Raw genomic sequence first — 288,358 nt, forward strand, 5'->3', positions numbered from 1 at the left:
CCTTCAATGATTTGTGTGCATGTACCTCCATATCTCTGTCCTGTATCCCTTTTAGAGTTGTGCCCTCTAGATTATATTTCTTCTCCTTGTTCTTCCTACCGAAATGTATCACTTCGCATTTTTCTGCGTTAAATTTCATCTGCCACATGTCCGTCCATGCCACCAGTGTCCGCTCATTCCACCAGCCTGTCTATGTCCTCTTGAATTCTATCACTATCCTCCTCACTGTTTACTACCCTTCCAAGTTTTGTGTCATCTGCAAATTTTGAAATTGTGCCCTGTACACCCAAGTCCAAGTTATTAATATATATCAAGAAAAACAATGGTCCCAGCACTGAAAAGTACTGAGTTTCTGTTAGAAAAACATTAAATGCTGGACAGTGACTGAATAAATGCAGTAACTTAAACTAAACTTCTAATACATTTAAAACCCTTAATCTACATTTAAAAGTTCCTTATTATAAAAGATATTCCCTTACAAGATATAGCTAGATTCTGATTTTAGCTTAAGTCAACTTTCAAACCAGAGGGTTGTACAGTGCGTGGTAGAAAGATGAGATATTGTTCCATAAGCTTACATTGTGCTTCATTGGAAAATTGTATGAGGCCAGTGGCAGGAGAGATCACAATGTGAATGGGAGGGAGTTGAAGTGCTGAGCCACAGGAAGCTCGGGTTTGCACTTGGCTGAGGGACTATGTTCCTATGATCCTATGTTCTCCTGCGTTTGCACAGGAAAGTACAAGGGGAATGTCAACAGGAAGAGTAAACAAAATTGTCATGAATGAAATGGTCCCTCTGAAAAACGAGGGGAAGAGCAGGGAAATGGGTTTGCTCGTGGGATCATGTTGTAGATGACGGAAATGGTGGATGATAATCTGGCAAATACTGAGGCTGATGGAGTGGAAATTGAGGACCCTGTCACTCAGCACTAATTGGCTACAGGATAGCTGATGTGGGAAATGGAAAAATTGTCCTACTGGTGTAAGTAGGGGGTGCTTTTCTGAGCTTACGGTTGGGCAAGAATAGAGAGAACTTTGTTCTGCATCTGGCTGTACAATATCTGCCCTGAAATGATAAGAGTTCCATTTCCCATTTTAAGTATCAGCCTTAGCTCAATGGTAGCATTCTTATCACTAAGTCAGAAGGTCAGGGGTTCAAACCCCACTCCAGAGACTTACACTTCAGTCCAGTACTGAGGCAGTACTCTTGAAGATGCTGTTTTTCAAATGAGATGTTAAATTGAGGCCCACTTCTTTCCTCTGAGGTGGATGTCAACTATCACTATTCGAAGAACAGGCAAGTTCTCCTTTTTTAAAAAATAAATGATCTGGTCATTTATCTCATTCCTGTTTGTGGGATCTTGCTGTGAACAAGTTGGCTGCCACGTTTCCCTACTTTACAACAGTGACGACATCTCAAAAGTACTTAATTGGATTTGATGTGCTTTATGACATACTTAGTACATGAAAGGCATATAAATGCAAGCTCTTTTTTTCTTCTTAACACTAATATTCCTCACCTCAATGAGCATTAAAACTGAAGAGAAATCATTGCTTTCACAAGACGACTATCTGTCTTTATTTCTCTCAGCAACATGTATTCTCATTTGCTGACCATTTATATCTGAGCTGGGATCGTACCCAATGAATAACAGGGTTAGATTCATGACTGGCTCCCTCCTCTGGATACATGTGTAGTTACATAATGCTCTTGGATGACCCGTTGTGGAGTCAAACGAGATGTTGTTTTATAATCACAGGAGTATTATACATACAACACACAATGTATTATAATAGAACATTGTTGATCTGCAATGGCACTTGTTACAGATAAAATTGACAAGTTTATAAGAGACAAAGTGCTATATATTTATAAAATCAGACAAAAATGTCATAATAAACTTGTGAGAAACTAATTAATTTATAAATGGTATTCCATACATGAATGTTAGGGGATACAATGCTGTAGTGGTTATGTTACTGAACGAGTAATCCAGAGACCTGGACACAAAAAATTCAGAGAATGTGAGTTCAAATCACACCGTGGCAGTTTGAGAATTTGAATTCAGTGTAAAAGTTCTGGAAAATAAAAACCAGCCATTCTTAACCAGTGTGGCCTTTGTGTGACCCCAGTCTCAATCTAATGGGCTGACTCTTAACTGCCCTCTGAAGTGGCCCAGCAGGCCACTCAGTTGTATCAAACAGAAGGCAGCCCACCACCACCTTCTGTTTAGGAATGGGCAATAAAATGCCGGCCTTACCAGTGATGCCCACATCCCAAAAATGCATGAAAACATTTTGAACGAAGTCAGTAATTAAATAATGAAGTATTCAATGCAGCCAGAAACATAAATAATTTTTAAATATAGCAAGTAAGTGAATTAATTCTAAAATTTAAGCAGCTAAGGTTAATTATAAAAATTCAGGAAGCTAACTCATGAATTTTAGGGTGTAATGCAATTGTGAAGAAAATAGAATTTTTATTCTGTTTAGTGTGCATATCTTGTATGTATGTAAAATAGAGTGCAAGCACTTTGCTAGAAACTGACACGGTTGTTTAGAAACAACGGTCCCAAAAATCCACGCCTGTTTTGGCAAACTCAGACAATGCTCATTGGTAGCCTCATTGGTAGCATTCTTGCTTCTGAGTCAGACAATTGTGGGTTTAAGCCCTATTGCAGAGACTTGAGGACATAATTTAGGCTGACTCTTCAGTGCGGTACTGAGGGAGTGTTCCACTGTTGGAGGTGTCATCTTTCGGATGAGATGTTAAACTGAGGCCCTATCTTCCCTCTCAGATGGAGATAAAAGATCCCATGACACTATTCGAAGAAGAGCAGGTGTTCTCTCCCAGTGTCCTGGCTAATATTTATTCCTCAATCAGTATAACTAAAAACAGATTCTCTGGTCATTTATCTCATTGCTGTTTGTAGTTCCTTGTGGTATAAACATTGGCTGCCACATTTCCTTTCGTTACAACAGTGACTTCACATCAAAGGTACTTCATTGGCTGTGAAGCACTTTGGGACATCATGATGTCATATACAGATCACTGTAAGACAGAACCCTGCAACCATAAAGGAATGTGCTTGTAAGGAAAGGATTAATCAGACTGTCCTGCAGTCTGCTAATGTTATACTGCAATTAATTTCTCGTCATATTGTAGTAATAGTAACCTTTAGCCTTTGCCTGTTAAGCAGGGAAGTTTAAGTCAATTTAAAGTCCCACTGGGTTATTGACCCAGGGCTGATCTTCAATCAATGGTCAGTTTAGTCACTTCAGTAAAGCTAATAAAAAGACATGCCAGTGCATACCGATTCATATATTTCAGAGAACATCAATCAGTTGATAACAAGTGCAGGAAAGACAGTTAGTTCTGCAAACAAAACATCTGAGTATATGTCATCCTTTTTAATTGAGATTTATGTAGAAGCAGAAGGTTGACTGGTACAAAATGGTACTGAATCAAAGACAGATTTATAATAAAAGTTTCATGGTGGAATAGCAATTAAGTGCAACAAGAGTGAAACTGTTGATAAGGTAACAAAGTAGGGGAATTGTACCGGTCTAAGTAAGGAAAACTAAAGGTATTGATAAAAAATGTCAATTAAATTCTTCTTTCTGGAGTTGTATTTTAACTTCTATGTAATTATGTGATGCAGAATTGTGTGGATTGTCAAATGGAAGGAGTAAGAGAAATGTATGAAAATTGGCTGTTTGTAATGAGTATTTGGATTCATTAAGATACTGAGTTTAGAACTGTAACATGTTTGAATCCCCAACCAACCATCATTAGGTCTGGTTGTAAGTATTACCTTTTAAGTGTATGTTTAAATACTATATACTTAATAAATCTGTCATACCTGATATTCAATTGTAGAAGAACCTTATTGATTTGAGGAGTAAATTATAAGTGAGAACCCCTCCTCTGACATGTTTACATAAAATTTAATCAAAAGACTTTTGTTAGTTTGGTCTCAGAAAACAGTTTTAAAGTTCTGGTGAGAATTAAGAGCTGCATTGATTTATCTGCTGACTTAACTTGCTTCTATGTATATTGCTTGCTCATAATAAACACAAATTAAGTTTATTAGCCTGGGCTATACAATCTGTCATTATATCAAAAGCAAAATACTGCAGATGCTGGAAATCTGAAATAAAAACAGAAAATGCTAGAAATACTCGGCAAGTCAGGCAGCATCGGTGGAGAAAGCAAGAGTTAACACTTTAGGTCGAAGACCCTTCAACAGAACTGGAAGAAATTTGTTTAATCTTCAACTTCTTCCAGTTCTGATGAAGGGTCATTGATCTGAAATGTTAACTCTGTTTCTTTCTCCACAGATGCTGCCTGACTTGCTGAGTATTTCCAGCATTTCCTGCTTTTACTTCAGTCTGTCATTATGGTGTTTTTCCATCTTACAGAGAGATCAGTGGGGCATTATGGACATACCATTAAAGTATAAAGGTTCATTGTTCACCATGTGGCTTACTTTTCCATGCATTTCATGCATAAAGTCAAGTTTGGTTCATAGGAAATGTGGGTTTGCCTATTTGTATTCAGTATCACAAAGCAGCTTTGGGAAATAACCCAAATCATAATGAGTTGTGGAAGGCACAAAAAAATTCAAAGCGAAAAGGACTAGCGGCAAAAGAAAACTCATGGAATGGGGAAAGTCTGAGAGTGGCTAGAGGAAAAGCTTCTTCATAGGATTTCCAGCAGGACGTGCCAATCTTAGGAATAAGTTTAAATAATTTTTGTGAATTATTAAAGATTCTATGTATTTATGTTATAAATGTTATATTTTAGGTCTATACAATTGACTGACTGAGAAAGCCACATGGTGAGGAAAAAAATTGGTCCAGCGATTTGATCGGTTAGTTTGTAAAAATAAAAGATAAAACTTACCTTCATATCTTGCGCCTGCCCTGGGACCCCCATCTGCTGGAATTAAATCCTTTATCCTTTTTAACAAGAGATTCGTCAAGCTAGAGACAGCAATATGTCTGACAATGAACTACATTTATTATTGTTTCAAAACATTCATCTTAAGACTACATACAGAGCAGTATACACAGTCCTGTGTCTAGAAACTGTAAAGAACTGCCCATAAATAGTGAGTGATGCCTATCCTGGCCTGTTCACGGTACCTCGCCTTGAACATAGCCAAAGTCTTTAGTGAGTGATGGTTTGTATCCCTCTTTATACCATGTTAAAAACAATCAATCAATCATTCATTATCTAATTGTTACTGAGGTTAACTTTGTTAACGTTGTTTATTACCCTTAGGTTATTGAACAGATTGATGAACAGACAATGATTGGGGACTCATATCCCACGGGCTTCATGTCCTCCTAATATCCTGTTACATTTCATCCTTCAGCAACCTTTGTTTCCTATCCTTGCTCTTTCTAAACCATGGGTTTTGTCCAGAAGTCACTGTGATCAAAAGATAAGATCTGTTAGTATACAGTTTAAACCAATTCTGACTTACTCATGTGGTTTAATCATAATTAGCGGTTCTGTCTTAATTCTAAAAATCTAAAAACATATCTATATTCTTACATCATCCCTCGTCACACTACTGACCCTCCAGTGTTTGGCGGCAGGCCATAGCACCAGTTTTCATTTGGCACACCTGAATTGAGGCACCTAGCATAGTCCCAAAAAAGGGTGGGAGGCCAGGGACGCCCTCTCCTGCCTCATTATACTACCTATGCCGGGCCTACACCAACCACAGGCACAGAACCAATTGCATCCCATGGGGCAGCTCCAGGAAAACCTGGCGGGAAGCAATGGGATGGAGAACTGACATAATGGGACTCTGACAGTTTTTCATATGCCCTGAGCCTGGTGAATGCCAATTCCCTTGGTGCAGGGCAGAACAAAATGTATCCTTGAATCCCTCCTTTCCTTCAAAAGTTAAATATTCAATGAAATTTAAACTTAACTGCCAAACATGTGGGTTTGTCTAGTGCTTAGTAAATGGCAAATAATTTTGTGTCAGTCTTCACTGTGGAGGATACAAATAACATGCCAGAAATGATTGTGAATCAAGAGGTGAAAGGGAGGGAGGAACTTAAAACATTTACAATCTCCAGGGAAAGGGCTTTGAAAAAAATTATTAGAACTGAAAGCTGACAAGTCCGCAGGTCCTGACAGACTTCATCCTAGGGTCTTAAAAGAAGTGGCTGCAGAGATAGTAGATGCATTGGTATTAATTTTCCAAATTTCCTAGATTCTGGAAGGGTCCCATCAGATCGGAAAATAGCGAATGTAACTCCTCTATTCCAGAAAGCAGGAAACTACAGGCCAGTTAGCTTAACATCTATCATAGGGAAAATGCTAGAATCTATTATTAAGGAGGTTATAGCAGGGCACTTAGAAAATATCACTGCAATCAGGCAGAGTCAACACGGCTTTGTAAAAGGGAAATCGTGTTTGACTAATTTATTAGAGTTCTTTGAGGAAGTAACAAGCAACGTGGATAAAGGGGATCCTGTGGATTTGTGTACTTGGATTTCCAGAAGGCTTTTGACAAGGTGCAACATCAAAGGCTACTACACAAAATAAGAGCTCATGGTGTAGGGGGTAACATATTAGCATGGATAAAGGACTGGTTAGCTAACAGGAAACAGAGAGTAGGCATAAATGGGTCATTTTCAGGTTGGCAAGATGTAACGAGTGGAGTGCCACAGGGATCAGTGCTTGGGCCTCAACTATTTACAATCTGTATCAATGACTTGGATGAAGGGACCGAATATATGGTTGCTAAATTTGCTGATGACACAAAGGTAGGTAGGAAAGTAAGTTGTGAAAGAGGACAGAAGGAGTCTGCAAAGAGATATAGATAGGTTAAGTGACTGGGCAAAAATTTGGCAGATGGAGTCTAATGTGAGAAAATGTGAACTTGTCCACTTTGGCAGGAGGAATAGAAAAGCAGTATATTATTTAAATGGAGAGAGATTGCAGAACTCTGAGGTACAGAGGGATCTGGGTGTCCCAGAACATGAATCACAAAAAGTTAGTATGCAGGTACAGCAAGTGATTAGGAAGGCAAATGGAATGTTGTCATTTATTGCAAGGGGAATGGAATATAAAAGTAGAGATGTTTTGCTACAGTTGCACAGGGCATTGGTGAGACCACATCTAGAATACTGTGTGCAGTTTTGGTCTCCTTATTTAAGAAAGGACATAATTGCTTTGGAGGCGGTTCAGAAAAGGTTAACTCGACTGATTCCTGGGATGAGGGGGTTATCTTATGAGGAAAAGTTGGACAAGTTGGGCCTGTATACACTGGAGTTTAGGAGAATGAGAGGTGATCTTATTGAAACATTATAAGATCCTGAGGGGACTTGAAGAGGTAGATGCTGAGAGGATGTTTCCTCTTGTGGGAGAGACCAGAACTAGGGGATACAGTTTAAAAATAAGGGGTCTCCCATTTAAGACAGAGATGAGAAGAATTTTTTTCTCTCAGAGGGTTGTGAGTCTGTGGAACTCCCTTCCCCAGAGAGCAGTGGAGGCAGGGTCATTGAATATTTTTAAGGCTGAGTTCGATAGATTCCTGATTAACAAGGGAGTCAAAGGTTATGGTAGGTAGACAGGAAAGTAGGATTGAGGTCACAATCAGATCAGCCATGATCTTATCAAATGGCAGAGCAGGCTCAAGGGGCCGAATGGCCGACTCCTGCTCATAATTCGTATGTTCATAAGGCATAAGTAAATGGATAGCAAGTTTGCATATATGCTTTTCAACATTAAACTTCTGGAATAAACTACAACCACAATCAATAATACTAAAATTAAAATCAAAACAGGAAATACTGAAAACAGCAGGTCTATCAGTATTGTGAAAAAGAGAGAACATTTTGGTTAGAGGCACTTTGTTAGAACTTGAAAGAGGGAAGGTATGCAATCCTCATTATTGGGCTGACCACAACAAATAGGGAACAATAACAAGCAAAGGGTGTGGGTCAAATGTGCTAATTAAGAGTGCAACAAAACAGCAGCTAATTGGTTCAATAATCGGTGTACATTCCAAGCGGAATGTTGTCCAAGTACACCTCCTGCTTCCCTAAATTATCGGCGTACCTGTACACTACAGGACATGATAGAAATGCATCCTCTCACAGCAAAGGGTCAGTGCTTTCAAGACGAATGGGGAGGAAAATGTTACAAAAAAAAATAAAGACTTGCATTTATGTAGCATCCTTTCACCACCTCAGGATTTCCTAAAGCACTTGTCTTTGTTGTAATATATACGCAAGGAGACTTAAGACAAGCAGAAAACTATAATTAATGAAATTTTACTTTTTTTGCCCCTGGTTTGTGCAGCTGATGACATCTAATGGGCTGAAATTCTGAGGTGGGAGAGTGCATAATTTAGACAAAATGGCCCGTGGGGTGGCAGGAGTATGGAGTGGAACCAGGCCTGGATGGCTTTCCACCCCAGTAATGCTGCATCTGAAATTCCAATCTGGGGGTCGTGAGTCTTCCGCCCACTCCCTTGTCCACAGCCACCTTTGGCGGCATTTCAATGGCATTCCGAGGGAACTCTATCCAACAAATGCACGTCCGGCCCAGCAGAAACCACGTCCACTCAGCATCGAATATGGAACTGATTGCACTCTTGTGGACAGAAAGTATTTTTTAATGGTAGGGGTTCTGCGAGGGTACCGGTCACTAACGGGAGTCCCACAGTGCCATTGCGCTTCACAATCTTCATCAACAATTTGGATGAAGGGATCGTAAGAGCTATCTACAAACTTGTGGATCACACATGTGGGAGTAAGGACCCGAGATTAATTAAAAAAAATTTCAGGTGGACCTAAATGTGATTGGCAAATGGGTCTGGATCTGGCATTTGTCTTTTACCATAATTAAGTATAGTGTGATGCACATGGGTGAGGGAAACTCAAAGCATATGTGCACCATCACCACAGTCTCCTTGAGCTTGCTTGATCACCTTTGGGCATTGGAGAGGTATGTGTCAGAGTTTTCTCTCAAACTAGCCCAAGATATTTTCTGTTTTTTTTTGCTTGGAAGGTGGGAGGGGGGTGGAGGAAGAGAGATGGAGTAAAGGTGTGCAGAAATTACACCATGCCACGATGGGATAGGCTTGATGGATCAGCTGGTCTTTACCTGTCCTCTTCTGCAAATTTGTATCTTCCTCTCAGGAGCTTCAAAAACCTCATCTGTAAACTTGATTTTCCTCTGCAATGAAGGCTGCATTGCTGATCAAAAATGCTGCAGTAACAGCTGGTATGGTTCTTCTGTGTTATTTCAGGATTTTAAGACTCTCATTACACATAACAAGCACGATTATCCACTAATTGATATGGCTCAACATTAGATGGCGTGCTGTGCAGGCACTAAAGTGCACATTTTGGCACACCTACTGAAATCATTAAAATGAGGTGTTAAGGAGCTTTCTTCAATCCCTCAAGAACCTCAAGTAACACACAGGTAATCCTCGATTATCACAACCATAGCAATTTCCAAGGCTGAAGAGTTTTCTTTGATGGTGAAAAAATTCTTTCTTGTTCTCTGTTTTAAATTTCAGTGGGATGAGAACAGATCTGGCCTGGGTAAATTGGAATCAAAGATTGGCAGGCAAAACTGTAATTGAACAGTCAGCAGCCTTTAAGGAGGGGATGGTTTGGGTACAGTCTCGGTACATTCCCATGAGGGAGAAAAGTAGGGCAACTAAAGCCAAAGCTCCCTGGATGACAAGAGATAGTGAGTAAGATGAAGAGGGAAAAAAGGGGCATAAGACAGATGTCAGGTTGATAACACAAGTGAGAACCAGGCAGAATATAGAAAGTTCAGAGGGGAAGTGAAAAAAGAAGTAAGAGGGGCAAAGAGAGAGTATGAGAATAGACTGGCAGCCAACATAAAAGGGAATCCAAAAGTCTTCTCCAGGCATGTAAACAGTAAACGGGTAGTAAGAGGAGGGGTGGGGCCAATTAGGGACCATAAAGGAGATCTACGCATGGAGGCAGAGGGCATGGCCGAGGTACTAAATAAGTACTTTGCATCTGTCTTTACCATGGAAAAAGATGATTCCAGAGTCTCAGTAAAGGAAGATGTAGTTGAGATACTGGATGGGCTAAAAATTTATGAAAAGTGGTACTAGAAAGGCTAGCTGTACTCAAAGTAGATAAGTCACCTGGTCTGGATGGGATGCATCCTCGGTTGCTGATGGAAGTAAGGGTGGAAATTGCGGAGTTACTGGCCATAATCTTCCAAACGTCCTCAGATACAGGGGGGTGGTGCCAGAAGACTGGAGAATTGCAAATGTTACACCCTTGTTCAAATAAGGGTGTAAGGATAAACCCAGCAACTATAGGCCAGTCAGTTTAACCTTGGTGGCGGGGAAACTTTTAGAAATGATAATCCGGGACAGAATTAACAGCCACTTAGATGAGTGTGGATTGATTAGGGAAAGCCAGCACAGATTTGTTAAAGGCAAATTGTGTTTAACTAACCTGATGGAGTTTTTTGATGAGGTAACAGAGAGGGTAGATGAGGGCAATGCAGTTGATGTGGTGTGCATGGACTTTCAAAAGGCGTTTGATAAAGTGCCGCATAATAGGCTTATCATCAAGATTGTGGCCCATGGAATAAAGGGGGCAGTAGCAACATGGATACAGATTTGGCTATTTGGCAGGAAACAGGGAGTAGTGGTGAACGGTTGTTTTTCGGACTGGAGGGAGGTGTACAGTGGTGTTGCCCAGGGGTCAGTGCTGGGACCATTGCTTTTCTTGATATATATTAGTGACTTGGACTTGGGTGTACAGGGCACAATTTCAAAATTTGCAGATGACACAAAACTTGAAAGGGTAGTAAACAGTGAGGAGCATAGTGATAGACTTCAAGAGGATATAGACAGGCTGGTGGCATGGGCATACATGTGGCAGATGAAATGTAACGCAGAAAAATGTGAGGTGATACATTTCAGTAGGAAGAACAAGGAGAGCCAATATAAACTAGAGGACACAACTCTAAAATGGGTACAAGAACAGAGAGATCTGGGGGTATATGTGCACAAGTTGTTGAAGGTGGCAAGGCAGGTTGACAAAACGGTTAAAAAAACTTATGGGTTCCTGGGCGTTATAAATAGAGGCATAGAGTGCAAAAGTATGGAAGTCATGATGAACCTTTATAAAACACTGGTTCGGCCACAACTGGCGTGTTGTATCCAGTTCTGGGCACCACACTTTAGGAAAGATGTGAAGGCCTTAGAGAGAGTGCAGAAGAGATTTACGAGAATGATTCCAGGGATGAGGGCCTTTAGTTACGTAGATACACTGGAGGAGCTGGGGTTGTTCTCCTTAAAACAGAGAGGTTGAGAGGAGATTTGATAGAGGTATTCAAAATCACGAAGGGTCCAGACAGAGTAGATTGAGAGAAACTGTCCCCATTGGTGGAAGGGTCAAGAACCAGAGGACAAAGATTTAAGGTGATTGGCAAAAGAACCAAAGGTGAAATGAGGAAAATTTTTTTTACACAGCGAGTGGTTAGGATCTGGAATGCACTGCCCGAGGAGGTAGTGGAGGCCTTCAAAAGGGAACTGGATAAGCACTTGAAAGGAAAAAATTTGCAGGGCTACGGGGATAGGGTGGGGGAGTGGGACTAGCTGGATTGCTCTTGCATGGAGCCGGCGTGGACTTGATGGGCCGAATGGCCTCCTTCCGTGCTGTAACCTTTTTATGATTCTATGACTTCAATGTCAATACGAAGGGGTTCCACTCTATAAATATGCAGGTCATTGCAGAACACAGACGTAGTTCTGTACATTAATATTCGCCATCCAGGGATCTGTAATAATGCTCTCATTCTGCAGCAATCCACGTGCCAACATTATGTGATGGGCCTGAGGGAATGAACAGGTAGCTCTTAGGGGGCCAGGGTTTCTCTTTGCAGCCATTGTTCATGACCCTAATTGGACTCCTCACACAGTAAAACAGCATAGATATGATGTGGCCCATGCTAGCACCCAGCTTTCCGGTGGAACATACTACTGGGTTACTTAAGCAATGGTTTTGTTGGTTGGACCACTCAGGTGGGGTGCTGCTCTGCAGTCTAACCGAAGTATGCAAGATCATCACCATTTGTAGCGTGCTGCACAAAGAGGACTGAGTATTCGGCGGGCTACGATGGTGGCCGAGGGGATTTCAGGCCAACAGCAAGTGGAAGAGGAGGAGGGGGTCAAATGTGTAAGCAAGGACATTGGACTGGAACTTTGTTGGAGACAACTACTTCCAGTAATAGACACCTCTAGCTATTAATCTATGAAGTCCCACACATTGGTGCCCCAAGGATGACATATATCCTCTACTCATGCTGAACTGCAGCCTTTCTGCCCCCTCCCAGCACTTGTAACATTTCCACAGCAAACCCAATTAATACTGGAGAAATGAAAAGATTAATATTTATTGTAAGATACTTACAATTCTGATGTGCTCTAAATTCATATGATGGCCTTGAATTTCCAGGGGGAAGTGCAGTGGATATGCTGTCATGGACTTCAGGAAAGCCTCTGACAAGGTACCACACAGGAGATTACTAGAGAAAATAAAGGGGTATGGAATTAGGAGGAGGATAGCAAACTCGATTAACAATTTGTTAGAAGGGAAAAAAAGAGCATAGAAGTTAAGAGCAGCTTTTCTAAAGTGGTTGGAAGTGGGTAGTGGTATCCCACAGAGTACAGTTCTGGGGCCACTTCTGTTCACTGTGTATATCTGTGATTTGGAAAGAGAACCAGAGGGGGTGATGTCAAAATTTGCAGATGATACCAAAATAGGAGGTATAATTAACTCCTGAGAAGACCAAAGGATGTTGCAAAGGTGTTATTGCAAAGATGAAGTTGGGCTAAAAAATGGCAGATGGAATTTAATGTCAGTAAGTGTGAGGTGATGCATTTTGGTTTTAAAAAAAACATAAGTATTTATACTCTGAATGAAAGTAGGCTCAGTGCTGTGAAAGAGCAGGAAGATTTGAGGGTAAACGCTCAAAGGCCATTAAAGGCACCACCTCAGGTTGATAAGTCTGTTAAAAAACAACTAATGGAATTCCAGGTTTTATCACAAGAAGTATAGAATTTTAAAGGTAAAAGACGTAATGCTAAGTCTGTATAAAACCTTGATAAGACCTCAGTTGGAGTATTGAGTACAGTATTGGGCTCCACAATATAGGAAGAATATTGAGGCTTTAGCGAAGGTATAATGCAGATTCACGAGGATGCTGCCTGATATCACCAGCCGGGCCTTGACCCTCTGTCCTTGCAAACTTCTGCCCCATCTCCAAAGTCCTCGAACGTGTTGTCGCCTCCCAAATCCATGCCCATCTTTCCCGCAACTCCATGTTTGAACTCCTCCAGTCAGATTTCCGCCCCGCACTTTAACAGCCCTTATCAAAGTCACAAATTACATCCTATGTGACTGTGACTATTGTGCACTATCCCTCCTTGAACTGTCTGCAGTGTTTGACATGGTTGACCACACCATCCTTCTTCAACGCCTCTCCTCCGGTGTCCAGCTGAGTGTGACTGCCCGCGCCTGGTTCCATTCTTATCTATCCAATCGTAGCCAGAGAATCTCCTGGAATGGCTTCTCTTCCTGCTCACGCGTCGTTATCTCTGGAGTCCCCCAAGGATCTATCCTTGACCCGCTCCTATTTCTCATCTACATGCTGCCCCTCGGCGACATCATCCAAAAACACGTCAGATTCTACATGTATACTAACGGCACCCAGCTCTACCTCACCACCAACTCTCAACTCTTCCACTATCTCTGATTTGTCACACTGGTTGTCTGACATCCAGTAATGGAAGAGCAAAAATTTCCTCCAACTAAATATTGGGAAGACCGAAGCCACTGTCTTCAGTCCCCACCACAAACACCGTTCCCTAGCCACCGGTCCAATCTCGCTCCCTGGCCACTCTCAGGCTGAACCAGGCTGTTTGCAACCTCAGCATCCTATTTGACCCTAAGCTGAATTTCTGACCGCATAATCTTCTCCATCACCAAGACCACTTACTTCAGCCTCTGTCATATCAGCATCTCTGCCACTGCCTTAGCCCATGTGTTGCTGAAACCCTCATCCATGCTTTTGTTACCTCCAGACACGATTATTCCAATGCTCTCCTGGCTGGCCTCCCATCTTCCACCCTCCATAAACTGCAGCTTATCCAAAACTCTGCTGCCCGTATCCACCGCACCAAGTACGATTCAACCATCACCCGTTCTCGCTGACCTACATTGTTCTCAGTCCAGCAACGCCTCGAATTTAAAATTCTCAGCCTGATGTTCAAATCCCTCCATGACCTTGCCCCATCCTATCTCTGTAACCTCCTTCAGTCACACAAGCCTTTGAGATCTCTCCATTCCCCCAACTCTGGCCTCTTGTGCATCTCCGATTTCCTTTGCCCCACCACTGGCAACCATGCCTTCAGCTGTCTAGCCCTAAGCTCCAGAATTCCCTCCCTAAACCTCTCCGCCTGTCTACCTCTCTCTCCTCCTGTAAGACACTCCTTAAAACCGACCTCTTTGACCAAGCTTTTGGTCTCCTGTCCTAATATGCCCTTATGGTATGGTACAGCACAGCACAGGGGGCCATTCAGCTCATCGTGCCTGTGCCAGCTCTTTGAGAGAGCATTCCAATTAGTTCCACCCCCCTGCTCTTTCCCCATAGCCCTGTAATTTTTTCCCCTTCAAGTATTTATCCAATTCCCTTTTGAAAGTTACTATTGAATCTGTCTCCACCACCCTTTCAGGCAGTGCATTCCAGATCACAACAACTTACTGAGTGATAAAATGTTACCTTGTGTTGCATGTGGTTCTTTTATCAAACACCTTAAATCTGTGTCCTCTGGTTACAGACCCTTCTGCCATTGGAAACAGTTTTTCTTTATTCACTCTATCAAAACTGTTCATGATTTTGAACACATCTATCAAAACTTCTCTTAACCATCTCTGCTCTAAGGAGAACAAGCCCAGCTTCTCCACATAACGTAAGTCTCTCATTTCCATTACTTCATCGAAGAACTCAATCAAATTGGTCAAACACGATTTTTCTTTAAAAAATCTGTGCTAACTTTCATTTATTAGCCCATACTTTTGCAAGTGCCAATTAATTATTGTCTCTAAAAGTTTCCCACCACCGACATTAGGCTATCTGGCCTGTAATTGCTGGGTTTATCCCTCTCCCCTTTTTTAAACAGGTGCGTAACATTTGCAATCTTCCAGTCCTCTGACACCACTCCCATATGTAAGGAGGATACGAAGATTGTGGCCAGAACCTCCACAATTTCCACCCTTATTTCCCTCAGTAACCTGGGATGCATCCCATCTGGTGACTTTTCTACTTTGAGTACTGCGAACCTAGAATCATAGAAAGGTTACAGCATGGAAAGAGGCCATTCGGCCCATCGAGTCCGTGCTGGCTCTATGCAAGAGCAAGCCAGCTAAGTCGCACTTCCCTGCCCTATCCCTGTAGCCCTGCAAATTTTTTCCAGTTCCCTTTTGAAGGCCACGATTGAATCTGCCCCGACCACCCGCTTTGGCAGTGCATTCCAGATCCTAACCACTCACCGTGTAAAAATGTTTTTCCTCATGTCACCTTTGATTCTTTAGCCAATCACCTTAAATCTATGTCCTCTGGTTCTTGACACTTCCGCCAATGGGAACAGTTTCTCTATATCTACTTTGTCAAGACCCTCCATGCTTTTGAATACCCCTATCAAATCTCCTTTCAACCTTCTCTGTTCCAAGGAGAACAACCCCAGCTTCTCCAGTCTATCCACATAACTAAAGTCCCTCATCCCTGGAATCATTCCAGTAAATCTCTTCTGCACATCTAAGGTCTTCACATCTTTCCTAAAGTGCGGTGACCAGAACTGGACACAATACTCCAGCTGTGGCCGAACCAGTGTTTTATAAAGGTTCATCATGACTTCCTTGCTTTTGTATTCGATGCCTCTATTTATAAAACCCAGGATCCCGTATGCTTTTTTAACCGTTTTCTCAACCTGCCCTACCACCTTCAACGATTTGTGTACATATACTCCCAGATCTCTCTGTTCCTGTACTCCTTTTAGAATTGAGCACTTCAGTTTATATTGCCTATCCTCATTCTTCCAACCGAAATGGATCACCTCGCATTTTTCTGCGTTAAATTTCATCTGCCACGTGTCCGCCCAGGCCACCAGCCTGTCTATGTCCTCTTGAAGTCTACCGCTATCCTCCTCACTGTTCACTACACTTCCAAGTTTTGTGTCATCTGCAAATTTTGAAATTGTGCCCCATACACCCAAGTCCAAGTCATTGATATATATCAAGAAAAGCAGTGGTCCTAGTATCGACCTCTGGGGAACACCACTGTATACTTCCCTCCATTCCGCAAAACAACTGTTCACCACTACTCTCTGTTTCCTGTCACTTAGCCAATTCTGTATACATGTTGCTACTGCCCTCTTTATTCCATGGGCTTCAATCTTGATGACAAGCCTATTATGCAGCACTTTATCAAATGCATTGCCCTTATCTACCCTCTCTGTTACCTCATCAAAAAACTCAATCAAGTTAGTTAAACACGATTTGCCTTTAGCAAATCCATTCTGGCTTTCCCTAATCAATCCACACTCGTCCAAGTGACTGTTAATTCTGTCCCGGACTATTGTTTCTAAACGTTTCCCCACCACCGAGGTTAAACTGACTGGCCTGTAGTTGCTGGGTTTATCCTTACACCCTTTTTTGAACAAGGGTGTAACATTTGCAATTCTCCAGTCCTCTGGCACCACCCCCATATCTAAGGATGTTTGGAAGATTATGGCCAGTACCTCCGCAGTTTCCACCCTTACTTCCCTCAGCAACCGAGGATGCATCCCATCCGGACCGGGTAACTTAACTACTTTAATTGCAGCTAGCCTCTCTAGTATCTCTTCTTTATCAATTTTTAGCCCATCCAGTGTCTCAACTCCATCTTCCTTTACTGAGACTCTGGCAGCACCTTCTTCCTTGGTAAAGACAGATGCAAAGTACTCATTTAATACCTTAGCCATGCCCTCTGCCTCCACAAGAAAATCTTTTTTGTCCCTATTAGACCCCACCCTTCCTTTGACTACCCTTTTATTATTTATATGTTTATAAATTACTTTTGGGTTACCTTTTTTGTTAGCTGCTAATCTATTCACATACTCTCACTTTGTCCCTCTAATTTCCTTTTTTAAATTTCCTCTGTACTTTCTGAATTCAGCTTGGTTCTCTACTAGATTATGAATCTTAAAGAAAAAGGAGGCTTATGATAAATGTTTCAATTTAATCTCTAAGTCTTTAGTCATCCAGGGAGCTTGAGCTTTGGATGCCCTTCCTTTCTCCCTCGTGGGAATGTGTCTACTCTTCACCCAAATCATCTCCTTCTTGAAGGCCTCCTATGGTTCAATTACTGTTTTGCCTAACAATTTCTGATTCCAATCCACCTGGGCAAGATACCTTTTTAACTCGCTCAGATTAGCCTTTCTCCAGTTAAGTATTTTTATGCTTGATTGTTCCATAACTATTCTAAACCTGATGATATTATGATCATTGCTCCCCAAATGCTCCACTTCATTCCCCAGAACTAGATCCAGCACCGCTTCCTTCCTTGAAAGGCTGAAAACACACCGATCAAGGAAGTTCTCCTGTACACAATACAGGATTTGGGAGGTGCTGTCGAAGAGCCTTGGCGAGTTGCTGCAGTGCATCCTGTGGATGGTACACACTGCAGCCACGGTGCGTCGGTGGTGTGAGAGTGAATGTTTAGGGTGGTGGATGGGGTCCCAATCAAGCGGGCTGCTTTGTCCTAGATGGTGTTAATATTCTTGAGTGTTGTTGAAGCTGCACTCATCCAGGCAAGTGGAGAGTATTCCATCACACTCCTGACTTGTGCCTTGTAGATGGTGGAAAGGCTTTGAGGAGTCAGGAGGTGAGTCATTCGCTGCAGAATACCCAGCCTCTGACCTGCTCTTGTAGCCACAGTATTTATATGGCTGGTCCAGTTAAGTTTCTGGTCAATGGTGACCCCCAGCATATTGATGGTGGGGGATTCGGCGATGGTAATGCCGTTGAATGTCAAGGGGAGGTGGTTAGACTCTCTCTTGTTGGAGACGGTCATTGCCTGGCACGAATGTTACTTGCCATTTATCAGACCAAGCCTGGATGTTGTCCAGGTCTTGCTGCATGCGGGCACGGACTGCTTCATTATCTGAGGGGTTGCGAATGGAACTGAACACTGTGCAATCGTCAGCGAACATCCCCATTTCTGACCTTATGATGGAGGGAAGGTCATTGATGAAGCAGCTGAAGATGGTTGGGCCGAGGACACTGCCCTGAGGAACTCCTGCAGCAATGTCCTGGGGCTGAGATGATTGGCCTCCAACAACCACTTCTTAACTATTCTTCACTCTCATGCTATTTGTCTCTCCTCATCCTCTGTGCAACTTGTTTCTCCTCTCTAATGTTTCACCCTGGTGCCCATACCCCAGCCAAATTAGTTTTAACCCTCCCCCACAGCACTAGTTAACCTTCCCGCGAGGACATTGGTCCCAGCTCTGTTGAGGTGCAACCTGTCCATCTTGACCAGATCCCTCCTGCCCCAGGAATCTGAAGCCCTCTCTCCTGCACTATTTCTCCAGCCATGCATTTGATCCTACTATTTCTCTACTTACTAGCGTGTGGCACTGGGACTAATCCTGAGATTACTACCTTTGAGGTCCTGCTTATTAAATTCCTCCCCAGCTGCTGAAATTCTCACTGTAGGACCTCAACCCTTTTTCTTCCTATGTCATTGGTTCCCACATGGACCATTACTTCTCGCTGTTCCCCTTCCCCCCTCAAAATGTTCTGCCCCCTCTCAGTGATGTCCTTTACCCTGGCAACAGGGAGGCAACACCATGTGGGATTCACGTTGGCGGTTGCAGAACACCTGTCTGTCCCCCTGACTGTTGAATCCCCTACAACCACTGCATTCCTACACTTCTTTCTGCCCCACTGTGCAGTCCTTTGCCCACGGTGCACTCCTTTGAGGTGTCGTCTCCCTCACTGGCATTCAATATTGAAAACCAGTTCGTGAGTGACAAACTCCCTGAGGATTCCTGCACTGCCTGCCTCTCCCTACCCTGTCAGATGGCCACCCACTCACTGACCTGAGCTCTTTGTGGCTGTGGGGTGACCACTTCCTGGAACGTACGATCCAGGAAATTCTCAGTCTCCCATGTGCCCTGCGGTGAGTCCAGTCACACCAGAAGTGTCCTGGAGTTCCCACATGGCGCAGGAATTGCAAGCAATGTGTTTCAGCTGATCGAAAAAGGGTCACAAAACCGATAGTAAGAGCTACAAAAAGAGAGTATGAAAAGAAACTTGCAAGGGATATCAAAACCAATACAAAGAACTTTTATAGTTACATTAGGAAAAAGAGGGTGGTCAGGAACAGTGTTGGCCCCTTAAAAACTGAAAGTGGGGATATTGTCATTGACAATGGGGAAATGGCGGACATGTTGAACAATTACTTTGCATCAATATTTACAGTAGAAAAAGAGGATAGCATGCCAGAAATCCCAAGAAAACTAATATTGAATCGGGGACAGGGACTTGATAAAATTAACATAAGTAAAGCAACAGTAATGAAGAAAATAATAGCACTAAAGAGGGACAAATCCCCAGGACCAGATGGTTTCCATCCCAGGGTTTTAAAGGAAGTAGGTGAGCACATTGCAGATGCCCTAACTATAATCTTTCAAAGTTCTCTAGATTCAGGAACTGTCCCTCTAGATTAGAAAATTGCACATGTCACTCCGCTTTTTAAGAAAGGAGAGAGAGGGAAACCAGGGAATTATAGACCAGTTAGCCTAACATCTGTTGTGGGGAAAATGCTGGAGTCTATAATTAACGAAAGGGTGACTGAACACCTCGAGAATTTTCAGTTAATCAGAGAGAGCCAGCATGGATTTGTGAAAGGTAGGTCGTGCCTGACAAACCTGATTGAATTTTTTGAAGAGGTGACTAAAGTAGTGGACAGGGGAATGTCAATGGATGTTATTTATATGGACTTCCAGATAAAATCCAGAAGGGATTTGATAAGGAGCTGCATAAGAGACTGTTAGCTAAGATAGAAGCCCATGGAATTGAGGGAAAAGTACGGACTTGGTTAGGAAGTTGGCTGAGCGAAAGGCGACAGAGAGAGCGCTGAGAACAGCTGAGAGGAGCCGAGCCGAGCAGAGGGAGCGTCCGATAAAAGGCGGGATTTCAGAGCGCTGAGAACAGCTGAGAGGAGCCGAGCGGAGGGAGCGTCCGATAAAAGGCGGGATTTCAGAGCGCTGAGAACAGCTGAGAGGAGCCGAGCCGAGCGGAGGGAGCGTCCGATAAAAGGCGGGATTTCAGAGCGCTGAGAACAGCTGAGAGGAGCCGAGCCGAGCGGAGGGAGCGTCCGATAAAAGGCGGGATTTCAGAGCGCTGAGAACAGCTGAGAGGAGCCGAGCCGAGCGGAGGGAGCGTCCGATAAAAGGCGGGATTTCAGAGCGCTGAGAGGAGCCGAGCGGAGCGGAGGGAGCGTCCGATAAAAGGCGGGATTTCAGAGCGCTGAGAACAGCTGAGAGGAGCCGAGCCGAGCGGAGGGAGCGTCCGATAAAAGGCGGGATTTCAGAGCGCTGAGAGGAGCCGAGCCGAGCGGAGGGAGCGTCCGATAAAAGGCGGGATTTCAGAGCGCTGAGAGGAGCCGAGCGGAGCTGCGACCGAGTTCGAAGTGACGTCAGGAATCAGATCGGGACGCGACACAGGGGAGGCACCTGATTGGTGAGTAGGTTCAGGTGAGTATTTCTCCTTATCGACAGGAACTGAAGTAAAAGGAAAGGGAAGGTCTGCAGGTCTTATAGGAAGTAGCGTTTATTTTTTAGTGAATCAAGGTCCCTAGTGTAGTTAACATTCTCTAAATTGAGAACAATTTAAAGGAGTAAACTCCTTAAAGGGAGTGGTAAGTAGTTTTTCTTTCCTTTTTTTTTCTCTTGACATTGTAGTTGTTCTTAAGCTAATTTAAGGGTTAAGTCATGGCAGGGGATCCCAGCGCCGTGTCATGTTCCTCTTGTGGGATGTGGGAATTCAGGGCTCCTTCCTGTATCCCTGATTCCTTCACCTGCGGGAAGTGTGTCCAGCTGCAGCTATTGTTTGACCGCTTGACGGCTCTGGAGCTGCGGATGGACTCACTTTGGAGCATCCGCGATGCTGAGAAAGTCGTGGATAGCACGTTCAGTGAGTTGGTCACACCGCAGATAAAAATTACTGAGGGAGATAGTGAATGGGTGACCAACAGACAGAGGAAGAGTAGGAAGGCAGTGCAGGGGTCCCCTGCGGTCATCTCCCTCCAAAACAGGTATACCGTTTTGGATACTGTTGGGGGAGATGGCTCACCAGGGGAAGGTGGCAGTGGCCAGGTTCATGGCACCGTGGCTGGCTCTGCTGCACAGGAGGGCAGGAAAAAGAGTGGCAGAGCTATAGTGATAGGGGACTCGATTGTAAGGGGAATGGACAGGCGTTTCTGCGGACGCAACCGAGACTCCAGGATGGTATGTTGCCTCCCTGGTGCAAGGGTCAAGGATGTCTCGGAGCGGCTGCAGGACATTCTGGAGGGGGAGGGTGAACAGCCAGTTGTCGTGGTGCATATAGGCACCAACGATATAGGTAAAAAACAGGATGAGGTCCTACAAGCTGAATTTAGGGAGTTAGGAGTTAAACTAAAGAGTAGGACCTCAAAGGTAGTAATCTCAGGATTGCTACCAGTGCCACGGGTTAGTCAGAGTAGGAATGACAGGATAGCTAAGATGAATACGTGGCTTGAGAGATGGTGCAAGAGGGAGGGATTCAAATTCCTGGGCCATTGGAACCGGTTCTGGGGGAGGTGGGACCAGTACAAATTGGACGGTCTGCATCTGGGCAGGACTGGAACCAATGTCCTAGGGGGAGTGTTTGCTAGTGCTGTTGGGGAGGGTTTAAACTAATGTGGCAGGGGGATGGGAACCGATGCAGGAAGTCAGTGGGAAATAAAGTGGTGACAGAAACAAAAGGCAGTAAGGGAGAGTGTACAGAACATGACCGGACAGGTGGTCTGAGAAAGCAGGGCAAAGACCAAGGGAAGACTAGATTAAACTGCATTTATTTCAATGCAAGAAGTCTGATGGGCAAGGCAGATGAACTCAGGGCATGGATGGGTACATGGGACTGGGATGTTATAGCTATTACTGAAACATGGCTAAGGGAGGGGCAGGACTGGCAGCTCAATGTTCCAGGGTACAGATGCTATAGGAAAGATAGAGCAGGAGGTAAGAGAGGAGGGGGAGTTGCGTTCTTGATTAGGGAGAACATCACGGCAGTAGTGAGAGGGGATATATCCGAGGGTTCGCCCACTGAGTCCATATGGGTAGAACTGAAAAATAAGAAGGGAGAGATCACTTTGATAGGATTGTACTACAGACCCCCAAATAGTCAACGGGAAATTGAGGAGCAAATATGTAAGGAGATTACAGACAGCTGCAAGAAAAATAGGGTGGTAATAGTAGGGGACTTTAACTTTCCCAACATTGACTGGGACAGCCATAGCATTAGGGGCTTGGATGGAGAGAAATTTGTTGAGTGTATTCAGGAGGAATTTCTCATTCAGTATGTGGATGGCCCGACTAGAGAGGGGGCAAAACTTGACCTCCTCTTGGGAAATAAGGAAGGGCAGGTGACAGAAGTGTTAGTGAGGGATCACTTTGGGACCAGTGATCATAATTCCATTAGTTTTAAGATAGCTATGGAGAAGGATAGGTCTGGCCCAAAAGTTAAAATTCTAAATTGGGGAAAGGCCAATTTTCATGGTATTAGACAGGAACTTTCAGAAGTTGATTGGGAGAGTCTGTTGGCAGGCAAAGGGACGTCTGGTAAGTGGGAGGCTTTCAAAAGTGTGTTAACCAGGGTTCAGTGTAAGCACATTCCTTATAAAGTGAAGGGCAAGGCTGGTAGAAGTAGGGAACCTTGGATGACTCGGGAGATTGAGGCACTAGTCAAAAATAAGAAGGAGGCATATGACATGCATAGGCAGCTGGGATCAAGTGGATCCCTTGAAGAGTATAGAGATTGCCGGAGTAGAGTTAAGAGAGAAATCAGGAGGGCAAAAAGGGGATATGAGATTGCTTTGGCAGATCAGGCAAAGGTGAATCCAAAGAGCTTCTACAAATACATAAAGGGCAAAAGGGTAACAAGGGAGAGAGTAGGGCCTCTTAAGGATCAACAAGGTCATCTATGTGCGGAACCACAAGAGATGGGTGAGATCCTGAATGAATATTTCACATCGGTATTTACGGTTGAGAAAGGCATGGATGTTAGGGAACTTGGGGAAATAAATAGTGATGTCTTGAGGAGTGTACATATTACAGAGAGGGAGGTGCTGGAAGTCTTAACGCGCATCAAGGTAGATAAATCTCCGGGACCTGATGAAATGTATCCCAGGACGTTATGGGAGGTTAGGGAGGAAATTGCGGGTCCCCTAGCAGAGATATTTGAATCATCCACCGCTACAGGTGAGGTGCCTGAAGATTGGAGGGTAGCAAATGTTGTGCCTTTGTTTAAGAAGGGCGGCAGGGAAAAGCCTGGGAACTACAGACCAGTGAGCCTGACATCTGTAGTGGGTAAGTTGTTAGAGGGTATTCTGAGGGACAGGATCTACAGGCATTTGGAGAGGCAGGGACTAATTAGGAACAGTCAGCATGGTTTTGTGAGAGGAAAATCATGTCTCACGAATTTGATTGAGTTTTTTGAAGGGGTAACCAAGAAGATAGATGAGGGCTGTGCAGTAGACGTGGTCTACATGGACTTCAGCAAAGCATTTGACAAGGTACCGCATGGTAGGTTGTTACATAAGGTTAAATCTCATGGGATCCAAGGTGAGGTAGCCAATTGGATACAAAATTGGCTTGACGACAGAAGACAGAGGGTGGTTGTCGAGGGTTGTTTTTCAAACTGGATGCCTGTGTCCAGCGGTGTGCCTCAGGGATCGGTGCTGGGTCCGCTGTTATTTGTTATTTATATTAATGATTTGGATGAGAATTTAGGAGGCATGGTTAGTAAGTTTGCAGATGACACCAAGATTGGTGGCATTGTGGACAGTGAAGAAGGTTATCTAGGATTGCAACGGGATCTTGATAAATTGGGCCAGTGGGCCGATGAATGGCAGATGGAGTTTAATTTAGATAAATGTGAGGTGATGCATTTTGGTAGATCGAATCGGGCCAGGACCTACTCCGTTAATGGTAGGGCGTTGGGGAGAGTTATAGAACAAAGAGATCTGGGAGTACAGATTCATAGCTCCTTGAAAGTGGAGTCACAGGTGGATAGGGTGGTGAAGAAGGCATTCAGCATGCTTGGTTTCATTGGTCAGAACATTGAATGCAGGAGTTGGGATGTCTTGTTGAAGTTGTACAGGGCATTGGTGAGGCCACACTTGGAGTACTGTGTACAGTTCTGGTCACCCTATTATAGAAAGGATATTATTAAACTAGAAAGAGTGCAGAAAAGATTTACTAGGATGCTACCGGGACTTGATGGTTTGACTTACAGGGAGAGGTTAGACAGACTGGGACTTTATTCCCTGGAGAGTAGGAGGTTAAGGGGTGATCTTATAGAAGTCTATAAAATAATGAGGGGCATAGATAAGGTCGATAGTCAAAATCTTTTCCCAAAGGTAGGGGAGTCTATAACGAGGGGGCACAGATTTAAGGTGAGAGGGGAGAGATACAAAAGGGTCCAGAGGGGCAATTTTTTCACTCAAAGGGTGGTGAGTGTCTGGAACGAGCTGCCAGAGGCAGGAGTAGAGGCGGGTACAATTTTGTCTTTTAAAAAGCATTTGGACAGTTACATGGGGAAGATGGGTATCGAGGGATATGGGCCAAGTGCAGGCAATTGGGACTAGCTTAGTGGTATAAACTGGGCGACATGGACATGTTGGGCCGAAGGGCCTGTTTCCATGTTGTAACTTCTATGATTCTATGATTCTATGATAATGGGGAGGTACTCACATTGGCAGGATGTGACTAGTGGAGTGCCGCAGGGATCTGTCTTGGGGCCTCAATTATTCACAATATTTATTAACGACTTAGATGAAGGCATAGAAAGTCTCATATCTAAGTTTGCTGATGACACAAAGATCGGTGACATTGTCAGCAGTGTAGATGAAAACATAAAATTACAAAGGAATGTTGATAGATTAGGTGAATGGGCAAAACTGTGGCAAATGGAATTCAATGTAGACAAATGTGAGGTCATCCACTTTGGATCAAAAAAGGATAGAACAGGGTACTTTCTAAATGGCAAAAAGTTAAAAACAGTGGATGTCCAAAGCGACTTAGGAGTACAGGTACATAGATCATTGAAGTGTCATGAACAGGTGCAGAAAATAATCAATAAGGCTAATGTTATGTTGGCCTTTATATCTAGGGGACTAGAGTACAAGGGGGCAGAAGTTATGCTACAGCCATACAAAACCCTGGTTAGACCGCACCTGGAGTACTGTGAGCAGTTCTGGGCACCGCACCTTCGGAAGGACATATTGGCCTTGGAGGGAGTGCAGCGTAGGTTTACTAGAATGATACCCGGACTTCCAAAGGTGCGGTGCCCAGAACTACTCACAGTACTCCAGGTGTGGTCTAACCAGGGTTTTGTATTGCTGCAGCATAACTTCTGCCCCCTTGTACTCTCGTCCTCTAGATATAATGGCCAGCATTTTATTAGCCTTATTGATTATTTTCTGCGCCTGTTCATGACTTCAAGGGTTAAGCTACGAGGAGAGATTACACAATTTGGGGTTGTATTCTCTAGAGTTTCGAAGGTTAAGGGGTGATCTGATCGAAGTTTATAAGATATTCAGGGGAACAGATAGGGTGGATAAAGAGAAACTATTTCCGCTGGTTGGGGATTCTTGGAGTGGGGGCACAGTCTAAAAATTAGAGCCAGTCCTTTCAGGAGTGAGATTAGAAAACATTTCTACACACAAAGGGTGGTAGAAGTTTGGAACCCTCTTCCGCAAACGGCAATTGATACTAGCTCAATTGCGAAATTTAAATCTGAGATAGATAGCTTTTTGGCAACCAAAGGTATTGAGGGATATGGGCCAAAGGCAGGTATACGGAGTTTGATCAGAGATCAGCCATGATCTTATCAAATGGCGGAGCAGGAATGAGGGACTGAATGGCCTGCTCCTGTTCCTAGCTGTCCCTCCATTTTATTTCGAGTCTCCATAGATATACACACGTTATTTATATGTTTCATCTTAGTACCCCTTTAAGTCCTATTTATTTCATATTTACCCATATTTCACAATTTGTTGTTGTTGTTATGTGGAAATACAAATACAAAGAGTGAAAATTGGGACCTTTTCCATTCGAATAGTACAAATTATGGGTCGATATGAGTGAAGTTTTTAAAATCAAGGAAGATTGGAACAAGGTAAATAGAAGCAGGGGGTGGGTGGGGGATTTAACGTCCTGTGGGTTTCAGTTAGTTTCATGCCTGCCACAGCAGAATCAGGCCATGTCGATTTTAACCACTGGGCCCCATTAACATTGGTGAGAAGTGGCTGCCGGCCTCAGGAAAATCGCGTGAACCTTGGCTGCTTGCAGGTGAGTGTGGAAATGTGAGTTCCGGGGGTGGTCCTGCGGTAGGGAAAGGGGAGGAGTCTGAAGCAGGGGAGACCTAAATTATCCTTGTGGGGAGTGTCCTAAGACTCTTAGGTCTCTTTCAGCTTTATCCTTAGCTATTTCAATACCATTCAAGGAGCACACCGGTCACATATCTTTCCGTTCTCTGCGCTGCACTTTACACTTGTCTGCATTAAATTCCATCTGTCTTTGTTCAGTCCACTTCAGTATTTAGTGCACCTCATTCTGTAATTTCTAAGCTGCCTCTTATGATTCCACTGTCCTTCCTAGTTTGGTGTTATCTGTAAGTTTGACCACTTGACATTGAGTTTCTGAATGCGGTCTCAACATCGAGCCCTGAGACACCGCACTCAGCCCTTCCCACCACTCTGATAGAGCGAATGATTACCTGTTGCTTCCTACCATTCAGCCATTCCCAGGGTTTACCCGGAGTCCCCACAGCTTTGAGTTTCATGAATAACCTTTCATGTGGAAGTTTTTGGAAGTTAAACTACACCATGTCATTGAGCTTTCAGCAGTCTACTTGGGTTGTCACTTCTTCAAAGAAGTCGAGGAGTTTGGTTCAGCAAGATCTTCCCTTTCTACATCCATGTAAATGAGGAGAAACTGTTTCCAGTGGCAGAAGGGCCGGTAACCAGAGGACATAGATTTAAGGTGATCGGCAAAAGGGCCAGATGTGACACGAGGAAACATTTTTTTACACAGCGAGTTCTAACAATCTGGAATGCACTGCCTGAAAGGGTGGTGGAAGCAGATTCAATCGTAACTTTCAAAAGGGAATTGGATAAAGACTTGAAGGGAAAAAATTTACAGGGCTATGGGGAAAGAGTATGCGACTAATTGGATAGCTCTTTCAAAGAGCTAGCACAGGCACGATGAGCCGAATGGCCTCCTCCTGTGTTGTACCTCTGATAGTATGTTACTGGGTGTAAAACACTAATGTGTACAGTAAATTATTACAGAAATCTGTGGAAGGAACATACAAGTCAGACACATGCTGTTGATTTTGCAGCAAAGGCAAAAGAATAATCAAAGATCTCGGTGAGCAGATAACCACGAGAATGTAGTTTTCTGCAGATGTTTTTCAGGAGAGAAGGAACTTAGAGATATGGTGAGAAGGTGTGATAGGAGCTATTACAATTGACAGTCTATTTGGGTTTAATCATTGACTTTACAGCACAAAATAGGCCATTTGGCCCATCAGGTCTGTGCTCGCTCTCAAAGAGTTATCAACTTCGTTCCATTTCCTTGCGCTTTCCTCATATCCTTTTAAATTCTGCTTTTTCAAATGTTTATCCGCTTCCCTTTTAGAAGATGTTCGGGCTGATTTTATGGTTCGTCACTTCCAATGTGGAATGGTGTTTGCAGGAGGTGTTGACTTGGAAATTGTAGGCCCTCAGTGCTTGATGTTTAGTCCATTTCAATTAGTGGATGAAAAATCAGGAATTGCAAGTTGTGCAATTCCCAGCCAGTGCTCCCTGTGAGTGTTATTATACCCTGGGAGCAGCTAACCATGGAATCAGCCCTCTCAAGGACTCTTCAACCGCTGTTTCTAGCAGGGCTAATATTTACCTGAAAGTCAATACAAGTATCATTACCATGTTCAAAAATTCATCATGGATTAGCGTTCTTGGCATGCATTAGAACCAAGTGTAGATGTTATCCTAGTAATAGGATGTGGATGTGTAAAAAAAAATTCTAACTTCTGCCTTTGTTCTTTTGGTGATAATCTTAAATTCATGCCCACCAGGCATCGATTCACTGACCAATGGAAACAGTTCTTCTCCATTTATCTTATCAGAACCCCTCATAATTCGGAATATCTCACTCAGGTCTCTTAATTTCTCAGTTCTTGCGAAAAGCACCCTAATTTCTCTAATGTCGCCCATAACTGAAGTCTTTCATCCTTGATATCATCCCAGTAAATCTTTCTGAGCCCTCTCCATGGCCTTGACATCCTTGTTGAAGTAGGATGCTCAGGAAAGGACACTATTACAACTGTGGCTTAACCAATAACATGTATAGGTTTAACATTACCTCCTAGCTCTGTACTCCACGACCCTAATTATAAAGTCTAACATTCATTTTTATCGCCTTGGCAACTTGTCCTCCCACTTTTAAAGACTTCTGCACCTCTATTCCTTTTTAAATTTTACCATTTCTCTCTTTATTCTACTTTCCAAAATGTGTCAACACATTTCTCTGCATTAAATTTCATCTGACATCTATCTGCCCAATCGACTCACCTGTCTATGTTCTCCTGAAATCACTTACTGTCCTCTCAACGGAAAATGGCTTTTTCCTGTTGCTAAAAATCTTTAATAAATGGATGTTATCTCAAGATGCAGCTCAGATAATAGTTCACGAAATTCAGAATGTTTGAAGTGACAATTACAGCAAAATCAATCACACCAATAATGGATGACTGAGTCCCTTTTTAGGCATTAGATTTCAACACTGTCTCACACGGAGGCAGAAATATGTGACCTATTAAAATCTTCCCAAAATACCAGAATTACATTCTCAATGCAAAAATAGGTTCTCGGTTGAAACCCAGGTATTTCTACTTGTTATGATTCGGGCTTTTTCTCAAAATTCTCAACCTACGTAACAACAAATTGGCAGTCTCCACAGTCTGAAACTTGCAACCTTCTGCAGGGTTTGAATGAGACTATTCATTAGCTTTTTACCTTGGTATTTTGCACCGGATACTACATGGTCTGCCCATCATATTCTTCTGTCTATTTCAAAAGGTGGCAAATACCACAGTGCCAGATGATTACATTCAGAATAATAATAATACTGAATTTACTTACAAACAGGTTAATTACACAGCATAAACACACAGCAAAAAAAATCAGTATAATACTTGGCTTACCACATAAACTGTTTCAAAACAATGAAAAATTATGAATTTTTATAAGCCCATTCCAACAACTAAATTGAGTCTCCGATGAAACATTATACAGACAATTGACTTAAGAAGCCATTCTTGCTGCCTTAATTGAATTGAGTTATCTGTGGCTGAGACATGGGGTAAGTTTCAACTTTGCTGCCAGTGTAATTGGTGGAGTGGATTGCCCGTCTGTTGTAGAACCCACCGAATTTCATCCCATTGATTTAATTGGTTCGACAACAGGGATGCAATCTGGTTGTCTGTTGTAATTTACTCTGGACACCTCGCTGCAGCACTAACACCAAAATAATTGTGGTCTGCCTCCCAAAAAAACTAATATCTATCCAAAGGCAGCTTTCAATGTTGGTTTTCTCCTCCAACACTGAGACAGAAGAACTCCATGGGGGGCAATATTCAACTTCACACATGGATGGTAACCTGGCAAAGCAGAACGCACTCTGAGCCAAGCTGCAAAATCCACAAGAGGGATTACATAGAAATTACCACACTGAACAAGCGATTCAGTCTGTTTTGGTGTTAATCATCCACATGAGCAGTAGTCCCCATCCCATATGGCCACTCTGTTCCAATATCTTTAGCCCCCTTTCCTTCAACCAGGTATCTATCCTATTCTTCGAGGATTGGTACTAGTTGATTGTTAAATAACTGACAAATAAAGTTTTAGCCTTCCCTAGGTGAACAGGAGGTACCATGAACTCCTCATAAGCAGCATGATAAATACACAACGCCCCAAAAAACATCAATGCACTGCCACTATCCTCCTGATCAAAGGATTGACACACACTATAGGCACTGAAACGTAAATATATGAGCACATGTTCTCATACTTGACCTTTCAGGTGCTGTCAGTCCAATCTCAGAGTTTCATCATCACCTGTATGATTTGCCTACAGTATGATGGAAGGACTTATGCAGGACACCTTGTGATATGCCAGCCATTTTCATGTTCTGGAAGTCCAAATTTACAAGTCACAAACTGTTTAATCCAGGATCTCTTCTGAGGGTTTCTGGTAAAGAGTTGTGCCCAAAGTGAGGCTGAATGTCCCTCGATAGTACTTGGCGATAGGTCAGTGTAGATTGGAACTCTCCCTCGTGCAACCATTTCTTGACAGCAGACCTTCTCTCAAAGTACTGAAGGGTGCTGCACTATTAGAGGTGCCATCTTTCATATGATATGTTCAATAAACACTCCGCCTGCCGACTCAGGTGGATGTAAACAATCCTGTGGCACTATTGGAAGAAGAGATGGAGAACTTCTGACCTTATGATGGAGGGAAGGTCATTGATGAAGCAGCTGAAGATATTTGGGCCTGGGACGTTGCCCTATGGAACTCCTGCAGCGATGTCCTGGAGCTGAGATAATTGGCCCCCAATGACCACAACCTTCTTCCTTTGTGCCAGGTATCACTCCAGCAGCTGTAGAGTTTTCCTCGTGATCCCCATTGAAATCAGTTTTACGAAGTCTCCTTGGTGCCACACTCGGTCAAATGCTGTCTTGAAGTCAAGGGCAGTCACTCTCACCTTGCCTCTCGAATTCAGTTTGTGTCCATGTTTGACCACCGCAGTAATGAGGTCTGGAATTGAGTGGTTCTGGCAGAATCCAAACTGGGCATTGGTCAGTAGGTTATTGGTAAGTGTCGCTTGATAGCACTGTTGATGACTCCTTCCATCACTTGGTTGCAACATTGTACTCTACAAATCTCAGTTTCCTTTCATTCACGTGTCAGCCTTGGCTCAGTGGTGGTACTGTCGTCTCTTGAATCAGAAGGTCGTGGGTTCAAGCACCACTCTAGTGACTTGAGCACGCAATCCAGGATGATACTTCAGTGCAGTACTTAAGGAATGTTGGAGATGCTATCTTTTGGATGAGACAGTAAACTGAGGCCTGCTCAAAACTGTGCGCAAATCGGTTACCGCATGTCCTCACATTACAACAGTGACTAGACTTGAAAAATATTTCACTGTCTGTGCCAAGGGTGTGAAAGGTGTTTTTTTGAATGCAAGTTCTTTCATTAACCACAACAAAGCAAAAGTTAAGGTGTGAAATGGAAATACATACATTCAAATGCTGTTATTGAAGGCTGGCCTCATAAGGGTGTAGGGGTTGCCTGAGGAAACCAGTGGCTTGTTTTCAGTGGGACTTCCTCCATTTTAGTATTGTACAGTATCCAAAAAGGCATGAGGCTTGAGGGATTTAAGAGACTTAAAATATTTTTCTTGAGAAATATGCTCAAGGATTTCCTTTTCCACCATGATGCAACCAGTTAGCTGCAATACTGGCTGTGTGCCATCAACTTCAAGGATACCTATTCCCATATTACCATCAAGAAAAGACACTCAAGATTTCTCAACTGTCATACAGTGGGCATTTAATTTTTTTTAAGAGGCTAATTTTGTGCTCTTGAAGTTGAGGGATGCTGTTACTGGATAATTGACACTTTGGCAATTCAGGCACCCAGAGTTTGCATCAAGCATTCCAAGGTCAAGTACTTTTGAATGAATAGTGAACATCCATCTGCTCCACACCAACAATATGCCTCTGCTCTAATCGCAATAGAGCATTCCATACTTTTTAGTTTGGCTCAGTTGGTAGCATTCTTCTCCAAGTAAGAATGTTGGAGATTCAAGCCCCACTCTCGGACCGGAGTGCCTAATCTAAGCTGAAACTTCACTGAGACTTGAGGGAGTGCAGCGTTGTTTGAAATGTTCTTCTTCAAAACTGAGACCCTGTCTGCCTATTCCAGACAGTTAAGGTGAATGGTAAATATCTCATAGGACTTTTCAAAGAAAGACTGACTTGCATTTATATAGCGCCTTTCATGACCTCAGGACGTCCCAAAGCACTTTGCAGCGAATGAAGTCCTTTTGAAGTGTCGTCACTGTTGTAACGTAGGAAGAGCAGAAGCTTCGGCTGGTGTCCTGGCTGACATTTTTCTCTCATCCATCAACAGGATTAGCCGACGATTAATTTCATGGTTGTTTATGGAATATTGTTGTGTACGAAATGGCACGTATTTGCCTACATAACAACACTGACTGCACTTCTAAGTAATTTATTGCATACGAAGCATTCTGGGACATTGGAGAGACATGGTACAGTGATATATAATTGTGAATTTCTTTTGCGCTAATGGAGCAATTTTCAGATCCCTCATCCTAGTCTGAATGAGATTGGCATTTAGTTCCAAATTATGACCAATTTTGTGCCGTGGGTCCATCTCCACTGGACCGAACAATCCAAAATCACTTAACATAGCACCCGTGCAGCCAACATACAGCCCCAACAGTCTGCACTGGATGGTGATTGATTTCTTTGGTATGATTATTTGTCCACCTAGAGTTGCTGCACCTCACTGCAGAAATTTTGGCACCCTGGAAGAGACATGCTTACGTTTGCAGACAACAGGAAAGCTACACTTTCTATTCAAGGGAAAGACAGTAAGCTGTGGCCAAGTAGCTTTGGCATCTCATCAGAGGAGGAGTCTCCCTTTTCTCTCTGAAAAGTTGTTAAAAACAGGAGACAGTTGTTATGACCAATTGATTTCGAAACCTGCTATTTTTCCTGGAAAAATAACAATTTGCCCTCCACTGATTCAGTCCCAGATGTATTAGAAGTCTGGCACCTAGTTCCAACCATTTTGCAAACAACAACCTGAAGGAAAGAGGTACTCTGGTCACGATGTGCACCAAAATCATCATGTCCTTTTTAAATTCATTTACAATATCACTATACATCAATGTGATTCTTACATCCTAGCTATTGATTGGGAGAGGGTTGCTAGATGTTCTTTAGTCTATTATGGAACTTTGCAAATCTACCCCCAGGGATTATCCAACAAAGGACAGAGATAAACCTGCACACTCTGGTGTTAAGAAAGTAATATCTGCTGTAACAACTGCCATATTTTGGTCCTCTGATCCCTCCATCTTTCTTTCCATTACTTTTTTTTGTGCTCAGTCAAGTGAGGGATATCAGTGCTGTGAAATGCAACACTTTCCATTTCAGTATAAGCACACACTCTCAGCCAGGTTTAATATAGCTAAATGCAGAATAAAGATCAGAATGCTCTGCCCCGATAATGTGCTTTCGTCCCAACCTCAAAAGTACCTGTCTGCATCCCTCATGCGCTAGTGTAGCATTTTTTTTCCATTTCTATCTGCCTGACTAACATTTCCAAATTGCATCAGATTACAGTCAGTTTTGTTCTATCGGTCTATCCCCACTGAAACGGAATTGAGATTGCGCAAACTTTCAACCTACAGAGGAGACTTCCATCTTATTTGGGGTTGAATCCAGGTCCCAGTTTCCAACCTTGCGCTACTTAGTCTCCTGAGTACCTCTATAATTTGCTGGACAATGGAATGAAATGTCGGACTGGCTATGCTCCTTTGGTTTAGTGCTCATGATTGGCAACCTGGTAGTGCAGCTCCAAGGATACCCCTCCTCCCTTGAAAGTTTCTCTTTCAACTTGCGAAGGAGGCACACCAACTTGAATCGAAGAAAAATCTGGGAAATAGGAATGTAGGCACAGGAATAAGCCATTCAGCCACTCGAGCCTGTTCCTCAATTCAATTTGATCACGGCTGATCTGTACATCAACTCCATTTATCCGCCTTAGTTCCATATCCCTTGATATCCTTACCTAATAAAAATCCATCGATCTCAATTGACCCGGCATCCACAGCCTTTTGAGGGAGTGTTCCAGATTTCCACACCCTTTGTGTGAAAAAATCCTTCCTGATTTCACTCCTGAAAGGCTTAGCTCTAATTTTTAGAATTATGCCCTTTGTTCTGGGTTCTCCCATCAGAGGAAACAGTTTCTCCGTATCTGCCCTATCGAATCCCTTTATCATTATTTCAAATACCTTGATTAGATCACCGCTCAACCTTCTTAACTCAAGGGAATACAAACCCAGTTGATACAACCTGTCCTTATAATTTAACCCTTTAATCCTGGTGAATCTGCGCTGTACTCCATCCAAGGAGAATACATCTTTCCTGATGTTCAGTGCCCAAACTGAAGACAGGACTCCAGATAGGTTCTGACCAAGGCTCTGTACAACTGAAGCATAGCTACCCGCTATCCCCTTTTGAATTCCAACCCCTTTGAGATAAAGGCCAACATTCCATCAGCCTTTTTGATTACTTTTTGTACCTGTGCACTAGCGATCCGTGATGTGCATATAGACACCTAATTCCACAGTTTGCTCTTCCACAGTTCCTAGGCTTTCACCAATAAGAAAATGTTCCCATTTGTCTTTCTTGAATCCAAAGTGGTTGAACTCTCACTTTTCCACATTGAACACAATCTTCCTTAGTTTTGCCCACACACTTAGTCTATGTCCCTTTGTAACTTCCTGCTCCCACCTACACAATTTACCATGCATCCTAACTTCGTGCCATGTACAAACTTCGATATACAATTCTCCATTCAAGCCACTAATATATATGATGAAAAGCTGAGTCCCCAGTACAGATGCCTGGGAAACACCACTTGTCACATCCACCAGAGAACATTCCCTTTACCCCTACTCTTTGTCTCCTACCTACCAACCAATTCTCAACCCATGTCAGAAGGTTACCTCTAATTTTGTGTGCTTTCATTTTCACTAATAATCTTGTGTGGATCTTTACCAAATGCCTTCTGTAAGTCCATATAGACAACATCCATAGTCACTCTCCTATCCACCATGCGAGTGACCTCCTCAAAAAATTAAACTAGATTAGTCAGACATGACCTATCCTTCACAAATCCATGCTGACTCTCTGATCAGCTCATACTTGTCCAAGTGCTCAGTCACTCTGGTCCCTGAGGACAGATTCCAGTAACTTCCCCACATCTGATGTTAGACTGTTTGGTCTTCAGCATTAAAGCCAGGATGTTGTCGGGGCCCATAGCCTTTGCTGTGTCATTGTTTTATTTCTTATGCTACGTGCATTCGTGTACAGAACTGTTATTTGGATAACTGTCCCCACCTTGCCCATGTGTCCTGATCAATTTCTCACACGTTTTGACTTACTGTGTGGATTTTTCCCTCCCACCCCCTAGTTTAAATCTTTCTCCAATGCCTTACCTTCCCACAAAAATATGGGTGTCTCTACCGTTTAGGCGAATGCTCGCCCCTCTGTTCAGCCTTCCCTGGCCCCAAAATTGATTCCAGTGTCCCAGGAATCAGAAACCCTCCCTTCTACACTATCCTTCCAGCCACGAGTTGACAAGATTAATAATTCTCTGGTCCAGCATGAGGCACTGGGACTTATCCAGTGATCACTACTCTGGAGGTACTGTTCCTTAACCTAGACTATAACATCGAACCTACTCCTATCTATGTTTCTATGTCATTGGTTCTTACATGAACCACAACATCTGTCTGCTCGCCTTCCCATTCCAGAACCTTATGTATTCACTCTGTGATGTCCTGAACCCTTGCACCTGGGAAACAACATACCATTAAGAACTCTGGATCATGCCCACAAAAGAAACTATCCAGCCCCATGATCTCAGAATCCCCCATAAGCATCACTTGTCTATTCTTACTACCTGTATTGTCTCCCTCATAGAAAACCACACGCTGCTCAGTGCCTCGTTAACTCAATATGATATTCTTATGTAAGGCTGGAAGAACTCTCAACCCCATCCCCCCCAAGACAGTAATGACCTTAAGATAGCTGATAGCTTTTTTTTTTATTCATTCACGGGATGTGGGTGTCGCTGGTGAGGCCAGCATTTATTGCCCATCCCTAATTGCCCTTGAGAAGGTGGTGGTGAGCCGCAAATGTTACTTGCCATTTATCAACCCAAGCCTGGATGTTGTCCAGGTCTTGCTGCATGCGGGCACGGACTGCTTCATTATCTGAGGGGTTGCGAATGGAACTGAACACTGCAATCGTCAGCGAACATCCCCATTTCTGACCTTATGATGGAGGGAAGGTCATTGATGAAGCAACTGAAGATGGTTGGGCTTAGGACACTGCCCTGAGGAACTCCTGCAGCAATGTCCTGGGGCTGAGATGATTGGCCTCCAACAACCACTACCATCTTCCTTTGTGCTAGGTATGACTTCAGCCACTGGAGAGTTTTCCCCCTGATTCCCATTGACTTCAATTTTACTCGGGCTCGTTGGTGCCACACTTGGTCAAATGCTGCCTTGATGTCAAGGGCAGTCACTCTCACCTCACCTCTGGAATTCAGCTCTTTTGCCCATGTTTGGACCAAGGCTGTAATGAAGTCTGGAGCCAAGTGGTGCTGGCGGAACCCAAACTGAGCATCGGTGAACAGGTTATTGGTGAGTAAGTGCCGCTTGATAGTATTGTCGACGACACCTTCCATCACTTTGCTGATGATTGAGAGTAGACTGATGGGGCGGTAATTGGCCGGATTGGATTTGTCCTGCTTTTTGTTGTCAGGACATACCTGGGCAATTTTCCACATTGTCGGGTAGATGCCAGAGTTGTAGCTGTCCTCGAACAGATTGGCTAGAGGCGCGGCTAGTTCTGGAGCACAAGTCTTCAGCACTACAGCCGGGATGTTGTCAGGGCACGTAGCCTTTGCTGTATCCAGTGCACTCAGCCGTTTCTTGATAGAGAGCGGAAGGAGAGTCCGAGAGCGGGAGGAGATTCCGAGAGCGGGAGGAGATTCCGAGAGCGGGAGGAGATTCCGAGAGGTGAACGCAGTGTAAATCTAAGGCAAGTCATGGCAGCAGAGCTCGCACCCGTGACATGCTCCTCCTGCACTATATGGGAAGTCATGGACACTACAGGTGTCCCTGGCGACCATGTGTGCAGGAAGTGTGTCCAGCTGCAGCTACTGGCTAACCGCATTTCGGAGCTGGAGCTGCGGGTTGGATTCACTGTGGAGCATCCGCGATGCTGAGATTATTGTGGATAGCACGTTCAGTGAGGTGGTCACACCGCACGTAATGATTACGCAGGCAGAAAGGAAATGGGTGACCGCCAGGCAGAGTAAAAGGACTAGGCAGGTAGAGCAGGAGTCCCCTGGGGCCATCTCCATCTCAAACAGATATACCGCTTTGGATACTGTTGGGGGAGATGGCTTATCAGGGGAAAGCAGCAAGAGCCAAGTTCTTGGCACCACGGGTGGCTCTGCCGCACAGGAGGGGAGGATTAACAGTGGCAGGGCTATATTGATAGCGGATTCAATTGTAAGGGTAACTTATAGGCGTTTCTGCGGCCGTAAACGTGACTCCAGGATGGTATGTTGCCTCCCTGGTGCTCGGGTCAAGGATGTCACGGAGCGGCTGCAGGGCATTCTGGAGGGGGAGGGTGAACAGCCAGTAGACGTGGTCCATATCGGTACCAACGACATAGGTTAAAAAAATGGATGAGGTCCTGCAAGGTGAATTTAAGGAGTTAGGAGATAAATTAAAAAGTAGGACCTCAAAAGGTAGTGATCTCAGGATTACGACCAGTGCCATGTGCCAGTGAGTATAGGAACAGGAGACTAGACCAGATGAATGCGTGGCTGCAGTGATGGTGTAGGAGGGAGGGATTTAGATTCCTGGGACATTGGTACCGGTTCTGGGGAAGGTGGGACCTGTACAAGTGGGACGGGTTACACCCGAGCAGGACCAGGACTGATGTCCTCGCGGGGGTGTTTGCTAGTGCTGTTGGGGAAGGTTTAAACTAGAATGGCAGGGGAACGGGAACCTGAGCAGGGAGACAGAGGAGGGGGAAACAAGGATAGAAACAAAAGACAGAAAGGGAAGAAGCAATAGTGGAAGGCAGAGAAAACAAGGGCGAAAAACAAATTGGGCCATAGTGCAAAATAAAACTAAGATGACTAGCAATCTTAAAAAGACAAGTCTAAAGGCATTGTGTTTTAATGCGTGGGGTATTCGCAATAAGCTAGATGAATTAACAGCGCAGATAGATATTAACAATTATGCTATAGTTGCGATTATGGAGACATGGCTGCAGGGTGACCAAGGATGGGAACTGAACATCCAGGGGTATTCAATATTTCGGAAGGACAGGCAAAAAGGGAAAGGAGGTGGGGAGCGTTGTTAATAAAGGAGGAAATCAATGCAATAGTGAGGAAGGATATTGGCTCGGAAAATCACCATGTGAAATCTGTATGGGTGGAGCTAAGAAACACCAAGGGGCAGAAAACGTTGGTGGGGGTTGTCTATAGGCCCCCAAACGGTAGTGGAGATGTAGGGGAGGGCATTAAGCAGGAAATTAGAGATGCATGCAAGAAGGGTACAACTATAATCATGGGTGACTTTAATCTAAATATAGATTGGTCAAACCAAATTAGCAATAAATAATACTGTAGGGGAGGAATTCCTGGAGTGTGTACGTGATGGTTTTCTAGACCAATACGTTGAGGAACCAACTGGAGAACAGGCGATCCTAGACTAGGTATTGTGCAATGAGAAAGGATTAATTAACAATCTTGTTGTGCGGGGTCCCTTAGGGAAGAGCGACTATAACATGATAGAATTCCTCATTAAGATGAACAGTGAAGTAGTTGAATCTGAAACTAGGGTCCTGAATCTAAATAAAGGAAATTACGAAAGTATGAGGTGCGAGTGGGCTATGATAGATTGGGGGACTTTACTAAAAGGGATGACAGTGGATAGGCAATGACTAATATTTAAAGAACGTGTGCAGGATTTACAACAATTATTCATTCCTGTCTGGTGCAAAAGTAAAACAGGAAAGGTGGCTCAACCGTGGCTTACAAAAGAAATTCGGGATGTAATGGATCTAAAGAGGAGACAGAGAAAATTTCCAGAAAAAGCGGCAAGCCTGAGGATTGGGAGCAGTTTAGAATTCAGCAAAGGAGGACAAAGAGATTGATTAAGAGGGGAAAAATAGAGTGTGAGAGTAAACTAGCAGGGAACATAAAAACTGACTGTAAAAGCTTCTATAAATATGTCAAGAGAAAAAGATTAGTGAAGACAAATGTAGGTCCCTTACAGTCAGAATTGGGGGAAATTATAATGGGGAACAAAGAAATGGCAGAACAATTAAACACATACTTTGGTTCTGTCTTCACAAAGGAGGACACAAATAACCTCCCAGAAATGTTCGGGAACCAAGGGTCTAGTGAGAGGGAGGAACTGAAGGAAACCAGTATTAGTAAAAAAAAAATAGTGCTAGGGAAATTAATGGGGCTGAAGGCTGACAAATCCCAAGGGCCTGATAATCTGCATCCCAGAGTACTAAAGGAAGTGGCCCTGGAAATAGTGGATGCATTGGTGATCATCTTCCAAAATTCTATAGACTCCGGAACAGTTCCTGCAGATTGGAGGGTGGCAAATGTAACCCCACTATTCAAAAAAGGAGGGAGAAAAAACAGGAAATTACAGACCAGTTAGCCTAACATCAGTAGTGGGGAAAATGCTAGAGTCTATTATAAAAGATGTGATAACAGAACATTTGGAAGGCATTAATGGGATTGGACAGTCAGCATGGGTTTATGAAAGGGAAATCATGCTTAACAAATCTACTGGAGTTTTTTTTAGGAGGTAACTAGTAGAATAGATAGGGGAGAACCAGTGGATATAGTGTACTTGGATTTTCAGAAGGCTTTTGATAAGGTCCCACACAAGAGGTTAGTGTGCAAAATTAAAGCACATGGGATTGGGGGGAATATACTGGCATGGTTTGAGAATTGGTTGACAGACAAGAAACAGAGAGTAGGAATAAATGGGTCTTTTTCCAGGTGGCAGGCAGTGACTAGTGGGGTACCACAGGGATCAGTGCATGGGCCCCAGCTATTTACAATATTTATCAATGATTTGGATGAGGGAACTAAATGTATCATTTCCAAGTTTGCAGACGACACAAAGCTGGGGTGGAATGTGAGCTGTGAGGAGGATGCAAAGAGGCTCCAATGTGATTCAGACAAGTTGGGTGAGTGGGCAAGAACATGGCCAATGCAGTATAACGTGGATAAATGTGAGGTTATCCACTTTCGTTGTAAAAACAGAAAGGCAGATTATTATCTGAGTGGTGACAGATTGGGAAAAGGGGAGGTACAACGAGACCTGGGTGTCCTTGTACACCAGTCGCTGAAAGCGAGCATTCAGGTGCAACATGCAGTTAGGAAGGTGAATGGTATGTTGGCCTTCATTGCAAGAAGATTTGAGTACAGGAACAGGGATGTCTTACTGCACTTTTACAGGGCCTTGGTGAGACCACATCTGGAGTATTGTGTGCAGTTTTGGTCTCCTTATTTGAGGAAGGATGTCCTTGCCATGGAGGGAGTGCAACAGAGGTTTACCACACTGATTCCTGGGACGGCAGGACTGACGTCTGAGGAGAGATTGGGTCGACTCGGCCTATATTCACGAGAATTTAGAAGAATGAGAGGTGATCTCATCGAAACATATAAAATTCTAACAGGACTAGATGCAGGGAGGATGTTCCCGATGGCTGGAGAGTCCTGAACCAGGTGTCACAGTCTCAGGATACGGGGTATGCCATTTAGAACCGAAATGAGGAGAAATGTCTTCACTCAGCGGGTGGTGAAGCTGTGGAATTCTCTACCACAGAAGGCAGTGGAGCCCAAGTCATTGGATGTATTCAAGGAGATAGATATATTTCTTAATGCTAAAGGGATCAAGGGATATGGGGAAAAAGCAGGAACAGGGTACTGAGTTAGACGATAAGCCATGATAATTTTGCATGGCAGAGCAGGCCTGAAGGGCCGAATGGCCGACTCTTGCTCCTATTTTCTATGTCTATATTACGTAGAGTGAATCGAAATGGCTGAAGACTGGCTTCTATGATGGTGGGGATATCGGGAGGAGTCCGAGATGGGTCATCCACTCGGCACTTCTGGCTGAAGATAGTTGCAAACAATTCAGCGTTGTCTTTTGCACTCACGTGCTGGACTCCGCCATCATTGAGGATGGGGATGTTTACAGAGCCTCCTCCTCCCGTTAGTTGTTTAATTGTCCACCACCATTCACGACTGGATGTGGCAGGACTGCAGAGTTTTGATCTGATCCGTTGGTTGTGGAATCGCTTAGCTCTGTCTATAGCATGTTGTTTCCGCTGTTTAGCATGCATTTAGTCCTGAGTTGTAGCTTCACCAGGTTGGTACCTCATTTTTAGGTATGCCTGGTGCTGTTCCTGGCTTATTGTTGGGAAGACAATGGGTGTGAAACGGGGAAGTTAGATGCTGGGATAGTGCGGTGTTTTTGCAAAAGTCTCTGTATAGTGTAGCGACTGCAGAACGTGGGAGCCCCTGGACGCCAGCATGATCCAGGGCAAACGCGTCTGCAGTAAGTGTCTGCGGCTTGAGGAGCTTCGGCTCAGAGACATTGAACTTGAGGTCGAGCTGCAGACACAGCAGGGAGGGGGGAAAAATATGTGGACATTAGGTTCCAGGAGACGGTCACACCCCTTAGGATAAGGTCATCAAAGTTGGTCAGTAGTCAGTGATAGGAGGGTTTGGCTGCGAGCGAGGCAGGTCAGGGGATCGAGAAGGTAGAAGTGGAGGAGCCTCAGCCTTTGCAATTGTCCAACAGGTTTGAGGTGCTTGCAGCCTGTATGGATGAACATGATGTGGAGATGCTGGTGATGGACTGGGGTTAGCAATTGTAAACTATAATCGTTGGACTATAACTTGGTGTTGTAAAATTGTTTACAATTGTATGGATGAAAGCAGGGACTGCAGAGTGGATGAGCAAACTGACCGTGGCACCATGGTACAGGAAGCCATTCAAGTCGGGGAAGTTAGTAGGAATGTAGTGATAGTAGGGGACTATGTAGTCGGGGGATAGTCACAGTTCTGTGCAGCTGCAAACGAGAGACCAGAAGGCTGTGTTGCCTGCCTGGTGCCAGGGTTCGGGACATCTGCTCTGGGCTGGAGACGAACTTGCAATGGAAGGGGGAGGATCCAGTTGTCGTGGTCCACGTAGGTACCAATGACATAAGTCGGACGAGGGAAGAGTTTCTGCTTCAGGAGTATGAGCAGCTAGGGGCTAAATTAAAAAGCAGCACCTCAAAGGTAAAAATCTCTGGATTATTACCTGAGCCATGAGCAAATTGGCATAGGGTAAATAAGATTAGAGAGTTGAATTTGTGGCTCAAAGATTGGTGTGGGAGAAATGGGTTTCAACTCATGGGGCACTGGCGCCAGCACTGGGGAAAGTGGGAGCTGTACCGTTGGGACGGCCTTCATCTGAACCGTGCTGGGGCCAGTGATCTGGTGAATCGTATGACTAGGGCAGTAGAGAGGGCTTTAAACTAAATAGTGCAGGCGAGGGAACAAGTAAGGGAAGATGTAATAAATTAAAGAAAGAAGACAAGGTAAGAGAGCAAGGTAGCAATAAGGGAAATGATAATCAGAGAGTGGCAGGAAGGGACAGAGCGTGCAAACTTAAAGAGTGCACCAGCAGATAAGGCTGGAGGCTGCAAAAATAGTATAAAGACAGCACTAAAGGCTTTGTATTTGAATGCGCGTAGCATTCGTAACAAAATGGATGATTTGACAGCTCAAATAGAAATGAATATGTACGATCTGATAGCCATTACAGAGACATGGCTGCAAAATGAGAAAGGCTGGAACCTGAATATTCAAGGGTACTTGACATTTTGGAAGGACAGGAAGCTAGGAAAAGGTGGAGGGGTAGCTCTGTTAATTGAGGATGACATGAGTATAATAAAGAGAAATGGCCTTAGTTCTAAAGACCAAGGTGTGGAATCAGTTTGGGTTGAAATAAGAAATAGTAAAGGCAAGAAGTCACTTGTGGGAGTAGTTTATAGGCCCCCTAACAGTAACCACACTGTAGGACAGGGTATACAGGAAGAAATAATGGGTGCTTATGAGAAAGGAATAGCAATAATCATGGGTGATTTTAATCTGCATACGGATTGGAAGAATCTGATTGGCAAAGGTAGCCTGGAAGATGAGTTCATGGAGTGCTTCCAGGACAGTTTCTTGGAGCAGTACGTTCTGGAGCCAGAGAGCAGGCTATTCTCGATCTAGTAATGTGTAATGAGACAGGATTAATTAACTACCTCATTGTAAAGGAGCCTCAGTAGCAGTGATCACAATATGAATGAATTTCACATTCAGTTTGAAGGAAAGAAGAGTAAGTCTAAGACTAGTGTCTTAAACCTAAATTAGGGCAATTATTAGGGCATGAAGACTGGGCTGGCTTAAGGGAACTGGGAAATTAGGTTAAGGGATCGGTCAGTGGAGATGCAGTGGCAGATATTGAATGAGATATTTCATAACACTCAGCAAAGATACATTCCAGTGAGAAAGAATACTGTGTGCAGTTTTGGTCTCCTTTTTTAAGAAAGGACATAATTGCTTTGGAGGCGGTTCAGAGAAGGTTCACGCGACTGATTCCTGAGATGAGGGGGTTATCTGATGAGGAAAGGTTGGACAAGTTGGGCCTGTATACATTGGAGTTTAGAAGAATGAGAGGTGATCTTATTGAAACATATAAGGTCCTGAGGGGACCAGAAGGGGTAGATGCTGAGATGATGTTTCTCCTTGTGGGAGAGACTAGAACTAGGGGCCACAGTTTAAAAATAAGGGGTCTCCCATTAAGACGGAGATGAGGAGAATTTTTTTTCTCAGAGGGTCGTGAGTCTGTGGAACTCCCTTCCCCAGAGGCAGGGTCATTGAATATTTTTAAGGCTGAGTTAGATAGATTCCTGATTAACAAGGGAGTCAAAGGTTACAGTCGGTCGACTGGAAAGTAGGGTTGAGGTCACAATCAGATCAGCCATGATCTTATCAAATAGCAGAGCAGGCTCGAGGGGTCGAATGGCCTGGTCCTGCTCTTAATTCGTATGTTCATACGTATTTGCTCAAGAGGGCACGTTGCATGTGCTGATTTTCATTCTGCCTTTCCGTATTTTCTTCCCTCTTCTCCTGAAGATGCCAATGGTTGCTGACTTATGCTTCCAACAGTGTCGTGCTCGTTGGTGAAATGGCCTTATTTGATGTGTAAGCATATTGACTGCCGCTCAAGACCTGAACTTTCCTATCTTCTGTTGACCATTTCTCACTGAACTTTCACTTATGATCCTTATGCTCTCCTGTCTTCCCCTCTTGGGCCATTACTCCACGACTGCCCTGCCAACCTCCTATCGTACCATGATCCCATGCTTGAAGCTCTCTTGGAAAGAATTGTAAACAATTTTACAACACCAAGTTATAGTCCAACGATTTTATTTTTAATCCCACAAGCTTTCGGGGGCTTTCCCCTTCCTCAGGTGGTGTGGAAGGCAAGGAGAGCAAGGACTTTCCAAACTCCTCTTCTCCATCACAAACTGTCTTCTCCAACCTCGTTCCTCTGCTCCCTCCATCTTTGCTAACATCAAATGTGAGGGGCTCATGAATTTCTTCATCCAAAAAAAACTCAGTTAATTCTACCTCCTCTTACCCAGCTACCCCTTCACTCCATATTACCTGACAGAATGCTTCCTTTACTCTCCTGACACACTCCCTCAGGACCTTATATGTTTCAATAAGATCACCTCTCATTCTTCTAAACTCCAATGTACACCGCCTGAGGAAGGGGAAAGCCCCCGAAAGCTTGTGGGATTAAAAATAAAATTGTTGGACTATAACTTGGTGTTGTAAAATTGTTTACAATTGTTAACCCCAGTCCATCACCGGCATCTCCACCTCTTGGAAAGATTCATGGGTTCCCGTTGCTCCATCCTTTGCCATGCCCAATGCTGCACTTGCTGCTGGCTTTTCCAGAGTAGACACGCAAACTGCCCCATGTCCTCTCGACACTCATCCTGTCCACCATGCCCCTGGATAAAACTGTCACACCTACTCCACATCTCCCTCTCCTTGTCCAATATTACAACCTTGGCAGCACCCTGCCTGAGGACTGTCCTGGAGAGCAAGGACTTTCCAAATTCCTCTTCTCCATCACAAACTGTCTTCTCCAACCTCGTTCCTCTGCTCCCTCCATCTTTGCTAACATCAAATGTGAGGGGCTCATGAATTTCTTCATCCAAAAAAAACTCAGTTAATTCTACCTCCTCTTGCCCAGCTACCCCTTCACTCCATATTACCTGACAGAATGCTTCCTTTACTCTCCTGACACACTCCCTTCTTCTGAGCATCTCATCACTCATACCCTTTCTGACTCTCCACCATTTCTACATGTTCAATGTCCACTGCCCTCCCAAATCATCTGGCAGCTTTCTTCCCAAAACTTCATGGCCATTACCCTAATTTAGCCTTTGTACTTAGCAACTGCGAGGCAATTTTAACCAGTATCTAAATTCCTCCGTCACCTCTCTTCCTACTTTTCCAAACTCCTGTCCTCATCCAACCTCACCCCAGACATAAAACTCTCCAATCTACACATAAATCCACCCTTGATCTTGCAATCAAAATGCAACTTGACAGCTGCAAGGTTTCAATAAATGATAAGGCCATTTCTGACCAATTGCTCAACTTTCTTCCGATCTCCTTCCAAGCCCAAACGGCTCCACCATTTCTCTCTGCTGAGAAGAAACCAACTTCACAGCTCCCTCACAAACACGTTCTTGATCACCCCCAACGGCCCCTCCTTTTGTCCAACACGTGCCACGACACAATTGCCTCAGCTGTGCATTTGATGCAAATCTTACTACTTCAAGATCATCCTGGAGTGCAAGGACAACTCCGTTTCACAAACCACCTTCACCAATTTCTCTCCATTCTCACTTATAACAGAAAACGTGAGGAACTCAAAAGATTTGTCGACAAAATTGAGGTTATCCACTCAGCTACCTCTAACTCCTCCTGCCCCTCAAACTCTCAGCTCCACTCACACCAACTCCAACTTCACTCTGCAGTTTTTCTCCCAGCCCTCATCTGATTCATGTCCTCCTGATAAAGCCCTTAATCACTCAGCTACTGCTTCTCAGTTCACTGTTTGCCAATACAATCATTCTGCCTCTCCTCTGGCATTGTTCCCCTTCAAAATTTTTGTCATTACTCTCCACTTCAAATAACCCATGCTCAATTTTCTATTCTCTCGAACTAATGGCCCATCTCTAATCTTCCCTTGCTCTCAAGGTTCTTAATGACATTGCCAAACAACTTTTTGCAGCTGTCTCTCACCATTTCCTGTTCTAATTCCTTTAGACTGGGCTCTGACTGGCTAAAATTGGTTCAAAATTCCCAGCAACATCTTGTGTGATTGTGACTATGTTGTAAATCATAGAATCATAGAAAATTTACAGCACAGAAGGAGGACATTCGGCCCATCATGTCTGCGCCGGCTGAGCAACGAGCCACCCAGCCGAATCCCACTTTCCTGCATTTGGTCTGTAGCCCTGCAAGTCACGGCTCTTCAGGTGCACAACCAGGTATTTTTTTAAATGAGTTGAGGGTTTCTGCCTCTTCCACCTTCTCAGGCAGTGAGTTCCAGACCCCCACCACCCTCTGGGTGAAAAATATTTTTCCTCATTTCCGCTCTAATCCTTCTATCAATCACTTTAAATCTATGCCCCCTGGCTATTGACCCCTCCGCTAAGGGAAATAGGTCCTTCCTATCCACTCCATCTCGGCCCCTCATAATTTTGTACACCTCAATCAAATCACCCCTCAGTGTCCTCTGTTCCAAGGAAAACAACCCCAGCCTATCCAATCTGTCATCATAGCTAAAATTCTCCAGTCCTGGCAACATCCTCGTAAATCTCTTCAGTACCCTCTCTGGTGCAATTACATCCTTCTTGTAATGTGTTGATCAGAATTGTGTGCAGTACTCAAGCTGTGGCCTAACTTGTGTTTTATCCAATTCCAGCATAACATCCCTGCTTTTATATTCTATGCCTCGGCTAATAAAAGAAAGCATTCCATATGCCTTCTTAACCACCTTATCTACCTGTCCTGCTACCTTCAGGGATCTGTGGACATGCACTCCAAGGTCCCTCACTTCCTCTACATCTGTCCTCCTATTTATTGTGTATTCCCTTGCCTTTTTATGCCTTCCCTTGCTCTCCCCAAATGCATTACCTCACACTTCTCCGGATTGAACTCCAGTTGCCACTTTTCTGCCCATCTGACCAGTCCATTGATATCTTCCTGCAGTCTACAGCTTTCCTCCTCACTATCAACCACACAGCCTATCTTTGTGTCATCTGCAAATTTCTTAATCATGCCCCCTACGTTTAAGTCCAAATCGTTAATGTATACCGCAAAAAGCAAAGGACCTAGTACCGAGCCCTGCGGCACCCCACTGGAAACAGCCTTCCAGTCGCAAAAACACCCGTTGACCATTACCCTTTGCTTCCTGCCACTGAGCCAATTTTGGATCCAATTTGCCACATTCCCTTGGATCCCATGGGCCTTTACTTTTTTGACAATCTGCCACATGGGACCTTGTCAAAAGCCTCGCTAAAATCCATGTATACTATATCAAATGTGCTACCCTCATCGATCCTCCTTGTCACCTCCTCAAAAAATTCAATCAAGTTAGTCAGACACTACCTCCCCTTAACAAATCCGTGCTGACTGTCCTTGATTAATCCGTGCCTTTCTAAGTGACAGTTTATCCTGTCCCTCAGAATTGATTCCAATAATTTGCCCACCACCGAGGTTAGGCAGACTGGCCTGTAATTACTCGGTCTATCCTTCGCTCCCTTTTTAAATAACGGTACAACGTTAGCAGTCTCCAATCCTCCAGCACTACGCCTGTATCCAGTGAAGTTAGGAAAATGATTGTTAAAGCCTCCGCTATTTCCTCCCTGGCTTCTTTTAACAGCCTGGGATACATTTCATCTGGCCCTGGTGATTTATCCACTTTCAAAGATGCTAATCCCCTTAATGCTTCCTCTCTCACTATGTTTATCCCATCCAATATTTCACACTCCTCCTCCTTAACTTCAATCCCTGTATCATCCCTCTCCTTTGTGAAGACAGATGCAAAGTATTCATTAAGAACCATACCCACACCTTCTGCCTCCACACATAGTTTACCTTTTTAGTCTCCAATATGCCCTACTTTTTCCTTCGTTATCCTCTCGCTCTTTATGTATTTTCAAACATTTTTGGGTTTTCTTTGATTTTACCTGATAATATTTTTTCATGCCCTCTCTTTGCTTTCCTAATTTCCTTTTTAACTTCAACCCTGCACTTTGTATACTCCTCTAAGCTTTCCATAGTATTGAGTTCCCGGTGTCTATCATAGGCTTTCTTTTTCTGCCTTATCTTACCCTGAATGCTTTTTGACATCCAGGGGGCTTTAGATTTGACAGCCCCTCCCTTTTTCTTTGTGGGAACATGTTTACCCTGAACCCCTTGAATCACCCCTTTGAATGTCTCCCACTGCTCTGACACCTTCAAGTAGCTGTTTCCAGTTTACTTCTGCTCAATTACTTCCCAGTTCAGTAAAATTGGCTTTTCCCCAATTGAAAACTTTAACTCCTGCTCTGTCTTTGTCCTTTTTAGCATCGTTATGGAAACTAACTGTATTATGATCACTACCACCAAAATGCTCTTCCACTGCTACTTCTTCCACCTGCCCCTTTTCATTTCCTGGAACTAAATCAAGAACTGCGCCCCCCCCACCCCCCTCTTGTTGGGCTTGCTACATATTGGCCAAAAAAAATTCTCCTGTATGCAATTTAAGGATTCTGCACCGTCTATACCATTCACACTGTTTGTATCCCAGTACTATCCCTTCTCATTCTTCCTGCAGCTTTCAATGTACTTGAATACTCCACCCTCCTCTATAATCCACAACCGTGGCGCCGCCTTATCCTGGTTCTATTCCGACCTGTACCAAAGTACCCAGTACATCTCATCCAATGACATCATCTCCTGCTCCTGTGCATCCACCTGTGGTGTGCCTCAAGATTCCACCCTCAACCCCTTCCTTTTCATCATCTATGTGCTTCCCCTGAGCAGTATCACGTGGTCACTTCCATATGTAGGCCGACGACTTTACCAATGCACAACAAAGTTTGATTTTATGACTGCCTCCATGCTGCCCGACAGCCTATAGACATGAAGTCCTGGATAAGCTCGAACTGTCTCAAGCTCAATATTAACAAGAAGGAAACCTCTCCTGTTTTGGGCACTGATTAAAACTTGCTTCCCTAATGCCCACTCAGACTGAACCAGATGGCATGTAACCTTGCTGTCCTAATGGACCCTAAGCTGCTGACTTATCTTTTGTGCAGTGACCAAAACTAGTTAGTTCCATCTGCACAGCATCACTTTCCTGTGTTTCTACTTCACCTCCAATGTCACTGAAACATTCATTCATTTCTTCGTCACTTCATGGCTTGATTTCGCCTATGCTCTCATTGCTGGCCTCTTAAGTTGCATCTTCCATAAACTCATTTAGAATGCTGCTATATGTATCCTATCTCGTAAGTTTCCCACTTCAATCACCCATCTTTGCCAACCTTCATTCGTTCCCTGTTCCTGGTGGACTAACTTGAAAATCCTCACTACTATTTTTAAATCCCTCCACAGCCGTGATCTAACTTACTTTTGCAATCTTCTCTAATCCTACACTCCAGCATGCAGCCTCCACTCCTCTGACTCTGGATTTCTGAAAATCCCTCCTAGTTTGCTCCACCACCATTGACAGAACTCTCCTCAACTTCTCCATTTTGCTTCCTTGCAAACTCTGCATTGTCACCTTCAAAAGCCTCCTCAAAAATTAACTCTTCAAGTATAATGGTTATGTTACTGGATGAGTAATCCAGAGAATACGAGTTCAAATCCCACCATAGCAGTTTCAGAATTTGAATTTAGTTCAAATAAAAAAATCTAGAAATAAAACACTATCAGTAAAAGTGACCATGAAGCTGTCGGATTGTCGTAAAAACCCAACTGGCCATATGTAACTCTGGTCCCACCCCAACTCTTAACTGCCCTCTGATGTGGCATAGCAAGCCACTCAGTTGTATCAAACCGCTACACAGGGCAAGTAGGCGATGGGCACTAAATGTCAGCCTTGCTCGCGACACCCACAATCAGACAAATTTTAAAACACCTGCCTTCAGTCAGCTCCCTTAACTTCTCTCCCATTTCCTGCTTGTGCCCTCTGATTGCCTGTAAAATGCCCTGGGGCTTTTGTTGCATGAAAGATATAAATGTAAATTACTCTGTTCTTGGAGAAGCCATCTGCCAGTAGGAACAGACAGATCCAATGCATTTTGGGAGGAAAAACAAGACAATTAGTGTAAAAACACAGAAGGGTGCGGATGAAGAGACCTCGGGGTTTAGATATCTAATCCCCTGAAAATGCGAGAGCAGGTAAGTCGAGCCAGAAAAAAAGGCTTGTGCACCCTTCTGCAGCAAAACTGCTTCGGTGGATTGATTGGACTATAAAGGTTTACAGCACAAAAGGACGCAATTGTGTCTGCTGCCTCTTTGCTCGACTATCCAACTTGGATTTTATAAATAGGAATATAAGAATACCAAAGTAAAATAACAATGATAAATTTGTACAAAACATTGGTTCGGCCACAGCACAGATTCACCCAGATGAAGCTAGGGATGGGAAAGTTTAGTTATGAGGAGAGATTTGAAATACTGACACTATTTCCATTGCAGCACAGAATGCTTTGATTAGATTTAATAGTTTTAAATAAATTATTAAGTGTTTTGGTAGAGCGAATAAGGGAAGACTATTTCCACTGACTGGGGAAGTCAGTGACCAGAGGTCATCAATTTAAAAATGATTACCAAGACCATGAGCAGAGTGAGGAAAAATTTCTTCACACAGAAGGTTGTTGCATCATGGAATACTTTGCCACTAGGAGTGGTTGAAGCAGGACCATCATGTCTTTTAAGAGGAAATTGGATAAATATTGAAAGCAGAGGAAGGGTACAGGGGTTATGGGTGGACAGCGCGGCAGTTGGATCATCCAGCAAAGAGGCAGCACACACAATTGCATCCTTTTGTGATGTCATCCTTTATGGTCCAATCAATCCACTGAAGGAGTTTTGCTGCAGAAGGGTACACAAGACTTCAAGATTAATTTACACTGCAGAATGCCAAGCTTTTTTCCAAACTTTTCTTTAGGTTACCCCAAGGATAGAGCTGAACTAGGTTTACTCAAGACATTTCACTCATCTCCCATAATCCAATATACCACACATCTAAACAAAGTCATTTACTGATTACTTGGAACAAAACATCCTTTTCAAAATACTCTCCTCACTTATAAATCACAATGAATTTATGGGATTTGTTATTGCAAATTGATATCTACTGAAACTTCATGCAGTAATTTTGAAGACAAAGCATTGTTTAGTCTCTACCAATATTAACTACAGTAGAAATGTCTTTTTAAAGTTACATATACAAGTATAACATTTCTCTGGCTTTCTGTTTCTTATTGGTTTTCATTTCTAATTGCAGTTTAAAGTAACTAAACTTGTTTAGACAATAGGCAGATGACAAAAAAGTTTTGGCTTCTAATACTTCTGACTTGTTTTTCAGTGAGTCTTTTATTTCTCTGGGCACTTAATCATAGAATGATACAGCACAGAAGGATGCCATTCGGCCCAGCGTGCCTGTGCCGGCTCTTGGAAAGAGCTATCCAATTAGTTCCACTCTCCTGCTCTTTCCTCATAGCCATGCAAATTTTTCCCCTTCAAGTATTTATCTGATTCCCTTTTAAAAGTCATTTTTAGGCAGTACCTTCCAGATCATAACAATGGGCTGCATAATTTTTTTCCCCTCATGTCACCTCAGGTTCTTTTGCTAGTCACCTTAAATCTGCATCCTCTAGTTACTGACCTTTCTGCCACTGGAAAGTTTCTCATGATTTTGAAAACCTCTATTAAATCTCCCCTTAACCTTCTCTACTCTCAGGGGAACAACTCCAGATTCTCTAGTCTCTCCACGTAACTTAAGTCTTTCATCCCTGGTATCGTTCTAGTATATCTCTGCACCCTCTCGAAGGCCTTGACATCCTTCCTGAAGTGTGGTGCCCAGAATTGGACACAATAATCCAGCTGGAGCACTGATTGTAGCAAAAATACCAATGAGCAGCATGGTTTCTTAACATTTCTATTAATTTACTTCAGAGGCAAAACTAAGTGTACCAACAAAGTAGTGAAGAAAAACTTTGAAGGTAAAACAATGTTTAGCATAATGCATCAAATATTAATTTTCCACTATTTCTAAAAAAAATACCCATTTTTGGAACATTAGATATCGATTTTGCATGATTTCTCTCTTCCAAAACCGGTTACTGAATATTATTAGCAAATTGCTTAAGGTGAGTTGACTTAATAGCTTTTCTTCTATGCAACATTGTGAAGCAACGCGGTCTTTACATTTTTTTTAATAGTTCAGTCACTCCTTGTATGAAAAATTAAACTACCAGAGACATGCAGGTATGTGTATTTTTACCACAGTGCGAGAGCTAACGAGAAAATTGGGTAAAACAGACTAGAAACCCGCATCCACATGTGAAACGCCTGTTTATTTTCAAAGAGTAACACACGTTTACTGTACATGGAAATCAAGTCAGACTCTGCAGGCCTGAGCGGCCATTATTTTCCCTGGCGCACCTTGTGCGATAGTACATCTATCAAACACATTATTTCAGTGTCGCACTCCCACTAAGTCTCTGTATTTACCCTTCATTTGTTTTTTTCTTTGTTTCGAACCATTAATTTGGTAACTGTTTAGAAAGCCGCAGCCTCTTCTCCACCGATCAGATTTTTCTTTAAAGACAGACGTCATTCGCAACCCGATCACGTGACCAGCCTCCCACTATGCAATTTAAAGAATCTATAAACCTTCAGTAAATTAGGAGCGGAAGTTATAACATGAATTAAATGTTGTTATTTATCTTTTCTCTCGTTGTCACCGACTATTCACTTTCCCCTTTTTGTTGGTGACCGAGCGCATGTTGACCGGAAAGTGCCGAAAGGTTTCCGGAAAGGCCCGATCGTCGGCGGGAGGGTCGGCTGTTACCGATTGCTGACGCGTTACCCGTATGTAGTATGGGCCTCGTCCTCTTCAGTGCTGGGCTGTGTGTGTGAGATGGATCCCGAGAGTTGGTAGTATCTTTACTGGTTAAAAAAAGGGTCGGTTTTTGTGTATTATTTTGCCCCCTTCACAAAAATCTAATTTACGTTTTGATCCACTCCACATACAACAGCATTGATGGTAATGTATGCAAGGAAACAACCGAGACTCAATGATGGGTAAAATATTCAGGTTTTTTCTTGTTATTCTTTAAATCTCCTTTCCCCCTCTTTCGAATTTCCCTTCTCTTTTGACAATCCGCCATTTTTGTTGTAAACCAAAATAAGTAGAAACTTGAGGAAACGAATTTCCCTCTCCTTCTGGTGACCATTTTACTCTGAAAGATTTTTAAAAAAAATACATTTCTTGACGAGTTTTTGTTTCAAAGTTTAAAAAAAAAATTTTGTACCACTGCTGATATGTTTATTTTCTGATTTTTTTTTTGCAGGTGTCACGACAGGAGGGAATCCCAGCCCTATCAGGTATATTACTCATAGAGTGAAACGAATGCCATTTACTTTAACGAAGGCTTGTGCGTCTGAAGCAGGCCTCAGTACTCTACAATCAGGATCCGAAGGAGAGGGGGAAATAAAACCAAACTTCGTTTTAAAACCTTTTCCGAAAATAGTATTTAATGACGTTTGGACACATTTGAATTGCTCTATTTTAGATTCAATTGGCTTTCGTAGCTTCCGTTTAGTTTTGAGTATATGGTGCATACATATGCATGTAAATAAATTCTGAACTATCCGTAGGCCCATTCCGTAGGTTTCTGTGTGCAAATCATTTTTTGCCTGTACATTTCTAAAGACAATCGAGTAATTACCTCCCACAAAAAAGACAATGAAGCATTTGCCTCTTTTTAGACCCAAATGTAATGTTTTTGCAATGAATTTAGTAAAATTAGTGGAATTGGACAGCGAGTCCCGTTTGTATCTTATACATTGTTTTTAAATCTAGTTTTAAAGTTATTGTAATTCTGAAGGCCAATATCACTTTTTTAAAAAAGGAAAACACTAGGAAACTTGAATTACAAGGTTACTGCAATAATAAACTGACAGCCCAATGGAAAGTAATACTTTTGTATAGAAATCTAGTCTAATTGATCACAAGACTGAGTTGTATTTACTTTGATTTTTTTAATATATATTTGAAGAATAATCAAACTAGAAAGGCCATGGAATCTGTATGCAAGATGCAGGCAATTTGCTTATAGTTCAGATTTGTTCTAATTAACTTTATTTCATATTTCTATTTCAGACTCTTAAATACCCATCAAAGAGTCACACCAGCAGCAGTGATCATCGCCATGACAAAACTAGAGAATCAGGAGATCCATCACCACCCTGCAAAATGCTGCGACGCTCTAACAGCCCTGAAAATAAACATAGTGATAGTACAGGACATAAAAGTAAAACTGTGCATTCACATCGAGCCAGAGAGCGAGATGGAGGTATGTTATTGTGTAGTCAGCATGCAGAAAGTCTAGTAGTTTTTATAATCCATCACATTTTGCTGGCAATGTTGTGGGAAACATGGCCGTGTAATGTTTGTGAAGCTTTGCAAGGTAGAAGTATTTGTGTATTGCTTTCTGAAACAATAACCAAATATCTCAACAACAATTACAAGCAATGTTTTTGGATCAGCTGCTAAACTTGCCATCATGAGGATTTAACTAGAGTTGGGAAACCCTCAAATTATTAGCCGCTGTAGGTTTATATATAGTTACAGTGCCTAGTTTTATGTTTTGAATGCAGCAAGTATTTGAAAAATATGAGGCAAAATGCAATTGAAGATTCATACTGTAACAAAAATTTCACCTACAGAGCAGGATAGGAACTTTAAGAACCGAAGTACAGCTGTACCAAAGGTGAACCTTGCATCATGCAGTCTTGGAACTGCAGCAGTGTTTAAGCTTAGTTAACACAGCAAGAGTTTCAACAAGCCTAGATGCAAAGTTTTGCATGAGCATTTTAAAAATCATTCAGCAGAATGTTTTATTTGGAAACCTTTTAATGGTACTCTCCAACTTTCATGCCCATTTTCTTAACTCTAAAAGAATGAGTGGGTTATATTGGTTTAGCTTTTGATGTTTGACTGCAGTTACTATTTATTGTGTATTTGATTGATGGTTCATATTTCCAAGCATTCAGTGTTTTTGTGTGTGCAAAATTGAATATTAACAGCATTTTATAGTGAATTCAATTAGCCATTATTCCAGTGTTGCTTTCGTATTTACAGCCTGGATTTTCCTTCAGAGAACTGGAAGGCATAGTGGGAGATGTTGGGACGTGGTCCTCCACTGTTCCAGTCATGTAGCCACTCATGCTGATCGCATGTGGAAAAAGCAGAAATTTTGGTGCACGGATGGGAGCAAGTGGTCACTCACGAAGCTTTTTTTTTTAGCAGAAATGCTGTCCACCTGATTGAAGTTACTACAATAGTTTTAAGGGTCACTTTTGCGTTATATTGAAATTAATAGTATTTTTGCGTAGACAAAATAAGGGATTAATTGGACCAAAAAGTGACAAATGCCGCTGGTCGGCAGCAAAAACCCATTTGACTCACATCAGGAGCAAAGTCTTAATTTACCATGTCTTTAATGACTGATCTTGGCAGTTAACACTGAACATTTCATAAACATGGTATAACCTTTTTAATTCTTCTAGGTGTGTTACCACACTCGGCAGATTATTAATATTTGGATTAAATAGTGTCTTATGTTGACTTGTCTTAATAATTCATAATGAATAACATTTTGAAGTGCAGTGATTGTCATGTAGACCAACATGACAGCCATTCTGAATAGCCTACATTCTACAAATGTGCAACAAACCGAATTAGCAGTTAAATTTTTTTTTGGTGCTAATAGTTGAGGGCAGATTTTTGTCCAGGACAGTGGATGAGCACCCTGCTCTTCGTGAGACTTTTTAATGTGCATTAGAACCCAAGAAATAAGCAGATGGGTATGAGTCTGAAGTCTCATCTGAAGGACTCCCTCTGTGCTGCACTGGAGTGTCAGCCCACATTGAGTTCAAACCAACAGATTTGTGCTCCAGATTGAAGGTTGACAATTGAGCAAAACTTGTGCATTGTGGTCTATCTAGTCACCTTTGTTCAGAGCTTTGTTCTGCACCTTAGTTGTATATTTTGTTGAAAATCGATATACTGAACATTTCGACTATTACTTTTCTCATGATTATTCCAAGATTGAAGAAAAGCCCAAAAACTGCTCATCAATTCTCTTCTTCATGGTCCCTCACATTTCCCATGCCTCAAACGCTGCCTTTCACTTCAGATATTTATCTGAAAATAAAACTGGTATGCTACTGGTACTTATTTGATTTGCTGGAACTCAGAATTTTAGTTATTAGAGCAGTCTTTCTGTGCGCTGCATGTCTGTTGGAGAATTGTCAATCAGACCAGCATTAATTTTGTGCTCTGCAAATGTTCATACTGTTCATTCCAAATTCTCTGAAGATTTTTTTTGTCATTGTCTGTATTCTATCCCACAACTTTCTAGTTCATTTAAGTTATTCCTTTTCAAGTTAATCTAAGTTTCAGTGGCTTATTTGGAGGTTCTCAACAAAAGGAGGAGATTTGGCTGTGCCGATGGCTCAGTGCAAACACTAAGTGGCTGAGCCATACAGTCAAGGAACATCTTAGGTTTGATTCCTAGTCTGAAATAAGTTAGTTGATCTGAACTTATGGGCAGGGAACGTAGTAGGGACACTCAAATTGGCCACAAAGCTGTTGGTTTAGGGAGGGGAAGATCAGGCAAGGTTCCTGCTCCTGATCGCTGTCAGTAAACCCGGCTGGAAATATGTTTGTGTGGATATCAGCTTGAGCAGCCTGCCAATACTTGGTTCTCAAATGGATAATAGCCACTTGGGCGAGGTACTGGAGGGTGCTTATCGTCCTTGTAACTATACTCTAGCAAGGAATCAATACTTTTTTGGATGGGGTGGGGGAGGTTGGGAGGGAAAGAGAGAAAATTGTTGAAAGAAAAATTAAGTTTTGCTGAATCAGAACTTTTGTGTAGACTGGTAACCTTTTGTAAAATACTTTGCTCAGGTTAACCTACTATGTTTGTGTATATATGTAATAAATGTACTGTATTTGTTTCAGGGACCAGCTATTCTCCACAGGAGAATTCACATAATAACAGTACCCACCATAGCTCAAATTCACATTCTTCTAATCCTAGTAACAATCCAAGTAAAACTTCAGATGCAGTAAGTATTTCTTTTGCAATTCCTTACTAAAGTGTCAGATATTTCATTAAGATATTAAGAGTTTTACATTTCGGTCTTATAAAACTCTTACTCAAAGAGCCTGACAACTGGAACACGTCTCCTTAACAATCAGAAATTTGCCTCTTTCATTTTATACCCTTGCAGAGTGATCTAGCTTAAGTCTTGAACAATTAACTTTGATTGTGATAAGTTGCAACTGGAATTTACAGAGGATTCCCACTACATTTTTAGTTTGCCTGATGGCAAAAAAACAGATTTATACAAGCGAAAACTGGACTTTTGCAGGCTAAAATTACTAGAATCTTAGAAAGGTTACAGCATGGAAGGAGGCCGTTCGGTCCATTGAGTCTGTGCCGGCTCCATGCAAGAGCAATCGAGCTCGTTCCACTCGCCCGCCCTATCCCCATAGCCCTGCAAGTTTTTTCCTTTCAAGTACTTATCCAGTTCCCTTTTGAAAGCCATGATTGAACCTGCCTCCACCCCACCCCCCCTACCTTGCAGTGCATTCCAGATCCAAACCACTCACTGTGTTTAAAAAAAAACAAGTTTTTCCTCGTGTTACCTTTGATTCTTTTGCCAATCACCTTTAAATCTATGTCCTCTGGTTCTTGACCCTTCCGCCAATGGGAACAGTTTCTCGCTATCTATTCTGTCTAGACCCTTCATGATTTTAAATACCTCGATCAAATCTCCTTTCAACCTTCTCTGTTCCAAGAACAACCCCAGCTTCTCCAGTCTATCCACGTAACTGAAGTCCCTCATCACTGGAATCATTCTCGTAAATCTTTTCTGCATCCTCTCGAAGGCCTTCACATCTTTCCTAAAGTGTGGTGCCCAGAACTGGCTCAACAGAACTAATCAATACTTGAATATAGAGAAGTAAATGTATTAAACACATTATGCTACAAAATACAAGGCACCTTTATTTTAAAAGAAACATAAACACTGTGTAGCACCTTATCAGATCTCCGCCAACATTTAGAACCATCTCTTGAAACTAAACAGTCTCTTGGTATAAAACGATATCTTGCCTCAGGTGGACACTTGGACTTAAAATTTGTGAGTTGGATACTTGTGGAGCCCTGAGTCTGAGAAATCCAGTCGGAATGAAGGAACCACAAAAAGATCCTGACTTGTATTGACCTTAATTTCTAAAGAAAGAAAGCAATTTCATTAATTGTAGATAATAATTGTAGAATTCTGGGTTTCTATCAGTTGGGGTTATTTCTTTGTGGAATGAAAATGCATCAGGCATGACCATTTTAGTACATGATGGCAATTGGAAATCACCTTACAGTCTGACCTGCATCGACAACAAACTAATAAGTTCCAAGGCAAATATGGTTGGTGACTTAATGTCCCAAGAAGTGTAAATACATGCTGCTGCTGGACAGATAATTTAAATGGAGTGCTCTGTAAATGAACACTTTAATTTACAAATTATCTATCTGATCTAATTTCACAGGAGAAATAAAGCAAACTAACCCTCTTTGGGGTAAGGGAAGGACAATTATCTTAAAATATTTAAAATTTGTTGTTTTTTGAATGTGCATTATTTTAAAATCAAACCACAAATTTCATAATGTGACCAGAAGCGTGGGAGTTTGAATGTAGCCTAAAACAGATGTCTTAGTTTTCATGCATTATACCATAATGTTAACAAGTTTTGTATTTTCGTTACGAGCTCACAATCAATACATAATTTTGTGTAATATGTCCTAGTGTATGCAGAGCACATGTCAGATGAAGTATGGAATTCACAATTAGATTGATGGAAATTAGTGTTATATATTGAACATTTCTTGTCTTATGCAGTAAATTGCAGCAAGTTAAATCTTTTTAATGTAGACCATTCATGTATGATGAACTGCAACTTATAAAAATTATTACAGGTAGCATTCTGAAGTCATTTTCATTGTAGAAACGCATGAATGATGGAGTGGAGGGATGCAATAGAATCAGACTAAAGCTCATATGACTTCCGTGCATTTTAACGCACAACAGCGATTGGGACTCACTTTCCTGTCCGTCATAAATCATAACAAAATTGATACTAGCATGCAGGGTCACAAAATGGAAAAAAGTAGTTTTGTGTTCTGAACACACACAGTTCCTGATTTTGAATTATCAAAGATGCTGTGTGTGAAGTTAGGCCGATACACATAGTTTACTGGATGAATCCAGGCCCACAGTTGAGTATCATGTTACAAAATAGTATTTCTGGAGTAGGTTGGTTTGCCTGCACTTCAATTCAGGCTGTTGTACGGTGGGACCTTTTTAAAGAGGTGAAAAATTTACATATTTAAAAACTTCTAACTATTGTTTCTAAAAAAAAAACAAGTAGTAGAACTTTCTTTGCAGTTCTCGGGTAATGTCGTTTGGTTCCTATCTCCATGGAACAATCTCAAACTTTTTTATTCAAACCTTGAGGACAAATGTACTTTGATTTTTAAGACTGGCTGTCAATATGTATTTTTATTTTAATATATTGATGCTCTTCAAGTATAATTCAAGTTATTTGCCCTACCTCCCCCTCCCCCTTTTTTTTGCTAGTTTCAAGCAGTTTCACATTACATGTCATTCTGTGCCATATCGGTGTAGGCAAGGCTGCTGAAAATCTAAATGAATTTAAGCCACTAAAATGTTAACAATCCTAACATTGTATAAATGGAATCTGCACTATATTCATGGACAATAAATTGTGATGTGAAAGTAGTACCTTCTTGCGTCTCAAAAATTGCTCAAAGTGCTATGATTTATTAGAGACATGCAGCAGTCATATTGCGCACAAGAAGATCCCTTGAACAGTAATGAGTGGAATTATTAGTTAATCTGTTTTTGGGAAATGAGTGTTGGCCAGGATACTGAGGGAACTTCCTGCAGTTCTTTGGATAGTGCCATGGGATCTTTAACAGGCACACAGATTAACATTTTATGTGAAGGCACCTTCAACATGCTGCATTCTCTCAATATTGCTCCAAAGTGTCAACCTGGATTATGTGCTCAAGTCCTGAGCTCTCAAACTCTGACTGAGTTGAGTGCTACCAACTGAGTCAAGCTGGCATAACTGCTGTCTGTGGCACTTACTTTATAGTTGGTGCTACTCTGTTTGTTTTCTGCATAGCAGTGCTAGGTATTATCAGAAGCTTTTCCATAAAACATGTTTTGGCTATGGAAAAGGCAGTCTGTATAATTAGTGATTAGGTATATGGACAAATGTGTAGTGGTAAATTATGGATATAGTTTTTTCTTCCATCATTGTATAATGTATTATACAAATTACAGTTGCGACTGAATCGGGTTGTGCAATGAGAAACCAAATTACCCATAGTTTTAGCTGCTTTGGAAGTATATAATTACTTGAATTCGAGGTAGAAAATACTCCCTGTATAAAGTAGACACAATAATTGCTTCCAAGTATTGAGTTGCTGCGCAGTGAATCCAGTCTGAATCTCATATCAATTATCTACTTTTTTGTGTTTTGTCTTTTGATTTAACTCTTTTTGTCTTAATATAGCCTTATGAACCAGCCGATGACTGGTCAGAGCACATCAGCTCTTCAGGCAAAAAATACTACTACAACTGCAGGACAGAAGTTTCTCAGTGGGAGAAACCCAAAGAGTGGATTGAAAGGTGCAAGTTTAGTTTTTCAAATATATAGACTATGCAAGTATCCTAAATAGGTCACAACATCAACGGTTCTTTTGTTTGTACAGAGAACAGAGGCAAAAAGAAGCAAGTAAAGTTGGGGTTGTTAACAGCTTCCCAAGAGATCGAGATTACAGAAGGGAAACCTTGCAAGCAACTGCTGGCAGTGGGTTCACAAGTGGAAGTAAGTAACAGGACATTTAATGAGATATGAACAACTTTTGTTGCCAAATTCCTTTCACAGGACTCATAATATCCAGGCTTTGCTCAAGTCTATAGAATCTGAATGCATTTTATTATAATCGAATAGGTGAATAATGCGTAACAAGATGTTTCATTTGTAGTAGAATATGAATAAACTGACATAGTGATGTTGGGTTTTTAATTTTGGTGCACAAATTCTGACATAGTCTTATAAGGTTTCTAAATGGGTTGGAATTTTATAGATGTTGAAAGGTTATGTTCCTCATGCTTGTTTCAGAAATGTAACATGTAAACGTAACTTAGTGAACTGTTGAAAGAAAAATAGGGATCAACATGAGATTTTTTTTCCCTTCTGGCTACTGATTTCATTTTAAATACCATTTCCCTGTACCAAGTCATTTGTTGTCTGGGGGTGAAAGTGACCTGCAAGAGTTGCCAACTTGCCGCAGAGCAGCTCCTCGGGAACTGATGACCCTGAATCTTCACCTAATGCATGTTTAAAAGGAATCTGCATTTTTGCATTGCCTACACTAATAATTTGGGATTTAAATAAATGTTCAGGAACAGACTGATGTGATTTCCTGGTGCCCAGTTCATTATGGGAGATTGAGTTCTGTTCAGAATTGGTTTCTCTCTCGTTGACACATACACCTGTCCAACTCAGGACGTACGTTGAACACTTTTAAGGTTTATATTCCAATGCATGCACGAGCCAGTGCTAATGCATTGGAAAAGTGCTGAGATTCATAATTGCTGTTTCTGTCATCCTGATTTAAATAATAATGTTTTAGAGCACATAAGTGGAACTAAATCGATGATGTCACAACTGTGACACCACAAGATACAAGGTCTAATGTATCCTGAGTAGGTGTTTTGATTCTAACAACTCTTGCATTTTGAAACATTAATTATGAACAATTAAGGGGACTATGTTAATAAATTAGCCAATAGTGCTCTAATGATCATTCTAATTTCAACATTTCCCCCTTTATTTTTTTTGCCACATTTCCTTTGTGAATCATGAAAAGTGGAAGACAAGCATTCCAGCGGTGCCGGTAGTATGCTCTCCCAGAATATTTTGTCCCAGACAAACAGACACAATGACAGAGACTACAGACTGCCCAGAACAGAGACTCCTGGTGGAGCTGCCCCAGTGCAGCACCCCGTCAAACCAGTGGTTCTCCCAACTACAAACCCAAGCACTGTTCCTTCTAGTCCTTTTAGTCTACAGCCTGAGCATCAGCCAAAGAAATCCTTTGATGCTAATGGAGCAGCTACTGTACCGAAACTGCCTACACCCACACCTTCCATCCCCATTCAGAAGACAGAGAAGAAAGGTACGTATGATGGGGTATATTTGACTTGTATGAATTCATGCACGTTTTTATTTCACTAGTGACGCTAAAGCTCATTATTAAACTGCGCTGAGGTACCAGAATTGAAAAAGCTGAACTGAAATAGTACTAAAAATAATCACACTTCTAATGAAATATATCTCCGTGTTGAACTTCGATTATTTGTAAATTTCTAAAATACTAACTGTTTCTGTTCATCTGGTTGCAAGATTGTGCTAAGTTACCAACAATGCAAAGCTTTTAGGGTAGGTGACAGTGCATTGAAGGCTTTTTTCCTAATATTGCATGATGTTGAAATAAGTGATTGAGGGTGATATATATTGTTCTCAAGTTGCTCAGTTTTCAGTATTACAACTGAAAACCAGGTTTGAATTATGGGGTTGTTCCTTTCAATCCACCTAAGAATTTCTTTATGAACTTGCCTGCTACAGCTTTATTTGAAGAGAATCACTAATATTTTGTAGAACAAGCTAAGTAAAAGTTGAAAACTTGTGGAAATTGATGTGCACTTTTGTACCAGTGGATTTTGATATTTGGGACAGTCTGAGTTGTGTCCTACATTTCTGAGTTCTGTCCCTTGTTCATCTTGATTTATTGAAAAGATGTAGGGAGAAATTTTGTAACAGCAGCTCCTGTTGTTAAGTTTATAGATAAATTTGTATTCTAAGTAAGATTGTTGTGCAGATATGTGAAGAGGTTGGAAAATGAGTTAACTATGAGTTCTCCTGAAATTGAGCACATCATGCTACAACTTTTGGCCGCACACCAATATCGGAGACTTTCGTATACGTTTAAGAGGATGTGCCTTCCTACCTCTGATGTTATAATGCGCCTTTCTACTTCTGAAGGCTGGGGCTCGGGGACAGCCTACATGTGCTGCTTTTTCTGTTATTCATTCAGCTTCATCCAAAAAGATGATTAACTTTACAGCGGCTCTCACCTCTCCCCCTTTTCTATGTTGCTCAGTGCGTGGTTCCTGTGTTGTCGTGCAACAGGAAAATTCAAGTTTCAGTCTGCCTCTCCAAAACTGTGTGCCGGGGATGCATTATATTAAAGTAAAAGTCACCATTGAAGTATAGGCACTTTCTGACTGTGGTATAGACAGACTTTAAAAGAGATTTGTGCTTTTCTGTGCTTGACAATATAGAAAGCTCAGCCCTCGTAACAAACTAAAGAGATCTGGAGTGGGGGGAGCATAGGATTTGCAACACCGTTTTGGCTGAAAGTGAGTAAATGATGAGTGAGGAAGAGCAGCCCCACTGGTCTGTTGTCCTCTCATCTGTTTATAAGTTGCCATGTGCTCTGCAGGCAGAAAACACACTTACCAATGAAACTGGCATATGTTTTACTATGAGGTATGTGTATTTTATGTTTCAAGAAAAACAATTCATTTGTAAGGGCACACCAGCCAGTTTGATACTTAAAAATTTCATATAATTAGAAAAAATATAGCGCAAATGTCTTTAATAGCAAGTCCTGACAAGGGAATGTTGTAGTTTAATCATAAAATCTATTTCGGAGTATTATCTGCTGGATGTTTTTCCTTGCAGAGCAAGTTAACAAGCTAAACATTTTAAATCTTCTATCAAACATTTGCTAAAATCTTACAAATATTCCATAGACATTGGAAAAAGTATCCGTGATTAGTCACCAGTAACTTTACAAACTTTTGACCCCGAGGCCACAGTGCAGCTAATATGTTTCCGTTATCCAATAGCTGTTGGGCAGGAAAAAAATTATGTGCTGGTTCACTTAACTATGTAGTTGATGTACATTTATTCCTAGTAAGCAGGGTTATACTGTTAATCGTGCCCTAATCCTGAGTGGCCGTAGCATGCACTTGGAAGAGCCTGAGAAGTAAGGATGTTAAAGGGGAAGTGAATTCTGTTGAATTCACGTAATCCTGAACATAAAGGGAGATATGTTTCTGTCACGTGTTGAAAATTTATGGCTCTGTTAGAGTTGACGTTTGGGAACAAACATAATGGCCCAGTATCACACGGCATGCCCCGTTTAGATTTTTTTTTCTCATGTTCAGCTCGAAAAAAAAATTGCACTGCAATGCACTTCCAGCAGTTTGCGGCGCAAAATTTTGGTGACAAAAAGCTTAGTTGAAAAGTTGGGTTTTGAGAATGTTTTTAAGGTGGAGAGGCTGTGAAGTTTAAGGGGAGTGTTAAGGCCAAGGCGCTGAAGGCTCTGCCACCAATGATGGGGTGAAGGAAAGAGGGATGCACCGGACTTTGGAGTCAGAGCAAAGTAATGTTCAGGAGGGAATATAGAGCTGAGGAAATGGGAAAGATAGGTTGGGTGAGGACACGGAAAGATTTATTCATGAAGACAAGGATTTTTATTTGAATGCATTGGGGACCACTGTTGGTCAGTAAAAACTCATCTCTGGGTGAGCAAGGTATAGTGCAGGACAAGATGAGTTCGATAGAGTTTTGTGCAAGTTGAAGTTGAAATAGGACTAACTGCTGAGTTTCAGGTTTGCTTCCAAGCTGCCTCCAGCTAGCAGTTATAAGACATACATCATGGTAAGAAGGGATGGCTGAGCCAAATTTCTGGGTATTTGGGTTTCTCTCTTTTAAACCTTTGAGGGTTATGTGACAAATTGGTAGAATACACTTTCCTGTAACCTGTGTCTAACGGGTTTACAGTGCATGAAAATGCATCACTTCACTTTAGCTGTTTTGTTCTGTTTTATAAGCATACTTTTGGAAAATATTTTCAGGTCTGTTAGTTCAAATCTTAATCTTCCACCAAAGCTTTCGAACAACGGTTGGGATGGGTTGCCTCACTCTTATGGGTTGTCTCACTCTTGTTACCTGATCTTCCATAATAGTAAGTTGTTAATTCAGTAATTTCAAAATTGTTTAATCAAGTATTGAGTATTTATAAATATCCTCAGTATCTATTGAGTTCCTTTCCTTTGTAATGAGTGCCACTTCTAACTTAACATGAAACGGTTTAACCAAACTTGTAAGTGTCTTTCAGGATGTTGTAAATGATTATGATGCTGACAGAGCAGAAATTGTTTCTTAGTGTATGATTTGTCTGTTTTTAATGCCAACATCATCGTAATTAATAATTGAGTATATAGGTGTGTCAAATTATCAGAATGAAGGTGGGACTTCAATTTTTAGGAATTTACCTATAGACCACTTTCAAAAGGGAAAGCTGAAGGCCTATCATTTAAATTTGGTGCAGGGATTTTCAGTTCATACTCCATTTAACATTTAAAGTAGAAACTAGGGAAAAATTATTTTTGCTGTCCAATCTTTTGAACCATGCCTTTGTCTACACTGGGTGACATTCTGGAGATAATTGGTTGTGGCATTGGTTCAGTTAACGGTCTTAGAGCAAAACCATTTGTATCTTCTTAAAAAGAGAAATGATTCTGAATTGCTGTTAGATTACAGGAATGCAAATCAATCTCTCTCTCTCTCTCTCTCTCTCTCTCTCTCTCTCTCTCTCTCTCTCTCTCTTTCTTTCTCGCTCTCCCCCCACCCCCCCTAACTTCAAATCACTTACAACATTTTGGTTGGCCACATGTGATTTCTTCGACACTGAGTTGGAAATGGGCACAATACATCAAGATCCCTTTGCTGTTGCAGGAATTTGCCTTGCCTCACCAATGTGTGAAATTGATGACTTGTAGGGTTCTGTAGCAGAGGTTTGTGAATGTAGTTATTTAAATCACAAATGTTACTTTTAAATGAAGTGTACCCAGGATACATTTCAGTGCTAACTACTTTGATTATGATCGTGCTTTGTAGGAGTAAAGCAAACTTGAGAGTCTTCAGTTGAGATATGTAAAAATTGTGCTTCCACTGAGGAAAAAAGGGTGTAAAAGAAATGACAGCCATCCGTGGCTAAGTAAAGAAATTAAAGATAGTATCCGACTAAAAACAAGGCAATATTAGGGAGCCAAACTGAGTGGGAGGATAGAAGATTGGGAAGTCTTCAAAAGACAGCAAAAAGTAACTAAAGGATTGATTAAGAAAGGGAAGATAGATTTTGAAAATAAATTAGCAAAAAATATAAAAACAGATAGCAAGAGTTTCTACAGTTATATAAAAAGAAAAATGGTGGCTAAGGCAAACATAGGTCCCTTAGAGGATGAGACTGGGAAATTAATGGTGGGAAACATGGAGATGGCAAAAATGCTGAACAAATATTTTGTTTCAGTCTTTATGGGAGAGGCCACTAAGAACATCCCAACACTGGACAAACGGGACTCGAGGGGGGGAGGAGCTAAATACGATTAAAATCACTAAGGAATTGGTACTCAGTAAAGTAATGGGACTCAAGGCGGATAAATCCCCTGGACCTGATGGCTTACATCCCAGGGTCTTGAGGGAAGTGGCAGTAGGGATTGTGGATGCTTTGGTAATAATTTTCCAAAATTCTCTGGACTCGGCAAAGGTCCTGGCAGATTGGAAAACTGCTAATGTAACACCCTTATTTAAAAAGGGTAGTAGGCAGAAGGCTGGAAATTATAGACCAGTTAGCCTAACATCTGTGGTGGGTAAAATTTTGGAGTCTATTATTAAGGAGACAGTAGCGGAACATTTGATAAACATAATTTAATAGGACAAAGTCAGCATGGCTTTACGAAGGGGAAGTCATATCTGACAAATTTGCTCGAGTTCTTTGAGGACATAACGTACAGGGTGGATAAAGGGGTACCAGTGGACGTAGTGTATTTAGACTTCCAGAAGGCATTCGACAAGGTGCCACATAAAAGATTATTGCTCAAGATAAAGAATCACTGGATTGGGGGTAATATTCTGGCATGGGTGGAGGATTGGTTATCTAACAGGAAGCAGAGAGTTGGGATAAATGGTTCATTCTCGGACTGGCAACCAGGGCTGGGTGCTGGGTCCCCAACTCTTTACAATCTATATTAACGATTTGGAGGAGGGGACCGAGTGTAACATATCAAAGTTTGCAGATGATACAAAGATGAGAGGGAAAGTAGAGAGTGAGGAGGACATAAAAAATCTACAAGGGGATTATAGACAGGCTGGGTGAGTGGGCGGAGATTTGGCAGATGCAATACAATATTGGAAAATGTGAGGTTATGCACTTTGGCAGGAAAAATCAGAGAGCAAGTTATTATCTTAATGGCGAGAAACTGGAAAGTACTGCAGTACAAAGGGATCTGGGGGTCCTAGTGCAAGAAAATCAAAAAGTTAGTATGCAGGTGCAGCAGGTGACCAAGAAAACCAACGGAAAGTTGGCTTTTATTGCTAGGGGGATAGAATATAAAAACAGGGAGGTATTGCTGCAGTTATATAAGGTATTGGTGAGACCGCACCTGGAATACTGCATACAGTTTTGGTCTCCATACTTAAGAAAAGACATACTTGCTCTCGAGGCAGTACAAAGAAGGTTCACTAGGTTAATCCTGGGGATGAGGGGGCGGACGTATGAGGAGAGGTTGAGTAGATTGGGACTCTACTCATTGGAGTTCAGAAGAATGAGAGGCGATCTTATTGAAACATATAAGATTGTGAAGGGGCTTGATCGGGTGGATGCGGTAAGGATGTTCCCAAGGATGGGTGAAACTAGAACGAGGGGGCATAATCTTAGAATAAGGGGCTGCTCTTTCAAAACTGAGATGAGGAGAAACTTCTTCACTCAGAGGGTAGCAGGTCTGTGGAATTTGCTGCCCCAGGAAGCTGTGGAAGCTACATCATTAAATAAATTTAAAACAGAAATCGACAGTTTCCTAGAAGTAAAGGGAATTAGGGGTTACGGGGAGCGGGCAGGAAATTGGACATGAATTTAGATTTGAGGTTAGGATCAGATCAGCCATGATCTTATTGAATGGCGGAGCAGGCTCGAGGGGCCGATTGGCCTACTCCTGCTCTTATTTCTTATGTTCTTATGAGTGTTTGGCCCTAAGGTTTTCCAGCTTGAGCTGGTAGGGGTGTTGGTTCCAGTTCCTGTCTGAAGCTGTGGTCAACCAAGTGATTCTTTGAATCTGAAGCAAATGCAAGTTGCTGAGGCCTGAATGTATCTCGCCTCAATTTGAAGCAGAAAGCAACACATAATTTTAAGCATCAAGATACTTTATTTATTTTCAAGAAAACTATTTTTGTGAAGATGAAGCATTACATTGACACACACAAATGCAGGAGAAATTAGTATTATATATCTATGTATAACATGTGACTGTATATCACAGATCTGCAAATTGCCCTGATCCATTGTGTTGCATGGCATACACCCCTATTATTATATAACAGCCTATCTTCCAACTCACTGCACTGCAGTGGAAGATCCATTTTTAATATTACAAACAGTACTATTATGCCATAGCTCTCTTGTTATAGATTTAAAACAATCGAGAGAAAATAGCCATTTATTTAATGCAATATGCTTCTCACTTGTATCTGAAACTGACTATCAGTTCACATACACAGTCCCCTGAAGAAATAACTATTAAGCTTTTCAGTGCCCTGAGCTTGTGTGTACTTAACAACTAGACTTTGTTTTATAAGGATACAGCTTCAACTCGGCAGAACAATATATTGTCCTTTAAAGCAGTCTGACTTACTTGGAGACTGCTGCAAGAAATGTATTAGCATATATTTTAAAAGTAGTCTGACTGCGTACATTTCCTATCCTTCTGGTGCCATACTCCGGCGTAATGTGTTTGGAATTTGAAAAGTGAATTTGTTGGGAAGAATAAACTCATTTCAAGATTTTCCTCCTTGTATTCCAGTGCCCCATATATGCAGTTATTCTTGTATTTGTTAGGAAATCTAATGTTATTAAAAGTACAAGCAAGAAAATAAAAGCCAGTAATGTGCTGTTACTTAGAGAAATTTGGATGGGGTGCGACTTGGGGTGAGTGTGAAATGTATATTTCCCCAGCTTCCTCCTTTCTTGAAGCCAGTGACTTATGCTGGGGTACAATTTCATGTTCTTTGGCTGACCTTGCTTTCCCTGCTCAAGTGGCCATTCTTTAAGCCCAGACAGTGAGTATTGGAAGGCTGCTCAACTTTGGAGGAGTGGTGGAAGAGCAGTGCTGGTGTAACAGTCAAACTTTACCCTGTCCATGTATAAACGTCATTAGATAGTGAGCTGAACCACAACAGTGTGTTCATTATTCCCCAACTTCAATCTTCGCAATCCTGCACATATTTAGCAAGAAGGAACACTTTCTGTGAAGAAACAGGATGAATAAATTCAACTAATACTCCAGCAGAAATAGCCTGGTATTCACTTCAGTGTCTTCAGATGTCTTTTGTGTGAAATACCATAAATAGTTCATGGATTCAGACGGGTTGCGATTTCTCTCCCCTCCAGCACTCTTCCTCCCCACCTCCAACTATGCTATTACAAAGCGTGTGTAACCATGCACTTTTTAAAAAGCTATTTTTACTTTATGGGCCTGTTGTGAAAGAAAGACTTGCATTTATATAGCGCCTTTCACAAACTTAGGACATCCCAAAGAGCTATACAGCCAGTGAAGTATTTTTTTTTGAAGTGTAATCACTGTTGTAATATAGGAAAAACGGCAGCCAATTTGCACACAGCAAGGTCTGTCAAACGGCCATGTGACAATGACCAGATAACCTTTTTGTGATTTAGTGAAACTGACGCTTCATAATTTTGTACACCAGTCTCAAACATGTGCAACAGTCTTTTCTTCCCTCCGGCAAAGTGCAATAATTGATTCGTTTCCATGCCCTTTCTCTACATTTCATGACTAAAAAGTTCAGGGAAATGGAGGGAATACAGCAGATGGTGGGGTAATAGAAGAGGCTAGGTACACAATAACGGTCTGAGCTAGCACCACAACATTTCAATGCTGCTTTGTCCATGAGAGCGAACTACAGTTCTTCACCTAATTTCTGTCATAAAATGTTTCTTGGTTGCATTGTTAAAATAAGGAGTTTCCATTTTATAATTTTTCATGTTTCTATACCTGGAGACACTACAGTGTGAAAAAGTGCTTCCTGATTTCAATCCTAAATGGCATAGCTTAAATTGTAAAATTTAGTTGAACGTCTCTTCCGAAAGAGTGCAGTGCGGCACTCCGTTTGCCTAGATTATGTGCTCGAGTCTCTGAAGTGGGACTTGAACCCACGACCTTCTGACTCGAGAGGTGAGAGTGCTACCACTGAGCCAAGGCTGACACCGTTCTCTGTTTTACATTTTACTATATCTTAGAATTGTAAAATTGTTTGACGTGTGGGTTATGGCTTTTGTTCACCTTATTTTTCAGTTTTTAAATTACACTTGATTTTTGAAGAAGGAAAATTTTATTTCAAGAATAAAATTAAACTTAACGATTGAGTCAGTAGAGAAGGCAAGGCATTGTTTTGTAGCTCAGCAGAGCTGTAAAGTAACTCCCCCAGGTCAGTGAGGGTTCTTCAGGCCTGTTGCAGCTGCACATTTTCCGTTTTTTCCCCACACCACCTGCACGTTCCCCTCCAAGTCACACACCATCCCGACTTGGAAATATATCGCCTTTCCTTCATCGTCGCTGGGTCAAAATCCTGGAACTCCCTTCCTAACAGCACTGTGGGAGAACCTTCACCACACGGACTGCAGCGGTTCAAGAAGGCGGCTCACCACCACCTTCTCGAGGGCAATTGGGGATGGGCAATAAATGCCGGCCTCGCCAGCGACGCCCACATCCCATGAATGAATAATAAAAAAAATTTTTGGCTTAAGATGCTGTGGATACTTGTGAAATATCAAATAAATTGCTATGTTCTGTTTTTCTTGATGGCTGTCTAACTTGGCATGCTAATTTGGTATTGTCCATCTTCCTGTTTTCAACAGTGCTGTTATCCTTAGTAACATGTTTGCATGGATTTTTTGCTGGCCTCGCAATATTGCAAATGGCCCGTGCATATGTGCTTTGTTTCCTCGATACAGCAGTCTCTGCCTGAGGGTGGGAAAGTGGCACATTTCTGAGTTGACCAGGCTCCTCTTGGACTGATTGTTTAAGTGCAGGAGATAACTGAAATAGACTTCCCTGGTCCATATGTTGTCCTAATTTGATTCAAATTTAAAAACTTCGACGGGCTCAGTGATAGATATAAAAATACATCTGTGCCTTTCTTGTCCTACATTGTTTACTACCATTCCCATAGCTTCAGCTATGTATTTTATGCTTGGCTATTTCATGAATTGCTATACTCATGGTTTCATAAGTTGAACTGTGATGATAACACCAAGTGGGCTTGTCTGATAAAAGTTTCTACCAGAAAAACTAGTTGAAATTATTGTAGCACCGTTGATTTCTCTTATAGACCAGTTTCAGTGAACCCAGTATTTGAGGTACAGATGTTGATTTTGCAGAGTTTCTGATGTACTGAATTGAGTGTATAGCAATGGGTATTAATTGATTGGCAAAAATCTTCTCCAGTATTGCTCAAGAGTTTGAGCAACTGTTCAGTCTTTTGCTGTCTCTAGGGCTTATCTGCATCTCGGGCTTATTTGCTGCTGAGTGTTGTATCTCTGCCACTGGTTGTTTCCTATTTGCTGTGTCTATACCAATCTTTGAAAATGAGTTATTTCATTGAATTATGCTGCCAATACATTTTACATAGGCTAGGTGGTGAACAGATGTGCATTCTGAGATGGGCAAATATGAATTTGCAGCAGTCTGGTTGCTGTTCCGGGTTCCACTTGAAACTAATATCTTTCTTAATAAACCAGAAGAACCTGTATTTTGTTTTCTCTTTGTGACGAGGTTTTTGCACTGTAGTAGGCATATTTATAACTGCCAGTATTTGTATAGAGTAACAAAAAAAATGAAGCATGGAAGGCCTGTCTGTCCATTGTCCCCATGTCTGTACTTGCTCCATATTGAAGCTATTTACAGTAATCCCATTCCCCTGTTCTCTTCCCATATCCTTTTTCAGTGTTTTCCCCTAAAGTGTTTAATTCCCTCTTAGATGCTCTGATCGATCTTGCTTCAATTGCCAGTTATGGTAATGCATTTCATAATCTAATAACTCTTCACATGAAAGGGTTTCCTCTCGCATCCATATTTTATGCTTCTAGTACTAATCCTAAATTTATGTCCCCTTGTTGGCCAGTTCACTGACCAGTTGGAATAGTAATTCACTACTTTGCTCTCTGAACCCTTTTCAAAACTCAGACTTGTATCGAATCCCCCTTAATCTTAGCTCCAATGAATACAGTCTTAGTTTTTCCAAGTTCCTCCATCATAACCATATCCTCTCATCCCCTCACCACACTAGTAAATCTGCTTCGCAACTTTTTTTTGCACTGTTGTGAATTAAACTTCAGCTCAAAGGAAAGTGGTAAAGCTAAACCTATACAAGTCATTGGTTGTAATGATTTATAGTTAAAATTACAGTTGCAATATTATGTACAGTTTTGGGCACCCTACTTTAGGAAGGATGTATGTCAAGACCATAGAGAGGGTACAGAGAAATTCACAATTATGATGAAGACTGAGAGGCTTGAAATAAGATAGACAAGAGAAACCGGGGCTGTTTTGAATAAAACAGAAAGTTAAGAGGAGATCTGACGGAGGTGTTCAAAATTGAGAGGTCTTGATCAAGTAAATTGGGGAAAAACTATTTTGAGTGGTCAGTGAGTTGGTAACTCGATGGCATAAATTCAAGTACCCTCACCGCACAGACTGCAGTGGTTCAAGAAGGCGGCCCACCACCACCACACCGAGGGCACCTTCGGATGGGTAAAAAATGCTGCTGTTTCCAGCAATGCCCATATCCCTAGAATTAATTTTTTAAAAAGATCATCGCCAAAAGAATGAAGAGATGTTGGGACAAATTTCTTTCATATAAGAGGGCAGTTCGACAGTGATGGAAGCAGAATTCATAATAGCTTTTTAAAAGGAAAGTTGAGAAATAGTTGAAAAAATTAAAAAGATGTGGGGGAGAAAGGGCAGGGGGCCAACTCCTCGAGAGCAGGTGCCAACTTGATGGGCCAAATGGCTTCCTTTTGTATGTAAAATTCAGTGATTCTGTAATTCTCTAGATTATTCCAGTAATATTTTGGAACTGAAACAAAAATCCATGAAGTGCAAAGGAAAAGGAGGAACATCAGAACAACTGCTCATGTAAGGTGCCAACTCCTTTTTTCCCGATTTGCAGAACTGTACTTGTACTAATTAAAGTTGGTACCTTTGGTTGCAAATTAATATCTGGTCATATCTCCAAAGGGCAATATACCTATTGGGAAGGATGTGAAGATAAAAACAAATGCGATTGGTAGACTCGTCCTCTTTATCTGTACCGTTAAAAGTTGTAATCTTAAATTAAGTAATGAATATCTAGAACTGAGGTTTTTGAGAAATTTGATGGGCTGCTTTTTTTAAAACCTGAATCTGCAGGAGAACTTAAGAGAACCATTTTGAATTAATTTGGGAAAGGGTTGATACGGTACCTCATACTTGGGATTGTTGGTGTTAATTGGATTGGGTGCTATTTTGTTCCTTAAACTGGTCGACTGTTTGGATTATTTGCAAAGTGAACCAGGCAGAATTTCATTTGGACGGTGTGGAAAGGTATAATCATAAAGCTAATGCATCTTGTTTGGATGGTGATTTTGTGGAAGAAGAAAATGGAGGATAATGGGGCGATGCGAGGAGGGAAACTTGCCACCGTAGGCCACTACAGAGATTGATATTTATGAGAATTGTGATTTTACACATTTCACAGGTTGTGTTGCACTGAGCAAGATTATCAAGTCAATAACAATAATACGAATGGGTTTATTCAAATTAACATTATTATGGTGTTCACTATTTTCACCAAGGGCTGTGTCAGAACAAGTGTTAATTTAATCTTTCTGGGTCAATTTGTATCCCAGCTATTTCTAGCCCATAAGGTTTCCTCTACATTTATTATTTATTGTTTGCCTTGCAGTTATAGGATTTTATTCAGCTTTTTATAGAAGTTGGATAACTGAATTTAGTTTGCGGGATCCAGTTGGACACCAGATGAAACTGCTGTTTTTGATGTTCGGATGTTGTTTATTAAAGTAATTTCTTAAGTTCTAGACAGTATAATCCTATTGAAGAACAAAAAGTACAGACTTTTGGATAAGCCTAAATTTCTCTCGACTGCCAAACATTTTACAACTTGGCAGCCTCAGAAGGGGTTGATATGGGTACAGTTGGTGTTTTTTTTAAAAACAAGACAATTCCCCATGCTTCCCTGATAGCTAGGTTGGTAAGTGTACTGTGCGGTGCTGTACTTGCCCATAAATACTAAGAAACTCCCAAATTTGATTGCTGATCTGTGCTGAGTTAGCTGATCTTAGTTGGGCCGAGATTTGAGGGCTCAACAGGGTTCGGTGCAGAGGACAATTCAGCCAGCTTGCTGTCTGTTGGAGGTGTGTGGGTGGACCATGGGTGCAGGATGTGGCTCAGTTTGCCCCTTCTCATGCCTCCCTGTTCAAATGAGCTGCTTATACCCCACTGTTCTTAGTTGACTTTGCCCTGCTTAACATACGGTAAATATCACCAAAGATATCCTGTGTGGGTGCGACTTTGTGTCTCCTCGTTCTGCGACTGTCGATATAGATGGTGACACGGTCATTCATTGTTTTTCTGTGGTCCACTTCATGGCACAGCGCTTTCATTGTTTTATTCCTACCTGGCCCTAGGATTTCATCCTGTGGTCCCCTCCTTGGTGACATCTGTAAGCAAGGGGTCAGCTTCCATATGTGGACACCACCCACTTTTACCTCACTTTCACTGAGTGCAACTCCTTTACACTAGCTGTGTTGTCTGACTGTCCAGTATCAAGTTTTGGAAAAGCTAAAATTTTATCCGAATAAAATTGTCAAGACTAAAGTCATCTTGTTCAACATTAGCCTGAAATGCTGTGTGCCAGCCCTTGATCCCATCCCCTTACCCAGCAATTTGCTCAGGCTAAACCTGCACATGCATATGTTCTTGTTCTATTCACTCTTGAGTTGAACTTCAAACCCCATGTGCAGTGTATCGCCATAACTGACCATTTCCACTTCAGTATTGCTTGCTTCCATTGCTACTTCATTCATGATGTGGAGATGCCAGTGATGGACTGGGGTGGACAAATGTAAGGAGTCGCACACCACCAGGTTATAGTCCAACAGCTTTATTTGAAATCACAAGCTTTTGGAGCTTTGCTCCTTCGTCAGGTGCAGTGAGGAGTTGCATAAAGGCACAGCATATATTGTCAGAGAACAATGCGTGGTGATTGCAGATAATCTTTCTAACTGCCCTTTATCACACCTGCCGTGTTGGACTATAACCTGGTGTTGTGCGACTCCTTACATTTGACTGCTTCATTCAGTCAGACACCCTCATCACCTTGAGATTTGGTTTCTTCAGTGCTCTCCTTGCAGGTCTCCTGAGCACAAACTCTAACTCATGGAAAATTCAACACCCGCATCCTGTCTAGCAGCAAGTCACTTTCACCCCTGTTGTTCCTGATGTCCCCTAATTTCCCATCCTGCAATGCATTGATTTTGATATCTTCATCCACAAAACTTCGATGGCCTCACTTTGAGCATCCCTACGTGGTCAGTTTTTGGTAAAATATTAAGATGCCGACGTGGCAAAGAAGCAGAATGCAAAATGGTTAGAAAGGGTTAATTAGTTAGTAACTGAGATTGATACAGGTGGCCTGGCCCTCCTGCTGGGCCATATGTTTGCTTAGTCAGCAGGCCTGCATTGTCTTATCAATGATAGGTCTTTGATGTGATTCAAGGACTGGTCTGAATGTCTCCATGTTTATGGCAGATCAATATAGGTAACGAGCTTAGCCAAAGTTGAAAGACATTCCAAGTTGGGAGATAAGGAACAGAAGGAACAGGGAAGAACATTCCAAGTTGGAAGGTGAGGAAGTATCCCCTTTGATGTCTAACAGCAACATGGTCAGCACATGGACGATCTATGATTGGCTGGAAATAATGTAACCTCGCATGGCAACCTGTGCCCGGCTTATGATTGGTGTTGACTCTTGTGTTAATGATGTTCCAACCCCTATCGATCTGTATAAAGGTATGAGTTTTTGTCTTTGTCTTTGTCTCCTTATTCTGTTAGAATCGTTCGGATTCTCTCAGGAATCTGAATAGAAGCTACAGACTAAGACCTGCTATTAAAGTTGTGATGAACTTTAAAATGTATTCGACGTCAGTTTTTACTGAACCAGACTGAGGGGAAAGAATCCGGATCGTCAACTTCACCATACTTCTGCAACCTCCTTCAGCTCTACGTTGCATATAAAGAAGTGCCATCACATTATGTTCCATTGGTGGCAGAGTGTAAAGCTATTGTGGCCTGTACACTCTCTTTTTCCCATAAACCCCTCTGCCATGCTTCATCTCCACTGCTTCTAAAAGCTTTCTGAAAATCTACGTTTTCGACCTTGCTTTCACTCACTTCCCCTAACTCTTAGAATTCCTGCTCTCGTAAGATTTTCCGTCTCACCTTGTGATGTTTCGCTTTGTTAAAGGTGATGTGTAAGTTGCAACACAGCATAAGCCCCTGCAATTGGAAAGAATTTGAAGTGGAATACCTCTTTCAGACTATATGTTTGTAGGTTTTTAATTGCTCCATTTTAATAATACTGACCTATTTGTTGTAACAGTGATGGTCTGCATTGATATTTTTTCACAGGAATTGAGTTTGTGATGTGGCACAGTTCTAAACTGCAAGAATTAACTGCTTTTGCAGTAATTGGAGTCTCCTTTGGTGGTTTTATTTCATGTTTGAGTGTCCTGCTCAATTTATTCAGTTTATTGCTTTTGTGAGACTATTTGGCCTTCATTGCAAGAGGATTTGAGTATAGGAGCAAGGATGTCTTGCTGCAGTTATACAGGGCCTTGGTGAGACCACACCTGTAGTTTTGGTCTCCTTACCTAAGAAAGGATACACTTGCCATGGAGGGAGTGCAGCGAAGGTTCACCAGACTTATTCCTGGGATGGCAGGACTGTCGTATGAGGAGAGATTGGGTCGACTCGGCCTCTGTTCACTCGAGTTTAGAAGAATGAGAGGGGATCACATTGAAACATACAAAATTCTGACACTGCTGGACAGACTGGATGCAGGGAGGATGTTTCCCCTGGCAGGGGGGTCCAGAATGAAGGGTCACAGTCTCAGGATACGGGGTAGGATATTTAGGACCGAGATGAGGAGAAATTTCTTCACTCAGGGTGGTGAACCTGTGGAATTCTCTACTACAGAAGGCTGTGGAGGCCAAGTCACTGAATATATTTAAGAAGGAGCTAGATAGATTTCTTGACACAAAAGGCACCAAGGGGTATGGGGAGAGAGCGGGAATATGGCATTGAGATAGAAGATCAGCCATGATCATTTTGAATGGCAGAGCAGGCTCGAAGGGCCAAATGGCCTACTCCTGCTCCTATTTTCTATGTTTCTTACTCATGTTTCCATTATTTAATTTGACCCTAGCATCTTTGATTTCATTGAGAAAAGTGTATCCCAGAGGCCACACAGCTAAATGTCAGGAGATGTGAAATTTTCTCTACATACATCACAAAATATTTCACAAGGTTGTACTGTATTGGGCTCCTGTAAAAAGCATATTTGTATTTGAAAATACAACTTTACTGAAGCCAAGAAGGCCCAGTGTTTCATATTCAGTAAATAATCTGAGGACTGATTTAAAATCATGTGAATTGATATACAGTTCTTTTTGTACCGTGTGAGATTTGAACATTAAACATCGAAGCATTTTAAGAATCTGATCTTTGCTTTCATCCTGCAACTTGTGTTCATCTCCACCAAATGTATCAACCTTCTCTTATCCATAAATTTGTGGGGTTTTTTGTATGCTAAACAGTGGTAGTACAGGTAATTAATTGCACTCAACTATTTTATGAAATCATGGAGGCAGTTCCATTTCCTGAACATGTATTTGTAACTGAATATCATGTTTCAAAGTCAGTGGCATCACATATGCTAGCAGCACGATGTCTTGAAAAGGTAATTTTCTTCAAAAGATATCAAGTGACCTTGTTGCAATATTTATTGCAGAACAGCTATAAGAATGACATGAGGTTTGACTTTGTAAATATTGGCAATGTGATAATGTAACTCAGTTGGAAAAATTACTGTGTGAAACCTGCATACCAACAGATGTATTTCTATTTTCATTTTTGCCATTCTTCGCTGTCAAATCAATTTGAGCATTAGTCTTAACATTCACTCTCGATCTCTTTGGAGTGCCCAACTGTTTGAAGTTGGGGGCTGAATCCGCGTGTTGCAGCTCGTGAAAGGGCCATGGATGTTGCTGATTTATTCCATGCTTTAAAAAAAAGCATTGCTGTCTGGGCTTGAAATTGATTTCATTTTTAAAAAGCATTTATTTCCATCAGTCATTACTAACAGAATAGCAAGTCTGAAAAGTTCCATGTGTTTTCAGAACTAATGAAAGTATATTTTTAGGTTGCAGTATGTAGTTTCCCAAATCAGCAGTTATTACCAAAACATTGTTTATGAATCTTGAATATTAGTAGTATTATTTAAAACAAAAATCAGGGAGACCATTGAAGGTTGGCAGTCCTGTGTGTATGGTCAACGCTTAAAAGAAAATGGATTACAACATTATTCTGGCTCATGACACTGAAAATGTAATCATAGTCAGTCTTCCCCAAGTAATGCAGTTGTGAACTGCCACAATGTGATTCTTTCGTTCCTGCAATTCCTTCATGTCTTCATGAATACACACAGCAACTTTAAACTGTTGCTTCACCAGTATTCACCAAATTTGCTCTGCCTATGCCATTATTGGCGAACTCACTGAGCTCGCCAATAATGGTATGGGCAGAGCAAATTTAACAAGCAGTCACTGGGCTGAAAACTGAAAATTACAAGCTACCTATTGGATACTGTGAATCTTTTTTTTTGGCATTTTTTTTCCTTCAGAGGCTAGTGCTGAAGATTCAAGAAAGCAGTTATTGCTGCATTGTAGCTCCTTTTTGAAAATAATTGGATAAATATCTGGTTAGGAATGGGATTGCAGATTATAAGGTTAGATGGAGGAGATATGCTGTTGGGGAGGTCATGATCCTTAGCTGGTGGGACCATGCAACGTAGTTACAGGACCGGAAATTTGCAGTCCATCTGGCCAGTCGTAATGTCCAACAATATCTCTCATACCCCTCTATCAGATTTTTCTCTAGGTACGCATTCAACTACCCTGACAGTCCATTCCACGCATTCACCACTCTATGCAGAAGGTAATTGAATGTAAATGATTTTTTCACATTCCCTCTTTTTGAGGCTCTGGAAAGCAGCTTATGTGGGAAAAAAAATACAGGTTCATTGGGTACTTAGGTATTTCTGAAATTGCCGCTAGGTGGTAGGAGAAACTGCAGAACTTTCCCAAGCAGATAAAATGAGAGTCGGAGTTACTGCAGATTATGTTTTACAAATCCCGCGTAACAATTTGGCCTGGTGGGCTGAATGCACATTTTTCTTGTCATTCTTTCTTGAATTGCATTAATAATATGGAAGTTGGGTAGATGTAACTTTTACACTGTTATGTTCTGTTTTTGTAGGTTAAAACCCCTGTGTAGCCACACTTAGATGAGTAAATGTCTTGAAACTTTAATCCCAGTGTTGATTGCCCTGTTGTGACATCCATAAATTTGTATTTGTATGAGTAGTTTTTTGGTTATGTTTTTGAAATCTTCGTAGCTGTTTTGCAACATTTCTCCTGACTTTTTACTTGTAGATATAATGTTTGCTTCCAATACCAGAATTTGGGACTATCACTTTTGGTTCTGATACTGCTAAAAACAAATTTAATTCAGGCTAGTTAGGCTCCTCAAAATTTGAAATTTGCTATGTACTTTAATATATCCCCACAGTACATCCTTCAGTTATCCCAGATATGTACTTTTAGGATATATTCTGGGAACTATCTGTAGCAGAAAGCTCAGCAAACTGTACCAAAAACAAAACTGCTGTCCTTTGGCTTTGCTAAATTGGTTACAAAATCTTGGTTGTATTCAGAGATTAAGATTTCACAGCCATTCCAGTTCCAAGAGCAAAATAACCGGGGTATTTTTTCCACTTGATTTTATTTTCTCTTTAGTTTTCAATTACAGGCATTTAAAGGCACCATTATATCACTATCACTGTTTACATGTAGTCATTTTTTAAGTCTTGCTGAACTGTAGTAAATGCAGGCAGCTGGAAAAGCAGCAGCCAGGTGCAGATAGTATTTGGCAAAGTAACCAACAAATAAGTTACTGAAGCTGAAGGCTATGAGGGAAAGGAAAAAAGCACCAGTGAAGAATCTATGGCTTTGTTGTGAATTGGTGAGGGAGTATGTATATTGTTGTGTTTTAACTTGATTGCTTTTTAATGAAGTCTCCCTGGACAGATTTTAAGTGACTTGTATATACATGAATGGTACAGACTTCAGAACTTTTCTCTTCTTCCCTCAATGTTCTCACTTTTTCTGCAAAAGATAGTGATTCATGCTGTGATAAAACTACAGGCACCAGAAGTCCTCTAGTACCTCAAAAAGTGGCCTTTCTTGTATGCCAGCTGTTCAGTCAGACCATCACAGCCATGCCCAATCCTATCCACATGCAGTTTTCAGTCAGCATCACTGGATAATGCACAGCGGAGGGAATTCTGCCTGATTATTTTCCCTCCCTTGCCTTGTCCATTGGGATTAAGATTTATGGATTGTGATCCATTATTTCTTACTGCATCTGTAAAGCATCCAGAACAGATTTAAGAATGACTTTAGTGCTAATCTCATAATTCACAGCCATTCGGCTGTCCTCCAAAGATATAAACTTACATTTTCAGCCCATTTTGAAAATAGTGGACCAAATTCAGCTTAATTGTGACAAACTATGGAAGAGATAACTGAAGAGGATAGGTAACACAAAAGATCGTAATCTTTATTTTAAAATAGGTGGAATCATTGATGAGAAATAGTTCACCATAAAATGAACCATCCAGTGATGGACTGCATTTGTTTGAAGAATAGCTGGGTTTTGTAGTTTAAATATTTAGAGTTGGTGCTGCCCTGATGGCTCACTGGTATTATCCATTGAGTAGGTCTCAGTGATACAGACCAGGAAGGTCCTAGGTTCAATCCCAATCTGTTGTTAGATTATTTCTGGGGTAGAGTTAGTGGTGCTAAAGTTGGCCTCCGCGTTCTTGAGTTAAAGGCTGTCGGAACCCAAGCCCAAGCTTGTCCTTACCAGACATTCACACTTCCGACAGGGATTAATGAAGAGCGCAGGAGTGGGAACCATAGAATCGCGCAGAACTTTACAGTACTGGCAGAGGCAAATATGCCCTTGGGTAGAGAAAACCTCCAGTGCATTTGATCTCTGTACTGGTGACAGCTGCAAATGTAAACAGCTGTGTGACAACTGCACTTTTATATCTCATTGAAGGCAGGCTGACTGAGTCCAAAGCACTTTCAACATTGCTGGCCTGTTTTTTAAAAAATAATAATTTCTGCCATCATTAGGCAAGGGTTCGTGGAGGAGATGCATCTTTGTTGTTTTTGACAATTTGAAGAGAGTGGTGTAAATTTAGAATTATTGTAAATATATACACATTGTCGTGTGTATTCTGTTTTACACTCACTATTTAAAAAAAATACTTGGATCCATCCTTTTTTGGTCCAGAATGGATTACCTTACATTTAGCTGCGTTGAAATTCATCTGCCACAGTTTTGCCCACTGACTTAATCTATCAATGTCTCTCTGTAATTTTATGTTCCCATCTACCCTATTTACAATGCCACCAATCATGTGTCATCAGCAAACTTGGATATATGGAGCTCTATTGTGTTGTTTAAGTCATTAATAAATATAGTGAATAGTTGAGGCCCCAGCACAGATCCTTATGGGACACCACAAGTCACTTCCTTCCAGTTCGAATATATACCAATTGTCCCTACTCTGCCTAATCAATCTCCTAACCAGGCCAACAATTTGCCTTCAATTCCATGAGCTTTAATTTTAGTTGACAGTCCCTTATGTGGAACTTTATCAAATGCCTTTTGGAAATCCCTGTAATCTACATCCATTGACATTCCCCTGTCTACCACTTAAGTTACTTCCTCAAAAATTTTGGTTAGGTTCGTTGGACATGATTTACCCTTTACAAATTCACGTTGGCTCTCTCTAATCTGCTCAAATTTCTCTCAGTGCTCAGTCACTCTGTCCTTAATTACAGATTCCAATACCTTCCCCAAAACAGATGTTAGCCGAACAGGTCTACAATTTACCCGACAATGTGGAAAATTGCCCAGGTATGTCCTGTCCACAAAAAGCAGGACAAATCCAATCCGACCAATTACCGCTCCATCAGTCTAGTCTCAATCAGCAGCAAAGTGATGGAAGGTGTCGTCGACAGTGCTATCAAGCGGCACTTACTCACAATAACCTGCTCACCGATGTTCAGTTTGGGTTCCGCCAGTACTACTCTGCTCCAAACCTCATTATAGCCTTGGTCCAAACATGGACAAAAGAGCTGAATTCCAGAGGTGAGGTGAGAGCGACTGCCCTTGACATCAAGGCAGGATTTGACCGAGTGTGGCACCAAGAAGCCCTAGTAAAATTGAAGTCAATGGGAATCGGGGAAAACTCCCCAGTAGCTGGAGTCATACCTAGCACAAAGGAAGATGGTAGTGGTTGTTGGAGGCCAATCATCTCAGCCCCAGGACATTGCTGCAGGAGTTCCTCAGGGCAGTGTCCTCGGCCCAACCATCTTCAGCTGCTTTATCAATGACCTTCCCTCCATCATAAGGTCAGAAATGGGGATGTTCGCTGATGATTGCACAGTGTTCAGTTCCATTCACAACCCCTCAGATAATGAAGTAATCCCTGCCCGCATGCAGCAAAACCTGGACAACATCCAGGCTTGGGCTGATAAATGGCAAGTAACATTCGTGTCAGACAATGACCATCTCCAACAAGAGAGAGTCCAACCACCTCCCCTTGACATTCAATGGCATTACCATCGCCGAATCCTCCACCATCAACATGCTGGGGGTCACCATTGACCAGAAACTTAACTGGACCAGCCATATAAATACTGTGGCTGGGTATTCTGCAGCGAGTGACTCACCTCCTGACTCCCCAAAGCCTTTCCACCATCAACAAGGCACAAGTCAGGAGTGTGATGGAATACTCTCCACTTGCCTGGATGAGCGCAGTTCCAACAACACTCAAGAAGCTCGCCACCATCCAGGACAAAGCAGCCCGCTTGATTGGCACCCCATTCACCACCCTAAACATTCACTCCCTTCACCACCGGCGCACAGTGGCTGCAGTGTGTACCATCCAGAGGATGCCCTGCAGCAACTCGCCAAGACTTCTTCGACAGCACCTTCCAAACCCGCGACCTCTACCACCTAGAAGGACAAGGGCAGCGGGCACATGGGAACAACGTCACCTGCACGTTCCCCTCCAAGTCACACACCATCCTGATTTGAAAATATGTCACCGTTCCTTCATCGTCGCTGGGTCAAAATCCTGGAACTCCCTTCCTAATAGCACTGTGGGAGAACCTTCATCACATGGACTGCAGCGGTTCAAGAAGGCGGCTCACCCCCACCTTCTCAAGGGCAGTTAGGGATGGGCAATAAATGCTGGCCCACAAATTTAAAGCACGTATACACAAAAGTAATCTGTTTAAAATGTGCTTCTTTCGGACAGTCTTTAATTCTCCCTTTCCTCTCCATATACTGTGTCACTAACTGTTAGTTGAAGCGAACAATGATGGGACTTCGAAGATTAAAAAATAGGTGGGAAATTGTTCATTAACTAGTCGATCTCCTGTGGTGTTGCTTACGATAAGACCTCTGCTGACCTGATATTTGTGTCTTAATTGAGTTGCTGTAAGCTCTGTGTCTCTTTTTTTTGAAAATGTGTTTTTCCTCATTTGTTTTTATGATGTCTGAATTTCCCTGCTCTTTGCCTTTCTCTTTATCACTGTCTGATTTGATCCTTGGCTCAATGTCCAGATTTCTGACCTTGTGGCCTGATTTTTTTTTTTCTCTCTCTTCTCCTCCTTCTCTTTCTCCTCCTCCTCCTCCCCCTCCTTCCCCCCCTCCCCTGATGTGTGTCCATGTCTTACTGATTACCCAATTACTCGATCTCTATCATTGCGACCCACTCATTTTTAATATATAATAGATTATTCATAAATGGGGCATATAGTAAGACAATCAAATTTTGTTAAAATGCCACAGGCTTTGATAACTAAAGGGATCTCTTCTGCATCCTGACAGGTTGATGTCAGGAGTACATTTGTACGCTGAGCTCATCTTCCCTCATTCAAGGGGGATAACTTAATGATTGCTTTTTTTGGAGGTAGGGAGAGAGGAACATGGATGTGGGAGAAATGATCACATAGGTGGGTAAAATAGGCCATTTGGTCCACCTTGGCTCATCTGTGGAGGAAAAAGCTGCAGTCTCCCCATCACGGCATGACTCCATGATATTTTGGCTCTGCTGACTTGAGTCCATTCTGAGTGTTCACTCCGCATGAAAAACTTCTTTCTAACATTAGTCTTAAGTTTTATCTTTCAATTTGAAGCTATGCTAACTTGTCCTGCTGTCGAGCTTTACCTTCAAGTGGTGCTAGAAGTGAATTGCCAGCAAATGATTTACGATGTCTGTATAGCATTTAATATTTTGTGTACCTTTATTATATTACTTCTTAATGGCCTCCTTCAAGGCAGCGGAACCCTTTTCTCATAATTCAGGCCTCTGACACTGGGTTCAGCTTTGTGACTTTTTTTCTCTCAAGTCTCCAAGGGTCGGAAAGTTTCGCTTGTATCTTGGTGACCAAAACTGTTAAAGTACACATGGTGCTTTTGCAGGATGTTGCGCTGAAGAGCAGTGTGAAATCCTCTGGCGTTTTCCTATCGATGTGGCAGTATTGCTCATCATTCCATTTGCTTTATTTGCTCTTCCACAATGACTGGGTATGTAAAGTTCTAAGTCTACTAAGATTCTCAAGATCTTGCTCAACTTCACCCTAAGATAGTTTGATATCATTCAGTGTTTATATCTCATCCACTTTTTTGTACCAATAATACCTTACACTAACCCATATTGAATTTCATAATTCACTGTTGCTGTCCCCCATGCCCCCAGCTCACAGATTCTACTTAGCTTATCACACTGGCCTGAGGTTAGTATCATTTACAAATTTGACCAACCAGCATCGTGTTTATCTGAATCCAAACTGTTGATGTAAATCTCAAATATTTCGGCCTCCTGCATTTCTATTAAGTTGTCTCCATTTTTGGTAAACCTGCAGGATTGTATTCACCTGCTACCAAGGCTGAACGCCCCCCCCACCCCACCCTTGAGTAACTTGAAAAAACAACCATGAAGCCATAGATTACCTGCAAACCAGTGGAATTGTCCAACCTTTGGAGTTTTATCTCTACATTATTGCTGTTCAGTTTTCCCACAATGAGAAACATATTCATTAAAAAAAGCTGAAGAAACCTAATGACAAACTTAATGGGATAAACAATGAAATAATTTATCCGTTGTTACAATTTTGCACCAAGATACGAAAATGTGAGCTCACTTCTGAGCTTATGTTGCCTGCAAATGAAGTGTTGCCCTTCCATTTCTTCTTCCTTCGTGTTTCCCCAAAATGTCCACTGTTTAGGTTTACATAAGAACGTAAGAAATAGGAGCAAGAATAGACCATGCGGCCCCTTGAGCCTGCTCCGCCACTCAGTAAGATCGTGGCTGATCTTCGGCCTCCACTTCACTTTCCTGCCCAATCCCCATATTCCTTGATTTCCTTAGTGTCCAGATATCCACTGTTTAAAACCATTATAGTTTGGAAGATGGCTAGAATTATCTAGGTTATGGATTTCTTGACGTTCACAGCCAGTGTTGCTCCATTTTATCTAACATATGTACTTTTGTAGGCATTGTCTGGAGAGATATTTGCCCCCTTCTCCACCACCACCCCGAATCTCTTCCCCCTGGTTCTAATGAGAACTTGGAAAACACCAAATGAAGACTATTTCAGGTGGAGATTTGACTTAATAACCTTGTAGGGTGCAAATACAAAGCTACTTCGCTTGACCTTGCATTAATCTTTAATGTACTAATCTTAATTTTTTTAATATAGAAATGTGACATTTTTGATACTAGTTTATCTGTTCATGTGCATTGTGTACTATAATATGCTCCAGCTCTTTTTTTAAACTTGTAGTTTTATCCTACCTCTCCCAAAGACTCACTCCATCTTGCAGTGTGTTCAACCTCCAGCATCTCAACCATCAAAATGGATCTTAAATGATTCCAGGGATTTTTCCACCAGTACTTTATCTGGGAGTCAATTCCATGTATTCATCACTTTGTGTGAACAAGAACTTCCTGCTATCAGCCCTAAATGTGCCTTTTACTAGTTTGTACCTGTGGCCTCTTGCAATTTAATTTAAAGTAATATTCTGGAACTACCTCTTCTATACTATTTACGAACATATCAACTGAGATCACCTCTCCGATGCCATCTTTCAAGGCAGGTAGGTCCAGTTTCTGCAATCTTGCCTCATGACCTAGACCGTTGACATTTGAGATCAGCCCTGTGACCCTTTGCACTACCTCTAATACTTGAATGCCTCCTTTGTATCTCAGTGACCAGAACTGGGTTCAATACTCAAGGCTGACGAGAGCGCTATATAGTTTGATTATGACTCGCTCTAACTTGTATTCTGCCGTTGGTTTTGATGATTGCTGCTCTATGTTGGTTGAACAGATAGAATAGAGTCTACTGAGGGTCCTAGGTTGTCTGCAGCTTTATTCTTAGCTATTTCAGCACTATTTGTGGATGAAGTGTGTCATCCTTGAAGTTTTCATTCCGACATGTAACATTTTACGTTTGTCTGTATTAAATTTCACTTGCCAATGTTCTGCCCATTTACTTATTTTGTCCACCTTTGCTACAATTCTGTTATTGTTGAAAGTGTGTTCCCCATAGAGATTATCATTTAAGGTGGTTAAAAATGATCTGCTCCAAAACTATTATAAGTTATACACAATATACTGTAAGGAATCTTACAACACCAGGTTATAGTCCAACAGTTTTATTTGAAAATCACAAGCTTTCGGAGGCTTTCTCCTTCGTCAGGTGAGTGTGGGATTCCTTGAAGGTTACCGCATATATAGTCAGAGAACAATGCCTGGTCATTACAGATAATCTTTCCAACTGCCCGTTGTCAAGGCAATCAGACAGAGAGACAGTACATACAGGACTACTGAATATACAAACGGTCCGAACCCAAAGACAGAGAGAGAGAGAGAGAGAGAGAGAAACATCCGAAAGGAAGAGAAAGAGAGAGAATGACCAGTTGTCTTAAAAACAGATAACACTTTTTTCGCTGGTGGGGTTACGTGTAGCGTGACATGAACCCAAGATCCCGGTTGAGGCCGTCCTCATGGGTGCGGAACTTGGCTATCAATTTCTGCTCGACGATTTTGCGTTGTCGTGTGTCTGGAAGGCCGCCTTGGAGAACGCTTACCCGAAGATCGGTGACTGAATGTCCTTGACTGCTGAAGTGTTCCCCGACTGGGAGGGAACCCTCCTGTCTGGTGATTGTTGCGTGGTGTCCGTTCATCCGTTGTCGCAGTGTCTGCATGGTCTCGCCAATGTACCATGCTCCGGGGCATCCTTTCCTGCAACGTATGAGGTGGACAACGTTGGCCGAGTCACAGGAGTATGAACCATGTACCTGGTGGGTGGTGTCCTCTCGTGTGATGGTGGTGTCTGTGTCGATGATCTGGCATGTCTTGCAGAGGTTGCCGTGGCAGGGTTGCGTGGTGTTGTGGACGCTGTTCTCCTGAAAGCGGTGTAATTTGCTGCGAACGATGGTCTGTTTGAGGTTAGGTGGCTGTTTGAAGGCGAGTAGTGGAGGCGTGGGGATGGCCTTAGCGAGGTGTTCGTCGTCATCGATGACATGTTGAAGGCTGCGGAGAACATGGCATAGTTTCTCCGCTCCGGGGAAGTACTGGACGACGAAGGGTACTCTGTTGGTTGCGTCCTGTGTTTGTCTTCTGAGGAGGTCTGTGATTTTTCGCTGTGGCCCGTCGGAATTGTCGATCGACGAGTCGAGCGTCATATCCCGTTATTACGAGGGCGTCTTTCAGCGTCTGTCGGTGTCCATCGCGTTCCTCCTCGTCTGAGCAGATCCTGTGTATTCGCAGGGCCTGTCCATAGGGGATGGCCTCTTTGACGTGGTTAGGGTGGAAGCTGGAAAAGTGGAGCATCGTAAGGTTGTCCGTGGGCTTGCGGTAGAGTGAGGTGCTGAGGTGCCCGTCTTTGATGGAGATCAGTGTGTCCAAGAAAGAAACCGATTCTAAGGAGTAATCCATGGTGAGTTTGATGGTGGGATAGAACTTGTTGATGTTATCGTGTAGTCTCTTCAGTGATTCTTCACCGTGGGTCCAAAGGAAGAAAATGTCGTCGATGTATCTGGTGTATAGCGTTGGTTGGAGGTCCTGTGCAGTGAAGAAGTCGTGCTCGAACTTGTGCATGAAAATGTTGGCGTATTGGGGTGCGAATTTGGTCCCCATGGCTGTTCCGTGTGTTTGGGTAAAGAACTGGTTATCGAAGGTGAAGACATTGTGATCCAGGATGAAGCGGATGAGTTGTAGGATGGCGTCTGGAGATTGGCTGTTGTTGGTGTTGAGTACTGAGGCTGTCGCAGCGATGCCGTCATCGTGGGGGATACTGGTGTAGAGTGCCGAGACGTCCATCGTGGTGAGAAGTGATCCTGGTTCAACTGGTCTGTGGGTGCTGAGTTTTTGTAGGAAGTCTGTAGTGTCGCGACAGAAGCTGGGGGTTCCCTGTACGATGGGTTTTAGGATGCCTGATACGAGAGGATGTCCAGGTGTGTCGGCTTTGTGTATCTTTGGGAGGCAGTAGAAGTCTCCCACGCGGGGAGTACGTGTGATGAGAGCGCGTAGGATGCTTTGAAGGTCTGGATCGAAGGTCTTGATCAGTTTGTTGAGCTGGTGGGTGTGTTCTTTGGTCGGATCTGCGGGTAACCGTCTGTAGTGTTCCTGGTTGTCCAGTTGTCGGTATGCTTCTTTGCAATAGTCCGTTCTGTTCTGGATGACGATGGCTCCTCCTTTGTCCGCTGGTTTGATGACGATGTTGCGGTTGGTCTTGAGAGCGTCGATGGCGTTGCGTTGTGCTCAGGTGACATTCTGGACTGTCTTGTGAGTGCGGCTGATGAATCTGGTGTTGACGCATCTCCTCACAGCTTGAGCATACATGATATACTGTAGTTTGATGTATTGCAACAAATCGTGCAGGAAAACCTGCATGTTGTAATCCTGGATAATATTCACAAAGCAATAAAAATTGAATGTAATCTTCATTGTTATCGAAGTCGAACCATGTCGTACATCATTTAGTTCAGATCAGTTTGTGCCCTTTTATTTGACTAGAGATTATTGAGATCAAACTGATCTCCAGGAGTTTAGAACCGCAGAGCCTATGAATGTTTTTGGTCTTTTTTGCCCTCCGCATCCACTACATGCAAGACCTTGCTTTGAGAACCCCACAGTTCTTTTGTTGGCAGCAATTTTGAAGTTCATTATGTTGCTGGCATTCAAGATAAAATTTATGCTTCAACGTTTTAAATTGGTATTAACACATTATTTTGCTAAATCTTGTTGGACTTCTCTGTTGCCACGGACACCGTAGAGTTTTGGAATGTATATTTTCCCCCACTCTGTCGTGTTGATCAAGCCCTACATTTCCTGGGCCCTGTGTTGCATCAGTGAAATATCCAATTGTGGTGTTGGCGTCTGCTGATCTCTGCCTGGATAAAAATTTGTACAATTTTATAATGGGTCTTTCCTGATGACTGATGCCTCCAAGGGGTGTTTGCAGTGTCCCGTGAAGTTGCTCAGTTTCTATGCTTGTATCGTCTGCTCCTGTGGGACTTGCAGAGATTATTATAAACCTTTAAAATATTAGAATACAATTGTGTAGGAAAGGAAAGTGCCATTAGTTTATGTATTTAGAGTGGAAACTCCAGATCAGTGAATTGAATTATTGGAACTTTTCTGAGGAAATAATCATTTCAATGTCTTATTCCAATTGCATAGCATGTTATCAAAACTCTGAAACAAGTAAAAGTAGTTTACATGCAATAAATCACTTTGAAGTTCAGCAGAACACATCACAGTAAGATTGTGCAACCAACAATGAAACAAGATTATGTGCTCAAGTCTGTAGTGGGGTTTGAACCCATATGAGTCAGAGGTATCAGTTTAAAGTCTCATCAGAAGGATGTTCAGCAATGCACAACTCCCTGTGTAAATTCACTGGTCTGTCTGCTTAGATAATGTGCTGAAGTCTCGGCAAGGGCTTTGAACCCATAATCTTATAATGATGCTACTAACTGAGCCAAGCTTGTGCACAGTATGATCTTAGAAGGGTGAAGAGATATATTAAGTGTTAACCTACTTTCAGTTCTTGCCAAGTTCTGAAGCTGATTCGAATTTGTCTGAAACTGGAATTCAGTTGTTAGGATGGAAGCGACCAAGGTCAAAAGTTTGTTAGCCTACTGTTGAACAGGCATTAGCCAAACACCTGAGAGAGCACTTTGACTCCTGCTGGCTGGCTATGACAAATTAGAGTCCCTATGGTCATGGAGCAAACCACCTTCCATAAAGCAGCATCAACCAAAAGACTGATCTAATTTCATAGAGCTCTTTTACCTTGTTTGCTGCTCCTGCAGGTTCCCAAGTAAGAATGCTCCTCTTAAAAAGTTACTTAAAATGTAATTTCTATCCAGGCAGGTCCCTCTGTCTCAATTGCTACATGGGAACCCAATATACTTATGTTTCACAGCTTAGCTGTTGAGAAGCAGAGATTTTAGACCAAGTACTCCTTCATTTGACGTTCAGAAAACCCCATTTCCTATGTGAACGTAATCTTGAGTTAACGTTTATTTCTCCCCTCTGCCATGCTGGAAAACAATTGTGAAATGATTGTCAATTCTCACTTGCCTGAGGGGGAGAAATTTTGTGCATGTTGGCCTTTCCTCTATTTACGTTACAATAAACACTTTTTAAAATTAGGATGCCGATTGAAATAGTTATTGCTGTACTTTCAAAGTATTCAATCTTTTAAAAAAAATTGTTCTCTGGTGTGGGTAATGCTGGCAAGACTGCATTTATTGGTCATCACTAGTTGGCTTGACTGAAATTTTTACCATTCTTAGTATGTGATATAACCTTTGACTCCTTTCAGGGATTTATATATAGATGGTGAAATTACATGTACAGTCTTCAGTTCTAATACACAAATGTTTTATTGATTTTTGTATAAGTTACTCATTCTTCTGCCACTTCATCCTGCGTGGTTGTCGCTTCCAGATTGTCTTTTTGGAATGAGATCTTTGCAATTCAGAAAGTAAGCAATAACTTGATTTTATATAGGACCGTTCACATCTTTTGGACATCCCAAAGCGCATTGCAAACAACGAAAGGAGGACTGTTGACCCAGGAGATTTGGGAGCACTCCTTGCTATTCTTCGAATAATGCTACATTAACAGGCAAATGGGGCCTTGGTTTAAATTTTCAACAAAATAGTTTTCAGTGAATGTGCAACAAGGAAATAATTTTGTCACTTGGCATCCCAATCCATAACCTCTATTAAAAGAAATATCCAAGGGAATCCCCTGGGAGCCCTCGAATTATGATTATTTTGGAACCCAGAAAAACGCTAGTAGAAAACTTAGGTAAGCCCGCACACATTTTCGTGCAAGGGTCTCTGTCCATAAGAGTTGCTGTATTTTGACTTTTTTTTCCCTTCTTTACCAGAAACTGCTTCAGTGGACAAGTCAGCATCTCACTCTTGTGCTACCCCTTCGTCATCGTCCTCAGGAATGACTCCTGCTGCTTCTCAGACCCCGTCAGCCACCACATCTACAGTCCCAGTTTCACCTGTTCCTCAGTCACCTATTCCTCCTTTACTACAGGATCCAAATCTTTTGAGGCAATTACTTCCTGCTTTACAAGCCACCTTACAGCTTAACAATGCTAATGTGGATATGTCAAAGATAAATGAAGGTAAGTGACTGCTTTTTCTGTTTTTGAATGCATAAAATAGATCAGAAGAGGATTTGTTACTTTTTAAAAGATGAGTATGGTATAGATACTTTAAAGTTGCTGATGTGTATAATGTGACATTTTAAGCAACAAACCTTTTTCAGTCATAATTTACTGGTCAACTCAATGACAATGTGATGTGGATTGATTTCCCCTCTTCCCCTCTTTCTTTCCCCCCCCCCCTCCTCCTCCTCCTCCTCCTCTCTCCCCCCCCCCCCCCCCGGGTCATTGACAGGCTTGACACCCTTACCATTCTTGTCCATTTGCCTCATGTATCATGCTTTTAGCTAGAAGGGTAATCAAATGACATTCTTATTCGTCTGCTGTTGTGTGATGGGGTAGCATGTAAAGTGAGATGTGTGGTGTCTGTGCTTTTCCTTGGCTGAACTTAGTTAATGTAAACTTAAAATTATTGTACTGCTCAGATTCCTCAATAGAAGCAATAACTTGCAATTTGAGCCAATATGCAAGTTCAGAACTTTGAGTGGAGGTGGAGAATGGGGTCAACTTTTAGTAGATATACAGAAAAGGAATTGACGTGTGGCATAACTCAAGTTTCCTGTAACCGCGGTGTCCATATTGAAATTAAATTGCTGTTGCCTGAATTCAGTGAGGCACTGATGAACTTAGATGTAAATTTGACCTACCAATAATAGAAAATATTCTTCGAATTTGTGAAACAAAATAACATTTTCTTCTCCAAGTGCGTCTGCGAGCTTCTGGTCGCTTGCTACTTATTTTCATTCTGGTTTTGAAGAAGGGTCATACGACCTGAAATGTTAACCCTACCTTCCTTTCTCCTGATCTCCTGAGTATTTCCATCATTTTCTGTGTTTCTAACATATTTTCTGCACTTTCCCTAGCACTTAAAATATCTGCATTTTGTTACTCATTATGCAGTTGCTGCATCGACCTTGTAAATATGATCATGAAAACAGTTCACTATTTCTCACTTTTATATAAGTGGTGGTACTTCAAAATTTTAAAAATATGCCTTTTGCTGTTGTGGGAAAGGAATTGCACCACCTGAATTTTGGAGTGGTGTTTGAGAACGCACTGTTTTAATAAGAGTTGCTCAGTTTAGTTTATTGGCTCCTAGGTCATTCAAAGCAATTAGTGTTTGAGACTTGCTGTTAGTGTATCCCAAACTGTCGTAGGAGGGCAACATCTTTTTGGGAATGTCCAGCTGTAGTTGCCTGCATTGTCAGGGTCCCTCAGTAAAAGAGGAATGACTACTTTCTCATGGGAGAAAGAAAGATTTAATTTTTTTTAAACTGGATGTTGGCTTTTGGTTAGTCTGTTTATCTAAAAAAAAACACTTGTCTTTACGAAGCCTCAACCCCATCCTCACGATCAAATTTTGTTGCTGCGAGAGACCTTTTTGTTCTTGTATGCTCCAGAATTTTCTACATTTTCCCTCTAATGTCTTGTCTAAGAGCACCATTTCTTAATGAATGGTTTGGTTATGGCAGTTATGTTTACTCATATTTGTTTTTCCCATGCGACCGATGGGTATAAGGACTGCCTGATAAGCCGCTTTTTCCTATCCCTCCTACCCCCATCACCTTTCTGAGTTAGGCAAGTACACCTAGTAGCCAACACTGATCTTTTCTATCTTGCTTCCACCTCTATTGAATGCATGAAGGAAAAAGCATGAATTGACTTTTTGCTGAAAGGCCTCTGTACTACTCCAATTCCAAGGAGTACAGTGTAAAGCATTAAATGTTAGAGGGGAGGCAATCGTATCCCAGTTGGGTCTCCAACAGGGCGAACCAATTCTCGGTCACTTCTCAATACAGTTAATATTATCAGTCTTTTATATATTGAGAGAGATACAGAAATTCCCATAGAAGAATTACCTTTATGCACGATGAATAAAGAGGTGTGAAGGACAGTCACAGTAGCTCCAGCGATAGTTGATCACTGATGATGATGTCCACCATATCGTCATCCTTCATTCCTTGGTAGTCCTACCCGTTTCCATTTTAAAAACTTTGTATATGCTTATAAAAGTTATTAGTATTTTGTTTTATATTTGCTAGCCTTTTTTCGTATTCCTTTTGATCCGCCTTTTCATTTCCCTACCACGGTTGATATTCCTCATATTTTCTTTATTATTATTAGCCCGAACTTCTTCATATGCCACTCTTTTAATTTTCAGTTTAGTTTAAATCTATTTATCCACAGATTTCTATATTTGACACCCCGTTTGCCTTGTGTATTTATTTTGTCCTCTTCGCATTTCATTTTTGACTATTTTCCGCTGCTGATCCATTGACTTGTTAACTGACTTCCAATTTAATTTGGGCTAGACCCCTTGTAGCTTGCTCGACTTTTTCCAGTCCAGAACCCCCATCTTTAACTCTTGATTATCCTTTTCTGTTCTGAAATTGAACCCAACTATACTGTTGTCACTGTTTTCCAGTGCTTCTGCTCATCAGTTTTTTGCCCCACTTCACTTCCTCGAACTAAAGCAAGAATTATTTCTTTCTATGCTGGAGTTGAAACATACTGATCACATGCAGAATCTGTTCTGGCATGCTGTAATCTCTCGTTTTTCTCGGCTTGTGATCATTGCTTGTTCTCGTACACCATTTCTAAATCTCGTTGCACAACTTTTTTTGCCATTCACATATTACTGAATAATGTTCCTCAAAACATAGAACAAGCAGGATTTCGACCTCTGAGAAATTGAAGTAACAAATCTGCTTGCAATTGCTGGTTCATTTGTCCTTTGTACTGTTAATCTTGGGATAGAGAGCAACATAATCCTCTTCCACTTGTTACACTCGGGTCACCTTTCTTAGGAACTTAACAATGCCATTAGTTCTAAAGTAAAAACAGAAAATGCTGGATATACTCAGCAAGTCAGGCAGCATCTGTGGAAAAAGAAACAGGGTTAATGCTTCAGGTTGTTGACCTTTCATGAGAAAGGTCTTCGACCTGAAACATTATCTCTGTTTCTTTCTCCACAGATGCTGCCTGACTTGCTGAGTGTTTCCAGCATTTTCTGTTTTTATTTCAGATTTCCAGCATCCGCAGTATTTTGCTTTTGTTTGAATGTCATTAGTTCACTTTGCAGATGCGATTTCTTCTCGCTATTCCTTGTTGCAAATTTTGTTGACTGCATCCATTACCATGTCATAGTTTGTATTCAGCTTCTTAACACAATAGAATCTGTTGTCTTGTTCTTGAGTTGCCTACCTATTCTGTTTCATCTCTGGACACTGGAATCTAGGGTAGCCTTCTAGCTGTTCTCCATGGAACACTTTTGAGAATTATTATTGCCATTGCTTCATATTACCCTTCTCTAGTGTCAGCATTGTTCTTCACTCACTTGTCTGTGAAAGTGATGTGATGTTTGCTGTGTGTTGCCTTCAGTGGCTTGCTTTCTTTGGTGAGCTGCCTGGTTCTGTCCCAATATCCTTGTTTTCATTCTCTCTGCCTGTAGCCCAGAAGTGTTTCCTGCATGTGTACAGTTCAGCATCCTATTGGCATATCTGAACACTTTGTTCAGATGGACATCCATCTGTGCAACCTATTGAAGCCTCAAAGCAAAGCACATATTGTCAGTTGCTGAGATATTCAAACTGTTGAATTCAAACTTGATTCCCACTGTTGAGAGCCTACCTTCAGTTTGAGCTTTACTCTGGCTGTGACAGTATGGTGGCCATTTTTTTGCATTTGTTCCAATGTAGACCCTTTAAATCTAATTGTTGATTGGAGGATGTGATCATTCTGGTTCCAGATGATGATGATGATGCAGTTACTGTTATTGGAGGTGGTGCACTATGCCAAAATGACCAATTTCATAGAATTTTTCCTTAAAGGTGAGGCCAATGTGCTTGTGCCTATGGTGGTTCCCCCACTGAAGTTGTCCACTCTAATCCCACTTTCTTGATCTTTCCTTGTACTATTTTCATAGAATAGCATCGCAGAATTTTACAGCACAGAAGAAGGGCATTCGGCCCTTCATGCCTGTGTCAGCTCTTTGAAAGAGCTATGCAATTAGTTCCACTTCCCAGTTCTTTCCCCTTAGTCCTGTAAATTTTCTGTTTCAAGTATATATCCAATCCCCTTTTGAAAGTTACTGTTGAAATTCCTTCCATCTCCCTTTCAAGCAGTACATTCCAAATCATTAACTCGTTACGTAAAAAAGGGTCACCTTGCCTCCCCTCTGGTTCTTCTGCCAATTATCTTAAATCTGTGTCCTCTAGTTATCAATTCACCCGTTAGTGGAAAAAGTTTCTCCTTATTTACTCGATCAAAACGCCTCATAATTTTGAACACCTCTATTAAATCTCCTCGTAACCTACTCTGCTCTAAGAACAACAACCCCAGCTTCTCTAGTATCTCTACATAACCGAAGTCCCGCATCCCTGGTACCATACCAGTGAATGTCCTCTGCCCTCCCGAAGGCCTTGACATCCTTCCAAAAGTGTTGTGCCCAGAATTGGACACAATACTCCAGCTGGGGCCCAACTAGTGATTTATAAAGATTTAGCACAAGTTCCTTGCTTTTGTACTCTATGCCTCTGTTTATAAAACGACAGATACCGTATGCTTTTTTAACAGCCTTCTCAACTTGTCCTGCCACCTTCAAAGACGAACGTACACCCCCCCAGATCTCTCTGTTCTAGCACCCACTTTAAAATTGTACCATTTAGTTTATTTTGCCTCTCTTCATTCTTCCTTCCAAAGTGCACCACTGCACACTTCTCTACATTGCATCGACTTAGTTCACCAGTCTGTCTGTGTCCTCCTGAAGTCTGCTACTATCCTCCTCATGTTTATTACATTACAAGTTTTGCTTTATCTGCAAACTTTGAAATTGTGCCCTTTATATCCACGTCCAGGATAACATATATCAGAAAGAGCAGTGGTCCTAATTCTGATTCCTGGGGAACACCACTATAATTCCCTCCATTTTCTTTTCATTGGGAATACTTCTTCTGATCACTAAGTTTTCAGTCTTCAACAGTTCACTAATTGTGCTTTAATATTCAGAAGCCATGTTTTACCATTATATCTGTTCTGATTCTATTGTCATATATTTATTAAATTGTCTTCTGCCTGTTGGTGGCGGGGGGGGGGGGGGGGAAGTGGGTGGGAGAGTATTAAAATCAAGGCAGATGTGCCTACTCTTTGGGTGCTGTGCATTGGTTTCAATTGTAAAAATTGTTCATATTTTTGACCCATATATTTATTCTGTGTAATTTTTGTTCATTTGTTTTAACTCTTTTCAAGTCAATGAATTGGAGCTTTGTAGCAGGATCTTGGAAATTCATCAAGGCCCCTGTGTGTCCCAGCACTGGCTGTCAGTTCCAAAATCTTTCGAAGCCGCAATGAAATTAACATTCAAGAGGGAAGGATCCATGTTATCAATAGTTTTGTTCAGTAAGGATAGATTATGAAATGTTGGATCTGGGTACTATACAGTCATATGGTCTGAACATTGATTTAAGTAACTTCAGATCTCGAGGGTTCAAAGACAGAATCTATTTGGTTAGAATTAAGGAACATTAGAGGAGCTGTTATGCCGCTGGGTGTAAAGCATAGGCCACCCAATAGTGGGAAGGAGATAGAGGAGCGATGGACAGGCAAATTGCAGAAAGACGCAAGAACTATAGAGTAGTGATAATGGGGGACTTCAATGATCCTAATATAGACTGGGGAAAAAAAAGTGAAAAGGGCAAAGATCGGGAGGAATTCCTGAAATGTGTACAAGAGAACTTTCGTGATCCGCATGTTTCCAGCCCAATGAGGAAGGAAGCAATGCTGGATCTAGTTCTGGGGCATGAAGTGGGGTAAATGGAGCATATTTTAGCGGGAGAGTATTTGGGAAACATGGGATCATAGGAACAGGAGTAGGCCATTCAGCCCCTTGTGCCTACTCCGCCATTTGATAAGATCGTGGCTGATCTGTGATCTAGCTCCATTTTCCTGCCTTTGGCCCATATCCCTTAATACCTTTGGTTGCCAAAAAGCTATCTATCTCACATTTAAATTTAGCAATTGAGCTAGTATCAATTGCTGTTTGCGGAAGAGAGTTCCAAACTTCTACCACCCTTTGTGTGCAGAAATGTTTTCTAATCTCGCTCCTGAAAGGTCTGGCTCTAATTTTGAGACTCTGCCCCCGACTCCTAAAATCCCCAACCAGCGGAAATAGCTTCTCTCCATCCACCCTATCCGTTCCCCTTAATATCTTATAAACTTCGATCAGATCACCCCTTAACCTTCTCAACTCTAGAGAGAACAACCCCAATTTGTGTAATCTCTCCTCATAACTTAACCCTTGAAGTCTGGGTATCATTCGAGTAAACCTACGCTGTACTCCCTCCAAGGCCAATATGTCCTTCTGAAGGTGTGGTGCTCAGAACTGCTCAGTACTCCAGGTGCGGTTTAACCAGGGTTTTGTATAGCTGCAGCATAGCTTCTGCCCCCTTGTACCCTGTTCATTATTTTTTGATCCAAAGTGGATGACCTCACATTTGTCGACATTGAATTCCATTTGCCACAGTTTTGCCCATTCACCTAATCTATCAATATTGCTTTGTAATTTTATGTTTTCATCTACACTGCTTACAATGCCACCAATCTTTGTGTCATCAGCAAACTTAGATATGAGACTTTCTATGCCTTCATCTAAGTCGTTAATAAATATTGTGAATAATTGAGGCCCCAAGACAGATCCCTGCGGGACTCCACTGGTCACATCCTGCCAATGTGAGAACCTACCCATTATCCCTACTCTCTGTCGCCTTTCGCTCAGCCAACTTCCTAACCAAGTCTGTACTTTTCCCTCGATTCCATGGGCTTCTATCTTAGCTAACAGTCTCTTATGTGGGACCTTATCAAATGCCTTTTGGAAGTCCATATAAATAACATGCATTGACATTCCCCTGTCCACTACTTTAGTCACCTCTTCAAAAAAATTCAATCAGGTTTGTCGGGCACGACCCACCTTTCACAAATCCATGCTGGCTCACTCTGATTAACTGAAAATTCTCAGTGTTCAGTCACCCTATCCTTAATTATAGACTCCAGCAACTTCCCCACAACAGATGTTAGGCTAACTGGTCTTTAATTCCCTGGTTTCCCCCTCTCTCCTTTCTTAAAAAGCGGAGTGACGTGCAATTTTCCAATCTAGAGGGACAGTTCCTGAATCTAGAGAACGTTGAAAGATTATAGTTAGGACATCTGCAATGTGCTCACCTACTTCTTTTAAAACCCTGGGATGGAAACCATCTGGTCCTGGGGATTTGACACTTTTTCGTGCTATTATTTTCTTCATGACTGTTGCTTTACTTATGTTAATTTTATTGAGTCCCTGTCCCCGATTCAATATTAGTTTTCTTGGGATTTCCGGCATGCTATCCTCTTTTCTACTGTAAATACTGACGCAAAGAATTGTTCAACATGTCCGCCATTTCCCCATTGTCAATGACAATATCCCCACTTTCAGTTTTTAAGGGGCCAACACTGCTCCTGACCACCCTCTTTTTCCTAATATAACGATAAAAGTTCTTCGTATTGGTTTTGATATCCCTTGCAAGTTTCTTTTCATACTCTCTTTATGTAGCTCTTACTGTCTGTTTTGTGACCCTTTGTTGATCTTCGTATCTTTCCCATTCACCAGGATCTGTGCCATTTTTTGCCTTTTTGTATGCCCTTTCCTTATGTCTTATGCTGTCCCTTCCCTCTTTAGTTGTCCATGGCTGTTTTTTTTGGCAAGTCAAGTTCTTGCCCCTCGAGTATAAACCGGTTCTGTATCTCGTTAAATGTTTCTTTAAACATTTCCCACTGATCATCAGTCGTTTTACCCATTAACAGATTTGCCCAGTTTACTGTGGACAGTCTCTGTCTCATCCCATTGAAGTCGGCCTTGCCTAAGTCTAGAATCTTAGCAGCTGATTCACTTTTTTCCCTTTCAAACACTACATTGAACTCGATCATGTTATGATCGCTATTGGATAGATGTTCACGTACAGTTAAGCCGTTAACTAAATCTGGTTCATTACTCATTACTAAATCTAGTATGGCTTGCCCCCTTGTTGCCTCCAGGACATACTGCTGTCGAAAACTATCCCGGACACACTCAAGAAATTCACTACCTTTCTGATAGTTGCTAGTCTGCTTTTCCCAATCTATGTGAAGGTTAAAGTCCCCCATTAAGACCACTATGCCTTTGTTACACGCTTGTCTAATCTCTGCATTTATACAATCGAGCACTTCAGAGCTGCTGCCAGGGCTCCTATCTACAACTCCCACTATAGTCTTAGATCCTTTCCTATTTCTCAATTCAACCCATAAGGTCTCTGTTGGCTGCTTACCTGTCGTTATATCCTCCTTTATCATTGAATTGATTTCATCTCTAATCACTAAGGCTACTCCTCCCCCTCTTCCATTTTTCCGATCTCTCCTGCAGACCTTATAACCTGGTATATTTAATTCCCAATCGTGACCATCCTTCAGCCATGTCTCAGTAATTGCTATCATGTCATACTCTCCAATTTGAATTTGAACCTGTAGTTCATTTAATTTATTCCTTATACTCCGTGCATTTGTATATCGAACTCTTAGTTGGGCCACACACCCCAGCCTGACCTTCAGCTTTGATGCTGGGTTAATTGCCTTTCGCCTTCTAGTTTTCACTATATCCGTATTGCCTAAAGTACACTTTCTTTCTGCTGCTCTACGCTTTTCCCTTTTACTTGTTCTTGAACAACTGTTGGTACTATTTGTATTGTAAATTTCCCTTGGGTCTTCCCCTCTCATGCTGCTCTCAACTTTATTCCCTTCTGACTCCCCGCTCAGGTTCCCATCCCCCTTCCACTCGAGTTTAAACCTTCCCCCAACAGCACTAGCAAACACCCCCGCGAGGACATTGGCCCCGGTCCTGCTCGGGTGTAACCCATCTCGCTTGTACGGGTCCCACCTTCCCCAGAACCAGTCCCAATGTCCCAGGAATCTAAATCCCTCCCTCCTACGCCATCCCTGCAGCCACGCATTCATCCTGTCCATTCTCCTGTTCCTATACTCACTAGCACGTGGCACTGGTCGTAATCCTGAGATCACTACCTTTTGAAGTCCTGCTTTTTAATTTATCTCCTAACTCCTTAAATTCACCTTGCAGGACCTCATCCCTTTTTTTCCCTATGTCGTTGGTAACGATATGGAGCACGACTGCTGGCTGTTCACCCTCCCCCTCCAGAATGCCCTGCAGCCGCTCCATGACATCCTTGACCCTCGCACCAGGGAGGCAACATACCATTCTGGAGTCACGTTTACAGCCGCAGAAACGCCTATCTGTTCCCCTTACAATTGAATCCCCTATCAATATAGCCCTACCACTCTTCTTCCTCCCCTCATGTGCAGCAGAGCCACCCATGGTGCCATGAACTTGGCTCTTGCTGCTTTCCCCTGATAAGCCATCTCCCCCAACAGTATCCAAAGCAGTGATCACAATATCATTAGGTTTAGAATAGTTCTGGAAAAAGACAAAGAAAATTCAAATGTGAAAATACTCAACTGGAGGAGGGCTAATTTCAGTGAGTTGAAAAGGGATCTGGCTCAGGTGGATTTGAATCAAAGATTGACAGGTAAAACATTAAATGAATGATGGGAGGCCTTCAAAGAGGAGATCGTTCGGGTGCAGACTAGACACATTCCCACGAGGGGGAAAGGAAGGGCATCCAAAGCTAGAACTCCTTGGATGACTAAAGATATAGAGATTGAAATGAAACTGAAAAAGGAAGCTTATAATAAATGTTGGATTCATAAATCAGTAGAAAGCAAAGCTGAATGCTTGACCAACCTTAGAAAATTCTTTGAAGAAGTAACAGAAAGGGTAGACAAGGGTAATGCAGCAGATGTAATTATATTTGGATTTTCAAAAGGCCCTCGATAAGATACCGCATAGTAGACTCGTGACTAAGGTGGAGTCAGGGCACAAGTAGGAAAATGGATAGCAAGCTGGCTACAAAACAGAAAACGGAGAGTAGGGGATAAATTTAGTTATTCAGACTGGCAGAAGGTAGGAAATGGTGTTCCACCTGGACCACTGTTGTTCACTATTTACATAAATGATTTGGACTTGGGAATCAAAAGAACAATTTCAAAATTTGCAGAAGACACCAACTTAGGAGGTATAGTTAATACCGAGGAGGACTGCGACAAAATACAGGAAGACATTAATAAAACTTGCAAAATGGGTGTGTAATTGGCAAACGAATTTCAATATAGCTAAGTGTGAGGTATTACATTTTGGTAGGAACAATAAGGGGGCCAATATTGCTTGGATAATAGTCTAAATGGGGTAGAGAAGCAGAGGGATCTCGGGGTACAGATACACAAATCACTAAGAGTAGCAGTGCAGGTTAATAAGGCCATTTTTAAAAAAAGCAAACCAAGCACTGGGGTTCATTTCTCGAGGGATTGAATAAAAAAGCAGAGAAGTTATGTTAATCAGAGAATCATAGAAAATAGGAGCAAGAGTAGGCATTCGGCCCTTCAGGCATGCTCTGCAATTCAAAATGATCATGGCTGATCGTCTAACTCAGTACCCTGTTTCTGCTTTTTCCCCATATCCCTTGATCCCTTTAGCATTAAGAAATATATCTATCTCCTTCTTGAATACATCTAATGACTTGGCCTCCACTGCCTTCTGTGGTCGAGAATTCCACAGGTTCACCACACTCGGTGAAGACATTTCTCCTCATCTCTGTTCTGAATGGCATACCCCGTATCCTGAGGCTGTGACCCCTGGTTCTGGACTCCCCAGCCATCGGGAACATCCTCCCTGCATCTAGTCTGTCTGGTCCTGTTAGAATTTTATATGTTCCAATGAGATCACCTCTCATTCTTCTAAACTCGAGTGAATACAGGCCGAGTCGACCCAATCTCTCCTCATCCGTCAGTCCTGCCATCCCAGGAATCAGTCTGGTATACCTTTGTTGCACTCCCTCCATGGCAAGGACATTCTTTCTCAGATAAGGAGACCAAAACTGCACACAATACTCCAGACGTGGTCTCACCAAGGCCCTGTATAACTGCAGTAAGACATCCCTGTTCCTGTACTCAAATCTTCTTGCAATGAAGGCCAACATACCATTTGCCTTCCTAACTGCTTGCTGCACCTGAATGCTTGGTTTCAGCGACTGGTATACAAGGACATCCAGGTCTCGTTGCACCTCCCCTTTTCCCAATCTGTCACCATTCAGATAATCTGTCTTTGTTTTTACAACGAAAGTGAATAACCTCACATTTATCCACGTTATACTGCATCTGTCATGTTCCTGTCTCAATCACATTGGAGCCTCTTTGCATCCTCCTCAGCTCACATTCCACCACAGCTTTGAGTCGTCTGCAAATTTGGAAATGTTACGTTCAGTTCCCTCATCCAAATCATTGATAAATATTGTAAATAGCTGGGGCTCAAGCACTGATCCCTGCGGTACCCCACTAGTCACTGCCTGCCACCCGGAAAAAGACCCGTTTATTCCTGCTCTGTTTCCTGTCTGTCAACCAATTCTCAATCCATGCCAGTATATTCCCCCCAATCCCCATGTGCTTTAATTTTGCACACTCACCTCTCGTGTGGGACCTTATCAAAAGCTTTCTGAAAATCCAAGTACACTGCATCCACTGGTTCTCCCCTATCTATTCTACTCATTACATCCTCAAAAAACTCCAGTAGATTTGATAAGCATGATTTCCCTTTCATAAACCCATTCTGACTTTGTCCAATCCCATTAATGCCTTCCAAGTGTTCCGTTATCACATCTTTTATAATAGACTCTAGCATTTTCCCCACTACGGATGTTAGACTAACTGGTCTGTAATTCCTTGTTTTTTTCTCTCCCTCCTTTTTGAATAGTGGGATTACATTTGCCACCCCCCAATCTGTAGGAACTGTTCCGGAGTCCATAGAATTTTGGAAGATGATCACCAATGCATCCACTATTTCCAGGACCACTTCCTTTAGTACTCTGGGATGTAGGTTATCAGGCCCTGGGGTTTTGTCAGCCTTCAGCCCCATTAATTTCCCAAGCACTATTTTTTTCACTAATACTGGTTTCCTTCAGTTCCTCCCTCTCACTGGATCCTTGGTTCCCTAACATTTCTGGGAGGTTATTTGTGTCCTCCTTTGTGAAGGCAGAACCAAAGTATGTGTTTAATTGTTCTGCCATTTCTTTGTTCCCCATTATAATTTCCCCCATATCTGACTGTAAGGGACCTACATTTGTCTTCACTAATCTTTTTCTCTTGACATATTTATAGAAGCTTTTACAGTCAGTTTTTATGTTCCCTGCTAGTTTACTCTCATACTCTATTTTTCCCCTCTTAATCAATCTCTTTGTCCTCCTTTGCTGAATTCTAAACTGCTCCCAATCCTCAGGCTTCCTGCTTTTTCTGGCAATTTTATCTGTCTTCTCTTTGGATCTAATACTATCCCTAATTTAAGCCACGGTTGAGCCACCTTTCCTGTTTTATTTTTGCGCCAGACAGGAATGAATAATTGTTGTAATTCCTGCACATGTTCTTTAACCGTCATCCCTTTCCACCTGCACGTTCCCTTCCAAGTCATCCCTTTTAGCAAAGTTCCCCAATCTATCATAGCCAACTCGCACCTCATACTTTCATAATTTCCTTTATTTAGATTCAGGACCCTCGTTTCGATTCGACTACTTCACTCTCCATCTTAATGAGGAATTCTGTCATGTTAATCTGTTATAGAACCTTAGTTCGACCACATTTGGAGGACTGAACAGTTCTGGTCTCCATATTATAAAAGGGATATCGAGGCACTAGAGAAGGTGCAAAAATGATTTACTGGGATGATATCAGAACAGAGAGGTTATACCCGTCAGGCAACCCAGAAAAAAGACTGAGGGATGACCTGATCGAGGCCTTTAAGAATGTGGAAGGGTTTGATACGGTTGATGTGGAGAAAATGTTTCCACTTGCAGGGGACTCCAGAACTAGCGGCCATAAATCAAAGAATCATAGGAAGTTACGGCACAGGAGGCGGCCATTCGGTCCATCGTGTCTGTGCCAGCTGAAAGAGCTATCCAACTAGGTTCCTTAATCCCACTTTGCCGCACTTGGTCCATAGCCCTGTAGGCTACATCCAAGTAACTTTTAAATGAGTTGAGAGCTTCTGCCTCTATCACCTTTTCAGGCAATGGGTTCCAGACCCCCACCACCCTCTGAGTGAAAAAAATTCTCCTTGGCTCCCGTCTAATCCTTCTATCAATTACTTCAAATCTATTCCCCCTGTCGCTGACTGCTCTGCTCAGGGAAATAGGTCCTCCCTATCTACTGTCTCGTCCCGTCATAATTTTATATACCTCAATTAAATCTATTCTCAGCCTCCTTTGTTTCAAACGAAAGCAACCCCAACCTATCCAATCTTATCTCGTAGCTAAAATTCTCCAGCCCTGGCAACATCCTTGTAAATCTCCTCTGTACCCGCTTTAGTGCAATCACATCTTTCCTGTAATGTGGTGACCAGAACTGTACGTAGTACTCAAGCTGTGGCCTAACCAATGTTTTATAGCTTAACCTTTTTTATTCGTTCATGGAATGTGGGCATCACTGGCAAGGCCAGCATTTATTGCCCATCCCGAATTGCCCTTGAGAAATTGGTGGTGAGCCGTCTTCTTGAACCGCTGCAGTCCGTGTGGTGAAGGTTCTCCCACAATGCTGTTACGGAGGGAGTTCCAGGACTTTGACCCAGCGACGATGCAGGAACGGCGATATATTTTTAAGTCGGGGTGGTGTGTGACTTGGAGGGGAACGTGCAGGTGATGTTGTTCCCATGTGCCTGCTGCCCTTGTCCTTCAAGGTGGTAGAGGTTGTGGGTTTGGGAGGTGCTGTCGAAGAAGCCTTGGCGAGTTGTTGCAGTGCATCCTGTGGATGGTACACACTGCAGCCACTGTGCGCTGGTGGTGGAGGGAGTGAATGTTTAGGGTGGTGGATAGGGTGCCAGTTCAAGCGGGCTGCTTTGTCTTGGATGGTGTCGAGCTTCTTGAGTGTTGTTGGAGCTGCACTCATCCAGGCAAGTGGAGAGTATTCCATCATACTTCTGACTTGTGCTTTGTTGATGGTGGAAAGGTTTTGGGGAGTCAGGAGGTGAGTCACTCGCCGCAGAATACCCAGCCTCTGACCTGCTCTTGTTGCCACAGTATTTATATGGCTGGTCCAGTTAAGTTTCTGGTCATTGGTGACCTCCAGGATGTTGTTGGGGGATTCGGTGATGGTAATGCCATTGAATGTCAAGGGGAGGTGGTTAGATTCTCTCTTGTTGGAGATGGTCATTGCCTGGCACTTGTCTGGCGCGAATGTTATTTGCCACTTATCAGCCCAAGCCTGGATGTTGTCCAGGTCATGGTGCATGCAGGCACGGACTGCATCGTTGTCTGAGGGGTTGCGAATGGAACTGAACACTGTGCAATCATCAGCCAACATCCCCATTTCTGCCCTTATGATGGAGGGAAGGTCATTGATAAAGCAGCTGAAGATGGTTGGGCCTAGGACACTGCCCTGAGGAACTCCTGCAGCAATGTCCTGGGGCTGAGATGATTGGCCTCCAACAACCATTACCATCTTCCTTTGTGCTCGGTATGACTCCAGCCACTGGAGAGTTTTCCCCCTGATTCCCATTGACTTCAATTTTACTGGGGCTCCTTGGTGCCACACTTGGTCAAATGCTGCCTTGATGTCAAGGGCAGTCACTCTCACCTCAGCTCTGGAATACAGCTCTTTTATCCATGTTTGGACCAAGGCTGTAATGAGGTCTGGCGCCGAGTGGTCCCGGCGGAACCCAAACTGAGCATTGGTGAGTGAGTGCCGCTTGATAGCACTGTCGACGACACCTTCCATCACTTTGCTGATGATTGAGAGTGGACTGATGGGACGGTAATTGGCTGGATTGGATTTGTCCTGCTTTTTGTGGACAGGACATACCTGGGCAATTTTCCACATTGTCCAGTAGATGCCAGAGTTGTAGCTGTACTGGAACAGTTTGGCTAGAGGCGCGTCTAGTTCTGGAGCACAAGTCTTCAGCACTACAGCCGGGATGTTGTCTCCCTATTCTCATATTCTCGGCTAATAAAGGAAAGTATCCCGTATGCCTTTTTAACCACCTTATCTACCTGTCCTGCTACCTTCAGGGATCTGTGGACGTGCACTCGAAGGTCCCTTTGTTCCTCTACACCTCTCAATATCCTCCTATTTATTGTGTACTCCCTCGCCTTGTTAGCCCTCCCCAAATGCATTACCTCACACTTCTCTGGATTGAATTCCATTTGCCACTTTTCTGCCCACCTGACCAGTCCATTGATATCTTCCTGTAGCCTGCAGCTTCCCTCCTCACTGTCAACCACACAGCCAATTTTTGTATCATCTGCAAACTTCTTGTTCAAGCCCCCCACATTCAAGTCCAAATCATTAATATATAAAAGCAAGGGACCTTGTACTGAGCCTTGAGGGAACCCACTGGAAACAGCCGTCCAGTCACAAAAGCACCCGTCAACCATTACCCGTTGCTTCCTGCCACTGAGCCAATTTTGGATCCAACTAGCCACTTTCCCTTGGATCCCAAGGGTTTTTACTTTTTTGACCAGCCTGCCATGTGGGACTTTGTCAAAAGCCTTGCTAAAATCAATGTAGACTACATCAAATGCACTACCCTCATCAACCCTCCTTGTTACCTCCTCAAAAAATTCAATCAAGTTTGTCAGATACGACCTTCCCTTAACAAATCCACGCTGACTGTCCTTGATTAACCTGTGCCTTTCTAAATGACAATTTATGCTGTCTCATAATTGATTCCAATAATTTGCCCACCACCGAGGTTAGACTGACTGGCCTACAATTACTTGGTCTATTTCTTTCTCCCTTTTTAAACAACGGTACAATGTTGGCAGTCCTCCAATCCTCCAGCAGCACGCCTGTAGCCAGGGTGGATTGGAAAATGATGGTCAGAGCCTCCGCTATTTCCTCCCTTGCTTCTCTTAGCAGCCTGGTATACAGTTCATCCGGGCCTGGCAATTTATTTACTTTCAAAGACGCTGAACCCCTTAATACTTCCCCTCTCGCTATGTTTATCCCATCCAATATTTCACACACCTCCTCCTTAACTACAATCTCTGCATTGTCCCCCTCTTTTGTGAAGACAAACGTTAGGTATTCATTTCAAATATAAGGCAGTCACCGATAAATCCAATACGGAATTCAGGAGAAACTTCTTTACCCAGAGAGTGGTTAGAATGTGGAACTTGCGACCATAAGGAATAGTTAAAGGCAACTAACATAGATGCATTTAAGGTGAAGCTAGATCAACATATGACTGAGAAAAGAATAAAAGGATATGCTGATAGGGTTAGATGAATTCGGGAGGGAGGAGGCTCGTGTGGAGCATAAACACTGGGATGGGCCTGTTTCTGTGCTGTACATTCTCTGTAATAAAAAAAAAGTACATTGGAGAACTGAAAAAGCAAATATGAAGGGCAAAGAGAATGTATGAGAATAGATGAGCAGGTAATATAAAAGGGAACCCAAAAGTCTTTTATAAACATATAAATAGCGAAAGCAAGGGTGGGGCCTTTTAGGGACCAAACAAGAGATGATCATTTGGAGGCAGAGGGCATGGCTGAGGTACTAAATGAGTACTTTGCATCTGTCTTTAGTGAAGAAGAGGATGCTGCCAATGTCATAGTAAAGAAAGAGGTCATCGAGAAATTGAATTGGATAAAAATAGATAATGGGGAGGTATTAAAACAGTTGGCAGTGTTCAAAGTGGAAAAGTTACCCTGTCCGGATGGGATGCATTCTAGTTTGCTGAGGGAAGTGAGGGTGGAGATTGCGGAGGCTCCAGTTAAAATCTTCCAATCCTCCTTAGGTATGGGAGTGGTGCGAGAGGACTGGAGGATTGCAAATGTTAGACCACTGTTCAAAAAAGGGGAGAGGGTTCTCCCAACTGCAGGCCAGTCAGCCTTACTTCGATGGTGGGGAAACTTTGAGACAATAATCTGGGACAAAATAAATTGGCGCTTCGTAAAATGTGGATTAATAAATGAAAGTCAATATGGATTTGTTAAAAGAATATCGTGTTTGACTAACTTGATTGAGTTCTTTGATGAAGTAACAAAGAGGGTTGATGAGGGTCGTGCGGTTGATTTGTATGTGGACTTTCGAAAGGTATTTGAAGTACCACAAAATAGACTCGTTGGCAAAATTTAAGCACATGGGATTGAAGGGGCAGTCGCTGCGTGGATACGAAATTGGCTGGGGGACAGAAAGCAGAGAAAGGTTGTTATTTGGACTGGAGGGAGATGTGCAGTGGTGTCCCCCAGGGGTCGGTTTTGGGACCACTGCTCTTTTTGACATACATTACCCTGGACTTGGGTATCGGGGGCACAATTTCCAAGTTTGCAGATGACGTGAAACTCGGAAATGTAGTAAATGGTGAGGAGGATGGTAAGGACATAGACAGATTGGTGAAATGGGCAGACATGTGGCAGATGAAATTTTACACAGAGAAGTGTGAAGTGATTAATTTTGTTAAGATTAGTGAGGAGAGGCAATATGAACTAAATGGTACAGTTTTAAATGGGGTTCAGGAACACAGACCTGGGGGGGTCTATGTACACAAATCTTTGAAGGTGGCAAGACAAGTTGAGAAGTCTGTTAAAAAGGCATATAGGATCCTTGGCTTTATAAACACAGGCATAGAGTACAAAAGCAAGGAAGTTATGCTAAACATCATAAAACACTGATTAGGCCCCAGCTGGAGTATTGTGGCCAATTCTGGGCACTACACTTTAGGAAGAATGTCAAGGCCTTCGAGAGGTTGCAGCGGAGATTTACTAGAATGGTCCCAGGGATGTGGGACATCTGTTATGTGGAGAGACTAGAGCTGCTGGGGTTGTTCCCTTTAAAGCAGAGACGGTTAAGGGGAGATTTGATTGAGGTATTCAAAATCATGAAGCGTTTTGATAGAATAAATAAGGAGAAACTGTTTCCAGTGGCAGAAGGGTCAGTAACCAGAGGACACAGATTTAAGGTAATTGGCAAAAGAACCAGAGGTGACATCAGGAAAGAAAAATTTATGCAGCAAGTTGTTGTGACCTGGAATTCACTGCCTGAAAGGGTGGCGGAAACAGATTCAGTAATAACTTTCAAAGGGGAATTGGATAAATGCTTGAAGTGGAAAGATTTCCAAAGCTATGGGGAAAGTGCAAGGGAGTGGGCCTAATTAGGTAGCTCTTTCAAAGAGTGGGGATGGAGGGCTGAATGACCTCCTGTACTGTATCATTCTATGATCTCGGCTGGATTTTCTTTCACCCCAACCCCCCCTTTCTTAACAGGCAGTGCTGATGATGTGGAGCAAGTCTGTCAGTGTCCTCGGAGAGGGGGATGTTATCTCTGTCAGAATACAGTCCTGGGGTCTGTTTCCTCTCTCCTAGGGACCTATTGTGTGCTTTTAGCATTTTCTGTTTGCATTTCTGAGCTTTTGCACTGCAGATTTTTGCCCCCCTCCATTATCCTTATTTTGTTGTCTTTTTGCTTGTGTGCCTTTTGACAGTCATTGATGCATGCACCTGCTTTCCACGCCTTTCAGTTTCCTCTGAGATCTTTATACGATCCCATCAATAAGTTGGCAGGTCATCCAATTCATTGACAATCTAATCCTGTTAATTGGAAGTCATTCTTTTGCTTGAATTTTTTTTTGAAATGATAAGTAATTTGAATTAAGCAACTTTGAATTAAGAGGGGTTGACGACTTCCTGTGATTGGAGTAGCTTGTTTTGCCCTCCGCCCCCTTTCTCTTTTTTTCCCCCATACACTGCTTAAGTGACTTGCTTATCATTCAGTTTAGATGGAAGGTTACACCCAGAACATTAAACATTATTTTCTATTCTCAGATATTGCCTGACCTGCTGCATAGTTCTAGCATTTTCCGTTTTTTCCGCAGAGCTTGAGTAGATTTTTAATGCTTGAGAGTGAAGAATTAATAGGAATATGAACAAAAGGACAGAAACATAAGTTAACTGGTTCTAGGAATTTTAACCTCACAGGAATGGTCCCAACACTATAGAAAGCTCACAAGTAGAAGCCCTGGAGAAAAAAAAGACAACTTCAAGACCCAAAATTGGCAGTGTGTCTATTCAAGGAAGAGGTGGAGGTCCTGGTTGTGGAAACCATAGAATTTTACAGCACAAGAGGAGGCTATTCAGGCCATTGTATCTCTGTTCACTTTTTGCTGTAGCAATCCAAAACTAATCTCACTGTCCTGCTGTCTCCCCATAGCCCTGCACCTTCGTCTGCTTCCAACATTTATCCATTTTTCCTTTAACAGAAGCAATGTTCCTTGCCTCAACTGCTTCATGTACCAAAGCATTACATGTTCCAACAAATGTCTGCTAAATAAAATTCTTATAACCCCTCTCCTAACTCTTATGTGAGACTGTTAAATTGGTGAGCCCTCATCACTGATTCTCCATTCGGAAGTGGCCTTTCTCTATTCGTTGCATCAGACCCATTTTAAATTCTCCCCTTTCTCTGGTCCAGTGGAATTAGTGTCTCAAATGTTTTTTCATTACTGTGTTCTCCCATCCCTGACATCATCATGGTGAATGTGCACTACACGCACACAATGGCTTTAATGTCTTTTCTGTAATCGATCAATTAAAACTGCACATGGTATTATTGGCTAACCAAATTTATTTGACTTCTTTACTCTTGTACTCTATGCCCCTATTTATAAAGCCCAATGTTTTTTCAGGGACCTAGCGATCTCTGTTCATCCACAGCCTTCAGTATCTTTCCATGAAGTGTATGCTTTCAGTGCCTCTGTTTCCTCCCAAATATATTGCCTCATTCTTCTCATGAAATTACATTGTCTGCTTCTCTGCCCATTCCACTAACCTGTCTGTTTTCTTTTACAGTTTTCACTGTTTGCCAAACCCTTTACTTTTGTGTAGTTAGCAAATTTCAAAACTGCCCAAGTCTAAATAATCTATATATTATAAGAGCAGAAGTGAACACAGTACTAATCCCAACATCAAATTTTGTTCCATTGACTTGGACTGCAGAACGATTGTATTTAGGAACCTCATGCCAACAAACAGCATACTTATTAGTGAGTTTGTAAACTTCATCTTGTTCAAAGGCTCATTGGCATCTTCATACAGGAGTCTTTCTCTACTCCAATTTTTTTTTAATGTGGACAATCTAATTTGTAAGTTCCTGGCTGAACATGACACTTGTGGTAAAGTTAAGGAGTGCATTGAAGGCAACGTTGTATTGAGCAGTTTGAATTTTAGTGTACTTGGGATTGTTCTCTTCCTTCTTTGATGTGGTGTGGACACCAGCTCTAATTTGTGCATACGCCACATTTTTGTTATCTGTCAGCAGTGTGTCAGTGAACAGTTGTTTTAATGATGGGGTACAATGTGGTCTGTTGTTGGAACAGGTGAGCTCAGATTGCTTCTCATACATGACAAAATGTGCACAAGAAATAAAAATTGATGTCAGGTCAGAGTTGCATTCCTTGCCAACAATCCATTTGATTGTAATTGTAGCAATGTTCACTTAAGGACTGAAAGATGTAAATATCTTTTCTGATTGAGTTTTGGGCAGTAATTAGGGATGCTGGTCTTCTTTCATGACGGTGAGCCAAACACCTTGAATGCATAGTGCCTCTGACTGTTCCACGTTGCTGGCTGAGGCTTTACACTGCCTTGGTGAATGTTGCCAAAGCAGGGGAATGTGCTTATATGCCTTCTGGTTTATCCAATCCATAGAATTGAAAGCAACTGGCTGGAATGAAGAAAGGCAGATGCTTAAAATATGGAATTGTTGCCCATGAACAATATGACTTCTAATACTGAAGTGTTCTGCCTCGTGACACTACAGGGCAGAAAATGGGGATTATTTAATAAAAAGCACTTTGGTATTTTGCCTGCAGGCAGTTGCTGTATTTGGCAATTTCTTGTTTTTATAACTTTGTGGCTTGCTGTGCCATTTCAGAGGGCATTTAGGGAAGCACACAGTGTGAAGTTGGAGTCAAGTTGTCTTCCCTGAAGGAGATGAGTGAACAGGTTGGGTTTTTACAATGGTTTTTTTTAAGCAGTTTTCATGGTTATTTTTCTAGTCCTTCCGTTCCGAATTAAGTTTCACAACTTGCTATGGTGGGATTTCTATTTGTTCTGTGGCATGCTAGTCCAGTACTATAACCACTATGCTACCACACTATGCCTTTTTGGAACTACTAAAGAGGAAGCTTAATACTGTGGTATAAGAATTCCCTGTATTTCATGCCAATCCTGGATGTTACCATTTTCTCATTGGATTTCTGGTTGTTGCGACACGCTTGGCTTAGTATGTAGCATTCTTGTCTTGAGTCAGAAGGATGATGGGTTCAAGCCCCACTCCAGTTCTTGAGCACAACATCTAGGCTTACACTTAACTGCAATACTGTGAGCCTGCTGGTTGATGGAGAAGCTGGTACACCGAGGCCTCGAGTTAAAGATCGCATGGCATTATTTGAAGAGACTGAGTCCTTCCAGTGACATAGCCAACATTCTTTTGCCAATTGAGACCATCAAAAAGGTTGATCAGTCGTGCGTTTCATTACTTTTTGTGGGATCCTGCTGTGCATTAAATTGCTACCATGTTTGCCTAGTTAAGTATGTTGAGTAGAATTTTTTCCCTCTGACTTTTAGTGAACTGTTTATTTTTGTAAGACATTTTAATCAATTTTGAGAATTCAAATAATTTTAGAAAAATCCCTGGGAAATGTTTTCAGAAATAAAACTTGGAAGTGTGGCGCTCTCTCTTTATGAAACGCAAGCATAGCCAAAATAATGGTCTCCTCGCTGACTATTTCGGGGTGACTAGCCTTATAAGGTAGAGTAATATTAGTGCTAGGAATCAGTCCCTTCACCTGATTTCAAACAGGCTACTACTAAAACATAAGCTGATTTATAGTTTTTATGCACACTACTTGGATTTCAGGAGTGTGGAGGGATGCTTTGTGAAAGGAGTGAAAGAAAGGAGTGCACTGGAAAAAGAAATCTGACAATCAGATGGAATAATTCGAAGGCCAAGGAATATGTTGGGGAAAATTAGAGAAATTGAAAAAGCTTCCTCAATTTCTAAGTGGATATTAGAATAAGCAACTTTATGAAGGATGTGTGGAAGTGTTCGTTATTGAAACAAAAAATTTACAAGTCCTGAACTGTACTGGTTAATACACCTCTTTATTGAGGAAAATATTGTTGCAATCCCTTCTAGTGTTTGTCTGTGAGTTATGTCTGCTGTCCTTGCAAGGCATTGTCGCCACTGTTCATTTTTTTTATATAGGCACCTACTTTAAATGACCTTGTCGGGTGATATTAGGCACTTTGAATAGGTGCACAGTGAAACAATCCGTCGTACAGATGTATTACATGGTGGATACCACCGAAAATTCTGAAATCAACATAAATTCCATTCAATGCAAATTTGAACATTAATTTGCACATTTTAAAAAAATACGTAATTGCCTATGATGTTGCCTTTCCCTGCCACATTGAAGGGCTTGCTACTCTGCAACTGGTTGATTGGAAATGCACGTAGCTCGGTAGGATATTTATTCCTCTTCAATCCAGTCTGTACTTACAAATATAAATCACCATTTTTCCATGGGAGCAAATTAATTTGCAGCACTTTCAGTGGGTGGTAAGATGGTCCCCATTCTTCTGTGTTTGAAGTCTTGTTCTGGAATGCATGGTTAGCTCTTTTCTACCATTGTCATGAACAGATCTTTGATGCCTCGTACCAGAAAATGCAGAATTTGTATCACCTGTGGACCTATGTTGCATGTTGCAAATCAGTTTTTTTTCCCCTTCATATCAAGTCTGGCAACTTCTCTTGCCATTTCTGGCAGTAAATTTTTGATCTATGGGCTACCTCATTTTAACCTGGTTTGAGTTGTACTTTGACCACTGGACAGTTGGTGATGGGGGATGGGGGCGGCGGAGGGCGGCAGAGGAGGGGAGAATAGATATAGTGACTCCCATTGCACTGCCTTCCATCATGAGGCGATCAACTTCTTAATGGAAGATGATCCCAGTGATCAAAATAGTAAAACTCCATCCTTAATGCATCGAGGCTTAGCATAACAGCGCTTCTCCATTTGAGGTTAGCAAATCAATTGTGTGCGAGTTGGAAATGTTTGCAAGACTAGTCTCTTAATGAGACATTGGTCATAGGAACAGGACGAGGCCATTTAGCCCCTGTTCTGCCATTCATTGAGATCATGGCTGATCTGTGACTTAACTCCATATACCTGCCGTAGTCCCATATCCCTTAATACTTTTTGGTTAACAAAAATCTCTCGATCTCAGATTTAAAATTAACAGTTGAGTTAGCACCAACTGCCATTTGCGGAAGAGAGTTCCAAACTGCTACTGCCCTTTGTGTCTGGTAGTGTTTCCTGACTTCACTCCTGGAATTCCTGGCTCTAATTTTTAGGCTGTGTCCCCTAGTCCTTGACTCCCCAATCAGCGGAAATAGATTCTCTCTATCTACCCTATCAGTTCCCCTTAATATCTTGAAAACTTCGATCAATTCACCCCGTAATCTTCTAAATTCCAGGGAATACAACCCAAGTTTGTGTAATCTCTCCTTGTAATTTAACCCTTGGAGTCCAGGTATCATTCTAGTAAACCTACGCTGCACTCCCTCCAAGACCAATATATCCTTCCTAAGGTGCGGTGCCCAGAACTGAACACTAACTCCGGGTGTGGTCTAACCAGGGCTTTGTATAGCTGTAGCATAACCTTGACCCCCTTGTATTCTAGTCCTCTAGATATAAAGGCCAGCATTTCATTTAATTTTTTTTGATTATTTTCTGTACCTGTGCGTGACATTTTAATGATTTATGTACATGGACCCTTAAGTCTCTTTGGACCTCCACTGTTTTGAGCTTTTTATCATTTAGAAAGTACTCTGATCTATCCTTTTTCGGCCCAAAGTGGATGACCTCACACTTGCCACAGTTTTGCCCATTCACTTAATCTATTAATATATCTCTCTAATTTTATGCTTCCATCTACACTGCTTACAATACTGCCTTTCTTTGTGTCAATGGCAAACTTGGATATGTGGCTCTCTATCCCATCATCTAAGTCATTAATAAATACAATGAATGGTTGAGGCCCCAACATCGATCCCCGTGGGACACCACTGGTACTATCCTGCCAATTTGAGTACCTGCCTATTATCTCCACTCTGTCCCCTGCTGCTCAGCCATTTTCCTAACCAGATCAATAATTTGCCCTCAATTCCATGAGCTTCAACTTTCGCTAACAGTCTCTTATGAGGGACTTTATCGAATGCCTTCTGGAAGTCCATATAAACAATACTCATAGACATTCCTCTGTCCACTACTTCAGTCACCTCTTCAAAAAATTCAATCGGGTTCATCAGGCATGATCTACCCTTTACAAATCCATGCTGGCTCTCTGATCAGCTAAAAATGTTCAAGGTGTTCAGTAACTCTAATTTTAATTATAGACTTTAGTAATTTCCCGACAACAGATGTTAGGCTAACTGGTCTATAATTCCCTTGTTTCCCTCTCTCATCTTTCTTAAACAGTAGAGTGACATGTGCAATTTTCCAATCTATCGGAACGATTCCTGAATCGAGAGAACTTTGGAAGATTATAGTTAGGGTTTGTGCAATGTTCTCGCCTATTGCCTTTAAAACCCTGGGATGCAAACCATCTGGTCCTGGAATTTGTCACTGTTCAGTGCCGTTATTTTCTTCATTACTGTTAATTTGCTTATACTAATTATGGTGATTCAAAATTAGTTTCCTTGGGGTGCACGGCGTGCTATCCTCTTCTACTGTAAATACTGACGCAAAGTAATTATTTAACATGTCCGGCCTTTCCTTATTTTTATTTACAATATCACCATTATCAGTTTTTAAGGAGCCCACATTGCTCTTGACCACCCTCTTTTTCCTAATATAATTGTAAAATTTGTTTGTGTCGGTTTTGATATCCCTTGCCAGTTTCTTTTCATGCTCCCTTTTTGTAGCTCTTACTATCTGTTTTGTCACCCTTTGCTGTTCTTTGTATCTCTCCCAGTCATCAGGATCTGTGCTATTTTTTTTACATTTTTGTATGCTTTTTCTTTTAGTTTTATGTTTCCCCTAACCTCTTTTGTTGTCCAAGGCTGTTTTTTTTTGGCAAGTAGAGCTCTTGCCCTTTAGAGGTATAAACTGGATGTGTATCGCATTAAATTCTTTTTTGAACACCTCCCACTGATCTTCTGTCATTGTACCCATTAACAGATTTGCCCAGTTTACTGTAGACAGCCTCTGACTCATCCCATTGAAGTCGGCCTCACCTAAATTTAGAATCTTAGCCGATATGGGATTCTCCCTTTCGCTGAGTGATATTTCTAAGTTGGTTCAAGTGGTTTACGAGTAGATATGTGGTGGCCCCTGTGATGCTGATCCCCAGAAAACTTGTGACTGCGGATATGGTAGAACCCCATTGACACCCAAGTACAAGGTATTGATTGGGTGCCATCCTTTCTGAAGCAGCTTCTCCACGACTTGTTGACTAAAATGTCTGTCCCAACTTGCTGTCTTTCTCATGGTTTGGCTCCTAGACCTGTACCTCCACAAGCATTGAGAAATGGCATTGGTGCAATGAATTCAGTGTATATGTTGGGTGAGTAAATTCTGCAACCTCAGCAACAGGTCAAATTTCCTCATAGGGGTCAGGTTCCAGCTGAATAAATAGACCTTCTGCTAGAGACTTTGTTTTCCCTAAGACAAATGAGGTTGACCAGAGATATAGGTACATGTGAAATTTAACTCTAAGTCTTTCTCTCATTTGATACCGTTTTCTCACTATATCCTTTCTCCAGAAATCCATCTAATTATTTTTTTGAACCCATTTATGTAATTTTATTGTACAAGATAGATCTCCTGAGTACGTACCAGTGCAAGAAAGTGAAGAAGACCTGCTTCTTTGATCATCTGTCCTCAAACCTCAGCAGTCCAATCAGGATCTGATGCAGGCAGGACCGAAGGAACTCAAACAGCCAGATCCGGAACAGCGGCCTCCGAGAACTTCAAATTCATAACTCTTGAAAAGGCAAACTTAGAGGAGCTCAGATTCCAGCAGACAGTTGTGACTGTACTGCCAGCTTCCAAGAAAGCCTCAGCCTTCAAATGGAAAGGCTTTGCCACCAATGCGATAAATGCCATTTTAAATCATTTGAGTGGAATATGTAAACCATACTCTTGTCTTCAAGTGCTGTCAGATCAAAGCTAAGTGAGGAAAATTGGGCCAAACATTTCAACAAGAAAATTGGTACGAAATGCGAGTAGGGAGAACAAGACAAGCTGAAGGATTGGGGGCGGTGGGGGGGGAAGCAGAGGAACTGATAAAGGGGAGGAGTTAGGAGCTTGTTGACACAATGTTGGAAGAGTGGGGGCCTGGTGTGGCAACTGATAACATGCATACTAGTGGACACAGTTGTAATATGAATAACAGTTATCGTAGAAAACAAGGAGCAAAAAACTGGATGATGGAAATCCGAAACAAAAGCAGCAAATGCTGTGCATCCTCAGGTCAGTTGGTATCTGGCAAGTTCTTACGATGGGTTGACACCTGAAACATTAACTTATTTGTTCTCTCCACAGATGCTGACTGATTTTCTGTGTGTTTCCAGCATTTGTCTTTGTTAACATCGGTAGTAGCAGTAGTGATTGATTTAATTTATGAGAGACTGCCTTGGCAAGCTCCAGAAGCAGTAACTGTTGCAGATGCAGGAATGCAGCAGTTGTCACTTTTCAGTGAAGGTGCATTTAGTACTTTTTTATAGTGGCTTTTTAGAAGTTTGGATTGAAGACTTAAATTTGCTTGTAATGCTTCTGAACGATTAAGATGTTGGGTGCATAGACAGAATTTGATTATTAGAAATAGCAGAACAACAGGATTGATTCAATGAAGATTCAGTACTCGTTCTGATTTGAAGAGAATAAGGTGTGATACTTACATTCCATTTAGTTTTCTTTGTGCTAGTGAAGCTTCAAAAAAGTGCGTGTGACTCTTGGAGCAGTAGAAAGCAGCAAAGAATTCTTGAAGTCCATTTTGATTGATTTGATTTGCATTGCAAAACAGGAGGATATTAGTTTACAGGGTGTGATTTTCAGGGTATTATTTCATATTGTACCTTTCCTTGATCTCTTCAGAGAAAATAAGTTGAGTTGCTGGAGCCTTTCTCCCCAACTTAATTGCCCAAAGCCTCAATTTGTTTCAGTTACTTTTTTCTGAACATTTTCAATGCATCTTTATTCTTCTTGAGGTCAGGCGAACAAAACAATATGCCATGCTCTGGAATTAGACTTGCCATATAGCTTGTGCTAACTTGTTCCATGCCCTCCAGGTGACCCAAGTACTTAATTTGCTTCTTTAATTAAAGTCTGATAGGGACCATATGTTTTCAGAGTTTGATCAGTGGCACTCCAAAATCTTTTTCCTTTTTCACCTCTGCCATTGGAGCAAAAATGTTTTGTAACTTGAAACCCGAATGGTGTTGCCCATTTAAAAGGAGGAACATCCAGTTGAGATTGAGCCAATCTCACTGGCTCAGATTAAGGTGGTATCTTTTCATGTCACCACTTGTTGATTCCTGATTGGAGTTGCACTTTGCCTAATCTCACTGGCATGGTTTAAAATAGGACCCTTTCATGCTCTACACGTATGCTGTTGCCTGTTCTTGTATGTATTGCTGTTTTCTTGCTAACAAAATCAATCTACCTTGTCTTAATATATTTACATAACTAGTATGAGTCACTGAGGATCTTTCTATTTGTAACCTAATCACAGAGCTTTGTTTTGTCAACAAATTGATTAATACTACTGATATTTCATATCATTCACAAAGTTTGCAATTTAGCAGAAGTTCCAGAGCAGGTCCCTGTATGCTCCACTGGATATCTCTTCCCTGGCAAAACATTTTCCTTTTATCACTGGCTTCTGATGCCAAGCCAGTTCTCATTCCATCTAGATAATTAATGTCAGCTATTCTATGAGCCTTACACTTTCTTCTTGGTCTCGCATGAGGAACTTTGGTAAATCTAAATAAATTGTACCTACTGCATTACAGTCATCCACTAGCTTATTAGTCCCTCAAAGAATTCTTGTAGGTTTCTGAGGTATAACCTGCTATTTCTAAAGTTATAATGACTGCTCTATAATATGTGTTCTTTAAATGTTCATTTATAGCATGCTGTAGATTGCCCTCAAGCATTGTTCTCACTGGATTTTAGATTTGCTGCCCTGAATCTTATTTGAATATTGGAAGTGCATTTGCCAAGATGAAAAGATAATTTTATAACTTGGATACAGCACAGTATCCTTTCATTTTGTAGCATGATGCATTTTTTCCCACCAACTTATGGCTCAGCCAAAAATCAAAACAGACCTTTAGTGCAGAAATTGAATTTCAGACCCTCTGAATTGGGACAGAATTGATCGCCTGCTGGAATTACTGGGTTGCAGTCAGATAAATCATCATTTCATAAAATCATATAATGGTTACAACACAGAAGGAGGCCATTTGGCCCATCAAGCACGTGCCAACTATTTGTAAGAGTAATCCAATTAACCCCATTTTCCCATAGCCCTGCAATTTTTTTCCCTTCAAGTATTTATCCAATTCCTTTTTGAAAGCCATGATTAAATCTGCTTCCATCACCCGTTCAGGCAGCACATTCCAGATCATAACTGCTCGCTGCGTAAAGAAGTTTTTCCTCGTGTTGCCTTTTGTTTCTTTTGCCAATCACCTTAAATCAGTGTCCTCTGGTTCTCAACCCTTCTGCCAATGGGAACAGTTTCTCTTTATTTACTTTATCTAAACCCATCATGATTTTGAACACTTCTATAAATTCTCCTCTCAACCTTCTCTGTTCTAAGGAGAACAACCCCAGTTTCTCCAGTCTATCCATGTAACTGAAGTCCCTCATCCCTGGAACCATTCTAGTAAATCTCTCCTGCAGCCTCTCTAAGGCCTTCACATCTTTCCTAAAGTGCGGTGCCCAAAATTGGACACAGTGCTCCAGTTGAGGCCGAATAAGTGTTTTACAGAGGTTCAATGTAACTTCCTTGCTTTTGTACTCTATTCCTCCATTTATAAAGCCCAGGATCCTCCACGCTTTTTTAACCGCTTTCTCAACCTGTCCTGTTGTGCACATTTACCCCCAGATCTCTCTGTTCCTGCACCTCCTTTAGAATTGTACCATTTATTTTATATTCCTGCCAAAGTGAATCACTTCATTGATACATTCGTCATTTAATTGAAGAAATCTTCGAATTTCACTTGAGCTATTGTAAACAGTTTAAATATGTTTCCATTGAGCAGCAGAAATTTAAGGAAGCACTTTTTTTTGTCTTTCAGTCCTTACAGCTGCTGTCACGCAAGCTTCCTTACAGTCTATGCTTCATAAGCTCCTCACGGCTGGACCATCAGCTTTAAGCATCACTACTCTCCTTTCCCAAGCTGCACAGTTGTCTTCTCAGGGTAAGATTAAAAATATATATATTCTATTGCTGCTCTGTTCGTACTTCTAAAAAAAAAATTGCACTGCCCCACTTAGGTTCAGGTTGGTATTGTGTATTTTGGAAAGCAATGTTTTGCACATTTTCATTTATGTGCCCATCAAGTTGAGGGATGTCAGTGTTGGGGAGGGATTATTTTCCTTCTTTGTAGCACCTTATGTCAGTATTGGGCATTCTCAAATCAGATATGTAACAACTAAATGAGAAAGATTTGCACTTCACCAGCTTCTGACCTGCAATTTTTTTTTTGCTCCTCAAATCTCACGCTCAAAATTTTGCCGTACCCCCCAGGTAATAGAGTTCTGCAGTTCAGTACCACCGTAAAAAATTAATTCATAGTTCAGATTTTTAAAAAACTTGTACTGAAATTCTACCGTGAGTGGATGTCAGAGTGATTCCTTTGCAGATGACATTACCTTTTGCAGTCATTCACTTTCCCCATCTGAAAGGCAAGCAGCAGCTGAACAAGTAGGGGCAGATTGAAACTGGTAGCTCACAAATAGTATTACAGAAGACCAAACTGAATCTGAAAGCTTGAAATTGATTTTGCACATTGATAACAACTCACTCCAGTAACATTCCATTCTTTAGCTTGGTAGTCCTGTACTGGGGACAAGTGACAGTTGGCTGGAAAAGCTACTAGAGTGGGAATCTTAAAGGAAGCTTAGTCTTGTCACAGTTGGCAATTGATTGCAGATAATGCCTCTTTTTCCTCATCTTATAGTTCACCATTAATATTGATGACGTTTAAAACTGAAGTGATTCCATTCCAAAATCCATCCTCCGTGTTGCCCTCTTCCATTGTGATAAGAGCTGCACAACAAATTTCATCATTTTAAAGGCAGAGATTCATGTTTATACCAGTAACAAATAGCTCTAGAGTAAAGAAGAGTTCAGAAATGGTAGGGATCAGACCGGGGGCAAATGCGAGGCAGACTAAGATGAGTTTAGAGTGCATGTGCATAAATGCACGTCACATGGTAAATAAGGTTGGTGAGCTGCAGGCTCAAGTCGCCATATGTGATATCATGGCAATAACAGAGACCTGGCTCAAAGAAGGGGAGGATTGGGTACTTAATATTCCTGGCTACAAGGTATTCAGGAAAGATAGGGAAGGAAAGAAGGGAGTGGGGGTGGCAGTATAGATCAAAGAAACACGGGAAAGGGATGATGTAGTTGAGGGGTCAAAGACAGAATCAAGTTAGAACAATAGAGGAGCTATTACACTACTGGATGTATACTATAGGCCACCAAATAGTGGGAAGGAGATCGAGGAGCAAATTTGCAGGCAAATTACAGAAAGATGCAAGAACTATAGAGTAGTGATATTGGGGGACTTCAATTATCCCAATATAGACTGAGATAGGAACAGTGTAAAGAGCAAAGAGGGGGAGGAATTCTTGAAATGTGTACGAGAGAACTTTCTGGAACAGTGTGTTTCCAGCCCAACGAGGAGGGAAACTGTGCTGGATCTAATTCTGGGGAATGAAGTGGGGTAGGTGGAGCATGTTTCAGTGTCGGAGCCTTTGGGGAACAGTGATCATTATATCATTAGGTTTAGAATAATTATGGAAAAGGACAAGGAACAATCAAATGTGAAAATACTTAACTGGAAGAGGGCTAATTTGATTGAGTTAAAAAGGGATCTTGCCCAGGTGGATTTGTATCAAAAATTGGAGGCCTTCAAGGAAGAATTGGTTCGGGTACAGAGTAGACACATTCCCACGAGGGGGAAAGGAAGGACAACCAAAGCTACAGCTCCCTGGATGACTCGAGATGTAGAGATTAAAATAACAGAATTAGGGGGCTTATGACAAATATAAGGTTCATAATACAGTAGAGATCCAGGCTGAATATAGAAGGTGCAGAGGGGATCGATAAAAGGGTGTAAGAGGGGCAAGGAGAGAGTATGAGAATAGATTAGCAGTTAACATAAAAGGGAACCCGAAAGTCTTTTATGAACATATAAATAGTAAAAGGGTAGTCTTTGGAAGGATGGGACCGATTGGGGACAAAAAAGGGGATCCTGTGGAGGTCGAGAGCATGGCTGAGGCACCAAATGAATACTTTGCATTCATCTTCACTCGAGAAAAGGATGCTGCCATTGCAGCAGTAAAGGAGGAGGTCGTAGCAATTGACCGAGTGTGGCACCAAGGAGCCCTAGTAAAATTGAAGTCAGTGGGAATCAGGGGGCAAACTCTCCAGTGGCTGGAGTCATACCTAGCACAAAGGAAGATGGTAATGGTTGTTGGAGGCCAATCATCTCAGCCCCAGGACATTGCTGCAGGAGTTCCTCAGGGCAGTGTCCTAGGCCCAACCATCTTCAGCTGCTTCATCATTGACCTTCCCTCCATCATAAGGTCAGAAATGGGGATGTTCACTGATGATTATTCTGTGTTCAGTTCCATTTGCAACCCCTCAGATAATGAAGCACTCTGTACCCACATGCAGCAAGACCTGGACAACATGGCAAGTAACATTTCGCGTCAGACAAGTGCCAGTCAATGACCATCTCCAACAAGAGAGAGTCTAACCACGCCTCCCCTTGACATTCAATGGCATCACCATCGCCGAATCCCCCACCATCAACATCCTGGGGGTCACCATCGACCAGAAACTTAACTGGACCAGCCACATAAATACTGTGGCTACAAGAGCAGGTCAGAGGCTGGGTATTCTGCGTCGAGGGACTCACTTCCTGACTCCCCAAAACCTTTCCACCATCTACAAGGCACAAGTCAGGAGTGTGATGGAATACTCTCCACTTGCCTGGATGAGTGCAGCTCCAACAACACTCAAGAAGCTTGATACCATCCAGGACAAAGCAGCCCGCTTGATTGGCACACCATCCACCTAAACATTCACTCCTTTCACCGGCGCATTGTGGCTGCAGTGTGTACCATCCACAGGATGCACTGCAGCAACTCGCCAAGGCTCTTCGACAGCACCTCCCAAACCCGTGACCTCTACCACCTAGAAGGACAAGGGCAGCAGGCACATGGGAACAACACCCACCTGCATGTTCCCCTCCAAGTCACACACCATCCCGACTTGGAAATATATCGCCGTTCCTTCATCGTCGCTGGGTCAAAATCCTGGAACTCCCTACGGAACAGCACTGTGGGAGAACCTTTACCACACGGACTGCAGCGGTTCAAGAAGACGACTCACCAACACCTTCTCAAGGGCAGTTGGGGATAGGCAATAAATGCTGGCCTTGCCAGCGACACCCACATTTCATGAACTAATTTTTAAAAAAGTAGTGATATTGGATCGGATAAAAATATAGAGGAGGTACTTAAAAGATTGGCTGTAATCAAAGTTGAAATGTCACCCGTTCCAGATGGGATGCATCCTAGGTTATCGAGGGAAGTAAGGATAGAGGCTCTGGCCACAATCTTCCAATCCTCCTCAGATGTGGGGATGATGCCGGATGACTCGAGTATTGCAAATGTCATACTCCTGTTCAAAAAAGGGGAGGGGGAAAAACCCGGTAACTACAGGCCAGTCAGCCTGATATCGGTGATAGGAAAACTTTGAGACAATAATCTGGGACAAAATTAATTGGCACTTGGAAAAGTATGGGCTATTACATGAAAGTCAGCATGGATTTGTTAAAGGAAATTTGTGTTTGAATAACTTGATTGACTTCTTTGATGAAGTAGTGGAGAGAGTTGATGAGGGTAGTGTGGTTGATGTGTATATAGACTTTCAAAAGACATTTCATAATGTACCACATAATCGACTTGTTAGCAAAATTAAAACCCATGGCAGTGTGGATACAAAATTGGCTTAGGGATAGAAAGCAGAAAGTAGTGGTGACCGGTTGTTTTTCCGACTGAAGGGTATTATACAGTGGTGCTCCGCAGACGTCAGTATTGGGACCACTGCTCTTCTTGATATGTATTAATGACTTGGACAGGTTTGCAGATGACACGAAACTGGGAAATATGGTAAACCATTGTGGAGGATAGCAGCAGACTTGAGGAGGACAAAGACAGACTGGTGAAATGGGCAGACACGTGGCAGATGCAATTTAACGCAGAGAAGTGTGAAGTGATACATTTTGGTGGGAAGAATGAGGAGAAACAATGTAAACTAAATGGTACAATTTTAAAGGGGGTGCAGAAACAGAGACCCGAGGGTGCACATGCACAAATCTTTGAAGGTGTCAGGACAAGTTGAGAAGGCTGTTAAAAAAGCGTATGGGATCCTGGGCTTTCTTAATAGAGGCATAGAGTACAAAAACAAGGAAGCTTTGCTAAATCTTTATTAAACATTGGCTAGGCCAGAGGAAGCATTTTTTAATGCAGCGTGTTGTAATGATCTGGAATGCACTGCCTGAAAGGGTGGTAGAAGCAGATTCAGTAGTAACTTTCAAAAGGGAATTGGATAAATAATTGAAGGGGAAAAGAATTACAGGGCAATGGGGAAAGAGCAGGGGGAATGGGACTAATTGGATGGTTCTATCAAAGAGCCGGCACAGGCACGATGGACCGAATGGCCGTCTCCTGTGGTGTACCTACTATGATAACACAGGGGCGACTGTGTTCAAGGCTCACTCTATATCAAAACAAAACATTCTCACAGAATATTAATGATAATGCTGGACATGTTGCCTCTCCTGTCCTGACACATTCCCTTTGTTCAATTGCTGAGTTAGCCAGTTGCTGAACTGATGAGCGTGCATTCAGTTGTGGGGTAGTCTGAACTTCAACTTGAACCCGTTTATAAATTCTTTACATCATTTTGTGCAACCATTAGGATGAATCATTTGTAATCCTGTTCTCCTCGTTTATGGAACAGTTATACATAAAGTTAAATTGCCATATTTGTCCAGATTTCTGGGAATAGGTAGAATGGTTTATGAGTTAATCACTGGTGAGCTCAATGGAGTTAAGCAGAACACAGCTTTCATGGATGGAGTTATGTTTTAACGATTTGAAAACGTATATTTGACCTTTTTCTGTGAGTTGGAAGTTCTCATTGAAACAAATGTATAATTGGTTAACAGGACAATTACACTTGTCTAATTTTTAAAACTTATTAGCACACCTGCGCAAAACTTATTATCTTCTGACTTCTTTGCCATTAAGTGAGGTGATCATAGATGTATATTCCTGAGTTAACCGTTCTGTGCTCTTTGTTCACTCTTAATTCCACCTTGCATATCATAGATTGCACATAGGCTTGATGGGCTGATTGGTGTTTTTGTTTGTTCTGTCATTGTATGTTCCTGTTGTATTCTGCCCTTCTCCCTCAAACACTGTCCTTAGCACCGCATGACATCTCAAGTCCTGAGTTATGTTGCTTGCATTTACCAATTTGTCAGGTTGCACTGGACCATGTAGGACAGCATCAAAGACCAGTACTTGACTCTGCACTTGGAATTTCTCCTTACCTACAAGTGCCCATTTTCCATGTATGAGCATCAACAGTCAGTGTTGGCAGGCTGTATTGAGAGGGCCGGGCCCAATCCTGTCCTTGCCTGACGGGCACTGCTTTACTTACCAGCAGGGCTTCTTTGGTGGTGATTATCATCTGAATAGAGATTCTGAGGCCAGTCGCAAATACCTGTTGCTCTCCAGATTAACTTGGTACAGACTGAGGACTGAACCCAAGACTTTCCTGATCTGTGTAGCAGTCAGTACCATACTTTGTGGTGCATTTATCCACTAAGCTATTGGTAGAGTTGATAAGAGAACAAATGTTTTGGAGAATCTGTAAATAAAAACTGTCCAGTCAAAATTGTGTACAAATGATGGTCATTGCTGCAATTTTTAAAAAAGGCTCTTGACACTGTGAAGAGCGCTCTTCATTTGGTGTTTCTACCCATCAGAGGGTGTTGTGCTGTGAACGTCAGAGGCTTCTGAGGTCTGACAAGATTCTTCATTTGTCATAAAAAATCTTGCTGCTAAAACCTTATCCACTGTGTTGTGATTCTACTGAATGAAAGGTATAATTCTTTGCACACCAAGCCATTGCATTTTAACTGGAAAGGATGAGGGATTGTTTAATCCCGCTTGAAGAATGTATAGCATTCTGCAAAGTTGGTTTGAATCCAGGTGAATACCAGGTCATAATAAGAGAAAGAAGCTTTTTCTGCTTGATTCTTCAACCACCATGTTTGATGGGGTGGAGGAAGAGGTAGCCTCAACCATGGGTCTTTCTGAAGAATGTCTTCAGAGTTTTTTCTTTTGAGCCCATACATGGATGGCTTTTTTTTAAAAAGAAGACTCGTACGTTGGTCCATCTGGCACTGAGGGTAATCTCCAGAAGTCAAATTTGTACACTAACTATCCATACAATTTTTTTTTAAAAAAGAATGCAGGCTAATGTTGGTAACATTGACAGGCAGCCAGGTTGCTTTCTTGACGATAAGGGGCCAGCAATATTCTGTGGTTGGCTCGTGGCGTTATCGTGCTGCTAGTTGAGGATGTTGGGTTTTCATCCTGACCCCTAAGAAGGCTGTTGGGGAAACCTTTTCTAAGGAAAAATCTGTTCGGCAAGTAGATGGATGCCATGCTAAGCAACTTTAAAACGCACCAGAAAAGCTCAGGGACCATCTGGGAATAATGTACAAAATCTTAACAAATGTTCAGATATGATGTAGACTTGGTGAAAGGCAGACTTCCTTTTGGGTGTGAGAGATTTCAGTCTGGACCACATGTTCTGGGCAGGATGGACAGCAAGGGGTCTTATTGGGGGGGGGGGGGAAGGGGCACATTTTGCTTTAACCGCCACCTTGACTACCCATTGCCAAGCTGCATTGTTGGTAAACACTCCAGTGAGAAGAATGGCCTGAATGAAACCTTTAAGGCTTGATTATTTTAAAAGTTTACTGTTGAAGATCCTTAAATAAGTATCATCCACTGAAGTGATACAGACAGGGTCACTAAAATTCTGTGCCTGTTCCAACCAAATTCTAGGGCTGGTCTATCCAGAGTTCGTAGACACCTTAATATAATATGTTTTTAACATGTTATACAATCAGTGTTCATCCAGTGCCTTTTGTTTAGAAAAAATGTTTAAAAGCACTTACTGTGCTTGGCCTCTTGACTTCCTGTGTTTTTTTTATGGCTGTTTACAATAATTACTCCTTAACACATGATTGTTTCAGCTGACATTTTATCTAGGCAGGCGAGACAACTAGGTGTGAAGTGGCTGTTAAGTTTCTCCTAACCAATACCCGGTGTTCTGAAACAAAATCAGAAACTGCTGCAGGTCCACCAGCATCTTTTGGAGAGAACAGACAAATTAACGTTTCAGGTGTAAACCTTCAGAACTGGAAAAAGTTACAGGTGAACAGTGTTTAAAAAGAAACAGAACAAAGAGAATAGGAAGGAATAAAACACACTGGTGGTCTGAATTTGAAATTGTCAGTTGACATCGGTCTCCTCACCTTAAATAATTTTCAATTTAATTTCACATTTGTGCATTGACCTCCTGAACTGAGCGCTTCTGCAAAACCCATTTGATTTAAGGATTGTGATCAATGTAGTTACATAATTACATGCATTTCACACCTTGCACACTTCAATACAGGGCAAGTCTGCAAGGTGTGAAACATATTGGGATTAAGGGACTGCATATTATTTGGGATCAGAAGATCATCTTGATACTGCATTGATTCCAATACAGAGAGATTGGAAAAAGCTGGTGGCTCTTAGATATTTGATTGTCAGTTTTATGGCATGCTATGTCACATGGCTGCTGGTTTTAATAAGGATTGTAGTTCATAATTCTGCAGGTAGCATCTTGAAACCACATGTTGCTTAAATTTCCACTTTGGTCACAAACTTAAACTCCTCTGCAACTGTTTTCAACTTGAACTTCATCAAACCATGCGGTGCAACACATTTGTACTCTTGGGCTAAGTACCGGAGTACAAATGTGTTGCACCGCATGGTTTTGATGAAGGAAATTGTTTGGTCTTCAATTTGAATGAATTTTACTTTGAACTCTTTACCTGTATTTCTGCTACAGATTGCCATTTAACTTATGGTTGCACTGTTGGCAGCTTGTCCTTTCCTAATAAACCAAGAATGTGTAGCTGAAGTAGAGATTGTAATTAGGTACTTGTGCTGTAGTTATGCTTTGAACAGTTTTAACAGATCATTTAAGAAGCTAAAACAGTTTTTGAAAGCTACCCTATTTAAGCAGGTTAATTTTCACAGTAAGTCACTGAGTTTTTATTTTGGTTCTTCTGGTTTGTACACAAGGTGAGGGATGTCAGGAACACCGTTTCCTTTTGTGGTACCCAGTGCCCAAATTGATTACTCCCAGTGCAATTATAATGAAGTAAGAGTTCCCTTTGGTGCACAACACTTTGAGTTCTCTTCCCAAGTCCTCAGATTCTTGTAGCAGCCATTCTTATGGCTTCTCTGATAATGCCAAATTGTTAATAGCTTTTTTTTGCAATGGGAATGTAGCTGCCACAAACTTAAGTTGAGATTTCCTAAAAAGAATTAACTGAGACCCCCCCAATAGAGTATTCACCCCTTTAGTCTGCGTTAAATTAAACAGTTTTCTGGAAGGCAGAAGTTCTATGCTTGCATTGAAGACGAGCTGCAGCTGTGACTTCACAAAGTGTCATGCAACAAAACTATGGACACCATTAACCACCGGTTGACTGTTTACATTCCAGTGAATGTTGAGACTTTTACTGCATCTTTGCATTATAAACTGTCACTATGGATACTCTGTAGAATTTGACCGTATGCAGTGTGTTAAAGTATGTCACTTTAGTTTTATTGCCTTTTGTTCTACTGGTCTCATGCCTGCAACCAAGAGAACCACACTGCTTGCTCCCAGGCTGCTATCAGGAGATGCCGGGTTCTAAACAAATGGAACTTTCCTCTCTGCCTTTTTTTCTTTCCCCTTCTTGGAGACACCTGTGCTCTTCGTCAAAGCATCTCGGATTGAGAAAATGACTACAATTTTTACTTCTCTTTGAAGATGCAGCTAGCATCACATTTATTATAATCACTGGTACTGAAGATACCAGGCAGCAACATTACGTATAGGATGAATTGGCACGGAACTCCTTTTCCACTTGTTTTTCTGTAATCCTGTTTAAGGCATGTTTGAATGGGCAGATACCCTGCAACTGATTCTCAAACTGCTGTCCTTCAATATAATTGAATAAAATCGTCCCCTAAAATTTGTCATATCTGCTTTTCTTCCATATGTATATATTTTTTTAAAATGCAAGAGCAAACAGTCAAAATCTAAATTACAATTTGTGTTCAGTTTCATCTGGTTATAAACTTGTTTTTAATCATATTAGAGGTTGAAGTATTAGGGGCAGAAAAAAATGTTGGTCTAAAATTTTCGACATTCTTATTAATTTCAAAGGAGGTCTATTGTAACAGAATGAGGGTGTAATTTGCTATCAGGGTAATATATTTAAATTATGCTAATTGCATTACATTTGTGTGCTAAGTTTTATAAATAGCTTCTATTACATTTTATGTATGTTCTATATGCCAGTGGAATATATTGAGAACTTTGTTATTAAAAAACAAGTTTGGTTGGGCTGGTACATTTCATGGGATGCTCTCTTTGAGGAGGAAATATTCTCACAGAAACTTGGTACCTTTTGACCTGCTTTGGAGAAAACCCAGCCCATCATGCCATTTGTTATTACAGGAGGTCGGGAAGTAGAGAGTAAGAATTAATACTTCTGGTTGGCATCACCCAGGGATGGCTTTGCTTGAATGTATTTTAACAATGTTTAGTTTCCAACAAAAAAAAGATTCTCTCAGTATAGTCCTTTGGTGAAAAGCAACTTTTAGGCAGATGGATCAGATTATTTCAAACTGATGTATTTGTTTTAAATACAGCCCAGCAGTCTAATCAGTCTCCAATGTCATTGGCATCAGATGCATCATCCCCAAGGTCGTATGTGTCTCCTAGGATAAGTACGCCGCAGACTAACACAGTTCCTCTTAAACCACTGATGAGTACACCTCCAGTGTCGTCTCAGCCAAAGGTACAACCAAAACCAGTTAATGTCTGATTTAATTGTTGAATATTTGTTTTTAAAAAAAATGCAGTTTTAAAAGGAGGGATGGTAGCACACAAACGTTGAATGTATACTTTTATGTTTTCATTTTGGTCGTTTCATGGTTGTATCATCTTTATTTGCATTGTGGTTAACTTGAGTTACAATTTAAGTATCATCAAAATAATTTGACTCTGAAAATGCCCATATTCTGAACAACACCATTCACTTCATTTTTGAGAAGTTAGAAGATGCTGTGTATTCTAATTCAGTGGGTTGTGGTTTGGGAATTAATTGATTTGAAGTATTATTTTCCTATTCCAAAAATATGGTTGGGCTTTATGGGTGCAAGTTGTGAAGGTTAACTTTATAGATCAATTTAAATGTTAACTTTTGCTGCTCAATGTAAGTTTATGAGCGAGTTTGGAAAAACATGAAAATCCATTGCTATTAAAGGATATATGATTCTTGTATGCTCAACCTATATGTACAAATATTGTCGTCGTCTAACGGGGGAAGGTGGGTGGGGGGAAACACCTGGATAAACTTGTTCATTTAAGAAATTTGTGCTCTGGGTGGCCAGATGAGCCTTTCTTTCGGTCTGCCATGTATAAGGGTGCTGGCTTCTGATGGCCAGCAGATCTATGGTAGTTTTCTGTTTGCTGCAGTTTAGGTCTTCTCTTATAGATTAGTAACTTCAAGGAAGTATACTTCAAATTTTCTTTTCTCCAATAACATTCTCAGTAGTGGCCAATCTTGATTGGCAAATTTAGGTGATGGATCGTGTTACTCCTCGGTTTTAAAATTTACATGTTGATCTCCTGTGGCATTGCAAATGGTAAGCCAGAGAATATGGTCACTCTCTTAACTTCCTCGGATGTCATTGCTGTTTTTTCTGTTTTCTGCTTCTGTTTATCTTTCGTCTCTGCTCCTTTTTTGCTTGTGCGTCTGTCCTCTTCTGCTTCTGTCTTTTTCATTTCTACATTCCTTTTGGATGGAAGGTGCTGCAGCTAGGAAAGGAGACACCAATGGCTGAAGGCTAAATATTTGGGGGTTTGCTTGTGGGCAAAATGCCTCAGTAGCTCTCCTCTCCCAATCATTTGTGCTTCTCCTTCACTCCCAGAGTGTCTTGTACTGAGTCTCCTTGCCATTACCTATTCCTATCACTAACTCATATCACTCCCACTTCCCCTTTGAACCGCCCATTCAACCCCTGTAACTTATTCCTCCTTGCTTCGATGTTACTCAACTCACACTTAACCCTCAATTTACTCACTACCCCCAAGGGTAGAGGTCTAATGGCTGCCTCACCCTCAACTGTTTTTCCTCCCTCTTAGTCTTTGTTTGCTTTCAAAATTAAAAAATTGTCTCTTCTCTTTCTCATATAGATATTAGAAATTAGAGTCTCTGTCTCACAAATGTAAGCCATTAGCATTGATCTTCTAACCGCCAAATAGAGATAATCAGTTTGCTTCAAAGTTCGATTATTTTTTGTCATTTGAGGGAATGCTAATTGAATAAAGCAAGCACTCTGACTTCTCCCTGCTTTTTGTCTTTCTTTTGTTTTCTTTTGCTCTTTCTGTCTCTGTTTGAATGTGTCCCTTCCCATTTCCTTCAGCTTAACACATTCTGTGACTTTAGAACACAAAACAAGCTATATGACAGGTGTGCAATCAGTCGTCATTTTTCCTCTCCACCCCAGCCTGTTGTTTAAAAAAAAATCCACTCAATAGTTTACATTAGATCAGCCATTATCTTATTGAATGGCGGAGCAGGCTCGAGGGGCCGATTGTCCGACTCCTGCTCCTATTTCTTATGAACAGGAGTAGGCCATTCAGCCCCTCGTGCCTGCTCCGCCATTTGATGAGATAATTTCTGATCTGTGATCTAACTCCATATACCTGCCTTTGGCCCATATCCCTTAATACCTTTGGTTGCCAAAAAGCTATCTATCTCAGATTTAAATTTAGCAATTGAGCTAGTATCAATTGCCGTTTGCAGAAGCGTGATCCAAACTTCTACCACCCTTTGTGTGTAGAAATGTTTTCTAATCTCACTCCTGAAAGGTCTGGCTCTAAAGATTTTGAAACAAAAGGGAAGAATGTGCTGGGAGATGAAGAAAAAGATCATGTCCTTGTAACTGTGTTGTATTAATGCTCCCTGGGAAATTTTGTGTGCTATATATGCTCGGACTGCATAATCGAAATTCACCTCAGTCACAACTCTGTAAAACTGTAGACCAAGCTTTTGGGTGAGGCTGAGGTCTTTAAGTAAAAGTTTTAATGAAAGCATTACAGGAGATAAAGAAATAAATGTAATCATGTTATTGTGAATTATATTTTTTTTCAAAAAAATGATAATCTTTATTTTGGACATTATTGAGGAAAAACAAGGTGGTGGGGTGGGATTGGGAACCCCGTGACCAAATTACCTGATTTCCAGATAATGTACTGTAACTATAAAATTGCAGATGTGCAGTGTGACACCTGATACCAAGTTAAATATATAATGGCTGTGTGTGTAACATTCAGGATCTTTAATTTTGTAGGATATTAATGCGATCATCCTGACATAGGCTGTTTTACGAGAATATCATTAGCTGGGATTAGAGCTATGTTTATTTAAGAGGCTAAGGGATTTGTAGATCAAGAGCTCCTCTAACCCCCTCCACCAACCAAAGCAAGATAAGGGATCTGAGAGTTGTGCTCGCCAAATTAGCTGTTCTGTGGAAGTGAAACAATTCTGGAAGGTTATGGAGATGTTTTACCTAAAGCAATACTAAACACTGTCAACATTTTAATGCACTTTGAATGTTGTGGGAGGTGGTGGAGGGGGAGCTAGGGCTTTGAAAGAGCAAAGTTATATTGTCGGAGCACCTGCTGCCATTGCAAAAATTGTGTACCATGCACATGCTTTTACAATATGTTACAACTTCCAAAACATGGGTTATGCATTTTGATTTGATTTAAATGTTTGTTCAAGTACCATGTTGTGTAGAGTGTGTGCATTTATTGGGGAATGTAAAAAGCATTGCGAAGCAATTTAAAATGGCTAAGTAAAAGTGATGTATTTAAGTCAGAGGTGAAGATTTGTATATGCCTTTTCTCTCTTTAGTCTAGTACTTCAATTGTGAAACAAGGACCAGCACAGCAGCAAGTATCTCAGCAACCAGCAGCCGCTGACAAGCATGGACATGAGCCAGGGTCCCCTCGTAATGTTCAACGTTCAAGGTAAGGATATCTAATCTGTGGGTGAAGTTTGTAATATGAATTGGGTTTTGATTTTTGATGTTTTGTGACCAGGCACACCTGAGTAAAGTTAATTTTTCTTCTTCATTTGGGGTGACAGTGCCCAAAATGGCGCAGAGAAAAATTATACACTAAATAAATATAGATACATTTACCAAGAGCAAGTAAGTGAATCTGTCTAATTTCCAGGAGGTGGGATGATGGTAGAATGTCTAAAATTCTTTTTTGGAGAGGGATGGGTAATTGGCTACTGATTGTGTGGTGTATGGAATTGGATTGGTTCCAGTTGTGTTTATTCTAAAGTAATATTTGCTGGACGAGTTCACTTGATGTTGGGAGGGTTTTTTCAATGAACTTTTTTTTTTCTGTAGTGAAGGATTTTATACATATACAGTTGCTTAGAGAATATTGACTCTGGTTCTATTGGATTCCTAAGACTTGTTTCTTTGTGGTCAGGCAAATATTGTAATTCAGGAGAGGACCACTGAAATCTCAAAACAGAATATGTGGAAAAGGAAAGGTTGAAATGTGTACAGATTATAGGGCAAAGCAGGACCAGGACACTCTGTTAAAATAGTCTTGCAACACTGAGTCCTTAATGTGATCGCAATAAGCCACCCATGAAGGAGAAACTTGGAGTTGAATATATCCAAACAATCTAGACCGTATGGTGCACACTGCAATCTAAGAAGAAAGTCTAAATTTAGGTTATTATTTCGAATGTAAATACTTTATAATTGAAGAATAGACAATGCTATCCCAATATTTGAAAAAGGAGTAGGGCAATAACTGCTGAATTGCAAACAAAATTATCCTAGTATCAGTGGCAGGGACTGTGCTTCAGAGCAGTTTATGGGATGCTTTAGATACTCCTCCAGAAGAGAACTGAAGCAGTATCATGTATTTAGAAGCATTAGGCCATGTCTTTCAAATCTACTGCACGGTTGTCACAAGGCTTACTTAACATTGTCACCAATATGCTGTGGGGAAAATAACTATTATTTAAAGAAAAGAAAGACAGATAGAATTTGCATTTACATAGTGCCTTCCATGACCTCTGGTTGTTCCAAAGCACTTTACTGCCAATGGAGTACTTTTTAAGTGTGGCAGCCAGTTTCCAAATAGCCATTTCCACTGAGCCAAGGCTGACAGCTTATACGTTCACAATGTACAATTTGCCAAGATGCAAGTCAAAAGCCCCCCTAGGAATGTTGACCAGCTGCTTACTGTCTAGTGTTAGGCACTGCTGCACAAGGCAAACAGGATGCTGGGTCGTATTGCATTCAAATCCCTGAAATCATTCTGATGCTGGACAGCCATACTTTCAGTACTTGGTGTAGTTCTGGTCACCACCATCCAGCCTTAGAGCTGGTGCAGAGCAGAGTGACGAGACTAATTCCTTAGAGTTGTAGAATGGTTAGATAAGTTAGAGCTTGTTGAAGTTGAAGAGACATCTCCGAGCACATCTTGAGATATACAAGATGAAGAAAATAAGCCGAGAAAAAGTATTTTTAAATATACGTCAAAGCAGGACACGATGGCAAAGGATAGCTTCTGTATAGTGCTACAAGGTGTAGGACAACTAGGTGTGTAGACTGAACAGCTACTTCTTTTCATAACGGCTAAGAAATATTTTGTTATGCATAGAGCTAACAACAACTTGAATGGGTTACCAGGAAGATTGGTCGATGCCGAGAAACTCTTATCATTGAAGAAATAGGCTTGGTATTCTGGAAGCTTGATATTAAATTGGCATTAGAGCCCATGTCATGATGAGGATAGGAGAACAATTAGGAAATAAAGATCACGTAGTACGGTTCAATGTAAAAATAGAAAAGGATAATTTCGATTCGAAGATGAGGGTCCTGGACCAAAAAAAAGCTAAGTTCTGAGAGATGAGAAGATACCTGATCGAGTTAACTGGGCAGAAAGTTAACCAACAGGATGTAGATTAGCAGGAGGCAATCTACAGAAATGAGACGTATAGAGTACAAAGATAAATTTCTAGAAGGTGAAAAGGGGATGCATCAAACGGTAGTGTTGTAGATAAAAACTACACAAAACTTAAAAGGGAGGCATATGTTGCAACTCGGGCTAATTATACTAAAAATAAACATGAGTCAAATGGACTGAACCGAATTGGCTGGACACTGATATCTGATGGCGGAGACAGAGTAGAATCACCTACTTGCCACTTTTGGCTGAAGATGCTTGCAAACTCTTCAATATTGTCTTTTGCATTCTCTGCTGGCTAGAGCAATCCAAAACTAATCCCATTGCCCTGCTCTCCTCCTACAGCCCTATATCTTAACTCTCTTTTTCAAATATTTATCCAATTTCCCGTAAAAGATGTAATGGTCTCTGCATCAACCACTCCCTGTGAAAAATATTCTATATTCCAACACCCTTCTGTGTAAAGAACTTGTAATCTCTGACCTCACTCTCTCGATGGCGATTTTAAATTGATTCCTGTCATCACTGACTTCCCCAACCAAAGGTAATTGTCTATTCAGTCTATTACAACTCTTCGTCATTGTAAAAACCTCTGACATAATCCCCTTAGCCTTTTTTCCAGCAGAAATGGACTTGGCATCTTGTGTCTCTCCTTAAATGCATTGTTCCCCATCCCTGGCATCATCCTGGTGAATCTATAGCATATGATAGAATCATAGAAGTTTACAACATGGAAACAGGCCCTTCGGCCCAACATGTCCATGTCGCCCAGTTTATACCACTAAGCTAGTCCCAATTGCCTGCACTTGGCCCATATCCCTCTAAACCCATCATACCCATGTAACTGTCCAAATGCTTTTTAAAAGACAAAATTGTACCCGCCTCTACTACTGCCTCTGGCAGCTCGTTCCAGACACTCACCACCCTTTGAGTGAAAAAATTGCCCCTCTGGACCCTTTTGTATCTCTCCCCTCTCACCTTAAATCTATGCCCCCTCGTTATAGACTCCCCTACCTTTGGGAAAAGATTTTGACTATCTACCTTATCTATGCCCCTCATTATTTTATAGACTTCTATAAGATCACCCCTTAACCTCCTACTCTCCAGGGAAAAAAGTCTCAGTCTATCCAACCTCTCCCTATAAGTCAAACCATCAAGTCCCGGTAGCATCCTAGTAAATCTTTTCTGCACTCTTTCTAGTTTAATAATATCCTTTCTATAATAGGGTGACCAGAACTGTACACAGTATTCCAAGTGTGGCCGTACTAATGTCTTGTACAACTTCAACAAGACATCCCAACTCCTGTATTCAATGTTCTGACCAATGAAACCAAGCATGCTGAATGCCTTCTTCACCACCCTATCCACCTGTGACTCCACTTTCAAGGAGCTATGAACCTGTACTCCTAGATCTCTTTGTTCTATAACTCTCCCCAACGCCCTACCATTAACGGAGTAGGTCCTGGCCCGATTCGATCTACCAAAATGCATCACCTCACATTTATCTAAATTAAACTCCATCTGCCATTCATCGGCCCACTGGCCCAATTTATCAAGATCCCGTTGCAATCCTAGATAACCTTCTTCACTGTCCACAATGCCACCAATCTTGGTGTCATCTGCAAACTTACTAACCATGCCTCCTAAATTCTCATCCAAATCATTAATATAAATAACAAATAACAGCGGACCCAGCACCGATCCCTGAGGCACACCGCTGGTCACAGGCCTCCAGTTTGAAAAACAACCCTCTACAACCACCCTCTGTCTTCTGTCGTCAATCCAATTTTGTATCCAATTGGCTACCTCACCTTGGATCCCGTGAGATTTAACCTTATGTAACAACCTACCATGATATTTATGATTTTCATGTCCTTTCTGTAGTGGGGTTCTCAAACTGCCCACTGTATTCTAACTATGTTTCGACCAATGTTTTGTGCAAAGTTACCCCTATTATGAAACCTAAAATGCTGTAGGCCCTTTTCTGGCTTTATCTACCAGCACTTGTGCTTTCAGGGCATTACATATTTGAACCCCTGTTATACTCTTCAGCGCCTTTCTATTGAGTTGACGTTGCTGTTCCTGGTTTTGCTTCTCAAAATGCAATATCTCGCAATTATCCACATTTAAATTGGACCTTCCACCTGTCTGTCCATTCTGCTAACCTGCCTTTTTTTTACAGTCCTCCTCACCATCTGCCAAACCAACTGCTTTTGTGTCATCAGCAAATTTCAAGATCGTGGCCCCTATATCCAAATCATATATAAAATATTTATTCCAAGAACAAAATTGGACCTGACACTGATCCTTGGGCTACACCACTTCCAAAGCTCCAATCCAAATAATACACATTTACCCCAACTCTGTTTTCTGTTTGTCAATCAACTTTTTATCTATGCGATTCCGTTTCCTCTTGTATGATATGCCTGAATTTTACTGAAAGGCCTCTTGTGAGACACCTTACTGAGCGCTTTCTGAAAATCAAAATAAACTGCATCCCTTATATTCAAATAGTCACTTGTTAAAAAACTGATTAGCCCTGTATTTCTCAATGCTCACTAATTTTGTATTGGATTATGGATTCTAAATTCTAAGAGTATGCCCACAAATGGCATCAGGCTAACTGATCTATAGTTACCCAGCTTATCCATTTCTACCTTGAACTTGACTATTCTCCAGTCCAGCAGCACAATTTGCATATTTAAGGAGGATTGAAAAATTGTGGCAAGAACCTCTGCTGTTTTCTTTCACTTCCTTTAACAGCCTTGGGTGCATGCTGTCAAGCCCTGATGACTGACTTATTTTATGTTCTGCTAATTTTTCTAGAACCAATTCTTTTTCTACAGTTATATCTAAGACTTATCCCATATCCTCCTGTAGTACGACTACATTCTCACTTCTACCATCACACAAAAACCATTGCAAAATATTTATAAGTCACTAGGATACTATATCAGATAGCGAATATTTAGAAAGACATCGACTAATTCAGTCTGTAAAGGGCAGGTTGTGCTTGACTAAATTTTTTGAGGAAATCAGTGTATGCATAAAATGAATGTGCTTTACTTCAATCTAAGCATTTACAGAAGGCTTTTGGTAAGGTACCATGTAAAAGGGTTGTTGCAAAAATTAAGGTACATATTAAAGGGAATGTGGCTGCATGGATAGAAAGATGGCTGAGGGATACAAAGTGTGGAGTTGGGCAAATGGATGTTTTTCGGATTGGCAGAATATGGATAGTGGTGTGCCTCACGGATCGGTGCTGAGGCCTCTTCTCTTTTCTGTTCATACATATGATTTTGACCTAAAAACGAGGAATATACTTATGTTTGCTGGTACCAAATTAGCTGGCAAAACAAACTGAGGTAGTTAATGCAAAAGATTATCGGAGGACTTGGGTTACCAGACTGTGCAGGTAGATGGCAGATACTGTTCAATGCAAAAAAATCATGAGTACATTTAGGGAAAAACAATGAAAGTAAGTATACCCTAAATGTTACGATTCTTAAGAGTAGAAAAATCGAGAGATCTAAGGATGCACGAATCTTCAAAGTGCAGTTAGAAATGGTCATTAAAAAGACTAATGGAATTCAGTTTCGTATGGAGGAGAAGGGAATAAAAAAGCAAGGAAGTAATGTTGAATTTATGCAAGAAATTTGCAAGATCTCAGTTTAGGTATTTCATGCAGTTCCAGGCATCCCATTAAGGGAGGAGATTAGGTGTGTGGCAACGGTGCAGTAAAGATTTCCTGGAATGAGCGGTTATAGTTTAAATCTTAAAATTAGAGCTAGGCCATTTAGGAGTGAAATCAGGAAGCACTTTTTCACACAAAGGGTAGTGGTGATGTGGAATTCTCACCTCCAAAAAGTTGCTGATACTGGGTCAATTGAAAATTTCAAGACTGAGATCGACAAATTTTTATTAGGTAAGGGTGTAAAGGGATATGGAGCAACGGCAGGTAAATGGAGATGAGTCTCGATCAGCTGTGATCGAAATGAATGATGGACAGGCTCGGGGGCTGAATAGCCTACTTCTGTTCCTATAATGAAGAAAAGCTTGAAAAATTGGGGCTTTTTCACTGAAACTGAGAAGATCATGGGAGGAATTTAGTCGAGGTTTTCAAAATCATGAAAGGCTATGAGAGTGTAGATAGATTGTTTCCACTAGTTGGCAAAATGGTAACAAGGCATAGATTCAAGACTAACACTAGGACAACAAAAGAGGAAATTTAAAAAAAATTCACACTGGGTTATTAGAATCTAGAATTATTAGAACAGTTAGCTATTGAGGCAGAGACTGCAATATCACTTAAGAGAATTGAATAAGTGTTTGAAAATGAACAATATATAAGGATGTAGGGAAATAGGATTGGATGTAGGGAAATAGGATTGGAGTAGGTAACAATAGTCATGGAGCTTGTGTTAGTAAAGATTTTTAGCAGCCAAATGGTGACCCTCGTGCTGTAAATTTCTGTGATTTTATAAATATTAACGTGTTGAGAAGCAGATGTGGTAGGAATTTGACACAGAAAGGAAGAACTTGGATTTATATAACGCCTTTCACGGCCAATGAAGTACTTTCGAAGTGTAGTCACCGTTGTAATGTAGGAATTGCGGCAGCCAATTTACACACAGCAAGGTTCCACAAATAGCCTCCTCCCGATATCCCGACCATCACAGAAGCCAGTCTTCAGCCAATTCGATTCATTCCACGTGATATCAAGAAACGGCTGAGTGCACTGGATATGGCAAAGGCTATGGGCCCCGACAACATCCCGGCTGTAGGGCTGAAGACTTGTGCTCCAGAACTAGACGCGCCTCTAGCCAAGCTGTTCCAGTACAGCTACAACACTGGCATCTACCTGACAATGTGGAAAATTGCCCAGGTATGTCCTGTCCACAAAAAGCAGGATAAATCCAATCCTGCCAATTACCACCCCATCAGTCTACTCTCAATCATCAGCAAAGTGATGGAAGGTGTCGTCGACAGTACTATCAAGCGGCACTTACTCACCAATAACCTGCTCACCGATGATCAGTTTTGGTTTCGCCAGTAGCAGTCGGCTCCATACCTCATTACAGCCTTGGTCCAAACATTGACAAAAGAGCTGAATTCCAGAGGTGAGGTGAGAGTGACTGCCCTTGACATCAAGGCAGCATTTGACCGAGTGTGGCACCAAGGAGCCCTCGTAAAATTGAAGTCAATGGGAATCCGGGGGAAAACTCTCCAGTGGCTGGAGTCATACCTAGCACAAAGGAAGATGGTAGTGGTTGTTGAAGGTCAATCATCTCAGCCCCAGAGCATTGCTGCAGGAGTTCCTGAGGGCAGTGTCCTGGACCCAACCATCTTCAGCTGTTTCATCAATGACCTTTCCTCCATCATAAGGTCAGAAATGGGGATGTTCACTGATGATTGCAGAGTGTTCAGTTCCATTCGCAACCCCTCAAATAACGAAGCAGTCCGAGCCCGCATGCAGCAAGACCTGGACAAGATCCAGGCTTGGGCTGATAAGTGGCAAGTAACATTCGCGCCAGACAATTGCCAGGCAATGACCATCTCCAACAATGTGGAGATGCCGGTGATGGACTGGGGTTGACAAATGTAAGGAATCTTACAACACCAGGTTATAGTTCAATTGTTTTATTTGAAAATCACAAGCTTTCGGAGGCTTTCTCCTTCGTCAGGTGAGCGAGTGTGGGATTCCATGGAGGGTTACCGCATTTATAGTCTGAGAACAATACCTGGTGATTACAGATAATCTTTCCAACTGCCCGTTGTCAAGGCAATCAAAGTGTTCAGACAGAGTGATGTTACCTCCAGGACCACCGAATACACAAACGGCCAGAACAGAAGACAGTCAGAGAGAGAGAGAGAGAAACATCCGAAAGGAAGAGAAAGACAGAGAATGACCCGTTGTGTTAAAAACAGATAACTTTTTTTCGCTGGTGGGGTTACGTGTAGCGTGACATGAACCCAAGATCCCGGCTGAGGCCGTCCTCATGGGCGCGGAACCCAGCCATCAATTTTCGTTCGACGATCCTGCGCCGCCGCGCGCCCCGAAGGCCGCCCCGGGGAACACTCACCTGAAGACCGGCGGCCGAATGTCCCCAACTGCTGAAGTGTTCCCCGACTGGGAGGGAACCCTCCTGTCTGGCGACTGCTGCGCGGTGTCCGTTCATCCGTTGTCGCAGTGTCTGCATGTTCCCGCCAATGCACCATGCACCGGGGCATCCTTTCCTGCAACGTATGAGGTAGACAACGCCGGCCGAGTCACAGGAGTATGAACCATGCACCTGGTGGGTGGTGTCCTCCCGTGTGATGGTGGCGTCTGTGTCGACGATCTGACATGTCTTGCAGAGGTTGCTGCGGCAGGGTTGCGCGGCGCCGCGAACGCTGCCCTCCTGAAAGCCGGGCAATCCGCTGCGAACGATGGCCTGCCCGCGGCTGTTTGAAGGTGAGTAGTGGAGGTGTGGGGATGGCCCCAGCGAGGCGCTCACCGCCATCGACGCCACCCACCAGATGCATGGTTCATACTCCTGTGACTCGGCCGGCATTGTCTACCTCATATGTTGCAGGAAAGGATACCCCGGAGCATGGTGCATTGGCGGGACCATGCAGACGCTGCGACAACGGATGAACGGACACCGCGCAGCAGTCGCCAGACAGGAGGGTTCCCTCCCAGTTGGGGAACACTTCAGCAGTCGGGGACGTTCGGCCGCCGGTCTTCGGGTGGGCGTTCTCTGGGGCGGCCTTCGGGGCGCGCGGCGGCGCAGGATCGTCGAACGGAAATTGATGGCCGGGTTCCGCGCCCATGAGGACGGCCTCAGCCGGGATCTTGGGTTCATGTCACCCTACACGTAACCCCACCAGCGGAAAAAAGTTATCTGTTTTTAACACAACGGGTCATTCTCTGTCTTTCTCTTCCTTTTCGGATGTCTCTCTCTCTCTCTCTCTCTCTCTCTCTCTGTCTTCTGTTCTGGCCGTTTGTGTATTCGGTGGTCCTGGAGGTAACATCACTCTGTCTGAACACTTTGATTGCCTTGACAACGGGCAGTTGGAAAGATTATCTGTAATCACCAGGTATTGTTCTCTGACTATAAATGCGGTAACCTTCAAGGAATCCCACACTCACCTGACGAAGGAGAAAGCCTCCGAAAGCTTGTGATTTTCAAATAAAACAGTTGGACTATAACCTGGTGTTGTAAGATTCCTTACATTTGTCATCTCCAACAAGAGAGAGTCTAACCACCTCCCCTTGACATTCAATGGCATTACCATCGCCGAATCCCCCACCATCAACATCCTGGGGGTCGCCATTGACCAGAAACTTAACTGGACCAGCCATATAAATACTGTGGCTACAAGAGCAGGTCAGAGGCTGCGTATTCTGCGGCGCGTGACTCCCCAAAGCCTTTCCACCATCTGCAAGGCACAAGTCAGGAGTGTGATGGAATACTCTCCACTTGCCTGGATGAGTGCAGCTCCAACAACACCCAAGAAGCTCGACACCGTCCAGGACAAAGCAGCCCGCTTGATTGGCACCCCATCCACCACCCTAAACATTCACTCCTTTCACCACCGGTGCACTGTGGCTGCAGTGTGTACAATGCACAGGATGCACTGCAGCAACTCGCCAAGACTTCGACAGCACCTCCCAAATCTGCGACCTCTACCACCTAGAAGGACAAGAGCAGCAGTTACGTGGGAACAACACCACCTGCACGTTCCCCTCCAAGTCACACACCAATCCGAATTGGAAATATATCGCCGTTCCTTCATCATCGCTGGGTCAAAATCCTGGAACTCCCTACGTAACAGCACTTTGGGAGAACCTTCACCACACGGACTGCAGCGGTTCAAGAAGGCGGCTCACCACCACCTTCTCGAGGGCAATTAGGGATGGGCAATAAATGCCGGCCTCGCCAGCGACGCCCACATCCCATGAACGAATTTTAAAAAACAGCAATGAGATAAATGACCAGACAATCTGTTTTAGTGGTGTTGGTTGTAGGATAAATATTGGCCAGGACACCAGGAGAACTCCCCTGCTCTTCTTTGAATAGTGTCGTGGGTTCTTTTACATCCGCCTGAGAGGGCAGACGGGTCCTCGTTTTAGCGTCTTATCCGAAAGACAGCTCCTCCGACAGTGCAGCACTCCCTCAATACTGCACTGGAGTGTAAACCTAGATTATGTGCTCAAGTCTCTGGAGTGGGACTTGAACTCATGACCTTCTGACTCAGAGGTGAGCGTGCTTACCCGCTGAGCCACAGCTAACACCTTTTGTTGTAAAACTATTAAGTATTAAAATTAAAATGTTGACTTTGATTTTGTTCCATAAATGAATGGAAACCCTTGCTGTTCACTGAAGTTTGAACCAGGAATCATTGCTACAATATTGAAATTGGAAATTAAAAGGCTAAAATTGCAATAGAACTGCATCCTATTGTCCTGGAACTCCAGCTTCAATAGTACAAAAAGCAACAGTTATATACCTAGGAACTTGCTATTTTGCTTCTGTGCATTTTGATGTACAATGGCTTTCCTTTTGGTACGGTAGTGTGGTGGTTGTATTACTGGACTAGATTAATAATTCAAAAAATGTGAGTTTAAAATCCCACCATGGCAGTTTGAAAATTTGAATTCTGCTTGAAAATCTGGAAGTAAAAAGCTGATATGAGTAAGAGTGACCATGAAGCTGTCTGTGTCATGAAAACCTAACTGGTTCACTAATGCTCCGTAGGGAAGGAAACCTGCCGTCCTTACTTGATCTGGCCTATATGTGACTCCAGTTGCACACCAATGTATTTGACTCTTCACTGCTCTCTGAAGTGGGTAGCAAGTTGTATCAAACTGCTACAAAGAATGCACTGCAGCGGTTCATGAAAAGGCCCAACACCACACTCTCAAGGCAACTAGGAATGTGCAATAAATGCTGCCCTTGCCAGCGATGCCCACATACCGAGAATGATTAATTTTTTAAATAGTACAAAACACATCTTTAAATGCACTTTATTGTGCACCTGATGAGTTATGTAAACTTTTTATACAGCTCAAATAGGAGCACTCTGGGACCTGAGGGCATTCATTGTGTTTAAAGTAGCGTACTTCGGAGACTTTGTGACGATTAAATGGTTAAACAAGGGATTTTATTTTTAATGTGGAAAATACACGTTTGAAGACCCACGTAACAGGGTGTTAAACTTTCATTCAAAACTTCAAACAGCGCTGTTTATAGAGGACAGAGTGGATTTAATAGCCAGCAACAATAATACAAGTCAGCAACAATGCCGGTTACTGCACATACCACATTACAGTAAATGGAATAACATCTGCCTAAACGACTCAGTTTAGGATAGGATGGCTTGATTCTTTTAACTGAGTGCTTTCCTTAAGCCAGAACTATAGAATTGCATATAGACTTAATGTTGTACTTGCAGGCAGTAGTGGTATTGCTTATGTAAGGATTATTATGCAGTTTGCTGCCATCTGCTGGTAAATCTAAGGGTGTGAATTTGACAGGAGCAGTTTGTGCTACAAATTGTAAGTGGAAGTTCCATTTAGGAAAAATGATGCAAGAAGCTTACTAATCTCTTTCATTGACTTGCACTCACCCTTTGATGGATTACCTCATGAGTGGAAGCTGTTTTTCCTTGACTGTGTTCTTGTGCAAAACTCTACATAGTGAAAAATATCCTTTAATATCTGTAACTGTTTGACTTAGTCCTGGGCCCACATCTGCACTGTAACCCCAGTGTAGGAAATTTCAGTGTCAGCATGAAATAAATTAGGCCTAACAGCTCTCATGATTTTCTTTCTCTCATTGTGCAGACAGTAGCTGGAATCAGTTTCCTTTTCACAAACCTGCTTTGTTTTCTTGATTTCAAAAACACTTTTATGTCACTATTTATAATTTAAAAAAACTCATAGTAACTTGTCAACATTTCACTGTTGTAGTTTATTGGTGAACCATTCGAATCACACAAAACACTTTGTTTTTGTAACTGAATTTGTAATGTCCAGAATACAAAAAAATCAAAATACATATTTCACATAAATCATTAAATTGCACTCTTGTGTTTTTTAACACCTTCACACTTTTTTACTTCCAACACCTCAGCCTGACTCAAAAGCCTGGGCTTTGAAAGGATATTTTTCCTCAACAGTTCTCCTGGATCCCCATCCCACACAAGGATCTGAAACCTGACTCCTCCTTCCCTTACCCATATGGACAGATCCGAGGAACCCTCAATACTGAACTAATGATTCAGTATTCCTGCATCTTGTACACTTCTTGGAGGAAGTACTGTAGGAATCAAGGCCACAGAATGTACTTTGGGTTGGGAATTTCAATGTCTTCCACCAAGAAAGGCTTGATAGTACCACCGCTGACCGAATCCAAAAGGGTGAAGCTGTCAGACTGGGCCTGCATCGGGTGTTGCGGGAACCAACACGAGGGAGTAAACTACTTGACCTCAGCAACTTACCTGTCAAATACTGGTGAGTGGCTCACCACCTGATCCCTAAAAGCTTCTCCACTATCTAAAGGATCAAGCCAGGAGTGTGATTGAATACTTGCCGCTCACTTGAATGAGTGCTGCTGCAATAACATTGAAGAAGCTTCATTCCATTTGGGGGCAATATTACAACAGTGATTACACTTATATAAAAAAAAATTCTTCATTGACAATGAAACGTTTTGGGACATTGAGGTCATGAAAGGTTCTATAGAAATTTAAGTTTGTTTGTTCTTCAGCACAGAGCAGTCCACTTGTCTGGTGCCCCTGCCAGTGGAGCTGCTCCATCACTGATTCACTGTGGCTGCAGTATCTACAGAATGCACTGCAGCAACTCACCAAGCTCACTTCGATAGCACCTTTCAGCCTGCAACCTGCACCACCAGGAAGAACAAGGAAAACAGTCATGGGAATGCCATTGATTACAAGTTCCCCCCAAGTTGCCTACGATCCTGACTTGGAAATTAGTTGCTGTTCTTTCATAGTTGCTGGGTCGAAATCTTAGAATTCTCCACCTAATGCCATCATGGGAGCACTATTGTCCCAAGGATTGCAGTAGTTCAAAGACAGGACCTATCACATTATTGGGGCACCGATGGAAGGGGCGATAAATGTAGCTTTGCCAGCGTCGCCCAGAACCTGAGATTAAGTTTTTAAAAAAAACCTTGTTCTATTAAAACTTTCCACACTCATGAGCAAACAAACAATGGAAAGAGTAGAATATGGAAATTTATGGCACAGAAGGAGGCCATTCCATCGTGTCTGTCCGGGTGGAAAAAGAGCTATCCAGCCTAATCCTACTTTCCAGCTCTTGGTTTTTTTTTATTCGTTCACGGGATGTGGGCGTCGCTGGCGAGGCCAGCATTTATTGCCCATCCCTAATTGCCCTCGAGAAGGTGGTGGTGAGCCGCCTTCTTGAACCGCTGCAGTCCGTGTGGTGACGGTTCTCCCACAGTGCTGTTCGGAAGGGAGTTCCAGGACTTTGACCCAGCGACAACGAAGGAACGGCGATATATTTCCAAGTCGGGATGGTGTGTGACTTGGAGGGGAACGTGCAGGTGGTGTTGTTCCCATGTACCTGCTACTCTTGTCCTTCTAGGTGGTAGAGGTCGCGGGTTTGGGAGGTGCTGTCGAAGAAGCCTTGGCGAGTTGCTGCAGTGCATCCTGTGGATGGTACACACTGCAGCCACAGTGCGCCGGTGGTGAAGGGAGTGAATGTTTAGGGTGGTGGATGGGGTGCCAATCAAGCGGGTTGCTTTATCTTGGATGGTGTCGAGCTTCTTGAGTGTTGTTGGTCCATTGCCTTGTAGGTTACGGCACTTCAAGTGCATTTCCAAGTAATTTTTAAATGCGATGAGGGTTTCTGCCTCTTCCCCCTTTCAGGCTGTGCGTTCTAGACACCCACCACTCTCTGGGTAAAAACATTTCTCCTCAACTCCCCTCTAATCCTTCTACCAATTACTTTAAATCTATGCCCCCTGGTTATTGACCCCTCTGTAAAGGGAAATAGGCCCTTCCTATCTGCTCTGTCTAGGCCTTTCATAATTTTATACACCTTAATTAAATTTCCCCTCATCCTCCTCTGTTCCAAAGAAAACAACCCTAGCCTATCCACCGTTTCCTCATAGCTAAAATTCTCCAGTCCTGGCAACATCCCCAAATGCCTAACCTTACACTTCTCTGGTTTGAATTCCATTTGCCACTTTTCTGCCCACCTGACCAGTCCATTGATATCTTCCTGCTGACTACAGCTTTCCTCTTCACTATCAACCACATGGCCAATTTTTATATCATCTGCAAACTTCTTAATCATGCACCCTACATTTAAGTCCAAATCATTAATAAATACCACAAAAAGCAAAGGATCTAGTACTGAGCCCTGCGAAACCCCACTGGAAACAGCCGTCCAGTCACAAAAACACCAGTCGACCATTCCCCTTTGCTTTCTGCCACTGAGCCAATTTTGGATCCAACTCGCCACTCTCCCTTGGGCTTTTACTTTTCTAACCAGCCTGCCATGTGGGACCTTGTCAAAAGTCTTGCTAAAATCCACGTAGATAACATCAAACGCGCTACCCTCATCCTTGTTACCTCTTCAAAAAATTCAATCAAGTTAGTCAGACACAACCTTCCCTTAACAAATCCATGCTGACTGACCTTGATTAATCCGTGCCATTCTAAATGACGATTAATACTGTCCCTCAGAATTGTTTCCAATAATTTGCCCACCACCGAGGTTAGGCTGACTGGCCTGTAATTACTCGGTCTATCCCTTTCTCCCTTTTTAAACAACGGTACAACGTTAGCAGTCCTCCAGTCCTCTGTCACCATGCCTGTAGCCAGAGAGGATTGGAAGATGATGGTCAGAGCCTCCGTTATTTCCTCTCTTGCTTCTCTTAACAGCCTGGGATACATTTCATCCGGGCCAGGCGATTCATCTACTTTCAAAGATGCTAAACCCCTTAATATTTCCTCTCTCACTATGTTTATCCCATCCAATATTTCGCACTCCTCCTCCTTAACTACAATGTCTGCATCGTCCCCCTCTTTTGTGAAGACAGACGCAAAGTATTCATTAAGAACCATACACACATCTTCCGCCTCCACTCCTTTTTGGTCTCTAATAGGCCTTACTCTTTCCTTAGTTATCCTCTTGCACTTTATGTATTTATAAAACATCTTTGTGTTACCATGATTGTGTTACCATGATTTGCATCACAAAGGCTCAATGTGGTTTTATAATTACGTGCTTATCAGTTTTGCAAAGTGATTGCTGAGTACGAAACTATGCTCCAAACTATTACTACTTTAATTTTTATCTGTGAGGAACTCTATACAAAGTAAGCAGATGCCTGACACGAGAAAGTAAATGTGTGCAATGTTGGAATCTGAAGGACATGATGTATTTTGATGATTTCTGAGTGCTGCACTATAAATGATTTGGCTTGACTGAGCATGTCTTGAGGTCTGCTTCCTTGTCGCCAAATTTCTTTCTTTCTAAAGCAGCATCAAGTTCATCACCACCTTCTCCAGGGCAATTAGAGTTCGGCAATAAATGCTGGCCTTGCCAGCCTGCCCACATCCCATGAATGAATTTTTAAAAAAAAATCCCACACCTGCCAGAATTGACTTGAGACATGAATTTATGTGCTGCATCACTGCAAGTCTGATGCCCCCACTCTGCCCTGTTGGGAGTTAGCAAACTTGTCCTGTTGGTTGCCATCGGTATTTTTAAAAGAAAAGTTCTAGCTATACCCAGTTCCTGAGCAGTGACTGTTGTTTCACATCTTCAGCAAAGAAGCTGGAAGTATATGTGTGTTGAGTGGAAAGAGAATTCTGTCAAATGTTTGTTTCAAAGAAACTGTCGGCAAGGGCTACATTTTAGTGTAGATGAGGGGCTGTGTGCTGCCTGTAGCATTTTAAATGTGAACCTTTACAGATTAGGCTTTCGCTTGATTTTTTTTTTTGGGAGCTCGTGTCTAGTGTCCCTATTGATGGTCAAAATTAGTGCACTGACCTGAGCAATGAGTGCGATTCCTGCAGGGTAGCAAAGCAGATTGTACTTGTGCAGTCTAGTCAGAAATATTTGGTGTATGTGCATGCGATTCATAGTTGACCATATGTCATTTCCTAGTGGAAGTCTGAATTAATGTATCATCAGTTTTTCTTTTTAATATTGATATTTATTAAGTTCTTACTTGGACTGATCATATTTTATTTATGCAAGGATAGTGGCATTGAATATCAGTCCGGAAAGTTTGTTAAGACAATTGTTTTTTTGTTTCAATTGCAATTTTCGTATGTCTTCAGTGGATTGGTCAAAATATTCGGTCCCTTAATGACAACTACTTGAATGGTAACAGAACATGCTAGCAAACTATGGTCAGTTTTTCAAGAAGGCAACATATTGACTAAATATACTGCCTGGTGTGGTACTGAGCCAGAAATCCCCATTTTGATTGCTCGTCTGTGCTCAGTTAACTAATCTCAGCCAGGATGGCATTTATAGCACTACAATTGTCCAGTGCCTCAGGGAACTATTAACCAGTTTTAAGAATTTTGATCTGCTTATTCACATTATTTTACTGCAAAATAAACAGTGACTTCAAACTAGATGATCTAGAATGTGTTTGCTTTGCATTAAATGCTGCTTACTAATTCTTATTTTTATGCCAGTATTTAGGATTATTTTTTTCTAAATGTGAAATGGATTTTTTTATGCTTGTGAAGTGTAGTAGATGCAGATGAAGGAGGGATTAATACAGGTTTGTAGAAGTACAGTGCTATACCCAAAGTTGTATTGCAGGATCAGTTGAGAGGATACTTTATCGGACTTTTCCCCTAGAGGATGGCAGTCATGGTCAGGGGTTTGTCAGGGCAAGCATGATCAGAAACTTGAGACTTAATTTAAAAAGATTTAAAATGAATAATACAGAAGTGGGTGGGGTGGGGGGCAAATGGAAACACTGAGGAAATGAAACTCTGGCTGCTTGAAAATTCATTTTAGCAGGTTGTTAGTAGCTGTCCTGAAGACATAGTCCATAACATAGCACAGTCCCTGAAGGTGGCAGTACAGGTAGATAAGGTTGTGAAGAAGGCATACGGAATGCTGTCCATTATTAGCCGAGGTATGGAATACAAAAGCAGGGATGTAATGATGGAACTGCATAAAATGCTGGTAAGGCCACAGCTGGAGTATTGTGTGCAGTTCTGGTCACCACATTACAGGAAGGACGAATTGCTCTGGAGAGAGTGCAGAGAAGATTTACAAGAATGTTGCCAGGGCTTGAAAATTGCAGCTACAAGGAGAGATTGGATAGGCTGGGATTGTTTTCCTTGAAGCAGAGGAGGCTGAAGGGAGACTTGATTCAGGTGTACAAAATTATGAGGGGCTTAGATAGAGTAGACAGGAAGTACCCGTTTCCCCTCGCAGAGAGTTCAAGAACTAGAGGACATAGATTTAAGCTGATTGGCGGAAGGATTACAGGGGACATGAGGAAAAACTTTTTTACCCAGAGGATGGTGGGTGTATAGAATTCGCTGCCCGAATTGGTGGTAGAGGCAGGGACCCTCAACTCTTTAAAAGGTACCTGGACCTGCACGTAAAGTGCTGTAAGCTGCAGGGCTACGGACCAGGTGCTGAAAGGTGAGATTAGAATGGGCAGCTGGTTGTTCTTTGAGCCGGCGTGGACACGATGGGCCAAATGGCCCCCTTCTGTGCTGTATCTTTTCTGTGGTTCTGTATCAACCAAACTTTCACCTTGTATTATAGCTAATTAAGTACTTTTTTTGACGTATAGTCCATGTTTTAATGAAGGAAGAGCAAAAGCCAATTTGGGCATAGCAAGGTCCGACAAAACAGCAATGCGATAATGACCAGTTAATCTGTTTTAGTTATGTTGGTTGAGGGATAAAGATCGGCCAGTACACCAGGGAGAACTCCCTTGCTCTTCTTCGAAAGAGTGCCATGGGATCTTTTACGTCCACCTGAGAGCGCAGACGGGGCCTCGGTTTAACGTCTCATCTGAAAGAGGGCTCTTCTGACAGTGAAGCGTGCTCAAAGTACTGTACTGAAGTGTCAGCCTGGATTATGTGCTCAAGTCCCTGAAGTGGGGCTTGAATTCACGACCTTCTGACTCAGGCAAGATGCTACAGCTGACACCTAATTATTCAACTTGTTTTGCTGCAACTTTCAAAATGTGAAATATTTACTATCGTAAACAAAATCTGTTCACTTCTATTGTTATAAAGTAACTTTTTGAAGAAAATATTGAAAAGTTGAGTATGACTAAGTTTAGCAGCTGCAAATTGAGGTCATTGGCTCCAAGGAAAATGTTTTCTTATAATTCTAATACTATCAAATGCATTTTTGAAAGGTCTATTAAAATTTGTGAGGTGATTTTGGTAACATAACTATTTAAATTTTTACAGCAACCAGAGAAGTCCATCGCCAAGTCCAAATCACATCGCAAGTAGCAGTGCATCTTCAGTACCGTCAACCACGCCCGCACGCTCCGCGTGTTCATTGACGCCGACATTAGCAGCGCACTTCAATGAAAATCTTATAAAACATGTTCAAGGTTGGCCTGCCGATCATGCGGAAAAGCAAGTAAGTTTTGAAATAGTTGATTCAAACCTGATTAGGAGCTACTTTAAACAAGTTGATATTTTGGTGTTTTGGAATATGTTTGGTTTGTCTTTGCTTCGTTTGTCTTTGCTGTGTGTTCTGTTGCTTCATGAGTTTTGCCCCACTGATTTAAATTCTACTAAGTTAAGAAAATACTGTTAGTCTGTAACTTTTGATTGCATAACTGAAGCTATCAAAGTACATTGCTGTATCAAATTGGTTTCTGAGTTGGCCTCGCAATCTTGGCTGGCAGCGATAATTGATTTATGATGTCTCAACCCAAAATATGACTGGACTCACCTTGGTGCCGTGACATAATTTTTAAATATTTAAATAGACTTAGAAAGTTTGTAATTGGTGCACTAATTGTGATATTTATGCAAAATTAAACTTTTTTTCTGTCTAGTGGTTGCTGAATTGGAACAGGTAGTATTAATATTCTTCTTTAAGCAAAATATTCTTAATAGCTATGTGACTCAGTCAAGTCGTTTGAATTCAAACGGCATCAGTTAACTTAAGACAAGTGAGAAACAACTCATGTAATTCAGTTGTTAATGTGTCCTCTGAACTTGGAATAATAAAACCCTTTAAAATCCTCTATAATTGAACAGATTATACACCTGACATTTCCATTAGATAAAAACAGGCCTAATTGCAAAGATACTTCTAAAAAAAAATAGTCAGACAGTTTGCAATTTATTCATCAGTGATTTGTATTTAGAATCATAGAATCTTACAGCACAGACGGAGGCTATTGAACCCATCATGCCTGTGCCAGCTTTTTGATAGAGCTATCCAATTAGTCCCATAGCCCTGCAAATGTTTCCTTTTCAAGTATATATCCAATTCCCTTTTGAAAGTCACTATTGAATCTGCTTCCACCACCGTTTCAGGCAGTGCATTCCAGATCATATTGATAGCCCAGCATGTGGTATAAAGTAGACACAGGAGGACGATCTGGGGAGTAAATTTTATACCCCACTTGTGCTGACAATAATTGACAAGCAACCTGGTTCAAGTTATCTGGTCTGCTCGCTTGTACAGTATAAGTTGTTCAAAACAGTTTTTGGGTCCAATTTTTACACTTTGAGGAGTCAGTTAGTTTCTCTGATATTTCCTTATCGTTCAGCCCCTTTTCACTTGGGATATTTCCTTTTGTTCTTCTACGTAACCTTTCTGATGCATGTATGTCCGTTTTGACTATGGCAATTAGAATTCCAGTGTGGTCTGTCAAGTGCATCATGAAATCTTAGCATAACCTCTGAAGACTTTTAACTCAACTGTTCTGGCTTGTATCTTAACATTATATGTTTTAAATTGTCTCTATGCATTGTTTCAACAAAATGATGGGTCAAGTATTGTTGCCAGGTCCTTTTCAAAGTCTTCCTGTGCTAATTCTGCTCCGTTCATTCTACATCTATGTTGCTCAGTTTATTTTCCATTTATGCAGTGCTTTCGCTTTTTTGTATTAGATATAGTTTGCAATTTGTATGCCCAATTGCATAACTAGGTGTGCCATTTACGTAGATAACAAACAAGTTTTCAAGCACTCACCCTTGCGGTGCTTCACTCAGCACCTACATACCATCTGACATTTCATCTCATGAGCAACCTTTTTGTATTTTTATCAAATTTCTTATCTAGTCCTATTTTGTACCCTGATTCTGAAAATTCAGATTCAATACAAAAACTTAATGGAGAAATGTGGTATGTTTTATAATAATAGACATTATAACACTTTGAACTTAAATATGACACTGAGCTTAAATAGCTAAAAGCATCTCCAGTGTTGAGTAGGCTGTGGGTTACTTGACCTTGTACTTAACAGAATTGGGCATTTAACCAGAATGCTTCAGTAGAAAATTTATTTTCTTGGGAAATGGCTCTTCTCGGATACACAATTCAGTAGATCACAAATCAAGAACCTTTGTTGTCTTAGCTTGACTTGGTTGGTGGAACTTCACCTGAGCCAGAAAGTTGTGGATTCCAGTCATACCACATGTGACACTTGGGTGCAATACCGAAGGAGTGCATTGTTGTTGGTGCAGTCCTTAAGATTGCAAATTCCTGTTCCTAACTTTACATATGTCTGATGAGATACTTTAAAATTGATTACAGTAATTTATAACACATTTTTGGTGATTCAGGTGGATGTTGAATATCCTGTGAAACTATTTGAAGACAACCAATAAGTTCTCCTGGTGTCATCCTCCAACTAACTTCATCAAAATCAGATTAACTTTAGTCAGTCGCCCATTTTGTGGGATCTTGCTGCGCACAAAATAACTGAACTGTTCGCTTTTGCACTCCAAATGTTAATTTATTGTATTAATGTGTTTCTGGGAAATACAGTAAGGTGCTATATAAATGTAAGCCTTCCTTTTTCACTACAGGAAACTTTGCAAAGTTTTTTGAATTAGTGCTTAGGTTTTGAATCTTGTATGAATTGCACAATTTTAGTGCTCCTTTATATGTGTAATTTTTTTTTAAGGAGCACATAATGGATGGCCTTCAATCCACTGGGATAGTGTTTTTAATTTTAAAATGTTTTTTTTCTTTGTTTTGGTGAACATTGAACTTTTGTGGATTAGTCTATTCTGATGTGCATATAATAAAACTGGTATACATTACATGATGAGTGTCATGAAAAACCATTGTTTCGAATGTGGTGTTTGTCTTTATAAGAATTTGATTTCTCTTATTACAGACAGGGGATATAAATGGTGCCTTCTCAATATGTGCAGTTTCCTGTAAAGTAATTGAATATAATTACTGCACTCGGAGAATAATAAGAAAAATGTTGTGAGGTGATATAAACTCAGGTGAACTTTGTAAGTGCCTGAAACTTGCCCAGGCGCTATTGACAAGGTGATGGGCATATGGAATGTTGGTCCACCAGATCTGTAGATATACCCTGATTAGAGTAGGAAAAGAGAAATAATGACTTGAGTGTCTGTGGAACTCATTATGTATATAAAAAATGTCTTGTAGCATTTTACAGGGCAGTGGATTGTGAATGGAACAAGGATGAAACTGAAAATTTGCAAACTGCTGTCTCTCTTTTCAGATACTGAGGGGCCTGCTGTATATTGCCAGCATTTTCTGTTGAGTGCAAATCATTGTCAGAAGCTTTAGAAGTCAGGTGGTATAGAACAAAAGGGGTAAATATTAAGATTTCTAAAGGGAGTTTAAAATTACTGCAAATTTGTTTAAAAATGTTGACTTCAAGAATCTGATAGAAATAATGTAGCATTTAGTAGCAGAAATGGCCCTGGGAAATGATCTTCACCTTATGTTCTGTTTGGGAAAAATGGGAGCCTGTGGCACCTAAAGTGGCAGGCTGTCATGAAGCAGAAGAGGGAAACTGCTGCCAGCAAAGAACTGGGGCAGTTGTTTATTTATATCTGAGGAAGATTCCATAAATGTAGCAGTTAAAGGCCTGCATAGTTTTTGTGTCCTTGGAACATGCAATACCAATGAAGGCAGTGTTGCCACACTCTTGTTGATTTATGATGATTCTAGAACAGTTTGTGCATCTGGTAGGATCAGATTCCAAGGATTAAATGCATGGAGAATACAATAGAAAACAAATCTCTGTTCACCCCAACGGAGCTACAAAACGTTTTGTCCAAGAGTCAACCATTTATAATAGTGAATTATTTTTATTCTCTGGCAAGGTCTCATTTATTGCCCGAAGAAGGTGGTAGGCTTTCTTCCTTGTTAGAGCACAATGACTACAATGGTGTTAGGTAGAGAAATCCAGGATATTGACCCAGGGTCAACGAAGGAAAGCTGATTATATATAAAACTTCGGAATTGTAGTGAACGGTGAGGAGGATAGTAATAGACTTCAAAGGGAAATGGAAAGGCTGGTGGAATGGGTGGACATGTGGCAGATGAAATTTGATGCAGAGAAGTGCGAAGTGATACATTTTGGCAGAAAGAACGAGGAGAGGCAATATAAAATAAATGGTACAATTCTAAAGGGGATGCGGTAACAGGAAGACGTGGAGGTATATATGCACAAATCTTTGAAGGTGGCAGGACAGGTTGAGTAAGCAGTTTGAAAAAGCATACGGGATCCTGGGCTTTATTAATAGAGGCAAAAAGTACAAAAGCAAGGAAGTTATGTTGAACCTTTATAAAACACTGGTTCGGCCACAACTGGAGTATTGTGTCCGATTCTGGGCACTGCACTTTAGGAAGGATATGAAGGTCTTAGAGAGGGTACAGAAAAGATTTACTAGAACGGTTCCACGGATGAGGGACTTCAGTTACATGGATAGACTGGAGAAGCTGGGGTCCTCCTGAAAGCAGAGAAGGTTGAGAGGAGATTTGAAATAAGTATTCAAAATCATGACTGATTTAGATAAAGTAAATGGAGAGAAACTGTTCCCATTGGCGGAACAGTCGACCACCAGAGGACACAGATTTAAGGTGATTGGCAAAAGAACCAAAGGCGACATGAGGAAAAGCATTTTTACGCAGCGAGTAGTTATGATCTGGAATGCACTGCCTGAAAGGGTGGTGAATGCAGATTCAATCGTGGCTTTCAAAAGAGAATTGGATAAATATTTGAAGGGAAAAATATTGCAGGGGTAAGAGCGGGGGAATGGGACTAACTGGAATGCTCTGAGAGCCAGCACGGGCTCAGTGGGCCAAATGGCCTCCTTCTGTGCTGTAATGATTCTATGTGTCCAAGTCAGGATGGTGTGTGCCTTGGAAGGAAACTTGGAGCTGATAGTGTTCCCACTAATTTGCTGCTCTTTTCCTTCTTGATGGTAGAGGTTGCAGGAGAGGAAGGTGCTTTTGAAGTAACCTTGGGGAGTTGCTGCGATACATTCTTTAGATTATAAATACTGCAGCCACAGTGTGCTAGAGGTGGATATTGAGTCCAGTGGCAGTGGCATCATTTAACTCAACAGCTCTGTTCCAGATGGTGTTAAACTTCGAGTGTTGTGGGTGCACCCATCTAGGTAAGTGGTGAGTATTCTATCTCATGCCTGACAACCTTTGTGGTTAGTGGAGAGGCTTTGAGGGTATGAGGAGGTGAGCCACTCATCGCAGAGTACTCAGCATCTGCCCAGTTCTTGAAACCATATGTTGATGTGGCTGGTCCAGTTAAGCTTGTGGTTGCCGGTGAACCCCCAGGATGATGATGGTGCTGTTGAATGCCAGGAGAAGGTAGCTGGGCTTTCCATTATTCTAGATGTTTTTACTTGGCACTTATTGGATATTGTCCTGGTCCTGCTGTAGGCTGGCATGGGCTGTTTCATTATCTGAGAAATTGAGAGTGGAGCTGAACATTGGAATTGTCAGCAAACAGCTCCATAACTCACCTTATGATTGAGGGAAGATCATCGATAAAGCAACTAGTGATGTCTGGGCCAAGAATGTTTCCCTGTAAAACCCTGCAGTTATATCCTGGGTCCATGATGACTTGCCTATGGCAACCGCTATTATTTGCGTCAGGGAGGACTCCAGCCTCTGGAAGGTTTTTCCTTGACCGCCATTGATTTCAGTTTTGCTCGGGCTCCTAGACAGTCATAGTATCATAGTGGGTATAGCACAGGAAGAGGCCATTCGGTTCATCGTACATGTGGCTGCTCTTTGAAAGAGCTATCCAAATAGTCCCATTCCTCTGCACTTTCCCTGTAGTCCTGTAAATTTTTTTTCTTCAAGTATTTATCCAATTCCCTCTTGAAAGTTACTATTGAAGCTGCTTCCACCACTCTTTCAGGCAGTGCAATCCAGATCATTGTATAGCTACAGCTGTACAAAGTCCTGGTTAGACCACACCTGGCGTGCGTAGTTCAGTCCTGGGCATCTCAGGAAGGATATATCGGCCTTGGAGGGAGCGCAGTGTAGATTTACTAGAATGATACCTGGATTCCAAGGGTTAAATAACAAGGAGAGATTACACAAACTAGGATTGTATTCCCTGGAATTTAAAAGATTAAGGGGTGATTTGATTGACGTTTTCAAGATATTAAAAGGAACTGATAGGGTAGATAGAGAGAAACTAGGGGAGCCTAAGATCAGGGGACACAGCCGAAAAATTAGAGCCAGGACTTCAGGAGTGAAGCTAGGAAACACCTATGTTCCTATCATTACAACTCGTTGCATAAAAAAATGTTTCTCATATTGCCTCTGGCTTTTTTGCCAATTATCTTAAATCTGTGTCCTCTGGTTACTGACCCTTCTACCACTGGAAACAGTTTCTCCATATTTACTCTATCAAAACCATTGATGATTTTGAACACCTCTATCAAATCTCCTCTTAACCTTCTCTGCTCTAAGGAGAACAACCCCAGCATCTCCAGTCTCTCCACATAACTGAAGTCCCTCATCCCTGGGACCATTCTAGTAAATCTCTTCTGCACCCCTTCTAAGGCCTTGACATCTTTCCTAAAATGTGGTGCCCAGAATTGAACACAATACTCTAGCAGAGGCCTAACCAGTGTTTTATTAAGGTTTAACATAACTTCCTTGCTTTTGTACTCTATATGCCTCTATTAATAACGCCCAGGATCTCATGCTTTTTTAACAGCCTTCCCAACTTGTCCTGCCACCTTCAAAGATTTGTATACATACACCCCCGGGTCTCTCTGTTCCTGCACTCCCTTCAAAATTGTACCATTAGTTTATATTGCCTTTCCTCATTCTTCCTACCAAAAATATCACTTCACACCTCTCTGCGTTAAATTTCATCTGACACTTGTCTGCCCATTTCACCAGTCTGTCTTTGTCTCCTGAAGTCTGTTATAATCCTCCACATTGTTTATCACATTTACAAGTTTCGTGTCATCTGCAAACTTTGAAATTATATTCTCTATACCCAAGTCCAGGTCATTAATATATATCAAAAAGAGCAGTGGTCCCCATACTGATCTCTGGAACACCACTGTGTACTTCCCTCCGGTCTGAAAAACAACTGTTCACCACTACTCTCTGCTTTCTGTCCCCTCGCCAATTTTGTATCCATGCAGCCACTGTCCCTTTAATCCCATGGACTTCAATTTTGGTAACAAGTCTATTATGTAGTACTTTATCAAATGCCTTTTGAAAGTCCATATACGCATCAACCCCCTCCGTTACTTCATCAAAGAACTCAGTCAAGTCAGCCAAATGTTATTTTCCTTTAACAAATCCGTGCTGACAGTCAAATGCTGCCTTCCTGTCGAGGGCAGCTAATCTCTAACCTCCTCTGGCATTCAGCTCATGCATCTAAGTCTGGATCAAGGCTGTGACGAGGTCTGGAGCAGAGTGATTCTGGCAGAACCTGAACTGAGTGTCAGTGAGCACGTTATTGGTGAATAGGTGTGGCTTGATGCCACTGTTGGTGACTCCTTCGATCACTTTGCTCCATGATTGGGAAGAGGCTGATGGAGTGGTAATTGGCTGGGTTTAATTTGTCATGTTTTTTTGTGTGGATCGGACATACGTGGGCAATGTTCCACATTGTTGGATAGATGTTAGTGTCGTATCTGTACTGGAACGTGGAGTGAATAAAATTGGCTTTAAACACTGGCATCTATGATGGTGGAGACCTCAGAAGGAGATCCGAGTGGATCATGCACTCGACACTTTTGGCTAAAGACACTTGGAAGCACTAAAATCTTGTACTCACCTAGTGGGCTCCATCACAGGGATGGAGATCTTCATGTATCCTCCTATTAATTGCCTGATTGTGTGCCATCATTCTCGATTGGATGTAGTGTGGCTGGTTTTGCTTTGATCATTTGATTGTGGGACTGCTTAGTGCTGTCAATAACCTGTTGCCTTTGGTGTCTGGCATACAGATAGCCCTGTGTAGTAACTTCACCAGCTTCATACCTTTTTTCTATGGTATGCCTGGTGCTGCTCTTGGCATATCCTCAATACTCTGCATTGAACCAGGATTGATTTCTTGGCTTGATGGTGATCAAGAAATAAAAGATGTGCTGGGCAAATGAGGTTACAGATTCTAGTGGTATACAATTTTGCTCCTGGCCCCCACAGCATCAGTTTTAGTAATGGAATAATGCTTGAGCTGTTACCAGGAAAAAAATCATAGAATCATAGAATGGTTAGAGCACAGAAGGAGGTCATTCAGCCCCTTGAGCCCGTGCCGGTTCTCTGCAAGAGCGATCCAGCTAGGCCCACTCCCCCGCCCTTTCCCCGTAGCCCTGCAAATTTATAGACGCAAAGAATAAATATGTACTAGATGTAGTGAACCGACCTTGTGGGGAAGGGGGATTTTTTGGGGGGTGGGGGGTAGTTTCATACAGGTATATAGAAATATAGGGGGAAAAATTGAATTTTGTGGTTGAGAATAGCTGGATCCTGTTGTTGGTTATCATGTTGAAATTTTCTCTTTTGGTAATTGGCATTACCTGTAAGTTATGTCATGCTTTCATGAATGTCTTGGCTTACTGAAGGAGCTGACATTTGATGGACGGACATATTTTCTTGGATAAGTGAGTTAAAATTTTATGGATCTATGCTGAAAAAACCTTGAGTTGAAGGAGGATGGAAGGAAGAAGTTAGGGAAGAATTACTGGAGAAGGACTTGGCACGGATGTAACTTCATTCATGGAGGTGAAATTCTTGTGTAAGATGTGCTTGAACCTGCTGCACTGGGCGGAAATGGTGACAGAAGCACAATAATGACGTGATGGAGGTGAAGCCAACCATTCATGTATATTTTTGGGTTGTACAGTGCTGAGAGATTTCTGAAGGAAGATAAATTGAGGAAATTGAAGTTGCTGCCATAATTGAAAAAAAGCCTGATGGGATTAGTGTAAAATTCATTGGCATATATGCCGGATCTCTGCGGATGTACATGATGTTTATGTAGGTAAATCTGCTACGGAAGGAAAAATCATTTAAAGTATTTATTAGAGGGAAGAGGGATCGAATGGACAACTTGAAGTGCAAAAAATAAGTTAAGTTAAAAGTAGTATTTACAGCTAAATCAGAATCCAGTTGTATTATTTCAGTCACATCTCAGAACTTCCAACTGCTTAGAAGCTAATTTTACATTAGCTATGAAGTATTTTGCGGTGTTTACTTTTCTTTTTTTAAATTCGTTCATGAGATGTGGGCGTCGCTGGCAAAGCCAGCATTTATTGCCCATTCTAGCATTTGCAGTCTATGAAATCATTTTAACATCCCTTAACTCTTGGAATAATAATAATATGGGCCTTCGCTGTTGGCTCAGTGAGTTTATTTAGTGAATAGCTGAGCCAGGCATTTTAATGTAATAAAATGTCCCATAGCACTTCATAGAAATGAAAATAACTGGACACTGAGCAGTGTGGGATAAGGGTTAGGTTGGTTACTGAAGGCAGGGTCAAAGCAGTACATTTTGAGGGGCTTTTGAAGGAAAAGTATAAGAGCAGCGGAGGAATTTAGGAAGAATGTTGAAGCGTGAGGCAGAGACAGCTGAAGGCTCTGTGGCCCAAGCAGAGGAGGGAGGTGGGGGTGCAAAGGAAGCAAAGTCAAAAGAGCTTTGAATAAGTTGCAGTTGTGAAAGATGTAACTTGGGGGGCTGGACGGGGAACGTTGTCGTAATTGAGTCTGGAGGTGACATGCATGTACGCATTTCATCAGCAGATGGGCAGTGAGGTTCAGGTAGAGGCAGGCGATGATGCAGCGGTCAGAATGGGTGCTTTTGGCAGCTAGAATGTGGGGTTTGAAGCTAAGCTGAGGGTGATGTAGGACCTCAAGGCTGCACACCTTTCATGATGCAAATCAAGAAGGACTCATATTTAATCTGTGGTCTGTGCTGGTTTTAATATGTCTTGGCTGAGTTAATGGTAGTATGGAGGGGATCAAGCAGATCCTTGATGAAATGAAAATTGTTTTTTAATATCCATGTTTGTAACTGGCAGAGCTGCTGTAGAGAGTAATTTGTTGCTATATGCGAGTGGCACTTAATTCAATTAATTACTGGAGGACTACAGTTTCTGTACTTCAATTGTAATCACGCAGCCAAGACTGTTCCTAACTGCTGTGATTGCATCTTAGATGTTTTTATTGCTGAACTTTAACCCTGCATGAAATTAACTGTAGATACTCACATTCCAGGTTAACACTCTTATCTGGTTTCTTTGTGACAACATGTGTGAAATGCAGCTGTCATCTCTTTTGAAATTGTGAAAATGATATAGAATCTACAGCACAGAAACAGGCCATTCAGCCCAGCTGGTCTAAGTCAGTGTTTATACTCCACATGAGCCTCCTTCCACTCCAATTATCCCTTCCCTTCTCCCTCATGTGTGCATCAAGCCTGCCCTAAAATGTGTCAGTGATATCTGCTTCAACCATTCCACATGGTGGCAACTCCACATTCTCACCACTCACCCAAAAACTGTGGAAACAGTGTCTCCCATTTACCCTATTGAACCCCTTTAGAATTTTAAAGATCTCTATCAGGTCTCCCCTTGGTTTCTTTTCCAGAGAAAGGGCCCCAGCTTGCTTAATCTTTCCTGATTGTTGCATCCTCTCAATTCTGGTACTGTATCAAAACCAATACGAAGAACTTTTACAGTTATATTAGGAAAAAGATGGTGGTCAGGAGCAGTGTTGGCCCCTTAAAAACTGAAAGTGGGGATTTTGTCATTGACAATGGGGAAATGGCGGACATGTTGAACAATTACTTTGCGTCAGTATTTACAGTCGAAAAAGAGGATAGCATGCCGGAAATCCCAAGAAAACTAATATTGAATCGGGGACAGGGACTCGATAAAATTAACATAAGTAAAGCAACAGTAATGAAGAAAATAATAGCACTAAAGAGTGACAAATCCTCAGGACCAGATGGTTTCCATCCCAGGGTTTTAAAGGAAGTAGGTGAGCACATTGCGGATGCCCTAACTATAATCTTTCAAAGTTCTCTAGATTCAGGAACTGTCCCTCTAGATTGGAAAATTGCACATGTCACTCCGCTTTTAAGAAAGGAGAGAGAGGGAAACCGGGGAATTATAGACCAGTTAGCCTAACATCTGTTGTGGGGAAAATGCTGGAGTCTATAATTAAGGATAGGGTGACTGAACACCTCGAGAATTTTCAGTTAATCAGAGAGAGCCAGCATGGATTTGTGAAAGGTAGGTCGTGCCTGACAAACCTGATTGAATTTTTTGAAGAGGTGACTAAAGTAGTGGACAGGGGAATGTCAATGGATGTTATTTATATGGACTTCCAGAAGGCATTTGATAAGGTCCCACATAAGAGACTGTTAGCTGAGATAAAAGCCCATGGAATCGAGGGAAAAGTACGGACTTGGTTAGGAAGTTGGCTGAGCGAAAGGAGACGTAGAGTAGGGATAATGGGAAGGTACTCACATTGGCAGGATGTGACTAGTGGAGTCCCGCAGGGATCTGTCTTGGGGCCTCAATTATTCACAACATTTATTAACGACTTAGATGAAGGCATAGAAAGTCTCATATCTAAGTTTGCCGATGACACAAAGATTGGTGGCATTGTAAGCAGTGTAGATGAAAACATAAAATTACAAAGCGATATTGATAGATTAGGTGAATGGGCAAAACTGTGGCAAATGGAATTCAATGTAGACAAATGTGAGGCCATCCACTTTGGACCAAAAAAGGATAGAACAGGGTACTTTCTAAATGGTAAAAAGTTTAAAAACAGTGGATGTCCAAAGGGACTTAGGGGTTCAGGTACAAAGATCATTGAAGTGTCATGAACAGGTGCAGAAAATAATCAAGAAGGCAAATGGAATGTTGGCCTTTATATCTAGAGGACTAAAGTACAAGGGGGCAGAAGTTATGCTGCAGCTATACAAAACCCTGGTTAGACCGCACCTGGAATACTGTGAGCAGTTCTGGGCACCACACCTTCAGAAGGACATATTGGCCTTGGAGGGAGTGCAGCGTAGGTTTACTGGAATGATACCCGGACTTCAAGGGTTAAGTTACGAGGAGAGATTACACAAATTGGGGTTGTATTCGCTGGAGTTGAGAAGGTTAAGGGGTGATCTGATCGAAGTTTATAAGATATTAAGGGGAACAGATAGGTGGATAGAGAGAAACTATTTCCGCTGGTTGGAGATTCTAGGAGTAGGGGGCACAGTCTAAAAATTAGAGCCAGACCTTTCAGGAGCGAGATTAGAAAACATTTCTACACACAAAGGGTTGTAGAAGTTTGGAACTCTCTTCTGCAAACGGCTATCGATACTAGCTCGATTGCTAAATTTAAATGTGAGATAGATAGCTTTTTGGCAACCAAAAGTATTAAGGAATATGGGCCAAAGGCAGGTATGTGGAGTTAGATCACAGATCAGCCATGATCTTATCAAATGGCGGAGCAGGCACGAGGGGCTGAATGGCCTACTCATGTTCCTATGTAACATTATGTAAATCTTTTCTGCACTTACTCCAGTGCTTCAATATCCCATTTGTCGTGTGGAGACCAGAACTGCACACAGTACTCCCAAGTGTGGTCTCACCAAGGTTTTAAATAAATTTAACATTACCTGCTTTTGCATTCTATTCCTCTAGAAATTAATTCCAGTACTTTGCACTTTTTATGGCCGTATCAAATTTTGTTGCTACTTTTAGTGATTTGTGCATCTGTATTCCCAGAACTTTCTGCTTCTCTACACCATTTAGTTTTTTTTACCTTCCTTATTCACCTACCAGAATGATCCACCTTTCACTTCACTATATTGAATTTCATTTGCCATTTATCTGCCCATTCTGCAAGCCAGTTTGTCTTCCGGTATTTAGTGTAGCCTTCCACATTATTAGCTATTACAAAGGTTAGGTGCTGTCATGTTGTAGTCAATTCAGATTGATTTAAAACAAATACGTAGATGTTCTCTTCCCAAATATACATCAGTTCAGGTACTGATAAGAATGCAACTCACCCAGCAACTGAGAGAAAAGGAAAAAGACTTTTTCAACAGGTCTGATCAACAGGCTATCTCAGAGACTTGCTTGTGTGCGTTGGACAAGCATGGAGTGTATATGTTGTGATACACGAGGTATCACAATTGTGTGGGATAGGCTGGATGGACCAAAGGCTCTTTTCTTGTCCATCATTGTTCGTATGTTTTGTATGTATCTCTGCCCTGGTTCTTTTGCGAATTATCTTAAATCTTTGTCCTCTCTTTATTGACCCTCTGGCCAGTAGAAACGGTTTCTCCCTATCTACTCTATCAAAACACCCTCATAATTTGAACACCTCTATTAAATCTCTCTTAACCTACTCTGCTCTAAGGAGAACAATCCCAGCTTCTCTGATCTCTCCGCATAACTGAAGTCCCTTACCCTGGTATCATTCTATTTAATCTCCTCTGCACCCTCTCCACGGCCTTGACATATGTATGTGTGTAGAAATTTCCATGGGGTATTTACTACTTCATGCACGAATGATCAGTATTGTGAAATATTTGGATGATAGGCTAATTCAGCACAACCAAAATCTTAAGTCTGTTCGAGTGGTAAAGCTTTAGAAACTTGATGTGTAAATATTTCTCCTTTTTCTATGACTGCAGATCTTTGATACTACTTTGTTTTTTAATTTAATGCTTAGGCATCACGACTGAGAGAAGAAGCGCACAACATGGGAAGCATTCACATATCTGAAATTTGTACTGAGCTTAAAAATTTACGGTCTTTGGTTCGAGTATGTGAAATCCAAGCAACTTTGCGTGAGCAAAGGTAAGGAACTTTTTTGTGTGCAATTAGTCTGGTGAGCCTCATTACGCTACAGATTTAAACCCCTGTTTGGCATCTTCAGCTGCACATGAATGTTGCTAGCTTTTGTGTAGCTGTCAACAATTTTGGTTCTGTCCCATTTGCACTTTTGGTCAATTTAATAGTAACAAAATGGGGTGACAAGTCATCGGTTAAAGTAATTATTCTCAAAGCTGCAATTTGAACGCAGATCTAAGTATTATAAGACACTGACTTCCATTGGTGAAATCTAACCTGTTCATATTGCAGATCGGCTTCACCAATGGGAGAGGGGAAAGCATGGTCCTACCTGTCCACTGCACAATCTAGCCTTTTTCACTGGGCTTGCCTTCCATCAGGCTCCTCTTCTCAACATAGCAATACAGAACTGAGAAAGGAGATTTTTTTTGACATTATTTATGCAGCACGGATTCTGCATGCACGTTTTAGACGTCAATTTTGGAAGAAAAACTTAACCGTCCCTTTTATTGTTAGGAACATAGGAACGGGAGTAGGCCATTCAATGAGATCATGGCTGATCTGTATCCTAACTCCATCCACCCACCTTGGCTCCATATCCCTTAATAGAGCGGGGGAATGGGACTAACTAGATTGTTCTTACAAGGAGCCGGCACGGGCTCGATGGGCCGAATGGCCTCTTTCTGTGATTCTGTTCTATAATACCCTTGGCTAGCAAAAGTCTTATCGATCTCAGATTTAAAATTATTAATTGAGCTAGCATCTAATGCTTTTTGTGGGCGAGAGTTCCACACTTCTACCACCCCTTGCATGAAGAAATGTTTCCTAACTTCTCTCCTTAATGGCCTGGCTTTGATTTTAAGGTTATGTCCCCTTGTTCTGGACTTCTCCCACCAGCGGAAAAAGTTTCTCTCTATCTGTCCTACCAATTCCTTTCAAAATCCTAAAAAACCTCAATCAAAACGCCCCTTAACCTTCTATATTCCAGGGAATAAAAGCTTATTTATGTAATCTCTCATAATCTAACCCTTGAAGCTTTAGTAACATTCTGGTGAATCTGCACTGCACTCCTTCCAAGGCCAATATATTCCTTCTAAGGTGCTGTTCAAGAATACAAGCTCAATTGAAGGCAAATCCTATTTTAAACTCAGTAAAGAATGGGCTGTGGTGAATTGGTAGTGAGTGTTCGCTGCTGCAAATTTGATTTCACATTGTATGTAGTGGTGAGAAGTGTGCATTTATAAAACTCAGCATGAATAATTAAGTAATTTGTTCCAAATACTCTAGATTCATTAATTTCATGCATTCAAATGAGACCTGAATGTGAATCATCTTTTGTTTGTGAGAGCAAACAAGATACATAACAATATTCAGAAACCTCTTGTATCTTTCAACTTGGTCTTATTTTTTAAAGCTTATTCAGTGTAATCGACATGTCAATGTGGTAACTCAGTTTTCCCCCCCCTCCCACTTTTGCAGGATACTGTTTTTGAGACAACAAATTAAAGAACTTGAAAAACTGAAGAATCAATATTCCTTTATGGTGTGAGGACTTGTGAAGAAATTGCACATGGTTTAAAGCCAGGAACTGTAAACGTTTGCCCAGTCTTAAACTAAAATTTGAGCTGCGTTTGAGAAGGCTTTGGACCGTGGGGCTGGGCAAAGGGGTGGAATGGGAGGGGGAGAAGGAGGGTTCTGATTCAGGGGAGATAAGTGGTTGATTTGTAAACCCTTGAAATGTAGATTTCTTGTAGATGTATCCTTCACGTTGTAAATATGTTTTGTAGAGTGAAGCCATGGGAAGCCATGTGTATCAGAGCTTTGACATCTGAACTAATCAATGCTGAGGTGGCTAAATACCTAGCCTTTTACATGTTAACTTGTCTGCAAACTAGCTTTGGTAACTTTCATCATTCAGTGATACGCATTTCCTAGAATGCTGGCACCAGCCAGTGTGCATCACGGGCTGCAACAACTGGAACAGTTTGGTCAGTGTACAAATTAGCATGGAGCACCTTCAGATTCCACAGACCCAGTCAGGAGCAGCTCTGCAGACAGCTTTCTTCATTGCAAGGCAATTACAATTTTTTTCTTAAGGCATTGTGGCCAAGGCACTTGGGTTCACCAACTTTTCATTCCTCTGTACAGCAGTTCATAGGTGATGTGCTGTTGTACGAAAAAAAAAATACAGATTGTTGCAGTAGGTACAGTACAAATTGATTTCTTGTATGCATACCTAATTGCTGTGTATTTGCATTTGTGCCCTGTTTTAAAACAAAAAAAAATGGGAGCAGAGAAAGATATATACAGGGCATGTGTGTATTTATTAATCGGCTGAAGCCACTCGAAGAATAGTGACAGAAGCCCAATGTTATTTGCTAACATTGTTGACGATGGAAGAAAGCTGGTCAGTCATGAAAAGATGTATGTAAATATAATAAACTTTTGTTGTTTGAAGCACTGGGTACCCTTCTTTTTATTCAGCTGCTGCATATAGGAAGCTGAACTGCTCTGGCAAAGCCTGATTGGGAGTAATCCTTGTTGGATGCTTGTTTTTCTTTGTATAGAACGCTTGCTTTCAAGAAGAGACCATTTTGTGCAAATATGAATGACAGAAGAACTTTTTTTTCTTTTTGTAAGTGATTCAGTAAATAAAACAAGAATTTCAACAAGGATTTTGGATTCCTTGCCTGTAATTGGCCTGTGTAAAGTCTTGGTTTACCTGTATTGCTATAATGACACATTTAATTTGAAGGATGTTTGTGTTGTAGCTAACTGTGCAAGTAAGGTGCTGACTGCTGTTCTTTTGCCATCACAATACGCTAGATCTGTGTAATTTGAGCACTCAACCATCATTGGAAAATGATGGTAGAGCTCAGCTTTGTATATTGTTTCCTAAAGTATATAAAAAAAATAAAACTATGCTACCACTGGAAACGCTCACTTTTCTTTTATGTGTAGGTTTACATGGGGTTTGCCACACTTTATTTACTGAAATTTTTGTTCAATTAATAAAAATAACCATGCTTACAGAATGTACAAAAATGTTTTTAATCAGTAGGGCCTTTTTTAAAAAAAAGAAATTTATTTAATTTCCAGCATTTCTTTATTTTTGTTTTGGACAAGAATTTTGATAGGTGGTATATTAAAAGAAAGTGAAGACCTGAAAACATTTTTATGAAGGATGGATTATTGGTTTGTAGTTTTCTCACAAAGTATAACTTGCTCTAAATCTTGGCTTTGTTGTGCGTCGTCTGAACTCCATAGTGTTAGCGCTCTGCGTTCTCTGAAGTCGGTAGTGTTAGCACTACGCTGCATTGAAGCTCTATATATTGTTGACTCCGAAGCCTGCCTGTCCAGGACAGGATCAAATTACACATTGAGTTTAACCAGGTAGAGTCTCCAGTTTGACTGGATCAAATTACACATCCCAGGCAAAGTATTAGGTGAATATTATCCTCCCACTTCTTGGCAGTGAGAATGCACTTCCACTTTAATTGCACTGGGTTGTGTCAGCAAACGCAGCTAATTACATTCATGCTACCTTAACTGATCATCTACCGTTACTCAGTTGATCTTAATTTAGTAAATTGCTTCTTCTCAGTAGGTACCCAGTTCTTTTTCAAAATTCTTTTTGCCTGGAGCAGTCGTTGTGTCCATTTGTCTTTTTTAAAGCCCTGCTGAGAGCTGTTATTTTGTGTTTGTAAACCTGTCCTAAGTTGGTCCTTTTAAAGTTTTTTTTTTAGGGTTTTAACTTTTATCCAGTTATTATTCCACTTCAATCAAACTAGAAAGATCTTATTCTAGTAACTGATGCACCTCGGGAACAGAAAGACAGGGAAAAACTAAGAAGCCATAGAGATTGGACATAAATGTGTTTTCCACGCTAAGCCTTTCCTTTCTCCTTTTAATGCTGTTAAGGCATTCACAAAATGAGACAAATTAAGATACTGCAAAAATGATTTCCACATTCTGGAAAGAAAATGCAGGAACAAATTCCAACTGCTTTGATCCTCACAAGATTAAAGAAAAGAGGGCAACGTCTTCCAGAGATTTCAGATTTGGGTTCAAAGGCGGTCTGATTAGACCTCATCAGTGACCTCAGTCGTCAATCAGTGGATGAACCTTATTTTGTCAAATAAGAAAACAAGTGAGACTAGGAAAATAGGGGACATCTCCTTGTGAACATTTGCTGTGCAGTGACAGAATGAAAAATTAGTAGATGTAAATATCCAATTCATACCACACTGGAGAAAATCTTTCTTTGATGGTTTTAAGCCTAAGCAGTTCCTATCTTAAAGCTGAGGAAGGGTGGTTCTACAATTGCACTATAGGTAAGTGAGTCTTTACTTTTTTGGCCTAAAGAAATTGGCTCATGAAGTGGTTCCAGAGAGCCACTTAGCTATTGAATTTTCCCAGCACAAGTCACTTTCAAGCGGAAAGGTGAAAAAATTGGATGAGGAAAAAGAAAGACAGATGTGCAGCTTGATGCAATTACACAAGGGTTGGAGGTAGGGAAGTTTTCTGTTTTACTTCAGTGAACACTTGATATGAATTGTAATATGATCAAGTAATTGTTTATCTGCAGTGGCAGTATTTCGTTGCAAAAAATTCTGCGCAAAAGATTCTGCGCAATTCTTCAACGTCTCCTCCTAAACCCATGACCTCTACCACCTGGAAGGACGAGGGCAGCAGGCACATGGAAACAGCATCACCTCCACGTTACCTTCATTGTTGCTGGATTAAAATCCTGGAACTCCCTATCTGACAGCACTTGGGAGTACCTTCAGTACAAGGACTGCAGCTCACCACCTTCTGAAGAGCAACTTGGGGCTGGCAATCAATGCTGGCCTTTCTATTGATGCCCATATCCCAAGAGTGAATTTTTAAAAATAATTCTGGATTCTGATATGTACACATGGAAACTAAACATTTACATTTTTTTTTAAATAAAATATTTTTTGTGCCTACCAAGGATGCCACACTGAGGCTTTCATAAAACATCAATTTTCTGTGACACTGTTCTCCAATAACAATTGCTGACCAGTCACTGGTCTGGTTATGGTGACACTGTTTTAGCCACATACACTAAAACATCTTATACACTTGAAGTACATTTATCATGTATATTTACTTAACAAACATCTACCATTCAATACAAAATCTTGTAGTCTTTCTCTTTCACCAAAGTTCGGAATTCTGGTATGAATTTATCAGACAACACATCTGAGTCGATTTTAGTTTCTCATTTAGCAATTGCGAGTGGTACTTTGACTTCAGCAGAGTGATTGTGCAAATCAATGAGCACGCCAGATCACCTACCCTGTCCACCATCCGGAACGCAGTCGGATGCTGCTTGCTCCTACGTAACATGCCCTGTTGGAGCTGCTTGTTACTGGTTGGGCTTGATTTCTTCTGGCTTGGAGCAGTTATTCCACTTGTCGAGCTGATAGCTCGTCTCGCCACACGAGGTTGCTGGTGTTTCTATGGTACTGAAGTCTGGCGTTTTCACCCATGTTGCACCAATTTACTAGATAACCAAGGAAATAAGGCACCTACAAAAACACTTGCATACTCTGCTTTCACCATACCATTTCATCAACAAACACCTATTAAAAAGTACGTAAGCATATGCTGTACAAATAGGAGTATTACGATCACGTGTCCAATGACTGTATCTATTACTTTTTTATTTACTAATCAGAAATGTAATTAGTCACCTGGATTCCCAATTAGCCACATGTGGCTAGTGGCTAACGTATTGATAACGCTGTTCTGTGGCAAATGCATTACATTCTGCTGTCCTCTATCCAATAGAAATTGCTTGCTCAACATCAAATGCTACTGTTTGACGGGAAGCCAAATCCTTGGTGCAATTTGTATATTTTGTAGATGACATTTTCAGAGTGGCTACCTTGTCATACCATCGCCATGGCATGCTGAGAGGGGAGTGTTCGATTTCTAATTGCCCTCTTGATTTCTATGTATTAATTTTCAACTCTGATCATCAGGTCCTTCTGCAACGGCTTCTCTTCTCTTCCCTTCCCCGCAGTGATATCTCGAGTTTCCCAAGGATCTATCCTTACACCCCTCCATTCTCATCTACATGCTGCCCCTCGGCGACATCATCCGAAAACACGCCAGGTTCCACATGTATGCTGATGGCACCCAGATCTACATCACCTCTACCCCTCTAATGCCTCTGTGTTGTCGGACTGCTTGTCCCACTTACAATCCTGGATGAACCGTAATTTCCTCTAATTAAACATTGTGAAGCCTGAAGCCAATATCTTCGGCCGCCACCACAAACTCCGTTCCCTAGCTACTGATTCCATCCCCCACCCTGGCCATTCACTCAGACAGTTTACAACCTCGGCGTCCTACTTGACTCCAAGCGGAGGATCCAACCCCAAATCTTCTCCATCACGTAGACTACATACTTCCACTTCAGTAATATTACCTGTCTCTGCTCCTCCCTCTGCACTTCTGCTGAAACCCTTATCCATGCTTTTGTTACCTCCAGACTCAACTATTCCAATGCTCTCCTGGCCAGATTCTTATCTTCCCCCCCCCCCCCCCTAAACTCTGCTGCCCGTACTCTAACTTGCACCAAGTGCCATTCATCCAGCGGTTGTGCCTTCAGCTGTCTAGGCCGTAAGCTCTGGAATTCCCTCCCTAAAGCTCTCTGACTCTCCGCATCTCTCTCCTCCTTTAAGAAGCTCCTTAAAACCTATCTCTTTTACCAATCTTTTGGTCACCTGTCCTAATGTCTCCTTTGGCTAGGTGTCAGTTTTTGTCTGAGAAGCCCCTTGGAGCATTTTGCTATGTTAAAGGCACTATATAAATGCAAGTTGTTCTAATATAAGCATTTATCTATTATTTTAAGTGGGACGCCACAAGTTCATCACCATTGAAGACCTGATCTGAAAGAGAAAGGAGTAATTGTATTTAAACTAGATATACAAGCTTTCAGACTCAGTCTCATGTATTGAAATAAACAATTTTAATTCACAGATTTCAAAATATAATTAGAAAGCCAGTAAGTACAGAGCTGAGTCAAAAAAAATCAGTATTGCAATTTCAAATCCTATTCTGTTGATTCACTTACCTGTCTGGTGTGGTTGAGTGATGCTGTCTCTGAGCCAGTATGTTTAAGTGGAGACCTTCCCAGAAAGGATAAAACTTGCAGCACAGCCCTACAAAAGCTGCCTGGTGGCAAACTATGCAAATGTTGACAATTATCACAGAGAAGTCTACAATCTAGACCTTGTCCCCTTCCTGAGAAACAAAACAGCAGTAAATATAAAGAGTGAAAATAAGGTGAACTAAACAGTATATACTTGCATAGGTTGTGTTCTTACTTCCCTATGATGTCTGTTGTTTACTGTTTGAACAATAGTTGATGTTCAAACACACAGACATGAAATTCTTGCATGATGTATAGATGTTCCACGAGTATACTTGGCTTTGTCTGAATGCACTTTTTCTGAAAAGCATGGAAAATGGAATTATACTTGATCAGTAGGCTGTCAAGTATTCTCCTTTATTTTAGTTGCTCCACTGTGCTTAGCTGTAAGCCAATTTGTAGGATTCAGATATCTGTAAGGAATTTCAATTACTACACAATGCTACAGAATTGTAAGTTGGTGTTTGGAATTCAAAATATGTTCCTAAATTATTTCAGTTCTTCAAGACTTTGCAGTACTCTATGAAGCCCATTGGTGGTAGTGTTGTTTTATATATGTACCAATGGCTTTTTGTACTTAATGGCACAGAATGTACATTTTAAATGAACAAAGGAAAACTTCAAAAAAAATTAAATCCAATAATTGCTACATTTTTATTGTAAAAATTATATATTGAAAGTCTTGCATCTACAAGCATTTCCTGTTATGTAAAGTTGTCCAACAACTTTTTTCTGTTGTGTCATGCTTTCTGTCACACTACTATAGTCACCACCACTTTTAAGCGTCCACATTTAAAACAGGCAGTCGTTTATATCGGCCAAAAAGCAACAACCGTTAGCCATTTGCAGTAACATCAATTTCAAAGTTGCCAGTTATACCGTCTTAAGTGCTCCATTTATTTGGGCAGAAGCAGCTGTGCTTACTCACTTTTTCATGTTAAATTTAAAAGGAAGGGATCAATTTCTGCTTCCTAACAGGCTCTATTTATTGGTTTGTGGCAATATTTTCATGTGTCGGGCTGCTCTTTTGAGAAGATTATTTACTAACTGAGCTTCACTGTGTAATACAGAGACCTGGTTGCAGACATGCCAAACTTGCTCCCTGCTTATTATTTCTCCACCATATTCTCACTGGCTTACCTGCAGAAATTTGGAGCCTGGTGCTACCCGCTATCCCCATCTGCTTCCCCTTTTCTTTTACTGCAACCCGATGCTGATTTCAGGCCAGAGCCTATCCCGTCCCCCACAGTTTCCTATCTCCCCGCCCTCCCACTGCCACCCCACCATGTCGAACTATATAAAGTTGGTATATCTGCACTTATTTCCTGTCTGTCACACTTAAAAGATTGTGCTGTGGTGTCACACTTTGTTGATTTGATCAAAATAAAACAGTGACAAATCAGAACTGAGTAGGCACATACAATCAAAATCAAATCAAAAGCAAAGAAAGTGGCTAGAAAAGTGCCAATGCAAATCTACTAAGGACTTATGAAGTCAGCCAAGACTGAACAATCAGTCAGAAGAACTTGCATATACAAAAAGGTGAACCAATTTTATTGCCCAAATAATTTTTTCATTTTTTTTCCCCCCATCTTTGAAATGATTTACTGATCAATTTTTCATTCACTTCCTATGAAGAAATTCTTAGTAGATCACATTTAGTATTTTCTTTGTCGACACAGCTGGGGTTAGGAACTTGATATGGAAAGTGGTTGAATGAATATCCAACCACTCAATGATATACTGTAAGTGTCAGCTTGGCTCAGTGCTAGCACCCTCACCTCTGAGGCAGAAGATTGAGCGTTCAAGCCCCACTCTAGGCCTTGAGCATGTAATTTAGGTTAACACTTCAGTGCAGTACCTGTGGGACTATGCTTTGCACAAATTGGCTGTTATTTTGCCTACAAAACAACATTGCCTACAATTGATTGTGAAGCACTTTGAGGTGTACTAAGGACATAAAACACGCTATATAAATGCAAGTTGTTTTTGTGTTCCTGCACTAAGCTGGATTATTTTCTGTTTCACCGTTACAGTGTTGATTTGCATTTGTTTTAATGGTGAGCGCTGTGTGGGATTTGGTTGTGTGTGACCTCTATTGATATACTTAGTTATGTAGTCCTAGATTTCAATGCATGGAGTGTTTGGTTAATTTAAGTCAGCTTTTCATTGTTAGCTGTATGATTCAAGGGGAAATTTTTTGTGCAGTGTGCAATTTTCAGTTGCATGTGGTTGAAGGGAAAAACAGCTGTTAATAGTTTAAGGAGTGAGCATGATCTGTGATACCCATATATGGAGCAAAAATAATTCTGCAGGAATAATTTCTTATGGCCTATGCAATTGAGCCTCGAGTAATATAAAGTTAATTATACTTCACAGAGCAAAGTTAGTTGGAGCCAAGCCAGTGTTTGTCATTTAAAGAGGGAATAGAAACCAGTAATAAAAAAGAAAATTGGACAGTGTACCATTGAATTATGTTCAAAAATGTATTGATATATGTTAACTGAAGTCAGATTGTATCAACAACAACAACAATAACTTGCATATATATAGTGCCTTTAATGTAGTAAAACATCCCAAGGCGCTTCACAGGAGTGTTATCAAACGACATTTGACACCAAGCCACATAAAGAGATATTAGGACAGGTGATCAAAAGCTTGGTCAAAGTGGTAGGTTTTGAGGAGCGTCTTACAGGAGGAGAGGGAGGTAGAGAGGCAGAGCAGTTTAGGGAGGAAATTCCACAGTTTAGGGCCTAGGCTACTGAAGGCATAGTCGCCAATGGTGGAGTGATTAAAATCAGGGATACGCTAAAGGCAAGAATTGTAGGAGCGCAGAGATCTCTGAGGGTTGTAGGGCTGGAGGAAGTTACAGAGATAGGGAAGGACAAGACCATGGAGGGATTTGAAAACAAGGATGAGAATTTTAAAATCGAGGCGTTCCCGGACCAGGAGCCAATGTAGGTCAGTGGGCACAGGGGTGATGGATGAATGGGACTTAGTGCGAGTTAGGATACAGGCAGCAGAATTTTGGATGAGATCAAGTTTATGGAGGGCAGAAGATGGGAGACTGGCCAGGAGAACATTGGAATAGTCAAGTCTAGAAGTAGTAAAGGCATGGATGAGGGTTTCAGCACCAGATGAGCTGAGGCAGGGGCGGAGACGGGCGATGTTACGGAGGTGGAAGTGGGCAGTCTTGGTGATGGAATGGATATGGGGTCAGAAGCTCATCTTAGGGTCAATTAGGACACCAAGGTTGCAAACGGTCTGGTTCAGCCTCAAAGAGTGGCCAGGGAGAGGGATGGAATTGATGGCTAGGGAACGGTGTTTGAGGCCGGGACCAAAAACAATGGCTTTGGTCTTCATAATATTTAGTTGGAGGAAACCTTTGCTCATCCAGTACCGGATATCAGACAAGCAGTGTGACAAAGCAGGGGCAGTGGAGGGGTTGCGAGAGTTGGTGGTGAGGTAGAGCTGGGTATCATCAGCATACATGTGGAACCTGACATTGTGTTTTCAAATGGTGTTGCTGAGGAGCAGCATGTAAATGAGAAACAGGAGGGGGCCAAAGATAGATCCTTAGGGGACTCCAGAGGTAATGATGCGGGAGCGGGAATAGCAGGCATTCTTTGGCTACGACTGGATAGATAAGAATGGAACTAGGCGAGGGCAGTCCCACCCAGCTGGATGAAGGAGGAGAGGCATTGGAGGAGGATGGTATGGTTAACCGTGTCAAAGGCTGCAGACAGGTTGAGAAGGGTGAGGAGAGATAGTTTACTGTGGTCACAGTCACATAGGATGTCATTTGTGACTTTGATAAGGGCCGTTTCAGTACTGTGGTAGGGGCGGAAACCTGATTGGAGGGACTCAAACATGGAGTTGCAGGAAAGACGGACACGGATTTGGGGGCCGACAATACGTTTAAGGATTTTGGAGAGTAAATGGAGGTTGGAGATGAGGTGATAGTTTGCACAGACAGAGGGGTCAAGGGTTGGTTTTTTGAAGAGGGGGTGAAGACAGCAGATTTGAAGGGGAGGGGGACAGAACTTGAGGAGAGGGAACTGTTAACAATATCAGCTAAACATGGGGCTAGGAAGGTGGTCAGCAGTTTGGTGGGAATAGGGTCGATGGAGCAGGAGGTGGTCTCATGGTCAAGATGAGCTTGGAGAGGGCACGAGGGGAGATCGGAGAGAAACTAGAGAAAGTTGCGAGTTCAGGGCTAGGGCAGTGGAAAACCGTAGGGGAAGACCTGGTCGAAGATATGTGTGAAAGACTTCTTGTTTCACGCTAAAGTGAAAGACTTCTGAGAAGGAGAATTATTAACAGAGCTTTAATATTCTTTACTGCAATGACTATATTAAATTAGATGGAGAAAGCAAGCATTAGATACTCATCATCATTCTAACACCTATTGCACCCACCAACATGATACCTCATTTTAGAGGTGCTTAGCTGCCTATGCTAGTAATAAATTATCTGGTCAAAGCTCCAACCAATTTAGAGTCCTCAATGTCAGCCCAGTTTTAAGGCAGAGTATTATTTAAATGGTGATAGATTGGGAAATGTTGATGTACAAAGGGACTTGAGTGTCCTTGTACACCATTCGCTGAAAGCAAACATGCAGGTGCAGCAAGCAATTAGGTAGGCAAATAGTATGTTGGGCTTCATTGCAAGTGGATTTGAGTACAGGAGCAAGGATGTCTTATTGCAGTTATACAGGACCTAGGTGAGACCACACTTGGAGTATTGTGTGCAGTTTTGGTCTCCTTACCTAAGAAAGGATACACTTGCCATAGAAGGAGTGCATGAAAACGTTCACCAGACTAATTCCTGGGATAGCAGGACTGCCGTATGAAGAGAGATTGGGTCGACTCGGCCTGTATTCACTCGAGTTCAGAAGAATGAGAGGGGTTCTCATTGAAACATATAAAATTCTGACAGGGCTAGACAGACTGGATGCAGGGAGGATGTTTCCCCTGGCTGGGGGGTCCAGAACGAGGGGTGACAGTCTCAGAATATGGGGTAGGACATTTAAGACTGAGATGAGGAGAAATTTCTTCACTCGGAGGGTGGTGAACCTGTGGAATTCTCTACCACAGAAGGCTGTGGAGGCCAAGTCACTGAATATATTTAAGAAGAAGCTAGATAGATTTCTAGACACAAAAGGCATCAAGGGGCATGGGGAGAGAACGGGAATATGGTATTGAGATAGAGGATCAGCCATGATCATATTGAATGGCGGAGCAGGCTCGAAGGGCCGAATGGCCTACTCTGCTCCTATTTTCTATGTTTCTATGTCTATGTTTCTATGTAATAGTTTGATTTGGTCACTCCAACGATGGAGAAATTTGGGGAAGAAAGTGAAAGTTGGTCGTTGGTAGCAGATATAATGGAATAAGGGATTTACCAAAGGTTCTCTCATTAATTTATAGTCATATTACTCAGGCCCACAAATACACAAGTAAAGGAAAGGGCATATGATGTGGTCCATCTCATTGGCCGCCATCATGAAAACCACTATCGATGGAATTAAAATAATTTTTTTCAGATTGAGTTTAAAATCAAATGCAGCATTGGGCCACAGAGGTGGAAGATTTTTATACAAAGGACAAAAGATGCAAAACAGTAAATTTGGGATGTGGCTTGAAATTAAATTACAATTATATCTTCTGTCCTGAGCAGCAGCTGCATACAAATTTTAAAGACTGCTTTACATGTTCTCTCCATAGAGTCAAGATAAGACATGGGTTTAAAATCTCTCTCTCTGCTACAATGTGTCCTGTTTTATTTTTGTTGAGGTGGCCCCAAGGATTTAATTGTTCATTTCCACTAAGTAAATTTTCAAGCTAACGGCTACTTCTGGACACATGTAAGAATTAGCTGAAATGACTTTCTGAAAAGCATTAAAGTGCTAGTCATAATCCTTATTGTAGGCAGATAAAAACTAAATTGTCATATTAAAAAAATCTTAATTCATTATGCTCTAGATACAACTGAGAAATCAGAGGAATGACCCATCTCTCTAACAGCCCTTTTGCCATAATGCACCTGATCATGATCACCTCTTGCTGTATACTGACTAGCCCCCCATACCTCAGATACCATCTGCAAATCCTACCCTCTTTAGTTGCAATTATGTGCTGTTTCAATATCGGAAAGTAGATGCAAGCTTATATGTTTGACATTTGATACAAGGGTAGTCCGTCTCCTTAAAACTGGCAATCAAGATTCCTCTGAAGACCAGGGACATGCAATAAATTAAGATGCTTATTGCTGGAAGACAGTAATTTACTTGATTCTTGTGGACAAATGGGAAATTCTCAATATAGGGAAAGCCAGCAAGTAGCCCAAAACGTTTAATAAGCAGGCTATGATGACTGCTAGACTGGATGAACTATGATGGGACGTGAGGAACCTATTCCATCAATCATTTATCAATCTTCCCTCAGATTCATGCCAGATACAAACAAAATTGGCAAATCTCCATAGCTTCACAAACATGCTTCTTGAGAGTTGAGTACGTCAGTAATACATACAGAACTATTTAGAGATAAAGTGAAGTAGCTGTTAAGTTCCTCAAGGATTAATAAATTATGAAAGCAATCACTGGTCTGAACTGAAAGATTATTCTTAAGTATAAAGGAAAGCAATAATTTGTTTGTGGCATTAGGGCATCGTTTGGAACAGAGTTCAGGCGACTACCTTCAGCAGAATTTAAATGAATAGGACAGGTACCTTGCATGAGGGCAGGACCATTACTTAATTAACTAGTTGATAGTGAATTGTCCTCATGTCCGATATGTTTGAGACAAAAAAATCAGATCTTTCCCTGCCCAATTTTCTTGTGTACAGCACCTAGGTGATCCAATATGACCAGGTGCAAGAACAGGGTTACCTGCTACAGTATTTTTTATTTTTGCCATTGCAAATCTTCCCTCATGGCCCCTCATCTTGTCCATGAGACCCACGTCCTGGTCCTTTGACCCCATTCTCATTAAACCTCTGACCACCCAACTTCCCTTCTCGGCCCCCACGCTAGCTGACGTTGTAAATTATTTACTCTGCTCAGGTACTGTCCCTCTCACTTTTAAATGTCTGAGATGCAAGCACACCTGCCTTTCTTCATTCTGCCTGAACTCTTCTTCCTTCTCCAAATCTATGATAGCCTTTGACAGGCCCAATGGAGTGTCCATGCTCTGTGGTTAGAGCTGAAGTTGGCAGCTGCTAGCAGCAACAATGATGGTTGGAGGTCTTTGCAAAAGGAATCCTGTACTGCAAAAGTTCAGCAGGAAAAGCAGAAAAAAGTAATGCAAAAGCCAGAGTGCAGAAACAGCTGTGTTGTAAGACAAACAAAGCAGCAAAATAACAGTCTGTCCAAGCTTTAAGAATGGAAGTTTGGTAGCAAGCAACAAGGAAGCCGATAAGCACCCACTTTATATGGGCGAGCAGCGCACAAAGACAAAGAGCCAAGAAAAGACAGGGGATTCATAGTGGGATTGATCGAAGTCTATTTGCATGAAATTCAGAAGTATAATAAGACTTGTGCATGTTTTCACTAAAACACATTAAAATTTAACAATCAAGAGAGTGGCATTGTCTGCTTCTGCGATGTACATGCACTGAATGACTAGGTCCACCGAATGCATGGCCACACTTACTCAATGCACTATCAGGGAATAGGTCGTATGTTCGTACGATATCACTAATATTTTTAGACTATATTGTCCAACAATTATTTATTCATATCCATTAACCGTTGATGCTCCTGATAATAGTTTTTAATCAGCACTTTTCTTACCTTACTAATTCAATTTTCTGTTTTTGTGTTTCTGATTGCTTCAGTTCTCTGATTCCTACTCATTCCACTTCCCCCTCTTTGTGAGTTCTTTCTGACTGATTAATTTGGATTTCACTTCTTGTTATTTATTGCACACTTTCCTGTCACTCAGTCTCTCCTTTTCTGTTATTCTCTCATCCCTCTTGTTTGTTAATTTAAGTATTTATTCTTTCCTCTGATTTCCAATTCTGGCCTAATCTCTAGAACTGCTCCATATTCTTTCTCTCCTAAGAGGCAGACCAGGAAGCACGTGGGCAGGCGGGTGAGCAGATAGGCTGGGAAGCATTCAGGCTGGGTAGACCGACAGACGAGGAAGTATTTCAGGTGCACAGGCAGACGAGCAGGTGGGCTAGGAAAGACTAGGGCCAGGCAGTCAAGATTCTTAACGGTTATGACCCTGTGTAATCAGAAGCTGCGGTTACTAATTGCCGTGCTTTATCATCACTCCACTCAAATTGCAGAAAATTTCTTTTGAGTCTAGCATACCGGTTGTGAGGTGGCAGGTGATTCATTAAAAATGGTGACAGCCACATTATGTGCTGGATGCATGACCTGAATAACTGGACCACATGCTCTGAGACCATCATTTTGCTGCCAGGATCATTCTTTAAAAAAAATCGTAGCCCACTGAAAAGAAGTGCTGTTTGTGTATCTGCCTATCTTTTTGTCTTATGTATGTTTTTGCGTGTGCTTCTTTCTATCTCTGTGAGTCGCTCCCTTTCTCTGTTTTTTCTTGTTTCTCTCTCTAACAATAGCCTCTTGAAAATAGTTTTCTCGCCAAAACGTGTTTCAAAAAGATTTCAAAATCATGCTTTACCTTGTATTAAAGTATTTAGGAAAACAAACTTAAGATTACTTTAAAGGCCTATCTTTCTTCAGGTTTCAAGTTGTTCGTAGGTTGCATGCAGCAAATCATTTTTTTAAAATTACACATTTCACAATACAATTAAATTTACCTATTAAACTGACTTTTATATCTTTCCAGAACTAAACTAATGTTTTTATTTAGTGCCCGTGGCCTTTCTCTAGAACAGTTAGGATTTTTCTTTGGTGTTTTGAATTTTGCATTGAGAAAGATAAATAAACCTCATAAATATTGTTTTAGCCTAAGGAAAGATGTATTTCCACTTGCACTGAGAGAATCATACTGATACATGCTGGAGATTGCAAGCACGGGTGTAGTTGGTAACACCTTTCAGCTGACAAAATACTAGCTAGGGGGAGAATATCAACTCCAAGCTAAAGTTCTAGAGAAAGGCCACGGGCACTAAATAGAAACATTAGTTTAGTTCTGGAAAGATATAAAAGTCAGTTTAATAGGTAAATTTAATTGTATTGTGAAATGTGTAATTTTAAAAAAATGTTGGCAGGCTGAGGGCAAAAATGGCAGCTAAGTTTGAATATGAGCCAATTATCTGCAAGGGTTACACAGAAATTTGGCTAATGTGGACATGATAAGTGCCAGGCAATGACCATCTCCAACAAGAGAGTGCCTAACCACCGCCCCTTGACGTTCAATGGTAACACCGTCGCCGAGTTCCCCATTGACCAGAAACTCAACTGGAGCAGCCAAATAAATAAAGACTTGCATTTATATAGCACCTTTCACAATCTCAGGATGTCCCAAAGTGCTTTACAGCCAATGAAGTACTTTTGAAGTGTAGTCACCATTGTAATGTAGGAAACACAGCAGCCAATTTGCACGCAGCAAGATTCCACAATGTGATAATGACCAGATAATCTGTTTTTAGTGATGTTGGTTGAGGGATGAATACTGGCCAGGACACCAGGGAAAACTCCCCAGCTCTTCTTCAAAATAGAGCCACAGGATCTTTAACATCCACTAGAGGGCAGATAGAGCCTTAGTTTAACATCTCATCTGAAAGATAGCACCTTCAGCTGTGCAGCACTCCCTCTGTACGAGACTGAGAGTGTCCGCCTAGATTTTTTCCAGAGTAAGACTTGAACCCACAACCTTCTGATAAAGAGGTAAGAGTGCTACCCACTGAGCCACAGCTACAAGGGCTGAAGCTGCGTATTCTGCGGCAAGTGTCTCACCTTCTGACTCCCTCAATCCTGCCCACCACCTTCAAGCCACAATTCAGAAGCGTGACAGAATACTCTCCACTTGCCTGGATTGGTGCAGCCGCAACAACACTCAAGAAACTCTACACCATCCAGGACAAAGCAGTCCACTTGGTCAGCACTTCATCTACTAGCCTAAACATCCACTCATTTCATCACTGGCGTACTGTAGCTGTAGTGTGTACTATCTACAGAATGAATCGCAGCAAGATTTCTTTAGCAGCACCTCCCAAACCCACAACCTCCATCACCTACAAGGACAAGGACAGCAAATGCATGGGAACACCGTCATCTCCAGGTTCCCCTCCAAGTCAAACTCCATCCTGACTAAATACACGAGCTTAAAAATAGGATTTGGGTGTGATCTACGTGTCCACCACCCCCCTACAGAGGCCGGCAGCAGAACGATGGCAAATTGGTCCAGTGGTCTCATTAGTATGGTACCGGCGACCTGCAGCCATCAGTCATAGCCCCAGAGAAAGCTCACCAGTTACAGGTGGTTAGCAAGATGCTAAGAACATAAGGACATAAGAAATAGCAGCAGGAGTAGGCCATACGGCCCCTTGAACCTGCTTCACCATTCAATAAGATCAAGGCTGATCTTCGACCTCAACTCCACTTTCCCACCCGATCCCCATATCCCTTGATTCCCTTAGAGTCCAAAAATCTATCGATCTCAGTCTTGAATATACTCAACGACTGAACATCCACAACCCTCTGGGGTAGAGAATTCCAAAGATTCACAACCCTCTGAGTGAAGAAATCTTTCCTCATCTCAGACCGAAATGGCCGACCCCTTATCCTGAGACTCTGACCCCTAGTTCTAGACTCTCTAGCCAGGGGAAATAGCCTCTCAGAATCTACCCTATCAAGCCCTCTAAGAATTTTATACGTTTCAGATGAGATCACCTCTCATTCTTCTAAACTCCAGAGAATATAGGCCCACTTTACTCAATCTTTCCTCATAGGATAACCCTCTTATCCCAGGAATCAATCTAGTGAACCTTCGTTGCACCCCCTCTAAGGCAAATATATCCTTCTTAGGTAAGAAGACCAAAACTGTACACAGTACTCCAGGTGTGGTCTCATCAGAGCCCTATATAATTGCAGCAAGACTTCCTTACTCTTATACTCCAACTCCCTTGCAATAAAGGCTGACATACCATTTGCCTTCCTAATTGCTTTCTGTACCTGCATGTTAACTTTCTCTGTTTCGTGTACAAGGGCACTGAAAACCCTCTGACTACCAACATTTCTTAGTCTCTCACCTTTTAAAAAATATTCTGTTTTTCTATTCTTCCCATCAAAGTGAATAATTTCACATTTCCCCACATTATACTCCATCTGCCACCTTCTTGTCCACTCACTTAACCTGTCTATATCCCTTTGCAGCCTCTTTGCGTCCTCCTCATAGCTTACTTTCCCACCTAGCTTTGTATAGTCAGCAAACCTGGATACATTACACTCGGTTCCCTGTCATTGGTATATATTGTAAATTGCTGAGACCCAAGCATTGATCCTTGTGGCACCCCACTAGTTACAACCTGCCAATCTGAAAATGACCTGTTTATTCCTACTCTCTATTTTCTGTCCGTTAACCAATCCTCTGTCCATGCTAATATATTACCCCCAATCCCATGAGCTCTTATCTTGTATAACAACCTCTTATGTGGCACCTTATCGAATGTCTTTTGAAAATCCAAATATACTACATCCACTGGTTTCCCTTTATCTACTCTGCTAGTTACACCCTCAAAAAACTCTAACAGATTTGTCAAACATGATTTCCTTTCCATAAAACCATGTTGACTCTGCTTAATCATATTATGATTTTCTAAGTTCCCTGTTACCATGTCCCTAATAATAGATCAGCCAGCTGGACACAGGCTGAGGGCCTAAACTGAGTCTGGCCGGGGGGAAGGCAATCGGGGGAGGGCGAATGGTGGCCTGCAGTGGCCTGCAGTTTTAATGTGGAGCCAGGAGCAGCCCTTCTGCTTTTATTGGCTTCGTATTAAGATAAGTATTTTTTTTTTTAAACGTTCCTTTTGGTGGTGGCCTCCCTTTTTGGTTAGGCCACATGTAGACTAAGTAATCCTGAATGCAACAGGCCCAACTCCTGCTGCGATCGGGGTAAATCAATTTCTAGTTTGGGTCGTAAGACATGCATTCGTCCCCTTATTTGCATATTCAAGAGGCCTAATACTTGTTTTAGGTAGCTGCCAGAGAAGCCTCTGAGCGCCCAAACCAATATGATGCCGGACGTGCTTCCGATGTTATTTGTTTGGGAAGTTGACTCCCTGAATTGGAGTATTTTGTACCCATTTTCCACCCAGGAAACAGATGCAACAAGGTCCAATTTCACTGTTTTTAAAATAGAAACAGATTTCCATCGTGTAATCTGCAGTATTTTGCTTTTTTGCCAGTAAAATTGAATTGGGCTTCAGGGAATCTAATTTGTTACAGCCCAACCTTAATGAACGGGACAAAGCAACTTAAAAACAGTGCCAAATGTTCACTCTGAAAAATGAAATTTTACTATTTAAATATGGCCTTCCCCACACCTCCACTACTCGCCTTTAAACAGCCACCCAACCTCAAACAGACCATCGTTCGCAGCAAATTACCCAGCTTTCAGGAGAACAGCGTCCACGACACCACACAACCCTGCCACGGTAACCGCTGCAAGACATGCCAGATCATCGACACAGATACCACCATCACACGAGAGGACACCACCCACCAGGTGCATGGTTCATACTCCTGTGACTCGGCCAACGTTGTCTACCTCATACGTTGCAGGAAAGGATGCCCCGGAGCATGGTACATTGGCGAGACCATGCAGACACTGCGACAACGGATGAACGGACACCGCGCAACAATCGCCAGACAGGAGGGTTCCCTCCCAGTCGGGGAACACTTCAGCAGTCAGGGACATTCAGCCACCGATCTTCGGGTAAGCGTTCTCCAAGGCGGCCTTCGAGACACACGACAATACAAAATCGTCGAGCAGAAATTGATAGCCAAGTTCCGCACCCATGAGGACGGCCTCAACCGGGATCTTGGGTTCATGTCACGCTACACGTTACCCCACCAGCGAACGAAAGCTATCTGTTTTTAATATAATGGGTCATTTGCTGGCTTTCTCTGCCTTTCGGATGTTTCTGCCTCTCTCTGTTTTTTTTCCTGTTTGTTTTTTTGTTGAATGTGTATTCGGGGGTTCTGTAGGTGACACCTCTCTGTCTGAACACGGTGATTGCCTTGGCAACGGGCAGTTGCAGGGGCAGTCTGTAAACACCATGTATTGTTCTATATATATAAATGCGTAGGCTTCAAGGAGCTCCTGAACATTTACCTGAGGAAGGAGGAAGCCTCCGAAAGCTTGTAGATTTCAAATAAAAATTGTTGGACTATAACTTGGTGTTGTAAAATTGTTTACAATATTTAAATATAAGCATGGCTGCAGTAAGTCAAAAAAAACAATGAGTTTCTCAGCTCCAACCCTAACACAGTGATCAGATCTTATCCATTGGGTGGCACTGCAGGACAGCTTGACCCAAGCCTGTGCTTCTGTGAAACCTGTGATACTGTGATACATCCCAGTCTCAATCCCTGAGATACCAGAAAAAGTTTATTACTTTCCTTAATAGGGCAGGTGCTGCAAATTGTAACAAAATATATATTTTTTTAAATGTCATTCTTATGAGTAAAAATGTGTTTATTTTTGAGGCTGTTTCATAGTCAGAGCATGTGGAATCAGGGGACAAGTAGCATAATTGATAGCAAGCTGGCTACAGAACAGAAAACAGAGAGTAAGGGTAGTTACTCAGACTGGCAAAAGTACGGGTAAGTTACTCCGACTGGCAAAAGGTGGGAAGTGATGTTCCATAAGGATCGGTGCTGGGACCACTGTTGTTCACCATTTATATAAATGATTGGACTCGGGAATCGGAAGTACAATTTCAAAACTTGTGGACGACACCAAATTGGGAGGAATAGTTAATACTGAGGAAGACTGTGACAAAATACAAGAAGACATTAATAAACTTGCAGAATGGGCATGTAATTGGCAAATGAATTTCAGTATAGGTAAGTGTGAGGTGTTACATTTTGGTACGAAGAATAAGGAGGCCCCATACTGCTTGGATAATCAGAGTCTAAATGGGGTAGAGAAGCAAGGGGATCTAGGGGTACAGATACACAAATCACTAAAAGCACCCACACGGGTTAATAAGGTTATAAAAAAACAAAGCACTGGGGTTCATTTCTAGAGGGATAGAATTGAGAAGCAGAGACGTTATATTAAACTTGTATCGAACCTTGGGTAGACCACACTTGGAGTACTGTGAACAGTTCTGGTCTCCATATTACACAAAAGGATATAGAGGCTCTGGAGAAAGTGCAAAAGAGATTTACTAGGATGATACTAGAACTGAGAGGTTATACCTATCAGGAAAGATTGAGCAGGCTTGGGGGTCTTTTCTCTTTAAAAGAGAATGCTGAGGGGTGACCTCATAGAGGTCTTTAAAATTAAGAAGGGGTTTGATAAGGTAGGCTTGGAGAAAATGTTTCCACTTGTGGCGACCAGAACTAGGGCCATTATTATAAGATAGTCACTAATAAATCCAATAAGGAATTCAGGAGGAACTACTTTCCTCAAGAGTGGTGAGAATGTGGAACTCGCTACCAAATGGAGTTGTTGAGGTGGTTAGTATAGATGCATTTAAGGGGAAGCTAGATAAGCACATGAGGGAGAAAGGAATAGAAGGATATGCTGATAGGATTAGATGAAGTAGGGTGGGAGGAGGCACTTGTGGAGCATGAACGCCGGCATAGACCATTTGGGCCGAGTGGCCTGTTTCTGTGCTGTAAATTCTACATAATACATATTTGTTGCAGTATTTTCACAGCAAGATTTAACATAGTTAATGGGTTTTTAATTCTTTTAATTTAGTGGTTTTCAAAACTTCACAGAGTCTGGCATGCGTTCAGCATGATTTCTTCCCCAATGGAACATTTTCCACATATTTTACTGATAATAAATGCTATTTTTTGCAAATTTAATTTATCACAAAAATAGACAGTGTTGAAGCAAAACTTCTTAAGTATCAACCTCAATCTTTGCAGCCAACAACTGGCCTGAGAATTTGATTCTGATTTAAAGCTTGGCAAGTGTTACAATCAAATCCCGAGTTCACAGCACAAGCTGACAGTTCAGTAATTTCTCCTGTTTCTCTCTCCAGCTACTGTTATACACAATTTTTTTTTATTCGTTCATGGGATGTGGGCGTCGCTGGCAAGGCCAGCATTTATTGCCCATCCCTAATTGCCCTTGAGAAGGTGGTGGTGAGCCGCCTTCTTGAACCGCTGCAGTCAGTGTGGTGAAGGTTCTCCCACAGTGCTGTTAGGAAGGGAGTTCCAGGATTTTGGTCCAAGTCCTGTCTGCACCTGTCAATAGTCCACTGCACCTCATCTTAGCCAACCAGGTTATACAGCCTCTGCACAGTGGGTGCTTTGGCTTCCTCAGAAACTCAAGAGTACTGTCATGTGCATGCAAATGCGCGCACTGTGTACATGACTTCCCATATAGAGCAAAGAAAGAAAGAACTTGCATTTATCATGTCCTCAGCATGTTCGAAGCAGATGACGGCACCTCAGACAATGCAGCACACTCTCTGTACTGCACTAAAGTATTATTACGTGCTTACTTCTATAGTTGGGCCTGAACTCACAATCTTCTGACTCAATCTTTATATCAAGAGGGCTGGAATACAAAGAGTTGGAAGTTATGTTACAGCTGCACAGAGCTCTGGTTAGACCCCATCTGGAGTACTGCATTCAGTCCTGGGCACTGCAACTCAAGAAGGATATATTGGCCTTGGAGGGGGTGTAGCGCAGATTTACCAGAATGATACTGAGGCTAAAAGGGTTAAACTATGAGGACAGGTTGCATAGACTAGGCTTGTATTCCCTCGAGTGTAGAAGATTAATGGCTGATCTAATTGAGGAGTTTAAGATGATTAAAGTTAGAGAGAAACTATTTCCTCTGGTGGGAGAGTCCAGAAAAAGGGGCATTACCTTAAAATTAGAGTTAGGCCATTCAGTGGTGATGTCAGAAAGCACTTCTTCACACAAAGAATAGTGGAAATCTGGAACTCCCTCCCCCAAAAAGCTGTTGAGGCTAGGTCAATTGAAAATTTCAAAACTGAGATTGATAGATATTTGTTAGGCAAGGGTATTAAGGGTTACGGAACCAAGGCAGTAAATGGAGTTAAGATACAGATCAGCCATGATCTCATTGGATGGCGGAATGGCCTACTCCTGTTCCTATGTTCCTAGAGGCGAGTGTGCTACAAACTAAGCCAAATAGTGAAGAAAATCAATGTACTTGTGGAGTGCAGTTGGTGTATCCTGACCTTCATACATTACAATTAAGTGTTGGTGCACTGTCCGTGATCTTGGACTTGTGCCAAAATTTACATATAAATGACACAGGATGACACACAATGGATTCTGAGGCATTGTCAGCTCTTTGAATTGTACTGCAGCCAAGACAATACTGCCTCACCACCTTGGGTAGGTCTCAGTGGAAGCAACTAGAAGAACTAGTATCTAATGCTTATATCTACCCTGGGGTTTTTGTGTTGTGTTTATGATCAGAGCAGTATGAATGTGATGAGAAAATCCTAGTGTAATTTGGTATTACTGTTTGCTGATAAGATGACAACAACAACTTGCACTTAAATTACACCCTTAGCACTGTAATACTTTCAAAGTTCCTTCACAGTTGTTGGGAGTTGGTTGGACACCAAACTGGAATTGAGGGGAAGAGTTAGGGTAAGGTGATTGAAGGTATGATCAAAGAGGTAGTTTCTTGAAGAGAGTATTGAATGTGAAGAGAGATGTAGCAAGGAAGATGGGTTTGGGAAGTGAATTCCAAAATGCTGGGGTGTGATGGCTGAAGGCTTTCTCACTGATGGTGAAACAGAGGGAAAGAGAACACACAGTAGACTAGAATCAAAAGAATAGATGTTGCAGGCTTGAATATAGGGCTGGAGGAGGCTGTAAAGTAAAGGTGGCACAAGGCCATGGAGGTATTCAAACATGTGGACAAGGATTTTGAAATGCGCTGGGTGATGGGGAAGCCAGTGGAATTCAGCAAGAACAGGGATGATAGCTGAGCAGGGATTCGTGTGGAATAAAATACAAGTGCTGGAGTTCTGGATTAGTTGAAAGTTTTGGAGGCTAGTGAGGAAATTGTTGAAGAAGTTAAGCCTGGAAGCTCCAAATACAAGGTGGAAGGTGAGGTAGAATGTAGGTGGGTGATATTATAAAGGTGGAAGTTGACAGTCTTGCTGTTGCATTGGATGTGGAATTTGAAGCTCAGCTCAGGGTTGAACAGCACAGCGAGGTTACGCATAGTTGGGTTCAACCTAAGCAAGCAGATAAAAGAGGCCAAGGAGGATAAAAAGGGTTAACAGACTGCGGTGACTTTGACAAAAGTTGCCTCGATGCTGTGGCAGGACGGATCCTAGACTACAGGGATTTTAACAGAGTGATAGCAGAGGTAGGCTTAGAGTTAAGTGGTGATGGCACATTCAAGGGATTTGGAGAGGGGGGAGAGATTAGAGATGGAAGAGTAGTTGGAGAGAACAGAACGGCTGAGAGTGGACTTTTTAAGGTGGGGAGAAATTACAGCAGTTTTGAAGGGTGAAATGATGCCTAAGGAAAGGGACGAGAAGTCATTGTATCAAATTTCCTTCATATAGAAAGAATCTAAAATCTTAGCGTCGATGATCAGAGTGATTAGAAGAATGAGAGGTGATCTCATTGAAACATACAAGAACAGTAATCCACTTAGAATCACTTTTGATTTTGAGAACTGTAGACAGTATATTAATGAAACAATATTCCTTTTCAACTTATTGCTATCTCCTAACAAAGCTTCCTCCATGTTATGGAAAGATGGCGTTCTCACTTAAATCATTAAATTACATTACCTACTAAATAATAGGAGAATAGGTGCCACAGCTGGTTATAGCACACTGTCCTTCTGCTTCTTCGGACCCAGGGTTGAGTTCAATGCAGGGTGATGGGATGGAAGTCTGCTGTTTGCTATAAGGATCCTAAGTGAAATCAGTTTGGTCTGCCTGGACCCAGTTCCCAGTGGGTATAAGTCCACAGCATGAAACCACCCACAAATTCAGCACAAATTGGCACTAATTCTGAACTCATAGTTGAAGCTGCTGTGAAGACAGCTGCAGTGAGAAATGAGAATGTCACTTTCATCTTAATTCATTCAACTGTAACATACAAATAGGATTTGACCATCTTTAATGTAGCCAGGGAGGGGGAAAGGAATCGCACCATAAACTTCCCCTTTTAGATGTTTGTACTCTTTTGCAGTCATTTTGGTCTTCCCTCACTCCATTGCAAATAAGAACTATTTACAGCACCACTTTTGATTGTTGTCCAAGGGTACATATCAGTAGGATATCACAGAGGTAGTATCCCATCAAAAGTACTGCTCATATGTAGATACTGCAAAGTAAATAATGTCATCAGTGGTAGTGTAATTTCCATCTCTTATTGCAAGCTACACTTGCCAGTATTTAAAGTGCAGCACACAAGGAAGTGAGAGGACATACAGATACTTTAGCACATAACTTAGGCTGACACTTCAGTACATAACTGAAGCAGTGCAGCACTGTCGGAGGTACCGTCTTTTGCATGAGACATTAAACCAAGGTACCGCCTTCTCTCTCAGGTGGATGTAAAAGATCACATGGCACTATTCAAAGAAGAGCAGGGTAGCGCTCCGTGGTGTCCTGGCCAATATTTATCCCTCAACATCACTAAAAAACAGGTTATCTGGTCATTATCACATTGCTGTTTGTGGGACCTTGCTATGTGCAATTTGGCTGCCATGTTTCCTACATTACAACGGTCACTACACTTCAACAGTACTTCACTGGTTGTCATGTGCTTTGGGATGTCCTGAGGTTGTGAGAAGCACTATATAAATGCAAGTTCTTTCTTTTCTTTTACTGGATTCACTGGTGGATCTGTCTATTTCGGACTCAAATTACCAAGCCAAACGTTCCAGTATTTTGAGTTCTGGTCTCTCATTTCTGGCCTCCTGCCAGACACTTCAGGTGATGTCAAATGTTAACCCTGTTTGGATCCAACCAGGTTTATGAATTGGGAAGGAGGGTGCGCATTTACATCAAATATTGCTGCCCTTCTGCCAGTACCATTTCCAAAATGATTAACCCTCCAGTGTTGGTGAATTAGCCTTTTCTGGATGGTTTCTGAGATGTGGCTTCAAAATTTGCTATCAGTGCATCTAGATTGGTAACTAGCTTATTTATTACATGGGTCAAACTTCACCAATCGCAGGTATCACAGGGCTGCTCGGGGAAGCTGCAGCATTCCCACCCGTTCATCTCGTATGAACATTTCTTCCTTTGAAAGCCCTAATAGCCAACACTTTTAATTGATCCCATTGATTCACCCTGCATAGAATTGCTTGATGCTGATACTGGCATACCAATTGCAGTTGCAAAACATTGTCATATCTTAACAAAAATCACCATGGAAAAACAAACTGCCAGTTACTAAATAAGTTTGAGCCTGTTGGTTGAGTTGCAGTGATGATTGTTGCACTTCAGCTAATTGAGAGATATGTTTTGCACTGTACCGTGATATTTAGTCTACCCTCATAGTCAGCCATGGCGCTCCTTTAATAGGATAGAAGGAATGCATCTTTATTTTTTTCAGGTGGTTAACAGATAAGAGATCCAAACCTACACATTGAATTGCGATTACATGTTCTTTCTAAGCATTCTTCATAAGGACGGCTGTATCAGCAGGATTTCTGGATTCCTCGGTGTTCATGTCTCGGAGAAGCTAATATTTTAATATTGTGGCAGGGATTCTGCAGTGACCTTTACTTGTGGAGGCCAGTAAGTTACCAGCAGTTCATTAAAAAAAATGAACTCAGTGGGAGCTGAGGGGAGATTAGAAATTTAAAAAAAACTCAGGTGCCTATATTCTGGTAACATTTACAAGGCTGAGTTTAGAGAAAGTCTAACCAAATTTCACATCTACTCTGCTTTATAACAATGTCAAGTGAACACGGAAATATGTTTTTAGGAGCAATTCATACCTGTTACAATCCTGGGTATTTTATAGAACCATTTCTCTATCAACAATTTCACAGTAGTTTCCATAAACTGCATCTTTTCAGTAGCTGAACCCTCGCAGAGTTGTTCCTTAGAAGTAATCATTATTTGCAATAATCTGCAGAATGGATTAAATGTATTTTGCACAACATCAATGACTTGCACTTGTATAGTACCTTTTAATGTGAAGAAATTTCCCAAGGAGCTTTACAAATAGGCGTAAGGAAGTGGATGCCGAGCAAGGAAATGAGAGATTAGGAGAGGTTACAAAAACCAAGGTCGAAGAGATGGGTTTTGAGGTAATTTTTAAAGGTGAAGACAGAGATGAAGAAATGAGGTGGAGAGATTTAGGGAAAGAGTTCTGAACAGTAGGGCGGAGGCAGTTGAAGGCTCTGCCACCAATGATGGGGCAAAGAGAGGAGGGGATGTACAGATGTCTGGAGTCAAAACAATGAAGTATTTGGAGGGTACAATGGCTGGGATGAGATTGCAAATATAGAGTGGGGTGGATGAATTTATAGACCAGGACGAGAATGTTAAATTGAGGGCTAAAGAGCCATGGAGAATGGGGATGGTGGGTGACTGAGACTTAGGGCCCGATATTACCATGACGGCGGGTTTGCGGCAGCGGAGGCAATTGGGCGGGTGGGTAACGTGCCCGGTGAAATCAGTCTGCCCCGCGGGCAATCGCAGCCTGATTGGATCCACTTACCTCTTGTTCCGGGTTCCCCGCTGCTGAGCTGCGCGGCGGGCGGACTGCGCATGCGCAGTAAGGTCTGTCAGCTGGAGGAGCTCTATTTAAAGGGGCAGTCCTCCACTGACTGATGCTGCAGGAAATAGGAAAAATTACAGCATGGAGCAGCCCAGGGGGAAGGCTGCTCCCAGGTTTAATGATGCCTCACACCAGGTATCATTGGAGGGGGTGAGGAGGAGGGGGAGGACAGAGATCTTCCCCCCGGCGGGCGGGAGGAAGCGGCCTGCCTCTGCCACCAGGAAGGCCTAGCTCGAGGTGGCAGAGGAGGTCACCTGCACCACCAACATATCGCCCACCTGCATACAGTGCAGGAGGCGCTGCAATGACCTAAGTAGGTCAGCCAAAGTGAGTACACTTACTCATTCCTCTACACTCTGTCTGCCACATCACCGCCCCCACCCCACATTTCCTTCTGCACTGCCAACACTACTCTGTCACATCACCCCTCACACCCACTCAAACCTCATCCTCATCTTACCTGCACTTACTCACCTCACCAGTACTCATCCCGCCACTACCACTCAACCCAATCCTCATACAATCTCAAGGCTCTATCTCATACTCACCCTCTCATGCATCTCTTTCACAGTCAGCCTCACTCAACCTGCCATTACCTGTGCTGCAGCCACAGGGCATGCATCACATATGTGCAGTAGGCAGCGTAAGGCAAATGTGTCGTGAGCATGAAGGGGATGCACAAGGGTGTTTGAGGGTTTGTCATGGTTTTTACTTATATTTAATTTCTGACCAACTCACATTACATATTATATTGGCACCACGACTGTCACGTCTTTGCGAATCTTGTCTGGTTTGTGCAATAATGCCCTTTCCTGAGGATCACAATGAAGACCCACACCTGATGCCACCCATTGTGTCACTGCAGAGTGGGTGTAGGTGTATTTGCAGGGCTCTTTTGTGCAGACGACTGAGAGACGTCAGCGATGTCCCCGGTGGCACCCTGGAAGGATGCGGAGGAGAAGTTGTTGAGGGCAGTGGTGACTTTGACAGCGACAGGTAAGTAGATGGTGCTCAGGCCAGCCAGGAGCAGCTCGGCATGAAAGAGGCTGCAGATGTCCACGACTACATGTCGAGTGACTCTGAGCCTCCGTGTGCACTGCTGCTCAGAGAGGTCCAGGAAGCTGAGCCTCGGTCTGTGGACCCTGTGGCAAGGGTAGTGCCCTCTGCGACGCATCTCTCTCTGCAGTTGCCCTCCCTCCTGCTGTGCAGGTGGATGTGTCACAGCACTGTGTTGTGGAGCTCCACGTGTCAGAGGTAGACGGCGTGGCCGGCGAGGCTGGTGATGCTGTTCGCCCTCCAAGGAGGTCATGACTGCAGCTACGGCGGCCCCCATCCAGAAGATGTACATCTGAGGGGGCCTGCAAGGTAGGTACATGTGTCTGGACACCGGGGTAAGTGTGCAAGTTGGTGAATTTTGTTGTTAGGAGGAGGGTGGTGGAGGCCAAACTTTGTCCAAAGTGACAGAGTGGCCTCCTGCAATGAGTGAGGGTCTCCCCCCCACCTGTCAAATGGACCTTTGCAGCTGCCAAAGGCTGATGACTGCAACACGTCCATTTGAACTGGGAGTGTTTCCCCCAGTACGGGAAACAGTCCCAATTGTTTGTAAAATCCCAACCCTCCTAAAATATCACGTTAATCAGGTCTGTAAACGACCTGAAATACCAAATTAAATACCTTAAGTGGCACCCCACCGGCTTTAATTGCCGGCAGGAGTCCCACATGCGGGGGCTGCGCGCGCATGTCAGCGCGTCAGTGGGGAACCCTGAAATGGGGCGGGTTGGAGCTGGGCTCCCGACCCGCCCCGGGAATCCCCGATTTTCGTAGCCCCCTCCCCACCAGGAACTCCCCTGATCGCGGGTGCTAAAATAGAGCCCCTAGTGTGGGGTAGGATATACGCGATAGAGTTTTGGACAGGTTGCAGTTAATGGAGGGTGAAGGGCGGCAGGTCGGCAAGGAGAGCGAGTATGGAGGTGACAAAGACTTGTATAAGGGTTTCAGTGAAGAGCTGAAGTAGGGGCAGAGGCAGGCAATTTTGCAGAGGTGGAAGTAAGCAGTCTTGGTGATGTACTGTACTACTATCTTGAATTATGTGAAATATTAAACTCAGTCCAGACCTTGTACAGCTAAAGTAACTAATGTGTATTGATTTTGAATTACATGGAAATGTGTGGCACGAAATAATTTAGCAAGTAAAACCAAGAGCAATATTAAGCAAAATACACAATGAGCAAAGTCTGTAATGGGCTAATTACCCTTTTTTGGGAAATGTCTGTGGAAATTAACACATTCTTTGGATTGACAAATTCATCCACAGAAAACCTACTAAAACCTCATGGAGATCGGAGAAAAAAAGACTTGTGCCAGAATTTTGACTTACTTCCAGCATTTTGTGAACTGTGGTCTTTGAGTTACAAGGTTCTGCCTTGTAGATATGTAGCTCGATCTATCCCTGTGGTCTGACATTGACAGTTACACTGGCTTTGTTAAATACCTTCCAGTGTATTTAGATTGGAGTGTAAGCTCCGTCAAGGGTTTTCATTAATAAATCTCACAGTTAATGATACACAGGAGTTGACAGGTAATGCTCCATCCTGGCACAGACTCCTCTTACACACCACCTATATAATTCCAACAATTAAAAACTGAAAATGGGGATAATGCACGCCGTCAACATTTTAGGTAGAGAACCTGCTATATCATTAAAGCTTTTTCTCTTTTTATTTCAGATTTCCAGCAATTGCATTGTTTTTCATGCATGGTTCTAACTTGCTGCCTCATGGTGTGTTAATGCATTTCATCAGGAACTATTGCTGCAGCCTATAGACCAGCAGCTGCCAGGGAAAAAACATATTTCCTATTGTGGTGCATCTGTGAACCTTTGGTTTTGCTTAAGCACAACAAGGAGGGGGGTTGTATTCACACACAAGACCAGACATGCTGCCAGTTCAAACCACAGTCAACAAAATTATTGGTATGTAAAAGAGTGTTTGTGCATTAAGTAAATGACACATCCACATGAAACTATATGTAGGTTGTGTAAGCATTTCTGTTTAGCCTGAATTAAGTTAGTTCATTCATATCTTTTTTCATCTTAGTGGATGTATTTATAGTATGTTTTTTCCACCACTAAATAAACTCCTGTAGGCTTTTAAAATCAACCCTTTCATCCAGCAGGGTTTAAGCTTTGTTAATGTAACCTCCTGAATGAGGTTTTAGCCATTGGATATTTTCACGTTAAAGATATAGTTCAGACTGTTGCTCTTTGGGGTCATGATCTACACAGGCTTCCTGTTATATTACCACAGGATAATGAAACCTCTGTAGTTAGTTTGTTTAATTTAGTCCGGTGACACTTCAGCAAAGCCAACGGGAAAGAAAACTTTAACTGTAAAAAAGAACCACCACTGCTTCAGGCAGCAGGAAGGAACTTCATATTTCAAACCTTTACTTTTTGGTTTCACTTCAAAGAATTTGAAAACTTAATGTGGAATTGGTATTGATGAGCTGATTGTAAGTGAACTCTGAATGTAAAATGGTTACAATTGACCAAATGTTCATGGAGTTTGTAAAGTATGAAATAATCAACACCATGTTTTAAAAGAAAAGTTAGGCAAAGGGCTAGGGCTAAGGGATGAAACGAATAAGAAAGACGATGAGATGACTGAAGATACTAGGGGGAGGGGTGTGTGCATGCTAAGGTTGCATCTTAACAGCCTGAATATTGCAGAATGAAAGGGAGACTGAAGGAGGTGAGGAGTTCCATAGTTTTGAGGTCCTGAGAAAGAAAGGATTTGGGGAAGACCTGAAAGTCCTGGGCCAACATAAAGTGGCAGAGACCCAACATAATGGTCTCCACCCCTTTTCTTCCCTGGGCTGCCTGGGATCTAGTGTCACAGAGGAATATGGGGGTTGTGATCTTTCCACAAGAAAGGATAAAAGTCCACAAGATGGCTCAGTTGCTTAATCACTGCCTCAATGGAGAGTGGAACCATTCATACCCCTTCCAGGCTTGTCCTCTAGCATGTACTGAGTTAGATGATGTCAGCCAAGGCTTTAGGGAGGAACATTACAATTACAATTACAATTGGCCAAAGTGACTCTGGACTATAGAGGTGGAAAATGGTCTCCAGTTCCAGTTCCTGATCTCTATCCCCTGATCCCTGCTGGAAAATGCATGCACATGGACATTGGGCAAAGATGGAATCGGACTTAACTATGATGCTCCCCTTGGTTGAACAGCCAACTAATTCTTATTGTCTGGGCATATATGTCAATACCAGAGGGTGCCCAACATTCAGGGTGCCATTCTGCAGCCAGGATTTGGGCCCTCAGGACAGGAGATTAGAAAATCTGAGGGAGAAAAAAATAAAATTATAAGAAAAAGAGAGGTTCAACGTCCAACTTTGCATGGCGTGCTATTAATTCAGGTAGACTTGAAGATCCCAGTTTAATCATTGGCCTCAGATCCCCTGGTTTAGGGAGTGGAAAAATCATCCAAGGTTTCTGCTCCTGATTGCCATCTTTACTCCTGTTGAAACGTTCATGTAAATGAATGTTGAATAGGACATCATCAGGTTCTGTTTTGATGTGCTCCATCGTCGAACAGGTCGCTGTCATTGTGTAGAATCACACGTGGAGAATAGCTCCTCAATATAGGTAGCGGAGGGCTGCCAGCACACACAGAACTGTACCTCAGCAAAAGTCAGTACCTACAGGAGATTAAAGAAGAATAAGGAACGAAACAGGAACAAAAAACAAGACCGACTTAAATAAGAAACATTGCTATCTGTTTTACCTTTCTGGGTCATTAAATGATTGAAAAATCTAGTGCTTTATTTACAGCAGAACATTGCTTACTCACGTTTTGCTCCCTATCTTCCACAGTATGTCTCGTGTTATATACTAATTGATCTTCTATGTTGATGGATCAAAATAAAATAACATTTTTGTCTCTCTCTTCCTCTAATTGTTACCCTGCCTGCCGCCACTTTATTTTTTTCTATGGTTGTCCTTCTCTTCGTCTTCCACCCTCTATTTTTCTTTTGTTGTCTCTGTATCTGAATTTTTTCTCTTTCTTTCTTTCTCCTTTCTGTAAGAAAAATAGATAGACATTCTCTTTTAATTAAATATAAGGCTGTTACAAATTTCAGGTCTGCACTAGATATTCTCCAGGGCGTAGCGTCACTGATCTCTCCCGACCTTGCTTCCACCATGATCTGGAGAGTACTTTTATTGCCCAATATCTAGTTAAACGTTAGTATGACTCAGGGATCATAACAATAAGGTCTGTCAAAGTCTGTACTCAATACTGTAATCTCACACCTGCTGCCACTTGTGTTATCTTATGTTTTTGGAGGCAGACCGAAAAGCACTTTATTGAGATGAGACTGATCATAAACCCCCAAAAAATGATATTTACATAAAAATATGCATGAACAGAATGCAGTCTTTGAATGAATTACATCTATTTCCTAACACTCCTCACAACATTTGAATAATAAAATATATGACCCTGCCACTAACATACATATTCATATCTCAACCTCAACCTTCCCCTGGCTGATTAGAAAGCAAGACCTCACTGTCTCTCTCTGCTCCAGACTCTGACTTCTCTAGAGAGATATAGACAAAGACTGACCTCTGATCCAGCTCTTAGTTGTCTGTGTCAAGGTTGGCTTGCTGAGCTGCCAATCAAAGTTACTATTTCAAATGAAAAATCTCTTCCCTTGATGTGGGAGCATTGTCTGTTTAGCTAAGCTAAGATGGACTGTTTGAACCATTATCAACTTCCCCACCACCCCAACCCCCATGTCACCTGTTAGGGATACTACCTGTTCTTTAGAGGTTAAGGGGGGTAATTTTAACCTAACCCGCCCCAGAAGGAAACTGACGTGATCGGACCGGCCGCCCATTTTACAGCCCACCTGATTTTACTTTCCATTGACTTCAGAGGAAAGTCAAATTGGGCGGATTGTAAAACAGGCGGCTGATCCGATCCTGTCAGTTTCCCGCTAGGCAAGTTAGGTTAAAATTACCCTGAACTGTCCTTTGTACTTTTCATTGGCATTTAATATCAAAATATTTATTCAAATGACCACATCACTCATTGTAACTTTATTCTTCCTTTCATCAAACTCACCCTCAATTGTTGCTGTATTCGGACTACCATACATCTGATGTGATATGCTGCTGTAATATCATAATGAAAGAGGAACTTTAAATAATGAGAGATAATTCCTTTTTTTAATATTCGTTCTAGGGATTTGGGCGACAATGGCAAGGCCATTTTTACTGCCCATCTGTAGTTGCTCTGAGAAGGTGATAGTGGGCGTTCTCCTTCAATTGCTGTAGCCCTCGTGTCCTACAGTGATGATAATGTTAGCTGTGGCTCAGTTGATAGCACTCTTGCTTCTGAGTCTAGAAGGTTGTGGGTTCTCGTCCCACTCCAGAGACTTGAGCACAAAAAGCTAGGCTGACACTTCAGTGTAGTACTGAGGAAGTGTTGCACTGTTGAGAGGTGCTTTCATTTGGATGAGATGTTAAATTGAGGCCCTATCTTCCCCCTCAGGTGGATGTAAAAGATCCCATGGCACTACTTTGAAGAAGAGCAGGGGAGTTCTCCCTGTGTCCTGGCCAATATTTATCCCACAACCAACATCACTAAAAACAGATTATCTGGTCGTTATCAGATTGCTGTTTGTGGCACCTTGCTGTGCGCAAATTGGCTTTTGCATTTCCTACATTACAACAGCGACTACACCTCAAAAGTACATTATTGGCTGTAAAGCATTTTGGGATGTCCTGAGGTCAGGAAAGGTGATATATAAATGCAAGTCTTTCTTTTTTTTAGATAAGGAATGCCAAGATTTTGGCCAAGCAATAATGAAGGAATGGTGTATGACTTGGAGGGGAACTTGGAGAAGAAGGGATTCTCATGATCTTGCTGCTCTTGTCCTTTTTAAAACAAAAAGAAAGACTTGCATTTATATAGCACCTTTAATGACTTCAGGACATCCCAAAGCGCTTTACAGCCAATGAAGTACTTTTCTGAAGTATAGTCACTGTTGTAATGTAGGAAATGCAGCAGCAAATTTGCACACAGCAAGGTCCCACAAACAGCAATGAGATAATGACCTGATAATCTGTTTTTTTAAGTGTTGTTGGTTGAGGGATAAATATTGGCCAGGACACTCTGGTGGTAGAGGTTGCAGGGCTGGGGTTGCTGCAGTGCATCCCGCAACCACAGTGTGCTGGTGGTGGAAAGGATGGATATTGAGTCCAGTGATAGGGGTGGCAATCAAATGAACTGCTATGAACTGCATAGTATCGAACTGCTTGAGTGTTGTTGCAGCAGCACCCATTCAGGCAAGTGTGAGTATTCCATCACATACTTCACTTGAGCCTTGTAGATGGTGAAGAGGTTTTGAAGGGTCAGGAGGTGAACTACTTATCGTAGAGTACCCAGCCTCTGCCCTGCACTTGTAACCATGTTGTTGATATGGCTGGTCCAGTTTAGTTTCTGGTCAATGGTGACCCCCAACATGTTGGCAATGGGGGACTCAGTCATTGAAGGTCAGGGGGAGATGGCTGGGCCTTTTCTTGTTGGAACTGGTAATTGCCTTTCACTTATGTAGCATGAGCATTACATGCCATTTGTCAGCTCAAGCCTGGATGTTGACCAGGTCTTGCATGGCTGGCATGGGCTGCTTCATTACCAGAGGAGTTGTAGTTGTGGATGGAGCTGAACAGTGTAGAATTGTCAGCAAACGGCCCCAGTCCTCAAGGTCATTGATGAAGCATCTGAAGAAGATTAAGCTGAGGATGCAGCTCTGAGGGACCCCTGCAGTGATATCTTGGGCTATGATGACTGGCCTCCAGCGACGGTCTGCTTTGTGTGAGGTATGATTCTAGCCACTGGAGCATTTTCACCTTTACCTCCACTGACCTCAGTTTTGCTGGGACTCCTTGGTGCTGCCTTGCTGTCAAGGGCAGTTACTCTAACTTCTCATCTGGCATTTAGCTTTTGTGTCAATGTCTGGCAAACTATGTTCAATAATACAGCTTTAAGAAATGGGGATATTGCTAGTCTAAGAAAATAAGATAAATGTTATAATATTCTGGTGGTTTAATTAGTTTTACACATACCTTTGTTGAGTAACATCTCGCTGAAGATCCCGCTCAGGAAAATAAGTGAAATTAGACCTGACTTGTGACTTGATACAATCCCCATCACTTATACCGTCCACACTAATCACGGACAGCCGCCTATATAGGGTAAATAGTGCTAACCATTTGCCTGTACCATAGGAGTCAATTATTAAGCGCACTGGCTATTTCGGACAGTTTAATAAATTCTTCACACCTCGTTGATCCCCTGTATGTACCGATTTACACACCGTTGTTTTGAAATCTTGGAGGCAGGACGTCAGCTGGGGGAAAGGGTGTGTTTGTGAAATCGACCCTTTGAATGGTAATTGGATTCCAGCTTATTAGGCCCTAATGCCACTATTGTCACTGACTGTCACGTAGCAGCTGCAACTCAGCGACTTACAAATGCTTAATGTTGGTATCTAAATGCCTTGTAAATGCACTACTCAAAATGGCGCACAGATCCTCATGACCTAAATGCCTGCAGGTGAGTGCCCCTTTAAACACAGCTTCCAGTCATGTCAGTCAGTCTGTGAAGTCAATGCCGCTACGTTTTATTCAGGGGGTTTGCCACAGGATGGGACTTCTGACCTGCCCAGTTAAAATCATGTCGGGGTCCAAATGACATCATCAGACCCCTATTTGAATTTATTCATGAGGCACCTGCCTCCTTTCAGCTGGTGCATTTTCCACCGGAGTCAGCAGCAAAGTTAACATGGCAGCCAGCGAGCTTATGGCGGGAACGGAGCGGTAAGTAGATTGTCATGATTGTAGCCGCTCACCTTTTCCCGCCCGGTGAGTTAGGTTAAAATCAGGGCCATAATCTCTCGGGAGCTTCACATGTTTTCCTACCTTTCTTATTTTATTTTTAACAACAGTAATCCATCCAGTATGCATTGCCTTGGTATTCCTATCATGACAACTCTGTTCCAGCTGCAATCTCTGAAGGTTTGTTCTTGAGGCCTAATGCTAGCTGGGCTTATCATTGTCCTGAGGTGACCCCCTTACTGAATCTAATACTAATCACCTCAGTGATCCCCCCACCTCAGTCTTCCCTTGTAGGTTCCTGTACCTTTCCCTCTAAGGCCATAACTCTTTCTTTAATCTTACTTATTTGTTTTAATTAAGTAAAATATTAAATTCAGCATGCATTCCTTGGAAGAAAAACAACAAAGCCTATAAAGAGACCTGAGCTTTTGTTGTACATTTAAATGTCAAAAAAAAGTTTCTAAAACTTTGAGAAGTACGAAGAATACATCATTGATTTAAAACTTGTGGTTTTAAAATATGCAGAATAGTCCACAATAAAAGATAACAACAATGGTCAGTTGCCCCCACCCCCTAAAAAAATACAAGTTGGGAAAGTTGATTGGTGGAGTGTTTAATGTTTTGGTGAGGGAGATTTCTGATTGTGGAAATAAGTGTATATTGTATATAATATTTACAAAATTACTCCTAAATAAGAAATAATATAGCAATATTCATGAGGCCATATATTATAGGCTGATAATTGTAGGTCGAGTCTTGTAAATCCTCATATTTAATTGTGTGACCATAATAATTTGCTCCACTGCACTTGTAAATAAACTGTTTATTGTAAAAATCTGTTGTTTATGGAAACTCCAATGTCAATTGATGAAAATATTCTTTCATGTCTCCACAAATGATTTTTCCACATCCAACTCTTTGGAATCACTCCAAAATCCCAACAGCACAGTCCCAAAGGGCAAGTGATCTGGGTCCAAATCTTATGTTGTTCTGCCAAGCCATGGGAAAACTTCACAGCTATGGCAGGCTCCACCACAGGGCCACCTCTAGATTGTGCCTGACAAGCTGCAGCATTTACTGGAAAAGACAAAGTCATATGTTAGCATCAGTAGACAGATGCAGGCCCTTCATTATTTAACCACACATGCACAGATTGCAGGAGGGAGGTCTTTTTCCAAGCTGTTCAAAGTGTCAGTAACACTTGTGTTGTATCATCCAGATGCATAGTGATATTGCAATATTATGTAATGTTATTATACAGTTTGGCCGGATATGGTTGGTGGAGCAAGTTGGATCTTTAGTTTATCTGCTCAGTACAGTGGTCAGAAACCAACAACCATCCACAGCTCTGGGTTGTTACCATTCAGAGATCCCTGCAGGCGATTTGGACAGTTGTAGACTAAGATCTATTCCACAGGTTGTGGAAGCCGCATCTAGGATGTAATTTTTCAGTGATGGGTCCTCCCAAAGGTTGACAGCCAGTTTGTTATAAACTCTACAAATAAAAATATGTATTCAAAAAAAGTTAAAATTGATTTCATTCTTCAAAGACTGTTGCTTTCACAGCTTCCAGTGCACATAACTGCTTAACTCCACAAGCAATACATTATATCCTTTTTTTATACTTGCTCTATCCTACAAAGCAATATGGTGAACCTTGGGGGTCATTCTGAAAGTCTGTGATGCCAGTGGGGGGCTGTGCCCATTGGCGGAGCAAATCGAAAGTTTGAACATGCACTGCCCACAGTTTTATGGCCACGGAAATAAATGGTTATAAAATTGCCGGCAGTGTGTGCCTGCATTTCCGATTTGAGCTGCTGGCAGCTGAGATCCCAACTGAAAACAAGACAGATCTTAGTTTGCCACTTGATATATTTGCTTGATGATGCAATTATATCTTTGTTCACTGCCTTTTTTGTCTTCTTCATGCTATTTATCCATTTCCTACACAGATTTATAGCCCACAGTATTATGCCTGTTAACTCTCCTATGCTCAGTTCATACAGATCTTGACATTTTCTGTTATGTTTGTTGCTTTTTTATTATCTAGATCCTGGCTTTCATTAATATATTGTGGATGGTGGCTTGGTTTTTGTCATTTAAAGCCTGTAAGATATTTTTTCCACAAATACGTTGTAATTATAACCTTTCCTAAGTGTTTATTTAGGAACATAGGAGCAGGGGCAGGCCATTCAACCCCTCGAGCCTGTTCCACCATCCAATTAGATCACAGTTGATCTGTATCTCAACTTCATTTACCTGCCATTGCTCCATATCCCTCGATACCCTTAGCGAAAAAAATCTTTTGATCTCAGTCTTAAAAATTTCAATTGACCCAGCATCCACCACTTTTGGGGGAGCGAGTTCCAGATTTCCACTACCATTTGTGTGAAAAAGTGCTTCCTGTTTTTGCTCCTAAATGGCCTAGCTCTAATATTAACATTATGCCCTCTTTGTTCTGGATTCCCCCACCAGAGGAAATAGTTTCTCTGTATCTACCCTATCAAATCCCTTTATCATTATAAACACCTCAATTAGATCACCCCTCAACCTTCTAAACTCAAGGGAATACAAAGCAAGTTTTGCTGAGGCGGTAAGGATGGAAAATAAGATATATGACATTTCACTGTCGCTACTGACTCATTTCAAAGCGCCTGCTGTATTATCTACTTCTTTAGTGGTGACAGCTTTTCTATTTATGTCTCTGTGAAGCACCTTTGGATGTTTTTCTATGATAAAAGTGTTGTATAAATACTTCTTGTTGTTGGTGCTGCAGCTTCAGCAGCACTTCTGGCATCTGACAGAAGCAATGCTGGAAAATATGTTTGAAGGATCAGGGGGAGGTCCCTTCATTTACCTGGCATTATCGGATACCCAGGCCTTTCGGGATGTATCTAGGGCACAAGCCATTGGATTAATATCAGAAAGTCCAGTGGTCAGTCCCTGGGCCGAGGGTGGGGAAATAAGCACTTTAAAAAGAAGTTTAAAAAATGTATTGCCCAATCTTTAGGGGTCCCCACAACATCCAGTGTGTTGTCAGGTCTGCCTGTTCTGACCTGGTGTAGCTGTGCCAACCATATGCCTAGTCCCAGTGAAGGCCCAGATCAAGGGAACTCTGACGTTTGGATTCTCCAGGCTGCACCCTCGTCTTATGATGATGGCCTTGTAAGAGGTGGACGAAGGGCCTTTCTTGCAAGGCCATCCTGGAAACTTGAGCACAAGACTGGGACCTGGTGTATCTGGGTCCTGGTCTACTTTCCGGCCGTTTTGATGGATCTCCACCAACATTACGGCAGGAATCCGCTGGAACGGCCATGGATTTTTGGGAGCATGGTGTTTATGCTTGGCTCCTCACCTTTTAGACATGCCGATGTGCTGCATGAATTTTCCTGTTTACAGTAAAGAACCTCTCATCTTCATCCTTTCCTGTGTTTTCAAGTTCATGCTTCAGAAGAACTTGGAACTTGGAAGAACACGCTTGACTGTGGAAGCAACACCTTGATTTATAGAATTTTATTTTTGTTCAGCATTCCATCTGTCGCTTGTATTCATGTTTGTAACGCTGTGAGATACCAATACCTCCCAGCAACTGGCACAAGTACTGAGGAGCACAACTTTGAATACGCCCTTTTTTTATCTTTTTAATCACTTTTGTTCCATGTAAACTTTGTTCCATGTAAATGTTGTAGTGATTCTTATCTCTCCTTGTATCTGTGGTCTAATCTCTTATCTGCTCAGTGGGCCATTTTGATCATCGAGCTCCTTGCACCTGATGCTGTTCTCATGCAATCCCTTCAGGCTTCTTGTGGTTCAGCTAAGGACGCCCCTTATAATTATCGGATGATCCTAAATCACGCACGGTAATAAAAAGAGGCAGAGCACTCAACCACTCTGCACCTTCACTGTGCACCTTGAAATAATTTTGGTGAATTTTGTGAGGCCTTCACCACAGCAGAACCTTGCATGCAGCCAGTGCACAGCAGAAAACCATAGACACACTGCTTGCAATTTTCCGATATGCACTGGCTACATGCAAGGCAGAAGCGAGGGGTCTTACAAGATTTACCCCAAGAAAGCATCAAACTTGTTTAGTGACAAAACACACATTGACCTTATTAAAATACTTCTGGGAACTCACACATATGGGCCTTGATATTAACCCCCCCATGACGGGCGGGTGGAGGTTGGAGTTGGGGGGGGGGGCTAAACCCTAAAAAACGGGGAACACGGTCCCCAATGCGCCACGTGCGTGCTGTTGCCATTTTTACGCTGGCGGGTAGCTACTGATTCCCGAGCCTTCCCGATTCCCTACCAACTCCCGAGACCTCCCGGTTCCCGAGCCCTTCTGATTCCCGACTTTCCAGCCCCCTCCCGACTGCAGTCCACGTGGTCGCAGCTCTGTGGGTGACGCCACCGAGCCGGAAGCTTCTCCAACATCAGCTGGTGACGTCACGGAGTGGGGGAAGCGCACTGCGGCGGGAAATTTAAAAATCGCTGAATTCCGGGCTGCTGGAGGCAGCACTGCGGGGAGGAAACCCCATTTCCGGGAAACTCCCATTCATTCTTGGAGGGTTGAGAACCCTATATAAGGCCTGCTGAAATTCCACTAGGCCTGGGATGAGGAAATTCCCAACCTGGGAGTTCCCTCTCTCGTCATATTCCTTCTGACACCCCAAACAAAGCCCTGCAGAAACTGGTGGGCAAGACTGGGACCCTGCGTATCTGGGCCCCTGCCTAATTTCTGGCCCTTCCACTGAACTCCTATCTTACAGCAGGATTGCACGAGAAGGGCTGCAGATTTTCAGTCCCAACTTGAGATGAGATTAAAAATCTGGTCGCACTGAAACTGTGTGCAGAGAATATTCGTGCAAAGGTTTGTTTGCATGTTTTATCAGGTGGCAGTAATGGGAGATTTGTGAATTGCCTGGAAGATTTAAGGCACTATAGGTGAAAGCATATTTGTGGAGAGCATGGGAAAATGTTGCCAGGACTGTTATTTGCAGTAGCCATATTTCCAAGCTAAGAGGTCTCCTGTCTGAGAACCTTTCTAAATCGCTGTTACAGCCGGTATCAGGTTCTGGTTCACATCCTCTGCAGGCACCTCATGCTCCCCTTTGTGGTCCTTTTAAAACATGTGGGGGCCTTCCTCCTTGGGCCTGCATGATCATACTACAATAATCCTTGTAACTCTGGTGGGCTGTATTGCAGGATGTCATAAATCTATCCAGGCACATGAACCATTGATGGGCTTGATAATTACTCAGGTGGATGTCGGCATTTCATTAAACCTGTGTTCAGCTGGTGTCCTAGGATATCACAGAGGTGGCATAAGCCATAGGCCACACAAATTGGCCAGTTTCTGGCCTGAAACCACTTGAGGCTTGTCTTTCTGGGTCAAATTTTGGTGGGATGGTGGATTGCCTTAAAATGAAGGCATTAGGGTAAAGGTTCCACAGTTCCAATGACAGTCCTCGGTGGAAGTTGAGTACAGGACGCCCGGTGGAGATGGGCTATCTGGGAGGGCCTCCACTCAGATTCCTGCCTGCTTGTCGTTTGTGCAGGGGCCTGGTTGAGGCAGAACTTTCAACCTCAACTTCCAAACATGCCCCCTGATATCTGAGGGAGTGGGACCAAGGTGAAGGAATTCCTGCACTGGCAATTTCCCCTGCTGCAGCTTCCCGACGCTGAGGGACTTGCATCCTGGGATGAACCATGTAGTACAGGCGTGCTTAGCAACATAAATGGGGCCCTCATGGTGGATTTGGCCTGGGTTCTGGCTCAGCCCATCTGCCGCTGAAACCCTCATCTATGCTTTAGTCACCTCGAGAATGAACTATTCCAATGCTCTCCTGGCTGGCCTGCCACATTCCACCCTACATAAACTCCAGCTCATCCAAAACCCTGCTGCCTGTATCCTATCCGGCACCAGGTCCTGCTGTCTCAATACTCCTGACCTAAATTAGATCTCGGTCCATCAACTAGAGTCGCCAACCCTCCCGTATTGTCTGGGGTGGGGCATGAATCTCAGGAGCGCCCGGGAGAACGTCATCCTTTGAACTTCACATCGGCCCCCCCACACCGTGACATCACCGGCGGCTGCCGCAGAGAAGCCTTTGGCTCAGTGACGTCACTCTCCTGCCCCCCCCCCCCCCACCCCCCCCCCGGAGAGAGACGACCTCTGCCTAGGGGTGACCGGAAATGGGCTCGGCTGGTGGAGGAACAGCCAGGAATCTTGGGAGGGGGAAGAAACAGAGAGGGGAGAGGTATGAGGCTAGGTTGGAAGTAAAAGATCCCATGGCATTATTTCGAAGAAGAGCAGATGAGTTCTCCCCGGTGTCCTGGCCAATATTTATCCCTCAACCAACATCACTGAAAACAGATTGTCTGACCGTTATCTCATTGCTGTTTGTGGGACCTTGCTGTGTGCAAATTGGGTGCTGCGTTTCCTACATTACAACAGTGACTACACTTCAAAAGTACTTCATTGGCTGTAAAGCGCTTTGGGACATCCTGAGGTCGTGAAAGGTGCTATTTAAATGCAAGTCTTTTCCTTTTTTTAGGAAGCAGGGAATTGGGACTCCGGGGGGAAGAGTGAGTGACTGAGGACTGGTGGGGTGGTGGGGGGGTCAGGGGATTGGAGCTCAGGACAGAGTTAGAGTCCCAGCGACTGCAATTCAGGGTATGGAGGCTTGAGAGGAGACTGGGGAATGGGAATCGGGGATGTGGACTTGGGAGAATGGAGGGAGACTGTGGAATGGGTGTCAGGAGATTGGGGCTCGGGCAGGATGAGAGGGAGACTAGGGGTTGGGGGATTGGGGTTTGGGCAGGATAGAGAGACTGGAGAGTGAGGTGGGCCTGGGGCCCAGCATTTCCTGCAGAGCCAGGAGCAGTAGCAGCAACGTGGTGAGTGGGAGCAGCGTCGAGAGAGGAGCAGCCAGTAAAGGGATGAGTGAAACCTGGGGACCTTACTGTGGGCAAACAATGAAAAAGATGGATTCTCATCAGAAGAACCAAGGCAGAAGGGAGAAGGAATATCAACAAAATGCTGCTGACCTCGGCATCTGCGGCAGTGTGTGATTGTTGTCACACACTATCTGGACATTGACAGAATGGAATCACTTCCTGTTGGGGTAGCTGACTGGCTGCTGTGTGGCTGCCCTCAATGTAACATGGGTGCCATTAGAACTTAAGAAATAGGAGCAGGAGTAGGCCATATGGTCCCTCAAACCTGCTCCACCATTCAATCAGAACATGGCTGATCTTCAACCTCAACTCCACTTTCCTGCCCGATCCCCATATCCCTTGATTACCCTAGAGTCCAAAAATCTATCTATCTCAGCCTTGAATATACTCAAAGACTCAGCATCCTCAGCCCTCTGGTGTAGAGAATTCCAAAGATTCACAACCTCTGAGTGAAGAAATTCCTCCCCATCTCAGTCTTAAATGGCCGACCCCGTATCCTGCGACTACGCCCTCTAGTTCTAGACTCTCCAGCCAGGGGAAACAACCTCTCAGCATCTACCCTGTCAAGTCCCCTCAGAATCTTATATGTTTCAATGAGGTCATCTCTCATTCTTCTAAACTCCAGAGAGTATAGGCCCATTCTACTCAACCTCTCCTCATAGAACAACCCTTTCATCCCAGGAATTAAACTAGTGAACCTTTGTTGCACCGCCTCTGAGGCAAGTATATCCTTCCGTAGATAAGGAGAACAAAACTGTACGCTGTACTCCAGGTGAGGTCTCACCAAAGCCCTGTACAATTGTAGTAAGACTTCCTTATTCTTGTACCCAACCCACTTGCAATAAAGACCAACATGCCATTTGCTTTCCTAATTGCCTGCTGTACCTGCATGCTAATTTTTTGATTAATTGATTGCACCCTGGACCTTGGTGATGCCAGCAAACCCATCTCTCTGCTGCCTCACTGTGACGCCACAGCTTATATGTTGGGCTACTCTGTTGTGAAGGGTGTCAGTGACCTGAAGAATGCATGACCGCGCTGCTCCCCAGCTGATGTTGCAGAGATCCCCCATGGTTGCCTGAAATGACCGTGTGCCGTAGAAGTTGAGTGCGTTGGTCAGCTTGATAGCCACTGGGAGAGGAGATGAACATGGCTGCAGATTTTCAGACAGCAGATCTGAGAGATGCCCTATTGCCTCCTTGGTAACGTGCACTCTGATGTAGCGAGGTCCTCAGAGAGGTCCTGATGTGACCCGTGCTGCCTATATAGTCTATTGGGAGTAGGGTGTAATACCTGGTGGCCTAAGGGGTGGTCTGGCCATTTGGGTAAACAAACCCTCCCCAACCCAATGGATGATTCCATTATGCTGTATTATCGGTGCTCCCCTTTTTTATGACAATCTATAAGAATCACACACCCTTTCAGATAAAGCAGTCTGCCTCTGGGTGGGCTGTATCCTCCTTAATTGGTGCCTGACTCTCCTTAGCTCTATCCTGTGCTGCTGCCCCTCCTTCTCCTCCATGATAATGACATATAGTGGCACGCCCAGAGGAAAAGCCATACCTGCTCCTGAGTTGCCCTGAGTGCGGGTGGAGGGGTCAGAAAATCTTATGGTGGGTTGACCCAGTCAGAAACAAGTGCTGGTCTTTGAGGACAAAAATGCAAAAAAAAACAGTTTCAAAAGGTGTTTCCAATTGACAGAAATCACCATATAAAATTTACCAACTCTTCAGGCTCACAAACACCTCACCTCTGCCTTGATCAAGTGATCCTGGCACTGGATAAATCTCAGTCTAAGTTACACAGAGTGCAATACCAGTATAAAACCAGGAAACACGCAGCTGCTACCCCTCTGGCAAATGAGGCTATTTGGGGGCAGGTTCGCCAACACTGGTTGGAGTTATTCTTGGAGGTTTCATCACATGACATCTGATGACATGACATTTGATCATGTGATGCCTGACCACACGACATCTGATCATGTGACATCTGCAAATGTTATTGCATTTACCTTATAAAGGTTGGGTCCCCTTTAGTTGAGTATCTTTGCTCATGGTTTCATGCCATCTGCCTTCGACCTCCTCAAGGAGACGTCTACATCAGTGAAGTTGTGTGTCCTTCTCTTGGACGGGGCCCTGCTTTGCTGCCCTCTGGGTCCAGATGATCCTTGAGTGTTGCTATTCTGTACAAATATTATTAAAATATTGCAAGGACCTGCAGCGAAGTTATTTGAGAATGAAATGAAAGAGCTAAGTACTGTTCCTTTCTTACCTCTTTGCCCTCCAGTCTGCTTAAGAGTGCAGGCTGAACAATATTTTTAAAGGCTGCACAGGACTGCCCATGTAGTTCAGCTGCTTCCACCCGTTTTACATGGGTTTTATACCAATGACGGCACGAATGGGAATGCAAATGCACAAACCCAGGTAACCGGTGTGTAACTCCCTCAGCAGGCCACCAATGGGCACAATTTGTTTTTAAAGGGGCAACAGCGGCATAACTCACTTGGAGGAAATTCTATGCCAAAGCGTCCAAATTGGACACAAAAGTAGTCTTACCAATTATAATCACATGCCTCTAAACTGCATCTCAGTACTTCATTAGCTTTGTTTATGAATGCCATGCATAAGAGGTGTAGATTGTGGAAAGGTAGTCCCAATAACCTACTAAATTATAGAAACCAGGCACAACGCTTCCTATTCATTCAGAGAAGAAAATTAACCAGGAACTGAAAACAAATCACTCATACAATCTGACAATTGCAGTTAATGCCTTTTCTTGGCAAGAGCTGTGTGATTCATTACAAAGAGTTTCGGTGACAGCAGATAAACCATTAAATGAAGAAGTCCTTTGTAAAAATGGAACCAATTCAGCTGATAATCTGTTTGCCTGACACCTGTTACAGTGTAGCTGATGTAAGGACCTTTTTCACCAGGGAAGATTCCTCTTGTTGCAGTTCTGTCTTCAAACCTTATTCACACCACATGCACATTTGTACTCCTGGCCAGGAGCTTGACACATTGAGAGTGCATACTGCAGGGCTCACTGAACTCCAAGTTCCTGATGTCTACCCCCAGCATATCATGCTTCGCTCTGGGAGTGTGAATTGATAAGAGGTATCCTTAGAACTGCAACTACCCAGTGAGGTGCATTTACTACAGATGTAGATAAAATACATAGAGTGAAATCATCTGACGTAAATAGCAGTCCCACATTGTTCCTGACATTGTAAAGGCACAGCCATTCCTGCTACTGTACAGGAACAAAAGCAAAATACTGCGGATGTTGAAATCTGAAATAGAAACAGAAAATGCTGGAAAAGCTCAGCAAGTGAGGCAGCATCTGTGGAGAAAGAAACAGGGTTAACGTTTCAGTTCGAAGACCTTTCAATAGAACTGGAAGAAGCTAAAAGTTTTAACAGTTTTTACGAAATCCCAACTGTTAAATCAGGTCCAGCCAGCTGGTGTTTGGCAGGAGCTGTGTGATTCAATACAAAGAGTTTCGGTGACAACAGACGTATCGTTAAATGAAGAAGCTCTTTGGAATCATAAAATAATAGAATCTTACAGCACAGAAGGAGGCCATTTGGCCCATCGTGCCTGTGCCGGCTCTTTGAAAGAGCTGTCCAATTTAGTCCCACACCCCAGCTTATCCCCCATAACCCTGCAAATTAGTCCTCTTCAAGCGCACGTCCAATTGCCTTTTGAAAGCTCCTATGGAATCTGCTTCCACTACCCTTAGGTAGTGCGTTCCAGATCCTGACAACCCTCTGTGTGAAAAAAATTCTCCTCATTTCCTCTCTAGCTCTATTGCTAATTATTTTAAATCTGTGACCTCCAGTTACCGACCCACCTGCCAGAGGAAACAGTTTCTCCCTCCTTGCTCTATCAAAACCTCATATAGTTTTGAATACCTCTGTTAGGCCTCCCCTTAACTTTTTCTACTCTAAAGAGAACAATTCCAACTTCTCCAATATCACCACATAACTGAAGTCCCTCATCCCTGGTATCATCTAGGTAAACCTCCTCTGTACCCTCTCTAAGGCCTTGACATTCTTCCTAAAGTGTGGTGCCCAGAATTGTACACAGTACTCCAGCTGAGGCCTAACCAGTGATTTGTAAAGGTTCAGCATGACTTCCTTGTTTTTGTACTCTATGCCCTTTTCAATGCCCAAAAACAGAGACGTCATGCTGAACCTTTACAAAGCCTAGTATCCCATATGCTTTCTTAACCACCTTATCAACTTGCCCTGTCACCTTCAAAGGTTTCTGAATATGCACCCCAGGTCCCTCAGCTCTTGCACCCCCCTCAAAATAGTACCATTTAGATTATACTGCCTCTCCATGTTGTTCCTCCCAAAGTGTATCACTTCGCACTTATTCACCTTAAGTTGCATCTGCCATGTGTCTGCCCATTTCACCAGTCTGTCTATGTCCTCCTGAAGTCTGCTACTATCCTGCTCACTATTTAGTACATTGCCAAGTTTTGAATAATCCGCAAACTTCGAAATCGTACTCCCTACACCCCAGTCCATGTCATTTATATCTAACAAGAAAAGCAACGGTCCTAATACTGATCCCTGGGGGACCCTAATGCATAGTTTCCTCCAATTAGAAAAGCATCCATTCAAAACTACTCGCTGCCTCATATCCCTTAGCCAATTACATACCAAAGTTACCACCGTCCCATTAATCCCATGTGCTTCTATTTTCCGAATAAGTCTGTTATGGGAATCCAAAATTCTTCTATGGGCATATAAACAGAAAACGGGTCGTAAGAGGAGGGTGGGACCGATTAGGGACTAAAAAGAAGATCTACGCATGGAGACAGAGCGCATGGCTGAGGTACTAAATGAATACTTTGCATCTGTCTTTACCAAGGAAGAAGATGCTGCCAAAGTCACAGTAAAGGGAGATGTAGTTGAGATACTGGATGGGCTAAAAATTGATAAAGAAGAGGTACTAGAAAGGTTGGCTGTACTTAAAGTAGATAAGTTACCCGGTCCGGATGGGATGCATCCTAGGTTGCTGAGGGAAGTAAGGGTGTAAATTGCGGAAGTACTGGCCATAATCTTCCAAACATCTTTCAATACGGGGGGTGGAGGGGGTGCCAAAGGACTGGAGAATTGCAAATGTTACATCCTTCTTCAAAAAAGGGTGTAAGGATAAACCCAGCAACTATAGGCCAGTCAGTTTAACCTCGGTGGTGGGGAAACTTATAGAAACGATAATCCGGGACAGAATTAACAGTCACTTGGACGAGTGTGGATTGATTAGGGAAAGCCAGCATGGATTTGTTAAAGGCAAATCATGTTTAACTAACTTGATTGAGTTTTTTGATGAGGTAACAGAGAGGGTAGATTAGGGCAATGTGGTTGATCGGACTGGAGGGAAGTATTCAGTGGTGTTCCCAGGGGTCAGTACTAGGACCACTGCTTTTCTTGATATATATTAATGACTTGGACTTGGGTGTATGGGGCACAATTTCAAAATTTGCAGATGACACAAAACTTGGAAGTGTAGTGAACAGTGAGGAGGATAGTGATAGACTTCAAGAGGATATAGACAGACAGGTGGAATGGGCGGACACGTGGCAGATGAAATTTAATGCAGAAAAATAGAGTACAAAAGCAAGGAAGTCATGATGAACCTTTATAAAACACTGGTTCGACCACAACTGGAGTATTGTGGCCAGTTCTGGGCACTGCATTTTAGGAAAGATGTGAAGGCCTTAGAGAGGGTGCAGAAAATATTTACTAGAATGATTCCAGGGATGAGGGACTTTAGTTATGCAGATAGACTGGAGAAGCTGGGGTTGTTCTCCTTGGAACAGAGAAGATTGAGAGGAAATTTGATAGAGGTATTCAAAATCATGAAGGGTCTAGACAGAGTAGATAGAGAGAAACTGTTCCCATTGGCGGAAGGGTCAAGAACCAGAGGACATAGATTTAAGGTGATTGGCAAAAGAACCAAAAGTGATATGAGGAAAAACGTTTTACACAACGAGTGGTTAGGATCTGGAATGCACTGCCCGAGGGGGTGGTGGAGGCAGATTCAATCATGGCTTTCAAAAGGGAACTGGATAAGTACTTGAAAGAAAAAAATTTGCAGGGCTACGGGGATAGGACGGGGGAGTGGGACTAGCTGGACTGCTCTTGCATAGAGCAGGAACGGACTTGATGGGCCGAATGGCCTCCTTCTGTTTTGTAACCTTTCTATGATTCTATGATTTGTGTAACCTTAAACAATAAGGTTTAAGATAAAGATTGAGAAGGACATAAGTAAGACAAAGACCAAATAATAAATTGGAAAAAAACTGATTTTCAGGGGATGCGAAAGGAACTAGGGAAAATAAACTGGAAAAATTTACTGATAAACAAAGAATTAGAACAGCAATGGGAAACATTTAAAACAGTGAGCAAGAGAGTCCAGGAGAAATATATCCTATTAAAAAGCAAGAACAAACTAGCCAGTAATGACTCACCATGGATAAATAAGAGCAAAATTGAAACTAAAAAAAAGGCATACGCTAAGTACATGGACAACAAAGCAGAGGATGACAAAAGGGAATACGAAAAGGTTAGGAAAGAAGTTAAAAAAAACAATTAAGTAGGCAATAGAAACTACAAAATTAAATTATCAAAGAATATAAAAAAAAGTAAGGTATTCTACAGACACATAAATAACAAAAGAAAAATCAGGATAGGGATAGGGCCATTAAGGGATACACAAGATAAACTCACAGGTAATGAGAGCGAAATGGCACCAAAATAAATAATTACTTTGCCTCAGTATTTACCAGGGAGACTAACATGGTGGACATGACATTAGAAGAAGAGATCAAAAAAGATATAAAGACATTTAAGATAGAAAGGGGGAGATAATTGATAAACTGAACAAACTTGGAGAGGATAAGACCCCTGGTCCCGATGGATTGCAGCTGCGCATATTAAAAGAAGTTAGGGAAGAGATAGCAGAGGCACTATTACATATATATAAAAATTCATTAGTAAAGGGAATAGTGCCAGAGGACCGGTGGATAGCTAATGTTTATTCTTATATTTAAAAAGGGAGATAGAACAAGGGGAAGCTAGATCAACACATGAGGGAGAAAGAAATAGAAGGATATGCTGATAGGGTTAGATGAAGTAGGGAGGGAGGAGGCTCATGTGCAGCGTAAACACTGGCATGGACCTGTTAGGCCGAATGGCCTGTTTCTGTGCTGTACATTCCATGTAATTCTATGCGATTTACAATCCTCAAGTCCTCTGGCAACACTCCCATATCCAAGGATTGAACGATTGTGGTCAGAGCTTCTGCGATCTCCACCATAGCTTCCCTCAGCAATCTAGGATGCATCCCGTCTGGACTGGGGGACTTGTTAACTTTGAATGATGCCAACCTATTTGTAAAAATGGAACCAATGCAGCTGATAATCTGTTTGTCTAACACTTGTTACAGTGTAGCACATGTAAGGGCATCTTTCAGCAAAGAAGGTTTCTATTGTTACAGGTTTCAATCAGGTTTCCACTCCTCCCACATTGTTGGAACGGCTCTAATCAAAGTCACATATGACATCCTATGTGACTGTGACCGTGGTGCACTATACTTCCTCATCCAAGTTGACCTGTCTGCAGTGTTTGACACGGTTAACCACACCATCCTCCTCCAACGCCTCTCCTCTGTTCTGAGTGGGACTGCCCTCGCTTGGTTCCATTCTTACCTATCCAGTCGTAGCCAGTGAATCTCCTGCACTAACTTCTATTCCTGCCCCTGCAACGTTACCTCTGGAGGCCCAAAAGATCTATCCTTAGCCCTCTCCTTTCTCTCATCTACATGCTGCCCCTCGGCGACATCATCCGAAAACATGACGTCAGATTCCACATGTATGCTGATGATACTCTGCACTACCTCACCACCACCTCTCTCGACCCCTCAACTGCCTCCGATTTGTCACGCTGCTTGTCCGACACTGGATGAGCCAAAATTCCCTCCAATTAAACATTGGGAAGACCGAAGCTATTGTCTTCGGCCCCACCACAAACCCCATTCCCATCCATCGATTCTATCCCCCTTCCTGGCCACTATTCCAGGTTGAACCAGACTGTTCGCAACCTTTGCGTCCTATTTGACCGAGCTGAGCTTGTGACCCTATATCCTCCTCATCACAAAGACCACCTACTTCCATCTCCAAAATATCGATCATCTCCGTCCCTGCCTTAGCCCATCTACCGCTGAAACCCTCAATGATGCTTTTGTTACCTCCAGACTCGAGTATTCCAGTGATCTGCTGGCCGGCCTCCCATCTTCCACAATCCATAAACTGAAACTAATCCAAAACTCTGTTGCCCGTATCCTAACTCGCACCAAGTCCTGTTCACCCATCACCCCTGTGCTCACTGACCTACATTAGCTCCCAGTCCACCAACGCCTCAATTTTAATATTCTTATCATCATGTTCAAATCCTTGAATGGCCTCACCCCTCCCTATCTTTGTAACATCCTCCAGTCCTACAAACCTCCGAGAACTCCGCGTTCTTCCAACTCTGGCCTCTTGTGCATCCCCCACTTCCTTCGTTGCCACTCTGATGACAGGATTTTCTTCCGCCTACCCTGAAACCTTAATGGAATTTACGCACGTTGCAGATCGCCCCATCAGATATTCCTAGTCCCACATTGGCATAATTGCCGACTCATGTCCTACCCCGACCCCGGAATTTCAGGGTCCAGACTATGAGGGGATCATTGAGCTGGAATCACTGAACACAGGAGCAGGTGGTGTAGGAGAAGGAAAAAGTGGAGCCCACTTGTTATTGGATCAGAGAGCCTCCTCCAGCAGCTGCAAAGGAAGTGGACCCAGATCTCTGTGGGCCTGATTCAAAAGAAGAATGCTCTCAGAGCATGGCAGACTGTTGCAGTTGTTGGGCGATGTGCCCAGCAGCTTCCGCACCATGGTGGCAAGTGTGGAGGAGTCCATATCCAGCACATGCGAGGAGCTGATTCACAATACCGAGAACATGTAGACATCCTTGGAGCGAGTAGCAGCTACTCTCCAGCCCTTCACAGCTGAGGTCCTGTGGCCCATCTTAGGTTTTGTCATAAATGCTCAGACTGTTGCAATACAAAACCAGAGGTCATAAATATAAAATAGTCGCTAATAAATCATAGAATCATAGAAGTTTACAACATGGAAACAGGCCCTTCGGCCCAACATGTCCATGTCGCCCAGTTTATACCACTAAGCTAGTCCCAATTGCCTGCACTTGGCCCATATCCCTCTATACCCATCTTACCCATGTAACTGTCCAAATGCTTTTTAAAAGACAAAATTGTACCCGCCTCTACTACTGCCTCTGGCAGCTCGTTCCAGACACTCATTCACCACCCTTTGAGTGAAAAAATTGCCCCTCTGGACCCTTTTGTATCTCTCCCCTCTCACCTTAAATCTATGCCCCCTCGTTATAGACTCCCCTACCTTTGGGAAAAGATTTTGACTATCTACCTTATCTATGCCCCTCATTATTTTATAGACTTCTATAAGATCACCCCTTAACCCCCTACTCTCCAGGGAAAAAAGTCTCAGTCTATCCAACCTCTCCCTATAAGTCAAACCATCAAGTCCCGGTAGCATCCTAGTAAATCTTTTCTGCACTCTTTCTAGTTTAATAATATCCTTTCTATAATAGGGTGACCAGAACTGTACACAGTATTCCAAGTGTGGCCGTACTAATGTCTTGTACAACTTCAACAAGACATCCCAACTCCTGTATTCAATAGGGAATTCAGGAGAAACTTCTTTACCTAAAGAGTGGCAAGAATGTGGAACGTGTTATCACAAGAAGTAGTTGAGGCAAATAGCATAGATACATTTAAGGGGAAGCTAGATAAACATGTGAGGGAGAAAGGAAAAGAAGGGTATGCTAATAGGGTTAGATGAAGTACAGAGGGAGGAGGCTCATGTGGAGTTAAACGCTCCATAGACCAGTTGGGTCGAATGGCGTGTTTCTGTGCTGTAGTTTTGATGTAACTCGACGTAATACAGGCCCTCGGTTGCATTGTGGTAGACTTCATGGACAGGCTGACAGAAGATAAAGCTCAAGCCAGGAGGGAAATAGTGACGAGCTTACTCAGTGTCTGTCATGGGGTCTGTCAACCCTCAGATCTATGGAAAGACTGGCAGAGAAGCTGGACGAAGGGGAAGATTGGAACAGACTGTGGATATTGTACTCTCTCTTCAAATGACTCCACTACCACAGCTTTCGGTCTCTACCCCACCCCCTTGATTGCACAGGAGCCTGATAAAGGCAGGGCCTGAGCTGCAGCCTGAAACTTGCCCTTCTGGTGTGTAAGCTCATAGAAATCGTTTGCTGGCTCGGGTCCCATAGCCTGATCCAGACACATATCTGCCTTCCTCCTGCTCCATCCCTGCCTCTGGAGCACCACTTAGATAAAGCACCTGGCAAGTTAGCCGTGCCCAAAGGCACCGACTGTTAAAAAGGGGAAGTACTATGGTGAAAAGGATTAGGTTGAGAGTAACAAACCGGATACATGTGCAATAAATGTGGTGGCTACAGATTATGCTTTGTCAAAGTTCTTTTGATGTTACTGGGATTTGAGGTTTCTGTAGTAAGTGGAATGATGGTGACAAGATCTGTGGATGGATTCTAGTTTCTCAGGGGTGTTTTTATTGCAGAGAAAGTTCAAGAGGAAGGGGTTGAATCTAGGTGGATCTACTGCATGTTCAAGAGAAAGTTTCAAGGGTGAGGTTTCTCTGGATGCTAATGCCAGTAGTAGCCTGACTGCCTTGTGATCGCTGTGAAACCTTGTCTTCTTTATCTGTTGAATCCCACTCCTCTTCCTTTGTCAATTCCACTTCTTGCTCCTCCAGGTGGATGCCCCTGTCAATGGCTAGGCTATGGATCACACAACAGGTTCCCTTGATCCTGAATACCTTCCCTGAATTATATTGCTCCCAGAATGATCCAGGTACTGGAACCTTTGCTTTGGAATACCAATGGTGCTCTTAATAGTCACTCTAATGGAAGGATGAACTTCATCATTAGATGGAGTCTGCAGGGTGTCATTAACCATAGCAACCAAAGTTCTCCAGCAGCCAACCCTTTGATCCTTGCCCTTCTTCAAACAAGAATGGTGTGGAATGGTGAATTGTCTGAGGCTGAAAACCTTGTGCGAGCTGCCGGGCAACTTGCATTTGCCTGAATAATTTTGTGTCAGTGATTGCACATTACCTGGAGATTGATGGAGTAGCACCCTTGTCAATTCATGTATCGTTGGCTTCTTTCTACGGGAGTCCACAAGCCCACATAGGTCCTGTCAATTATTCCCTGGGCAAAACTGTAAAAGCCCAGGGCACAGGCTTGCTGCTTCCTGGCACACATGGGGTAGATGATGCGTCAATTTGCCTCGACAAACATGACCTGGTGGATCCACCTATGGACTGCTGACTGGCTTATGCCAGTGGCCCCCTAGAACCCTCCAATGGTGTAGAAATTGAGGACTGTGGTTTTCTTTACTGATACAGTTAGTGTGGTGAAGGCTCAGGACTGTGGTGTCAGGTGCTGTGCCAGCAGCTAACACAACTCTGATGACTTCAATACTAAACTGGGGCCTCCGAGACATTGCTGCTCACTCAGGTCCAGGAACGTCCGTCAGAGTTGATGCCTTCCTCCTCTGGTGCTGTCTTACTCCTCTTGCATCCAAAATAGCTTCCTGCCCATCCTTCTTCTCCTCCTCCTGCAAACAGCACAAAGAAAGAAAGAATTTGCATTTATATAATGCCTTTCACATCCTCAGACATCGAAAAGCACTTCACAGCCAATGGAGTATTTTTGAAATGTAGTATCTGTTGGCAGCCAATTTGCACAAAGCAAGGTCCCACAAACAGCAATTATTGACCAGACAATCTGTTTTTTAGTGATCTTGGTTGAGGCATAAATGTCGGTCACAACACAAGGAGAACTCCCCTGCTCTACTTTGAATAGTGCCATGGGATCTTTTACATCCACCTAAGAAGGCAGACAGGGCCTCGGTTTAATGTCTTATCCAAATGACGACACCTCCTACAGTGCAGTACTCCCTCAATACTGCACTGCAGTGTCAGCCTGGATTATGTGCTCAAGTGCCTGAAATGTGGCTTGAACCCACAAGCTTCTGATTCAAAAGCAAGAGTTTTACCATTGAGCCAAGGCTGGCATCCAAGTGCTAAAGGGGATTCCATCGTGCAGCTTTTACAGGTGTCCTCACTACAGCCAGAAGTTTTATGAGAAACAATTCCTTTAATGGCTAGAACAGCAAAAAAGCAAAGTATTCTTAGTAACGATCAAGTTCCTCAACCTCAAAGTCTTGCTGACTCACAGTGTTCAAAAAGCTCTTTGATAGCACCCACTTTTTAGCAGCTAGCAAATGATCTGTGACCCATTCAAAACCAGGAAATCAAGTCGCAGATCATTGCGATGTCATAAACGTGACAAAAAAGATCATTTTAAATACCTCCGCCTGCTTCAAGCACAGCAATGACGTCCTCTCAAAATAAGGTGCGAGGCTCTGTGGGAACGGAGATGTAGTGTTACGGGTCTCTGTCCATATTTCTAGAGACCTGCATCTTCGGTTCATCCAGGAAAATCAGCCCTCGTGTTTTTGCAAGCTCAGCAGGGCTGGACTGAGCAAAAAGGAGGTTCTGAGTGAGAAGTGGGGTTGGGTCCAGAGGGACAGAGAGAATCAGAGGGCAAAGTAACCTACACCAATCTGCTCAGGAAAGATTAAGTAACGTGGTGGGGGGAATCCTTAAAGGGTGCATAAATAACTTGTACTATATATATAGATATAGATATCAATTGCGTACACATACATACATACACACACACTCACATACATCTGTCCAGTGGACTTCTTCTGCAGGTATGATTTATCTTGTTCCCTGTTTCTGGGGGCATAACTCGCCTTATTTCTTGCCTTGTTTTATTACATGTATGGCAACCCTCACATAAGGAGGCTTTGACCTTCTTGAATTCCAACTGTTGATTAAATGGCTGAAGTAGCAGTTTCAGGCGCAGTAATAGACAGCTTTCAATACAGACACAGCGACCTTTTGAAAGGTTCAGGTTATTAAGAAAATAAAACGTAGATGGCAGCCTTCCACTACAGGATATAACTTGCTTTTACGATGTGATATTGCCAATAGTAACTAAAGGCTCAGATTGTGGCTTGTGAGCATTTCATCACAAAACAGACAAAACTTCCCCTCTTGATTAAATTGGAAAGTGAAGTGTATGGTGGGCAACTCATGCTGTGCCACATCAATTAACATTTGGCCCAGAAGGAAATGATTGAAAGCATCCCACTGAGTAAAGTGAAATGTTAACATTATCTCGGGAGTAAAGAAAGCTAAATAACTCGAGTTCTACAGGCAGAACTGAATTAGGCTTGAGTGAGATGATTATCTGGATTCAATCTAATTTGGAGAATATTCCTATTACTTAACAACAACAACAACTTGCATTTATATAGCACCTTTAACGTAATAAAATGTCCCACGATGCTTCACCGTACACCGAGCCACATAAGGCGGTATTAGGACAGGCGACCAAAAGCTTGGTCAAAGAGGTAGGTTTTAAGGAGCGTCTTAAAGGAGGATAGAGAAGTAAAGAGGTGGAGAGGTTTAGGGAGGGAATTCCAGAGCTTAGGGCCTAGGCAGCTGAAGGCACGGCCGCCAATGGTGGAACAATTGCAATCAGGGATACGCAAGACAACTGGAGGAGCGCAGAAATCTTGGAGGTTTGTAATGCTGGAGGAGGTTACAGAGATAGGGAGGGGCGAGGCCATAGAGGGATTTGAAAACAAGGATGAGAATTTTAAAATTGAGGTATTTCCAGACCTGGAACACAGGGGTGATGGGTAAATGGGACTTGGTGCGAGTTAGGATACAGGCAGCAGAGTTTTGGATGAGCTCAAGTTTATAGAGGGCAGAAGATGGGAGGCTGGCCAGGAGAGCATTGGAATACTCAAGTCTAGAGGTAACAAAGGCATGGATGAGGGTTTCAGCACCAGATGAGATGAGGCAGGGACGGAGACGGGCGATGTTACGGAGGTGGAAGTAGGCGGCCTTGGTGATGGAGGGGATATGTGGTCGGAGGCTTATCTCAGTGTCAAATGAGACGCCAAGGTTGTGAATGGTCTGGTTCAGCCTCAGACAGTGGCCAGGGAGAGGGATGGAGTCAGTGGCTAAAGAATGGAGTTTGTGGTGGAGACCAAAAACAATGGCTTCAGTCTTCCCAATATTTAGTTGGAGGAAATTTCTGCTCATCCAGTACTGGATGTTGGACAAAGTGACAAATCAGAGACAGTGGAGGGGTCGAGGGAGGTGGTGATGAGCTAGAGCTGGGTGTCGCCAGTGTACATGTGGAAGCTGACATTGTGTTTTCGGATGATGTTGCTGAGGGGCAGCATGTAGATGAGAAATAGGAGGAACCAAGGTTAGATCCTTGAGGGACTCCAGAGGTAACGACACGGGAGCGGGAATACATTTAAGACTTCATGGGCTTGAAATTCTGGTCCTGCTCCACTGCGGGGGAGGGGGGGGGAGGGCAGGGGGGGAGGGGTTGGTGGACAGACAAAAAGATTGTTCTCTCACTTCTCCATCAGAAAATAGTGAACTGGTGGAGTCCCTGCGGAACCGGTTTCTGCTTCAAATTCTGCCCTTGGCTTGGATTGGAATTTAAGGCCCTGTTTTCTTTGAATGTTCAGTGAGCTGGTTGCACGTTTGACTTTGTGTTGCACACTTTTAATCATAGTACATTTGCATCTCGAGATTGTTGCGCATGATGGGGCCGATTTTCCTTTGCTTTGCCCCTAGGGTGTGCTTATTCCTTGTGTGCAAAACATTCCCCACCATTTTCGGGGTACTACTGCCTCATTTCCATCAGGCAGCAGGCGTTAAAATCTCCCTTACCTCTTTTCTAACCCCCCTAGTTCATTCTGTCACTCTCCTGCCTCTCCTGTGCCAATTCAACCTGAGCTCTTCTCCCTCCCTACTCTAGTTCCACCCGATGACTCTTCATCACTGACTCCCCAATGAGAGGAAACAGTCTGTCCTTATTCATCTCATCATGATCCTTCATAATTTTAAAAACCTGTATTAAATCTCCACTCAGTCATTTCTGCTCTGGTGGAAATAGTTCCAGTATCTCAAGGCAAAGCTCCACAAAGCTCCATGAAGTTTATACTCAGCCTGCAGTAACAATCAAACTACACTTACAATCACTGAACCTTATAATATGACAAGAAACATTTTCCAATTTGCATTAACATTTAGGTATGTATTTTCCACTTTCTAATCTCATTAGGAATTATTTTTTAAAAAACATTTTCAAAAGCATTTTCTGTGATTATTTTACTCAAGTAGTTTTCTCGATACAAGTGTCTACTTTGGCCAATGCATTGGGACTGTCAGAACAAATCTTGAAGTAGTTTGAAAAGCTAAAATAAATGGGGAAAAAAGCTGTGCATTTCTTCTCTGAAACGCTTCAGTGTCCAAGGTAGATAAGGAGGAAACCATTGTGTAGCAAGGCAGTGTGTTTGGGGAAGTAGTAACCACTGTGTAGGATTTAGGTAAATGTTTCAAGAGCTCCTTGAAGCCTACGCATTTATACATATAGAACAATACATGGTGTTTACAGACATGGTGTTTACTCCTGTGACTCGGCCAACGTTGTCTACCTCATACGTTGCAGGAAAGGATGCCCCAGAGCATGGTACATTGGCGAGACCATGCAGACGCTGCGACAACGGATGAACGGACACCGCGCAACAATCACCAAACAGGAGGGTTCCCTCCCAGTCGGGGAACACTTCAGCAGTCATGGACATTCATCCACCGACCTTCGGGTAAGCGTACTCCAAGGCGGCCTTCGAGACACACGACAACGCAAAATCGTCGAGCAGAAATTGATAGCCAAGTTCCGCACCCATGAGGACGGCCTCAACCGGGATCTTGGGTTCATGTCACGCTACACGTAACCCCACCAGCGAACAAATGTTATCTGTTTTTAATATAATGGGTCATTTGCTGGCTCTCTCTGCCTTCCGGATGTTTCTGCCTCTCTCTGTGTTTTTTTTCTCTGTTTTTTTTCCCTGTTTGTTTTTTTGTTGAATGTGTATTCGGGGGTTCTGCAGGTGACACCTCTCTGTCTGAACACGGTGATTGCCTTGGCAACGGGCAGTTGCAGGGGCAGTCTGTAAACACCATGTATTGTTCTATATGTATAAATGCGTAGGCTTCAAGGAGCTCTTGAAACATTTGCCTGAGGAAGGAGGAAATCTCCGAAAGCTTGTGAATTTAAAATAAAATTGCTGGACTATAACTTGGTGTTGTAAAATTGTTTACAATTGTCAACCCCAGTCCATCACCGGCATCTCCACATTAGGATTTAGGTATACAACCTACAAGTCAATTTTCTGCTCAGGGCTCTGGTGGTCCAAGTCTCTCTCATCAAGGACCAATTTCCATGTTCAGAGTCTGGGAGCTCATTAATGATAGTTTATAAGGCAGATGTCATATTTAGTTGAATTAACACTCAAATCTGATACCATTTCTATAAACAAAATGTAGTAAAATGGTTTGAATATTTTTGACCTACAGCAGAAGCTGTGCGGGGTTTGAAATTGCACTGGTTGCATGTTCAGTTATCATTTATCCACACCCAGACCCAGGCAGAGGGCATCTGTCAGATTCTGTTGAAGATGGGAATTCTAGCTTTAGATGATCATAAGTATTCAATGAATAGGATAGTTTTAGCAACAGATGACTGGGGTATGGAACTTAGTAGGGTGAAGATGAAGGCAGAGGCAATTTGATTGAGTTAAACCTCTTGGATGGTTCTGGTAGGGCGACCAGTTGTGGCGGTGGGGGAGGGACATTAGAGAAGTCAAGCCTTGAGGTGATAAAGTCATGGAGTATGGTTTTGACTGAGAAGGGGGCAGAGATGGGCAGTGTTGCAGACGTGGAAGAAAGTGATTTTGATAATAGAGCAGAAGTGAGGCCGTTTGAGTAGGACTCATAGGTTTTGCACCTCCTGACTCAATTTGAGGTGGCATCGCGGTGCTGATGGAATCAAGGCCAGAAGCATGGAGTTGCTGATGGAAGCTGAAGAGGGTGGCTCTTCTTTCTATCTTTCTTTCTTGCTATTCTTCATATCAACCAGGCAATTTGAGAATGCGGCAACAAACTTTGCATCAAAGGAGACTACAAAGTTGAGCTGAGTATCTTGAGCTTGAAAAATTGAACTTATCTGGACAACTGACCAAAGTTTTTTCAAAGCTGAAGGAAACTCCCCCAATGGTTCAGTTAGTACAGGAGCTACCCATTTTTGAATTGATCCTTACAAACAGGAAAGTCACAGATTTGATTCCTTTTCTGTGACTAATTAGCTGACCCCAGCCCCGGGCAGTGGTAGGAGTTCTTTAATTAGCCTTTGTGCCCTTTGACTACGAAGGGGTAAAAATTCAGCCATGACTTCAGATGCTAATTGCTAACCAATGACTCGTGATAGAACATGTGGCTGTATAGATATCAGGTGAGGACAGGATCAGGCTTGACTGAGATGTTGGCTATAGTTGAATAGTTTGCCAGAACTCACTCTAGGCTTATTCTGAAGAATGATCACTTGGGCAAAGTACCCCAGTAAGTGTCAGTGCCTTGAGGAAGGAGGGGAATAGTAGTTTTTAAAAAAAATCTTTGTTCAATTGCTCCATTTCTTTAAGTATTATTAGGGTACATTTTCTGTATGCATGTTCCAGTGCCTCACTCGCACAGGAACACTGACCAGGTGATTGCACCATGTGGTTGACTCTTAACTACCCTTTGAAATGGCCTAGCAAGTCACTCAGCTGTATCAAACCGCTGACTGCAGCGGTTCAAGAAGAAGGCCCATCACCACCTTCTCAGGGCAAATAGGGATAGGCAATAAATGCCGGCCTTGCCAGCGCCACCCACATCCTGAGAATGAATTATATATAAAAGAAAGCCGTTGATTTTCCATCCCTTAATTTCAAGGGACAGAAAATCATGGACTGCGCACTAGCAATTTCCCAATATGTGCTTGTGGTGGGCAAGAGTCTGTGCCAGGAGCGTGCAAGTGACAATTAACCCTATCATGCATAATAATATTGTATAGGTATGCTGAATGAAAAGATTTGGAATATATTCCAGTGCTGATACTACAGGCACTGCATTAGTACTGCCTGCATTTCCTTATAGTGTTGTACTGCAATAGATATGAATAGTGGAAAGTGGGGAGAAAGCAGAATAGTTTGTGAAATTTCCATTAGGACAAAACGCATTTGCATTACAAAATATGGAGAAACTGCATTTGAGCCATAATGCATATTAAGCAAAATTCAGCGAATAATCTTACCATTTCCATTTCCAATTTGTTCCTACTTTACAAGCAGTCTAAAATCTATGGCAATATTTTTCACTTTCATGGAACTGGACATAAAGACATAAAGGAGCAGTGGAAGTGAGAGGGCATTGCTAATCTTTACTACAAAACCAGATATCCCCACACAGATACTCTGCATTGTGTTTTTGCAACTATTTTAGTATTTTTCTTTTTAGTACAGAGGCACCACATTCTCTCTCTAATTCTCTCTCCCTCTCTCATACAATCAGGCATGGGAGTCAGCCAGGTATGATTAAAACAATAACTTTTATTTAGCCACTTAAGTAGTTTCCTCGAGGCCAGGCTAACACTGCCAGCTATAAATATCAATTTATCAGACTATTTAGAAAAGTGGCAATTTCTCAGCAAACCAGCATTTATCCGACCGCTACAACATAAACAAAACCACATGAATCAAGTTATTGCCTTCTGTTTAACCAAGATTTTGTTTCAATTTTAGATGAAGCTTTAAATAATATGTTGCCTTACAGGTGGAGGCATTGATGCCCACTCAAAAGGACAAAACTAAATCCATAGCTTTCAAAATAATTGGGAAGAAAAGATCAAAGAAATTAGATCAGAGGCCTTACCACGGAACAAGACGGAGAACTAGCTAAATGCATCCAACGACAGCAGGCGATTAGACTTCAGAGGCCAATAGTCTAGTCGAAGAGCTCCACACTGCCTGAAAGGATGAAGGGCTTGATATTTTATGGGTCAATAGCACAAATGTTGTTATATAAAAGCTCTTCCGTGGTGACAAATTGTTATTTCTCTTTGTCTTTGCTGAAACCTTACATCCTATAACTTAAGTGCCTAAAAGGTGACACAGTGTAATTACCAGCAGGCTGTAAGACCAAGGCTGCACATTTTTGGCTGTAGTTTCAGGAGAGTGGCTGCTGCCAGCACTAGTAAGTAAAGGCATAATTTGTTCTGGTCATTTCTCCTTTTTCATTATCAAAAAAATAAACCAGGGGTGGGTGCGGGGTTCTCAGTATCCTTACACTAGGGGAATAAAATTCAGTCATGCTTTGCATTTCTGACTGATATTAGAGTCATAGAGTTATACAGCACGGATAGAGGCCCTTCGGCCCATCGTGTCCGCGCCGGCCATCAAGCCCTGTCTACTCTAATCCCATATTCCAGCATTTGGTCCGTAGCCTTGTATGCTATGGCATTTCAAGTGCTCATCCAAATGCTTCTTGAATGTTGTGAGGGTTCCTGCCTCCACAACCCTTTCAGGCAGTGAGTTCCAGACTCCAACCACCCTCTGGGTGAAAAAGTTCTTTCTCAAATCCCCTCTAAACCTCCCGCCTTTTACCTTGAATCTATGTCCCCTTGTTATAGAACTCTCAACGAAGGGAAAAAGCTCCTTAGTATCCATCCTATCTGTGCCCCTCATAATTTTGTACACCTCAATCATGTCCCCCCTCAGCCCCCTCTGCTCCAAGGAAAACAAACCCAATCTTCCCAGTCTCTCTTCATAGCTGAATATTGAGTGTGAACCCGTAATTGTATGGTGTTGGCTAAGGACAGGATCAGGGCTCAGTTCTCAACTGGATGGTGGGTCGTTTTGCCCCTCAGCTGACTGAACGCCCTCAGTCACAGGAGATGATTGCCGTGGGTAAAGTTCAAGGATAGATGCAACCTGCCTTTTGCTATATACCTTGCCAGGTGCATGGTTGGTCTACAGGGTTAAACTTGTATTAATCTCAATATAAGAACAACATTTCAATGGTTACTGAACAGTTTGAATTGGCATAAAGAGAAGTTGTAATTGACTCACTTCCGCTGTCACAGGTAACGGTTTTATACAGTGTCAGAACCTATTAGTTGTTTTGTACATTTTGTACAGGAATTATGGGCAGCAATTGAAACTGAATATTTTTTATTAAAAAAACCCACATGCAAATCAACATGTAACAGCAATAACGAACGCAACTTCACCTCAAACCAAAGCAAATCCTGTTGCCTGACTAAACGAATGTCAACCTCAGTGCCATAAATCTGCAGCACAAAAAAACATTGGGTAACAATCATCCTGGATTGAATCCTGAAGCTGCTTCATTTTTCTTGGTCCTTTTCAATGACTCAACAACTTGTCTAAGTTCTGACCAGGCTCTCGGTACCCAGGCTCGCCCCTGAGAAGTGGCCATCGAGTTGAGGTACAGGGAGTTACTGGTGTCCAGAGAAGTGTTCACCAGCCTGAGTCGCTACCCGTAGGACTGGAGAGGCAAGAGGAAAAAATGGGAAACAATGAAAAAAGATAACAACTTGCACCCATAATTTTATTTATACATTGTTTCTTCTTGGAAGGTTATGGGTCTGTTGGGGATTGTTTTGTTGGACTGAGCACTCTGTGCATTCTCAGTCACACACAAATCCCAGGATGAAATCTGAATTGGAACTTATCTGAGTTGTTTAGCAAAATGTTTCCAAAATTTTCAGCAAACATTTCCTGCAAGGGAGTGATGACTAAAACTAAGCAGGTGCCAAACTGAATCGCATCCCTGAACATACACAGCAAAAAAAAATTCTGTAACAAGCATTTTTGTAAGAATGTGATATGTTCATTTATGTTAGCAGTTACCCATTGACTGGATTTCTATGATCACCTTAAATAAATGCAGTCACATTGAAAATAATTGCTTTTAAGGATATACCTTTATTCTGAATGTTGCCTTGTTATATACCGGCAACTTCAAAGTCTCTCCGTATTTCCCATGGGCGTTTAGCCTGTCTAAACTGCTCAGTTCAAAAGGGCAGGCTTACGCATTGGCGACAGTTCCTCACTCCTGGTGTGCTTACCACACTAGATATAGTGACATCACATCAGTTCAGTGGAGACTGTGGTTTCCTCTCACCCTGTCTTAGTAAAATCACAGGGAAGGGCTTGTTTCTTTCTCTCCTCTGGTCCAAAGCAGCTCTTTGCTGAATATTCTTGGCTGGGCTTAGTCTGCCCTTTTGTACTCTTTGCCAACTCTGGCTGGCTCGAAATAATCTATTTCCTTTCCTTCAGAATCAGGATGCCACACAGAATAAAGCCCTATTTACACTTGCAGTGTAGTGCTGGAGTGATTCTGGTATGCGTTTAACTCCAAAATGGGATTGGTAATATAAACAGTGTACTGCCATCACATAACTCATCCTTTCAGAACTAAATTTCACAAAGTGAGTTTCTGTCTATGTATGATTCTGAAGACACAGTTATATAAATGTTGTCTGCGTCTCAGTCTAGAATCTATATCCCAGAAGGCAACATAGATGCCAATAAGGAGATGTCAATCACCGCACTGTTACCAATGATCGGGGTGCCTTCTGTGCCTGGAGTTTAAAGTTCTTTTCACTATCTCTGCAGTACCTGAAAAAAGAATGAAAATGATGTAGCACTTGGACAGTGTACGAAAATCTTCTAACTCGCCAATTTTCCCACTTCTTTTCTGCACATGCCAAATTAGAAAAGAAGTAAAACTGAAAATTCAAAAGCAGCTCTGAATATTCCTTATCTGACATGTGAAGGCATGAGAATAAGAAAGAAAGAAAGAATTGCATTTATATAAAACCTTTCACAACTTCAGGAAGTGCTTTACAATCAATGATGCACTTTTGAAGTGTAGTCACTGTTATAATGTAGGAAACACGGCAGCCAAATTACACACAGCAAGTTCGCACAAACAGCAATGTGACAATGACCAGATAGTCTGTTTTTTAGTGATGTTGGTTAAGGGATAAATATTGGCCAGAACTCACCTGTTGTTCTTTGAATAGTGTCATGGGATCTTTTACATCCACCTGAGAGGGCAGATGGAGCCTCGGTTTAACGTCTCATCCAAAAGACGGCACCTCCGACAGTGTAGTATTCCCTCAGTACTACACTGGATAATGAGCCTAGGTTATGTGCTCAAGTCTCTGGAGTGGGACTTAAACCCACAACCTTCTGATTCAGAGGTGAGAGTGTTACCACTGCGCTATGACTGACACCATAAGAAATTCCAACAGCGCTATTGTACCACTGATGGTGTGATGGACAAAATTTTCACCCGGCACTTTGGCCCTAGTACGGCCCCACCCCAAAATCCTGTCAATGCCATAATAGGGGTGGGCATCCACACCAGCAGTGGTGCAACAGGGGCACCCACCAAACGGAGGAGTTGGTATCTCAAAGCATCGGGTGGACACAAAAAATTAAAAGAAGAGCAGGGAGTTGTTCTGACCAACAGTTATCCCTCAGCCAACACCACTAAAACGTATCATGTGATCACTTATCTCCTTGCTGTTTGTTTCCTTGCTGTGCACAAATTAGCTGCTGTGTTTGCTTCCATTATAACCGAGACAAAACTTCAGAAGTATTTCATTGACTGTGAAGTGCTTTGGGATGTTCTGGGGATGTATATAAATGCAAGTTCTTTCTTCGTCCTCGTTCCAGAACCCATGGCAGCCCTAATGCCGTGGAAGATTACCTGGATTGAGGGTATACTGATTTAACTATTTTAAGTAAACAATTTTTACTTTTGAGTAGCTTCAGGAGGGACAAGAATGAATCAATATCATTGAGGACTGTGTGCCTGGAATGGAGGCCGCCCAATAAATCTAGGTGGCTGCAAAATCAGCCAGGCTCTTATATGGGCGTTTGATCTTCCCTGTCCGACTTACCTCCATATGTTCCGCCCTGGTGACCCCTTTACACCAAGTGCTATGAGGAGAATCTGCCATATTAAATGTTCATTCGCTATTGTTGTTAACAGTAGTTTAAAGCCAAATTGCTCTTTTGATTCTGTCAAAAAGGTATATTTTCCTGTTCTGAACATAAAAATCTTTACACACTGCAATCATTTTTGTAAATAGAAATGAGAAAACTTGATTTGCAGGAAGTGGCACAGGTAACTGAATTTTGTGCTCTCAGGTGGACCTGTCTGTAGTCTGGGGTTTGCAATCTATCATATTTTTATTGATTATTAATAACATTTTTTGTGATATTGACTGCTGTAATATGGATTGTGTGGATTTTCTTCCCTGTTAACTTCTACAGCATGTAAATAAATTGTTAACAGGTTTCAAAATGACAAAACATAACTGGTTACTTCAGTTCATCTACAAACAGGCTAATGGTCCACATCACACATCATAATAGTAGCAAAATATTTGTAGAAATTGTGGTGTAATTTTTAAGATCAGGTGAAACTCATCACCACTCCAACCCAATTAACAAATCTTGGCAAGTTTGATTGTCCATTGAGGATGAGGTCAGGCTCAGCTGTGATATCCTACATGGTTGAATAGTCTGATGGCACTCACTGTTGAGACAAACATATAAACAATGACCATTTGAGTGGGCTAGCAGAGGTGAATACCCATGTAACCTCTTCAGCAGAGGAGGGGGGAGAAAATTGGTGAATTTTCTTTTAAAATGGTGTCTATGGAACTGTATACCACCAAAAGTCAGCATCATCACAAGAAGACAGGAGAAAGTTGGAGGGACAATATAAAAGCCGCATTACCTGCTATTTTGGCGTTGCATTTTAGAATTGTCGTTGCTGAATATTAATGGGGTAGATCTCACTCAATGAGAGTGTTATGTAAAAGTCCTGATGAAACTCGAAGAATTAAAGGATACATTTTCCATTTTTGCATTCCCAGAGCAGAACATCGCACAGCAGGAGTGCATATCGGCATATCGGACACAGAATCTTACAGCACAGAAGAAGGCCATTTGGTCCATTGTACTTATGCCGGCTCTTTGAAAGAGTTATCGAATTAGTCCCACTCCCCTGCTCTTTCCCCATAGCCCCATAAATCTTTCCTCTTCAAGCATATATCCAATTCCCTTTTGAAAGTTAATGTTCAATCTGCTTCCACCACCCTTTCCAGCAATGCATTCCAGGCCATAACAATTCGCCGAGTATAAAAGAATGTCTCCTCATCTCCCCCTGGTTCTTTTGCCAATTATCTTAAATCTGTGTTCTCTGTGACTCTCCTGCCAGTGGAAACAGTTTCTCCCTATCTACTCTATCAAAACCCTTCATAATTTTGAATGCCTCTATTAAATCTCCCCTTAACCTTCTCTGTTCTAAGGAGAACAATCCCAGTGTCTGTAGTCTTGCCCATATTCAGTGAGGAGGATCATGTGCCCTTTGTGCAGCCCACCCAATTTTCCTTCTAATACTCCAATATGAGCTCCCGATGCACATTGTTCAATGCCAGGAGCACAAATGTGGAAATTTACCTCTTAAAAGTATGAAGGGACAGATATGCTACCCTGTGGAATCCTTTAGGAAATGAGCAAATAATAACCAGCAAAATGTTGCAATAATCAGCAAGGTTCTGGTTAATAATGTGGAATTCCCATAAATCTTGGGATTGTACCTGAGGCCTGGAGGAGAGTGAATATTATCCTGATATTTTTTTTAAATAGTTAAACAATGAACCAAGGAATCAGAAAGAGGTAATGTAGCATTGGTAGTGGGAAAATGCTTGAGAGATTTTTACAGCAGGCTATCAATGTTGATCTAAAGGCTGCAGTGGCCATGAGGAGTGGTCAGCAATAAGTCATGCCTCACAAACTTACTGGAATTCCTTAACTAAACTGGTGAATGAGGCCATCCAGTGGATTTTCAGAAGAGTCGTTCGTTTATGACTCATGGGAATAGATGTTCCTCCCTTTATTGCCGTTTGTGATTGTTATTGGGCGGGGGAGCGGTTTCAGCTAAGGAGCTGTTCTGCTGACTCCCCTGCAGTCTCCACCACTTCTTGAATTTCCCCCCGGAGGTTACAGGGCCATTGAATACACCCGCCCGTATTTGTAAATGAAAAACATTCGCCATCCGACGTATTTTCCTTCCAATGGTCTCCTTCTGTGCTGTATGATTCTATGATTTATGCCATAGCAACCCTCGGCAGTAGGCATGCCATTGCAGTCTGGCATCCAGTGTTGCTAAGGAGATGGAATGGGTTTTAAGAATTTCAATGGCTGACCAGCTGAGTGCAGTCAGCCAGCATGCCAAATGTAAATGTTTTAAATTTTACGTTCAAAAGGGAGCTGGACGAGTTCCTGGAGGAGGTTGATATCGCTGCATACAAAAGGTAAATGGGATGGGCTTAGGGTTTAATAAAAAATCTGCTTTTTGTCTCCCCCAGGAGGTTACACGGATACTGGTGGATGGGGAGCACTGGGGGTCATGTTGTCTATTTGCAACATGGCTGATTGGGACAGACTCACTGGCCTTTTTCTCTCCGTCTGTTTTGTACGTTTCAGCAATTTCTTCAGCAGAGGCAGCCAGCTCCATTCCCCTGCTGCAGGTGCCTGAAGCCTATAACAATTGTCCTCCTGCCCGCTAGCAGCATCACGAGAAGACAGGAGGAATTTGGAGGGACATATAAGAACTGCAGTACCTGCTATGTTGGTGTTGCATTTTAGAATTGTCCTTGCTGAATATTAGTCAAGTAGATCGCACTCGATGAGAAACAAGCCCTTGTTCTGTAAAAGTTATGATGAAACTCAAAGAATTAGAGGGGACATTAAAGAATTAAAGGGTATCTAGTAGCAACAATATTTAAATTCGCTGATCCAGGAGCATCCACCTGGGTTAAAATAGAGAGTCATGGGCAGGCATAAAGCCCACTTTGAAGCAATCTGATTGGAAATTCCAAGCCATGGAATTAACAGAAGATTAGTAAACTGGATTGCTAAATGGTTTGGCAATAGAAAGCAGAATTTAAATGATAAATGGACAAGGCCTAGAGCAGTGTCTACTGGAGATCCGCATAGTTCTGTCAGATCCCCCCATTCCATAAGCTATATAGAAATTATATGGATGAGTGTACTTCTATTATAAATAAATTTATGTGGTCCAATTAAAGCTCTAGGAAAGGGGTATGGACTGCTTGATATTTTCCCCATTCTATGTAGAGTCCGTACATCAAACACTTTGATACCTGTCCTGCTGGTTTCAAATCCACACGTTTGTCCTGGGAGGACTAGGGTTTCAACATAGTGGGGGGGGCACAGATTCTTTGTTAAAATAATTCTGTTCGCAAGATCTAGACTTCAGTGTTGGCAGTCTATTCAATCACAGGTGTATCATAGCTACGTTTTTTACGACAGCTTGGTGTCCCCAGACATCCACACATGTGAACTTCCAGCAGGAGTCATTGGACAGTGATTAGGAGTGGGACTCCTGGTTGATGTGCCCTTCCCTAACCTTTGAAGCTATTTGTGGTGCCCATACTGCCCCAACCCCAGCTGAAATTAGTCAGCTGAGCAGACTGGGGATCAATACTGGGACTTTCCTTGGCTGTATGCCTTAGCTACTCAGTGGATAAACTCAATGAGTCATCAGAGGAGCCAGGCAAATAGATTTTAATGTAGATAAATGTAAGGTCATGCACAAAAGTACAGGAAGTACTAAACATGCATGCACACATTGAGTGTGGATTGTCAAAGGTAGAAAAGGGAAGAATTTGGGTCCCATTGCTGATTATTCACTGAAAGTATACAGTTATTGAAGTTGGTATCAAGAAGGCTAATCAGGTACAGTACTGTGGTGTAATTCAATTGTATTTTATTTAAAAATGATTAACTTAACCCTTTACATCTTGTCTGTCAAGTTTTGGAAATTGGGTGCAATTTTGAGTAACCTATCTTGAAAAGTACATTGCCACATTGGAGAGAGGTCAGGAAAAGTAACAAAGGCAATTCTGATACTTAAAAGGCTTAAGATATGGAGAGTGGTTGACAAAGTCGAACTTGTTTTCACTAGAGTAAAGAATATTAAGTAGGGATGCAATTGAGGTTTGACAGTAATGGTGTAAACAAACTATTTAACCTGGACTGTGAGTGCAGAACTCAAAGTTACAAACGTTTCAAAAGATCAAGTTTCAAGAGAGATTAGAGATTGAAAGTTTTTTTTCCCAGGGTAGTAGACATGTGGAGTGGATTCCCAGCAAAAGAAGCTAATGCTGTGTAGATTAACTCTTTGAAATGACAGTGGGATGAATATCTGTCTAACAATGGGGCTGAAAGGTTTAAGGATAAGTTTAGACAGAGATGATCGAATACTTTTTAGAACACTATAGTTCCTGTGCTGCTGAAACCATGGAATTGCCATCTATGGAATGCAACCTGTCAGGTTTGAGCAATGTAGATTGTAATAATTTGCTACCCTGCAGTTTCACAGGATTACTGGGGGTGGGGTGGGGGGGATGTGGAGAAGGGGGGTCAAGGAGAAATTTCACACAGTTTAAAAGTTTTGGACATTTTCCCTATGGCTATTCATGAACTCTCCTTGAGAAGTTAAACAAACTAAATAAGGCCCAATATAAGGCCAGAAATTACTCTTGGTGATTTTATCACATGAACACTCGACACACTCGTATTAAATTTCCCTCCTGCTCAGTGTTTTTTTTAGTTTAAGCCCCTTAAAAAGGGTGGGGGGGGTGGGGGTTAGGTATGAATGTGTCCTTTTACTGATGACACTGGGGCAGCCAATGTCACCTTGACTGATCAATTAGAAGACCAATTAAATAATAATCAGTGCCTCCGCTAAAATAGCAGACAGAGGAATTTGATACGAGTGTGTTAAACATTTGTACAATATCATCGTCGACAGTATTTTCCAGGCTATAGTGCTTACTTGTATTATTGACTTTTTTTCTTTTCGTACTTTATCATCTCCTTAATTTTGTACAGCTTACATCCCAGCGGCTGAATTTTATAAAATTGCACTCCTGGTGTGGAGCGTCACGCATAGGGCTGCATAGTGGGAGTCCGGGCATGGCGGTCAGTGGGTCCTTGCAGGAGATCTTGTGGGGCCCACTGACCTATGCTGCCAAATTCCTCAGATGTGCTTGCAGTGCATTAAGTTCTGTGCTAGGAGAGTAAATTTGTAAAATTCACCCAATTAGAGTCATAGAGTCATAGAGTTATACAGCACGGATAGAGGCCCTTCGGCCCATCGTGTCCGCGCCGGCCATCAAGCCCTGTCTAATCTAATCCCATATTCCAGCATTTGGTCCGTAGCCTTGTATGCTATGGCATTTCAAGTGCTCATCCAAATGCTTCTTGAATGTTGTGAGGGTTCCTGCCTCCACAACCCTTTCAGGCAGTGAGTTCCAGACTCCAACCACCCTCTGGGTGAAAAAGTTCTTTCTCAAATCCCCTCTAAACCTCCCGCCTTTTACCTTGAATCTATGTCCCCTTGTTATAGAACCCTCAACAAAGGGAAAAAGCTCCTTAGTATCCATCCTATCTGTGCCCCTCATAATTTTGTACACCTCAATCATGTCCCCCCTCAGCCTCCTCTGCTCCAAGGAAAACAAACCCAATCTTCCCAGTCTCTCATCATAGCTGAAGCGCTCCAGCCCTGGTAACATCCTGGTGAATCTCCTCTGCACCCTCTCCAAAGCGATCACATCCCTCCTGTAGTGTGGCGACCAGAACTGCACACAGTACTCCAGCTGTGGCCTAACCAGTGTTTTATACAGCTCCATCATAACCTCCTTGCTCTTATATTCTATGCCTCGGCTAATAAAGGCAAGTATCCCATATGCCTTCTTTACCACCTTATCTACCTGTTCCGCCGCCTTCAGGGATCTGTGAACTTGCACACCAAGATCCCTCTGACCCTCTGTCTTGCCTAGGGTCCTCCCATTCATTGTGTATTCCCTTGCCTTGTTAGTCCCTCCAAAGTGCATCACCTCGCACTTTTCCGGGTTAAATTCCATTTGCCACTGTTACGCCCATCTGACCAACCCATCTATATCGTCCTGCAGACTAAGACTATCCTCCTCGCTATTTACCACCCTACCAATTTTTGTATCATCAGCGAACTTACTGATCATACCTTTTACATTCATATCCAAGTTGTTAATGTAGACCACAAACAGCAAGGGACCCAGCACCGATCCCTGTGGTACCCCACTGGCCACAGGCTTCCAGTCACAAAAACAACCTTCGACCATCACCCTCTGCCTTCTGCCACTAAGCCAGTTTTGTATCCAAAGTGCCAAGGCACCCTGGATTCCATGGGCTCGTACCTTCTTGACCAGTCTCCTGTGCGGGACTTTATCGAAGGCCTTACTGAAATCCATGTATACCACATCCAATGCGTTACCCTCATCCACACGCCTAGTCACCCCCTCAAAAAATTCAATCAAATTAGTCAGACATGATCTTCCCTTGACAAAGCCATGTTGACTATCCCTGATTAATCCTTGCTTCTCCAAGTGGAGACTAATTTTGTCCTTCAGAATTTTTTCCAATAATTTTCCTACCACTGATGTTAGGCTCACTGGCCTGTAGTTCCCCGGTTTTTCCCTACTCCCCTTCTTGAATAATGGTATTACATTAGCAGTTCTCCAGTCCTCTGGCACATCCCCTGTGGCCAGAGAGGTTCTGAATATATATGTCAGAGCCCCCGCAATCTCCTCCTTTGCCTCACACAGTAGCCTGGGATACATTTCGTCCAGGCCTGGGGATTTATCCATTTTTAGGCCTGCTAAAACCGCCAATACCTCCTCCCGCTCAATGTTAATATGTTCGAGTATATCACAGTCCCCCTGCCATATTTCTATGTCTACATCGTCCTTCTCCATAGTGAAAACAGATGCAAAAAATTCATTTAGAACCCCTCCTACATCTGCCGGCTCCACACACACATTGCCATTTTTGTCCCTAATGGGCCCTATTTTTTCCCTAGTCATCCTCTTACCCTTAATATACTTATAAAACATCTTAGGATTTTCCTTTATTTTGCTCGCCAGTGTTATTTCATGGCCCCTCCTTGATCTCCTAATTTCTTTTTTAAGTATCCCCCTGCACTTTTTGTACTCCTCTAGGGCTTCCTCCGTCTTTAGCCTTTTGTATCTGCCAAAAGCCCTCCTTTTTTTCCTAATCCATTCTCGTATATCCCCTGACATCCAAGGTTCCCTGCAGTTCTTGGAACCACCCTTGACCTTTACGGGAACATGTTGCCATTGTATGGTCTCAATCTCCCTTCTGAAAGACTCCCATTGCTCCGATGCGGATTTTTTTTTGTCACCTTTTCCTTTAAAATTATTAGGAGGGCAGTGGTGGTGGGGCAGAGGGGGGTAAGATGTGTTCCAGCATTGGCCTTAGCACCACTAGTGAACGGATGGCAAACAACAACCAGGGGTCCTGCTCTTAATTGCTATCTGTCTTTGCCGGTCTTATCTTTTCTCCTTTATTTCCAAGTCCATAAAAATATTAGCTAGTCAGTTAGAGAACAGCAGTAGAACAAACTAATCCACTTAAATATGCTCAATTTAGTAGCAAAATGCAAACCTGACATTGAGCTAAAATATCCAATGTTTTTGGAATACCATTTGGAGGCTGTGCCAAGTAAAGGAATTACATTTTCAGATCAGAGAAACACTGGGCAGAACTTTTAACTCAGGCAAGGGAGTAAATGGGTGGTAGTGAATCGGCTGTCTTTATACAGCCCGCCCCACTTTCTTTCCCATTGAAGTCAGTAGAAAGGAAAATCAGACTGCAGAAGGACAGCCGATCTGCTACTGCCCATTTTACGTCCTTGCCGAAGTTGAAAGTTCCGCCCACTAATACTTCCCATTGTCTTCTAATAAAAGCAGCATTAACGGCCTGTGATTGTTAACATAGAATTCTTTATGAACAGGCTTCATTCTAAAGCATCTGGAAATAATACTTGAAATAATTAAACCTAGTTTTCTTTCATGTGATTTACCTCATTATCACAGAACTCTGAACGCAGCACATCTCAGTATTGTTCTCTTACCAGGAGACAACTCCTTTCAATGCCTGTAACACATAATGTTTACATTCCCAACCTTACTGTACTTCTGCTTTGAGACTTTCAATATCTAAAGCACTTTGAGTTAATTGTGTTTTTTCTTCAGGCTTCAAACTTCAAGTTCTGAATGGAATTTGCAGCCTTCAGAGCACATACACATCCCATATAGCATGCATTGAAGACGTAGAGGTACTTTTCCAGGCATTGCGTTTTTCCTTCTCCTCCTTCCCCCCTCTTCCTCTTTTTCTCTACAGAAGTCTGTCAGTAACTTACCCAAATGTCTATTCTGCATGTGTAAGCTTAGTTAGATAGTGAGTTTCAGCAAGCCTTTCGACATAGAGAATAATCCAGCTGAACCCAACCCAATATCTGCATACAAGCACTTTCCAGCAAGGATCGCTGGACGCAAATAGGAACTCCTGCTGCTTGGCACTGAGGCCTAGGCATGACAGTTGCTGCCCAAGGTGAGATCAATTAAATTTGTACTGTAATCCTCGGGATCCTGGGCTTTATAAATAGAGGCATAGAGTACAAAAGTAAGGGAGTCATGATGAACCTTTATAAAACACTGGTTCGGCCACAACTGGAGTATCGTGTCCAGTTCTGGGCACCGCAATTTAGGAAAGATGTGAAGGCCTTAGAGAGGGTGCAGAAGAGATTTACTGGAATGATTCCAAGGTTGAGGGACTTTAGGTACGTGGATAGACTGAAGAAACTGGGGTTGTTCTCCTTGGAACAAAGACGGTTGCGAGGAGATTTTATCTAGGTATTCAACATCATAAAGGGTCTATGATGTGGAGATGCCGGCGATGGACTGGGGTTAACAATTGTAAACAATTTTACAACACCAAGTTATAGTCCAACGATTTTATTTTTAATCCCATTAAAAATAAAATCGTGGGATTAAAAATAAAATCGTTGGACTATAACTTGGTGTTGTAAAATTGTTTACAATAAAGGGTCTAGACAGAGGAGATAGAGAGAAACTGTTCCCATTGGCGGAAGGGTGAAGGACCAAAGGACATAGATTTAAGCTGATTGGCAAAAGAACCAAAGGTGACATGAGGAAAAACTTTTTCACACGGCGAGTGATTAGGATCTGGAATGCACTGCCCGAGGGGATGGTGGAGGCAGATTCAACCATGGCCTTCAAAAGGGAACTGGATAAGTACATGAAAGTAAAAAATTTGCAGGGCTACGGGGATAGGGCGGGGGAGTGGGACTAGCTGGATTGCATTTGCGTAGGGCCGACGCAGACTCGATGGGCCGATTGGCCTCCTTCCGTGCTGTAACCTTTCCATGATTCTATGATTCTAATCCTGTAAGGTGGAAAGGGGAGTAAAGTCAGTCCCCAAGTTCAATCACTGGTCCATGCTGAATTAACTGATCTCTGTCAGGGTGACGGTAAGAGTGCAGCAACCCTTATTGGCACCTTTCCACTCCTGATTATTAGGCTGCGATTCCTATTACAAAGCTACTGTGTGTGGACATTGAGTGAGAAGAAGATCAGGCTGAGCTCTAATTCTTCCCGTGGTCAATAACCTGCCAACAGTTGCTGAATAGGTTCACCTTTAAAGAATAGTGACTTGAGTGAGATACTGGAAGGCTGCTAGCACCAATGGAACCTTACCACAGCAAGGAGTCAGAGGAGGGGAGCAAAATGGGAAAAGGAAATTGTGGGGGGGGGGGGGTGGTGGTGGAAATTCTCCACTGTTAAGAAAATGTTAACAATAAAAGAATCTAGGAAGTACAAAGTTATTTGGCAGTCGGCTTGGGGGGGGGGGAGGGGTTAGTATTGCACTTCATTTTAGCCTTAACCTGCAATTGACAGCAAATGTGCATTCTCTCTTTTGTTGACTGGAGTTAGAAGTGTAAACTGCCCACGGTACCTTGTTCCAGTGGCAGCGAGCCTTGCAAGCTGTCACTAGATTTACCAGTTCTGCTTAGCATCTGACAGAGAACGCCACTGAGTGAAAATGTAAACAGGAGAGAGTGGTGCCGAGAGGCATAGCTCTACCAAAACTGGCGCTGCATTACAAAGGAGTCTAAAGGGACCTTTCTCAGCAAATGGCTGCACTTCATAGTAACATGTCAAAGAGAAAGTACCAGGATGTTCAGCAGAGAGGGGAGGGGGTGGGGAAGCCTCATGTCAGTCATTGATTTCAATAACTTCAGATCATAACCACTGCTCCCATTTATTTGATGTGGAGATGCCGGTGATGGACTGGGGTGGACAAATGTAAGGAGTCGTACAACACCAGGTTATAGTCCAACAGCTTTATTTGAAATCACAAGCTTTCGGAGGCTTCCTCCTTCGTCAGGTGAGTGTGGATCAATCAGTTAGGATGTTTCAAACAATCAGTTAGGATTTTTTCAAACAGTTCAGGAATGTCATTTATCTTTCAAAGGGGTAGTGTCATAGGAATTTCTGGCTTGAAACATAGGAACATAGGAACATCGGAACAGGAGTAGGCCATTCAGCCCCTCGTGCCAGCTCCGCCATTTGATAAGATCATGGCTGATCTGTGATCTAGCTCCATTTTTTTGGACAGTAAGTGCTGATAATGGTTTTGCTGCTGCCATTTGCAGCTTCCCTGACCAACCTTTTGTTTCTTAACCTGTCCCATTACCTCCTTTCTTGCCTTGCACCATCATCTCTTTTGTCATTTAATCTCTCTTGCCCTCTACCCTATCACAGACCTTCCCTTTTGTTCTTTCCTCCCCTCCCCCACCCTTTCCCTGGCTCTGAATTTGCTTAAAAACGTTAACTCTTTTAACATCTTCCAGTTCTGAGGAAAGGTTTTCGACCTGAAACTTTAACTCTGTGTGACAACTGTATTGTATGTACTGCTGCAAATTTTATGAATAAAGTATATTTTTTGAAAAAAACTGTAATTATGTCCAATGTGTTTCATTGAACTGTACTTGATGTAACCTGCAAATTGCATAATCTATATTGTGTATGTTTGGAATGTGATATCAGAACTGTATTGTATGTACTGCTGCAAATTTTATGAATAAAGTATATTTTTTGAAACATTTTTTTAAACTCTGTTTCTTTCTCCACAGATGCTGCCTGACTTGCTGAGCTTCTCCAGCATTTTCTGTTTTTACTTCATGTCAGTCTATGTTGAAGACAATTAAGGAGACTTAGTTTGATCAGTGGGGCATAAGGTAAACAAAGTCACACCCTTTCTCCCTCCTGGCTAAAATGATTAAGTACTCCTGCTGGTTATGGTCAAGCAAGTTTATGACCACAATCAGTTAGGATGTTTCAAACAGCTCAGGAATGTCATTTATCTTTTAAAGGGGCAGTGTGATAGGAATTTCTGGCTTGGAACATAGGAACATCGGAACAGGAGTAGGCCATTCAGCCCCTCGTGCCTGCTCCACCATTTGATAAGATCATGGCTGATCTGTGATCCAGCTCCATATACCTGCCTTTGGCCCATATCCCTTAATACCTTTGGTTGCCAAAAAGCTATCTATCTCACATTTAAATTTAGCAATTGAGCTAGTATCAATTGCCATTTGCGGAAGAGAGTTCCAAACTTCTACCACCCTTTGTGTGTAGAAATGTTTTCTAATCTCGCTCCTGAAAGTTCTGGCTCTAATTTTTGGACTGTGCCCCCACTCCAAGAATCCCCAACCAGCAGAAATAGTTTCTCTCTATCCACCCTATCCATTCCCCTTAATATCTTATAAACTTTGATCAGATCACCCCTTAACCTTCTAATCTCTCCTCGTAACTTAACCCTTGAAGTCCGGGTATCATTCTAGTAAACCTACGCTGCACTCCCTCCAAGGCCAACATGTCCTTCCGAAGGTGCGGTGCCCAGAACTGCTCACAGTACTCCAGGTGCGGTCTAACCAGGGTTTTGTATAGCTGCAGCATAACTTCTGCCCCCTTGTTATTTAGTCCTCTAGATATAAAGGCCAACATACCATTAGCCTTCTTGATTATTTTCTGCACCTGTTCATGACACTTCAATGATCTATGTACCTGAACCCCTAAGTCCCTTTGGACATCCACTGTTTCTAACTTTTTACCATTTAGAAAGTACCCTGTTCTATCCTTTTTTTGATCCAAAGTGGATGACCTCACATTTGTCTACATTGAATTCCATTTGCCACAGTTTTGCCCAATCACCTAATCTATCAATATCGCTTTGTAATTTTATGTTTTCATCTACACTGCTTACAATGCCACCAATCTTTGTGTCATCGGCAAATTTAAATATGAGACTTTCTATGCCTTCATCTAAGTCGTTAATAAATATTGTGAATAATTGAGGCCCCAAGACAGATCCCTGCGGGACTCCACTAGTCATATCCTGCCAATGTGAATACTTACCCATTATCCCTACTCTCTGTCGCCTTTCACTCAGCCAATTTCCTAACCAAGTCCGTACTTTTCCCTCGATTCCATGGGCTTCTAACTTAGCTAACAGTCTCTTAAGTGGGACCTTATCAAATGCCTTCTGGAAGTCCATATGAATAACATCCATTGACATTCCCCTGTCCACTACTTTAGTCACCTCTTCAAAAAATTCAATCAGGTTTGTCAGGCACGACCTACCTTTCACAAATCCACGATTAACTGAAAATTCTCGAGGTGTTCAGTCACCCTATCCTTAATTATAGACTCCAGCAATTTCCCCACAACAGATGTTAGGCTTGTGAACTAAATCTTGTTTTAGTATTAAAAATGGTGGATGAAATATGATAATGATTGAGCTTTTTCTTGCTTTTTCTTCATTGCCCTCCTCTTCTGAAGGCCATCTCATGCTAATATACAATGGGGAACCAGTGGATGCAGTATATTTGGATTTCCAAAAGGCATTTGATAAGGTGCCACATAAAAGATTACAGCACAAGATAAGAGCTCATGGTGTTGGGGGTAATATACTGGCATGGATAGAGGATTGGCTAACTAACAGAAAACAAAGAGTCGGGATAAAAAGGTCATTTTCAAAATGGCAATCTGTAACTAGTGGGGTGCCGCAGGGCTCAGTGCTGGGGCCTCAACTATTTACAATATATATCAATGACTTGGATGAAGGAACAGAGTGTCTTGTGGCCAAATTTGCTGATGATACAAAGATAGGTGGAAAAGCAAGTTGCGATGAGGACACAAAGTGTCTGCAAAGGGATATTGACAGGTTAAGTGAATGGGCAATAATTTGGCAGATGGAATATAATGTGGGAAAATATGAAGTCATCCACTTTGGGAGGAAAAATAAAAAAGCAAAATATTATTTGAATGGAGAAATACTACAAAATGCTGCGGTACAGAGGGATCTGGGTGTCCTCGTACATGAAACACAAGAAGTCAACATACAGGTGCAGCAGGTAATCCGGAAGGCAAACGGAATATTGGCCTTTATTTCTAAGGGGATGGAGTATAAAAGCAGGGAAGTCATGCTACAACTGTACAGGGTGCTGGTGAGACCATACCTGGAGTACTGGGTACAGTTCTGGTGCCCTTATTTAAGGAAGGACATACTTGCATTGGAGGCAGTTCAGAGAAGGTTCACTAGGTTGATTCTGGGTATGGAAGGATTGTTTTATGAGGAAAGGTTGAACAGGTTGAGTCTATACTCATTGGAGTTTAGAAGAATGAGGGGAGATCTTATTGAAACATACAAGATTCTGAGGGGACTCGATAGGGTAGATGCTGAGAGGATGTTACCCCTCATGGGGGAATCTAAAACTAGGGGGCATAGTCTCAGAATAAGAGGTCGCCCGTTTAAGACGGAAATGAGGAGGAATTTCTTCTCCCAGAGGGTCGTGAATCTTTGGAATTCTTTACCCCAAAAAGCTGTGGAGGCTGAGTTATTGAATACATTCAAGGCTGAGTTAGACAAATTTTTGATCAGCAAGGGAGTCAAAGGATATGGGGAAAAGGCGGGAAAGTGGAGTTGAGGTAAAAATCAGATCAGCCATGATCTCATTGAATGGTGGAGCAGGCTCGAGAGGTCGAAAGGCCTACTCCTGCTCCTATCTCTTATGGTCTTATGGTCTAATTTCACAGACACTGGCGATTTTACAGTACTTCAACCAAGTGGCTGTTTGTAAAGGCTAGATTTTCCTTTGATTTACTGCCTATTTTCAGGCTGTTTTGGGGCACTAAGCTCAGTAAAATGGGGCAGTAATGGCTACTGCCTCAACTCCACTGGTTAAAAAAAACTGTAACAAAATTCTCCTTCAGAAAAAGCACCAATGTCGGCCAGTCCTGCCACAGTTAGAATCATTGAATCATAGAAAGCTTACAGCACAGAAGGGGGCAATTTGGCCCATTGAGTCCTTGCCAGCTCAATGCAAGAGCAATCCAGTTAGTCCCACTCCCCCACCCCATCCTTGTAACCCTGCAAATATTTTTCTTTCAAGTACTTATACAGTTCTCTTTTGAAGGCCATGATTGAATCTGCCTCCACCACCCCCTCGGGCAGTGCATTCCAGATCCTAACCACTCGTTGTGTAAAAAAGTTTTTCCTCATGTCACCTTTGGTTCTTTTGCCAATCACCTTAAATCTATGTCCTCTGGTTCTTGACCCTTCCGCCAATGGGAACAATTTCTCTCTATCTACTCTGTCTAGACCCTTTGTGATTTTGAATACCTCTATCAAATCTCCTCTCAATCTTCTCTGTTCCAAGGAGAACAACCCCAGCTTCTCCAGCCTATCCATTTAACTAAAGTCCCTCATCCCTGGAATCATTCTCGTAAATCTCTGCTGCATTTAGGCTCTTTAAGGTCTTCACTTCTTTCCTAAAGTGCGGTGCCCAGAACTGGACACAATACTCCAGTTGTGGCTGAACCAGTGTTTTGTAAATCATAGAATCATAGAATCATAGAAGTTACAACATGGAAACAGGCCCTTCGGCCCAACATGTCCATGTCGCCCAGTTTATACCACTAAGCTAGTCCCAATTGCCTGCACTTGGCCCATATCCCTCGATACCCATCTTCCCCATGTAACTGTCCAAATGCTTTTTAAAAGACAAAATTGTACCCGCCTCTACTACTGCCTCTGGCAGCTCGTTCCAGACACTCACCACCCTTTGAGTGAAAAAATTGCCCCTCTGGATCCTTTTGTATCTCTCCCCTCTCACCTTAAATCTGTGCCCCCTCGTTATAGACTCCCCTACCTTTGGGAAAAGATTTTGACTATCGACCTTATCTATGCCCCTCATTATTTTATAGACTTCTATAAGATCACCCCTTAACCTCCTACTCTCCAGGGAATAAAGTCCCAGTCTGTCTAACCTCTCCCTGTAAGTCAAACCATCAAGTCCCGGTAGCATCCTAGTAAATCTTTTCTGCACTCTTTCTAGTTTAATAATATCCTTTCTATAATAGGGTGACCAGAACTGTACACAGTACTCCAAGTGTGGCCTCACCAATGCCCTGTACAACTTCAACAAGACATCCCAACTCCTGCATTCAATGTTCTGACCAATGAAACCAAGCATGCTGAATGCCTTCTTCACCACCCTATCCACCTGTGACTCCACTTTCAAGGAGCTATGAATCTGTACTCCTAGATCTCTTTGTTCTATAACTCTCCCCAACGCCCTACCATTAACGGAGTAGGTCCTGGCCCGATTCGATCTACCAAAATGCATCACCTCACATTTATCTAAATTAAACTCCATCTGCCATTCATCGGCCCACTGGCCCAATTTATCAAGATCCCGTTGCAATCCTAGATAACCTTCTTCACTGTCCACAATGCCACCAATCTTGGTGTCATCTGCAAACTTACTAACCATGCTTCCTAAATTCTCATCCAAATCATTAATATAAATAACAAATAACAGCGGACCCAGCACCGATCCCTGAGGCACACCGCTGGACACAGGCATCCAGTTTGAAAAACAACCCTCGACAACCACCCTCTGTCTTCTGTCGTCAAGCCAATTTTGTATCCAATTGGCTACCTCACCTTGGATCCCATGAGATTTAACCTTATGTAACAACCTACCATGCGGTACCTTGTCAAATGCTTTGCTGAAGTCCATGTAGACCACGTCTACTGCACAGCCCTCATCTATCTTCTTGGTTACCCCTTCAAAAAACTCAATCAAATTCGTGAGACATGATTTTCCTCTCACAAAACCATGCTGACTGTTCCTAATTAGTCCCTGCCTCTCCAAATGCCTGTAGATTCTGTCCCTCAGAATACCCTCTAACAACTTACCCACTACAGATGTCAGGCTCACTGGTCTGTAGTTCCCAGGCTTTTCCCTGCCGCCCTTCTTAAACAAAGGCACAACATTTGCTACCCTCCAATCTTCAGGCACCTCACCTGTAGCGGTGGATGATTCAAATATCTCTGCTAGGGGACCCGCAATTTCCTCCCTAACCTCCCATAACGTCCTGGGATACATTTCATCAGGTCCCGGAGATTTATCTACCTTGATGCGCGTTAAGACTTCCAGCACCTCCCTCTCTGTAATATGTACACTCCTCAAGACATCACTATTTATTTCCCCAAGTTCCCTAACATCCATGCCTTTCTCAACCGTAAATACCGATGTGAAATATTCATTCAGGATCTCACCCATCTCTTGTGGTTCCGCACATAGATGACCTTGTTGATCCTTAAGAGGCCCTACTCTCTCCCTAGTTACCCTTTTGCCCTTTATGTATTTGTAGAAGCTCTTTGGATTCACCTTTGCCTGATCTGCCAAAGCAATCTCATATCCCCTTTTTGCCCTCCTGATTTCTCTCTTAACTCTACTCCGGCAATCTCTATACTCTTCAAGGGATCCACTTGATCCCAGCTGCCTATGCATGTCATATGCCTCCTTCTTATTTTTGACTAGTGCCTCAATCTCCCGAGTCATCCAAGGTTCCCTACTTCTACCAGCCTTGCCCTTCACTTTATAAGGAATGTGCTTACCCTGAACCCTGGTTAACACACTTTTGAAAGCCTCCCACTTACCAGACGTCCCTTTGCCTGCCAACAGACTCTCCCAATCAACTTCTGAAAGTTCCTGTCTAATACCATCAAAATTGGCCTTTCCCCAATTTAGAATTTTAACTTTTGGGCCAGACCTATCCTTCTCCATAGCTATCTTAAAACTAATGGAATTATGATCACTGGTCCCAAAGTGATCCCTCACTAACACTTCTGTCACCTGCCCTTCCTTATTTCCCAAGAGGAGGTCAAGTTTTGCCCCCTCTCTAGTCGGGCCATCCACATACTGAATGAGAAATTCCTCCTGAATACACTCAACAAATTTCTCTCCATCCAAGCCCCTAATGCTATGGCTGTCCCAGTCAATGTTGGGAAAGTTAAAGTCCCCTACTATTACCACCCTATTTTTCTTGCAGCTGTCTGTAATCTCCTTACATATTTGCTCCTCAATTTCCCGTTGACTATTTGGGGGTCTGTAGTACAATCCTATCAAAGTGATCTCTCCCTTCTTATTTTTCAGTTCTACCCATATGGACTCAGTGGGCGAACCCTCGGATATATCCCCTCTCACTACTGCCGTGATGTTCTCCCTAATCAAGAACGCAACTCCCCCTCCTCTCTTACCTCCTGCTCTATCTTTCCTATAGCATCTGTACCCTGGAACATTGAGCTGCCAGTCCTGCTTTTGTACTCTATGCCTCTATTTATAAAGTCTAGGGTCCCGTATGCTTTTTTAACCGCTTTCTCAACTTGCCCTGCCACCTTCAACGATTTGTGTACATATACCCCCAGATCTCTCTGTTCCTGTACCCCTTTTAGAATTGTGCTCTTTAGTTTATATTGCCTCTCCTCATTCTTCCTAATGAAATGTACCACTTTGCATTTTTCTGCTTTAAATTTCATCTGCCACGCATCCGCCCATTTCACCAGCCTGTCTATACCCTCTTGAAGTCTATCACTATCCTCATCACTGTTTACTACACTTCCAAATTTTGTGTCATCTGCAAAGTTGGAAATTGTGCCCTGTACACCCAAGTCTGAGTCATTAATATATATCAAGAAAAGCAGTAGTCCTAGTATCGACCCCTGGGGAACGCCACTGTACACCACCCTTCTGTCCGAGAAACAACCATTCACCACTACTCTTGTTACTTAGCCAATTCTGCATCCATGTGTTACTGCCCCTTTTATTCCATGGGCTTCAATCTTGACGACAAGCCTATTATGTGGCACTTTATTAAACGCCTTTTGAAAGTCCATTTACACCACATCAACTGCATTGCCCTCATCTACCCTCTTTGTTACCTCATCAAAAAATTATATCAATTTAGTTAAACATGATTTGCCTTTAACAAATCCATACTGGCTTTCCCTAATCAATCCACACTCATCCAAGTGACTGTCAATTCTGTCCTGGATTATCGTTTCTAAAAGATCCCCCACCACCGAGGTTAAACTGACTGGCCTATAGTTGCTGGGTTTATCCTTACACCCTTTTTTGAACAAGGGTGTAACATTCGCAATTCTCCAGTCCTCTGGCACCACCCCCCGTATCTAAGGATGTTTGGAAAATTATGGCCAGTACCTCTGAAATTTCCACCCTTACTTCCCTCAGCAACCTAGGATGCATCCCATCCGGACTGGGTGACGTATTTACTTTAAGTACAGCCAGTTTTTGTAGTACCTCTTCTTTATCAATTTTTAGCCCATCCAGTATCTCAACTACATCGTCCTTTACTGAGACTCTGGCAGCATCTTCGTCCTTGGTAAAGACAGATGCAAAGTACTCATTTACTACCTCGGCCATGCCCTCCAGCTCCATGAGTAGATCTCCTTTTTGGTCCCTAATCGCCACACCCCTTCTCTTACTACCCGTTTACTATTTATATGCCTATAGAAGCCTATAGTTGAATGGAGTCAAGAGGCATGGCCAACCCTACAGCTCCATTTTCCCGAACTTCCACTCCAAACTCAAGCCTAATACTGCCACGATATAAGTGGTGGCATCCCTGACACAGATACTGCATTGAAAAGGCCATTTTGTTTGCTGGAGCTGGAGGTTTGTCTTTGCCTCAATTTGATTTTAGCTATTTATCATAGAATCATAGAGCCATAGAAAGTTACAGCACTGAAGGAGGACATTCAGCCCATCATGTCCATGCTAGCCAAAAAAGAGCTATCCAGCTTAATCCCACTTTCCAGCTCTTGGTACGTAGCCCTGTAGGTTATGGCACGTCAACTGCGCATCCAAGTACTTTTTAAATGAGTTGAGGGTTTCTGCCCCTTCCACCCTTTCAGGCTGTGAGTTCCAGACCCCACTAACCTCTGAGTGAAAAAGTTTCTCCTCAGCTCCTGTCTAATCCTTCTACCAATTACTTTAAATCTATGCCCCTGGTCACTGACCCCTCTGCTAAGGGAAATGGGACCTTCCTATCCACTCTATCTAGTTCCGTCATAACTTTATATATCTCAATTAAATCTCCCCTCAGCCTCCTTTGTTCCAAAAAAAATAACCCCAGCCTATCCAATCTTTTCTCATAGCTAAAATTCTCGAGCCCTGGCAACATCCTCGTAAATCTCCTCTGTACCCTCTCTAGTGCAATCACATCTTTCCTGTAATATGGTGACCAGAACTTTATGCAGTACTCAAGCTGTGGCCTAACCAATGTTTTATACAGTTCTAGCATATCCTCCCTGCTCTTCTATTCTATGCCTTGGCTAATAAAAGAAAGTATCCCGTATGCCTTTTTAACCACCTTATCTACCTGGCCTGCAACCTTCAGGGATCTGTGGACATGCACTCCAAGATCCCTTTGTTCCTCTACACCTCTCGTTATCCTCCCATTTATTGTGTATTCCCTTGCCTTGTTTGCCCTCCCCAAATGCATTACCTCACACTTAGAAACATAGAAAATAGGAGCAGGAGTAGCCCATTCGGCCCTTCGAGCCTGCTCCGCCATTCAATATGATCATGGCTGATCCTCTATCTCAATACCATATTCCCGTGCTCTCCCCATATCCCTTGATGCCTTTTGTGTCTCGAAATCTATCTAGCTTCTTCTTAAATATGTTCAGTGACTTGGCCTCTACAGCCTTCTCTGGTAGAGAATTCCACAAGTTCACCACCCTCTGAATGAAGAAATTTCTCCTCATCTCAGTCCTAATGTCCTACCCCGTATTCTGAGACTGTGACCCCTCGTTCTGGACTCCCCCAGCCAGGGAAACATCCTCCCTGCATCCAGTCTGTCTAGCCCTGTCAGAATTTTATAAGTTTCAATGAGATCCCCTCTCATTCTTCTAAACTCGTGTGAATACAGGCCGAGTCGACCCAATCTCTCCTCATACGACAGTCCTGCCATCCCAGGAATCAGTCTGGTGAACGTTCGCTGCACTCCCTCTATGGCAAGTATATCCTTTCTTAGGTAAGGAGACTAAAACTGCACACAATACTCCAGGTGTGGTCTCACTAAGGCCCTGTATAAATGCAGTAAGACATCCTTTCTCCTGTACTCAAATCCTCTTGCAATGAAGGTCAACACACCATTTGCATTCCTAACTGCTTGCTACACCTGCATGTTTGCTTTCAGTGACTGGTGCACAAGGACACCAAGATCCCTTTGTACATCAACATTTCCCAATCTATCACCATTTAAATAATACTCTACCTTTCTGTTTTTCCTTCCGAAGTGGATAACTTCACATTTATCCACATTATACTGCATCTGCCATGTAGTTGCCCATTCACTCAGCTTGTCTAAATTGCCTTTAAGCCTCTTCGCATCCTCCTCACAACTCACGATCCCACCTAGTTTTGTGCCATCTGGATTGAATTCCATTTGACACTTTTCTGCCCACCTGGCCAATCCATTGTTATCTTCCTGCAGTCCACAGCTTTCCTCCTTACCATCAACGACTAGGACAAATTTTGTATCATCTGGAAACTTCTTGATCAAGCCCCCCACATTCAAGTCCAAATCATTAATACATACCACAAAAAGCAAGGGACCTAGTACTGAGCCTTGCGGGACCCCACTGGAAACAGCCTTCCAATCGCAAAAACACTGGTCAACCATTACCCTTTATTCCTGACACTGAGCCAATTTTGGATCCAACTAGCCACTTTCCCTTGGATCCCATGGGCTTTTACTTTTTTGACCAGTCTGCCATGTGGTACCTTGTCAAAAGCCTTACTAAAATCCATGTAGACTACATCAAATGCATTACCTTCATCGACCCTCCTTGTTAACTGCTCAAAAAATTCAATTAAGTTAGTCAGACACAACCTTCCCTTAACAAATCCATGCTGACTGTCCTTGATTAATCCTTGCCTTTCTAAATGATGATTTATGTTGTCCCTCAGAATCGATTCCAATAATTTGCCCACCTAGGTACTAGGTCCCTTGCTTTTTGTGGTATGTATTAATGATTTGGACTTGAATGTGGGGGGCTTGATCAAGAAGTTTCCAGATGATACAGGTTAGACTGACTGGCCTATAATTACTCGGTCTATCTCTTTGTCCCTTTTTAAACAACGGTACAATGTTAGCAGTCCTCCAATCCTTCGGCCCCACGCCTGTAGCTAGGGAGAATTGGGTGGTGGATGGGGTGCCAATAAAGCGGGCTGCTTTGTCCTGGATGGTGTCGAGCTTCTTGAGTGTTGTTGGAGCTGCACTCATCCAGGCAAGTGGAAAGTAGTCCATCACACTCCTGACTTGTGCCTTGTAGATTGTGGAAAGGCTTTGGGGAGTCAGGAGGTGAGTCACTCGCCGCAGCCTCTGACCTGCTCTTGTAGCTACAGTATTTATATGGCTGGTCCAGTTAAGTTTCTGGTCAATGGTGATCCCCAGGATGTTGATGGTGGGGGATTCGGTGATGGTAATGCCGTTGAATGTCAAGGGGAGGTGGTTAGATTCTCTCTTGTTGGAGATGGTCATTGCCTGGCACTTATCTGGCGTGAATATTACTTGCCACTTGTCAGCCCAAGCCTGGATGTTGTCCAGGTCTTGCTGCATGCGGGCTCGGATTGCTTCATTATCTGAGGGGTTGCGAATGGAACTGAACACTGTGCAATCATCAGCGAACATCCCCATTTCTGACCCTATGATGGAGGGAAGGTCATTGATGAAGCAGCTGAAGATGGTTGGGCCTAGGACACTGCCCTGAGGAACTCCTGCAGCAATATCCTGGGGCTGAGATGATTGGCCTCCAACAATCACTACCATCTTCCTCTGTGCTAGTTATGACACCAGCCACTGAAGAGTTTTCCACCTGATTCCCATTGACTTCAATTTTACTAGGGCTCCTTGGTGCCACACTTGGTTAAATGCTGCCTTGATGTCAAGGGCAGTCATTCTCACCTCACCTCTGGAATTCAGCTCTTTTTCCATGTTTGGACCAAGGGCTGTAATGAGGTCTGTAGCCGAGAGGTCCTGGTGAAACCCAAACTGAGCATCGGTGAGCAGGTCATTGGTGAGTAAGTGCCGCTTGATATCAGTGTCAACGACACCGTCCATCACTTTGCTGATGATTGAGAGTAGACTGATGGGGTGGTAATTGGCCGGATTGGATTTGTTTTGCTTTTTGTGGACAGGACATACCTGGGCAATTTTCCACATTGTCGAGTAGATGTCAGTGTTGTAGCTGTACTGGAACAGCTTGGCTAGAGGCGTGGCTAGTTCTGGAGCACAAGTCTTCAGCAGTACAGCCAGGATGTTGTTGGGGCTCATAGCCTTTGTTATATCCAGTGCACTCAGCCGTTTCTTGATATTACGTGGAGTGAATCGAATTGGCTGAAGACTGGCTTTTGTGATGGTGGGGATATCGAGAGGAGGCTGAGATAGATCATTTACTCGGCACTTCTGGCTGAAGATGGTTGCAAATGCTTTAGCCTTGCCTTTTGCACTCATGTGCTGGACTCTGCCATCATTGAGGATGGGGATGTTTACAAAGCCTCCTCCTCCCATTAGTTGTTTAACTCTCCACCACCATTCACGACTGGATGTGATAGGACTGCAGAGCTTTGATCTGATCCGTTAGTTGTGGAATCACTTAGTTCTGTCTATAGCTGTTTAGCAAGCATGTAGTCCTATGTTGTAGCTTCACCAGGTTGGCACCTGATTTTTAGGTACACCTGGTGCTGCTCCTGGCATGCTCTTTTATTGAACCAGGGTTGATCCCCTGGCTTGTTGGTAATGGTAGAGAGAGGAATATGCCGGGCCATGAGGTTACAGATTGTGCTGGAATACAAATCTGCTGCTGCTGGCCCACAGTGCCTCATGGATGCCCCGTTTTGAGCTGCTAGATCTGTTCTGAATCTATCCCATTTAGCACAGTGGTAGTGCCACACAACACGTTGGATGGTGTTCTCAGTGCGAAGATGGGACTTCGTCTCCACGAGAACTGTGCGGTGGTCACTCCTACCAATACTGTCATGGACAGATGCATTTGCATCAGGTAGATTGGTGAGGATGAGGTTAAGTAGGTTTTTCCCTTGTGTTGGTTCGCTCACCACCTGTCGCAGGCCCAGTCTGGCAGCTATATCCTTCAGTACTCGGCCACCTCAGTCAGTCGTGGTGCTACCGAGCCATCTTGGTGATGGACAAGGAAGTCCCCCACCCAGAGTACATTCTGTGCCCTTGCTACAAGTGATGCTCAACATGGAGGAGGACTGATTCATCAGTTGAGCGAGGGCGGTAGGTGGTAATCAGCAGGAGGTATCCTTGCCCATATTTGACCTGATGCCATGAGATTTCATGGGGTCCAGAGTCAATGTTGAGGACTCCCAGGGCCACTCCCTCTTAACTGTGTATCACTGTACCGTCACCTCTGGTGGGTCTGTCCTGCTGGTGAGACAGGACATACCCAGGGATGGTGATGGAAGAGTCTGGGACGTTGGTTGAAAGGTATGATTCTGTGAGTATGGCTATGTCAGGCTGTTGCTTAACTAGTCTGTGGGACAGCTCTCCCAATTTTGGCACAAGTCCCCAGATGTTAGTGAGGAGGACTTTGCAGGGTCGACTGGGCTTGGTTTGCCTTTGTCGTGTCCGGTGCCTAGTGGTCCGATGCCAGGTGGTCCGTCCGGTTTTATTCTCATTATGACTTTTCGTAGTGAGATTTTACAACTGAGTGGCTTGCTAGGCCATTTCAGAGGTCGATTAAGAATCAACCATATTGCTGTGGGTCTGGAGTCACATATTGGCCAGACTGGGTAAGGACGGCAGGTTTCCTTCCCTAAAGGACTTTAGTGAATCAGATGGGTTTTTACGACAATCCGGTAGTTTCATGGCCACTATTACTGATACTAGTATTTTTTATATGCCAGATTTTTATTTAATTAATTGAATTTAAATTCCCCAGCTGCCGTGGCGGGATTTGAACTCATGATGTATATCCAAGTTTGCAGATGACACTAAGTTAGGAGGAACAGTAAATTGTGTAGATGGGAGCAGAACGTTACAACTGACGTAAACAGATAAAGTGAGTGAGCAAAGCTATGGAAGAAGGAGTTCAATATGGGAAAGTGAAATCAGGAAGCACTTTATTATACAAAGGGTAGTGGAAATCTGGAACTCGCACCCCGAAAGAAAGAAAGACAGAAAGATTTGTATTTAAATAGCGCCTTTCACAACCTTAGGATGTCCCAAAGCGCTTTACAGCCAATGAAGTACTTTTTGAAATGTGGTCACTGTTGTAATGTAGGAAGGCTGCGGATACTGGGTCAATTGAAATTTTCAAGACTGAGATTGTTAAATTTTTGTTGGGTAAGGGTGTCAAGGGATATGGAACAAATGGAGTTGAGTTACAGATCAGCCAAGATCTAATTGAATAATGGAACAGGCTTGAGGGACTGAATGGCCTACTCTTGTTTCTATATTCATATGTAAGGACATGGAATTCCCAATGGAATCCCTCTTTTTCTATGTTTTGAAGAGGATAGGGATAATGAAGATGCTAGACTGGAGGCTCTTAGTGTGAAGTGTCACAGAATATGTTGTTCCCTACACACAGAAACCCACTTAACAGGGTTTATAGACCAAGGAGGTTTTAGAATTCTCTGCATCATCAGTGCCTCAGAAGGCTATTGGAGATATGATAACCTCTGGTTGAAGACCTGTAGCCCACCTCCACCAGGACAGCATTGTTTGTACCAGTTAAAGTAACCACTGCCTTGATAATTTTTTGTTTCAACTGGTTCCTTCCACGCTGCACCTGGTGACCTTTGCCACAATAAACAGGCAGCTGTTCATTGCTGCATCAAGAAGTTCACTGGTGATCTATTCAAGAGGGCTGCATAATTCATATCCTTCCCAATGGGCACGAGCTATCCACTTATACAGACTGACAGATTTCCCACAGGTGCAAGGAGCAATTAACAGAATGCGTGTGACACTCAAAATCCCATCTGAGAAACCTCTCAATTTCATGAAAAGGAAAGGCTTTCACTCCATTAATGAGCATCTAGTGTACAATGCCTTTCACCATATCCTGCATGTTAATGCCGCCTAGCCAGGAAGCTGTCATGATGCACCTATCAACATGGTTGATTGGTTATTGCTTCTAACTCTAGTAAGGCTTCCACAGACAGAGGAGGACAACAGATATAATGAGGCCCATATCACCCATTCGCTGGGTGGGAATTGAACCTACAACCCTCCTGATCTATATGGCTCAATCCCACATCAGCCATTTATCCATTGAACCATCATAAAATTGCAAGATAGATTCAGATAACAAAGCCTTATTTGGCCTTATCGTTACAGAATACCAACCCTCTTGTGTTCCTATTACAGCATCCAGCTGTTTGTTAAATGAGTACAGTGCCCTAACCTCAACCTGATAGCGTTTTTACAAATAATTGCTCTTTTGAACAGTTGGAGAGGTAATATATTCAAAGAAAATCTTTTCTATAGATTTTGTCTTGAGACAGAAATTGTCATGAAATGTTTTCATTGTAAAATTGATGTCGTTATTTGTGTGCCTGCCATTACTTTTGTTGCTCTAAGCTGGTTGTTGTTTGTATACAGGGATCTCTGGCTTGCAATTTAAGGCTTTTGGAAGCAGACATTCCTGAAACCAATGCCCCTTTAAAGCCTATAATTATTAGTTGACAGAACACAAATTCACAGACAAAATGACGACTTGTTGCTTAGTCCGGAGCTGTAGTGCAGCACATTTTCTTTAATTGATTGGTGTGGACCTGCAATCCATTACTGTTCAAATAAAAGCGGAAGTTTGCAATTGCTCTTACCTGTAAAATCTGCAGATGGTTTCCATGCTATTTCTGCCACATTTAATTTTTGATGTGCAGCAGGAGGTTTTTAATGACATTTGAGAGGATTTGATACCTTAACATGAAGGTAAATGAAAAGAAATGTTATTATATAAACATGTCACTTGTGGGCCTCAGTATAGAACAGTCAATTAAAAAAAATGAAAAACTTTAGCTCCCATAACACCATATGTTGCATAGATGGGAGCAGAAAATTATAAAGGGGCATGGACAGACTAAGTGAGTGAACAAAACTGTGGCAGATGGAGTTCAAAGTGGGGAAGTGTGGGGTCATCCACTTTAGATCCACTTTGGATCCAAGAAAGAGAAATCAGAATATTTTCTTAACGGTGGCAGACTAGGAGCTGTGGAGGAGCAAAGGGATTTAGATGTCCAGGTACACAAATCATTTTAAGCTAGTTCACAGATACAAAAAGTAATTAAAAAGGTTAATGGTATATTGGTCTCAAAGAGGCTGGAATACAAATGGGAGGAAGTTATGCTCAGTTGTACAGAGTCTCAATCAAACCCCACCTGGAGTACTGTGTTCAGGTTCGTGCATCACACCTCAGGAAAGATAGATTGGTTGGAGGGAGTACAGTGTCGATTCACCTGAATGATACCAAGACTAAAAGGGTTAAAGTATGAGGACGGGTTGTATAAACCTAACTTGTATTCCCTGGAGTTCAGACGGTCGAGGGGTGATCTGATCGAGGTGTTCGATAGGGTAGATACAGAGAAACTATTTCCTCTGGTGGGTGAAACCAGAACAATGGGGGCATAACCTTAAATTTAGAGCTAGGCCTATTAGAAATGAAATCAGGAAGCACTTTTTTCACACAAAGGGTAGTGGAAATCTGGAATTCTTTCCCCTATAAGCTGTGGATGTTGAGTCAATTGAAATTTTTAAGATTAAGATCGAAAGATCTTAGGTGAGGACATCAAGGGATATGGAGCAAAGGCAGGTAAATGGAGTTGAGGTACAGATCTAATAGAATGGAGAAACAGGTTCAAGTGGCTAAATGGCTTACTCCTGTTCCTATGTTCCATATACATTGTCTCCTAATATCATTTTTGCTCACTGAAGTTTGCTCTGATCAAGAACTTGACTTTCCAATAACTTGCCTAAAATTTCATTTACATGGGTATATGAGGGTAAATTACTTCCTTTGATTTTATTCTTTGTAGAGCCTACTCTTTTTAATTCATTCAAATGATTGTATAATTCAATTTTTTCTCTGCGCACCAAATTCTCACTTTGTTATAATATTCATATTGAATAATTCACATTTTTTTAATGCAAAGAATGACTCTGAATTATCAAGGGTGGACTATGGGGTTGAATTTCCGCACGGATTCTCCCGATGATCCGCCGTAACTTCGGTGGAAGATTTGTGGAAACTCTGGAGAATCCTCTATATTTTTCTAATAAATTTTTGTTTTTGTTTTGCAAATTTCCAGCAACTGTAATGTGTCCCAATGTGTAATATATTTTCTATGCCTCACATGTGTTATGTAACCAGTACCATCAGAAACTAGATTAGCTGGTCATCTGACTCATCGCCTATTTGCAGGCTTCAGGTCATTCTTGTCCTACTGAGGAGGAGAAATGGCTGAAGCAAGGCAGCAAAGTAGCTCTGAAGGTCCAGCTTCAGGAGGCTCTGCAGGGAAGGATGGTCCATTTTGGAGCTGGAGGACAATGCTCCAGTCAACAGCAGTGGCGGAGCAGGCTGGGTGGGGGTGGCTGAATGATTGAATGCTGCTTCACCTGAGTGCTGAATCTAAGACCTGCTGATCTGAGAAAGGATGTTAAGGTAAATATTGATCACATTTTGCTTCATTTTACAATGTTAGATTACAGTGATGCAGAATCACAGGGGAAAGAATGCACAGTAAACTGCCAAATATACCTTCCACATGCACAGGCATAGCCAACAGGGCACTCTGTATCGATGCCATATCAATGTAGTCCATTAACAAGGATTTTAAGGGCAAGATGAGAGAGATGGAACATGATGAGGTGCTTGAAGCAGAAGGTGCCAGAGGAGTAGGGGGAGAGACCAAGGTGTGATTTGGTGATAAGGGCCAATCACCACTGTGGCGGTTTGGATGGGGCAGACGATGGAAAGTATAGCCAGCAACTGGTAGAGGCAGCAACCAGTGCCTTGATAGGCCCTTCGGACAGTGCCAAGAGAGGCACAGAGGGAAACTGTGAGCTTATCCAAGGGGGATTCAAGCTTTAGATGGTGGCAGGAGAGCTGAAAGGCAGAGTGATAGTGAAGTGTTGGGATAGAGAGGGGGAAGCAAAGTACCTGAGAGGGGAGAAATGAAAGGTGACATGACTGTGTGACAGAAATGGGAGGAGACAGGAGAGAAGGGCCCTTGGGTCAAGAGACGAGAAAAAAAAGGGGAGATAGAGGTAATGAGTGTTTAATGCAGAGTTCCTACGTACGCAAAAAGAAAAACCACCATGAAGCTCTCCTAATTCAATGCAGTGTAAATAGGCAATTCCTCTCAATTCATTTATGCGGATTCAAAACCTAAAACTAGATTACAGCATCAGGTCTCAGCACAAGCACAGCACTGAGAATAAGCTTTCATCATATATACCACATTAGTATGTAGCACTGAAATAAATTCTTAGCTTTTGAGAAAAGGCCACGGCAGATAGTGAGAGTTTGTTGTTTGACTATTAACAGGGTATACTACAGAGTAAATGGGTACAAATCCACCTTAACCCCTAGGATGAGTAGATGCTGAAAAGTAATTTAAAAATACATAAAGCAGCTCTTTCCAATCAGAGATGTAGGGCTGCAGTAATACCTGGGAAAGATCCATACACAAAGTAAATTTATTTTTATAAGAATTGCTCTTGAAGGAGCACAGTTCATGAAAATTTATTGCTTGGGGAAAGAAACGAGGCACTAGAGTCAAGTGCAGTTATTCTGTGGGGGTGCACACAAGTGACATGATGATGCATTTTAATACAACTTACAACAACACCAACATTTATATTGCATTTATATGATTCTATGATTCTATGAATGGGACTAACTGGATTGCTCTTACAAAGAGCTGGCACGGGCTCGATGGGCTGAATGGCCTCCTTCTGTGCTGTAACCATTCTATGATTCTACATAACGCCTTTAAAGTAGCAAAGCGTCCCAAGGCGCTTCACATGAGCGATTATCAAACAAATGTGATACCGAGCCATATAAGGAGATATTAGGACAGGCTTGGTCAACGAGGTAGGTCTTAAGGAGCATCTTGAAGGTGGGGAGAGAGGTAGAGAGGCGGAGAGGTTTAGGGAGGGAATTCCAGAGCTTAGGGCCTACGCAGCTGAAGGCACGGCCGCCAATGGTGGTGTGATTAAAATCGGGGATGCGCGAGAGGCCAGAATTGGAGGAGCGCAGAGATCTCGGAGGATTGTAGGGCTGGAGGAGGTTGCAGAGATAGGGGGGGCGAGGTCATGAAGTGCTTTGAAAACAAGGATGGGAATTTTAAAAATGAGGCTTTCCCAAACCGGGAGCCAATGTAGGTCAGCGAGCACAGAGGTGATGGGAGAACGGGACTTGGTTCATGTTAGGATACAGACAGCAGAGTACTGTGTGTTTGTAAAAGGAGAAATAGAGGTCTGGCAAACACTTTTTTTTGTGAAAATGGTGCCCCTTTAACACTGAAACTTCAAGAAATGCTTATCTATTACCCGATATAATTGAAGTTCTAGATTCTTTCTGCATCCATTGAAGGGGATGGTTTGATCTCTAGATTGTAAATCAACCTTACAATCTTAGTTCCCTATGACGGGAATATTGAAGATGGGATGTGGCTTTGCAGCATAAGAATGTGTGAAATGAGAAAAATGATATTTGGCCCATCAAGTATCTTCCTTCCATAGATAGTGTGCATTTTGCCCTATCATCAACTTTAATCCGTTTAATACCCTGAGGAGGCAATGAAACGAAGGTTCACTAGATTGATTCCTGGCATGAGAAGGTTGTCCTATGAGGCAAGATTGAGTAGAATGGGCCTATACTCTCGAGAGTATAGAAGAATGAGAGGTGATCTCATTGAAACATATACAATTCTAAGAGGATATTTCCCTTGGCTGGAAAGTCTAGAACTAGGGGCATAGTCTCAGGATAAAGGGTTGGACATTTAGGACTGAGATGAGGAGGAATTTCTTCACTCAGAAGGTCATGAATATTTGGAATTCTCTACCCCAAAGTGCTGTGGATGCTCAGTTGTTGAGTGTATTCAAGACTGAAATCGATAGATTTTTGGATTCTAAGGGAATCAAGGGATATGGGGATCGGGCGGGAAAGTGGAGTTGAGGTCAAATATCAGCCATGATCTTATTGAATGATGGAGTGAACTCAAGGGGCCTTATGGTCTACTCCTGCTCCTATTTCTTATGTTCTGTTCTTATGAAAGTTTCAGCAGAGTTTCTTCCTGCCTTCCAAATTCAAGTTGATCAAAAGAACTTGCATTGATATGGACATCTTTCATGTCCTCGGGATGTCCCAAAGTGCTTCATAGCCAGTGAATTACTTTAGAAGTGTTATCACTGTTGTTTTGTAGGCAAACATGTCAGTCAGTTACCAATCAGCAAGGTCCCACAAACAGCAATCAGCCAAATAACTTTGCTGCTGCTGGTTGAGGAATAAATGTTGGCCAGATCACTAGGAGAACTCTCCTGCTCTTCTTCAAATAATATCATCAACAGGCAGACAGGCCTCAGTTTAATGTTTCACTTGAAAGACTGCACCTCCAACAATGCAGCACTCCCTCAGTTAACGCTGAAGTAGATTACTGGGTAGATTCATGTCTTCACTGTCTGGGCGGTAATCTGGCAGAGCGGTTTGTTCAGTTTAGCAGCTATGATTATTTATGAGCAATGCCACAGGAGATAAGCTAATCTATTCACCTTGCTATGTTTCGTCCATTCAGCTGTTGCTTCTCTGATACTGGATGATTCCATCTCCTCTTTCTCCCAATCTCGGGATTCTCTTCTTGCTCCTCCTACTCAGAAATTGCAATGGATTCTTTGAAGATTCAGCTATGGTTTTTGACATGGATTAATCGTCAGTACAGATATGAATTTGGATGGATATTTGTTTAAGAACTGAAACATAACACTTTGAACTCTATCTTTGCTTTTAAAACTTACTGGTATGCAGATACAAGTCATGTACATGCTGCAATGACGTGTGTAAGGTAGTATTGGTATCTGTGTCATGTTTGACTCCCCTGACTGTGTATGATATCTGCAAACAGTGATTGGCAGGAGTAATATAAAATATTAATTAAAAAATATACTAACCAAAATCTGAAGGCTCAATTGCTGTGGTCTCCCTGTCCCACTCCATTTGACTGCAATCGATTATTTCTTGTGGGTCACACCTCTATTCTTTTTTTTTGCAATTGTTACATTGAGATAAATCGAAACTACAGCACAGAAACAGGCCATTCGGCCCAACTTGTCTATGCCGGCAGTTTATGCTCCACACAAGTCTCCTCCCTCTCTACTTCATCTAACCCTGTCAGCATACCCTTCTATTCCTTTTTCCCTCATGTGCTTATCTAGTTTCCCCTTAAATGTATCTGTGCTATTTGCCTCAACTACTCCTTGTGATAGTGCGTTCCACATTCTTACCACTCTTTGGGTAAAGAAGTTTCTTCTGAATTCCCTATTGGATTTATTGGCAACTAGTTTATATTTATGAGCTCTAGTTCTGTGATCTCCCCCACAAGTGGAAACATTTCTCTACGTCTACCCTATCAAACCCTATCATTATCCTAAAGACCTCTATCAGGGCCTATTTTTAAGTATGCCACCCTTTTCAGCCCTTTTATGGCAGTCACTAGTTAAGACACGTTGCTTTGAATTCATTAATTAATTTTTTTTTAATGGGAAGATCCAGGAATTTCTTCTTGAAAGAAATGTATTTGTATCACCCCTTATTATTGTTGTTGTTGAAAAGTCTCAAAGCACTTTACATGGCGAATTACTTTTGGAGTGGAGTGACTTGTAATATAGGTAAATGTGACAGCCATTTTGTGCCAGCAATGTCCCACTAACATCAGTGAGATGAATGACCAGTTAACCTTTGATTTGGCGGTATTGGTTAAGGGAGGAATGTTGACCAGGACACTGGGAGCACTCCCTTATTGTGATTTGTTTTTTTTTTGGCACTGAAAGGGCTTCAGAGCACCTGGTTGTATGCTAGTCTGCCTATTGGGGCGGACACCACTGAAGCAGCCTTGCGCCTGCCCCAGTTATGCAAACGACCCTGTCCCTGGGATTTGGGATTGGGTGTCCGGCCTTGGGCTAGGGTGGTGTGGTCCCACAACATGGCATTTGTGGCAACAATATGGACCCCAAATATTTTGGGGCCTTTGACTTTGACTTTGTCTGCTAACTTCCTGGTCATACCACCATAGTGCTATATACCATGGATGGCCATTAACAGACTATTAAGGTGATAAATTGGCATGATTTCATTTAATTTAATTTACCACTAACAGACTTAACATTGATTTTCACATCGTTCACCTGACGAAGGAGGAAGCCTCCGAAAGCTTGTGAATTTAAAATAAAATTGCTGGACTATAACTTGGTGTTGTAAAATTGTTTACAAAAGACTTAACATTGTCAGCACCAAATTAAGAATATAAGAAAGTCTGTAATGAGAAATTCAATTCGACCCATCAAGCCCACTCTAACCAGAGCCCGTCTATGATTATACCGTCATGGACTTCCCTCCCCCCACTACATTCATTCCCCAACATCGCCTGAAAAAAAATCAAGTATTATTTCTATAACCCTCAATTCCCTTTATCAGTAGATATCGAACTAGTTTTTTTTAAAGGTGTCAATTGACCATGAATCAACTAGCTTCGTTGGGAGTCTTTCACAAATTTGCACTATCCTGTGTGAAAAAAAGTTTTTTGAATCTCAAATTACCATGGGGGAATGTGAACAATATCATTCTTATGGCTCAGTGGCACATATTTAGCACTGGAAGAACCTTAAAGAAGGCACATAGGAGAAATGTCCTAAAATATTTTTACCTAGACCATTATATAAATATATTTTCTAATGTATATTGCATAATTCATTAGTACAGAAGGTGCCAATCTATGTTATAAAATCTTCAAAATGACTGAGGTGGAGTGAAGGAAAGGATCTGAGACTAAGGGAAAGGCTCTTATTTGCAGGGATTTTTAAGCCTCTACTTCTATATGTTTTACTGTAAAAATCAACAGTATTCCAAAATTACTTGGGGTGAGGGATTTCCTAAACAAGTGAACATTTTAGGCCTGAAGTTGTTGTTGGTGCTGATGTTTAAGCAGATTTAATACTGGTGGCAACTCTTTCTCTTTTCTGTCAGTTTTTCCATTAGTTCAGGGTTTCCACACAACATTAATGACCGGTAGTAATGGTTTCTTCCAGAATCATTAAGAGCCAATTAATCTCCCAATTAAGAGGTGGAAGGGCAGAAAAAACAACCAGTTGCAATTTTCAGTGATAAATTCCAGCTGTTGGTATTTCGTCCAACTTGATGTTGGGCTTAATACCACCAGACCATCATAAAAAGTACTCAGCCAGGGCATAATTCATTCAGATCACTCATGCAGCTGGGTCTGCAAACTAGCAGGAATGTGATGATGGACGGCACAAGAGAAGGAGGGAAAAGGACCAATTTATGAGATTTCTGAAAGTTAATTGCGAAGGTATTTATCTTCAGTAGATAGCTTGGGGTAAAATACAGTACATAAGAAATTGGAAAGTAAATGAACACTTCAATTATACTGAGATACTAGATACTATAACTTTCACAGCACCCAACAATGTTGTCTTAAAGCAGCCAGCTCCCTTTATTAAACAGGCACTGTTTGGTCTGGTGTGTGTGTGTGTATGTATGTGTATATATATATATATATATATATATATATATATATATATTTACTAATGTCCTTGTAGGGAGATTAATTAGTATTGTGGGGGAGAGTTTAAACTAATTTGGCAGGGGCAGGGGCAGGGGCAGGGGGAGGGGCACCAGGATGAAGCATTAGAGAGGCGATATAAGGTGCATAGAGGACTGGGAGAGACAAATAGCACTAGAGTAAAGAATTGTTCAGAAATAGGAGGGATTAGACCGGGGGGGGGGGGAGAGAGAGAGAGAGAGAGAAATGTGAGGCATAGGTTTAGAGTGCATGTGTGTAAATGTTCAGAACATGATAAATAAGGTTGGTGAGCTGCAGGCACAAGTAGCTACATGGGATTATGATATAATAGCAATAACAGAGACCTGGCTCAAACAAGAGGAGGATTGGGCACTTAAAATTCCTGACTACAATGTATTCAAGAAAGGTAGGGAAGGAAAAAAAAAAGAGAGGGGGGCAGTATTGATCAAAGATACTGTTACAGCGCTAGAAAGGGATGATATAATTGAGGATTCAAAGATAGAATCTATTCGGTTAGAATTGAGGAACAATAGAGGAGTTATTACGCTGCTGGGTGTATACTATAGGTCACCAAATGGTGGGAAGGAGATAGAGGAGCAAATTTGCAAACAAATTGTGGAAAGATGCAAGAATTTTAGAGTAGTGATAATGGGGGACTTCAATTATCCTAATATAGACTGGGAAAATAACAGTGTAAAGGGCAAAGATCGGGAGGAATTCCTGAAATGTGTACAAGAGAACTTTCTTGATCAGAATGTTTCCAGCCCAACGGGGAAGGAAGCAATGCTGGATCTAGTTCTTGGGAATGAAATGGGGCAAATGGAGCATATTTCAGTGGGAGGGCACTTGGGAAACAGTGATCACAATATCATTAGGTTTAGAATAGTTATGGAAAAGGACAAGGAAAAGTCAAATGTGAAAATAGTCAACTGGAGGAGGGTTCATTTCAGTGAGTTGAAGAGAGATCTGGCCCAGGTGGATTGGAATCAAAGACTGGCAGGTAAAACAGTAAATGAGCAATGGGAGGCCTTCAAAGAGGAGATAGTTTGGGTACAGACTAGACACATTCCCATGAGGGGGAAAGAAAAGGCATTCAAAACTACAGCTCCCTGGATGACATAAGATATAGAGATTAAAATGAAACAGAAAAAGGAGCCTTATGTTAAATGTCAGGTTCATAATTCAGTGAAGAACCAGGCTGAATACAAAAAGAACAGGGGAGATTGAAAAAGGAAATAAGAGGGGTAAAGAGAGAGTGAGAATAGATTGGTGGGTAACATAAAAGGGAACCCAAAAGTCTTTTATAAACATAAAGTAAAAGGTTAGTCAAAGGAAGGGTGGGGCCAGTTAGTTACCAAAAAGGCAATCTTGTGGAGGCAGAGGGTATGACTGAGGTACTAAATGAGTACTTTGCATCTGTCTTCACAAAAGAAGAGGATGCTACCAATGTCACAGTAAAGGAGGAGATAGTAGAGAAATTGGATAGGATAAAAATAGATAAAGAGGAGGTACTAAAAAGGTTGGCAGCGTTCAAAGTGGGAAAAGTCACCTGGTGCGGATAGGATGCATCCTAGGTTGCTGAGTGAAGTAAAGGTGGAAATTGCAGAGGATCAGGCCACAATCTTCCAATCCTCCTTAGATATGGGAGTGGTGCCAGAGGACTGGAGGATTGCAAATGTTACGCCCCTGTTCAAAAAAGTGGAGAGGAAATTTTTAGAGACATTAATTCCAGACAAAATTAATTGACACTTGGAAAAATATGGGTTAATAAATGAAAGCCAGCATGAATTTGTTAAAAGGCAAATCGTGTTTGACTAACTTGATTGAATTCTTTGATGAAGTAACGGAGAGGGTTGATGAGGGTAGTACGGTTTATGTTGTGTATATGGATATACAAAAGGCATTTGATAAAGTACCACATAATAAGATTTGTTAGCAAAATTGAAGCCCATGGGATTAAAGGGGCAGTTGCTGCATGGATAAGAAATTGGCTAAGGGTCAGAAAGCAGAGCGTAGTGGTGAATGGTTGCTTTTTAGACTGGAGGGAAGTGTGCGTCGGTGTTCCCAGGGGTCGACGTTGGGACCGCTGCTCTTTTTGATATATATTAATGGCCTGGACTTGGGTATACAGGGCATAATTTCAAAGCTTGCAGATGACATGAAACTCTGAAATGTAGTAAACAATGAGGAGGATAGTAACAGACTTCAGGAGGACATAGACAGACTGGTGAAATGGGCAGACACATGGCAGATGCAATTTAACACAAAGAAGTGTGAAGTGATACATTTTGGTAGGAAGAATGAAGAGAAACAATGTAAACTAAATGGTACAATTTTAAAGGGGGTGCAAGAACAGAGAGATCTGGGGGTGTATGTACAAAAATCTTTGAAGGTGTCAGGACAAGTTGGGAAGGCTGTTAAAAAAGCACATGAAATCCTGAGCTTTATTAATAGAGGCATATAAGAGTACAAAGTAAGGAAGTTATACTAAACCTTTATAAAACACTGGTTAGGCCTCAACTGGAGTATTGTGTTCAATTCTGGGCACCACACTTTAGGAAGGATGTCAAGGCCTTAAAGAGGGTGCAAAAGAGATTTACTAGAATGGTACCAGGGATGAGAGTCTTCAGTTATTTGGAGAGACTGGAGAAGTTGGGGTTGTTCTTTTTAGAACAGGGAAGGTTAAGGGGAGATATGATAGAGGTGTTCAAAATCATGAACGGTTTCGATAGAGTAAATAAGGGGAAACTGTTTCCAGTGGCAGAAGGGTCGATAACCAGAGGACAGATTTAAGGTGATTAGCAAAAGAACCAGAGGCGACATGAGGAAACATTTTTTAATGCAATGAGTTGTAATGATCTGGAATACACTGCCTGAAAGGGTGTTGGAAGCGGATTCAATAGTATATTTCAAAAGGGAATTGGCTAAATACTTGAAGGGGGAAAAAATTACAAGGCTATGGGGAAAGAGCAGCGGAGTAGGACCAATTGGATAGTTCTACCAAGGGCTGGCTCAGGCACGATGGGCTGAATGACCTCCTTTTGTGCTTTATCATTCTATGATTCTATGAAAATTCTAGAACTCCCTACCTAAGAGCATTGTGGGAATACCTTCACCACATGGACTGCAGTGGTTCAAGAATGTGGTCTACCACCACCTTCTCAATGGCAACCAGGGATGGGCAATATTAGCTTAGTAGTTGTATATATGTAAGCCAAGTCATTATTCTTTCCAGTTTACGCGTAGTTAATGTTTCGTTGATTAGATTTGTGGTGTCAGGGGTTGTGTTGACACTTGTTGACAAATTCAGAAATAATGACTTGTTGTGGAATTTCCTGCAGAAGAGGTAATGACAAACGCCTCCCATAAATGAAATGCCAATTATTTTAATGACAAGTTTCCATGATGTGTCAACACCATATGAACAAAAAACAGCCGCAATCAGTTGGCACATCCTGAACGGTGTTTTCAGACTGTCAGCAAATCGCTGGTCTTGCAACTAAATAACAAATAGATCACATTCGTCACATCACATAATCCAGTGAGCTGAGCTTGGAACTGAGTTGCTAGTCAGCAACGTAATCAACACTAAAGTTGTTCTTGTGTGGCTGTGTATAAACAGGTTCCCATGGGGAAGCGCAACTTTAAATTGCATCGCAGAAGGTTTACCGCTGGATCTATTGGGGCCAATTTTCATCCCTGTTTTCAGGCAGGAATGGGGCAGTAACCCACTGAAAATGGCAGAGCTGAACTTAACGGCCCGTTCTCACTGCCAGACACACCATCATTTGTAACGTGCCACCTGGCACTGCTGAGTCTACAGCCCGACAGAAACACTCTACAGAAAACACCATCAAATGAAAGAGACAGAGGGCTAAAATTCGGCCGTGTAGTGACCATTGTATAGGCGCTATGTGGCCTCCTGAAGTTCCAAAATGGCGTCTGGAATACACGCGCACGCTTCTAGCATGACGTGCGCCGATTGCCATCCTGGTAAATGCCGGCTGCGTGTAAAGTAAGGAGAATATGCGTTAGATCAGTATGCAATGCTGATATAAAGGGATAGACTCCATTTTGGCACTTAACGCTGGAGCCAACGTACAGTCTTAACCACGACCATCTGAACATGTCTTGGACGGCCTGGAGGACCACCACCAGTGCTATTTATAGGGACCATGCAGGATTTACAGGTTAGTTGCTGGAGTACTGTTTCTGGCTACTGATGCGTTTGTACATGTTTTCGGAGGTCTCCTATACTTGAATACTAGGACTAGGGGACATAGCCTAACACTTAGAGCCAGGACTTGCAGGAGTGAAGTTAGAAAACGCTTCTACACGCAAAAGGTGGGAGAAGTTTGGAACGCTCTTCTGCAAATGGCAGTTGATGCTAGCTCGATTGTTAATTTTAAGTCTGAGATTGATGGATTTTTGTTAACCAAGGGTATTAAGGGATATGGGGTTAGGTCACAGATCAACCATGATCGCACTGAATGACAGAACAGGCTCGAGGAGCTAAATGTTACTGCCACTTGCTGCCTCCTGTTATTTTTTTATTCGTTCACGGGATGTGGGCGTCGCTGGCAAGGCCGGCATTTATTGCCCATCCCTAATTGCCCTCGAGAAGGTGGTGGTGAGCCGCCTTCTTGAACCGCTGCAGTCCGTGTGGTGACGGTTCTCCCACAGTGCTGTTAGGAAGGGAGTTCCAGGATTTTGACCCAGCGACAATGAAGGAACGGCGATATATTTCCAAGTCGGATGGTGTGTGACTTGGAGGGGAACGTGCAGGTGGTGTTGTTCCCATGCGCCTGCTGCCCTTGTCCTTCTAGGTGGTAGAGGTCGCGGGTTTGGGAGGTGCTGTCGAAGAAGCCTTGGCGAGTTGCTGCAGTGCATCCTGTGGATGGTGCACATTGCAGCCACTGTGCGCCGGTGGTGAAGGGAGTGAATGTTTAGGGTGGTGGATGGGGTGCCAATCAAGCGGGCTGCTTTATCTTGGATGGTGTCGAGCTTCTTGAGTGTTGTTGGAGCTGCACTCATCCAGGCAAGTGGAGAGTATTCCATCACACTCCTGACTTGTGCCTTGTAGATGGTGGAAAGGCTTTGGGGAGTCAGGAGGTGAGTCATTCGCCGCAGAATACCCAGCCTCTGACCTGCTCTTGTAGCCACAGTATTTATATGGCTGGTCCAGTTAAGTTTCTGGTCAATGGTGACCCCCAGGATGTTGATGGTGGGGGATTCGGCGATGGTAATGCCGTTGAATGTCAAGGGGAGGTGGTTAGACTCTCTCTTGTTGGAGATGGTCATTGCCTGGCACTTATCTGGCGCGAATGTTACTTGCCACTTATCAGCCCAAGCCTGGATGTTGTCCAGGTCTTGCTGCATGCAGGCTCGGACTGCTTCATTATCTGAGGGGTTGCGAATGGAACTGAACACTGTGCAGTCATCAGCGAACATCACCATTTCTGACCTTATAACGGAGGGAAGGTCATTGATGAAGCAGCTGAAGATGGTTGGGCCAAGGACACTGCCCTGAGGAACTCCTGCAGCAATGCCTTGGGGCTGAGATGATTGGCCTCCAACAACCACTACCATCTTCCTTTGTGCCAGGTATGACTCCAGCCACTGGAGAGTTTTCCCCCAGATTCCCATTGACTTCAATTTTACTAGGGCTCCTTGGTGCCACACTCAGTCAAATGCTGCCTTGATGTCAAGGGCAGTCACTCTCACCTCACCTCTGGAATTCAGCTCTTTTGTCCATGTTTGGACCAAGGCTGTAATGAGGTCTGGAGCCGAGTGGTCCTGGCGGAACCCAAACTGAGCATCGGTGAGCAGGTTATTGGTGAGTAAGTGCCGCTTGATAGCACTGTCGACGACACCTTCCATCACTTTGCTGATGATTGAGAGTAGACTGATGGGGCGGTAATTGGCCGGATTGGATTTGTCCTGCTTTTTGTGGACAGGACATACCTGGGCAATTTTCCACATTGTCGGGTGGATGCCAGTGTTGTAGCTGTACTGGAACAGCTTGGCTAGAGGCGCAGCATTTCTGGAGCACAAGTCTTCAGCACTACAGCTGGGATGTTGTCAGGGCCCATAGCCTTTGCTGTATCCAGTGCACTCAGCCGTTTCTTGATATCACGTGGAGTGAATCGAATTGGCCGAAGACTGGCTTCCGTGATGGTGGGGATATCGGGAGGAGGCTGAGATGGATTATCCACTCGGCACTTCTGGCTGAAGATGGTTGCAAACGCTTCAGCCTTGTCTTTTGCACTCACGTGCTGGACTCCGCCATCATTGAGAATGGGGATGTTTGCAGAGCCTCCTCCTCCCGTTAGTTGTTTAATTGTCCACCACCATTCACGACTGGATGTGGCAGGACTGCAGAGCTTTGATCTGATCTGTTGGTTGTGGAATCGCTTAGCTCTGTCTATAGCATGTTGCTTCCGCTGTTTAGCATGCATGTAGTCCTGAGTTGTAGCTTCACCAGGTTGGCACCTCATTTTTAGGTACGCCTGGTGCTGCTCCTGGCATGCTCTTCTACACTCCTCATTGAACCAGGGTTGATCCCCTGGCTTGTTGGTAATGGTAGCGTGAGGAATATGCCGGGCCATGAGGTTACAGATTGTGCTGGAATACAATTCTGCTGCTGCTGATGGCCCACAGCGCCTCATGGATGCCCAGTTTTGAGCTGCTAGATCTGTTCTGAATCTATCCCATTTAGCACGGTGGTCGTGCCACACAACACGTTGGATGGTGTCCTCAGTGCGAAGACGGGATTTCATCTCCACGAGGACTGTGCGGTGGTCACTCCTACCAATACTGTCATGGACAGATGCATTTGCGACAGGTAGATTGGTGAGGACGAGGTCAAGTAAGTTTTTCCCTCGTGTTGGTTCGCTCACCACCTGCCGCAGGCCCAGTCTAGCAGCTATGTCCTTCAGGACTCGGCCAGCTCGGTCAGTAGTGGTGCTACCGAGCCACTCTTGGTGATGGACATTGAAGTCCCCCACCCAGAGTACATTTTGTGCCCTTGCTACCCTCAGTGCTTCCTCCAAGTGGTGTTCAACATGGAGGAGGACTGATTCATCAGCTGAGGGAGGACGGTAGGTGGTAATCAGCAGGAGGTTTCCTTGCCCATGTTTGACCTGATGCCATGAGATTTCATGGGGTCCAGAGTCAATGTTGAGGACTCCCAGGGCCACTCCCTCCTGACTGTATATCACTGTACCGCCACCTCTGGTGGGTCTGTCCTGCCGGTGGGACAGGACATACCCAGGGATGGTGATGGAAGAGTCTGGGACGTTGGCTGAAAGATATGATTCTGTGAGTATGGCTATGTCAGGCTGTTGCTTGACTAGTCTGTGGGACAGCTCTCCCAATTTTGGCACAAGTCCCCAGATGTTAGTAGGGAAGGACCTTGCAGGGTCGACTGGGCTTGGTGTTTTGCCGTTGTCGTGTCCGGTGCCTAGTGGTCCGATGCCGTGTAGTCCGTCCGGTTTTATTCTTATTATGACTTTTCGTAGCGAGATTTTACAACTGAGTGGCTTGCTCGGCCATTTCAGAGGGCAATTAAGAATCAACGACATTGCTGTGGGTCTGGAGTCACATATAGGCCAGACCGGGTAAGGGCGGCAGGCTTCCTTCCCTAAAGGACATTAGTGAACCAGATGGGTTTTTATGACAATCCGGTAGTTTCATGGCCATCATTACTGATACTAGTATTTTAATTCCAGATTTTTTTATTTAATTAATTGAATTTAATTAATTAATTGAATTTAAATTCGCCAGCTGCCGTGGCGGGATTTGAACTCATGACTCTGGATTTTAGTCCAGGCCTCTGGATTACTAGCCCAGTAACATAACCACTATGCTACCGTACCTGCGCGAAAGCAGGACGCATGTTGGTGAGTGTCCTGCAGGACATTTGGGTGATGTGGCTGTCATATTTGAATAGCTGCCAGTGTGTGTGACCTGTGAGTTGTGGGTGTGCGGCTTTAAACAATGGTAATGTTTGAGGGTGAGGGGAAGCATCTGATAGGCAGAGTTGAGTACTAATTGAAAGAGTCTGTTGGTATGTGGGTGATGGGGTGTCGTGCGTGGAGCAGTTGATGCGACTTGTGGTGCAGTTGGTAGAGATGTCACTTGACAGTTGACCTCACCTTGACCACTTGTGTCGAAGCACTGAACTTCTTCCTGCACTGCATCCATGTTCGTAGTGCTATGCATCTGGCATTGGCTGCATCCCCTACTACCTCCCACTGCCTTTTGAACATATGTCTGGAGGGTTTCTTGCCCCCACCCCGCGGATATAGGATGCACCTCCTTCTGTCCACCTCTTGCACCAAGGCCTCTAGTGCATCAGCAGAGAATCTTGGTGCATGCTCTCTCGCAGGCCTGGTACAAACTCAGATCGGCAGATTGATGAGGTCCAGCGTGCAGATTGGAAGATGTGGGATTTAGTAGTGCACAACCTTTATTCAATGTTTTAATATAACTCAACAGTTTGTAAACATAAGGACAGGACCTGCAACTGTGTTTTACATGTGCGATGTCTGATCTCCGTTCAGACTCCGTGTCTTATATTTAGCATATATATATATATATATATATATATATAGTGCAGGCTGCCTTTCGGAGGTGTGAGCAACTCACGTGAGATTTGGGCCCCCTGCTGGTGAGAAGTGCTGTAGTTGGTGAGATCATTGCAGCTGGGCCTCTATGCTGCGCTTCAATCAGGTAAATTAATAAATCTAACATGGTGCCTGTGTTGGAATCACCGGGCTATTCACGCACCGCGATGCCCGCACCCGGATTCAGGCCTCATCCAATTTAACCCCCAGAAAATTTACTTCCATCTTCAACAATGACAAAAGAAACAATAACAACACAGATGTCAGTCCGTAGTGTCGTTTTTATGTCCCTTTGCCCTAATTCTGCTGCTTCCACAAGATGTTCCCCGCAGTGGCTTCAGCATGGGGTGTAGCAGGCCGTTGATTCTCAGCTGATGCTCACTACTCCTTTCTATTGTCGCTAGCTCCAGCTCACTCCTTTCTACTGTCACCAGTTCCGGCTCACTACTCCTTTCTACTGTCACCAGTTCCGGCTCACTACTCCTTTCTACTGTCACCAGTTCCGGCTCACTACTCCTTTCTACTGTCACCAGTTCCGGCTCACTACTCCTTTCTACTGTCACCAGTTCCGGCTCACTACTCCTTTCTACTGTCACCAGTTCCGGCTCACTACTCCTTTCTACTGTCACCAGTTCCGGCTCACTACTCCTTTCTACTGTCACCAGTTCCGGCTCACTACTCCTTTCTACTGTCACCAGTTCCGGCTCCTGCTCACTCCTTTCTGCCGCCACCAGTTCACCCTGTGTGACCCCTCTAAGTCACTATCTATCCCTGCAGGTGCTTGGGAGGGATGGAATATGTGACTGTGTATCTTTAAGAGGGTTCTCCCCCTCCAGCTCTTGTGCAGCAGGGCCTGAGTCATGAGATGGACCTAAAAAAGAGAGAGGGGAGAGGGACAAGGGTCAGCAAGTGATGGGAAAGTGATGCAGTAACAAATGACTGGAATTTAATGGTAGTGAGTTAGTGTGTGATTCTTGTAAAGGGTTGCACAGAAGAGTGAGGCAGCTTCATCTAGTGTGGAACTGTGCCATACCGAACTATACTGCGCTCACTGATCTCGTTTAAGGTAGCGGTGGGGGCACTATAATTGGCTTCAGTGCCTGTAGATTAGGGATGGAAAACTCAACCTGGAATGCGCATGTGGATAATGAGGGGCAACGGGATTGGACTCAACGGTGATGCCCAACATAGCCGAATAGCCTGCTGACTCTAATTATCAGGGCTCCGCACCTAAATACCAGCTACTTGAATGAGGTACAGTCCCCATCATATATAGCTGGTGCGCTCGTGCTAATGTGATGGATGGCAAAACCATAAAAGGTTGTAGAAATGAAATATCTCCCGTAGTTGTTAACAGTGCAATCAGCTGATTGAAGACCTGACTTTGCTTGAAATCAGTGGAGCTTTTAAATCGATAAGTACTAAACTGCACAAAATAGCCGGCGTGCTTAATACTGGGGAGTCCAGAACCAGGGGTCACAGTCTCAGGATACGGGGTATGCCATTTAGAACCGAGATGAGGAGAAATTTCTTCACTCAGAGGGTGGTGAACCTATGGAATTCTCTACCATAGAAGGCAGTGGAGGCCAAGTCATTAGATGTATTCAAGAAGGAGATAGATATATTTCTTAATGCTAAAGGGATCAAGGGATATGGGGAAAAAGCGGGAACAGGGTACTGAGTTAGACGATCAGCCATGATCATTTTGAATGGTGGAGCAGGCCCAAAGGGCCGAATGGCCTAGTCTTGCTCCTATTTTCTATGTTTCTATGTTTCTAATACGTTTAAATGGTGCCTTTTGTAATTGACGCCCATGGTAATGACAAAAGATTAGCACCATTTTCCCGATTATAGGCAGCTGTCGGGATAAGTGTGGACAGTGTAAGTGGTGGGAGTGTACTAGAGGATGACTGGATGCATGGAACTTTAGAATTTTCAGGGGAGAGGATGTGAAGGGAGGGGAGAGGATGTGAAGGGAGGGGAGGGGTATGGAGGGGCAAAAATTGCTGGAGAAAAGAAAAGGATTCAAGTTTTATGAATTTATTGTCTATAATAAACCCTTGAGCTGTACTGGTGGGAAGTTGGGATGAGTGCGCAGCAAAAACGTTTAAATCAGAGGTGAACCATGTATAATCCACACTAGCCTACCAAAGAACACTTTTTGCACTTGTATAACATCTGTAACATAGCAAAACATCCCAAGCCACTTCACAAAAGTGGGGAACAGATACAGAGCAAAGTTAAAAGGAGTTCGGAAGGTGGCTGAAGAGAAAAGATTTGAGGAGAGTTTTGAAGCTAAGGAGACAGATATCTAAAGTAATGGCGGGGATTCCAAATTTCAGGGAACGATAACTGAAGGCTCTGTCATTTACATTGGGAGTGGGGAACAAATAGTAGGATTGATCAAAAGCAAAATACTGCAGATGCTGGAAATCTGAAATAAAAACAGAAAATGCTGGAAATACTCAGCAAGTCAGGCAGTATCTGTGGAGAAAGAAACAGAGTTAATGTTTCAGGTCAAAGACCTTTCGTCAGAACGGAAAGATGTTAAAAGAGTTAAAGTTTTTGAGCAAGTACAGAGCCAGGGGAAGGGAGGGGAGGAAAGAACAAAAGGGAAGGTCTGTGATAGGGTGGAGGGCACGAGTGATTAAATGACAAAAGGGATGATGGTGCAAGGCAAGGAAGGTGGTAATGGGACAGGTTAAGAAACACAAGATGGGTCTAGAGGAGCTGTAAATGGCAACAGTAGAACCATTACCAGCACCTGCAGTCCCACAAAAAAAATGGGAGCAGTGGTTATGATCTGAAGTTATTGAAATCAGTGTTGAGTCCAGAAGGTTGTAAAGTGCCTAAACGAAAGATGAGGTGCTGTTCCTTGAGTTTCCATTGAACTTCATTGGAACAGTGTAGGAGACCAAGGACACAGAGGTCAGAGTGGGAGAATTAAAATGGCAAGTGACCAGAAGGTCAGAGTCACGCTTGAGGACTGAATGAAGCTGATTATGAAAATAAATTAGCAAAAAATATAAAAACAGATAGCAAGAGTTTCTACAGTTATATAAAAAGAAAAAGGGTGGCTAAGGCAAACGTAGGTCCCTTAGAGGATGAGACCGGGAAATTAATGGTGGGAAACATGGAGATGGCAAAAATGCTGAACAAATATTTTGTTTCAGTCTTTACGGTAGAGGACACTAAGAATATCCAACAGTGGACAAACGGGGGTCTCTAGGGGGCGAGGAGCTAAATACGATTAAAATCACTAAGGAATTGGTACTCAGTAAATTAATGGGACTCAAGGCAGATAAATCCCCTGGACCTGATGGCTTACATCCCAGGGTCTTGAGGGAAGTGGCAGTAGGGATTGTGGATGCTTTGGTAATAATTTTCCAAAATTCTCTGGACTCGGCAAAGGTCCCAGCAGATTGGAAAACTGCTAATGTAACACCCTTATTTAAAAAGGGTCGTAGGCAGAAGACTGGAAATTATAGACCAGTTAGCCTAACATCTGTGGTGGGTAAAATTTTGGAGTCTATTATTAAGGAGACAGTAGCGGAACATTTGGATAAACATAATTTAATAGGACAAAGTCAGCATGGCTTTACGAAGGGGAAGTCATGTCTGACAAATTTGCTTGAGTTCTTTGAGGATATAACGTACAGAGTGGATAAAGGGGAACCAGTGGACGTAGTGTATTTGGACTTCCAGAAGGCATTCGACAAGGTGCCACATAAAAGATTATTGCTCAAGATAAAGAATCACTGGATTGGGGGTAATATTCTGGCATGGGTGGAGGATTGGTTATCTAACAGGAAGCAGAGAGTTGGGATAAATGGTACATTCTCGGACTGGCAACCAGTAGCCAGTGGTGTTCCGCAGGGGTCGGTGCTGGGTCCCCAACTCTTTACAATCTATAGTAACGATTTGGAGGAGGGGACCGAGTGTAACATATCAAAGTTTGCAGATGATACAAAGATGGGAGGGAAAGTAGAGAGTGAGGAGGACATAAAAAACCTACAAGGGGATATAGACAGGCTGGGTGAGTGGGCGGAGATTTGGCAGATGCAATACAATATTGGAAAATGTGAGGTTATGCACTTTGGCAGGAAAAATCGGAGAGCAAGTTATTATCTCAATGGCGAGAAACTGGAAAGTACTGCAGTACAAAGGGATCTGGGGGTCCTAGTGCAAGAAAATCAAAAAGTTAGTATGCAGGTGCAGCAGGTGATCAAGAAGGCCAACGGAATGTTGGCTTTTATTGCTAGGGGGATAGAATATAAAAACAGGGAGGTATTGCTGCAGTTATATAAGGTATTGGTGAGACCGCACCTGGAATACTGCATACAGTTTTGGTGTCCATACTTAAGAAAAGACATACTTGCTCTCGAGGCAGTACAAAGAAGGTTCACTCGGTTAATCCCAGGGATGAGGGGGTGGACATATGAGGAGAGGTTGAGTAGATTGGGACTCTACTCATTGGCGTTCAGAAGAATGAGAGGCGATCTTATTGAAACATATAAGATTGTGAAGGGGCTTGATCGGGTGGATGCGGTAAGGATGTTCCCAAGGATAGGTGAAACTAGAACGAGGGGGCATAATCTTAGAATAAGGGGCTGCTCTTTCAAAACTGAGATGAGGAGAAACTTCTTCACTCAGAGGGTGGTAGGTCTGTGGAATTTGCTGCCCCAGGAAGCTGTGGAAGCTACATCATTAAATAAATTTGAAACAGAAATAGACAGTTTCCTAGAAGTAAAGGGAATTAGGGGTTACGAGGAGCGGGCAGGATATTGGACATGATTTTAGATTTGAGGTTAGGACCAGATCAGCCATGACCTTATTGAATGGAGGAGCAGGCTCGAGGGGCCGATTGGCCTACTCCTGCTCCTATTTCTTATGTTCAACAAAGCGATCACCCAATCTATGTTTGGTCTCCCCATTGTAGAGGAGGCCAGGACACCGGGGAGAACTCCCTTGCCATTCTTCGAATGGTGCCATGGGATCATTTACTTCCACCTGAGAGGGCAGATGGGACCTCAGTTTAACGTCACATCCAAAAGACAGCACCTCTGACAGTGCAGCACTCCCTCAGTACAGAGACAAACGAAAATCATGATGAGAGGAAAGCAACTTCTTCAAGGCTGACATTCCTCAAAGTGAAGTTGTAGTAGGTCAAACTGCACAACTAAAAAGAGAGAAACTGCAGATATTCTGAGAGCCAGTCGCTTACAGACCCACCATTGAGATAATTTGAGCAGTTCTTTACTGATAGTTCGATGTGCCCAACTGCCTAGTGCAGTTCAAAAACTACTGCTTTGTGGTAACTGAAAGGTGCAGTATTGTATATTGAATGAATGTTTTATAGTTAATGTGCTTTTTTAATCAGGATTCCTTTCTTTACATTTTTCCTTCCTTGTAATGAGCCCGGCTTGCTGTCTATAAGCCTTTTTTTCTGCTAGAAGGACGATTGCTTCTGGCTACTGATTTCACCATGACCTCTGTCAAAACTACTGTTTGATTGACTGACTGGAGATGTGACTGCAGCAGACTGAGCCGAGCTGAAGATCTCACATTAGTTAGCCTCAAGGTGGAAGGCTCTGTTTCTTCAAGGCACTCCACCTTTAAAGCCTGGCTGGGAGCTGACTAATCTCAAATAAGTTCAAGTGTCAGACAAGCTCTGCAGCTGTAAAGCCAGTCTGTTACCACTTGACTACCAGACTGTTTGATATACGTTAAAGGCAATTGCTCATCAGTTTCAGAAATCTGGTGCGACTAACAGTTATCTCTAGGATTGCCAACTCTGGTTGGACGTATTCTGGGAGGTTTCATCACATGACCTTCCGCCTCCAACTGCCCCACCCTCACGCTCCCGCCATTGGTCGCCGACACGTATATCCTCGCGACACACTGCCTTCCCATGCCAGCGAACAGACTCTCCGGTACCCGATTGAATGATTCTTGACTATCAGTCAAACAATGTTTTTTCCCTTCTTCGATCTGCCCCTTCAAATCTGCCATCATCACCCCCCTCCTCAAAAAACCCATCCTTGGCCCCTCTGTCCTTGCAAACTACCACCCCATCTCCAACCTCCCTTTCCTCTCCAAAGTTCTTGAACGTGTTGTTGCCTCTGAAATCCGTGCCCATCTTTCCCATAACTCCATGTTTGGTTCCAATCAGATTTCCTCCCCGCCACAGTACTGAAACGGCCCTTATCAAGTCACAAATTACATCCTATGAGACTGTGACCACTTTAAACTATCCCTCCTCATCCTTCTCGATCTGTCTGCAGACTTTGACACGGTTGACCACACCATCCTCCTCCAGCGCCTCTCCTCCGTCGTCCAGCTGGGTGGGACTGCGCTTGTCTGATTCCATTCTTATCTATCCAGTCATAGCCAGAGAATCACCTGCAATGGTTTCTATTCCTGCTCACACACCATTACCTCTGGAGTCCCCCAAGGATCTATCCTTGGCCCCCTCCTATTTCTCATCTACATGCTGCCCCTCGGCGACACCATTCGAAAACACGACGTCAGGTTCCACATGTACGCTGACGACACCCAGCTCTACCTCACCACCACCTCCCGTGACCCCTCCACTGTCTCTCATTTGTCACATTGCTTGTCCGACTGGATGAGCAAAAACTTCCTCCAACAAAATATTAGGAAGACTGAAGCCATTGTCCTTGGTCCCTGCCACAAACTCCGTTCCCTAGCCATCAGCTCCATCCCTCTCCTTGGTCACTGTCTGAGGCTGAACCAGACCGTTTGCAACCTTTGTGTCCTATTTGACCCTGAGATGAGCTTCCGACCCCATATCCTCTCCATCACCAAAACCGCCTAATTCCACCTCCATAACATTGCCTGTCTCCACCTCTGCCTCAGCTCATCTGCTGCTGAAACCCTCATCCATGCCTTTGTTACCTCCAGACTGGACTATTCCAATGGACTCCTGGCCGGCCTCCCATCTTCCACCCTCCATAAACTTGAGCACATCCAAAACTCTGCTGTCCGTATCCTAACTTACACCAAGTCCCGTTCTCCCATCACCCCTGTGCTCCCTGACCTACGTTGGCTCCCGGTCCAGGAACGCCTCGATTTTAAAAATTCTCATCCTTGTTTTCAAATCCCTCCATGGCCTCGTCCCTCCCTATGTCTGTAACCTCCTCCAGCCCTACAACCCTCCGAGATCCCTGCGCTCCTCCAATTCTTGCCTCTTGCGTATCCCTGATTTTAATTGCTCCACCATTGGCGACCGTGCCTTCAGCTGCCTAGGCTCTAATCTCTGGAATTCCCTCCCTAAACCTCTCTGCCTCTCTATCTCTCTCTCCTCTTTTAAGACGCTCCTTAAAACCTACCTCTTTGACCAAGCTTTTGGTCATCTGTCCTAATATTGCCTTATGTGTCTCGGTGTCAAATTTTACTACGTTTTTACGATGCTTTACTACGTTAAAGGTGCTATATAAATGCAAGTTGTTATTGTTTTATTGCTATGATTTTTCTCCTGGGTTGCTGGCAGCAGTGTCCTGGAGATTAATCTTTAATTCTGGAGACTCCAGGTCAATCCGGAAGGGTTGGCAACCCTAGTTATCTCTGTGTGCCCAGGCCGACCTATAGTGTGTCAGGAAACTGGGTACATAAAAACAGATTTCTAAGCGAGAATGAAAGTATTTCAAACAAATTGACATTGGGCTATATTTGCAAAATATTTCTGGGTGTGGAAAGTTGTTTCATGAATTGTTGGAGTTTGTGTTTTTGCCTTGTGTAGTAAAATTTCCAGTTTCTGACCTTCTGCACAAATATGACTCCTGTGTAAGAATAGTTGTGCTTGTATGTCTGTAGTTTACGTAGGCATTCAACCACATTCCACATTGCAATTGACTTTCATAGCATCCTGAGATGAATACGGATGAAGAAGCACATCAGGCCATTTTACCCCCTTCATGCATCTGGCTCATAAATGATTCCAGTGTTTTTACCTCCACTACTCTAGCTGAATGTCTATTCCTCATCACTCTTTTTGTGAGGAAGAGCTTCATGGCATCAGTGCTAAATGTGTCTTTTTCTACTTTGAACCTGCATTACCTTGACCTACTCATGGCTTAACTTGAAAGTAGGCCCAATCCCAGGCTCCCAGTGGGGAACAGTCCTCGCAGGCAGCACATCGTCAGAAATTGCAGGGTGCGGCCGGTGATTATTTTTGTCCATGCATCCAGGATTTCCTGTCATGAGCTCCCTGCGAGTGCTGCTCCTCTCTGCAAGCACAGGATCAGGGCACGGAATAGGCCTTGATGTTCTGTATTTACCTTTACTCTCCTCAAAACTCTTGACACCACGTAAATTGTCAGCTTGGAGAAAGATGAACCTCAGGAAGTTTAACTTGCTCCAAACCCTATAGGAAAATTTGAAAGCATCGTATTGTAAAAATAATGGTGTTAAACGCATCACAAGGAAGGAAAGGCAATTTTCTAAAGTACGATAAGCTTTGATATTTGGGGTTAAAATGGCCTCCATTTTTATTTCCTTAAAAATATTTTGTATTTTTCTGTTTGTTTCATAGACAAAGTATAGGGGTTGATGAAGGAGACATGTCCCAAAAGCTATTTTTTTTGCATGGCTTATATGCCCCATTCCCCCACTCCTAATGTAAGAATTGTCCCAGGGGACACTCTCCCCCAATTTTCTCTGTGTGGTTTCACTTCTTGTTTATATAATTCTATGCATATACCAAGAGGGAAGCATCATCAAAACAGTATTATAATATTGGGGTAGATATTACAAGTTAGTGCTTCCAGTGTTGAGCTTCATACACTTTGGAAATGTTGATACGGAGATCAGCATCCCCCATTAATGTGATGGTAATGCATATCAGAAACTCAGGCAGGGACTTGTACTGGGAATTCAGGAATGGAGGTCAGCTGACTCGATTCACATCCTGGCTGGAGCATTCCAAGTGGTCACGAAGGCCGGGCCCCAGGACAAGTAGAACCAACTATATCCAGCTATAACCTGTTTGTAGCTCTACTGACGTAGAGGTCCATCTCAATGCTGCCCAGGGACCGGTCTAACACTTTTTTCCAGTAAGGTGAAGACAGTTTCTTTTTTGCAGTGGACATGGCGACCAGAGTTCCAGAGCACCAGGACATGGGGTGTGCAACACTGTCAGGCTGACTGCAAAAACGGGTGAAGGACCTACACCATGGCAACAGGACGTCTTTGTGTGGAAGGTCTGTTGGGAGCCTGCGGATTCGTGCAAGCGGATATCTTCTGCCTGCAGAACTTCCCGAGGAGCAGCTACTTTGACGTGACCTTTGAAGAATGCCTGAAGATGTTCCAGGCCTTCAAGGACACGGGGAAGGAAGCGTCGTTGGTGTTCCTCAAAGCGGAACCACTCTTCGCGCTCCCGCAGGAGAAGGAACGGATGCTAACGGTCCACATGTTCAACTCTCGTGGATGTTCCTTAAGCGATACGTGGACAGAACGGAGTGGAGCATCAACATCGCGGACGTGCACGGGATCTGGACCAATAAAAGGAACGTCCAGGCGAAGCTGAGGACGGATGCTGATGGAAACATCATCTATCTACCATCAAGCTTTGCGATTGGGACGAGTTGAGGGTACATGGTGTACCCGGGGCAGCCCAGAGTGTGCCAATCCTGCGGCAAGCCCGGGCACGAAGCGGCCTCCTACAAGGTGGTGATCTGTACGAAGGAGGGCCACCAGACACTGGACACTGTCAGGAGGCCAAGTGCTGCAAACTGTGCAGAGAGGCTGGTCACCTGTACGAGACCTGCCCAAATCGCAAATTAAGCTATGCACGGGCAGCGAGAGGCGATGTGACGCAGGAGAAGAGAACAGCAGTCGTAGCTGCACCAAAGGAGGCCAGACCCCCCCCAACACCCCGCTGTAGTCCCACGTGACAGGGCCAACGACCAGGAGGAGGACAAAGAGCAGGAAGGGAGTGTCAAGGAAACCAACCAAACCCTGACACCCAGCCCTGAAACTACCCCTGAGATCGCAGAGCCAATGGAAGGCGAACCAGGGATGGATGAAGGATGGATCATACAA

The 288,358-nt window shown here is 42.5% G+C and overlaps 1 protein-coding gene and 1 long non-coding RNA gene across 3 annotated transcripts; one reads left to right on the plus strand and one right to left on the minus strand.

The window, feature by feature from the left end:
• Positions 1-4,999: 4,999 nt before the first annotated feature.
• Positions 5,000-53,449, minus strand: LOC137344344 (uncharacterized). The gene is made up of 3 exons (XR_010968333.1): positions 53,193-53,449; positions 12,451-12,565; positions 5,000-5,437 (listed from the first exon to the last, which is right to left on the minus strand). It is a non-coding gene; the product is annotated as an uncharacterized lncRNA (long non-coding RNA).
• Positions 53,450-53,540: 91 nt separating this feature from the next.
• On the plus strand, positions 53,541-171,270 carry waca (WW domain containing adaptor with coiled-coil a). 2 transcript variants are annotated; one of them, XM_068007201.1, is made up of 14 exons: positions 53,541-53,765; positions 54,035-54,068; positions 54,847-55,039; positions 57,715-57,821; positions 61,360-61,475; positions 61,559-61,674; positions 62,723-63,031; positions 92,894-93,142; positions 122,660-122,782; positions 132,666-132,814; positions 135,941-136,056; positions 154,474-154,651; positions 168,212-168,339; positions 169,813-171,270. In XM_068007201.1, exons 1-14 carry the CDS (start codon positions 53,725-53,727, stop codon positions 169,880-169,882), a joined length of 1,929 nt encoding a protein of 642 aa, XP_067863302.1. In that variant the 5' UTR covers positions 53,541-53,724; the 3' UTR covers positions 169,883-171,270. The 2 variants fall into 2 exon arrangements, with proteins under 2 accessions (XP_067863302.1, XP_067863312.1); XM_068007211.1 differs by lacking the exon at positions 62,723-63,031 and having other exon boundaries at positions 53,543-53,765.
• The last annotated feature ends 117,088 nt before the right edge of the window (positions 171,271-288,358 follow it).

This window comes from Heptranchias perlo, chromosome 2, assembly GCF_035084215.1.
Source record: "Heptranchias perlo isolate sHepPer1 chromosome 2, sHepPer1.hap1, whole genome shotgun sequence".
Taxonomy (NCBI): domain Eukaryota; kingdom Metazoa; phylum Chordata; class Chondrichthyes; order Hexanchiformes; family Hexanchidae; genus Heptranchias; species Heptranchias perlo.

What these genes read in the sequence shown, in the direction of transcription:
- waca (XM_068007201.1), top strand. Translation starts at nt 53,725, where the DNA reads ATGGTAATGTATGCAAGGAAACAACCGAGACTCAATGATGG. An exon ending in CAACCGAGACTCAATGATGG is followed by an intron (nt 53,766 to 54,034) that starts GTAAAATATTCA and finishes TTTTTTTTGCAG; the next exon opens with GTGTCACGACAGGAGGGAAT. An exon ending in TATGTCAAAGATAAATGAAG is followed by an intron (nt 93,143 to 122,659) that starts GTAAGTGACTGC and finishes TTTGTCTTTCAG; the next exon opens with TCCTTACAGCTGCTGTCACG.